Source organism: Pseudophryne corroboree, chromosome 4, assembly GCF_028390025.1.
Source record: "Pseudophryne corroboree isolate aPseCor3 chromosome 4, aPseCor3.hap2, whole genome shotgun sequence".
Taxonomy (NCBI): Eukaryota; Metazoa; Chordata; class Amphibia; order Anura; family Myobatrachidae; genus Pseudophryne; species Pseudophryne corroboree.
Genome location: NC_086447.1, coordinates 51532388 through 51776180, shown reverse-complemented (window position 1 = coordinate 51776180; position 243793 = coordinate 51532388). Strand labels below are relative to the sequence as shown.

The 243793-nt window shown below is 48.5% G+C and overlaps 3 protein-coding genes across 5 annotated transcripts in view; 1 reads left to right on the top strand and 2 right to left on the bottom strand.

Moving 5' to 3' along the window:
• Nucleotides 1–287: 287 nt before the first annotated feature.
• On the bottom strand, nucleotides 288–43377 carry FBXO16 (F-box protein 16). Its single transcript, XM_063915038.1, has 9 exons — nucleotides 43298–43377; nucleotides 38151–38264; nucleotides 34950–34985; nucleotides 29760–29966; nucleotides 29490–29654; nucleotides 26563–26789; nucleotides 16135–16237; nucleotides 5302–5518; nucleotides 288–3189 (listed from the first exon to the last, which is right to left on the bottom strand). Exons 2-9 carry the CDS (start codon nucleotides 38244–38246, stop codon nucleotides 3122–3124), a joined length of 1119 nt encoding a protein of 372 aa, XP_063771108.1. The 5' UTR covers nucleotides 38247–38264; nucleotides 43298–43377; the 3' UTR covers nucleotides 288–3121.
• A 259-nt stretch (nucleotides 43378–43636) lies between these two features.
• Nucleotides 43637–118832, top strand: FZD3 (frizzled class receptor 3). Of its 2 annotated transcripts, none has more exons than XM_063915037.1 (7): nucleotides 43637–43795; nucleotides 47883–48362; nucleotides 85483–85679; nucleotides 89731–90748; nucleotides 112317–112465; nucleotides 112893–113126; nucleotides 116578–118832. In XM_063915037.1, the coding sequence occupies exons 2-7, from the start codon at nucleotides 48153–48155 to the stop codon at nucleotides 116786–116788; spliced, it is 2019 nt and encodes a 672-aa protein (XP_063771107.1). In that variant the 5' UTR covers nucleotides 43637–43795; nucleotides 47883–48152; the 3' UTR covers nucleotides 116789–118832. The 2 variants fall into 2 exon arrangements, with proteins under 2 accessions (XP_063771107.1, XP_063771106.1); XM_063915036.1 differs by having other exon boundaries at nucleotides 112890–113126.
• Nucleotides 118833–238940: 120108 nt separating this feature from the next.
• Nucleotides 238941–243793, bottom strand: part of STMN4 (stathmin 4) — a 10283-nt gene continuing 5430 nt past the window's right edge. Inside the window, exons 3-6 of one of the 2 annotated variants that reach the window (XM_063915035.1) lie at nucleotides 243046–243141; nucleotides 241961–242169; nucleotides 240790–240992; nucleotides 238941–239441 (exon numbers count right to left, since the gene is read on the bottom strand). In XM_063915035.1, the coding sequence (XP_063771105.1) occupies nucleotides 240792–240992; nucleotides 241961–242169; nucleotides 243046–243141 (506 nt within the window). In that variant the 3' untranslated portion in view covers nucleotides 238941–239441; nucleotides 240790–240791. The remainder of the gene's footprint in view (nucleotides 239442–240789; nucleotides 240993–241960; nucleotides 242170–243045; nucleotides 243142–243793) is intronic. The other variant, XM_063915034.1, reaches the window with a different exon arrangement.

Below are 243793 nucleotides of genomic sequence, written 5' to 3'. Positions count from 1 at the left end.
TTGACCTGTGCATTTTATCTTTTCATTCGGAATATCTCGGTTGTTGTATTATCTCATCAAATGGTTTGCCAAAATTTTTCCTTATTTTTACAACTTTTTTCAAAACATTATTTTCAAAACATTTTTACAAACAAATTAAAAAAAAAAAAAAAAACCTTGCAGATTAAAAATCTGGAATAAATTTTAAGAATAGAGTTATATAAAAAAAAAGGTTTTTTTTAACATTCTGAGAATATCATTGAATATCTTTTCCCCTCAATGCTTCATATCTTTACAATTGAAGAGAATAAAGTACAACGTTGAGTTTAATTAATGTTTTTTCGGTCTCAATGACGAAGGAGGAGGATGAAAAGTTTTCTGTCCAGTTTTCTGACATGAGGGGAAAGTTCAACTAATCCATTAAGCGTAATCGTACAAGACAAGGGCCCCAAGGTGACCGGCCGAGGACGGGTCACCGGGCAATGTAAGTGGAGATTTAGTTACATTATTAGTGTGTTAGGGCTGTTATCTGAGCTATCTTACACCAGATCCATCACACTTGGAAATGGTGCAAACGCCCTGGGATCACTATACAGCCTGGCAACCTGTCATAACATTAATTACCAGTGATGTATAACGAATGACATCCAACGTGTACCAGAAAAAAAACAGAATGAATGAATGATTGGCTGGCTGTTTTGCAGGGGGGTCATCAGTATATTTTTATGAAACTGGTTTGAAACTGGAATACTATCATATTCTCATTACTGAAGAATAAAGCATTGTCAGAATGTAGACAACACCTGGGGCGAGCAGAAGAATGGGATATACTGTAGATTGGACCTAAGGCTCTGTGATGTCACCAGGATGGCCAGTGATAGACAACACCTGGGGGAGTAGAACAATGGGATATACTGTAGATTGGACCTAAGGCTCTATGATATCACCAGGATGGCTGGTGATAGACAACACCTGGGCGAGCAGAAGAATGGGATATACTGCAGATTGGACCTAAGGATCTGTGATGTCACCAGGATGGCCAGTGATAGACAATACCTGGGGGAGCAGAAGAATGGGATATACTGTAAATTGGACCTAAGTCTCTGTGATGTCACCAGGATGGCCGATGATAGTACCTGGGCGAGCAGAACAATGGGATATACTGCAGATTGGACCTAAGGATCTGTGATGTCACCAGGATGGCCAGTGATAGACAACACCTGGGCGAGCAGAATAATGGGATATACTGTAGATTGGACCTAAGGCTCTGTGATGTCACCAGGATGGCCAGTGATAGACAACACCTGGGCGAGCAGAACAATGGGATATACTGTAGATTGGACCTAAGGCTCTGTGATGTCACCAGGATGGCCGGTGATAGACAACACCTCGGGGAGCAGAACAATGGGATATACTGCAGATCGGACCTAAGGCTCTGTGATGTCACCAGGATGGCAAGTGATAGACAACACCTGGGCGAGCAGAACAATGGGATATACTGTAGATTGGACCTAAGGCTCTGTGATGTCACCAGGATGGCCAGTGATAGACAACACCTGGGCGAGCAGAACAATGGGATATACTGTAGATTGGACCTAAGGCTCTGTGATGTCACCAGGATGGCCGGTGATAGACAACACCTCGGGGAGCAGAACAATGGGATATACTGCAGATCGGACCTAAGGCTCTGTGATGTCACCAGGATGGCAAGTGATAGACAACACCTGGGCGAGCAGAACAATGGGATATACTTTAGATTGGACCTAAGGCTCTGTGATGTCACCAGGATGGCCGGTGATAGACAACACCTCGGGGAGCAGAACAATGGGATATACTGCAGATCGGACCTAAGGCTCTGTGATGTCACCAGGATGGCAAGTGATAGACAACACCTGGGGGAGCAGAACAATGGGATATACTGCAGATCGGACCTAAGGCTCTGTGATGTCACCAGGATGGCCAGTGATAGACAACACCTCGGGGAGCAGAACAATGGGATATACTGTAGATTGGACCTAAGGCTCTGTGATGTCACCAGGATGGCCGGTGATAGTCATATATAGTAGCACATGCTCAATTAGCTTAGTGATATCATTCAGGTGCTTGAAAGGGAGGGGTGTGGTGCCTCTGGACTGCCTGAGCTGGATGGCTTTAGTGTGGCATACCTTTACATTCTATTAACACTTTTCACATACTAATGTCTTTAACACTGTTTCTCCATTTTAATTACATCTCATTTTTGTATCACTTTCTTTATAGCTTCGGCTTCCTCACACTAATTTATTAACATTATAGTTTTTTCACTGGTATGCTGCCCTGGGCTTTCTGGCTTATGCTGGTGCTTTGGGGTGCCACACCATGCACCTAGATATAGCGCTAGGGACCCCAAATATACAGAGACGCCTTGATGCGGCTTTGGGGCTTATTCATACATTTGCGCAAATATATGTAACCGAGATCTCTGAATTCTAATATTGTGTGGGATTTAAATCTGGTTACTGTTATCATTCAGGGTGCTGGGGGAAACAAAAATAGCACCTGGGCGAGCAGAACAATGGGATATACTGTAGATTGGACCTAAGGCTCTGTGATGTCACCAGGATGGCCGGTGATAGACAACACCTGGGTGAGCAGAACAATGGGATATACTGTTAATTGGACCTAAGGCTCTGTTATGTCACCAGGATGGCCGATGATAGTACCTGGGCGAGCAGAAGAATGGGATATACTATAGATTGGACCTAAGGCTCTGTGATGTCACCAGGATGGCCGGTAATAGTACCTGGGCGAGCAGAACAATGGGATATACTGCAGATTGGACCTAAGGATCTGTGATGTCACCAGGATGGCCAGTGATAGACAATACCTGGGAAACAGAACAATGGGATATACTGTAGATTGGACCTAAGGATATGTGATGTCACCAGGATGGCCGATGATAGACAAAACCTGTGGGAGCAGAACAGTGGAATGTAAATTGGAGTTAAGGCTCTGGGAATAAGCAGGATGAGGCCATGTTTTGTGGACAGGGGAAGGAACCAGGTCTTAGAAATGATTTACCGCGTTGGCACCTTGGTCCACTGACCCGACTCCTCTATCTAAAAACAGGGTATGCGATGTCACACAATGACATCCAGGCCTCCTATTCATCGTCTGATCCATGGTTTGACGGAGGGATCTGCCAAGGCTGACTCTCAAACAGAGCGATAGCTGAAATGACAGGAACACACAGATGAGTTTAGGGCAGAAAAAAACGCACATCGTACAATTAACATGTCAGAGTTTTTAGCTGGTTCTTAAAAATGTCCCTGGTTTCAGAGATGACAGGTTACTGTCAGAATGAGCAAAATCCATCTCTGGAAGCTATAAAAACTATTATTCAAGCCCTCATCATCCCATGCCTAAATTATACTCCTCGCTAGCCTTCCAAACTCACGCCTCACCCCTCTTCTCTTCTGTCCTGATCTCTGCTGTCCTCCTCTTTCCTGTCCTGTCACTCTACCTCTGCGGTCCTCCTCTTTCCTGTCCTGTCACTCTACCTCTGCTGTCCTCCTCTTTCCTGTCCTGTCACTCTACCTCTGCTGTCCTCCTCTTTCCTGTCCTGTCACTCTACCTCTGCTGTCCTCCTCTTTCCTGTCCTGTCACTCAACCTCTGCTGTCCCCCTCTTTCCTGTCCTGTCACTCTACCTCTGCTGTCCTCCTCTTTCCTGTCCTGTCACTCTACCTCTGCTGTCCTCCTCTTTCCTGTCCTGTCACTCTACCTCTGCTGTCCCCATCTTAGAAGCAAATTCAAACTTCTTTCAGTCACTTGTACATCAATACATAGGATAACACAGAACAACTATAACAAAACGATGCAATTAACAGCAGGGTGGAGTTAATGGGGGGAAGTAAACGGAGAATCTGGGTCAGGGAGGGAGATTGTACTGGATGAGAGGGCGTGGCGGGCAAGATGGGAGCAGGCGTCCAGTAAGAGGGAACGGAGGGAGTGAGAGGGAACAGGTGCAGGTGACGGAAGGAGAGGATGAGGAGGATGGAGAGGATAAAAGACGGGTGCAGACTTCATCCTTAGCCTGAGGGGAGGGGGAAGGGAGATGGGGGGTTGGTTGGGTGTACAGGTAGTTGGAGACCTAAAGGCAGAAATATAATGGTGGATAGCGTTAATTTTGGATGTGAAATGGGTAGGTCATGGGTGGAGAGGGAAAAAGGTAAGAGAAGGTGGCAGGGGTAGGTGTTAAAGGTAGCGAATAGATGGATTGGAGAGAGACTGTTCCGAGCATTGGATGCATTTGAAGTGGATGAACATGTCCTGAGTGTGCAAATTTGACAGTGGCGCTCAGCAGTGCAAGAGTATTTTTAGATGTATCGGGACAAATTATATTTCCATTTTTATATCTATAACTTTTTTAAATAAGAAATACTGGAAGAACAACTGTGCCTAAACTATAGTTTAATCTATATGGAAGAGGCGCTAGTAATACACACTTTTATATAGTAAAATAAGTAAATATACACAATATACTATATTAAAGATATAGGGGGTTATTCAGAGTTGTTAGCAAACCAAAAAAGTTAGCAATTGGGCAAAACCATGTTGCACTGCAGGTGGGGCAGATGTAACATGTGCAGAGAGAGTTAGATTTGGGTGGGTTATACCGTTTCTGTGCAGGGTAAATACTGGCTGCTTTATTTCTACACTGCAATTTAGATTTTAGTTTGAGCACACCCCACCCAAATCTAAAGGGCCGTACATACTGGGAGATGTGTGCTGAGCGAGGGTGGACGGACGGGCCAATCTAGAACTTGTTTCTAACTTCTAAGCAATCTAGTCAGATTGCTTGGAAATTAGGTGAACATCGCTCCGTATGTACCCCCTTAACTCTCTCTGCATGTTACATCTGCCCTACCTGCACTGCACATGGGGCCTAATTCAGAGTTTATCGCAGCAGCAAATTTGTTAGCAGTTGGGCAAAACCATGTGCACCGCAGGGGGGGGGGGGGGGGGGGGGGGGGCGGCAGATGTAACATGTGCAGAGAGAGTTAGATTTGGGTGGGGTGTGTTTAAACTGAAATCTAAATTGCAGTGTAAAAATAAAGCAGCCAGTATTTACCCTGCACAGAAACAATATAACCCACCCAAATCTAACTCTCTCCGCACATGTTACATCTGCCACACCTGCAGTGCACATGGTTTTGCCCAACTGCTAACAAATTTGCTGCTGCGATCAACTCAGAATTACCCCCATGGTTTTGCTCATTAGCGTGCTTTTAGGGTTTTCTGACGACTCTGAATAACCCCCACAATATCCTATAATAACATACTTGGGGAACTCCTGGAGGTCCGGATACAGGCTTTCCTTCCCTTCTCAGACAGTTTGGGAACACCTGCTCGGACGGGTGCCGGCCGTATCCCAGCGTTCCACACTGTGCTCTGCGCCAGGCCCTTTGCTGTTGTCTTAGTCACCGGGTATTCTCCGGGCTGCTGCGTGGCCCAGTTCGGCCTGGTTTGACGCTTTCCAAATTCAGCTGAAAGCGAGATCTATGGAAACATGAAACGTTGGTTGTACCCTCCAATATGTGTTGTGCACCATCCACAGCACTAAAGGGGGGCGTCCACACAAAATAAAAACAATTAGGGTGAGATCTATTTTATTTTGTTATTTCAATTCATTGCGTTCCTCCAACCAAAATAACATCTTCAGCTTTGGATGGCATTCGCTGTTAAACTATAAGTCAGCAATCCCACAAAGTTGTTTTTTTTATCCTTAAATCACAAGTTAAGTTTATTTTCAGCATGCATCTCTCTTAGCTGCCCGCAACAAATCATCTCCTTTTCAAAATCTCTAAGAGAAAACAAGTATGGCCGCCGGACAATGACCTAGGCCCACAAACACTCAGCATGTCCTGTGAAGCCGGATGGGGTGAGAATAGGATCTTAAATTCAAACTAGAGAGTGCCATGTGACTGTGGTTGCCATAGTATTCCAATAACACTTAAAAAATCATTAATAGTAGCCTAAAGAAACAGCCCATGGGAAGAACATAATTGCCAAGCTGTCACCTGACCGCATATAACTGTGCCCCAGAGAATTCCTTGCTTTGGCAATAGGACCAGTGGCGACATTGGACTGCGTGGGCACCTTTAGGATGTTGGCATATAGCAGAACACCAGGCACTGAGCTTTTGAGGGTATCTTACTAACAGGCTAAGGGTCTGATCCCCTAAGTGCCTCATGCCTCATTTAGGTCTCTTATTCCTAGTGAATCGCTAACGCTGTACACCGGTCCAGTCTTTATAACTGCTGCCTGCGCTGTGTCAGGCGATGGGTTAATGTTTAGAATAATCCGTAATTCTGTTAATGCCGTGAACCTGAGATGGCAGAATGGAGGCTGACCTGCAGACAAAGCGCTGCTGAGCGTTCATACCTGCTGTATTCAGCTGGAAGCTGCCATACCGAGAACAGAGACCGCGGGACAAAGCCACACACAGTTCTTCCTCATATGTAATATTTGTATGTAGAGGAAAATAACAGTGAGCTTTGATGTGATCGAGCACCATGAATACAGGTAATAGAGGTGTTTAACCGTGACGGCCTTAATCCCCCTCAGAAATGACAGGCGATGAATGCAGAGATGCAGGTGTGTGATCTCGCCCACAATGAGTGGGAAAGGGGGGGGGGGCTATGCGGATGGGGTGTGGAATGTGGGCTCCGATGAGTGACAATCACTGTGTAACGTAAACACTGTCTCTGTATCTGACGTGTACTGTACTGTGCTCTCCACGACGCTTCCCGCTGTCAGGCGGATATTCTCAAAGCTGTCGCTAGCTAGAAACAAGACTCTTATAAAATTTGGATGTGAAACACAACGGAGCTGAGTTAACGTCAAAATTGGTGTAAATGCCGGGAAAGAAAATGCATGCAAATACAGCGCACTTCCGCTCATATACAGAACTGTTGGTGTAGTGGATAGCATTGCTGCCTCAAAGTCCTGAGGTCATGAGCTAAATTCCAGATCATAGCCCATCGGTGTGGAGTTTGTATGTTCTCCCCGTGCTTTTGTGTGGGGCGGATTCCTCCCACACGCCAGAAACATACTGGTAGGCTACTTGGCTGCTGACAAAAAATGAACCCTAGTGTCTCATTGTCCTGAAGAAGGAGAAATAACCCCCCCCCCCCCCCCCCCCAACAGGCCCTTACAGTATGTACTGGTCTGCCACGCCCATATTTGTGTGAACACACCCTTACTGAACTTTGCCTCTACCCCTTCCCACCCCTGTTCAGCCCCACACTCATAAGGCTTCATACATGCAGAATGCGTACAGATCTGCAATCGTGAAACTGCCCGCGTCAGCTTTCAGAGCCTGTGCAGAGGAAACCCCTGTAAACTGCACTAGGCAAATGGGAGTAGTTGCTCCTGCTAGAATAAGTGTAAGTACAAATAACAGATTTCGATGGTGTTTCTTAAAACGTAAACACTTTTTTCTAACTGAAGTTCCTGAGAATATCGTCCACTGGCTGCAAACATCACATAAAGAACAATAGTTGTCATTCCGAGTTGATCGCTCGCTAGCTACTATTTGCAGCCGTGCAAACGCATAGTCGCCGCCCACGGGGGAGTGAATTTTCGCTTTGCAAGTGTACAAACGCTTTTGCAGCCGAGCGGTACAAAAAATAAGAATTTACTCACCGGTAATTCTATTTCTCGTAGTCCGTAGTGGATGCTGGGAACTCCGTAAGGACCATGGGGAATAGCGGGCTCCGAAGGAGGCTGGGCACTCTAGAAAGATTTAGGACTACCTGGTGTGCACTGGCTCCTCCCACTATGACCCTCTTTCAAGCCTCAGTTAGGACACCGTGCCCGGACGAGCAGACATAATAAGGAAGGATTTAGAATCCCGGGTAAGACTCTTACCAGCCACACCAATCACACCGTACAACTCGTGATACAATATCCAGTTTGACAGTATGAAAACAACTGAGCCTCTCAACAGATGGCTCAACAATAACCCTTTTGTTAACAATAACTATTTACAAGTATTGCAGACAATCCGCACTTGGGATGGGCGCCCAGCATCCACTACGGACTACGAGAAATAGAATTACCGGTGAGTAAATTCTTATTTTCTCTAACGTCCTAGTGGATGCTGGGAACTCCGTAAGGACCATGGGGATTATACCAAAGCTCCCAAACGGGCGGGAGAGTGCGGATGACTCTGTAGCACCGAATGAGAGAACTCCAGGTCCTCCTCAGCCAGGGTATCAAATTTGTAGAATTTTGCAAACGTATTTGCCCCTGACCAAGTAGCTGCTCGGCAAAGTTGTAAAGCCGAGACCCCTCGGGCAGCCGCCCAAGATGAGCCCACCTTCCTTGTGGAATGGGCCTTTACAGATTTTGGCTGTGGCATGCCTGCCACAGAATGTGCAAGCTGAATTGTACTACAAATCCAGCGAGCAATAGACTGCTTAGAAGCAGGAGCACCCAGCTTGTTGGGTGCATACAGGATAAACAGCGAGTCAGATTTTCTGACTCCAGCCGTCCTGGAAACATATATTTTCAGGGCCCTGACAACGTCTAGCAACTTGGAGTCCTCCAATTCACTAGTAGCCGCCGGCACCACAATAGGCTGGTTCAGGTAAAACGCTGACACCACCTTAGGGAGAAATTGGGGACGAGTCCTCAACTCTGCCCTATCTATATGGAAAATCAGATAAGGGCTTTTACATGATAAAGCCGCCAATTCTGACACTCGCCTGGCTGAAGCCAAGGCTAATAACATGACCACTTTCCACGTGAGATATTTCAGATCCACGGTTTTTAGTGGCTCAAACCAATGTGATTTTAAGAAACTCAACATCATGTTGAGATCCCAAGGTGCCACTGGAGGCACAAACGGGGGCTGAATATGCAGCACTCCTTTTACAAAAGTCTGAACTTCAGGTACTGAAGCTAGTTCTTTTTGAAAGAAAATCGACAGAGCCGAGATCTGTACTTTAATGGAGCCTAGTTTTAGGCCCATATCCACTCCTGCTTGCAGGAAATGCAGAAATCGACCTAGTTGAAATTCCTCTGTTGGGGCCTTATTGGCCTCGCACCATGCAACATATTTTCGCCATATGCGGTGATAATGTGTTGCCGTAACATCTTTCCTGGCCTTAATAAGCGTAGGAATTACTTCTTCCGGAATACCCTTTTCCTTTAGGATCCGGTGTTCAACCGCCATGCCGTCAAACGCAGCCGCGGTAAGTCTTGGAACAGACAGGGCCCCTGCTGTATCAGGTCCTGTCTGAGCGGTAGAGGCCACGGGTCCTCTGAGAGCATCTCTTGAAGTTCCGGGTACCACGCTCGTCTTGGCCAATCCGGAACCACGAGAATTGTGTTTACTCCTCGCTTTCTTATTATTCTCAATACCTTTGGAATGAGAGGCAGAGGAGGGAACACATAAACCGACTGGTACACCCACGGTGTTAGTAGAGCGTCCACAGCTATCGCCTGAGGGTCCCTTGACCTGGCGCAATATTTTTTTAACTTTTTGTTGAGACGGGACGCCATCATGTCCACCTGTGGTTTTTCCCAACGGTTTACCAGCATCTGGAAGACTTCTGGGTGAAGTCCCCACTCCCCCGGGTGGAGGTCGTGTCTGCTGAGGAAGTCTGCTTCCCAGTTGTCCACTCCCGGAATGAACACTGCTGACAGTGCTAGTACATGATTCTCCGCCCATCGGAGAATTTTTGTGGCTTCTGCCATCGCCATCCTGCTTCTTGTGCCGCCCTGTCGATTTACATGGGCGACTGCCGTGATGTTGTCTGACTGGATCAGCACCGGCTGGTGTAGGAGCAGGGATTTTGCTTGACTTAGGGCATTGTAGATGGCCCTTAGTTCCAGAATATTTATGTGAAGGGAAGTCTCCTGACTCGACCATAGTCCTTGGAAGTTTTTTCCCTGTGTGACTGCCCCCCAGCCTCGAAGGCTGGCATCCGTGGTCACCAGGACCCAGTCCTGTATGCCGAACCTGCGGCCCTCTAGAAGATGAGCACTCTGCAGCCACCACAGTAGAGACACCCTGGTTCTTGGAGACAGGGTTATTAAGCGATGCATCTGAAGATGCGATCCGGACCACTGGTCCAACAGGTCCCACTAAAAGATTCTGGCATGGAACCTGCCGAAGGGAATTGCTTCGTAAGAAGCCACCATCTTTCCCAGGACCCGCGTGCAGTGATGCACTGATACCTGTTTTGGTTTCAGGAGGTCTCTGACTAGAGATGACAACTCCCTGGCTTTCTCCTCCGGGAGAAACACTTTTCTCTGGACTGTATCCAGAATCATACCCAGGAACAGTAGCCGTGTCGTCGGAACCAGCTGTGACTTTGGGATATTCAGAATCCAGCCGTGCTGGTGCAGCACTTCCTGGGATAGTGCTACTCCCACCAACAACTGTTCCTTGGACCTCGCTTTTATTAGGAGATCGTCCAAGTACGGGATAATTAAAACTCCCTTTCTTCGAAGGAGTATCATCATTTCCGCCATAACCTTGGTAAATACCCTCGGTGCCGTGGACAGTCCAAACGGCAGCGTCTGGAATTGGTAATGGCAATCCTGTACCACAAATCTGAGGTACTCCTGGTGAGGATGGTAAATGGGGACATGCAAGTAAGCATCCTTGATGTCCAGGGATACCATGTAATCCCCCTCGTCCAGGCTTGCAATAACCGCCCTGAGCGATTCCATCTTGAACTTGAATTTCTTTATGTATGTGTTCAAGGATTTCAAATTTAGAATGGGTCTCACCGAACCGTCCGGTTTCGGTACCACAAATAGTGTGGAATAATAACCCCGGCCTTGTTGAAGTAGGGGTACCTTGATTATCACCTGCTGAGAATACAGCTTGTGAATTGCCGTTAGCACCGCCTCCCTGTCTGAGGGAGCAATTGGCAAGGCAGATTTTAGGAACCGGTGGGGTGGGGACGCCTCGAATTCCAGCTTGTACCCCTGAGATACTATTTGCAGGATCCAGGGATCCACCTGTGAGCGAACCCACTGATCGCTGAAATTTTTGAGGCGACCCCCCACCGTACCTGGCTCCGCCTGTGGAGCCCCACCGTCATGCGGCGGACTTGGAAGAAGAAGCGGGGGAGGACTTTTGCTCCTGGGAACCTGCTGTCTGTTGCAGCCTTTTTCCCCTACCTCTGCCTCTGGACAGAAAAGACCCGCCTTTTCCACGCCTGTTTTTCTGGGTCCGAAAGGACTGAACTTGATAAAACGGCGCCTTCTTAGGCTGTGAGGGGACATGGGGTAAAAATGCTGACTTCCCAGACGTTGCTGTGGAAACTAGGGCCCTCATTCCGAGTTGTTCGCTCGGTATTTTTCATCGCATCGCAATGAAAATCCGCTTAGTACGCATGCGCAATGTTCGCACTGCGACTGCGCCAAGTAACTTTGCTATGTAGAAAGTAATTTTACTCACGGCTTTTTCATCGCTCCGGCGAACGTAATGTGATTGACAGGAAATGGGTGTTACTGGGCGGAAACACGGCGTTTCAGGGGCGTGTGGCTGAAAACGCTACCGTTTCCGGAAAAAACGCAGGAGTGGCCGGAGAAACGGTGGGAGTGCCTGGGCGAACGCTGGGTGTGTTTGTGACGTCAACCAGGAACGACAAGCACTGAACTGATCGCACAGGCAGAGTAAGTCTGGAGCTACTCTGAAACTGCTAAGTAGTTAGTAATCGCAATATTGCGAATACATCGGTCGCAATTTTAAGAAGCTAAGATTCACTCCCAGTAGGCGGCGGCTTAGCGTGTGTAACTCTGCTAAATTCGCCTTGCGACCGATCAACTCGGAATGAGGGCCTAGGTCCGAGAGACCATCCCCAAATAATTCCTCACCCTTATATGGCAACACTTCCATGTGCTTTTTAGAATCTGCATCTCCTGTCCACTGGCGAGTCCATAAGCCTCTCCTAGCAGAAATGGACAATGCACTTACTTTAGATGCCAGTCGGCAGATTTCCCTCTGTGCATCTCTCATATATAAGACTGAGTCTTTGATATGGTCTATGGTTAACAGGATCGTGTCTCTGTCTAATGTGTCAATATTTTCTGACAGTTTATCTGACCACGCAGCGGCAGCACTGCACATCCAAGCTGACGCAATAGCTGGCCTAAGTATAATGCCTGTGTGTGTATATACAGACTTCAGGATCGCCTCCTGCTTTCTATCAGCAGGTTCTTTGAGGGCGGCCGTATCCGGAGACGGTAGTGCCACCTTTTTAGACAAACGTGTGAGCGCTTTATCCACCCTAGGAGGTATTTCCCAACGTGACCTATCCTCTGGCGGGAAATGGAACGCCATTAGTACCTTCTTAGGAATTACCAATTTTTTATCAGGGAAAGCCCACGCTTCTTCACACACTTCATTTAATTCATCTGATGGGGGAAAAACTACGGGTAGTTTTTTCTCTCCAAACATAATTCCCTTTTTAGTGGTACCAGTAGTTATATCAGAAATGTTTAACACCTCTTTCATTGCCTCAATCATACAGTGAATGGCCTTAGTGGGCATCAGGTTTGACTCATCGTTGTCGACACTGGTGTCAGTATCAGTGTCGACATCTGGGTCTGCTTGAGGTAGCGGGCGTTTTAGAGCCCCTGACGACCCATGCGACGCCTGGGCAGGCACGAGCTGAGAAGTCGGCTGTCCCACATTTGGCATGTCGTCGATTTTCTTATATAAGGAGTCTATACGTGCACTCATTACTTTCCATAAGCCCATCCACTCAGGTGTCTGCCCCGCAGGGGGTGACATCCCTTCTAAAGGCATCTGCTCCGCCTCCACATCATTATCCTCATCAAACATGTCGACACAGCCGTACCGACACACCGCACACACACAAGGAATGCTCCGAATGAGGACAGGACCCACAAAAGCCCTTTGGGGGGACAGAGTGAGAGTATGCCAGCACACACCAGAGCGCTATATAATGCAGGGACTAACTGAGTTATGTCCCCTATAGCTGCTTTTTATATTATATATGTATTGCGCCCAAATTTAGTGCCCCCCCCTCTCTGTTTTTACCCTGTTCTGAAGTGTAGACTGCAGGGGAGAGCCAGGGAGCTTCCTTCCAGCGGATCTGTGAAGGAGAAATGGCGCCAGTATGTCTGAGGGAGATAGCTCCGCCCCTTTTCAGCGGCCTATTCTCCCGCTTTTTTCTGGATTCTGGCAGGGGAATTTACCACATATATAGCCCCTAGGGCTATATATTGTGGTATTTTTGCCAGCCAAGGTGTTTTTATTGCAGCTCAGGGCGCCCCCCCCCAAGCGCCCTGCACCCTCAGTGACCGGAGTGTGAAGTGTGCATGAGGAGCAATGGCGCACAGCTGCAGTGCTGTGCGCTACCTTGGTGAAGACTGATGTCTTCTGCCGCCGTTTTTCCGGACCTCTTCTTGCTTCTGGCTCTGTAAGGGGGACGGCGGCGCGGCTCCGGGACCGAACACCAAGGACTGGGCCTGCGGTCGATCCCTCTGGAGCTAATGGTGTCCAGTAGCCTAAGAAGCCCAATCCGGCTGCAAGCAGGCGAGTTCGCTTCTTCTCCCCTTAGTCCCTCGCTGCAGTGAGCCTGTTGCCAGCAGGTCTCACTGAAAATAAAAAACCTAAAACTATACTTTCTTTCTAAGGGCTCAGGAGAGCCCCTAGTGTGCATCCAACCTCGGCCGGGCACGAAATCTAACTGAGGCTTGGAGGAGGGTCATAGTGGGAGGAGCCAGTGCACACCAGGTAGTCCTAAATCTTTCTAGAGTGCCCAGCCTCCTTCGGAGCCCGCTATTCCCCATGGTCCTTACAGAGTTCCCAGCATCCACTAGGACGTTAGAGAAACAGTTTGTGCAGTTTCTGAGTAGCTCAGAACTTACTCAGCCGCTGCGATCACTTCAGTCTTTTTGGACCCGGAATGGACGTCAGGCAACCGCCCTGCAAACGATTGGACACGCCTACGTTTTAAAAAAACACTCCCAGAAAACGGTCAGTTGACAACCATAAACGCCTTCTTCCTGTCAATCACCTTGCGATCAGCTGTGAGAATGGATTCTTCCTTAAATCCATCGCCCAGCACCGATCCACTTTGTACCCGTATGACGCGCCTGCGCATTGCGGTGCATACGCATGAGCAGTTTTGACCTGATCGCAGCGCTGCAAAAAGTTGCTAGCGAGCGATCAACTCGGAATGACCCCCTATATCCTTTTGTTAACGTAGATTACAAATCATGGGGCAGATGTATTAACCTGGAGAAGGGATAAAGAAGTGATAAATGCAAGGTGATAATGCACCAGCCAATCATTATGGATTTGAAAAATGTCAGGAGCTGATTGGCTGGTGCGTTACCACCTTCCACTTATCACTGCTTTATCACTTCTCCAGGCTTAATACATCTGCCCCCATATGCAGTATAATACACTTCCTCTCTCTAAAAGTAATAAGAAAAAAAGACCTTAGAAAACAAGAAAACATTGGGGGTAATTCTGAGTTGTTCGCTCACTAGCAGTTTTTAGCAGTCGTGCAAACGCTATGCCGCCTCCCACTGGGAGTGTATTGTAGCTTAGCAGAAGTGCGAACGAAAGGATCGCAGAGCGACAGCAAAATAATTTTGTGCAGTTTCAGAGAAGCTTCAGACCTACTCAGCGCTTGCGATCACTTCAGACTGTTCAGTTCCTGATTTGACGTCGCAAACAAGCCCTGCGTTCGCCCAGCCACGCCTGCGTTTTTCCTGGCACGCCTGCGTTTTTTCGAACACTCCCTGAAAACGGTCAGTTGGCACCCAGTAACGCCCTCTTCCTGTCAATCACTCTGCGGCCACCAGTGCGACTGAAAAGCGTCGCTAGACCTTGTGTAAAACTACATCGTTCGTTGTAATAGTACGACGCGCGTGAGCATTGCGCTGCATGCGCAGAAGTGCCGTTTTTTTAGCCTGATCACTGCGCAGCGAACGAAAGCAGCTAGCGAACAACTCGAAATGACCACCATACCGCGGAAGGTGTTAAAGTGGGGAGACTTCTGTAAAATGGGAGGGGTGGAAATGTTGCGGTGTGTTGTCTTACTACACCGAGTGCTTCATATTGCCACGTTTTCCTCCGCTTATTACTAATGAGTAGATGTGGTTTACTATAACCCCGCAATACAATGTACATTTTATATCTTATTTTTCCACTTTAATCAACTCTCCGCATTAAAAAAATGTCCAGTCTGATAGGAATAGGGAAATACCATAAAACGTCTACTTTCTTTATAAAGCCGGAATAAAAAATGTTTTTACCATAAAAAAAGAGGACAAAAAAATGAGTTTTTACAGCCTACAGCTCAGTGTGTACGGGAGACACAGAGGGTCATGCTGGGTAGTAACTGCTCGGCTGATTGGGAGCGGTAAAAACTTTAAAGGGCCCCATACACTACAACGATATGTCTGAGGCTGAAGTCGGAGGCGATTTCCCTTGAACTCTCCCGGACGGGAACGCGCATCGGAAACACATCCAAAATGCCCGATTTCACCCGATATATCGGCCCGAATGCCTGAAATGGGATGATATCGGGCATTATCGTTCTAGTGTATGGGGCCCTTAACAGGCAATTGAGTATATGTATGAAGCAGTGATAAGAGTGGAGAAGTGAGCCAGTGAAGAAGTTGCCGCTGGCAACAAATCAGCGGCTCTGTATTATTTTTTAGTATAAAAATGATAAATGTTACTTCAAAGCTGATTGGTTGCCATGGGCAACTTGTCCATTGGCTCACTTCTCCATTCTTATCACTGCTTCATACATTTACCCCAATGTCCCACTAAATGGTGGTTACCAATATCCTTCTATTGGACATCTCTTTTATTGGACTTAAATGTATTAAATAAGGTGAATTTATTTCTGATGCTCATCTGACGCTCGTGATGTCATCAATAACTTACCAATCCAGAGCAGTATAGAGTTGGACAGGATGCGCCTCTTCAGAAGCTATCACCAGGGTACTTTGCACCCACCTCCCTCTCCTCTCTCGTCCCGATCCGATAAAGAAGACTATAGATGAGCCTCTCTACCTGCTACCTTCTTCTATAATATGCTGGGCACATTCCCTAGCAAGCAACAGGCATGCCTCATATCTATAGATATAAAGCTACGTACCAGTGACTTCGCCTTGCGTAGCTTGTAGGAAGCGGATGATGGCCTCTTCGTTTTCTCTGTGTTCTGCCTGTTGAGGATGGATGTCCCAGGACTGGCCTTTCTCCTGTAGGTTACAAGAGAATCATCATGTGAGGTGGCCCATGCAGGTAAAGGAGCTCACAGGGCCGGCGGAGGCTCCGCGAGCATTCTAGGTGCCCCCCTAGACTAGGAAGGTTATGCTGGGAATGTGACATCATAACCCAGCATACACTCTCAGCCTATCACTGACGTGGAGGAAGAAATAGCGGCCAGCTGCTGCACAAGCAGGAAACCCCTGGCTGCGGCTCTTCTTGTCTGTGCAGGAGACGCCATCACAAGAAAACATTATACCACTCTTTAAGTGTTTGAGGCGACGCCTAAATCTTACTGTCTTTGGCTGATGCTAAATTTATTTTTGGTAACACAAACTGTCTGACTTTGGTCACGTACCATAAAATTTCCCAACAGTTTAAAAAATATATATAATTTATGATTCAAATTGCAGCACGTAGACACAGAACACCGCATGTCACTTCTTTCATAAACTATGTCACTACATCTGAGAAGGATTCTTTTGAAGAATCTTTTTCCACGAGCGACAAAATATTTATGTCTCATAAAACCGTCCGCGAGACATTCCATACACAGGCCTTATAGCCAAGGGCGTAACTACCATAGGTGCGGGCATTGCAGCTGCTATGGGCCCAGAGCTGAGAGGGGCCCACCTTCCCTGTCAAACTTACATGTGTCCTATATATTATCCACCATTGGAGGTACATAGTGGCACTTACAAGCGTTTGCCTTGGGGCCTACAAATATCTACTTTTGGCCCCTGGACTTTCTCTTTGTAATGTGGTTTAAAATTAACTGGAGCACACTATATTGTGGCAAAATATAAACTGGGGACACTATGTCATAATGTGAATTGGGGGCACTGTGTGGCATAATGTGTACTGGCAGCTCTACAATGTGACATAATGTGAATTAGAGCACTACTACGGGCATAAAGTAAACTAGGGCACTGCTATGGAGCATAAAGTAAACTAGGGTACTGCTATGGGGCATAAAGTAAACTAGGGCACTGCTATGGAGCATAAAGTAAACTAGGGTACTGCTATGGGGCATAAAGTAAACTAGGGTACTACTATGGGGCATAAAGTAAACTAGGGTACTGCTATGGGGCATAAAGTAAACTAGGGCACTGCTATGGGGCATAAAGTAAACTAGGGTACTGCTATGGGGCATAAAGTAAACTAGGGTACTACTATGGGGCATAAAGTAAACTAGGGTACTGCTATGGGGCATAAAGTAAACAAGGGCACTACTATAGGACATAAAATGAACTACGGCACTACTATGGGGCATAAAATTAACATCTGCTGTGGAGGGGTGTCTTTCTAGAAGCATTGGGACGGGGGGCCCTTCAAAATTTTGTTATGGTGCCAACAAAGTTCTGGCTATGCCCCCGCTTACAGCTGCGAGCCAGAATGTTACTCAGCCAGAGATGGGCGCTCTTGCATCTGTTGGCGATAATATGCCAGTTTCTGCCCTTCCCCTGGTGCAGACGCGCAACTAGCCACCTCCAATCGCCCATGAGACGCCCCATTTCTGATACCGTCTGTACTGATCACAGCAGCGCCTTTGTGTGCACACTCTGTTTCACCCATGCACTGTAGAGATTTGCTGAAATCTTCTAAAAACTTTGTGACCCTTGGCACTGTGAGCGGCTCCGAATTAGGCGCTTATTCCCCCAAACCTGTGGGCAAAGGGCAGGATCAGCTCCTACTCGCAGGGTCACAAAAACTCTTATTTTAGAGTTACGACACTGAAACGGCCATTCATGTGGTGTCATTTCTTTGGATATATATATATATATATACTGCTCAAAAAAATAAAGGGAACACTAAAATAACACATCCTAGATCTGAATGAATGAAATATTCTTATTAAATACTTTGTTCTTTACATAGTTGAATGTGCTGACAACAAAATCACACAAAATTTATCAATGGAAATCAAATTTATTAACCCATGGAGGTCTGGATTTGGAGTCACACTCAAAATTAAAGTGGAAAAACACACTACAGGCTGATCCAACTTTGATGTAATGTCCTTAAAACAAGTCAAAATGAGGCTCAGTAGTGTGTGTGGCCTCCACGTGCCTGTATGACCTCCCTACAACGCCTGGGCATGCTCCTGATGAGGTGGCGGATGGTCTCCTGAGGGATCTCCTCCCAGACCTGGACTAAACCATCCGCCAACTCCTGGACAGTCTGTGGTGCAACGTGGCGTTGGTGGATGGAGCGAGACATGATGTCCCAGATGTACTCAATTGGATTCAGGTCTGGGGAACGGGCGGGCCAGTCTATAGCATCAATGCCTTCGTCTTGCAGGAACTGCTGACACACTCCAGCCACATGAGGTCTAGCATTGTCTTGCATTAGGAGGAACCCAGGGCCAACCGCACCAGCAAATGGTCTCACAAGGGGTCTGAGGATCTCATCTCGGTACGTAATGGCAGTCAGCACATGGAGGGCTGTGCGGCCCCCCAAAGAAATGCCACCCCACACCATTACTGACCCACTGCCAAACCGGTCATGCTGGAGGATGTTGCAGGCAGCAGAACGTTCTCCTTGGCGTCTCCAGACTCTGTCACGTCTGTCACATGTGCTCAGTGAGAACCTGCTTTCATCTGTGAAGAGCACAGGGCGCCAGTGGCGAATTTGCCAATCTTGGTGTTCTCTGGCAAATGCCAAACGTCCTGCACGGTGTTGGGCTGTAAGCACAACGCCCACCTGTGGACGTCGGGCCCTCATACCACCCTCATGGAGTCTGTTTCTGATCGTTTGAGTAGACACATGCACATTTGTGGCTTGCTGGAGGTCATTTTGCAGGGCTCTGGCAGTGCTCCTCCTGTTCCTCCTTGCACAAAGGCGGAGGTAGCGGTCCTGCTGCTGGGTTGTTGCTCTGCTACGGCCTCCTCCACGTCTCCTGATGTACTGGCCTGTCTCCTGGTAGCGCCTCCATGCTCTGGACACTACGCTGACAGACACAGCAAACCTTCTTGCCACAGCTCGCATTGATGTGCCATCCTGGATGAGCTGCACTACCTGAGCCACTTGTGTGGGTTGTAGACTCGGTCTCATGCTACCACTAGAGTGAAAGCACCGCCAGCTTTCAAAAGTGACCAAAACATCAGCCAGAAAGCATAGGAGCTGAGAAGTGGTCTGTGGTCACCACCTGCAGAACAACTCCTTTATTGGGGGTGTCTTGCTAATTGCCTATAATTCCCACCTGTTGTCTATTCCATTTGCACAACAGCATGTGAAATGAATGTCAATCAGTGATGCTTCCTATTCTAAGTGGACAGTTTGATTTCACAGATGTGTGATTGACTTGGAGTTACATTGTGTTGTTTAAGTGTTCCCTTTATGTTTTTGAGCAGTATATATATATATATATATATATATATATATATATATGTGATGACCAACCTTAGCATTAATGAAGATAATGAAAGAGGAAAAGGTGCTGACCTGGCAATATATATATATATATATATATATATATATATATATTTATTACCAGTTATTTATATAGCGCACACATATTCCGCAGCGCTTTACAGAGCATATCTGGCCATTCACATCAGTCCCTGCCCCAGTGGAGCTTACAATCTATATTCCCTACCACATGTACACACACACACACAATCACGCTAGGGTTAATTTTTGTTGAGTTCAATTAACCTACCAGTATATTTTTGGATTGTGAGAGGAAACCGGAGTACCCGGAGGAAACCCACGCAAGTACGGGGAGAATATACAAACTCCACACAGTTAGGGCCACGGTGGGAATGGAACCCATGACCTCAGTGCTATGAGGCAGTAATGCTAACCATTACACCGTCCGTACTGCCCTATATAATGTAATGAATATATAATGTGATGACCAACCTTAGCATTAATGAACATAATGAAAGAGTAAAAGGTCCTGACCGATTGAGCTTACAATCTAAAAATACGCTTATGCTGGGCTCTAAAGTAATACTCGGGTTATTGATACTCTGGATTCTCTCTTTACTATGTTTGGGTGGGGATTTTTTTTTCTGCACTATTTGCAATCTATATATATATACTGTAAATGTGAAATCCCTCATTCACTGACTGACTGACTGACTGACTGACTGACTCACTCACTCACTCACTCACTCACTCACTCACTCACTCACTCACTCACTCACTCACTCACTCATCACTAATTCTCTTACTTCCCGACATGTTAGGAAGATGAAATGTAACATAGATATTCTTCAGGTGGGAAATAGGAAAACTATGTAATTAGAATTTTAATAAACCTCCCATAAGGGGATGAAAAGGGGGCTGACATAATGACGTCATTACCGATACGTGGCTTGCGTTGCGTGAACGATAACGCCCAAATGGAAAAACTTGGATTGCACCTGCAGTGTGTAGAATTTAATAAACTACAAAAATGGTCCTGTCACTTTTTACCGTATCTGCTACGGGTGCTCCTCGGGTAACGCCAAGAACCATGGATTAATATTTACTTACATTAAGATGTCTCAAATTTACATCTCTATAGATTTACCAATTTTTTAATACTCATTTATATGTACAACTGTGAAAAACCGTGCGAAGAACGGGTAGAATTAAATAAATCTAACAATGTAGAACCTTCTTAAAGTCACCCTGTCACCAGGCATTCATATTTTCTTTCGCCATCACAGTTATTTTCCCGTTGTGTCCCTGTCATTTGCTGGTAGATGCTCTCTATTGCCACTAAGGGGTATATTCAATAACTGTCGGAAGCTGCCGTCTTGTCGGAAAGACGGCAGCTTCCGACAGTTTTAGGTCGGAAGGGGTTCCGACCTATTCATTAGTGCCCCGTTTATTCCGACAAGTCGGGAAACCCGACTTGTCGGAATGCACGCTGATCGGCGGCTTCACCCGCCAATCAGCGTACATTGTCGGAAGCGGGGCCAAACCTGACAGGTTTTAGCCCCGTTTCTGACAATCTCAATCCGACTTTAAAAAAAGTCGGATTGATATCAGGAGACGAGTGGTGCTGTGGGTGGCGGGGGGAGCAGAGATCGGCGGCCGGCGGGAGGAGCAGGCTGCGGGGGGACATGTCTGCGGTGGCAGGGGAAGGCGCTGCAGGGAGAGAGGTGCCTGGACGGCCAGGCACCTCTCTCCCTGCAGCGCCTTGCCCCGCCGCCGCAGACATGTCTCCCCGCAGCCAGCTCCTGCCGCCGATCTCTGCTCCCCCCGCCGCAGACATGTCCCCCACAGCTTGCTCCCCCTGCCGCCGTCCCGCTCACGCCCGCTGCCGCCATCTGCACCGCTGCCGTCAGTGCATCAGCAGCCGCTGACAGCAGCGGCAGCAGCACAGGACCTGTGTACGGCCAAATCCGACAGTCGGATTTGGGCGTCCATTGAATAGGGGTTGTCGGGTCCATTCCGACAACTGCATGTCGGAATGGACCCGACTCTTATTGAATATACCCCTATATGTAAGTTAGGGGGAGGAGACAGGTTCAGCAGGCGTTCTAGCAGCTTATAAGGAAAGATGGCCGCTGCTGCCGTTATTTAGCAGAACGAAAGTGTAATGTTTATATTACGAGTCTACATAGAAGACATCAGGCTATTTTGGGAGTAATATAAAAAGATTGGACTTCTGTAATGTTAACTCAACCATCCCTTGGTCCAGCATTCAAACTGTACACAGTATTTGCTTTATTATGGGGGATATTTATCAAAGCTTGGAGAGAGATGACGTGGCTGGAGATAAAGTACCAGCCAATCAGCTCCTGACATGTTACAGCCTGTGTTTGAAAAATGACAGTTAGGAGCTGATTGGTTGGTACTTTATCTCTATATACTAATAAAGTTTTTAAAAAACAATTACCACCTGCTGCCATCCCATTAGAATTTTGTAGAAACAGGGACTTCCAAGTTTCTGTCAGAATGCAGGAAAATCTAATAATGTAGGGGGAAGTATGCAGATCAATACAGAGAGGAGAGAGGTGTACGGAGGCGGCCATATTGCTGAAGACCAATAATGCCCCTGAGCATGAGATCATGTGTCCGCCATCTGGCTAGTTTCCAGGAGATCATTGTGTCTCACGCTGCTGAGGAATCTGCACCATGAATAAGACAATAAGGACAGCTGTAGTGAAGAAGCACGCTGTAATATTATATGCAGATCGTATGACCAGCGGAGCGGCAATGCTATGTGCCCAGGTGTGTTGCTGTAAGTCATGTCACATCACACATGACACATCCAGCAGGGACAGGCGCCTCACATCCATCACTCTTATCTCACAGCGCAGTGAGGTATGTCCCACTCTGAGGCCTGCACATCGGAGCCCGTAATCCATCACACACCTCTCCGCACCTGTCTGCTCTGCATGTGGGACACAGCAATGACACATAGCGACTCCAACTAGCCCCGTTGCAGGTGCCAGTCACCTACAGACCAACGAGGCAGCCATTGTGCTGACTGAACCAATGGGGGTCATTCCGAGTTGATCGCTCGTTGCCGATTTTCGCAATGGAGCGATTAGGTGAAAAACCACCAAAAATGCGCATCGCGCATGCTCTAAGTACTTTCACACAAAACTTTCAACGCTCGAGTGATCGTAGTGTGATTGACAGCAAGTGGGTGTCTCTGGGTGGAAACTGAGCGTTTTCCGGGAGTGTGCTAAAAAATGCAGGCGTGCCAGCTGAAAACGCAGGAGTGGCTGGAGAAACGGGGGAGTGGCTGGCCGAACGCAGGGCGTGTTTGTGACGTCAAACCAGGAACTAAACGGACTGAGCTGATCGCAGTCTAGGAGTAGGTCTGGAGCTACTCAGAAACTGCAAGGAAATATTTAATAGCAGTTCTGCTAATCTTTCGTTCGCTATTCTGCTGAGCTAAGATACACTCCCAGAGGGCAGCGGCCTAGCGTGTGCAATGCTGCTAAAAGCCAATGAGCCAATGAGGGCCAATATTCACTCCCGTTATGAGAAAGTTCTGATGTTCACCCATAAAGAATATGCGCCGTATTACCATGAAATTCTAATTAGACATTTACTATAATGGCTCATGAGAACGTAACCTATCATATCAGTGACATCATGGAGGCATGAATGATGTCATAGGTTCCTAGTGAAATGGGAGGCCGCATTCTCATGACTCCTGTCCACAAAATGGCTGCCTCCACAGTAAGGGGGTAAATCGAGTGATGATGTACAGGACAAGGGTGGGGGGCGAAGGATTGGGGGCGGGTGTGAGGTAACGGTGCACCTCAGTTTGTGAAGCAGTGCAGCAGGAAGATTTCATATTGTGGGATGATTATGTAAGCAGCATAGTAAAGTAAATCTTCACATGTGTACACTGCTCCTCACCGCACACTGAGACGCAGTTCTAGGCTGCAGGTGCACCTCCTCAGAACGGACAGTAGGGGGTATATTTACTAAAGTGCGGGTTTACAGTAGTGGAGATGTTGCCCATAGCAACCAATCACATTCTAGCTATTACCTTCTAGAAGGTGCTAGATAAATGATAAGTAGAATCCAATTAGTTGCTACGGGCAACATCTGCTCTTCTATAAACCCGCGCTCTGGTAAATATGCCCCCTGAAGTGCACCTTAATCTGGGCATCTAGATGCAGTGTGATAGAAACCATGGCTTCTCGCTGCAGATGTCTCCTCATAAATCCTTTCTGCAGTCATGTTAAACAGCCCCTTCTAGTCGTTAGCACATTTACTAACACCAGGCGTTTTTTTTGTGCATTTTTCCCTAAAATGCATCTTATTTGCATCTTTATGTGAATAAGACGCACAAGCAGACTCTGCTGATTAAAATGATATACGCCATGTAAGTATATTCTGTGTGCGACCGCGGCTGTATCTGCTTATGTAATGCTACGTTACAGTGTTTTCCCAGATACACTGTCGGCTCCCTCATGTCAGGTATCTCGTGAAGCATGGTGTATTGAGGCTAGATATATGAGTTAGCGTTTGTGACCTAACAGGTAGTAATTGGTCCTATATATGTGCACAAACAGACCAGCGATCTATAATCAGATAATAACTGCATCTGACTGTGCATCCTGTTATCCTCCAATGCACTATTCTATGTATAGATAACACCTATCCTTGTGTATCTTTCCTATGTCCCTATAGAGTGTAAGCTTGCGAGCAGGGCCCTCCTACCTCTATGTCTGTCTGTTATTAACCAGTTTACCTGATCACTGTTGTTTCCAATTGTAAAGCGCAACGGCATATGCTGCGCTATATAAGAAACTGTAGATAAATAAGTAATAAATATGAGGACACATCTGTATGTACACAAAGTACGCATCACACATGATGCTCAGTGGTCATCAGCAATCCTTTATCCCGGCACAGCGCCCCTAGTGGTAAAGTTATCATGGTGCCTGGTAGAATGCTCTCCTGGATTTATGACTAGCATAATCAGGACTACAGAACACTTAATAAAGGGACATCTATGAATATTAGTGCAAAGAAAAATACAGAGCAAGAATATGGAATAAGTGTGTGGAATCAGACCTGCGCAGTATGTGCTGCCCTCTGGTGGTGGCTAGCATTACCACCCTACACAGCACACTGGCATGACTGCTGCTAGACAAAGCATTGCTGACCATAAGGCGCATGTATATAGGCCCTCATTCCGAGTTGTTCGCTCGGAGTTTTTCATCGCATCGCAGTGAGAATTCTCTTAGTGCGCATGCGCAATGTTCGCACTGCGACTGCGCCAAGTAACTTTACTATGAAGAAAGTAAGTTTACTCACGGCATTTTCATCGCTCCGACGTTCGCATTGTGATTGACAGGAAATGGGTGTTACTGGGCGGATGCACGGCGTTTTAGGGGCGTGTGGCTGGAAACGCTACCGTTTCCGGAAAAAACGCAGGAGTGGCCGGAGAAACGGTGGGAGTGCCTGGGCGAACGCTGGGTGTGTTTATGACGTCAGCCAGGAACGAAAAGCACTGAACTGATCGCACAGGCAGAGTAAGTCTGAAGCTACTCAGAAACTGCTAACTCGTTTGTAATCGCAATATTGCGCGTACGTCGGTCGCAATTTTAAGAAGCTAAGATTCACTCCCAGTAGGCGGCGGCTTAGCGTGTGTAACTCTGCTACATTCGCCTTGCGAGCGAACAACTCGGAATGAGGGCCATAATCTGCTGCACAGAAATACTGCCATGGCACTTGTCTTGGGCGACTTAGCTCCAGAGGCGGTACGTAGGGTTGTCACCCATCCAGAAATCTGTGGGCAACGCTGGGGCCGGGAAATGGATGCCGATGAAGGTGCTGCTGCGGCTTTTCAAATTTGGCACTGGCAAATGTGACCGGCAGCCAATTAGGAGCAGCCTACCACACCTATAATGCACTGACCACCTATATACAGCAGCGCTAAGGGGAGGGGAGGGGGGGGTGTACTATTTACCTGGGCCAAGGCCTGATGGAGGAGCCCGGGTCCGCAGCCGCCCCCCCTCTTACCTGGCAGCAGCGGCTCATCCCCTCAGCTCAGCACATGCTGCTGCATGCCTTCTGGATTTGCCCCTGGCTGAGGAATTCCCTGCGCCATATTATCCTATGACGCGCAGCACTCAAAGTACTTTTCTGTATATTTGTTTCTAAGGGAGTATGGCCACGCCGCCATACCCCCCAAGATGTACCTGGGCCTGCCCAGGCTCTCTACAGCCCTGCCTATCTAAGTATCCCTCAGATGGTTCCCCACACTTCTTCTTCTCCAGGTCTCACTCAGCAATGGGAGAAGGAACTAGGTTTTTATCTCTAGTCACGAAGCATCCTATCATTTTTGGACTATCCTTCCCTACACTTACATATAAAGTGCTTTATCCTAAACCGCTCTGTCAAATAACTTGATCAGCAGCTGTGGGATTAATAGAAAGATACGGAACAGCTGTGGAGAGAAGTGGGAAAGTATTCTGGGAATGTGGAGCAATAAATCTCTGCACCTTGACTCTCCCCATAAAGAATATACCACCTTACAACCTCAGCTGCAGATGGACCAGCAAGAAGGACCAGAGGATGTAACACCCACCCGCGCTGCACCTGATGCTTTCTCCAGACCGCCTTGTGTAACCACAAAGGGTCTGTCTGGAAGGTTGTCGCCGCAGATCATTGGGTGACTCCCACTCCATGTCCAGTCTTAGACCCTCCACTTCCAAACATCTCCAGATGTTAGCATGGAAAACACATCAGATGCAGCACCGGTAGAGGTGACTATTTCCAGAACCGCAGGAGTCCTTGGCACGGGAACTGGGCGATTCTGGAGGAAGGCTTATTTTTATCTACGGTAGATTTCCAGACTGGCGTATGCAGTTACAGGATGGTATCTAGATAACATGTCACTTACGCCTGTTGGGCTTGCTCGATGGGATGGAAGTTGTCTAGGTAGTTGAATCGTATAGTATCGGTGGGGTGTTTGTCGGAGGAGCGCCATGGTGGGAGGTCTCTACTCCCCTTGTCATGTGACCTGCCGGACGCGGACCGCTGAGTATAGGAAGACGACAGCTTTGTGTCTGAAACTTCTTTACCGATTGGGTGGACGTCGATAACCACAAAATCGTCCCGAGGAGGAGTCTGGGAGGGGTGAGAGTCAGATGTGTTATATAGCTTCATTCCGTGCCAGATAAACCTCTCTAAAATAATGTTTCAAATCTATTGTCAATGGAATTACGCAACAAAAATTCTGGCACTCTAGGGCAAGGCAAAGTCTATGAGAAAACACATTTATTATAGCTGAGTAATCACCATCAACATGAATATCATCATTATATATTAATTCCTTACTATGGTCCTAATTCAGCAGCAGCTCTCCCCATCCTGCAAAGGGGTCCCAGGTCGGAGGGCCCAGGTTATCCCTTTACACTGCAGCTCACCCGGGACCTTCCCAGGTAAAACCCTGCCAGTTATCCGGGAAGGATTCCCGGGTGACTGGGCTCGAGTGGGCCCTCTTCCACTTACCTAAATCCCAGGTTGCTGAGCAAAAACCTGGGATTGTCAGGTCACTAGAAAAGGGGTATTAGTAAATCTATCCCATAGGGTCATATTCATTATCAGGTTTTGGACACGATAATTATAATTTATCTAATTGTATAATGTTAGTAGTAAAGTCATCCCTATTGTCATCACTTCTACTTCAGTGCGGTGCATACGCCAGCAGCTACTGCCAGAAGGGGGATTCTACAGAACCCTCTCGCGGAAAATGTGGCTGAGTGTACATCTGAAGTTGGCATTAGCTACTGTGGCTACGGTTAGTAAGTCTGGCATTTTAGCCGCCCCCTTAGAAACCTACTGTATGGGGGATTGCAGCAGATAGCTCACATAACTGATGTTTTCAGGGAGATATCCCACTAATAGAGTTAGATAAATAGGCTCCATAGTCTGAAACAAGTGCTGGGGTCAGACGATCCTGGTTTTGCAGGATTTGAGTTACATTTTCCATAGCTGTCATTATTTGTTTATATTTTCTCAATCCACCTAGTTCCGCCTTCTAGGGTTACAGTCATTATACTGTACATAGGGAGTTGAGGAGGAACAGAAGGAGGTGGGATGGGAACAGGGTGTACATATTTACACGGGCAGCTGCAAATGAGGAGGGAGGAAGCTGTGGTGGCTCCCTATGCTTAGAGAGGCAGGACAGATTTACAGGAGTTCGGGAGGGAGGTGGACTGAGCAAGGTGGACATATTTACACAGGCAGCTGCAAATGAGGAGGGAGGAAGCTGTGGTGGTTCCCTATGCTTAAATAAGCAGGACAGATTTACAGGAGTTCAGGAGGGAGGTGGTCTGGGCAGGGCAGGTCGGATTTACAGGGATAGCTGGAGGTGAGGAGGGGGGAAGCTGAGGTTGCTCCCTATGCTTAGAGAGGCAGGACAGATTTACAGGAGTTCGGGAGGGAGGTGGACTGGGCAAGGTGGACAGATTTACAGGGCAGGTGGAGGTGAAGAGGGAGGAAGCTGGGGTGGCTCCTTATACTTAAAGAGGCAGGATAGATTTACAGGAGTTCAGGAGGAGGTGGACTGGGCAGGGAAGGTTGAATTTACAGAGACAGCTAGAGGTGAGGAGGGAGGAAGCTGGGGTGGCTCCCTATTGTTAAATAAGCAGGACAGATTTACAGGAGTTCAGGAGGGAGATGTGCTGGGCAGGGCAGGTCGGATTTACAGGGACAGCTGGAGGTAAGGAGGGAGGAAGCTGAAGTGGCTCCTTAGAGAGGCAGGACAGATTTACAAGAATTCGGGAGGGAGGTGGACTGGGCAAGGTGGACAGATTTACAGGGCCATCTGGAGGTGAGGGGGGAGGAAGCTGGGGTGGCTCCCTATGCTTAGATAGCCAGGACAGATTTACAGGATTTCAGGAGGGAGGTAGGCTGGTCAGGGTGGTCATATTTAAAGGGGCAGCTGGAGGTGAGGAGGGAAGAAGCTGGGGTTGCTCCCTATGCTTAGATAGGCAGGAAACATTTACAGGAATTCAGGTGGGAGCTGTGCTGGGCAGGGCAGGTCAGAATTACAGGGCAGGTAGAGGCGAGAAGGGAGGAAGCTAGGGTGGCTCCCTATGCTTAGAGAAGTAGGATAGATTTACAGGAGTTCAGGAGGGTGGACTGGGCAGGGCCGGCCAGCCAGATTTACAGGGGCAGCTGGAGGTGAGGTGGGAGGAAGTTGGGGTGGCTCCCTATGCTTAGATAGCCAGGACAGATTTACAGGATTTCAGGAGGGAGGTAGGCTGGTCGGGGTGGTCATATTTACAGGGGCAGCTGGAGGTGAGGAGGGAGGAAGCTGGGGTGGCTCCCTATGCTTAGATAGGCAGGACAGATTTACAGGAATTCAGATGAGAGGTGTGCTGGGCAGGGCAGGCCGGAATTACAGGGCAGGAAGAGGCGAGGAGGGAGGAAGCTGGGGTGGCTCCCTATGCTTAGATAGGCAGGACAGATTTACAGGAGTTCAGGAGAGAGGTGGGCTGGGCAGGGCAGGCCGGAATTACAGGGCAGGTGGAGGTAAGGAGGGAGAGACATGGGTTGAAGTAGGGTGGTTTGTTGGGTGGGGGCTGCAGGTGTTGGAGGCAGGGCAGAGGCAGATGAGGCGGGCCCTATGTCTGTCTAGCAGTGCTCAGAGCTCCGAGAGGAGGCGGGGTCTCCCTAATCTCTAGTGCGCAATTGTGGAGACAGTCTATAAGCCCATTACATAAGAGATAATGTAGTTCTTGTATTTAGTTACACTTAGGTAGAAAAGCAGACTGTAATGAGTGTACTGCTGTGTTAGCCATGGGACATGCCAGTCATTACCTTGGGTCTTGTGATGTGCAGCTCATTTACCATCTCTATGTACTGTCTCTTCCATATGCTTTGCTCAAATGGAGTCGGTGAAAAGTTGATGTACCAACCAAAGCGCAGGCACTTGGGCATCCACAGCTGGTCTAGTTCTGCCAGGGTCTTCCAGTGCCAGCTCACCTGGGAGATCAGCACACGTATTCATCACTTGCACTGATACATAGTGTACATACATGCAGAGACATAGCTGATGACAGGGAGAGCGCCCAGGTCACTTGCACCCACCTGTGCGCAGCGGCAGAGGCTGCGGGGGTCCAGGTAGGAGAGAATGTACAGACTCAGCACCCTGGGGAGCATCGTAGTGAAATCCAGGGTATCTCTGGGAGCTTTTCCTTGCAGGTAATTGTTACAGAAGCGGAGCTGGGACACGCAGCATCGCTCAAACAGGTCGCACAGGACGCGGCGCCTCTGGGAATCCGACCACTTGTCAAACTGGAACCAGAAACAGCACATCCTAATTATTCCCGCAAATCGTCTTCTAGCGCCTCTACTGTTTGTAATAATTCTAGTTACTAACAAACGCTGTTTATTTACAGGACGAGTTACATGATGAAACTACAGTGTCGGAATTGATAAATGGTTACGTATACATACTGGCCCTCATTCCGAGTTGTTCGCTCGGTAATTTTCATCGCATCGCAGTGAAATTCCGCTTAGTACGCATGCGCAATATTCGCACTGCGACTGCGCCAAGTAATTTTACAATGAAGATAGTATTTTTACTCACGGCTTTTTCTTCGCTCCGGCGAACGTAGTGTGATTGACAGGAAATGGTTGTTACTGGGCGGAAACACGGCGTTTTATGGGCGTGTGGATAAAAACGCTACAGTTTCCGGAAAAAACGCAGGAGTGGCCGGAGAAACGGAGGAGTGTCTGGGCGAACGCTGGGTGTGTTTGTGACGTCAAACCAGGAACGACAAGCACTGAACTGATCGCAGATGCCGAGTAAGGTTGAAGCTACTCAGAAACTGCTAAGTAGTTTGTAATCGCAATATTGCGAATACATCGTTCGCAATTTTAAGAAGCTAAGATTCACTCCCAGTAGGCGGCGGCTTAGCGTGTGTAACTCTGCTAAAATCGCCTTGCGAGCGAACAACTCGGAATGAGGGCCACTGTATATACGGCCTGGTTCAGCGATGAATGTAAACCCAATGGTTTCTGTACAACTCCGATGGTGACAGATCTGCGCATGCTCAGACGCGGCCGTTTGGGCATTCAGCTGGCGTTAGCTGCGGGGGCCAATACTCTAGCATTCAGGTATTGGTAAATCTGACAGCATCATGTCTCCCATAGAATCCTATGGTGACTGCAGCTGCTGTTGGAAATGGAGCGACCGCAGCGGATATCTTAGATCAACTGCTGTCCCTCCATGGTACATTCCTGGGAAACATAACATTTGCAGGTATTCCCCAATATGCCACATACAGGATTTGATAAACAGGCCCCCTATGTACCTGGGAAATCTTGCAGATGTCATGTAAAGGGAGGAAGTTAAACTACTGTGAAGGTGGACAGTCCTTGTAAGTACATTGGGCCCCTTATTCCGGCACAGATGTGGGCGTGTCTTGTGCTGCCGTCGCGACTGCGTCTTATGCTAAGCTGATTTACACAAAACTGCGATGCCCACAACGCCCACTTGCGGCATAATTTCTGTCTTTGTGCGTCTTTAGACCCCACCATCAGTCACCCCATCATAACTTGCCCCAGCCCTATGGCAGTTGCAGTCTCTCCGTCTAAGGGTGCGTACACACTACGCAATATCGCATACGTTCCGGCTGATATCGGCCGGTTCGCCTGATACAGGATACGATGCTCGCTCCCGCGGGTCGTATCCTGCATCGTATGTGGTCCAACGTGCGATGTTGCATTCAGCAGCATGGCCCTGCTCCTCCCCCCCGTTGCAGCCGACATTGGCAAGTGTGTATGCACTTGCCGATGTCGGGACCCCATCACAGGTGATGTTGCATCGGCATTGACTTAGCCCCCCCCCCCACCCGTTACCTCTCAAGAACGCTCACTAAAATCCACAGATCATTCGTCCGATTTTGTGCTGCGTTGGGATGCATGCGCAGTGTAACTTTGATGCATACATAGACTTAAAAATTGTCCAATCGTGTGTGGCATCGACACTGCGCCCATAAGAATATGGTACGGCCATGCGTCGAGACAGGTGGGAGGTACGCAATATGATGAACCCAGCCCACTCTCATAGTGCCTACATGTGCCATACTATAATACAGACCGGCTGATACTTCTGTCTCACCTGTCTATAGCTGGGCACAAGACATCTCTCTGTATGACCCCTACCACCCTCATAGCTCTCTAGTCTACACGTTTCCCCTCATACCTGACACGTGCAGAGAGAGGAAGACAGGCATGGCGTTAATGAACAATTACTAAGCCTCATCTTAGGTAATGACAGGGACCCAGCGATCATAGAGAGCTCATTTACTCAGCACACGCTGCACCCTGCAGAGACACCTGGGCCTTCTGCATTCATAGGCTTCACGGACAAATGTTTACTCATCTTCTTGAGCAAGCAGGAGGAGAGAAATGGAGGGGAACGTTCTCAGTTTACCATGGTAGATGCGATCTTTACAGAACTAGGTCAAACATCAGCCAGGTGAGGCTTTGTCAGGAGGTCATTTCTAAATTCCACTTTGCTTTTGTGCTTAAAGTCGTTTTTTTTTAAACTCAATGTTATTGAAGTTTTGAGGCGCACAGGTGTATTGCGCTACGAGAGCTGAGGCACAATATTATACAGAAGCATGAGGTGGAATAAAGTATAAAACATGGTACAGTACTTTAATAAAGACACACAAGGGTAAGGCTGGCCAGAAACCACACAATGAATCGCATGATCCGAGTGACTGAATGATGCCTATGTACACTGAATTATGTATGGGCAGGATGCACAGTTCACTGCATGGAATCGACAGAATGACGGTTTAGCCATTTCCCACAATGAACGATTATTACTCGTGTACACACACTGAGGTCCTTATATAGAGATGAGCACAGGTCGCTGCATACACAGCCAGATCTGCGTCCATCTCCTCACAAGCTGGGGGCCGCATCCAGCACAGAGCAAGACCACTCAGCATATGTAAGGCCGTCTCCCAATGCGTCTGCAATCAGATCGCGAGCGCATTGGAACTAAGGTTAACCCCTGGCAGCGCGTCAGTCGGTTGACCGCCATTTTTTGTAATCGGAGCAGCTGTGTGTGATGTCACGCAGTCGCCCCCGAAAACTGTCCCAGCCCGCCCCCGTTCGGAATGCCCAGCCCCCCCAACGCCACGACAACGCTAACCCAACGGCCACCACTGCCAATCACACTGCGTACCGGGTCTGAATGACCCTCTGAGTCATCGGTACAAACCTGGATCAGGAGGATAACTGTTCAGTGTATGGAGGACTTTAGTACTGAAGTTGGGTGCTTAGGCCCTTATTCAGTAAGGATTGTAAATTCTGCTAAACAGCATCATTTACAATCCTTCCGCTCGCATGCTGGGGCCGCACATCGCAGGGCAAGGCGATTACGCTGAAATTGCAATTGAGCTGCAATTTCAGCATGATCGCTTAAATTGCGGTTGTCTCCTGCCGACTCAGCCTGACTGCAAATTTTTATGTAGCAGCGGCACGCAGCTGCCCCGATAACGGCCACGCCACGCCCCCCGTTTGAGCCCCCCTGCCTCCGTTTCACCAACGCCACCTCTGCAATGCTCCTTGTGTGCCTCGGAAATGGAGCGCTGCCGCCTCGCGAATGCCTCCTCCTGTCAATCAGGCAGAGGTGTTCGCAGTTAATGCTAACCATTAGCGTTAACTGCGAGCGTATGCGCAGGATGGGACCTGCGCATGCACAGTGGGGGCCAAAGGAGAAACTGCGGTTGAATCGTGATTTGCAATCCAAACTGAATTAGTCCACTAGTAAATATCATTGCTTGTCAAGGACTAGCAAAATGTTTGTTGGGAGAGTGTGGGGGAGGGGGGCAGCTGATTTGTCAAGTACTGGCGAAACGTGTGTTAGGAAAGTGGGGAGGTGTCAACTGACTTGTCAAGTACTGGCGAAACGTGTGTTAGGAAAGTGGGGAGGTGTCAACTGACTTGTCAAGGACTGGCGAAATGTGTGTTGGGAGTGTGGGGGGGGGGGTCAGCTGATTTGTCAAAGACTAGTGAAACGCGTGTTGGGGAGCGGGGAGGTGTCAGCTGATTTGTCAAGGACTGGCGAAACACGTGTTTGGAGAGTGGGGGGTTTCAGCTGATTTGTCAAGGACTGGTGAAACGCATGTTGGGAGAGTGGGTGGGTATCAGCTGATTTGTCAAGGACTGGCCAAACGCGTGTTGGCAGAGGGGGGTGTCAGCTGATTTCTCAAGGACTGGCAAAACACATAATGGGAAAGTTGGGGAAGTGTCAGCTGATTACTTAATTTTGATAATTTCGTTCTGAAACTATATAAAACATCAGCAATGATTCCATAGTGGCCCCAGCAAGGTGGATTACATGAGAAATATACTGTAATTCAATGATGTACAGAAACCTGATGATTCTAGTGCACATCTCCGAGTCAGACTCCAGGTCCCATAGGAATATCAACCTCTCGCGGGATACAGTTTTTTGTAGACGTAATAAAATTCTGGGTCACTCACACAACGTTTAGGGATCATCTATATATGTTATTGTAAAGGGTAAATGTATTAGGCAGTAGACTCTCCCCTCCCCCACCCCTCACCAATTTGTTTACTTTAGACGTTAATTGTTTTACTAACTTTTGTGATATCCAAACCTAGATCTCAATGCATGATAATAACATGAAAGTTTGAAACAATCTGAAGATTGGGTTCTACATGATAGATCTTTATCTACTTTTCTCCGGTAAGAAAACAACCGGACCTATTTGTGGGAATCTCTGATGTCAGTTTGCGTGATCAGTCCCTGGTCTTCGTCTGACTCCGCTTTCCTACGTCCAACCTCCTATCTGGATTGACAATCATTTGGAACTTGCATATGGTGCCAGCCAGGTTGGTCTCGGACTTAATGGCCTATATTGTCTGATGGAACTGACATGTGTATCGGACACTTTATCCCAACTGCAATTTGTTCAAAAGCAAAGTGTCCTTATTTCCTACATCATAGAAGCAGCCGTAGCCACCACACAGCTTTAAACACTATATAGAGTACATTTGTTCTAGGACAAGAAGCTCTAACTTTAAAGCCCAGCATGTCAGTTATATTTGCAATTACACATATGTGGTATGTACAGAGGATTTCTATTACCTAGGAGACATCTAGCATTGATAGACTAACATTAGAACTACCTGCAAATGTTACTGTATATCTCTTTCGCTGAAAATATTCAATATCATTATTATACGTATTTATACTGTCAGGGAAATGACTGAAGAATCACAACTTACCCACTTTCCAAGCAGAGCTCCTCGTTCCTCAAACACCTAAGTAAATATGAAGGTGAAATGTATATGGTTGGTGTGAGTTCTTTCACAGACAGACAATCTGCCGGCAGCGACAAGCACATTTACACTGACATTTACCATCAGGATGTCACACGTATCTGGTTACCTTATAATAAATATCCCCAACTATAAAACCTCTGTGCGTGCCACAATCTAACATTTATCTTTCCACAGCGCCCCAGCCGTGACATCCGCTCCACCGGCACTATATGTAATAAAATACTGCAATGTGTGTAAGGACGCTGTCACCTGCAGGAATCATTGCAGACATTTACTTTACTACATGTAGCTACAGCTATGAACTCATCTGATAACATTAACTGTGCGCTGTAACCCATGACGCCCAATCCCGTATATCTCATCAATAAGTCATTAGTCTGACTATACCAAACCGCTAAAACCTGATATTGGAATGGACTGTGCACGTGGCCTAGGACTATTGCACAGTACGGATGGTGTAATCGTTAGCATTACTGCCTCACAGCATTGAGGTTGTGGGTTCGATTCCCACCACTGCCTTACATGCGTGGAGTTTATATATTCTCCCCGTACTTGCGTGGGTTTCCTCTGGGTACTCCGGTTTCCTCCCACAATCCAAAAATATACTGGTAGGGTCCAGTAGCGGATCTTGCCACGGGCAAGCAGGACTTTTGCCCGGGGCGCCGTCGCCGTCCGGAGGGCGCCGCACCATGGCAAGATCCGCTGCTGCTGTGCCCCCCGCTGCCCGCTGTGAAGGGAAACTAGACGCTACGCGTCTAGTTTCCCTTCGTGGAGAGGACCTTTACTGTAATGATGTGCGGTGCGCGTTGACGTCATCGCGCACCGCACAGCAAAGGTCCTCTCCACGAAGGGAACTAGACGCTTAGCGTCTAGTTTTCCTTCGTGGAGAGGACCTTTGCTGTGCGGTGCGCTATGACGTCATCGCGCACCGCACATCCTACTACAGTACAGGGGGCGTAACTGACCACGCCTCCTGTATGAAGCCACGCCCCCTAATGCCGCCCGGAACCGGCCCTGGTAGGGTCATTGGCTTCTGTAAAAAATGAACCCTAACGTGAATGTGTGTGCGTGTACATGTGGTAGGGAATATAGGGCCTAATTCAGAGCTGATCGCAGCAGCAAAATTGTTCTCTAATGGTCAAAACCATGGGGGGGTCATTCAGACCTGATCGCACGCTGCTGTTTTTCGCAGCGCAACGATCAGGACAGAACTGCGGATGCACCACAATGCACAGGCGCGGCGTACGGGTACAAAGCGGATCGTTGCTGAGCGATGGATTTAACGAAGAATCCATTCGCACAGCCGATCGCAAAGGAGATTGACAGGAAGAAGGCGTTTGTGGGTGTCAACTGACCATTTTCTGGGAGTGTTTGGAAAAACGCAGGCGCGTCCAAGCGTTTGCAGGGCGGGTGTCTGACGTCAATTCCGGGACCAAAAAGACTGAAGTGATCGCAGCGGCTGAGTAAGTCCAGAGCTACTCAGAAACTGCACATAACTTTTTTGTACCGCTCGGCTGCACATGCGATCGCACACTTGCAAAGCGAAAATACACTCCCCCATAGGCGGCGACTATCTGATCGCAGAGCTGCAAAAAGTAGCTAGCGAGCGATCAACTTGGAATGACCCCCATAGTGCAGTGCAGATGTAACATGTGCAGAGAGAGTTACATTTGGGTGGGGTGTGTTCAAACTGAAATCTAAATTGAAAAAATAAAGCAGCCAGTATTTACCCTGCACAGAAACACTATAATAACCCACCAAAATGTAACTCTCTCTGCACGTTATGGGCCTAATTCAGTAAGGATAGCAAATTCTGCTAATTAGCAGAATTTGCTATCCTTTTCCTAGCATGCTGACCGCCGCCTCTCCCCCTTCAACAAGCAGAAATTGCGATCATATCGTAATTTCCCCTTGTTAGCAGAAACAGAGGACGGCTCCTGCCAGTGCAGCTTAGCTGTGCCCGCAGCAGTCCCTCCGCCACATTCTTGAGCTCAGCCGCCTTTGCCCCCGCTCGCGCCGCACCGCCCCTGAAAACGGAGCGTTGCCCCCCCCCCCCCCCCCCCTGCGACCCCCTCTGCCTGGTTGACAGGCAGAGGCGATCGCATTTTCTGCGGGCATCCTCGCAGAAAGTGCAGGCGCATGCGCAGGACGGGTGCTGCGCATGCACTTGCAGGCCGATTGTAAAAATTCTTCCCCCCCTGCAGTACACATGGTTTTGCCCATTAGATAACAATTTTGCTGCTGTGATCAGGTCTGAATTAGGCCCATAGAGTGTAAGCTCCACTGGGGCAGGGACTGATGTGAATGGGCAAAATATTCTCTGTAAAGCGCTGCGGAATATGTGTGCGCTATATAAATATCTGGTAATAATAATAATAATAATAATAATATAATTGTATGTAATACACCCCTCTGTGTCCCGCTTTAGTTGCAGTGTCAACGCGCACGTTTCACCTTAGCTGGAGAACAGAGGGGGTAATTCCAAATTGATCGCAGCAGGAATTTTGTTAGCAGTTGGGCAAAACCATGTGCACTGCAGGGGAGGCAGATATAACATGTGCAGAGAGAGTTAGATTTGGGTGGGTTATTTTGTTTCTGTGCAGGGTAAATACTGGCTGCTTTATTTTTACACTGCAAATTAGATTGCAGATTGAACACACCACACCCAAATCTAACTCTCTCTGCACATGTTAAATCTGCCTCCCCTGCTTATTCTTCCTTCCCGATGCTCGGCCTCTGTCCCATTCAATACCTTTCCATGAGGGAGTTTATAAAAGCATTTTTTGGGGGGGATGGAATAAATAAATGTAATTAGGGCACTTGGTAGAATACTACCTATAAAACGTTCCGTGGCAACTTGGCGCACGGGAAATGTACCTTTCAGAGCAAAGTGGGGCCCCCTGACTAAGTTTTGCAATGGTTCCTGGCAAGTGACAATACATTGTTCTGCCCAGGTCCTCATCTTCCAAATTGAACTGGATCCAGATAAGTTAGGAGCTAAACTGTGCAGCTTGTGCATACAGTATATTAATGACTTTCCAAGACAGGATGATTCATTGCAGCAGAATAATATATTGTGCATGATAATTACACAATCTCCAATTTCAGATATCTCATCAATACCTAGACAGATGGTACACTCACCTTGTCGTTCATGAGCTGGTGGTTCAGTGGCGTCCACATGCTCATTTTCGTTTGAAGTTTGGCTCCCTCTGCGTTCTTGGGCGGCGCAAACGCCATTTCTTCAAATTCTAAATTCTGGGGCGGTGGGGGGAGAAAAAAACAAGCAATCACGATATCATTCTCCCACCTTTCTACATGTAAGGTCACACGTATTTACCCAGTCTACTCGCGCATACAGCTTTCACGTGTACACAGAGCTGAGTTTACTTTGGTTTCGTTCACACAAAAATGGAATTTTGCCTTGTGGCCTCTGCTTCTATTCCAGGCGTGTTTGACGGCTGCAGCGGCTGAACTCATTAGTCACTGATGGCATGTTTGGACTAATTATGACACGGAAGATTATAGATATGTTTCCCTAAAATTTAAACATTTGCAAATGTCTTCAAAAGAAACTAGCGAGAAAGGATGGCCGTGCAATACAAATATCACAAATCCCCGTTGACGGAACGCAGTGACAGTGATATCAGCCAGCATGAGGGAAATATGTCTAAGTTTGTGTTAGAGAGGGGGTAAAGCGCTGAGAAAGGCAACACCTAAATATACAAGGATCAGGTCACTGCAACAATGAAAGTCATTCAGCCACATGAACCAGAGAACTGCAATACGCTCTGTAGAGCAACAGCCACTTGTGTTAAAATTAGGCATTTAATATGCGTCTTTAAGCGCATGGAAGAAAACTCATTCTACCATATGCGACTGCGCATATTCTCACACATGTTTTAACTCGTACTGAAGTTTTTTTTATTATTAACACTTTCAGAATATCAGGGATAATAGACCAGAATCCCTGATCCAGTCCCCTTCTGGGGGATTACTGACGCGATTTGCAGTGAATCGGTTCATTGTAGCCCCCCAATAGTAAAGAAGGCTACTATTAAATTGTAATAAAATTACTATACAACTGGTGCAAGAAATCCTTTCAAAATCAGACGGGTCTCTGCATACGCTCAACTCTGAGGAACCCACAATGCCATGTACATGCCCACCACTATCCTACAGGCAAATGCCCCACTGCTGCCCGGTTACACCCACTCAGCTGCACGTGGAAATGCGGCTGAGATGCATGCGACTCGCATGTGCAGTAGTTGCTGAAAGGCGCATATGTCCAGCTATAGAGCATGCACCGTACAAAAACAAATCACAAGATCCATCCACAAAACGGGCCTGCAAGCAACTGACTCAGCCTCAAAGTGACTACAAAAGTACAAACATAACAGGAAAAAAACAACACATACTAAAAGGCCACTATAACTAGACAACTAGCACTGGCTGTACCTGCACCCCAGTTGATGGGCACAGAAGATAGGTTCTGTGCCACTGATTTCAACAGGATTGCCAGGGGGATAATTGTGGTGGCAGGGAAAGGAAGATTACACAAGGGAAGAGGGTCCTGCTGGTGAGAGCTTGCAATCTATAAGGGAGAGGCAGCCAGATGTGGGTAACATGGGGAGAGGGGTGGGGGGAGTCAAGCGCAGGGACAACAGGATGGGTACTTAGGAGGAGAGCCAGAAGGTTTTGATAAAGAAATTAGTTCTGAGAGCCCTATGAAGCTTTGGATGGAGGAGGAGAGGTTGATAGGACAGGGGAGTGAGTTCCATTGTTGGGAAGCAGCACGGGAGGAGTCCTGGAAGCGGGAGAGGCAGGAGGTAATCAGTTGGGAAGAGTAGCATTGGTCATTGTAAGAGGGAAGATGGTGATTGGGAGTGTGGGAGATGTAGGTGGGAGACTGGGAGTAGATCGGGAGAGGGCTTAATAGGTGAGTGTGAGGTGTCTAAATTGGACTCTATAGAGGAAGAGCAGTCAGTAGGGGGCCTGGCGGAGAGGTGGAGCAGATGAAGAGCAGTGAGGAAGATGAGCCAGAAGGCAGCATTAAGGATGGATTGGAGCGGAGCTAGGTGGGAGTAGGGAAAACCAGGTAGGAGGAGGTGGCAGTAGTCCACATGAGAGATGGGCAGCTAGAGGATGAGGTCTTAGCTGCATATAGGGGGAGGAAGGGTCTAATCCTAGAGATATTATGAAGGCGGAATCGGCACCTCGTCCACCTGGACCTTCCTCTCCATGAAGATGGCAAGTATCAGGGGGGTGGAAGATGACATCCAGACAGTGGGCTTGCGAATAGTGATCACTGTGGATTAGGTTGTATTGATGTAATACAGTATGTAGGGAGAGAGCTTGGTGGTATTTAGATAATCCGTGGGGCCACAGACTAGCCCAGGACTCAAACATATCACCATAAAGTGTCTCCTGATGGCTTATTGCCACAAGCTTCTTTTTATTTTTTATTTTTTTTATATTTGCCTTGTCCTCCATCTAATATTTGGTAGCCCCAACTTCTAAAAATCCAGCATTTTCCCTGTGGTGGCTGGGGAGCTTGTACAGCGTCCTGCATCAGACGTAGCTTCATCCGGAGTGCCGCATTGCCAGACAACCCGCCAGAAGTCAAGCGTGTGAGGGGCAGAGAAATGGGTATTTGGGGGGCTGAAGCTTTGCCTGGGGTGCTGAGAAACCTTGCCCCAGCCCTGGGTGTGGGTTATAATACGCTGAGTTGGGCACTGTAGGCAAGTGACAGTGTGCAAGGGGCAAATGTATCAAATCCTATCTCTCCCCAAATGGTCTCTCCTGGACGCAATACTGGATCATTGCAGTATGCGATTATACCGGCCAGATGGAAGACTGAGCAACTGCAGGGACTGGCGGAGGCCGTCGCTGCGATGTGCAGCACGGAGTGGAAGTAAGACTCCTGCGCTAAGTTTGAAAAGTGTAGCTGTAGCCTATAGGCAGTGGTGCAAGTAGAATTTTTTTCTTAGTGGTACTGATAGTAAAAATGTGCATGGTCACGTGTCATGAGGGGGCGTGGTCACACAAAACTAGGGAAGTTGCTACATGACAATAGGGGCATTACACATTATGCCAAACACTGTAATGCCCATTACACATTATGCCACACACTGTAATGCCCATTACACATTATGCCACACACTGTAATGCTTATTACAGATTATGCCACACACCGTAATGCCCATTACACATTATGCCACACACTGTAATGCCCATTACACATTATGCCACACACTGTAATGCTTATTACACATTATGCCACACACCGTAATGCCCATTACACATTATGCCACACACTGTAATGCCCATTACACATTATGCCACACACCGTAATGCCCATTACACATTATGCCACACCCAATATAATGTCCATTACACATTATGCCACACACCGTAATGCCCATTACACATTATGCCACACATAACATAATGCCCATTACACATTATGCCACACACCATAATGCTTATTACACATTATGCCACACACAACGTAATGCCCATTACACACTATGCCACACACCGTAATGTCCTATATATTATACCACACACCGTAACGCCCATTACACATTATGCCACACACCGTAATGCCCTACATATTATTCCACACACCTTAATGCCCATTACATATTATGCCGCACACAGTTATGCCACTGACACCATTTTATGTCCCACACACAAAAAATGCCCCTTATTAATTATACCCCAGTGGTGGGCTGGTGGTACTGAGTACCACCACCATATTTCTTATTGGTACTCCGTACCACCCCGTACCACCCTACTTTCAGCACTGCCTGTAGGCAGAGCCGGCCTTAACCAATATGATGCCCTAGGCAAGATTTTGGCTGGTGCCCCCTAGCACCGCTGCTAGTTCTGCAGGAGATGCCTGGCATGAGTCAGCTGGCAGCTCTGCTAACGTCGGGCATCTTTTGTTTATGAAAATGCATCTTATTTGCATTACTATGTGGCTAGAATGCACAAGCAGCTTCTGCTGATTAAAATGATATGCAGCATGCCTATATTCTGTGTGCGACTGCGGCTGTATCTGCATATGAAATGCTACATTACAGTGATTTCCAGGAATACACTGCAATATAGCATTTTGTAGGCAGATACAGCCAAGGTCACACACACAATATAGGCATGCCGCACATCATTTTAATCAGCAGAAGCTGCTGGTGCCCCTAAGCATACCAAATGCCCTAGGCATTTGCCTATGCCTAAGGCCGACTCTGCCTATAGGCTACAGCGTCCCGCAGGAGCCCAGCTCGGGAACGCTTCACATTCTGGAGTACCATATCTAGGGGTCCCGGCGCCCCTGGCAAAGCGAGGGACTGGACTAAAGCTTCCACTCAGCTGCACTGGGACTTCCTGATGTTGTGACCGAGCTCACAGCCAGGAGCAAAGGCAAGGCTGGGGGTAATTTATGCAGCGCCTTCCCTGGTGCCAGCCGGCTGCGGGTCCCCCTAAGGATAATTGGGCTAGGCTGAGCCAGGCGGTGCCGCCACCCCCTCTCAATTGCCACAAGTGCCATCCTGGCCAACTGGTACCAACGGCCCTGCCACCCTGTGCCTCTTTTGCTGCCCCCATGCAGGAGGACATTTCCCATGTTCTAGCTGCATAAAAGCAATGTCTGTATCCCAGCGCTCATTCCTATCTAGCACATAGTACCAGATACAGCGCCTAATTCAGATGTGATCACAGCAGCAAATTTGTTAGCTAATGGGCAAAATCATGTGCACTGCAGGTGGGGCAGATGTAACATGTGCAGAGAGAGTTTTTGGGTGCTGCAACGATCAGATCTGAATGACTCCATAGTGCAGAGATGAATGAAGCAGAGAGGTGGCCTATATACAGCAGTGTAGCTGGGGGGAGGAGGCTGCCTACACCACTGCTAGACTCCAGTATAGAGTGACACTGAGCATGCTGTATTATAACCCTGCTGCTGGGGCACAACCACAGTGCAGGCCCATTCATAGTGATAACACGCTCCGTCTCAAAAAACAAACAAAACAAAAACACCTGGCCCATCAGTGGGGGTTTCTGGGTACTCGGAAACCCCCCCTGCGTGCGCCACCTTATCTGCCTGCAGAACTACAAGTCCCAGCATGCCCTCTGACAGGCCTTACATGCTGGAACTTGCAGTGCCACCCCAGCTGGAGCAGCAGGGCACAGTATAAGACAGTGACACACATACAGTATATATACAGTAGTATATAGTATCAGCAGAGTGTACGGTGACGTCAGATGGATACAGCAGTGATACAGGGTACCTGTGCCTGGTGCAGCGGCGGAGACCCGGATGGAGGGGGCCGCAGGATCGGAACACGGCCGCTTGGTTCGTCGCTATGGAAACTAGACCAGGATTCTCCCTGCTGCCAATCACCCAGGATGCGGCCACGCCCCGCTCCTCCACCGAAACCCAGCCCCCTCCCTCTCCTCTTCGTGCCAATCTCCCGCGGTGCGGCCACGCCCCCATCCCCTTCGCCGGCTGTCGGCGTTGTCGTAGCGACCGCGAGAAGTAGGCGTGGCCTAACGTTCTCGTGAATGGGAGTGGGCCAGGGCTGCCCGGGTTGGGGGCGTGGCTTGTAGTAGCGATGGCAATGAGCTACGCAAGAGCGCTTCTGTGAAGGGGGCGGGCTATATGTGTGAAGGGGGCGGAGACTTGAGTGTGCCCCGCCCCAGCAGCCAGTGAGTGCAGTTTGCAGCCTGAGCTGCCTGAGTGTTGTAGACTCCGCTGTCCGTGTGGCTGTGCTGCTGTGAGCTGGCCGGTGAGTACGGGGCTCCCCTGTCACATGTGCAGGCAGGAGCACCACCATCACCATCATCATCATCATCACTGTATGCTGTATGATTGCATGTGTCACCTGGTATACTGCAGCAGGATATACTGTGTATATATATATACTGTATATATATATATATATATATACTGTATATATATATATATATATATATATATATATACTGTATATATATACATACATATATATATACACAGTATATATATCAGTGTGTCTCCTGTCTGTCTCTATTTATTATATTATTTATCTCTATATCTGTGCGTATACATGCTGCATTATGGGTCATTCTTATAGCATATGTGTGTATTGCCTGCCCATTGTCAGTAGTGACAGCAGTACACGCCGTAGTGCATGCTTGCTGTCAGTACTGCCAGTGGGTTGCATGACATTGTCACCTGTACATTGTGCAGTATGGTTACTGACATCTATTGGATTATAGTGTGCCAGCGTGTTCTGTTGCGCTTTGCAATTGGGAATAAAACAGTAATAAAACCGAAGTGGGTAATAACAGAGAGAGGACGGAGGGCCCTGCTCGCCGGCTTACACTCTGTACATAGGATGGCAGTAATATAGCGTACAGACTGTATACTGCAATGTAATGTATGCCGGCCCTGTATATAACAGCAGCGTGCCTGTGTATTATTCTGGCTGCTGATGCTGCGGGAGTGATAGTATGATATGTGTATGGGGAAGGGCCCTGTGATGTGTGCCACGGCTGCCTGTTATTACGTTATTGATGTGACTGTAGGTGATCCTGCTACAATAGAGGATATAGTACTGTATTGATGAGTGTATCTGAATGCAGCCGGTGCATTGTTGTGGTGGGAATGTCACCGGTGGGAGAGGTCTGAGCTATATAATGGGTAGGTCTGGTAACAGGGCCTCATCGTGCTGTTGGCTGCATAGGATAGAATATATTGCAGTAGCTATTGCACATGCCCATGTAGCCGGCGGCATCACCCTGCAGCATTGCGTGATGCTTGTGTGTGTGTCTATGGTGCATCCCCCTGGACCAGGCCTCCTTTGTGCACCCATACAGTCTAATTTCCCAGCAGCGGCCGGGCATCCGTCTTTTTCGGGGGCTCAGGCCGCATGAATAATGCATGCAGTGCTGTGTCACTTGTCCCCGGCCTGGCAGTGCGAGGGTTACTATCCACTCTCTATTATTAATACCCCGATGGATAATCCCGGGTCATTAGCATATTAAGGCTTGTCGTCAGGTATTATCCTAAGCCTATTATTTATCAGCACCACTGTCAGGTCATGTTGTAGTTGTTATCCGCCTTCTGTGTACATTTTATTTTGTACGCATTAGGCAGATGTATTATTATTATTAATAATTATTTTGTAAAAATGTTTTTAAGTAGCGCCTACACATTACGCAGCACTGTACAGAGAATATTTAATCAAGAGCGTCAGCCCGTGGCCCGCAGAGCTTGCACTCTAAACCAGACACACACACCGGGGGTTAATTAACCTGGCATGTATGCCTTTGGAGAGTAAAAATAGACTTGGCCACTGCTGTTGGTTGACAGAAGGCTCGGCCATTGTATAAGTCACATCACGGCACACATCCTCCTGTCACTGTAACCCGTAACCGGCGAGGTGCCTGGGAAGCCCCGTGTGCGCCGGGCCTGGTTGTAACACTAGACCCCCAGGTCCGCTGCTGTCCAGGGCTCCTAGAGATGTGTACAGTCTCTGAGGTACACGTTGCTGGTGTGTCATTAGCCTTGTACAGTGTAGTATAGATCTGCCTTACACACGCTCGTCCCACGTGGGTGCAGCATTCCGACACCTGCACTTAAAAAGGCTTTTATTTTTTATTAATGTGCACCTCATTCCAACACAATAGTGTTCTCGCTAGGCTGTTTTAGCAGGGCCTGATTTCAGAGTGGCAAAATGCGCCCCTGCCCTAATCGCGGCACCCTGCTAAAACAGCCTGCCCGCTGCCGTCCCCACCCGCAGGCCGCAGTATCCTGCGGGTATAAAAAGTTGCTGTTGCCACCTCATGAATTGGCTTCTATTCACATTGAGGGGAGAGCTCTGGGGAAGCCCAGCACCTCTGTAAGAGCTGGGTACGGCCCCAAGAGTGACACTGATGGGGCCTCGCCCCGCTGCCGGCCATGCACCCTATTCGGGCGCACACCTCATGATGACTGTCGACAAGTCATACCACACCCGACAAGAGGCACTGCCGTATTGCAGGTGACCTCGGGCATTTGGTTTGCTATCGCAGCGGGTACAGCCCCAAAATGGCCACATTAATCTATAATAATCCTGTCGATCTCATTGGTATGTGGCCGGAAGATGGCCGCTACTGGTCTCTGTGCGCCATCATACTCCTGTAATGCTAAGACGTAATGACACAAGATGCGTCATCAACCCCTTCCCCCCCTTCCCGCACGTATCCCAGATCTCCCTCCTGGGATCTCTCTGCAGACGATGTCGAGAAAGTAGGCCAATGGCCTGGGTTGCTATGGGTTACAGCACTTTTGTTTCACTGTTCCATACATAACCATGACTGAATTATCCAGCCAATGGTGTAATTGTAGTGAAATAGATAACCCCGCAATCACACAGCTGAGAACCAGTCTTTGTAAATACCGTGTTTATTGTAAATCATTATTTGTCTTCGCGCCGTCCGAGATCTGAGGAGCTGGTTCATTCCATCATATATAATCACGGTTGCTGTCGCTGTGTTTCCAGGCTTCTGCTGTTGCCTGTAATGCAGATATAGCACTTATTATTGGACAGGAATGCCCCAGGGCATGAGGCTGAGAGATGAGACAATACTACCCGGGCCTGTCAGGAAGCCCTTTATAATCAGTCAGCGAACACGTACTGCATATTTCTCTGACAACAGTACGGTGTCTCCTATAATGTTTCTATTAAATAGATTTTATTGTTTCTTTTGTCACGTCCTGCCTTAGCTGTATCTTGCAGGCCCTGCTTATTATCTTGTGTGTATAACACCCCTTAGATTTGCTCCATCCTGTTACCTCCGGCTTAGGTGCTTAATCCGGCATTAAACGTAATTGCAGATCCTGCTTCGCTCTTTTTGTGCCAGGCGTTTTTTAGTGACTGAGTCTTTGCCAGTGTTTTAACGGAAAATATACTTTGGCGTTCGCGGTTTTTATCCACTTTTTTTTTTTAAATAAGTTAACAGGAAAAATATTATCCTGCTCAGTGGAGTCCAAATTTGCCTTAATTATATGGGTTGCTCCATCAATTTCCAGCAGGAATAACCTACGTCATAGAGTATAATGGGGGTCATTCCGAGTTGACCGCTAGCTGCCGTTGTTCGCAGCGCAGCGATCGGGCAAAAATTTGGCATTTCTGCGCATGCGTATGCTCCGCAATGCGCACGCGCGTCGTACGGGTACAAAGTCCTTTGTGGTTGTGCTCAGGTTCTAGTGAAGTTTTCAGTCACACTGGCGGCCGCAAGGAGATTGACAGGAAGGGGGCGTTTCTGGGTGTCAACTGACCGTTTTCAGGGAGTGTTTGCAAAAACGCAGGCGTGTCTGAAAAAGCGCAGGCGTGGCTGGGTGTTCGCTGGGCAGGTGTGTGACGTCAAATCCGTACACGAATAGGCTGAAGTGATCGCAAGCGCTGAGTAGGTTCTGAGCTACTCAGGAACTGCACAAACTGCTTTTTGCAGAGCCCGGCTGCACATGCGTTCGCACTTATGCTAAGCTAAAATACACTCCCCAGTGGGCGGCGGCATAGCGTTTGCATGGCTGATAAAACTAGCTAGCGAGCGATCAACTCGGAATGAGCCCCCATTGATCTTTGGGTTTGATTATGCAGAATTTTCCATTGCACGCCTGACTTCCTGTCCGTGAGAAGTACACTACAGGAAGTTTACAATACAGCAAAATGTCCGAGTCGCATTAAAACCTGAGGTAATTTTTGGAGCTGAAATAATCGTTTATCGGATGTCACGGCTCAATATAACTTCCCAATTACTGTTTGCTGCCTATTGACTTGCTGTAGTTCTATACTGTGTTATAACATACTTTAGGGCTGGTTTTGACTTGTCATCGTTTTTTTTCAGGTTATGAAGATTTCGGGTCTTGTGCCCTCCGTGTAGAAAAATGGAGACAATCATTTGGGAGTGCGGCTAGCCGCTGGAAACTGGAATCCGTTCTGCGTAAAGATGAACCACATCGTAACATGAGACGGAACTCACTGGGAATAATATTGCTTTTTCTGTCCGCGGAGAATGTTTTGGAAATCCCTCTATAATCAATGCAGACTGAAGTCGGCGCCCCCCAGAGAGCTGTCCCCTCGGAGGACTCCGCGGGATAGGAGCTGAAGAACGGCCATGGCTTCGGTTGGCTTTACCATGGCTGCCTACACGGTTTTGTGCTCCGTGTGGGTGGCTGTTGCGCTCGTTGAGCACGCCGTGGGGCACAGTCTATTTGCATGCGAGCCCATTATACTGAGAATGTGTCAGGACCTTCCCTACAATTCCACCTTCATGCCCAATCTCCTGAACCACTACGACCAGCAGACTGCGGCTTTAGCCATGGAGGTGAGGGCTGCATTCTAGTTATTGCTTATTATATTTACATAGACAAACTATATATATATATATTACAGGGCCGCCATCAGGGGGGGACTGCAAGGACTGGAGAGAAGGGCCCACTCCTGGCTCCTACCGCTGATTCCTGGAGAGCTGCACCAGGCTGCGCAACAACAACGGGCCGATGCACAGGGAGGACTTCTTAAAACAAGTCTTCCCTGCGCATCGGCCCTCTGTGATTCGTTCCTGCAGAACCGCAACACTCCGCCTAAATGTGACATCACCACATGGTGTGGAGCGGTGCAGCAGAATCTTTTTGCAGATGAGGGGGGAGGGGTTCTTATCAGTTTTGTCAGTCCCAGGCTCCAAAATTTCTGATTGCACCCTGTATATAGCTATATATATATATAATATAAAATATATGATGTGTGTTATTGTATGTGTGTGAAAGCTGGTAACAGTTACAAAACCTGGCGCCTCCTCCCCTCCCGTATAGGCGAGGGTTAAAGGAACCCGTTCGGTAACATTCCCCACTTTAAATGCTGCTGACTGACAAAACAGTTGGAGACCCCGTTGACATTTCTTTTGAAGTTGGATCATTCATTTGCATATTTTTGGTGTTTGTGGAAATTGCATTATTTGGTATTTGTCCCAGAGCTCTGTTTCTGCTCATCCTGTGCCCCGGTCGTCCATACTATGAGCTGCAGGAGAGTATTGAGTACTCCTTTGTTTTCAATACAGATGTATTGGTCAAAATAAAAATGACTGATGTAAGGCAGAATAAGCAGACATTGGGTGCTTCAGTCAGTGAAGGGTTATTTTCTTTTTTTATTGCCGCACCTGGGATTAGCATCCAAAAACTGGTCCGTCCCTGATTTGGGGGGGAGACGTATCAGAGCTTGGAGAGATATAAAGAACCAGCCAATCAGCTTCCTAACTGCCATGCTGCAGGCTGTGTTTGAAACATGACAGAATCTGATTGGTTGGTACTTTATCTCTCTCTCTGATTTATCTCTCTCCAAACATTGATACCCAGGAAATGTCTTTCACTCGCTGTTTTGTCCATCTGTACGTAGACCAAGCCAGTATATATATATATATATATATATATATATATGTGTAGCCTCATTCTGATATACGGGTTAGCGCACTGAGAACTGAGTGCAGAGGATTAGGCAACCTGTCATCACTCTCCGTGGTCACTGTGGTCCATGGGATGTAGAAGCAGGTGGCTGGAAATCAGAGCAGGCTGCACCTGCGGAGGTCTGCATGTGTAACAGGGTGCGACGGGGCAGACGGGGTCAAGCCAGTCAATGGGAGGTGGGTCTGACTGAGAGAATGGATCCCAAGCAGTGGACTTGCACCCTAATCTGGATGTTACCAGCCAGGCGTAATACTTATAGGAAGGTTCAGCAGCTCCGCAGCCTCTAACATTGGGATTTGGGATAGATAGATAGATAGATAGATAGATAGATAGATATATATATATATATATATATACTATGCCACGTATTGCTGCTGTATTACATGTACATTTTGGGAACAACACTTTGTTAGTGGATTTATAAGTTTGCGGCTGCGCAGATCATGTAACGTTCGCTGGGGTGCAGAATAACCTGATTAGATGTAGGTAGAGTGCTGCAGAGATGACACCAAGCAACCCCTTGTTGTGACTAAGAAAATCTCAAACACGTCTTATTACCCTGAAGCAGCTGCTCCCCAGACGTTGATTTATGGGCCAAGCGAAGGCACCTCCGGGCTGTTTATTATATCTCAAATACACTGCACAAACCTGCACTACAGTCAGAAGACAGACTGCGCTGCTAGTAACACAACATACAATTAACCTGAGGAGAAAGACATAAAAATACAGTAGTTTAAGCTTATCTGCGTCTTGTTTCATTGGTTATATGAAGATTTGCCGTCAAACTGGCTGCTGTTGCTTTCACCTGACATGAAGCAAACATTTTGCTCTGTGCTGTTCAGGCATGATGGCAGCCATATTGTTCCTGTTCTGTGTGCATATTTATGGCACTGCTAGGTTATACAGATGCATGTGGCCTCATACACTCATCCTTTCTGCGCCAGATGCTTGTTGCGACAAAGAAGCTTCGCCGTGGGTAGCTGTTCCCGTTCTGTACATACTTTTTCCTGAATTTTGCATCTTATTTGCATTCAAATTTGCTTATAGTGTACTAGGGGCTTAGGAATCGTATTTTTTTATTATCTGAAAGCTGGTTAGTGTATATTAATTATACCTTTGTTTTTATACTAAGCAAATGTGTATTTAGAGGGGTATTCAATTAGTTCCGACAATTTCGGGCCTATCGAATTCACCCCCGACGTATTCAATTGTGGGACGTTTTCGCCTGTTTTTTTAAGGCATTTTCGCCAATGTCTTTGCACTTCTTCTTTTTTTAAGCAAAAAGGCATCGGTGAAAAATGCCTCAAAATTCGCCGATCCATGTGTTTTTTGCTCCCGCTGAATCTTTCGCCTAGGTGACGAAACAGCCCTGCTATTGAATAGGGTGAATACCCATTCGCCCTAAAAAATAGCGAAAAGTGCAGCTTTTTCGCATAGGTGGAAAAACGTCCCTAATTGAATACCCCGCAGTTGCAAATATTACGTGCCCCCCTTGTTCTTCCTTGAACATCCCTACAATCTGTGACAAAGTCACAACCTGTATAGCAAAGGATTTTCTTTCTGTATGCTGAGTTTATTACAGTATTTATTTGAAACTTGTAAAACTATTTTATTTTCTTAGTACTCAGCCCTACTTTCCTGTGCCTCTAACCTCGCTCGTACTTTTGTTTGACATTGGTGGATTCAGCATATTGCTACGCATCGTTGGCGAAGCATCAGTTTGTAGCGTGACTACGCTGAGCATAATTAATTGCTCTTTTTATGTTTTTTCTTTGTGTCGTGTGAAGGAGTTTTCAGCTATTCCAGTAAATACAAAACCAAGGAGCCATTCATCACATTCTCTACAGTTACTTCATCTTGGCAAATGTTTGGGGTTTTTTTTCAATGAAATAAGACGTAGTATTTTCAGATTTCTGTCAATACCGTCCCAGGATTGCTACCTGTGGCCTATTGATGAGTTAATCCTGTGATGCCGTACCTACTCTGTGGAAACTAACTGAAGGAGCCTTAGGGGTTTACGGTATTTACTAAGCAATGGATTTTCACATTTTTGCATATTATGGGGTGTATTCAATTATTGTCGGAAACTGCCGTCTTATCGGAAAGACGGCAGTTTCTGACAGGTTTAGGTCAGAAGGGGTTCCAACCTATTCAATGGCGGCTGTTTTTTTCCGACAAGTCGGGAATTCCTGACTTGTCCAAAACCACGTGGATTGTCGGAATCCACGTTTGCTGTCGGAAGCGCGGTCAAACCCGACAGGTTTTAGCCCCGTTTCCGACAATGTCAATCCGACTTTAAAGAAAGTCGGATTGGCATTGTCGGGAATGGTGTTGAATACTGAAGGATCCGACAGGAATTGAAAATACCCCTTAGCTGCCATATTTAAAAGGACAATAATAGTGAATGCAAAATCAGGCTTATTTTACATTAAATATTATTGCTCTTTTAAATCTGAGAGGCAAAATTTGCAAAAATCGAGGGTTTTCAAAATCCACTTAGAATTTTAAATCCGTAAAAAAAAATAAAAAAATCCTTTTCCGTCTTGTTAAATCACTGAGCCACGAGGCACTACTACTGCACTTCCTAGTGAATGGATCGCTACAAAATGGCTGCCTGTACTGAGTGTAGGGGGTGGGTGCACCCGTTAATTATATTTTACTACACTGTATAAAATAAAGCATTTTTTACCTTAGTATAGCAGCTTATAATGGTTTTATTCTGGTCCTTGTAATACTATTTATTAAATGGCTTTGATAAACGAGCACCTCACAACCCTTAAACGCTGTTTATTAGGGGATTAAATAACCCGTGATCGCTGAGCCCTGGGATTCCGTGTTCAGTCTGTAACTGTAAAGTAAATAATCTTGCAGTTTATTAACGTACATTAAGATGTTTGCAGCAAGGGGTGGGTTATAAACATGTTTCCCCTCTATAACCTATTAAACCAAATATTGTTCTTTAATGAGGAAACAGATCAGCTGAGAGAGGCTTAGCGTAACGATTATTTGGTTGGCGACTTGGTCCGCCCTAAAGTTGGCAGTGTTCGTCTTATAATGTACATGTTCCCTGAGATTCTTGTATTATAATCATGGCCTGCACTATCCTGGGGGCGGTGGTATTACGGAAACCCAAAATAAAACAAGAATCTCCCCATTGTACCCTCCACCCCTCTTTTAACAACGAGAGCGAAGTCACTTAAATATCGCCAATTTGACAACACCTCCTCTAGGACTCTCTGTCACGTTGGAATATTGGCCCTCATTCCGAGTTGTTCGCTCGTTCTTTTTCATCGCATCGCAGCGATTTTCCGCAAACTGTGCATGCGCAATGTTCGCACTACGGCTGCGCCAAGTAAATTTGCTAAGAAGTTTGGTATTTTACTCACGGCATTATGAGGTTTTTTCTTCGTTCTGGTGATCGTTGTGTGATTGACAGGAAGTGGGTGTTTCTGGGCGGAAACTGGCCGTTTTATGGGAGTGTGTGAAAAAACGCTGACGTTTCTGGGAAAAACGCGGGAGTGTCTGAAGAAACGGGGGAGTGTCTGGGCGAACGCTGGGTGTGTTTGTGACGTCAAACCAGGAACGAAACTGACTGAACTGATCGCAGTGGCAGAGTAAGTGTCGCGCTACTCAGAAACTGCTTCAAAATTTCTATTCGCAATTTTGAGAATCTTTCGTTCGCAATTTTGATAAGCTAAGATTCACTCCCAGTAGGCGGCGGCTTAGCGTGTGCAATGCTGCTAAAAGCAGCTTGCGAGCGAACAACTCGGAATGAGGGCCCTTATTTAATTCCTGACACATGCAATTTTCTGGAAATAAATTGCAGTTTGTACACAAAGCTGGTTTGCGTGACATTGGTTATTGCCAGATCTCAAGCTGTATGACTGGTACACCAAACAAAATGGCTGCCCAACATGGCAGCTCCCGCCTGCGTGTGAATGGCCCACATTCCGAACATACAGGATATCTAGTAAACCTCTAAGCGCATAAGTGAGTGAAGGGTTGATGAGTATAGTAGAGATGGTAATATGTAATGTGTCCCTCATTTCTCCCCTGAAAACAACGTGTGAAGTGTAATACATGGGTCGCGTTTTGTTGTACCACCCCCCTCCGGAATAGGGGGAGAGTGGTGTAAATCCGTGTGTTTCCTCCTGGTGAAAGGGATTCTTATGAGGGGATCAGTGGGAAATAAGCCCTTTGTTGTCTGTCTTTCTCCCCTCAGGATGGATGGAGCTGTGTTGCCCTGCTGTGCTCAGACAGAGGCCTCTGTGTCATTGTGCAGCGCTGCACAATGAGGTGGGAAAATGGGGCTTTGTGCCCCCTCCACGGCTTTCCCTGATTCAATAAGTTCCTTCATTGTCCCCCATCTGATCAATACTCCCAGCTCCGGTAACATCTCAGCAGCCGGCCCGTATCCTGCTGAGAAAGCGCAGATGTAACCCCTTAAGTGCCTCACCGCTCGCCCTAACTGAGTAGCCCAGTCCTGCTAGCTGGAAAGTTTATGTGTATGTCACTAAAATCCCCTGACACAAATCCTCTTATGGTCTTAAGTATAACACAAGATCCTTTTTTTATTTTTTTATTTATTGGTTCTTAGTGAATGGATTGTGTGCAGTTTAATAGATGTAGGCCCACAAAATGGCCGCTCCTTTTCCTCCAGGGACAAATCACCTAGGCATGGGACTGGTCCTGGACTGCTGGCAACCTGGCTGGTAATAGCGTTTCCCTGTCTTACTACACAGAGTGACGCGTTCCTGACTGCAGAGGCCACTGTGTGAGGCTCCTGTATCTGTACGCTGAAGTGACGGCAATTAGTATGAGGAAAAGGTGTAGTAGCTGTACGCTACAAACGTGTAATTATCACAGGTCTGTCTGGAGGCTCTGACAGGAGCCCGTCCCTGCGATGTGTAAACGTAAAGTGATCGCTTATGCCATGGGTCTTCAACCTGCGGCCCTCCAGCTGCTGTGGAACTACACATCCAAGCATGCCCTGCACGGTTTTACTATTAAGACATGCTAAAACTGAGGCAAGACATGCTGGGATGTGTAGTTCCACAGCAGCTGGAGGGCCGCAGGTTGAAGACCCATGGCTTATGCAATCACTTTACTGGCTGGGTCTGGCAGCACTACTGTCCATGGGCGGGATGTACTAATGTACATCGCCGCCCTGCGCCACGATGCTGATCGCATATGTACTAACATATGCGATCAGCATTGCGGAGGACAGCTCTTCCGATAAGAGCTGTCCTCCGCGATGCGCAGCGGCAGCCTGACTTCCGGGATTCGGCCCCAGGAGTCAGTCTGCGCATGTGCGGGGGGGCGGCCGCAGGGCATGCTGGGAGGGATCCGATCGGATCCCTCACACAGCGCCGCGGAGAGAAGCCCATAGGCTTCTATGGACTATCGCCAGCTAAAGCTGGCGTACCCCACCGCGGCGCTGACCTGCCGGCCGGGGGTTAGTACTGTACATCAGGAAAATGCGGTAAACAGGGAGTTTACAGCATTTTCCGCTTAGTACATCCGGCTCCATGAGAGGTCATCAGACCATGCATGGGTGAGCGGCCATTGCAGGGGCGGGATCCTGCACATCCCTCTCCCCAGTAACTTTTACAGGATGTACCCTGTAGTATATAATTCTAGGGCTTTGTAAATGTCACAATGTAGCAGCCCCCATAAATACCTATGGGGCTGTTATTGCAATGGGAATTGGGGGTACCTGCAGTTGACATAGGAAACCTCTGCTATATACTCTATACTGATACATTGGCAATAAAAATGATTTTTTTTGTCTGTAAATTCCGGTACGACTCTGACCTGTTCCCATCATTATGCTAATGTATGTGTATATGTTATCTGTGATCAGGACTAGCCCCATCCAGACACCTTTAATGTGGGGGCAATATAGAAGCACAGAATAGGCCTGAAGGAAGGGAGCGGAACATAAACTGTACTGGGGCCCTTCCTGGGGACAGAGACCGTCCTGCTTATTACGTATAGTAATGGTGGTGTGGTCTCCCTGACAGCTCATTACTGTATCACACCCGAGTCTGTGCCAAGTATGAAAGATCTGCAGCTCTCCTCTCCAGTTATGCTGGGACTTGTAGTTCCACAGGAGCTGGAGAGCCACGTAACTTACCGCTGGCAAGGCAGACTGGGACCTGTAGTTGTGCCGCAGCTGCTGGGACACAGGACCACTATGGCCCAGATTTATCAAGCCTTGGAGAGTGATAAAGTATTAATCATTCAGCTCCTAACTGACATTTTTTCAAACACAGCCTGTAACATGGCAGTTAGGAGCTGATTGGTTGGTACTTTATCACCGTGCAATTTATCACTCTCTAAGTCTGGATAAATCTGGGCCTATGTCTGGTGTTTGTAAATCTTTATCCTGCTGTGTTAATATGAAGAGATGGGGGGTAGACTGTGAAGAGAAGGGCATTAGAGCCATGGGGGGCAGGGGGATGGGGGATAAGCTGTCTTGCACATATTAACCACATACAGGGGTGTGCAAATTCAGCGGGATATAGATTGTTTGTTGCTGCGTTTGCATCCCTACATACACTGACAAGGGAACAATCCTATTGTAGCATTGCTATGTGTGCACCATTTTAGGGCTGATTCATTTGAGCTATTCATTGAGTATCTATAAATGCGGACGAAAGAGCTTACAATCTACATAAACATTTGTTATAAGTATATATAGCATGGCGCTTGCTTCTCTGTAGATTATGAAACCATTGAGCGCGCAGGTGACTTGTTTTGACGCTATGTGGGGAATAAATGGCTTTGCAGGCCAGATCTGGGCCACAGAAGCACCTGCCCATAATAGGGCACAGCAGACCCGTGATGTGTTGTGGATACACGTGTGCCTTGGGCAGTGATAATATCGTGATGTGGTGACTGATAACAGCGGAGACGGCAGCCGGGCCCAAGTCCGTCCCAGACATCACAAAGGTCCAGGTCTCTGAGGTGAGAACCACCCAAACCTGCTTTGCGTCTGCTACCTCCTGTCCAGCTACTCAGTAGAAGCGTCTCCAATGAATACCAGTGCTCAGGCAATACGTTCGTTTAGGGAATGTGAGACCAGGGCTCCGTTGTAACCTCTCCAGACAGACAAATTAGCCGCATTTTTCAGTTTAGCCCCATTTTATAATAGGAGGGTTTAGGACAAGAAAGACTGATGGACAGATAGTGGCACTCCATATCTCTGCCATCGTATGTCATCGTTTGTGTAGGCTGCAGACGTTCTTTATCACTACATCTGTAAGGTTGGGCAATATGCAGATCCGGCCATTTTACAAATAATAGGGGCACCGTGCGCCCCGTTCATTGCTGGTCATTCACCAGTTTGTTTTAGGAACACACTAGTAATTGATTGGGTGCAGGAATATTATAGTCTTCCTGGGGAGCTGATATTTTTGGGGGGCGCACTTTAACCCCTTTTCGCACGCAACTTCGATTGCAACCACAAGGAGCTATTTTTCAAATATTAAGAATGCCCCGCGGGCTACATCCGCATCATTGCGAAGGTACACGCAAGCCATGCGCATCTCATCCGTGCGCTTGCTAGGTATGTTTTTCTGGGTGGTAACTAGCGTCAACACGTGCAAGAGAACCGTTCCATGGGTGTGTCAGGGAATATAACAGGCGTATATAATGGGCGAGAAGTCGGGAGTTAATCACTAGTTTGAGTCGTGCATGTGCAAAAATGACATACAGAAACAGACAGAGGTCCTGTCACCTAGCACGCAGTAAGGGTAAGGGCCGGTGATAGTGGTGGCCGCTGCTCTTGCGTATGGAATCACGTGTCCGTGCCATCGCATAGATGCCTACGCATTAGGACCGTGCGTATAGTTGCATTAGCATTCTCTCCGTGTTCCGTTCACAGCGGGCACCGAGTTGCATTTATATTATGTACCACTCAGAATCAGGCCCTCAGCGTTTACCGCTCAGTTTGATCTACAATGGTCAACTGGTCAGAGTACTAGGTAGCCGTTGTGGCTTAAGTGGTAGATGTGGTAGAACTACAGATCCCAGAATCCCCGGTCACTAGATGCAATATGCAGTTTAAGCCCCGTAACTGGTCTTCAATGTCCACATATTTTTATTAACACTTAAATCTATAGCTGTATAGTTGTGCTTGTGTATTTTTACTTTTCACCTCTCGATAATGAAAGTCCGTCACGTCCTTGCGCCTGACGATGCATTTTCTGTAAACACAGTGGACAGGTGAATCACTGTAAAGAGGAATTGTATTTGGGAAAGTGTGCGCAGGTAAATTACTGATAGAATTCCACCGATCTGTTTGTTTTAAAACAAAATAGAATACATTTTTTTTGTGCGCCATATATTCTGGTTCTAAAGCAACACTGAGCAAATATTAACCAGTTGGAAACTGGTCTTCACGCAGGACGCTGGCGAAACTGGCGTTCATTGTGACCTCAGTGCGTGAGTAAATGTAATTTTTTATTTCCATTTACTATAGAGACACCGTGGCGTGACTACAGTTTCTCATATTGTGACATTCCTGCTATTAAGCAAATATTTGTACATGTAATTAAATAAAGCATAATGGCACATGCAGTTTCGGGACAACACAACTGAGGGAGTCCAATTGTTAGTGCAAGATTATATTATTGTTGTTTTGTAATTTATTTATTTTTAGCATTTTTTTAAATTCTTTTTATTATTATTTTATTTATTTGTCTTTATTTCACCACAAAATCCGTTTTATGTCACTGATTTTCTGTGGTATATATTACCGTGAATATAACGATCACCCTGTTTTTTTGGGGGGTATTTATTGTAAAAGTTCCAGTTAGTCCGTCAGGAAATCTTTCCCAGTTACTGGAGCACGGTGCTCCTCCAGTATGGGGAATCCCTTTGTGCACAAAATCTTTTGACCAGAATCGGTTCCCATGGCTACAGATCCTTTCATCGCCTGACAAAAGTTGGCATTTGGACTCTTAGGAGGCAAATCTGGCCTTTGACTTGGTACCCTTTTCACACCCCTCGTTAAGCTCGGCCTGTCGCAACGCTTGAAGGGTCGGCGGTGGGGGGGTTCCCATGGAGACTGGGATGACAATGTAAGAGGAGGAGGAGGGCGCGGAGGGAGCACAAAGGCCCTGTTTTTGTAAATGCGAGCACTCGGGGCTGGAACTGTGTCCTCATCTTTGTACCATTTTGCAACCGAAAATTCTGACTAAAAAGCCGCACTCCCGTCTGTGTAGCATCGCCCGCTTCAGTTTCCACCGGAACAAAACAGGACAAGTTTGAGGCGTCGAACACACAAAACGTTGCGGCTTCTTTTTCCACGGGATGAATTTTTCCCCAAATAATGTGCTAGATTAATGGCAGAGGCTGATCCGTTTCTTTGTGCATCTTCTCCACTTTATCATTCTCCAAGGCGTGATGCATCTCCACCTTGATGTCCGTGTAATTGGAATGAATATATGTAATTACAGCAGTGTAATAGTGTGCCCAGTATTACCTCAAAAAAGTGATGCTTGTGCGTAAAGTAATTTTTATTTTGCTAAATAAATTCAATAAAGTCAAGATATTGCTGATCTGTTCTCCCGCCTCTGTATACGCTGAGGTGCCGGCGGATCTTTTCTCCCGCCGCTGTGTACGCTGAGGTGTCGGCTGATCTGTTCTCCCGCCTCTGTGTACGCTGAGGTGTCGGCTGATTTGTTGTCACAGTGTCATTGGCGACAGAATGACCGAAAACGTCATTACTTTGTATCGCACGAGAACCTGAAGGAGTTAAAGGTTTTACACAGACTTAGGCTATGAAAGTGTGAAGAGCTCTGTAAATTATATCATATTCCCTTTCAGAGGAAACGTCTACAATAGAGGGGAGGTTAAAGTATCATATGTAGTGATTTGTTTTCATCTTCGGCATAAGAGATGAAGAGACGATCCTTCCTTTGGCATTCAGGGTATCGGCCTGTGGGCTAAGTACATATAATAAGATGGTTTCCATGGCAATGGTTGGTTATTCAGCACTTATGTTACATAGCATTACATGGTATGAATGTGAGGTATCCGGTCTTACTTTGCCAGATATAAGGAACTTTTGACTGTTTATTGCCCATTTATACTTTAAAGGCCTTTTTGCCACTTTACCTCTTTTTCTCTAACGTCCTAGTGGATGCTGGGGACTCCGTCAGGACCATGGGGATTAGCGGCTCCGCAGGAGACAGGGCACAAAAATAAAGCTTTAGGATCAGGTGGTGTGCACTGGCTCCTCCCCCTATGACCCTCCTCCAAGCCTCAGTTAGGTTTTTGTGCCCGTCCGAGCAGGGTGCAATCTAGGTGGCTCTCCTAAAGAGCTGCTTAGAAAAAGTTTTAGGTTTTTTATTTTCAGTGAGTCCTGCTGGCAACAGGCTCACTGCATCGAGGGACTTAGGGGAGAGAAGTGAACTCACCTGCGTGCAGGATGGATTGGCTTCTTAGGCTACTGGACACCATTAGCTCCAGAGGGAGTCGGAACACAGGTCTCACCCTGGGGTTCGTCCCGGAGCCGCGCCGCCGACCCCCCTTGCAGATGCCGAAGATGGAAGAGGTCCAGAAGCAGGCGGCAGAAGACTCTTCAGTCTTCCTGAGGTAGCACACAGCACTGCAGCTGTGCGCCATTGTTGTCAGCACACTTCACACAGCGGTCACGGAGGGTGCAGGGCGTTGGGGGGGCGCCCTGGGCAGCAATATATAATACCTTTTTATGGCTAAAAATACATCACATATAGCCCTTTGAGGCTATATGGATGTATTTAACCCCTGCCAGATCTCACAGATTCCGGAGAAGAGCCCGCCGAAATAGGGGGCGGGGCTTATTCTCCTCAGCACACAGCGCCATTTTCCTGCTCAGCTCTGCTGTGAGGAAGGCTCCCAGGACTCTCCCCTGCACTGCACTACAGAAACAGGGTAAAACAGAGAGGGGGGGCACTTTTTTTGGCGATATTAATATATTTAAGCTGCTATAAGGATACAACACTTATATAGGGTTGTTCCCATATATATTATAGCGCTTGGGTGTGTGCTGGCAAACTCTCCCTCTGTCTCCCCAAAGGGCTAGTGGGGTCCTGTCTTCAATAGAGCATTCCCTGTGTGTCTGCTGTGTGTCGGTACGTGTGTGTCGACATGTATGAGGACGATGTTGGTGTGGAGGCGGAGCAATTGCCGGTAATGGTGATGTCACCCCCTAGGGAGTCGACACCGGAATGGATGGCTTTGTTTATGGAATTACGTGATAATGTCAGCATATTACAAAAATCAGTTGACGACATGAGACGGCCGTCAAACCAGTTGGTACCTGCCCAGGCGTCTCAGACACCGTCAGGGGCTGTAAAACGCCCTTTACCTCAGTCGGTCGATACAGACCCAGACACGGACACTGAATCTAGTGTCGACGGTGAAGAAACAAACGTATTTTCCAGTAGGGCCACACGTTATATGATCACGGCAATGAAGGAGACTTTGCATATCTCTGATACTACAAGTACCACAAAAAGGGGTATTATGTGGGGGGTGAAAAAACTACCTGTAGTTTTTCCTGAATCAGAGGAATTGAATGATGTATGTGATGAAGTGTGGGTTAACCCAGATAGAAAAGGGCTAATTTCTAAAAAGTTATTGGCATTATACCCTTTCCCGCCAGAGGTTAGGGCGCGCTGGGAAACACCCCCTAAGGTGGATAAGGCGCTCACACGCTTATCAAAACAAGTGGCGTTACCGTCTCCTGATACGGCCGCCCTCAAGGATCCAGCTGATAGGAGGCTGGAAACTACTCTAAAAAGTATATACACACATACTGGTGTTATACTGCGACCAGCCATCGCCTCAGCCTGGATGTGCAGTGCTGGAGTGGTCTGGTCGGATTCCCTGACTGAAAATATTGATACCCTGGATAGGGACAGTATTTTACAGACTTTAGAGCAATTAAAGGATGCTTTTCTTTATATGCGAGATGCTCAGAGGGATATTTGCACTCTGGCATCGAGAGTAAGTGCGATGTCCATATCTGCCAGAAGAAGTTTATGGACACGACAGTGGTCAGGTGATGCGGATTCCAAACAGCATATGGAAGTATTGCCGTATAAAGGGGAGGAATTATTTGGCGTCGGTCTATCGGATTTGGTGGCCACGGCAACTGCCGGGAAATCCACCTTTTTACCTCAGACCCCCTCCCAACAGAAAAAGACACCGTCTTTTCAACCGCAGTCCTTTCGGTCCTATAAGAACAAGCGGGCAAAAGGACAGTCATATCTGCCCCGAGGTAGAGGAAAGGGTAAGAGAGGGCAGCAAGCAGCCCCTTCCCAGGAACAGAAGCCCTCCGCGGGTTCTGCAAAGCCCTCAGCATGACGCTGGGGCTTTACAAGCGGACTCAGGAGCGGTGGGGGGTCGACTCAAGAATTTCAGCGCGCAGTGGGCTTGCTCACAGGTGGACCCCTGGATCCTGCAGGTAGTATCTCAGGGTTACAGGTTGGAATTCGAGAAGTCTCCCCCTCGCCGGTTCCTAAAGTCTGCTTTGCCAACGTCTCCCTCAGACAGGGCGACGGTATTGGAAGCCATTCACAAGCTGTTTTCTCAGCAGGTGATAGTCAAGGTACCCCTCCTACAACAGGGAAAGGGGTATTACTCCACGCTATTTGTGGTACCGAAGCCGGACGGCTCGGTAAGACCTATTCTAAATCTGAAATCTTTGAACCTGTACATACAAAAATTCAAGTTCAAGATGGAATCACTCAGAGCAGTGATAGCGAATCTGGAAGAAGGGGACTTTATGGTGTCCCTGGACATAAAAGATGCTTACCTACATGTCCCAATTTGCCCTTCACATCAAGGGTACCTCAGGTTCGTGGTGCAAAACTGTCATTATCAGTTTCAGACGCTGCCGTTTGGATTGTCCACGGCACCTCGGGTCTTTACCAAGGTAATGGCCGAAATGATGATTCTTCTGCGAAGAAGAGGCGTATTAATTATCCCTTACTTGGACGATCTCCTGATAAGGGCAAGGTCCAGAGAACAGCTGGAGGACGGAGTAGCACTAACCCAAGTAGTGCTGCAACAACACGGGTGGATTCTGAATTTCCCAAAATCTCAGTTGACCCCGACAACACGTCTGCTGTTCCTGGGAATGATTCTGGACACGGTTCAGAAAAAGGTGTTTCTTCCGGAGGAGAAAGCCAAGGAGTTATCCGAACTTGTCAGGAACCTCCTAAAACCAGGAAAAGTGTCTGTGCATCAATGCACAAGAGTCCTGGGAAAGATGGTGGCTTCTTACGAAGCAATCCCATTCGGCAGATTCCACGCACGAACTTTTCAGTGGGATCTGCTGGACAAATGGTCCGGATCGCATCTGCAGATGCATCAGCGGATAACCTTATCGCCACGGACAAGGGTGTCTCTTCTGTGGTGGTTGCAGAGTGCTCATCTGTTAGAAGGCCGCAGATTCGGCATACAGGACTGGGTCCTGGTGACCACGGATGCCAGTCTGAGAGGCTGGGGAGCGGTCACACAGGGAAGAAACTTCCAGGGAGTATGGTCAAGCCTGGAGATGTCTCTTCACATAAATATACTGGAGCTAAGAGCGATTTACAATGCTCTAAGCCTAGCAAAACCCCTGCTTCAGGGTCAGCCGGTGTTGATCCAGTCAGACAACATCACGGCAGTCGCCCACGTAAACAGACAGGGCGGCACAAGAAGCAGGAGAGCAATGGCAGAAGCTGCAAGGATTCTTCGCTGGGCGGAAGATCATGTGATAGCACTGTCAGCAGTGTTCATTCCGGGAGTGGACAACTGGGAAGCAGACTTCCTCAGCAGACACGATCTACACCCGGGAGAGTGGGGACTTCATCCAGAAGTCTTCCACATGATTGTGAACCGTTGGGAAAAACCAAAGGTGGATATGATGGCGTCTCGCCTCAACAAAAAACTGGACAGGTATTGCGCCAGGTCAAGAGACCCTCAGGCAATAGCTGTGGACGCTCTGGTAACACCGTGGGTGTTCCAGTCAGTGTATGTGTTTCCTCCTCTGCCTCTCATACCCAAAGTACTGAGAATCATACGGCAAAGGGGAGTAAGAACGATACTCGTGGCTCCGGATTGGCCAAGAAGAACTTGGTACCCGGAACTTCAGGAGATGCTCACGGAAAATCCGTGGCCTCTACCTCTAAGACGGGACCTGATTCAGCAGGGACCGTGTCTATTTCAAGACTTACCGCGGCTGCGTTTGACGGCGTGGCGGTTGAACGCCGAATTCTAAGGGAAAAAGGCATTCCAGAAGAGGTCATTCCTACACTGGTTAAAGCCAGGAAGGAGGTGACTGCACAACATTATCACCGCATTTGGAGAAAATATGTTGCGTGGTGTGAGGCCAGAAAGGCCCCCACGGAGGAATTTCAATTGGGTCGATTCCTACATTTCCTGCAAACAGGATTGTCTATGGGCCTCAAGTTGGGTCCATTAAGGTTCAAATTTCGGCCCTGTCGATTTTCTTCCAGAAAGAATTGGCTTCAGTTCCTGAAGTCCAGACTTTTGTAAAAGGAGTACTACATATACAGCCCCCGGTTGTGCCCCCAGTGGCTCCGTGGGACCTTAATGTAGTTTTGGATTTTCTCAAATCCCATTGGTTTAAGCCACTCAAATCGGCGGATTTGAAATATCTTACATGGAAAGTAACCATGCTACTGGCCCTGGCTTCAGCCAGGAGAGTGTCAGAATTGGCGGCTTTATCGTATAAAAGCCCATATCTGATTTTCCATTCGGACAGGGCAGAACTGCGGACTCGTCCTCATTTTCTGCCTAAGGTGGTGTCAGCGTTTCACCTGAACCAGCCTATTGTGGTGCCTGCGGCTACTAGCGATTTGGAGGATTCCAAGTTGCTGGACGTTGTCAGGGCATTGAAAATATATATTTCAAGGACGGCTGGAGTCAGAAAATCTGACTCGCTGTTTATACTGTATGCACCCAACAAGCTGGGTGCTCCTGCTTCTAAGCAGACGATTGCTCGTTGGATTTGTAGCACAATTCAACTTGCACATTCTGTGGCAGGCCTGCCACAGCCTAAATCTGTCAAGGCCCATTCCACAAGGAAGGTGGGCTCATCTTGGGCGGCTGCCCGAGGGGTCTCGGCATTACAACTCTGCCGAGCAGCTACGTGGTCGGGGGAGAACACGTTTGTAAAATTCTACAAATTTGATACCCTGGCTAAAGAGGACCTGGAGTTCTCTCATTCGGTGCTGCAGAGTCATCCGCACTCTCCCGCCCGTTTGGGAGCTTTGGTATAATCCCCATGGTCCTGACGGAGTCCCCAGCATCCACTAGGACGTTAGAGAAAATAAGATTTTACTTACCGATAAATCTATTTCTCGTAGTCCGTAGTGGATGCTGGGCGCCCATCCCAAGTGCGGATTGTCTGCAATACTTGTACATAGTTATTGTTACAAAAAAATCGGGTTGTTCTTGTTGTGAGCCGTCTGTTCAGAGGCTCCTACGTTGTCATACTGTTAACTGGGTTCAGATCACAAGTTGTACGGTGTGATTGGTGTGGCTGGTATGAGTCTTACCCGGGATTCAAAATCCTTCCTTATTGTGTACGCTCGTCCGGGCACAGTATCCTAACTGAGGCTTGGAGGAGGGTCATAGGGGGAGGAGCCAGTGCACACCACCTGATCCTAAAGCTTTATTTTTGTGCCCTGTCTCCTGCAGAGCCGCTAATCCCCATGGTCCTGACGGAGTCCCCAGCATCCACTACGGACTACGAGAAATAGATTTATCGGTAAGTAAAATCTTATTTTGTCGCTTTACCTCTTGAGTAATGAGAGCCTGATCGCCCCCTTGGAAGCTGAGGGCCTGATCGCCCCCTTGGAAGCTGAGGGCCTGATCGCCCCCTTGGAAGCTGAGGGCCTGATCGCCCCCTTGGAAGCTGAGGGCCTGATCGCCCCCTTGGAAGCTGAGGGCCTGATCGCCCCCTTGGAAGCTGAGGGCCTGATCGCCCCCTTGGAAGCTGAGGGCCTGATCGTCCCCTTGGAAGCTGAGGGCCAGATCGTTTCCCTTGGCAGCTGATGGCCTGGTCACCCTCCCTGGAGGCTGAGGGCCTTATCAGCCCCCCTGGAGGCCGAGGGCCTGACTGTCCCCTCCCTGGAGGCCGAGGGCCTGACTGTCCCCTCCCTGGAGGCCGAGGGCCTGATCACCACCGTCCTGGAGGCCGAGGGCCTGATTGCCACCGTCCTGGAGGCCGAGGGCCTGATTGCCACCGTCCTGGAGGCCGAGGGCCTGATTGCCACCGTCCTGGAGGCCGAGGACCTGATCGCCGCCGTCCTGGAGGCCAAGGGCCTGATCGCCACCGTCCTGGAGGCCGAGGGCCTGATCTCCACCGTCCTTGAGGCCAAGGGCCTGATCACCGTTTGTTGACTGTTTGCTGCCCACTTTACTTTAAAGGCCTTTTGTCGCTTTACCTCTTGAGTGATGAGGGCTTGATTGGCCTCCTGGAGGCTAAGGGCCTGATCGCACCCTTGGAAGCTGAGGGCCTGATTGCCTCCCTTGGAAGCTGAGGGCCTGATCACCCTCCCCTGGAGGCTGATGGCCTTATCAGCTCCCCTGGAGACCAAGGGCCTGACTGCCCCCCTGGAGGCCGAGGGCCTGATCGCCACCCCCTGGAGGCTGAAGGCCTTTGTCACCGCCGCTGGAGGCTGAGGGCCTGATCACCCTCCATAGAGGCTGAGGGTGGCCTCCGTAGGCCGAGGGCCTGACTGGCCTCCCGTAGGCCGAGGGCCTGACTGGCCTCCCGGAGGCCGAGGGCCTGACTGGCCTCCCGGAGGCCGAGGGCCTGATTGGCCTCCCGGAAGCCGAGGGCCTGATTGGCCTCCCGGAGGCTGAGGGCCTGATCGCCCCAGGACGCTGATGGTCTGCTTTGCTGCCCTGTAGTTTTAGGGTCGCTCTCTTGTCTCCTGAAAGCTGAGGGTTTGATTTCACCAGTCATAGACCCTGAGAGTTTAGGGCTTTCTCCTTCTGAAGGTGAATGGAGCTAATGGCTTATTGTTACAGGCATTATGACCCGATCGCATGCTGCAATTGTTCGCAGCGGTGCGATCGGATCTGAACTGCGCATGCGCCGCAACCGCAATGCGCAGGCGCGTCGCTGCCCGGCTACGGGAAACGCGGGGCAGCGTGGAACCTTTATGAAGAACGCATTTGCAGTGGCGATCGCAAGGTGATTTACAGCAAGAAGGCGTTTCTGGGTGGCAACTGACCGTTTTCTGGGAGTGCCGTGGGAAACGCAGGCGTGTCCAATCGTTTGGAGGGCGGGTGTCTGACGTCAATTCCAGGATCTGACAGGCTGAAGTGATCGCAGTGGGTAAGTAAGTCCAGACCTACTCCTAAACTGCACAAAATGTTTTTGCATAGCTCGGCTGCACAAGCGAACGCACACTTGCTATGCTAAAATACACTCCCCCATAGGCGGCGACTATCTGATTGCACGGCTGCAAAAAACTGCTACCATGCGATCAACTCGGAATGAGGGCCTATGTCCCTATAGTTGCCTATGGGAGGAGTGCATTCTCTGATGACCTACTCACAAATAGCGATCAGTTCAGTCAGTTTCGTTCCTGGTTTGACGTCACACACACGCCCAGCGTTCAGCCAGCCACTCCCCCGTTTCTCCAGACACTCCCGCGTTTTTCCCTGGCACGCCTGCGTTTTTCCGCACACTCCCAGAAAACGGCCAGTTTCCGCCCAGAAACACCCACTTCCTGTCAATCACACTACGATCACTTCAACGATGAAAATTCTTCGTTCGGACGTGAGTAAATCTACTAAGTTTTGTGTTAAAATACTTACCGCATGCGCACTGCGTACCATGCGCATGCGCATTTTTGCCTTAATCGCTCCGTTGCGAAAATCGGCAACGAGCGAACAACTCGGAATGACCCCCATTGTCTGCATTGCCTTCTGCCTCTGGGTTGCAGCCAGAACCTGGATAAAGTGGTTCCCTTAAATCTTCCTGTCTGCTTTGTTTTTCTGTAAACAACAATAGATGTATTTGTAAGTACCAAGACTTTCTCCGGGAGACAGTGCATCCAGTCTGGGGGCAGATGTTTTCAGCAAACCCCCCCAACTTTCTCTGTGTGAGTCAGTGGTTCTCCCACGCCCTGTCTCTGGGGTCACTGACTCTGCTCATATACCTGAACAGTTCTCCCCCTCCCAAATCCAGGTCTCTAGGTCCGTAATCATCAATCAAGCACTCCCAGGGAAAGCCCCCACCCCAGCCAAAATATCCGTTATTACCAGTGATTCCGGAAAACTTTACTCCCTAGAAAAATGTAATTGCAGATATCGTTGTTACCAGTATAATTTTATTATTATTATTATTATTATTATTATCATTATTACGAATCTGCCCGAAAAGTACAGATGCTTCATCTGCAACATAACTGGGCTATGGCGTTATACTTAAAGGGGCTTCCGCGCGTTAAAAGACAGAAGGCTGATTCTGATCGCAGCCGATGGAGGAAGTCACTAACATCGGTATGCACCTAGAATTGCTATTACAATTGCAAAGAACACCTCTTCCGAGAAGAGCTGTCCTTTGCGATGATAGGACATTCCTGGGAGGGATCTGATTGGACCCCTCTCAGAGTAGACTGCGAAAAGAAGCGGGTTCAAGCTACCGTAAAGTATCGCATTCCGGAGCTTGGTACATATTGGAAATGTATCCAAAAACTCCAGTTTTCAGAGTTTTGTCCGCATTTGGGCCCTCATTCCGAGTCGTTCGCTCGGTATTTTTCATCGCATCGCAGTGAAATTCCGCTTAGTACGCATGCGCAATATTCGCACTGCGACTGCGCCAAGTAATTTTACAATGGAGATAGTATTTTTACTCACGGCTTTTTCATCGCTCCGGCGTTCGTAGTGTGATTGACAGGAAATGGGTGTTACTGGGCGGAAACAGGCCGTTTTATGGGCGTGCGGGAAAAAACGCTACCGTTTCCGGAAAAAACGCAGGAGTGGCCGGGGAAACGGGGGAGTGTCTGGGCGAACGCTGGGTGTGTTTGTGACGTCAAACCAGGAACGACAAGCACTGAACTGATCGCAGATGCCGAGTAAGTGTGGAGCTACTCTGAAACTGCTAAGTAGTTTGTAATCGCAATATTGCGAATACATCGTTCGCAATTTTAAGATGCTAAGATACACTCCCAGTAGGCGGCGGCTTAGCGTGTGCAATACTGCTAAAATCGCCTTGCGAGCGATCAACTCGGAATGAGGGCCTTGGCTTTTAGTACATTCGTATCCCAGTTATTACGCTTCTGTCATGGGTCTTATTTTTACTGACCGCTGTTTTTTTTTGTTGTTTTTTTTACCGACTAGTGAAAGTGTTATTGTCTCTTACCAACTGAGGTTAAATTTACTGACCACGGCACACAACGGGCATGGCTGCACGGACATGAGGCCATGCCCCATTCGTGAGCAATCGCATCAGAGGATCTCGTCTGCCGCACCGCGTGTCACCACACCTGGTAACGCCACTAGTTGCGTTCCAACATGACATCATTTTTAGCAGCAGTCGATTTCATTATATAGATTACCTGCTGGCTACTCGATTGAGCTCTGTATTAGGGGCAAGGCGTACAATGATGCTGATTTTGGTCATTATGCCCCCGACCACTCACTATTTGCCCTAGTGGGTGGGACGTTATGGCACAATTTGTCACCATCATGTCATAACGCCGTCCCCTAGGTTAGCGCACTGCTTAGAGAATTGCTTGACGTCCATTAAGTCTGGGAGTCCCTCGTACATGAGTAGGTAACTATGGTGTAGCTTAATTATGAGTCCTTAATAAAGTTTACATTACCACCTTTGGCGTGTTGCAAGTTTGCTCAGGATGCATTGCAGCGATATGGAGACCTTTTATTGTGTCTCCCGTCTAAGCTGTTGGCATCTCCTGGCATCGGAGCCAGGGCAGCTGATTCATTGATTTTGGCTCGGAGATGTTATTTTGAAAGCCGATCTCTTCACCTAACACCTGCACTTGTCCTGGTTAATAGCACCGGTTACCAAACCCCTTTACCTCACCGCCTGAAACATTCCCTCCAGCATCGCAGGTGTGGCCCTCCACAAATCCCACACGTGAGAATATCCTTCCCCACACACATTATACCTGGGGGTAATCCTAATGAACACTGGTGCTCAAAAAGAGAGTGCCGTATCCCATAGCAACCAGTGTACACTCCTCTGTCTAGGCACAGTGAGGGCAGCCATTTTGGGCTGGCCTTCACCGATATGCAGAATGCAGCCTCTCAATTTTATTATAGAAGTTTAACGGCCGATAAGAACCTCTTGTGGTATCAAAAATGCATCTCTTGTTAAGAATTCAAGGAAATAAATATCAATGATTTTACTTTAAGGCAGGGGTATTTGATGTGAGGTCCTCCAGCGGCTGTGAAACTGCACATCCCAGCATGTCCTGCCACAGTTTTGCTATTAGGTCATGCAAAAACAGTGGCAGGGCATTCTGATATGTGTAGTTCAACAGCAAGTAGAGAGCTGCATGTGGGATAGCCTTGCTTTAGGGATGTATGTAATGCAGAGTCTGGCTGTTGAGGGCTGTCACTGATACGTGTGTGTGGGCTGGCTGAGGCGGGATACTTGGGATGGTAATCACGTCCTGATATTGTCTCCCCTGTGTGGCCTGGAGAGGGGACATGTGGCCAGCTGGAGAATGCACACTGGGGCCTAGTTATCAGGTGTTTATGCAATTTGCGGCCCCACCAGTGAGGATGGTAGTTTCTGGTCTCTGTGGGACGTTAGGTCCTCCACCATCATCTACACCTCACTCATCTTCCTCTGCTCAGTCTAGCTGCCACCATGAAGTTATACACCAGACTCTCCAATCTGCCACCAGTACCGTTACTTAGTCTGTGTGATTTTACAGTATACACTTCTCAGTCTACCCACGGTGGGGGCAGCCATTTTGTGCTGGACCAGTATCCATGATACAGTACTGTAACCCTCCATTTCCTTGGAGACCAGAGAGCCTCAGCGTTTATACTGGTTCCCAGTGAATACATAAAGCTGCATTATACAGTGTGTTGGTTGACGGCACAAAATGGTTACCTCAGTGATGATCCTGGTCTATAAGTAAAATAATTAATAAATGATAATAATAATAATAAGGAATCGATAGGTTACATGGTCGCTGAGGGGGGTGAAGTTTGTCACTGAAACATAGGGCCTAATTCAGACCTGACTGCTGCTGTGCATTGCCAGACAGCCGACGGCCATCTCAGCTCTGCATTGGCCTCTGCCTGATTGACAGGCAGAGGCGGTCGCTGGGCAGAAGGGCCACTGTTTTGGGGGCGTGGTCCGGGCAATGCAGGCGTGCCTGGACTGTGCGGGGGCGGGCCACGGCAGTTGCGTGACGTCACACACAGCTGCTGCGACCTGGACAGCGACAAGTAGCTCCCTGCCAGCGTGCAGGATCTGCGCTGGTAGGGAGGTGCTCGTCAAGTACAAAAGCATCACCGCTGTGCGATGCTTTTGTACTTGTGCGGCGGGGCAGAGCCAGACATGCGGGGCGGACTAGCCCTGTGCTGGGCTTCCCCCCACATGTCAGTGTAACTGATCGTAGATGTGCTAAATGTAACGATCAGGTCTGAATTAGGCCCTTAGATGCCCTTTTTTGTGTGTCACAGTGCACTAATGTTATTGCTCAATTCTTCATGCAAAGTAACAGACTGTTACAGAACCAAACAGTCCTTTCATTGGTTGTGAAACATGTAGAGTATAAATGAGCGCTGCGAAGCTGATATTTAATAACAAAACTTGGTAAAGTCCTGTAAACACCAGTATAAAAATCAGGCATTTACTGCGCTTCACCGAGGCCTAGTAAATCGGCTCTAAAAATCAAACAGCGTAACATGATTTACATTCTACCGCGTCACATTCACTGGTGCCTGCAGTATTCCCAACACTAAATAAAACATAATGGAATTCTATGGGAGCCATGTCTGAGCAACGTGTAAAGATAAACTACGCTGTACTATCCCTTCTGCTTCAGCAAGCCCTTCTCTGCATCAACTTGTACCTGTAACCCTGCCATGCTTCATCCCATTACCTTGTACCTGTAATCCTGGCATGCTTCATCCCATTACCTTGTACCTGTAACCCTGCCATGCTTAATCACATTACCTTGTACCTGTAATCCTGCCATGCTTAATCACATTACCTTGTACCTGTAACCCTGCCATTCTTCATCCCATTACCTTGTACCTGTAACCCTGCCATGTTGCATCACATTACCTTATACCTGTAACCCTGCCATGCTGCATCACATTACCTTATACCTGTAACCCTGCCATGCTGCATCACATTACCTTATACCTGTAACCCTGCCATGCTGCATCACATTACCTTGTACCTGTAACCCTGCCATGCTGCATCACATTACCTTGTACCTGTAACCCTGCCATGCTGCATCACATTACCTTATACCTGTAACCCTGCCATGCTGCATCACATTACCTTGTACCTGTAACCCTGCCATGCTGCATCCCATTACCTTGTACCTGTAACCCTGCCATGCTTCATCCCATTACCTTGTACCTGTAACCCTGCCATGCTGCATCACATTACCTTGTACGTGTAACCCTGCCATGCTGCATCACATTACCTTGTACCTGTAACCCTGCCATGCTGCATCACATTACCTTGTACGTGTAACCCTGCCATGCTGCATCACATTACCTTATACCTGTAACCCTGCCATGCTGCATCACATTACCTTGTACCTGTAACCCTGCCATGCTGCATCACATTACCTTGTACGTGTAACCCTGCCATGCTGCATCACATTACCTTATACCTGTAACCCTGCCATGTTGCATCACATTACCTTATACCTGTAACCCTGCCATGCTGCATCACATTACCTTGTACCTGTAACCCTGCCATGCTGCATCACATTACCTTATACCTGTAACCCTGCCATGCTGCATCACATTACCTTGTACCTGTAACCCTGCCATGCTGCATCACATTACCTTGTACCTGTAACCCTGCCATGCTGCATCACATTACCTTGTACCTGTAACCCTGCCATGCTGCATCACATTACCTTGTACCTGTAACCCTGCCATGCTGCATCCCATTACCTTGTACCTGTAACCCTGCCATGCTGCATCCCATTACCTTGTACCTGTAACCCTGCCATGCTTCATCACATTACCTTGTACCTGTAACCCTGCCATGCTTCATCACATTACCATATACCTGTAACCCTGCCATGCTTCATCCCATTACCTTGTACCTGTAACCCTGCCATGCTTCATCACATTACCTTGTACCTGTAACCCTGCCATGCTTCATCCCATTACCTTGTACCTGTAACCCTGCCATGCTTCATCACATTACCTTATACCTGTAACCCTGCCATGCTGCATCACATTACCTTGTACCTGTAACCCCGGCATGCTTCATCCCATTACCTTGTACCTGTAACCCTGCCATGCTTCATCCCATTACCTTGTACCTGTAACCCTGCCATGCTTCATCACATTACCTTGTACCTGTAACCCTGCCATGCTGCATCACATTACCTTATACCTGTAACCCTGCCATGCTTCATCACATTACCTTGTACCTGTAACCCTGCCATGCTGCATCACATTACCTTGTACCTGTAACCCTGCCATGCTTCATCACATTACCTTGTACCTGTAACCCTGCCATGCTTCATCACATTACCTTGTACCTGTAACCCTGCCATGCTTCATCACATTACCTTGTACCTGTAACCCTGCCATGCTGCATCACATTACCTTGTACCTGTAACCCTGCCATGCTGCATCACATTACCTTGTACCTGTAACCCTGCCATGCTGCATCACATTACCTTGTACCTGTAACCCTGCCATGCTGCATCACATTACCTTGTACCTGTAACCCTGCCATGCTGCATCACATTACCTTGTACCTGTAACCCTGCCATGCTGCATCACATTACCTTGTACCTGTAACCCTGCCATGCTGCATCACATTACCTTATACCTGTAACCCTGCCATGCTTCATCCCAATACCTTGTACCTGTAACCCTGGCATGCTTCATCCCAATACCTTGTACCTGTAACCCTGCCATGCTTCATCACATTACCTTGTACCTGTAACCCTGCCATGCTGCATCACATTACCTTGTACCTGTAACCCTGCCATGCTGCATCACATTACCTTATACCTGTAACCCTGCCATGCTTCATCCCAATACCTTGTACCTGTAACCCTGGCATGCTTCATCCCAATACCTTGTACCTGTAACCCTGCCATGCTGCATCACATTACCTTGTACCTGTAACCCTGCCATGCTGCATCACATTACCTTATACCTGTAACCCTGCCATGCTTCATCCCAATACCTTGTACCTGTAACCCTGGCATGCTTCATCCCATTACCTTGTACCTGTAACCCTGCCATGCTGCATCACATTACCTTGTACCTGTAACCCTGCCATGCTGCATCACATTACCTTATACCTGTAACCCTGCCATGCTGCATCACATTACCTTGTACCTGTAACCCTGCCATGCTGCATCACATTACCTTGTACCTGTAACCCTGCCATGCTTCATCCAAATACCTTGTACCTGTAACCCTGCCATGCTGCATCACATTACCTTGTACCTGTAACCCTGCCATGCTGCATCACATTACCTTGTACCTGTAACCCTGCCATGCTTCATCACATTACCTTGTACCTGTAACCCTGCCATGCTGCATCGCATTACCATATACCTGTAACCCTGCCATGCTTCATCCCATTACCTTGTACCTGTAACCCTGCCATGCTGCATCACATTACCTTGTACCTGTAACCCTGCCATGCTGCATCACATTACCTTGTACCTGTAACCCTGCCATGCTGCATCACATTACCTTGTACCTGTAACCCTGCCATGCTGCATCACATTACCTTGTACCTGTAACCCTGCCATGCTGCATCACATTACCTTATACCTGTAACCCTGCCATGCTGCATCACATTACCTTATACCTGTAACCCTGCCATGCTGCATCACATTACCTTATACCTGTAACCCTGCCATGCTGCATCACATTACCTTATACCTGTAACCCTGGCATGCTTCATCACATTACCTTGTACCTGTAACCCTGCCATGCTGCATCACATTACCTTGTACCTGTAACCCTGCCATGCTGCATCACATTACCTTATACCTGTAACCCTGCCATGCTGCATCACATTACCTTGTACCTGTAACCCTGCCATGCTGCATCACATTACCTTGTACCTGTAACCCTGCCATGCTGCATCACATTACCTTGTACCTGTAACCTTGCCATGCTTCATCACATTACCTTGTACCTGTAACCTTGCCATGCTGCATCACATTACCTTATACCTGTAACCCTGCCATGCTGCATCACATTACCTTGTACCTGTAACCCTGCCATGCTGCATCACATTACCTTGTACCTGTAACCCTGCCATGCTGCATCACATTACCTTGTACCTGTAACCCTGCCATGCTGCATCACATTACCTTGTACCTGTAACCCTGCCATGCTGCATCACATTACCTTGTACCTGTAACCCTGCCATGCTGCATCACATTACCTTATACCTGTAACCCTGCCATGCTTCATCCCAATACCTTGTACCTGTAACCCTGGCATGCTTCATCCCAATACCTTGTACCTGTAACCCTGCCATGCTTCATCACATTACCTTGTACCTGTAACCCTGCCATGCTGCATCACATTACCTTGTACCTGTAACCCTGCCATGCTGCATCACATTACCTTATACCTGTAACCCTGCCATGCTTCATCCCAATACCTTGTACCTGTAACCCTGGCATGCTTCATCCCAATACCTTGTACCTGTAACCCTGCCATGCTGCATCACATTACCTTGTACCTGTAACCCTGCCATGCTGCATCACATTACCTTATACCTGTAACCCTGCCATGCTTCATCCCAATACCTTGTACCTGTAACCCTGGCATGCTTCATCCCATTACCTTGTACCTGTAACCCTGCCATGCTGCATCACATTACCTTGTACCTGTAACCCTGCCATGCTGCATCACATTACCTTATACCTGTAACCCTGCCATGCTGCATCACATTACCTTGTACCTGTAACCCTGCCATGCTGCATCACATTACCTTGTACCTGTAACCCTGCCATGCTTCATCCAAATACCTTGTACCTGTAACCCTGCCATGCTGCATCACATTACCTTGTACCTGTAACCCTGCCATGCTGCATCACATTACCTTGTACCTGTAACCCTGCCATGCTTCATCACATTACCTTGTACCTGTAACCCTGCCATGCTGCATCGCATTACCATATACCTGTAACCCTGCCATGCTTCATCCCATTACCTTGTACCTGTAACCCTGCCATGCTGCATCACATTACCTTGTACCTGTAACCCTGCCATGCTGCATCACATTACCTTGTACCTGTAACCCTGCCATGCTGCATCACATTACCTTGTACCTGTAACCCTGCCATGCTGCATCACATTACCTTGTACCTGTAACCCTGCCATGCTGCATCACATTACCTTGTACCTGTAACCCTGCCATGCTGCATCACATTACCTTATACCTGTAACCCTGCCATGCTGCATCACATTACCTTATACCTGTAACCCTGCCATGCTGCATCACATTACCTTATACCTGTAACCCTGCCATGCTGCATCACATTACCTTATACCTGTAACCCTGGCATGCTTCATCACATTACCTTGTACCTGTAACCCTGCCATGCTGCATCACATTACCTTGTACCTGTAACCCTGCCATGCTGCATCACATTACCTTATACCTGTAACCCTGCCATGCTGCATCACATTACCTTGTACCTGTAACCCTGCCATGCTGCATCACATTACCTTGTACCTGTAACCCTGCCATGCTGCATCACATTACCTTGTACCTGTAACCTTGCCATGCTGCATCACATTACCTTGTACCTGTAACCTTGCCATGCTGCATCACATTACCTTATACCTGTAACCCTGCCATGCTGCATCACATTACCTTGTACCTGTAACCCTGCCATGCTGCATCACATTACCTTGTACCTGTAACCCTGCCATGCTGCATCACATTACCTTGTACCTGTAACCCTGCCATGCTGCATCACATTACCTTATACCTGTAACCCTGCCATGCTGCATCACATTACCTTATACCTGTAACCCTGCCATGCTGCATCACATTACCTTATACCTGTAACCCTGCCATGCTGCATCACATTACCTTATACCTGTAACCCTGGCATGCTTCATCACATTACCTTGTACCTGTAACCCTGCCATGCTGCATCACATTACCTTGTACCTGTAACCCTGCCATGCTGCATCACATTACCTTATACCTGTAACCCTGCCATGCTGCATCACATTACCTTGTACCTGTAACCCTGCCATGCTGCATCACATTACCTTGTACCTGTAACCCTGCCATGCTGCATCACATTACCTTGTACCTGTAACCCTGCCATGCTGCATCACATTACCTTGTACCTGTAACCCTGCCATGCTGCATCACATTACCTTGTACCTGTAACCCTGCCATGCTGCATCACATTACCTTATACCTGTAACCCTGCCATGCTGCATCACATTACCTTATACCTGTAACCCTGCCATGCTGCATCACATTACCTTGTACCTGTAACCCTGCCATGCTGCATCACATTACCTTGTACCTGTAACCCTGCCATGCTGCATCACATTACCTTGTACCTGTAACCCTGCCATGCTGCATCACATTACCTTGTACCTGTAACCCTGCCATGCTGCATCACATTACCTTGTACCTGTAACCCTGCCATGCTGCATCACATTACCTTGTACCTGTAACCCTGCCATGCTGCATCACATTACCTTGTACCTGTAACCCTGCCATGCTGCATCCCATTACCTTGTACCTGTAACCCTGCCATGCTGCATCACATTACCTTGTACCTGTAACCCTGCCATGCTGCATCACATTACCTTGTACCTGTAACCCTGCCATGCTGCATCACATTACCTTGTACCTGTAACCCTGCCATGCTGCATCACATTACCTTATACCTGTAACCCTGCCATGCTGCATCACATTACCTTGTACCTGTAACCCTGCCATGCTTCATCACATTACTTTGTACCTGTAACCCTGCCATGCTTCATCACATTACTTTGTACCTGTAACCCTGCCATGCTGCATCACATTACCTTGTACCTGTAACCCTGCCATGCTGCATCACATTACCTTATACCTGTAACCCTGCCATGCTGCATCACATTACCTTGTACCTGTAACCCTGCCATGCTGCATCACATTACCTTATACCTGTAACCCTGCCATGCTGCATCACATTACCTTATACCTGTAACCCTGCCATGCTGCATCACATTACCTTATACCTGTAACCCTGCCATGCTGCATCACATTACCTTGTACCTGTAACCCTGCCATGCTGCATCACATTACCTTGTACCTGTAACCCTGCCATGCTGCATCACATTACCTTGTACCTGTAACCCTGCCATGCTGCATCACATTACCTTGTACCTGTAACCCTGCCATGCTGCATCACATTACCTTGTACCTGTAACCCTGCCATGCTGCATCACATTACCTTATACCTGTAACCCTGCCATGCTGCATCACATTACCTTGTACCTGTAACCCTGCCATGCTGCATCACATTACCTTATACCTGTAACCCTGCCATGCTGCATCACATTACCTTGTACCTGTAACCCTGCCATGCTGCATCACATTACCTTATACCTGTAACCCTGCCATGCTGCATCACATTACCTTGTACCTGTAACCCTGCCATGCTGCATCACATTACCTTGTACCTGTAACCCTGCCATGCTGCATCACATTACCTTATACCTGTAACCCTGCCATGCTGCATCACATTACCTTGTACCTGTAACCCTGCCATGCTGCATCACATTACCTTGTACCTGTAACCCTGCCATGCTGCATCACATTACCTTGTACCTGTAACCCTGCCATGCTGCATCACATTACCATATACCTGTAACCCTGCCATGCTGCATCACATTACCTTGTACCTGTAACCCTGCCATGCTTCACATTACCTTATACCTGTAACCCTGCCATGCTGCATCACATTACCTTGTACCTGTAACCCTGCCATGTTGCATCACATTACCTTGTACCTGTAACCCTGCCATGCTGCATCACATTACCATATACCTGTAACCCTGCCATGCTGCATCACATTACCATATACCTGTAACCCTGCCATGCTGCATCACATTACCTTGTGCCTGTAACCCTGCCATGCTGCATCACATTACCTTGTACCTGTAACCCTGCCATGCTGCATCACATTACCTTGTACCTGTAACCCTGCCATGCTGCATCACATTACCATATACCTGTAACCCTGCCATGCTGCATCACATTACCTTGTACCTGTAACCCTGCCATGCTGCATCACATTACCTTGTACCTGTAACCCTGCCATGCTGCATCACATTACCTTGTACCTGTAACCCTGCCATGCTGCATCACATTACCATATACCTGTAACCCTGCCATGCTGCATCACATTACCTTGTACCTGTAACCCTGCCATGCTGCATCACATTACCTTGTACCTGTAACCCTGCCATGCTGCATCACATTACCTTGTACCTGTAACCCTGCCATGCTGCATCACATTACCTTGTACCTGTAACCCTGCCATGCTGCATCACATTACCTTATACCTGTAACCCTGCCATGCTGCATCACATTACCTTGTACCTGTAACCCTGCCATGCTGCATCACATTACCTTGTACCTGTAACCCTGCCATGCTGCATCACATTACCTTGTACCTGTAACCCTGCCATGCTGCATCACATTACCTTGTACCTGTAACCCTGCCATGCTGCATCACATTACCTTGTACCTGTAACCCTGCCATGCTGCATCACATTACCTTGTACCTGTAACCCTGCCATGCTGCATCACATTACCTTGTACCTGTAACCCTGCCATGCTGCATCACATTACCTTGTACCTGTAACCCTGCCATGCTGCATCACATTACCTTGTACCTGTAACCCTGCCATGCTGCATCACATTACCTTGTACCTGTAACCCTGCCATGCTGCATCACATTACCTTGTACCTGTAACCCTGCCATGCTGCATCACATTACCTTGTACCTGTAACCCTGCCATGCTGCATCACATTACCTTGTACCTGTAACCCTGCCATGTTGCATCACATTACCTTGTACCTGTAACCCTGCCATGCTGCATCACATTCATTCCTTGTACCTGTAACCCTGCCATGCTGCATCACATTACCTTATACCTGTAACCCTGCCATGCTGCATCACATTACCTTATACCTGTAACCCTGCCATGCTGCATCACATTACCTTATACCTGTAACCCTGCCATGCTGCATCACATTACCTTGTACCTGTAACCCTGCCATGCTGCATCACATTACCTTGTACCTGTAACCCTGCCATGCTGCATCACAGTACCTTGTACCTGTAACCCTGCCATGCTGCATCACATTACCTTGTACCTGTAACCCTGCCATGCTGCATCACATTACCTTATACCTGTAACCCTGCCATGCTTCATCCAATACCTTGTACCTGTAACCCTGGCATGCTTCATCCCAATACCTTGTACCTGTAACCCTGCCATGCTTCATCACATTACCTTGTACCTGTAACCCTGCCATGCTGCATCACATTACCTTGTACCTGTAACCCTGCCATGCTGCATCACATTACCTTATACCTGTAACCCTGCCATGCTTCATCCCAATACCTTGTACCTGTAACCCTGGCATGCTTCATCCCAATACCTTGTACCTGTAACCCTGCCATGCTGCATCACATTACCTTGTACCTGTAACCCTGCCATGCTGCATCACATTACCTTATACCTGTAACCCTGCCATGCTTCATCCCAATACCTTGTACCTGTAACCCTGGCATGCTTCATCCCATTACCTTGTACCTGTAACCCTGCCATGCTGCATCACATTACCTTGTACCTGTAACCCTGCCATGCTGCATCACATTACCTTATACCTGTAACCCTGCCATGCTGCATCACATTACCTTGTACCTGTAACCCTGCCATGCTGCATCACATTACCTTGTACCTGTAACCCTGCCATGCTTCATCCAAATACCTTGTACCTGTAACCCTGCCATGCTGCATCACATTACCTTGTACCTGTAACCCTGCCATGCTGCATCACATTACCTTGTACCTGTAACCCTGCCATGCTTCATCACATTACCTTGTACCTGTAACCCTGCCATGCTGCATCGCATTACCATATACCTGTAACCCTGCCATGCTTCATCCCATTACCTTGTACCTGTAACCCTGCCATGCTGCATCACATTACCTTGTACCTGTAACCCTGCCATGCTGCATCACATTACCTTGTACCTGTAACCCTGCCATGCTGCATCACATTACCTTGTACCTGTAACCCTGCCATGCTGCATCACATTACCTTGTACCTGTAACCCTGCCATGCTGCATCACATTACCTTGTACCTGTAACCCTGCCATGCTGCATCACATTACCTTATACCTGTAACCCTGCCATGCTGCATCACATTACCTTATACCTGTAACCCTGCCATGCTGCATCACATTACCTTATACCTGTAACCCTGCCATGCTGCATCACATTACCTTATACCTGTAACCCTGGCATGCTTCATCACATTACCTTGTACCTGTAACCCTGCCATGCTGCATCACATTACCTTGTACCTGTAACCCTGCCATGCTGCATCACATTACCTTATACCTGTAACCCTGCCATGCTGCATCACATTACCTTGTACCTGTAACCCTGCCATGCTGCATCACATTACCTTGTACCTGTAACCCTGCCATGCTGCATCACATTACCTTGTACCTGTAACCTTGCCATGCTGCATCACATTACCTTGTACCTGTAACCTTGCCATGCTGCATCACATTACCTTATACCTGTAACCCTGCCATGCTGCATCACATTACCTTGTACCTGTAACCCTGCCATGCTGCATCACATTACCTTGTACCTGTAACCCTGCCATGCTGCATCACATTACCTTGTACCTGTAACCCTGCCATGCTGCATCACATTACCTTATACCTGTAACCCTGCCATGCTGCATCACATTACCTTATACCTGTAACCCTGCCATGCTGCATCACATTACCTTATACCTGTAACCCTGCCATGCTGCATCACATTACCTTATACCTGTAACCCTGGCATGCTTCATCACATTACCTTGTACCTGTAACCCTGCCATGCTGCATCACATTACCTTGTACCTGTAACCCTGCCATGCTGCATCACATTACCTTATACCTGTAACCCTGCCATGCTGCATCACATTACCTTGTACCTGTAACCCTGCCATGCTGCATCACATTACCTTGTACCTGTAACCCTGCCATGCTGCATCACATTACCTTGTACCTGTAACCCTGCCATGCTGCATCACATTACCTTGTACCTGTAACCCTGCCATGCTGCATCACATTACCTTGTACCTGTAACCCTGCCATGCTGCATCACATTACCTTATACCTGTAACCCTGCCATGCTGCATCACATTACCTTATACCTGTAACCCTGCCATGCTGCATCACATTACCTTGTACCTGTAACCCTGCCATGCTGCATCACATTACCTTGTACCTGTAACCCTGCCATGCTGCATCACATTACCTTGTACCTGTAACCCTGCCATGCTGCATCACATTACCTTGTACCTGTAACCCTGCCATGCTGCATCACATTACCTTGTACCTGTAACCCTGCCATGCTGCATCACATTACCTTGTACCTGTAACCCTGCCATGCTGCATCACATTACCTTGTACCTGTAACCCTGCCATGCTGCATCCCATTACCTTGTACCTGTAACCCTGCCATGCTGCATCACATTACCTTGTACCTGTAACCCTGCCATGCTGCATCACATTACCTTGTACCTGTAACCCTGCCATGCTGCATCACATTACCTTGTACCTGTAACCCTGCCATGCTGCATCACATTACCTTATACCTGTAACCCTGCCATGCTGCATCACATTACCTTGTACCTGTAACCCTGCCATGCTTCATCACATTACTTTGTACCTGTAACCCTGCCATGCTTCATCACATTACTTTGTACCTGTAACCCTGCCATGCTGCATCACATTACCTTGTACCTGTAACCCTGCCATGCTGCATCACATTACCTTATACCTGTAACCCTGCCATGCTGCATCACATTACCTTGTACCTGTAACCCTGCCATGCTGCATCACATTACCTTATACCTGTAACCCTGCCATGCTGCATCACATTACCTTATACCTGTAACCCTGCCATGCTGCATCACATTACCTTATACCTGTAACCCTGCCATGCTGCATCACATTACCTTGTACCTGTAACCCTGCCATGCTGCATCACATTACCTTGTACCTGTAACCCTGCCATGCTGCATCACATTACCTTGTACCTGTAACCCTGCCATGCTGCATCACATTACCTTGTACCTGTAACCCTGCCATGCTGCATCACATTACCTTGTACCTGTAACCCTGCCATGCTGCATCACATTACCTTATACCTGTAACCCTGCCATGCTGCATCACATTACCTTGTACCTGTAACCCTGCCATGCTGCATCACATTACCTTATACCTGTAACCCTGCCATGCTGCATCACATTACCTTGTACCTGTAACCCTGCCATGCTGCATCACATTACCTTATACCTGTAACCCTGCCATGCTGCATCACATTACCTTGTACCTGTAACCCTGCCATGCTGCATCACATTACCTTGTACCTGTAACCCTGCCATGCTGCATCACATTACCTTATACCTGTAACCCTGCCATGCTGCATCACATTACCTTGTACCTGTAACCCTGCCATGCTGCATCACATTACCTTGTACCTGTAACCCTGCCATGCTGCATCACATTACCTTGTACCTGTAACCCTGCCATGCTGCATCACATTACCATATACCTGTAACCCTGCCATGCTGCATCACATTACCTTGTACCTGTAACCCTGCCATGCTTCACATTACCTTATACCTGTAACCCTGCCATGCTGCATCACATTACCTTGTACCTGTAACCCTGCCATGTTGCATCACATTACCTTGTACCTGTAACCCTGCCATGCTGCATCACATTACCATATACCTGTAACCCTGCCATGCTGCATCACATTACCATATACCTGTAACCCTGCCATGCTGCATCACATTACCTTGTGCCTGTAACCCTGCCATGCTGCATCACATTACCTTGTACCTGTAACCCTGCCATGCTGCATCACATTACCTTGTACCTGTAACCCTGCCATGCTGCATCACATTACCATATACCTGTAACCCTGCCATGCTGCATCACATTACCTTGTACCTGTAACCCTGCCATGCTGCATCACATTACCTTGTACCTGTAACCCTGCCATGCTGCATCACATTACCTTGTACCTGTAACCCTGCCATGCTGCATCACATTACCATATACCTGTAACCCTGCCATGCTGCATCACATTACCTTGTACCTGTAACCCTGCCATGCTGCATCACATTACCTTGTACCTGTAACCCTGCCATGCTGCATCACATTACCTTGTACCTGTAACCCTGCCATGCTGCATCACATTACCTTGTACCTGTAACCCTGCCATGCTGCATCACATTACCTTGTACCTGTAACCCTGCCATGCTGCATCACATTACCTTGTACCTGTAACCCTGCCATGCTGCATCACATTACCTTGTACCTGTAACCCTGCCATGCTGCATCACATTACCTTGTACCTGTAACCCTGCCATGCTGCATCACATTACCTTGTACCTGTAACCCTGCCATGCTGCATCACATTACCTTGTACCTGTAACCCTGCCATGCTGCATCACATTACCTTGTACCTGTAACCCTGCCATGCTGCATCACATTACCTTGTACCTGTAACCCTGCCATGCTGCATCACATTACCTTGTACCTGTAACCCTGCCATGCTGCATCACATTACCTTGTACCTGTAACCCTGCCATGCTGCATCACATTACCTTGTACCTGTAACCCTGCCATGCTGCATCACATTACCTTGTACCTGTAACCCTGCCATGCTGCATCACATTACCTTGTACCTGTAACCCTGCCATGCTGCATCACATTACCTTGTACCTGTAACCCTGCCATGTTGCATCACATTACCTTGTACCTGTAACCCTGCCATGCTGCATCACATTACCTTGTACCTGTAACCCTGCCATGCTGCATCACATTACCTTATACCTGTAACCCTGCCATGCTGCATCACATTACCTTATACCTGTAACCCTGCCATGCTGCATCACATTACCTTATACCTGTAACCCTGCCATGCTGCATCACATTACCTTGTACCTGTAACCCTGCCATGCTGCATCACATTACCTTGTACCTGTAACCCTGCCATGCTGCATCACATTACCTTGTACCTGTAACCCTGCCATGCTGCATCACATTACCTTGTACCTGTAACCCTGCCATGCTGCATCACATTACCTTGTACCTGTAACCCTGCCATGCTGCATCACATTACCTTGTACCTGTAACCCTGCCATGCTGCATCACATTACCTTGTACCTGTAACCCTGCCATGCTGCATCACAATCCGGATTTCTCTGCGTGTTTGCAGCGTGAGCAATTACCAGCTTGCCGGCTCTCACGGTGACATATAAGAAAATGACATTACATTACATGCAATGAATAATTCACACAAGTGCTCCTGTCTCTGGCTTCGGGTTTCACGTTTCATGACTGCTGTTAACGACCCTGGTTGTGATTTGGGCTATTAATCAGCTACTTCTGTACATTATGGTTGCGCTGTAGGTGTGCACAGGCTAATCTTGCAATGCATTGTTTGTGTTTCAGCCCTTCCACCCTATGGTGAATCTGGAGTGCTCCAAAGACTTCAGGCCTTTCCTTTGTGCCCTGTACTCGCCCGTCTGCACCGAGTATGGGCGGGTCACACTCCCGTGCCGCAGGCTGTGCCAGCGAGCCTACAGTGAATGTTTTAAGCTCATGGATATGTTTGGCGTGCCGTGGCCAGAGGAAATGGAGTGTAACAGGTAAAGTATTTCTTATGGTGGTTTTTTTAGCCTATGTAACAAAGGGGAGGAGGGGGGGGGGGTTACTCATATGAAAGTGTTCTTGTCATCTGAGCGAGGTATATGTGAGGCAGTGGAATGACCTTGGACTGCACACCCTAATTTAAGCATAATAAAAGTTGCTATCATGCTGAGACTTGTAGTTCCACACAGAAAGCTAGTACTAAGCATTGCTAATCAGAATAATTATAATAAACTCTGCAATCTATCATAGAGCAAAATTGAGGTGCTTAGCATAATTTTTGGACAAAAATATGGGCTCACCAACCAGGCTTCAGGCGACCTCATCTGGTGAGTCCCTAACACTAAAGTGAGCACGGTGTAGGCAGACATTTTGTGAACTGAAGTAACATCATAAATTGCAGCCTATTGCGCTGAACCAATGCATGTAAGAAAGCAGACTATTGGTTCACTAGAAACCAGTATCTTCACTAGGGCGGCCATTTTGTAAACTGAACCAATACCCGTAAGAAGGAAGCTGTAGGTTCACTAGAAACCAGCTTCTTAACTGAGGCGCCCATTTTGTAAACTGAGCCAATACCCATAAGAAGGACTAGAAACCAGCATCTTAACTGAGGTGGCCATTTTGTAAACTGAGCCAATACCCGTAAGAAGGAAGCTGTAGGTTCACTAGAAACCAGCATCTTAACTGAGGTGGCCATTTTGTAAACTGAGCCAATACCTATAAGAAGGAAGCTATAGGTTCACTAGAAACCAGCATCTTAACTGAGTCGGCCATTTTGTAAACTGAGCCAATACCCGTAAGAAGGAAGCTGTAGGTTCACTAGAAACCAGCATCTTAACTGAGGCTGCCATTTTGCGAGATAAACCATAAGGAACCAGTGACATCACTGAGGCATAAGACATGGTGTCTGTTCTTGTTCTTAGAAAATTGATAACCTGCATTCTCACAAGTATTGGTTAAGCCAACACTATGCCACCATTTGTAGAGAACAGTACATTTCTAGGTATCCTAGTGGTAGCATATCTCAGACAAGCATCATGATTTAGAGCTGTAAGTGCACTGGGAATAATGCACTTTTATGGTCAGGACTAGGAGGCTGCGGTGGAGACAGCTGAGAGACCGTCTGCTTCCATAAATTAAACTAGAGGGGAAAGGTCACGCCAGGAACAGTCTCTGTTTTAAGATTCCAAAACTGATGCGTGCAGCGCTGCTTACATCTAAATATGCGCATTTATTTCCATACGCACAATACTGAAGGATTTCCGGCCAACCGTGTATCGGGTACAGTGTTCATAAATGATTACTTTTAGATGTTTTTTTGTCTTATTTTGACTTTGGTGGGGGTGAAATAGGACACCACCTGTTATTGCAGGCTCCCCGCTGTCTCAGAGCTAACAGCTTGTGGAAGGGGGGTTGTGGAGTGCCAGTAAATCATGGCGAGTGTGTGTCCCCTGTAAATGGGGGCATAGGAGGTCAGAGAATGGTGCATGGTAACAGGGATAAATCACAGCAAACATGGCGGACTATTTTAAACACTGTTATAAATCATCTCATATTTATTTGACAGTTCCCGTACTGAAACACAACAGGATGTATTTGACATCTGCATGCACTGTAGTTGTTATGGGTGGTCTTCAGTATGCCGGCTGTCGGGATCCCGGCGCACAGTATACCGGCGCCGGAATCCCGACAGCCGCCGTACCGACACTTATTCTCCCTCGTGGGGGTCCACGACCCCCCTGGAGGGAGAATAAAATAGCGCGCGCCACCAGCGAGCGAGCCCGCAAGGGGCTCATTTGCGCTCACCACACTGTCGGTATGCCGGCGGTCGGGCTCCCGGCGCCGGTATGCTGGTCTCCGGGAGCCCGACCGCCGGCATACCATACTACACCCGTTGTTATACGTCAGTGGGCAACTTCCTTTCACCTGTAGTTCTCCATGAGAGGCTGAATTGCCCCAGGCAGGGTTCTCCGTAGTCTTACAGGCAGCCTGTCTGGTGTGCATAGGAAAATGCTTCCCCCACAAAGTACAGCTTTCTCACAAGCGTCTCTTGCACTTTTCCTGCACATGTAGGGGCTGGTGCATGCAGGACTGCTTTGTCCCGACGACTAAGTATACCGGCATATCAGCGATCTAAAATGGTGGTATGCAGGTAAACAGGGACGTAATGTATCATGGTCTAATTGATACTTGATACATCCCTCCATTAGGGACATATGTATCAAAGCTTGGAGAGAGATAAATAGAGAGAGATAAAGTACCAGTCAGTCAGCGTCTAACTGACATTGGCCCTCATTCCGAGTTGTTCGCTCGCAAGCTGCTTTTAGCAGCTTTGTACACGCTAAGCCGCCGCCTACTGGGAGTGAATCTTAGCTTAGCAGAATTGCGAACGAAAGATTCTCAAAATTGCGAAAAGACTTCTCTGTGCAGTTTCTGTTTAGCTCGAGACTTACTCTTCCAGTGCGATCAGTTCAGTGCTTGTCGTTCCTGGTTTGACGTCACAAACACACCCAGCGTTCGCCCAGACACTCCTCCGTTTCTCCAGCCACTCCCGCGTTTTTCCCAGAAACTGTAGCGTTTTTTCACACACTCCCATAAAACGGCCTGTTTCCGCCCAGAAACACCCACTTCCTGTCAATCACATTACGATCACCAGAACGAAGAAAAAACCTTGTAATGCCGTGAGTAAAATTCCTAAATGCATAGCAAATTTACTTGGCGCAGTCGCACTGCGGACATTGCGCATGCGCATTAGCAACTAATCGCTCCGTTGCAAGAAAAAAATAACGAGCGAACAACTCGGAATGACCCCCATTATTCAAACAGCCTGTAACATGAGAGTTGGGAGCTGATTGGCTGGTACTTAACAGTATCTCTCTCCAGTTCTCTCCACGCTTCGATATATCTCCCCCTTAGTGAGATGATATCCTGCAGTCTTATGAATATTCAGACTTAATTCCTCCTTTCAAAGGAGAAAGTTAATATCTGGTTTTCAAGCTGTGCCATGTGGAACTGTCCTGACTATACGTTCAGCAGATGTCGGCAGTTGCCGTCAGAGTTACCCGGTGACAGGTAATTAATGATGACGGGGTACAAACTGGTCCTGGTGATAGAATTCCCCCTGCCGTGATCTGCATTCTATGTATCCTGTTCCATAGCTGTAAAACCTACATGAACAACGCTGTGTTTGCTTATGGGATAAAGAACACACTGATCTCGTGTACCAGATAAAAATGCATTTACAGCCATCATGAAGGATTAAACTTATTCCCTAATTATTGCTCAGTGTATTACTACCTCTGTGCTGAAATGACTTCATCATTGCTCACAGGGCCTAATTCAGACCTGATCGGTGCTGTGCGTTTTCGCACAGCAGTCAATCAGGTCTGTACTGCGCATACGCCGGCGTCACACGCAGCCGCTGCGACCAGCACGGCGACGGGTAGCTCCCTGCCAGCGTGCAGGAGCTGCTCTGGTAGGGAGCTACTCTTCAAGTACAAAAGCATCGCCGCTGTGCGATGCTCTTGTGCGACGGGGTAGGGCCTGACATGTGGGGCGGACTAGCCCTGTGCTGGGCGTCCCCTCACAAGTCAGTGTGCCTGATCGTAGATGTGCTGAATTAGGCCCACAGACAGCAGTGACAGTCAACATACACCTGAGATGATGAGCAGACTGGGTGGGCTCATGAATTTTCACGGGGGGCCTTCACTATTTTGAAATAAAAAACTGAGATACTCAGATGACCAGGAGTTTGTTTAGGCCAAGAAAATCAGCCCCTAACTTATATGAGGAGGCTATGCCACTTCTAGGAACCTACCCCAACTTATCCAGTTGAGATCATGGCAGCTTCGTGGGTCCAGCTGTTATATAGTTACAGTCACTTGGGTTTGTGACAAAGAATACAGTAAGAACAGTGTAGCTAATCAAATGATGGACCTCACAGGTCCTCATCTATTTTCTGGTTCAGGAAAAACAGATAGGTGCTGCTCACCAAGCTGGAGAAGACTTCCCATTAACTGCGTCATGCTTTTTTTTGTTGTGTTCTAGATTCCCAGATTGTGACGAACCTTACCCCCGGATGGTGGACATCAGCGTCTCCAGAGAGCCAACAGATGACATACCTCTAGCAGTGCAAAGGGACTACGGCTTCTGGTGCCCTCAGGAGCTAAAAATCGACCCCGACTTGGGTTACTCTTTCCTTGGAGTACGTGACTGTTCTCCACCCTGCCCACACATGTATTTCCGAAGGGAAGAGCTCTCCTTCGCTCGATACTTCATTGGAGTAATATCTATCGTTTGTCTCTCAGCCACGTTGTTCACCTTTTTGACGTTCCTCATCGATGTCACCAGGTTTCGCTACCCGGAGAGACCCATCATATTCTACGCCGTCTGCTACATGATGGTGTCGTTGATCTTCTTCATTGGCTTCCTACTGGAGGATCGAGTGGCGTGCAACGCTTCCAGCCCTGGCCAGTACAAGGCCTCCAGTGTGACCCAAGGATCTCACAACAAGGCCTGCACCATGCTCTTCATGGTCCTCTACTTCTTTACCATGGCTGGCAGTGTTTGGTGGGTCATCCTTACCATCACTTGGTTCTTGGCAGCCGTTCCAAAATGGGGGAGCGAAGCCATTGAGAAGAAGGCGCTGTTATTTCATGCCAGTGCCTGGGGCATCCCGGGCACTCTTACCATCATCTTGCTCGCCATGAACAAAATTGAAGGGGACAACATAAGTGGAGTGTGTTTTGTGGGCCTGTATGACGTCCACGCGTTGAGATACTTTGTCCTGGCTCCTCTCTGCCTAAACGTCGTGGTTGGCGTATCCCTCCTTTTAGCTGGGATTATTTCCTTGAACCGAGTGCGGATAGAAATTCCATTGGAGAAGGAAAACCAGGACAAACTGGTGAAATTTATGATCCGCATTGGCGTGTTTAGCGTCTTGTACCTTGTGCCCCTGTTGGTCGTGATTGGCTGCTATTTCTACGAGCAGGCTTACCGAGGGGTGTGGGAGACCACCTGGTTCCAAGAGCGTTGCAGAGAGTATCACATCCCCTGCCCATTCCAGGTAAGGTTGGATATGTTGTTGCATCGATAGTAACTAACCATCATGGAATTGTTTTTTCAGGGCACTAAGTGCTAGATCTATAGTTCTAGTAAGTATATTGGCACCTATCAGTACTGGATTAAGGGTCACCAAGGCATACAGTGGACCACTCCAGGCCGCTAGATGTAATTGCCATTCATTTCCCACAATCATCTCAGGTTATTCATAATAATGCCCCCCATTACGATGAGGAATGTATTTCATTGTTTTATGTTGTGCTGTAGTCAGCCAATCAGACGTTTGCATTAACTAAAACATAAAAAAAATGAGTAAACACTTATTCACAGTCTTAATTTCCATTATGTAACTTTGTTCTTGTATAATACAGTTTATAATTAGATTACAAATTCCGAAATGGCGCAGAGGGGGAACGCCGTGGCTGACCAGTGGGGCAGATCTGGTGTGGGGGGTGTGGGGGGGTGGCGAGTGAGTGTGAGGTCGCTCCCTCCCCCCACGCATGGAGCAGGGAAAGAATGGGGAGATGGTCCCTTGTGACCGGTCACGGCCGTTCGTTCCGCATTTAGTCACTCAGCACCGGGTTCAGCACCTGGTAAAGGAAATTCAGAACAATAGAGGAGAGTATTGTGTCTGTGCCAGAACCTTATTACCTCAGCGCTGTTACTGAGCACGGTAATGGAGTAGACCTCTCACACTCTTCCTGCACGTTGGTTTTGATGTGTGAACATCGGACACCTGCATCGGAAGGCATAGACACTGGCCTAGGCACGCTTCGAAAACAAGGGTGACATCCCCCTGTTTCCGAAAACACACTCAGATGACACCCCTTCCCCGCCCCCAAACGTCTGCAGCATGCCAATCATTCTGCAGCCTAAGGGGCACTGTGACTGAAATCGCAGACACAGATCGACACATGCGCTGTACAGCAAACCAGCTAAAACCTATTTTGTTATATCATATAATATCAGATTTTAGATAACTTTCAGCAGCTGCAGTTTTATAAAAGTCAGTGGGGTCTATTCATGAAGCAGTGATAAGAGTGGAGACGTGAGCCAGTGATTGAAGTTGCCCATAGCAACCAATCAGTGTTGAGGTAAAATTTGTAAAGTGCATTCTATAAAATGATACGTAGCAGCTGATTGGTTGCCATGGGTAACTTCTCCACTGGCTCACTTCTCCACACTTTTCACTGCTTCAGTATGCTTCCCCGTGATTTGTGATCAAAATATTAATAAGAGAATACTTTATCGTCGACAGTCAAAAGTGTCGTCAATGTAATGTCGACTGCACTCGGTAGTAATTGGATTTAAAGCTTGTTAACTGTGCCGACATAACTTTAAGCATGGCATTATGTTTAAAGTTATAATGCCGACACAGTTAAACTGTGTTAAATCACATTAGCACCACGTCGGCATTACATTGACAAAATTTGGACTGTCGACTGTTCAACTTCAGCCCTGTTCTGCAGCTGCTTTAATCAGGGAATGACTGAGAAGGGTTAATAACCTCTGGCACAGAGACTGGGGGCATCAGACCGTGCTGGATTCTGCCAAGAGATCACCTCAGAGCCAGCTAGTTATGCAGATGATGGAGAAGGCTCCTTTCATGTCGCTAAACAAACATCATGGCTGCCAAGGTGTATTGTTAGAATTTACAGATTAACCTGTGCTTCAGGCTGTATCAGGGCCATCGGGAAGAACATCTGTGAGGGGTACACTATACTGTATCTGCCCTGGCCGCACCTGCAGCAGCCCCATCCGAGGTGCAAGAGATCCGTCTACCCCTCCACGTATGTGCACCTCATAATTGCACACAGCTGTTGATACACTCCCATAAAACTCCCACGAGACATGGCGGTTCCACGTGCTTGCAATGTTGCCCAATTTCACTGAAGGACAGATCCAACCGAGTTCCATACATAGGGGGTAATTCAGACCTGATCGCAGCAGCAAATTTGTTAGCAGTTGGGCAAATCCATGTGCACTGCAGGTGTGGCAGATGTAACATGTGCAGAGAGAGTTAGATTTGGGTGGGTTATTTTGTTTCTGTGCAGGGTAAATACTGGCTGCTTTATTTTTACACTGCAATTTACATTTCAGTTTGAACACACCACACCCAAATCTAACGCTCTCTGCACATGTTATATCTGCCCCCCCCCCGCAGTGCACATGGTTTTGCCCAACTGCTAATAAATTTGCTGCTACGATCAGGTCTGCAATACCCCCATAGGACGGAGAAACGCAAGAGATGCGGAAGGTCACATCTGCGCTTGCGCTGTATGCAAAAACTCACAATTTACGTCCATGCACAGAGATCCGTCCAACCTGGGGGTATATTTACAAAGATTCGTGTTTTGGCCGTTTTGAAGGGTGTTTGAACTCGAATGGTATCGGGTGCATTTTACTGCAACTTTTTGAATCCTGATACGATCATTCACTAAGCTGCCGAGTTTTGCACAATCGTTTTTTCCGATGTCGATGTGATTCGTAATATCAGCCAGTGTTTTACGGGAGTGATGAGTAAAACACTGCCTGACAAAACACAAGGAATCCCGGCCGGATCTGTGAGATCCGTGCAGGGCTTCATTGTGTACCTTAAAAAGTTGATTAAAGTCTTAAAAAATCTGAAAAAAATTGTGTGGGGTCCCCCCTCCTAAGCACAACCAGCCTCGGGCTCTTTGAGCCGGTCCTGGTTGAAAAAATATGGGGGGAAAAATGACAGGGGTTCCCCCATATTTAATCAACCAGCACCGGGCTCTGCGCCTGGTCCTGGTTCCAAAAATACGGGGGACAAAAAGCGTAGGGGTCCCCCGTATTTTTGAAACCAGCACCGGGCTCCACTAGCCAGGTACATAATGCCACAGCCGGGGGACACTTTTATACTGGTCCCTGCGGCCCTGGCATTACATACCCAACTAGTCACCCCTGGCCGGGGTACCCTGGAGGAGTGGGACCCCTTAAATCAAGGGGTCCCCCCCCCCCCTCCAGCCACCCAAGGGCCAGGGGTGAAGCCCGAGGCTGTCCCCCCCCCATCCAAGGGCGGCGGATGGGGGGCTGATAGCCTTTTGAAAAAATGTGAATATTGTTTTTAGTATCAGTACTACAAGTCCCAGCAAGCCTCCCCCGCAAGCTGGTACTTGGAGAACCACAAGTACCAGCATGCTGTGGAAAGCCGGGCCCGCTGGTACCTGTAGTACTACTACTAAAAAAATACCCCCAAAAAAACAGGACACACACACCGTGAAAGTATAAGTTTATTACATACATGCACACCTCCATACATACATACTTACCTATGTTCCCACGAGGCTCGGCCCTCTTCTCCATGTAGAATCCTTGGGGGACCTGTGATAAAAATTATACTCACAGAATCCAGTGTAGAATCAGACCTTTGTATAATCCACGTACTTGGCAAAATAATAAAACGGAAACCCGACCACGCACGGAAAGGGGTCCCATGTTTACACATGGGACCCCTTTCCCCGACTGCCAGGACCCCCCCCTGACTCCTGTCAAAGAGGGTCCCTTCAGCCAATCAGGGAGCGCCACGTCGTGGAACTCTCCTGATTGGCTGTGTGCTCCTGTAGTGTCTGTCAGGCAGCACACGGCACAGATACAATGTAGCGCCTATGCGCTCCATTGTAGCCAATGGTGGGAACTTTGCGGTCAGCGGTGAGGTTACTTTCGGTCAACCGCTGACCACAAAGTTCCCACCATTGGCTACAATGGAGCGCATAGGCGCTACATTGTATCTCTGCCGTGTGCAGCCTGACCGACACTACAGGAGCACACAGCCAATCAGGAGAGTGCCACGACGTGGCGCTCCCTGATTGGCTGAAGGGACCCTCTTTGACAGGAGTCAGGGGGGGTCCTGGCAGTCGGGGAAAGGGGTCCCATGTGTAAACATGGGACCCCTTTCAGTGCGTGGTCGGGTTTCCGTTTTATTATTTTGCCAAGTACGTGGATTATACAAAGGACAGAATCTACACTGGATTATGTGAGTATAATTTTTATCACAGGTCCCCCAAGGATTCTACATGGAGAAGAGGACCGAGCCTCGTGGGAACATAGGTAAGTATGTATGTTTGGAGGTGTGCATGTATGTAATAAACTTATACTTTCACGGTGTGTGTGTCCTGTTTTTTGGGGGGTATTTTTTTAGTAGTAGTACTACAGGTACCAGCGGGCCCGGTTTTCCACCGCATGCTGGTACTTGTGGTTCTCCAAGTACCAGCTTGCGGGGGAGGCTTGCTGGGACTTGTAGTACTGCTACTAAAAACAATATTCACATTTTTTCAAAAGGCTATCAGCCCCCCATCCGCCGCCCTTGGATGGGGGGGGACAGCCTCGGGCTTCACCCCTGGCCCTTGGGTGGCTGGAGGGGGGGGACCCCTTGATTTAAGGGGTTCCCACTCCTTCAGGGTACCCCGGCCAGGGGTGACTAGTTGGGTATGTAATGCCAGGGGCGCAGGGACCAGTATAAAAGTGTCCCCCGGCTGTGGAATTATGTACCTGGCTAGTGGAGCCCGCTGCTGGTTTCAAAAATACGGGGAACCCCTACGCTTTTTGTCCCCGTATTTTTGGAACCAGGACCAGGCGCAGAGCCCGGTGCTGGCCGATTAAATATGGGGGAACCCCTGTCATTTTTCCCCCCATATTTTTTCAACCAGGACCGGCTCAAAGAGCCCGAGGCTGGTTATGCTTAGGAGGGGGGACCCCACACAATTTTTTTTTCAGTTTTTACACTAAACAGACCCTTTCCCATAGATAACCATGCACAGATCTCACTGATCCGTGCAAGGTTATCCAAACTCGACTGGAAAAAGCAGGTCTATTTTTTTGCTGCTTTTTTTAACGAATCGAAAAAAAAACAGACCCGCATTTGAGCACTCAGAAACTAACACCCAAATACGAATGAATAGTGAATGCCCGTATTGTATGAAATAACAGCCGTGTTTGACCGATGGTCTATTCATTCGTATTTCGGAACTTTGCAAATCAAACCATTACGAATAGTCCAAATACTGCCGAGATTGGTGCTTAGTGAATTCCCGGATTAGGATTTAGAAAAAAACCCACAAATCGGACAAACTCGAATTCTTAGTAAATATTGGCCCTGGAATCACTTATTTGTGGCCAGAAGGGTCTGACGGGAACCTCCTGAGGTCCCCACGTGGCCTGTGACCTGTTAAGTGGGAGAAGAGAGAAGATGCTCTTTCTCAGGATTAAAGTATATTCTAGAGGCCAATTCCAGTACAAGAGGTCACACTATGGAACCTGTGCTGGTTAGGTGGCCTCATAGTGAAGGTCAGAGCGAATAATTTTACTAAAAGAGCAGTGGTTGCAAAAAAGCAAGCAGCCAGTAAATGGGATGGAATAAAATGAATGCTATGGAATATAAATATAATAGAATTGTACGGTCTAGATCAGTGATTTTCAACCTTTTTTTACTCGCGGCACACCGAACAATATTTTAAAATTTCCAAGGCACACCATCAGTTCCCCACAGAAAAAACTAAACACACACATTGGCCCTCACAGTAAAAATAAATCCACACATACATTGGCCTACACAGAAAAAACAATCACATTGCTCCCCACATGAATTATTCACATTGTTCCCCCCCATCTATCCATAAAATCTTATTCTCCCCACATAAATCCTATTAAAATCCTATTGTTCCCCAGAGGAAAAATAAATTTAATATTATTAACAGCTGTCCTCCTCCCTGTCCCTCAGTGGCGGGGGTTGTTCATAGTGCAGTTCTGCGAATATTGAGCAGCAGGCGGTCAGGCAGGTGTGGATGTGGGTTGGCATGGAAAGCTGTGTATGCAGGTGGGAACTGGAAGGTGTGTATGCAGGCAGGTGGGCTGGCTGGGTGGTGAGACGCGGCGGCCGTGACCTATGATATCACATCGTTTTCAAGGCCGGAGCACGACTGATCCTCTAAGAAGAGCCTGGGCCAACAGTTCACTCTGAAGGTGCAGGACGTGGCGCTGGCTCCGCGGCACACCTTGCAACTGGTTGCGGCACACTAGTGTGCCACGGCACACTGGTTGAAAAAGCCCGGTCTAGATGAATCAGCTGATCTTTATCCATTTCCCCCCTGATCTGGCTGTCACTCTGGGATGTGGAAGGACAGCCTAGAACTTGGACCTGGTGATCTGCACCTCCTATGTATTATCTTATATGATATAATTGTCTAGTTTCAGATAAATCTATCCATCCATACACAATATATCACATGAATGACATAATAGGGGGAGTGTGTGATTACAGCGTGCAGTTAATTTGGTAGGATTTCTGTGTCTACATCATTAGTAAATGTACGAGTCCTGACAGCTGCCTTGTAATGTGACAGATTTATATCCTCCTTCCAGCGGATGCAAGCTGCGACCTCTTACTTCCTCACAAGCCTGATGTTCCAGATACGTTCTGTATTATTGTGTGTACCCAACACGACCGCACACTCGCTAATCCTACCCCTGCTGCTCCGAGCCCTGATGTAGTGAGTGGGGGGGGGGGGCAACAAATTCTGCTACTCCAGTACCTAGCCCCAAGGAGCTCCCGTAGGAAGGCGCAGGTGTAAATTCTGCCGTGTAATTATATTGGGAGCACTGGGATAGAGCCAGACACAAGGGTTCTCCCTATATTCGGTGATAATGATGATTAGGAGATTGAAGGCTCGTTAGGAAGAAACACCTGATTATTATTATTACTAGGAGCTGCCGGATAAATGACTGTTGCTAATGACATCCTGATTCCAGAAGGGACTTCCTGCGTAATGTCATTTCTGTAATCCCAGCGCTCTCCGTTCTGCCGTCACGTAAGGCCTGGGTAGGAACATTTCATATTGGTTTTATTTATTGCTGGAAGATATAAAGAATAGAGGGATACATTTACTAAGCAGTGATAAGAGCGGAGAAGTGAGCCACTGGAGAAGTTGCCCATGGCAACCAATCAGCACTGAAGTAACATCTAGAATTTGCATACTATAAAATGATACAGAGCTGCTGATTGGTTGATGGGGAAATTTCTCCACTGGCTCACTTCTCCGTTCTTATCACTGCTTACTAAATGTACCCCTAAATACAGAACAAAGGGTCTGATTCAGTCATTCCTATCACTGAGGGACCTTCCCCTGACAGTTCACCTGGAAACTAAGGTGACATCCTCAGGCCAGTACTAGGGAGACATATAGAGTAAATATATGTATATGTTACATCACGTGACACAAAAGGTCACGTACAGGTAGAGTAATCTCTATTTTCTTTATTGTCTTGTACGAGTTAGAGAGGAGCTGGATGGCCTCCAGTTCCATAACGACGTCTGCACTTCCTGAGAGAGACGTGCCAGCCCTCAGCCGGCGTAACGGTGGTGAGTGAGGGTTCCTGTAGGGATCAGATCCCTAATCCTCGCACCACAAATCACCCGGAGCCGTGCACTCTATTCCAATTTACTGACGTGTTCCTCCAGAGTGATCTCCGATCAAACTCTCCCCTGTCAGCGAGGCCTCACAAAGCCACCGGTTGTCATAGTGAGGGACATTTACTAAGTGTGGTGGAAAGGAAATAAGGCGGGGGAGTGCTGTCCGTGGCAGCCAATCACATTCTAACTAATGTTTGTAGCGTAGGTGGGTAAATTGCAAGCAAACATCCCATTGGTTGTTATGGGCCATATAAGCGTTACACCCGTTTTTATAGATGTTGCCCTGTGTTATTCTGCAGAGAACGCGTACAAAACACCTGCGTTTTTGTCACCACTCCCCGTAACCGCCACCAAGTAGTCCCTGACTGTCAGTCTCAAATAAGCCCTCACTGCAAGCGGCACTTCTAAGGTACCTCAGCGAGTGAGCAGCGCAACCACAACATATGTACAGCCACCCGATGATCGCTAAGTTGCGTAAACATCGGTCTTGCGTACATTACTGAATCAGACCCTACATTACAGATTGGTGCCGCTGCCGGACAGCATATACCCTGGTGTAAATTGTATATACTCAGAGTACAAACACTCTCCAGTGTCCTACTGATCGCCAGTGATCTCATGTAAATACATTTCTCCTGCAACTGAAACAGACCGTATATAATTCCAGGAATGTCACCACAATACAGACAAAGCTTCTGGCAGATGCAATAATGTATAATACACAGTAGCCTGGTGCAGAGAGCAACGCTGTGCTATAGAGACCCGGTATCTGCTGTCAGTAACCTAGCGTCACTGTTCTGCTGAAGGTCGGCATCTGGTTGCTGTGGGTGACAGTAAATTATTACTGTATAGCACCATGCTATTACCTGCACACCATAAAATAGTTCACGTTACTTTTCCGCCTTAGTTTCTGTACAAGTTGATGAGTTCTATAACAGGGAGCTGTGTGAACTATCGGCATGGGTTGCAAAAATGCACTAACCCACTGCGACCAATCAGAAATAAGCAGATGGCCGACACGTACAAGTTACACAATGGAAGCAGATTTTCCATTGGTTGCTACAGTTTAATGCACATTTTTATTGACCTAGTACAGTGGTTCCAAACGTCGGTCCTCAAGTACCCCCCAACAGCTTGTGTTTTCCAGGTCACCCAGCAGGTGCACAGGTGTATTCATTACTCTCTGCCACATTTTAAAAGACCCACAGGTGGAGCAAATTATTTCACTTGCAATCCTGTGAGGAGACCTGGAAAACATGAACTGCTGGTGGTACTTGAGGGCTGCGGTTGGGAACCACTGACCTAGTAAATCCAATCTAATGAGCTCTGAATGTACACACCAGGGAGGTTATCTATGCGCAGTCACATGCCCAGCAACCGTAGCGCCACGAAGAATGGAAAGGGCTTTGGGGGTTAATTAAATGAGATATGTTAAATAGGAAGATGTCGCGTATCCAGGTTCAGCCTGGTCTGAGCAGGAGGTGAACTTCCATAGTGACTGCGCTAGGTGAGGCAGAGGGGCCGTGTACGGCCTTCAGCAGTGACAGAAGAGCTTGCACTCGCAGGGTGCGACAGAGGCAGCTCTGAGGGTCTCCCCATTATACCTTTGGCAGTGGCAGAAGAGCTTGCACTCGCAGGGTACGAGGCAGCTCTGAGGGTCTCACCATTACGCCTTTGGCAGTGACAGAAGAGCTTGCACTCGCAGGGTACAACACAGGCAGCTCTGAGGGTCTCCCCATTATACCTTTGGCAGTGACAGAAGAGCTTGCACTCGCAGGGTACGTGGCAGCTCTGAGGGTCTCCCCATTATACCTTTGGCAGTGACAGAAGAGCTTGCACTCGCAGGGTACGACAGAGGCCACTCTAAGGGTCTCACCATTATACCTTTGGCAGTGACAGAAGAGCTTGCACTCGCAGGATACGACAGAGGCAGCACTGAGGATCTCACCATTACGCCTATGGCAGTGGCAGAAGAGCTTGCACTCACAGGATACGACAGAGGCAGCTCTGAGGGTCTCACCATTATACCTTTGGCAGTGACACAAGAGCTTGCACTCACAGGATACGACAGAGGCTGCTCTTAGGGTCTCACCATTACGCCTATGGCAGTGACAGAAGAGCTTGCACTCACAGGATACGACAGAGGCTGCTCTGAGGGTCTCACCATTATACCTTTGGCAGTGACACAAGAGCTTGCACTCACAGGATACGACAGAGGCTGCTCTTAGGGTCTCACCATTACGCCTATGGCAGTGACAGAAGAGCTTGCACTCACAGGATACGACAGAGGCTGCTCTGAGGATCTCACCATTACACCTTTGGCAGTGACAGAAGAGCTTGCACTCACAGGATACGACAGAGGCAGCTCTGAGGGTCTCACCATTACGCCTATGGCAGTGACACAAGAGCTTGCACTCGCAGGATACGACAGAGGCTGCTCTGAGGGTCTCACCATTACACCTTTGGCAGTGACAGAAGAGCTTGCACTCACAGGATACGACAGAGGCAGCTCTGAGGGTCTCACCATTACGCCTATGGCAGTGACACAAGAGCTTGCACTCGCAGGATACGACAGAGGCTGCTCTGAGGGTCTCACCATTACGCCTATGGCAGTGACACAAGAGCTTGCACTCACAGGATATGACAGAGGCAGCTCTGAGGGTCTCACCATTATACCTTTGGCAGTGACACAAGAGCTTGCACTCACAGGATACGACAGAGGCTGCTCTTAGGGTCTCACCATTACGCCTATGGCAGTGGCAGAAGAGCTTGCACTCACAGGGTGCGACAGAGGCTGCTCTGAGGGTCTCACCATTACGCCTTTGGCAGTGACAGAAGAGCTTGCACTCACAGGATACGACAGAGGCTGCTCTGAGGGTCTCACCATTACACCTTTGGCAGTGACAGAAGAGCTTGCACTCACAGGATACGACAGAGGCAGCTCTGAGGGTCTCACCATTACGCCTATGGCAGTGACACAAGAGCTTGCACTCGCAGGATACGACAGAGGCTGCTCTGAGGGTCTCACCATTACGCCTTTGGCAGTGACAGAAGAGCTTGCACTCACAGGATATGACAGAGGCAGCTCTGGGGGTCTCACCATTATGCCTTTGGCAGTGACAGAAGAGCTTCCACTCGCAGGGTACGACAGAGGCAGCTCTGAGGGTCTCACCATTATACCTTTGGCAGTGACAGAAGAGCTTGCACTCGCAGGGTACGACAGATGCCGCTCTGAGGGTCTCCCCATTATACCTTTGGCAGTGACAGAAGAGCTTGCACTCGCAGGGTACAACAGAGGCCGCTCTGAGGGTCTCCCCATTACTCTTGCTCAGAACACGACAACCAGCTGATGCATATAAGCACATTACACAGTAAGCCATAAAATTCTAACAGGGAAAGAAAATAACGGCATCATTAATGGCACTCCCGCATTACCCGTCTCACATCATTGGCTTGTACGGAAGAAACATCCCTGTTAAACCCATCAGACGGGAGCTTAGCGTAATGATAAGGCCAGCATATTACAGATGGGGGTCACTCATGCACAGCTGGTTGTACTGCAGAGGCAATGCTGTGTCCCTGCTGCTGCCTGATCACTGAGCATCTGCCCATATTACCCTCTGCCCCTTATATGTAGATGTATTGGATGCATGTCTCCGTGTCAGTACTGACTGTGTCTCTTCTGTGCCGCCGGGGGAACGTTTCAGCTCAGTGGTAATTTCTCCAGGGATTTACTGACCCCTCCCTCCAGCCAGTGATTGATGTGCATGTATTCCTTACAGAGTGACCCCAGCATCTGCAGAGACAGGCGCTATTATCAGCTCATCTGTTCCGCAATTACACCGAAGGTTCAAGGACAACCTCACTAATGTACATTCGTGCAGATAATGGTGTATTCCGGCCCTTTACGCAGCACATTTGTACCGTTCTGCTGTGTATACAATGTATAGAGTACAAATCCTGGTCCATTTCCGGGTGCCAGGGTAATAGCCGCATATTCTGGGTAAAGTGCCTCTATCACCTACACACTGAGCTGGGCCAAGATTTATGAGGACGCTGCCTATCAATGCACTGCGCTCTGATGGCATCACCGTAGCACTTTCTGCTTATCAGGGAGACATCCAGGGGACTACAAGTCAAAGGTACAATAGCTGGAGAGAAGAGAGTGACCCTGTAACCAGGGAGCCCCACTCCAGCGCTACACAAATCTGTCACTGTCCAAAGGATGTCTGCATGTATGGGAGAGCATAATATTACACGTCATACCTAGCAACCACCACATCCTACACTATGCTGCACAGATGCCCACTGTGACACAGATACACCACCCTTTCAACTGCACCCCCTATATGCTGCACAGATGCCAGCCATTGTACAGATGTCCCCTGTGACACAGATACACCACCCCTTCAACTACACCCCTTATTTGCTGCACAGATGCCAGCCATTGTACAGATGTCCCCTGTGACACAGATACACCACCCCTTCAACTACACCCCTTATTTGCTGCACAGATGCCAGCCATTGCACGGATACACCACCCTTCAACTACACCCCCTATATGCTGCACAGTTGCCAGCCATTGCACAAATGCACCACCCCTTCAACTGCACCCCCTATATGCTGCACAGATTCCAGCCATTGCACAGGTGCCCCCTGTGACAAATACACCACCCCTTCAACTACATCCCTCATTTGCTGCACAGATGCCAGCCATTGCACTGATGGCCCCTGTGACACAGATACACCACGCCTTCAACTACACCCCCTATATGCTGCACAGATTCCAGCCATTGCACAGATGCCCCCTGTGACACAGATACACCACCCCTTCAACTACACCCCCTATATGCTGCACAGATGCCAGCCATTGTACAGATGTCCCCTGTGACACAGATACACCACCCCTTCAACTACACCCCTTATTTGCTGCACAGATGCCAGCCATTGTACAGATGTCCCCTGTGACACAGATACACCACCCCTTCAACTACACCCCTTATTTGCTGCACAGATGCCAGCCATTGCACGGATACACCACCCTTCAACTACACCCCCTATATGCTGCACAGATGCCAGCCATTGCACAAATGCACCACCCCTTCAACTGCACCCCCTATATGCTGCACAGATTCCAGCCATTGCACAGGTGCCCCCTGTGACAAATACACCACCCCTTCAACTACATCCCTCATTTGCTGCACAGATGCCAGCCATTGCACTGATGGTTCCTGTGACACAGATACACCACGCCTTCAACTACACCCCCTATATGCTGCACAGATTCCAGCCATTGCACAGATGCCCCCTGTGACACAGATACACCACCCCTTCAACTACACCCCTTATTTGCTACACAAATGCCAGCCATTGCACGGATACACCACCCTTCAACTACACCCCTCATTTGCTGCACAGATGCCAGCCATTGCACAGATACACCACCCCTTCAGCTGCACCCCCTACATGCTGCACAGATGCCAGCCATTGCACAGATACACCACCCCTTCAACTGTACCCCCTATATGCTGCACAGATGCCCACTGTGACACAGATACACCACCCCTTCAACTGCACCCTCTATATGCTGCACAGATTCCAGCCATTGCACAGATGCCCCCTGTGACACAGATACACCACCCCTTCAACTACACCCCTTATTTGCTGCACAGATGCCAGCCATTGCACGGATACACCACCGTTCAACTACACCCCTCATTTGCTGCACAGATGGCAGCAATTGCACAGATAAACCACCCCTTCAACTGCACAGATGCCAGCCATCGCACAGATACACCACCCCTTCAACTGTACCCCCTACATGCTGCACAGATGCCAGCCATTGCACAGATGCACACTGTGACACAGATACACCACCCTTCAGCTGCCCCCCCCCCCCCCCCCCACACACACACACACACACACACATATACTGGACATATGCCCCCTGTGACACAGATACACCACCCTTCAACTACCCCCCCCCCCCCCCATATACTGGACATATGCCAGCCATTGCACTGATGCCCCCTGTGACACAGATACACCATCCCTTCAACTACCCCCCCATATACTGGACATATGCCAGCCATTACACAAATGCCCCCTGTGACAGATACACCACCCTTCAACTACCCCCCCAAATACTGGATATATGCCAGCCATTGCACAGATGCCCCCTATGGCACAAATACACCACCCCTTCAAATACCCCCCCCATATACTGGACATATGCCAGCCATTACACAGATGCCCCATGTGACAGGTACACCCCCGCCCCCCCCACACACACACCCAAATTACCAGCCATACACCCACCATTTGCCAGCCACACACTGCACAGATGCCACCCATTGCCATGATTTATATATTGCATATTATATCTCCTGGAACTGCCTGCCACCCATTTACACCAATACCCCTTCACCCCCATTTGGAAGCCATGTTGCAAGGATACATTCCCTATGTGGCCTCCACCCTAATGCCCCATGCTGAGCCTTGTAATTACACTGCCGCTGCAGCGCTGGTTGCGTAGAGCTACAGTGTAATTGCAGGTGTATACCAGAACCATTGCTTATATACCCTGGAGTCACTGTTGTAGTGCACAGGACATGTACTGCCCAGAGTAAGAGATTTCTTGGGTAGACTGGAGGTCAGCGTAGAACCTGACTTTCCGGTTTGGCATAGCCGCCGTGGCTGTACATCGCTCCTGCTGGAATATGAGACGCAGGGCTGAATCAGACTATCGCTCTCGTCTCTCCCGAGGTGGCTGCACAAAGTTCTGGAGAGGAGCTCCAATAAAGGAACAAGGCCGGCCTGGCAAAACTTTAAATTAGAGACTTTCTTCAAGTGTTTGGTTACCGGCAGATAAGATTCAGCACTTCTCTCCTCTGCCTCCTTCAATAAAACATTTCATTCATCATTTTCTCTGACAAAGATGGAACTGGCTTGCAGACAATGGCTTTTCTATTGCAAGATTCCCACTAAAAGCCTAGTTCACAGCCAGGTCAGTTTGATTGAGTGTGTGTAATGTTAATGCTTGGTATACACAGGAAGCCCGGATTAATTAACACGGAGACAGTATTTCATCATTATCCTGTGGAACAGGACACTATTGTGACACAGAATGGATGTGACAAGTATTCCATTTTTTGCGCTGCAGTACCGGCCGCTGCCTGAGTGTTGGGTAGCGCCAGAGAGCTTAGATGATAGCTCCACCTAAAGCTAAACGTGGGGTTTAAATAGGAGAAATTTGCACAAATCACATCATCAGGCAGGATCTCTGCTCTCCCTGGAGTCTGTGAGAGCTCAACGGAATTCGGGAGTCTCCTGGGCATTCCGAGAGAGTAGTCAGGAATGTTTCAATGTGATCCCAAATCAATGGCATGCCTTTCTCAAATGCACAGGTGTGATGTCGATAAACACCTCATTTTCCCATTCACATGAATGGAAAGTTCATAGAGGAAGGGCACAGACAACAGCACTGCAAGCAGTAATAGGAGCCTTCAAGTATCTGACAGGTCTTGTTAACTTGCATTTAAGGTACAATGGGCGGGATGTACTAAGCGGAAAATGCAGTAAACTCCCTGTTTACCGCATTTTCCTGATGTACTAACCCCCGGCCGGCAGGACAGCGCCGCGGCGGGGTACGCCAGCTTTAGCTGGCGATAGTCCATAGAAGCCTATGGGCCTCTCTCCGCGGCGCTGTGTGAGGGATCCGATCGGATCCCTCCCAGCATGCCCTGCGGCCGCCCCCGTCACCCCGCGCATGCGCAGACTGACTCCTGGGGCCGAATCCCGGAAGTCAGGCTGCCGCTGCGCATCGCGGAGGACAGCTCTTATCGGAAGAGCTGTCCTCCGCAATGCTGATCGCATATGTTAGTACATATGCGATCAGCATCGTGGCGATGGGCGGCGATGTACATTAGTACATCCCGCCCAATATATCTCGGGGGACTTCAGACAATATTACGACTTATTTGTCAAATCTGCTTGAATATAAGGGAGACTCCCTAACATAGTGGTGATCTCCCTGACTCTCTGAAGAGTCTACCAATCTCCCCGAGTGGGTGTAACACAGTGATAAAGCCATCACCATGGGGGGAAACACTGTACAGAAGTATAAGGAGGATGTGTGCTACAATAAAATGGCCGCTGTTATCGTCATACAATATCATCCTGTACTACTGATAAACTCTATTTTCCATATACGGGGGAGGACACATTGGACACAATTCATGTTTGTAAGGAATTGCTGTGCAAATCTGTCTAATTAAAATTATACTGTAGGAGATTGACACCTTCTGTTAGCATTAGCGAGGGTCTGAGCGCAGACGCAGCCTCGGATCACCATCGTGATTTGCGATTATTACAAGCACTGGCCAACCTGTGTAAGCTAAAACGTACTCAGGCTGGCCGTAGGATCACTGGGGTCCGGAAGTCTGCGTTAGACGACGCAGACCCTGGACCCATTATGCCTTCAAAATAGGGGGCAACACGCTCCCGTTTTAAAGACCAGTGCCAGGTCCTGCCCTGACCTCCAAGAACGACATGCTGCAGCTGACGGGGGTCTGCGAGTGACGCATGCGTAATATCGTATTTGTACGCAAACCATCGGCCTGTTGTGTGCCTATCATTCCCATACTTGCATGAATACACGTGGGTGATCCTGTGATTGAAAGAGGGGAGTGTTCTCTGTATAACAGTGTGCCCCCTTTGTAGTTATTGCCTGGGGACCACCAGACAGCGTACACACACAACCCTCAGCAGTGAAGGGGTTAAAGGCACTGAACCCAATATATAAATGACAATATTTCCATTCCACAGACATGGAGCATCTGTCTATACGTGGTTTATATACAGTAGAGCAAACTTTGCTTCATTGTGATTTTAAAGGGAGTTTGTGTAAAAAGCAATTTTTTAATCTTTGCATTAATACTCGGTAAAACACATTGGCTACCTTGGCCTTCCAGATGCTGGCAGGGCATGCTGGGTCTTGCAGTTCTACCACGGCTGTAAAGTGACAGTAATATGAAAACGTGTGTTATTTGCTTCCAGGGGATTCTGATATGGAGGATTCGCTGTAATAAAACACTGGATGAGTGACTCTCCGGCACCACAAGACGTGTTGTCACTTGTCGTAGTGCAGCAGGCCGTCTCCTGCGTGCGCAGATCATTACCTCAGCTGTGAAATAAGGGTACTAGCTTTGTGTTTGCCATAGCGCGTTTGGATCCGGCTCTCTAATAACTCCAAGCAGTTTATAGTGACAAGGTCTCACGGGCGATTCTCTGAGTACACACCCGGATGTGGGCCAATCCTGCAGATACTGGAATTGCTGATCTAACAGCTATAATGCCATATTGCTTATATCGGCCTGGGCTGTCCTGCCGACTGAATACTATGCGTCAGTAAGTAAACAGTCGTGTAGGCCTGTCAGGGGCCGTCTTTGAAATCTTACACAGTGAGGACATACAAACTCCACACATATTGCCTAGGTTAAGATGTGAACTCACGACCACCGGGCTGCAAGACAGTAATGTTAGCCACTATGCCAACTGTGCTTTCCAGCAGTACATGGAAGGATCATGCTAATTTCCGCAAATATGTAATAAGGTGAATATGGACGGTCACTGACCAATACGTTCGGAGCTAGATCAGTAATGGATCAGAGCGATTGTTTCACATTCCCTTGTCTGTATATAATTTAAAAATGAAGAAGAGCAAAACACTGTGTAATGCATGGGTCTTCAACCTGCGACCCTCCAGCTGCTGTGGAACTACACATCCCAGCATGCCCTGCCTCAGTTTTAGCATACCTTAATAGCAAAATTGTGGCAGGGCATGCTGGGATGTGTAGTTTCACAGCAGCTGGAGGGCCACAGGTTGAAGACCCATGGTGTAATGGATAGCATTACTGCCTCACAGCACTGAGGTTGTGAGTTCCATTCCCACCACGGACCTATCTGTGTGGAGTTTGTATATTCTCCCCATGCTTGCGTGGGTTTCCTCTGGGTACTCCTGTTTCCTTCCACAATCATAAATAATTTAATTTTCGACTATATTTATGTGATTAATGAGGTAAAATGTTGAGATTTCCCTCAGCTACATAATGAGGGAGGCATTTGTGTCAGCAGTGAAAGTGATGGAAGCGGCACTTGTGTCCTGCAAGAGATAATACAGGCTGTCACACGGATGGGTTATGTAGGGCTATGCTGTGTCCCACAGAGAGAGGAGTCCGTGTACAGCGTATCCTCCCAGCTGACACATAGCCAGGTAACTGATATGTTGGGTGGATGTAAATGTACACTCAGTATGTACAAGTCTCCGAGTGGGGCGGAGGGGGGGGGGGGGCAGTTATTGTAGGCCTAGTGTGGGCATTGGTTGCACAAGTGCTATTCTTACTGGTGTACAAAGGAATTAGCGTGCGAAGGCTTCTACAGCTCGGATAATTAGCAAATGTCTGTTTCCAGCACTGTGCAGCTCTGCCAGGAAGCACACAATGATGTGTTCTGCTAACGAGCGTTATTTACCCGCAGCCTGTTGTGTAGCGGGTACCACACGCACGCAATGCCATCTAGCATAGTGGAATGAGGGGACATAACTGAGATATATACATATCCCAGCATGCCCTGCCACAGTTTTGCTATTAGGCATACTTGCCTACCTGACCCTTTCCATGACGGAGAAAATGCTCTGTTCCTGGACTTTCCTGGTAATGTATGATTGGCATAACCTGTGGTGAGCTAGGTAATTGATAAGAAAGGCGTTTCACCACAGGTGATGGCAATCATACATTACCAGGAAAGTCCAGGAACAGAGCATTTTCTCCCTCATGGAGAGGGTCAGGTAGGCAAGTATGCTATTAGGGCATGCGAGTATTGTGACAGGGCATGCTGGGATATGTTATTTCACAGCAGCCGCACTACCCCTGCACTAGATGGATGGCACTGACAGTGTGACAATATAGTGTATTCTGCTATATTGCACGGTGCCTTCCGTGCAAAATCAAAACAATAGGAGAACCAAAATGGCGGTACTCAGTCTGCATATGCCCAAGAACAACCTCGGACAGAAAAGGTTCCGTGGTTGAACATGCATGTAGCCATAGGGATTATTGGGGCAGATTTATTAAGCTTGGTGAAGTGATAAAGTGGAAGGTGATAAAGCACCAGCCAATCAGAGCATAACTACCATGTCACAGGCTGGGTTTGAAAAATGACAGTTAGGAGCTGACTGGCTGGTCATTTATCACCTTCCAATTTATCACTCCACCGAGCTTAATAAATCAGCCCCATTGTGCCTTAAGAACCAGTGCAGGGAAATAGCACTGATACTCCCATCTGAATGTATGTATCTCTGATGTCTCTTTTTGCCAAGCACGGTAACATAACAGCTACATAATGGGAGCAAAGTGCAATCAGGGAGTTTGGTCGATTATTCAGGGAGTTGGGGAGATTGCTGCTATTTCAGGGAGTCTCCCTTACATACAGGGAGAGTTTGGCAATTCTGGTATTTATATAAAGCACAGAAAGTGCATCCTGTAACCACATATGCCACAAATGTAAGTTAAAACAGTTCGTGTGTATATATATGTGTATATATATATATATTTATCCTAGATATTGGCTTTGTGTTCCTGTAAAGAACCACAAGTCCCCCCGATCTGTGGGCTACATATGTATTGGTCAGTATAACGAAGCTTATATGTTTTTTTTAGTTTTCAGGTCCTTTGAGTGTAAAACAAGCTAGATGTTACATGAGCCGCAGGACTGTACGGCTCCCTGGGGTATAATACTCACACACCACTACACATTTGTCCTGCTGCAGCCCCCACCAGCTGTACAAGCTAACAACACCAGCAGCTGCTTCTGCTACTGGCATGTCGGCTGGTGTCAGTGACCGCCCCAGACATCGTTCCCCTCCTAGGAACAAGCTGACAGATCAGAGGAAATGTAGTTTAATATGGACCGGCCACAGTTGTTGGGGTCACGTTAGAGAAAAACATTGGTTTTGCATTTAGATTCATTTGAGGTTTAAGTTTCCATACAGATGAAGCCTCTGCTTTAACCCCTTCACCGCTGAGGCTTTTCTCACCCCGGCACTGAGCCTATTCTATTGCTTTTCAGGCGGTCACATGCCAACGTCAGTCATCTGCTCAAGTAAATTATACCTTGTGGTTTTCTTTCTCTGTTTGTTTTGCTCAGAAGACTTTGAATTTTCAGAAAGTAGGTCATTTGCTTATTACGCCTGACATGTCAAATAGAACGAGCCCACAATAGCCCAAAAAGTGTTTTGTTTTTGTTTTTTGGAGGGTTTTAGTTTGTTTCAGTTGAAAAGGAGCGTTGTGCTTGTGAACTAGGAGGTTTTCTAGAATAAAAATATTAATACACTCGGGATGAGGTCTGAAATTTGGAGATCTGAGTAGTTTGCAGAGCAGAGGAGGTGATTTAGGGGGAGGTGTATCAAACCTTGGAGAGAGGTAAAGTACCAAACAATCCGCTCAGAGGGGGTCATTCCGAGTTGATCGCACGTTGAAACTTTTTGCTGCCCGTGCTATCAACTTGACGCCGCCTATGGGGGAGTGTATTTTAGCATAGCAAGGCTGCGATCGCTTGTGTAGCCCTGCTCTGCTAAAAAAGTTTTGTGTGAAACAAGACTAGCCCTGCAGTTACTTACACAGTGCGATGGATTCAGCGATGAAGGTCCTGGAATTGACGTCAGACATCCGCCCTCCAAACGCCTCGACACGCCTACGTTCGCTGCTCCACTCCCAGAAAACGGTCAATTGACGCCCCGAAACGACTTCCGCATGTCACTCTTCTTGTGATCGCGGAAGCGATCGTTTTCGTCGTTATTCCTGTCGTTGCTCGCTGGGCAACGACGCGTGTGCGCATTGCGGCCGGCGCTCATGCACAGAACCGACCCATTCGCACCTCTGCGACAAACAGCAGTGTGCGAACGGGTCGGAATGATCCCCAGAGCTCCTAACTCCTAGCTGCCACGTTACAGGTCGTGTTTAAAAAATGACAGGTAGGAGCTGATTGGTCAGTACTTTATCTCTCTCCGAGGTTTGACGCTTATTCCCCTTAGTTTTAAAAAGTTAATCAGGGATTGAGCACGGCCTGGGCTCCTGGAAGTCGTTGACACACCACTTGTTACATAAGAAAAGACACACAATTAGCCATGTGTGTTATACACACCTAGGGGTACAGTGTATTTACTAAAGGTCGATTTTCATCAAGACGATTTTATGTTTCCAGGGCTCAAGCACATATTTAGTAATATTTAAAAATTGCTATAAAAAAAATATTTGTTAGTAAATGGGTGTTTTAGCCCCTGGAATAAAACATCGATTAAGATCAATTTGTATCGATTTGAAATCAATGGACATCGACCTTTAGTAAATATACCCCCTCCGTCTTACTCTGTGCGTATTCATTGTTTAGCTGGTTTGATTTGCATTGTGTAACCTGTCCTGTGTGACAGTGTACATAGACTACACTATACAGCGCGGGCGCCGGACGCACTCCACGTGATATTACTCTAGTCCTGCACCGTGACTTCTCCATCTGTTATTCAAACTCTTCAGGAATGTAAATATAGATATTGTTGATGTAAAGTCATTCCAATTGGTCATGTTCCAGAAGGTAAAACACTATCGCCCTTATTTACCAATGAGTGATGAATTTCACTGTGAGTGATAAATTGCACCAGCCAATCAGCTCCTTTCTTCCATATCACAGGCTGAGTTTGAAAAATGACAGGAGCTGATTGGCTGGTGCAATTTATCACTCACAGTGAAATGTATCACTCATTGATAAATAAGGGCAAAAGTTCTTAAAATTCCATTTTTTTGTTGTAATTTTAAATTTCTTCTTGCTGCAAAATGATTGTCTAACAACAACGCTAATATTTATAATGTCCCCTCGCGATGCTCCCATATCCAGCCTGAGAGGGGCACTTTGGAAACACTGCATTGAGAGTGCGTCATAGGTGTGTAGCTGTACGCTAATTGCCCAATGGGTTCGGCATAGCGCCATCACCATCACTGTGTACAGCGTCCTGTCACACAGAGGCTCGCTAGTCGTTCATACTGTAGGTTGGACTAATTTCTTATTTTACTTTGTTTTGGCGTGTTTGCAGGTGACACAGACGAGCCGCCCTGACCTCATCCTTTTCCTGATGAAGTATCTGATGGCGCTGGTAGTGGGTATACCGTCCGTGTTCTGGGTGGGCAGTAAGAAGACCTGCTTCGAGTGGGCCAGCTTCTTCCACGGTCGCAGGAAAAAAGAGTGAGTACCTAAGCTGCTTGGTTAGACCCTCACCCGGTATACCTGGGGGCTGTTCATCAATACTGCTTATAACATTTAAACATAACTTGTAACACTATAGAACTTACAGCGGTTTTATGCAGATAACATTTTTGTCAACAAAAAATTGCCGTTTCTGAGGTACAGTCATCAGTATGCCGCTAAGATGCCACGATAATCTGGTATCCGATTCACTGTGAATTGCGGCGTCAGATACCATATTATCGGAGCAATTCAGTATTGCCGTAAGCGTGCAGCCAGGCCAGAGCCAGCATCTCCCTGCAGTGGCTACAGCAGGGGGCGGGGCCTGTAAGCAGCTGTCTGGCCCCCGCTGCTGCGTCCTGTGTTGCGTCTTGGTCGGCTCCTGGAAACATAACGTGTCATTTCTCATCTTATGTTCTCTCAGCAGAGGTGTTAATGAAAGCCGCCAGGTCCTGCAGGAGCCGGACTTTGCCCAGTCCCTGCTTCGGGACCCGAATACCCCCATCGTCCGGAAATCACGTGGGACCTCCACTCAGGGAACATCCACCCACGCCTCATCCACCCAGCTGGCTATGGTAGATGACCAGAGAAGCAAAGCAGGGAGCGTGCACAGCAAGATGAGCAGTTACCACGGCAGCCTGCATCGCTCCAGGGACGGAAGGTGAGGGAGAGCCCTGCTTCTCTGCAGTAGTGTCGCCGTATACTCAGGGAGCGCCCGTATTTATTACACTGTATGCTCCTTACAGCTGGACAGTATTCATAATGATCTCTTCTACATATTCTCACTTAGTTAACTTCTTACTGTGATGAAGGGTAATTTGCGGCCCTTTTGAAAGCTGGAACGCAGCCCTGGAGTGTATCAGGTTGCTAATGCCATGCAGCTGTATGTAAATGTCCATGCACCATGGCAACCGGATAATTCCACGCATGCATAGAGCCATCTCTGGAATCATCTGCTGGCAGGCAGACCTGTGCAGTTGCATGTCAGGTCTGAATCGGGCTTCCTATCCCAGGCATTAGTAGTCTATCCACGATGATACTGACCTGGTAGTTACTGTTATGTTTGCACAATCAGACGAAGGTTCCAGTAGATCCATTTTTGCTAAAAGCAGTGGAGACTTATAAAAGTGTTGCTATATTCCCCTGGAGCAGTGGCGTGTCTATAATGGATGCAGGGTGTGCGATACACACAGAACACCCTGCACCAGTGGCGGAACTTGTGACTGGTGGGCCCAGGTGCAAAAAATTAATTTGGGCCCCCGTCCTCCACCCCAACCCAAGTTTGCAATATGCCAGACAGCAGTGGGTGACAGGGAGAGGCAGAGGGTGATAGCCTATGGCAGGGGGAGGCAGAGATTGACAGCGGAAGACAAGGGGAGGAAAAGGGTGGCAGTGGAAGGCAGGGGAGGCAGACGCTGATTGAGAGGGCGACAGGGAGAGACAGTGGGTGACAGGGAGAAGGGGACAGGGAGAGACAGTGGGTGACAGGGAGAAGGGGACAGGGAGAGACAGTGGGTGACAGGGAGAAGGGGACAGGGAGAAACAGTGGGTGACATGGAAAAGGGGACAGGGAGAAACAGTGGGTGACAGAGGTACAAACGCAATATCCTGTGTTGTGTGGGGGGGGGGCAGGGAATAACTCATTGCTGTTCTGGGTAGCAGTGGGCCCCTTAGTCCTCAGGGGCCCCAGTGCACCTGCTGCACCAGTGGTAGTTCCGTCTCTGCCCTGCACCCATTTCTTCAGTACTTATGTCCCTGGAGTCCCGTTTCGGTAACTGCACAAATCAGCAGGAGAATGGGCGCACAGCACCACAGTCTACTCCCTTATGCGCTGCCCAATTAGAGAGGAGGGGGCCGGATGACGACACAGGCCCCCTACTCTTTTACTACGCCCCGTACCATAGTACAAAAAAAATAAATCTTTAAAAAAATTGGACAATTATTTGTAAAATCTTTAAAAAAATAATGTTTTTGTATCTACTAATGCCTCAGACGGGTGTAGTACTGGTGACCGGCGGTCTCCTGACCGCCGGCCAGCTTACCGACGCCGGGATCCCGGCAGCATACCGACGCCGGGATCCCGGCGGGGAGGGGCGAGTGCAGCAAGCCCCTTGCGGGCTCGCTGCGCTCGCCACGCTGCGGGCTCGGTGGCGACCTGCGGTCGCCACGGGTTCTATTCCCACTCTATGGGTGTCGTGGACACCCACAAGTGGAAATAGTCCCTGTTGGTCGGCATGCCGACCATCGGGACAGTGAGCCGTCGGGCTCGTGGAGGAGGTCATGTGACTGTCGGTCAGCTGACCGGCGGTCACATGAATACCACCCCCTTAGACATCTACAGTAAAATACATATATATAGTACATCAATACTCCATAGAATTAGGGTATTATATTTTGGGGGGGTTTCGGGAAGGGGGGGTGTACCTAGTTCAGAAAAGTAACAATGGTAAGAATTAGCGCACAGTGCGTTCTTGCATGTCTTTGCCAGTCCCTTATGTTGCTCATAAGAAATATATAAATCAATTAAATGCTGCCGTCGAAAGAAATAATCAAGTATTGAAAATTTACTCAGACGTAAGAGATGAAAAGATTGCGTCAAAGGCAGGCATTCTACAGGGGTTTCCCAATGCGCAATTAAAATAAATTTAAAAAAAAGGGGGGAAAAAGAAAGAAAAAAACAAGTTGCAGTAATAATAAAAAAAATTATAATGAATGCATGTAAATATAATAACGTATGTCTAATTTAGAAAAGTGAGTCATAAGTAACGAATGTAAAACTCATCACTAATATCAACTTTCTTTACCCAATTGAAATGAGTAAAAAAATGAAAATGAATGTTATATTTAGTTGTCCAGTGCTCCGGATCACTCGCAGCAGCCAATAAGCTACAGATGAGCTCAGGGAACTATCGTTCCGCAATTACTTTTTCCCCCCTATATCCACGGGAAAACACTAGAGCCAAAACATCATAAAACTATAGTGATGGCCATTTTGTTGAAGCCACCGTTTATTAAAACATAGACAGAGTGTTATAGTTTATTTAATACAGCCTGGAAGATTTTATCTGCTGCTCCTACCCACAGTGCTGTTGTGATTTAAGTGGAGATCGGAGTAATGAGGTGTGCGGTTCTGTGCAATGCGAGATCTGCCCAAGTACGTTTCCTACGTGCGCAACTCAAAATCGCTGCCCACATTGGCAGTAGATCACACGTCCACACGTGAGGTGCCCATATAATATAATATACACATTCTAGAGGCATACATTGATCAATCAAGGGGATTACCCTCTACGGTATAAACTCCTCTACAAGAGGCCCCTGAACCTAAAATACCATTGCTCTAATATACAAAGGTATCCAGTTCCGTTCATAAATATAGAAATATAGATCTACTCTGCTGTTAGTCAAGTGTGGTGGTGTGCATAGGGAAAAATAATGCCTCCGCTGCGACCTTAGCCTTATCTCCAAGGTCTTCCACATAAATTTATGAATGTGGAAAGTTTTCTTGTAAGGCCCTTTGCATTAAAGGTCAGCGTTTTTTTAAGCTGCTCAATCCTCCAGCGCTCCACCTGTGAACAGCAGCATGTGTTCTGGGGGGCTAAGAGTCCTCGGTGGTAGCGAGAACAGTTACTGAGCTGCTAACTTAGCGGCAGGATGAAATAAATGAGTGCAGGTGTTTTCAAAGTCCCCCCCCCCCCCTTCTTTTAAAGTCCTTCAAATTTATTTTGCAATCACATCAAAAGACTTTGGATTCTGTTCCGGGACGCTGTAACCTGCTGTATGTGAGAAGCCTCTTATCACAGGTCTTTTGATCTTACTGCATACTGAGCAAGAGCAGAGGTAGGCAGCCTCCGGCCCTCCAGCTGTTGTCGTACTACAGGTGCCAGCATGTCCTCCCAGCCAGTGTGCTGGGCCCTGTAGTATCACTCGCAGTCAGAGAACCGCAGGTTACTGTTGAGGCGAGACCGCCCTCAGTCGCACTGTAAAAGCGCCTTGTGATTAGTGGAACTGCATTTGGTAATGGGCTTATTCTAAATGAATAACCGGGGGCTCTACACTTTAAAGGGTCCATGAGTCCAGATGACGTGACTAACGAGTTCTTCTCCTTCCAGGTACACACCGTGCAGCTACCGAGGAATAGAGGAACGCGCCCCCCACGGCAGCCTGTCCCGCCTCACGGACCACTCCCTCCACAGCAGCACACACAGACTCAATGAGCAGTCCAAGCAGGGCAGCATCAGAGACTTGAACAATCCCCTTTCCCACATCACCCATGGTACCAGCATGAATCGGGTCATTGAAGAGGAAGGAGCAAGCGCCTGACGGACTCCTTCTGTTGGGAAAACGTTCATCTTCTAGGATGCATCGGAGAAGTAACTTACGCCGGGACAAGTCCTGGCCACTCGTCATGACCCTTGCGCAGGGTCAACACTCGAAACGCGTATGCGCGTAAGTACACGCGTTTCCAGAAACATGCCTCTTCTGCTTCCATCAGCGAGCAGCGGAGTAACTTACCTGAGCGTCTCCGACCGGAAAAGATCGGGTGGAATACACCACACCAGGGATCAGAAACATTTCGGTGACCACTGATCTGCCATTCCATCCACACTGTATAAAATAGACCCTGTGAGTGGGTACCTGTTCCAGCGTCGTCTTCTGTTACGTCCACACGTGGTTCTACACCTGTGAAGAAGATTGATCTGATTATCTGAATACCGTTGGTGCTTTCCAGTCCTCCCTGGAATTTCCGTGAATAGACATGTGACGCTTTGTGTATGTAGCTAGGTCACACTTTGCGTCCTGCCATGAGACCTCTGCCCATCCCGTTTAGGTGTCGGTGGACCGAGGAGTGAGTGGCATAGACTGAGGCCTCCTGCTGTCTTTCTGAGGAACACTGGCAGCTTCTGCATCCATTCTACGCTTCCCTTTGATAAATCGGACTTTTAAATTATTTATTTGATAAATTTGAGTAGTGGTCGGCCATTCAGCCGAACTTTCATTGGGCCTTGTCCTGTGGTTTGTTTGTTTTTTACGTCATCGTCACTTCCCATTTTCGCTGATACTGATTTTATTTTCTAAATCGTTAAATACCAGGGCTGGGAAGACGTTGGCACTCCTGTGCGGCTGCAGCGCCCCGTCGCCGCCGGCTGCAGGTAATGTGACGCCTGGTTCAGGAACCGCCCCAAGTGGTGTAGTTGGTCGATCAGAGATGTAAAATAAGCCCATAAACCGTGCTGGGGTTTGTACATATTGAAGACAGAAATGGCAAGCCGCTAAAATGGAATCAGTATGGCAGGCAGCCATGATGGCACCATTTTTCCGGAAAAGGACCGCCATCTTGCCACCAAGGCTATTCAGTGTGTATGTAACAATATAGCCCGACCTGGGGGTAAATTACTAAAATGGGAGTTCTATTTAAGATGGGATGTTGCTCATAGCAACCAATCAGATTCTACTTCTCATTTATCTAGCACCTTCTAGAAGATAATACCTGGAATCTGATTGGTTGCTATGGGCAACATCCCATTTTAAATTGAACTCCCATCTTAGTAAATATACCCCCTGGTGTCTGTACGATAGGAATTTATCTTGTAGATACATTTAAAGAAGAAATTGTTATAAAAGAAAAACTAAAGGGAATTGCTCTATTTAAAGCATTTTTTTTATACTACTGATAAACGTTGGGATATTACAGTATTCCCTGCCATAGGAACAAATGTGTTATTGTGAAGAAGTATCTCAGAAGTCGGTTCTCTAGTTGGAAACTTTACAATTGCAGGGGGCTGTGAAGCCATTAAAGAAAGTGCATCCTTCCATTCAGCGGAGGCAGCCATTTTGTCAGCTTCACCAATATGGCTTCCTCGCCAATGAAATCACTGGCAGCCTGCTGCATCACTGAGGCGGCTATCTCATGAATATTTCTCCAGCTGTTTTGCGCCTTAGCGATATCAACCAACAGGAACCCCTGCCATGGATACTGGTTCAGCCCACAAAATGGCTGCCTCCTATGTGTGTAGGAAACCTGAGCACTTTGTTTTACTATCTGTGTTTCATACTGCTGTGGGCAGATCTCTGTACTGTACCGCTGGCGACCACGGGAGAGGTGGTGTTTGGTCGCCGTGGCGGTATCCAGGCCCGTGGTTCGATTATCATGTAGGAAATGTTTATTTTCATTTGCACTCATTTCTGTAGAGTTATGCTGTACCGCGCTGTTTACAGTACATGGACCCTCTGTTGTGTAACATGAATGCTGTGTGTTAGCACTTTAACAGTAAGTGTACATTGTGGAATCATCCTTGTCTGTAGTTGTACATCTCAGTTTAGAGAGAGGTTGAATTTTTGTAATAAAATTTCTGTGAAATATTAATCGGTGTCGGCATTTCGTGCCCTGTCGCTTTTCCTGCCTGGTCAATTCTCTCATCACAGGTTGTTTCATAGTATAGTTATACGGACCAGGCATAGGCCGGGTCACCCCAGCCCCACCAGCGGACTGTTTCAGTCATGCCCCCTCGGCTCCCAGTGCCCATATCTGACTTGGGGCAGACCTTGTAGAGTTATTATATAGATATAAGGTAAACATGTACTATTGGGTGGAATGTAATGAGATCAGTGATAACCCTTTCAGACAAAGGGGGTAATTGTGACCTGATCGCACACTGCCGTTCATCGCAGCGCAGCGATCAGGTCAGAAGTGCGCATGCGCCGGCGCATTGCTGACAGAAGACGGCTGTCGTTGCCTAGCGTTCGCCTCTGCCTGATTGACAGGCAGAGGCGGGAGGGGGCGGCACGGCGGCGTTTGCCCGGGTAGGCTGCGACCCGGGTAGCGACGAGTAGCTCCCGGCCAGAACGCAAAAGCTGCGCTGGCCGGGAGCTACGATCAGGTCTGAATCAGGCCCATAAGCATAAATTCCGGCTTTTTGCACATGAACGCACATTGACCCAGGTCCGGCTTATGCCTGAAAGGGTCTACCCGGGTTTTTTACGAGACTTGCAACTGGGGTAGACGTCCCGGCTTAGGTCTGAAAGGTGCGATCCGGTTCATCAAGACCCTAAAAGAAATTGATTGGCTGGGGAAAGTAGTGCTTGGAGATGAGATCTTCTCAAAGTGCCCACTGAAAGACGGTAGACCCGAGTCACTGGAAGAACCGATCCGGTGTGAAGGGTGACGACCCAGGAATTACCCGGGTTCACCACCCATGTGTGAAAGGGGTAGCCCCGGCTTCAGCCCACGCTCTGCGCTCCGTGTTGAAGCCGGGTAATTATGTCTGAAAGGGGCTTTAGAGTGGTTCTCCACTCTAGTCCTCAAGTCACCTCCTAACAGGTCATGTTTTCTGGATTTCTTTATCATGCACAGGTGAGTTAATGGGTCAGTAATTACAGTTCACACCTGTTTCCACAGACAATATACCCGGTTTCAGAGAGAAGGAAGCCAAAGAGGGCCAACAACAAAGGGGAGAGAGAGGCCGTGGAATGAGACAAGAAGCAAGATGGAGGTAGATGGTTAAGAAGAGATAGAGAGAGAGGCGGGGGAGGGGGCAGGGGTGGAGAGCGAGAGAATGAAATGGAGGACAAGGATGAGATAATGAAGTAAGGATAGATAGATAGATAGATAGATAGATAGATAGATAGATAGATAGATAGATAGATAAATGAGAACAAATCACTTACTATCCACGATCAGTGACGCAATACATGGGCCCCTGTAAGGCCACTACTCGGCAGTGCAAGAAACGCATTTCATGAGTTAATAAGACCTGCAATGTATAAAGAGGACAAGCTGCAATAACAGCGCCCGTGTAACTAGGAGGCAGCCTGACACTGGTCTCCATAAGAGCATAGTGACTCCTGGCACAGACCTGACAGCGGTGCGTAATCTACCCTGAGATGGATTAAGGATAAAAGCCGCAGTGCCCGGGTGCCAGCTCTCACTGCTGCCAAGTATGGGAAGAGCATGGGCGCACTACGTACAGCTCCCGGGTACATCCCAGCTGTGCCGGTAACAACAGAGCGGGGCATGGTCAGGGGCCTGCACCCATGCCGGAGAGGTGGCAGGAGCTCCTGGGACTCTAGTCTGCACTGTCACTCCTAGTCCGGAGATGGGACAGCACAGCAGACGGGAACCAGGAACTGGGCGTGATGACAAGGGATGCGTCGTGTCCTGCAGCCTGTGCGTCGCTGCAAATAATGACAATGTCCCCCCTCAGCAGCAGCTGACCCACTTACATTGCTTAGCAGTAAATCCACTACTGGCCGGGAGGGGGCGGAGCACATGGGCGGGCAGCTGTAGTGATGCCCACTGCTAATGTATGTAACGGTGCACCCGGCAGAAAAGGGCCCGGGCGCGCCGCTGCATACATTGCAGCAGGCACCACTGCAGCTGGCACCAGTGCAGAATCCTTAGCAGGTGGATGCGGACGATTCTCCGCCCAAAAGGCATATGTGCTGTGTGCTGGGCACTGCCTGCACCACTCTAGTTACAGCCCTGGCAAGTATATACTGGGAGGGAATGGATTTTCTATTTAAGTCTGCTTGGCGCTAATATATTTTTAAGGTTCTTATTCCTCTAAAAGATAATGGGCCTAATTCAGACCTGACCAGTGCTGTGATCAGTGTTTTCGCACAGCAGCCGATCAGGTCTGAACTGCACCGGGGCTGCAGAGTCTGCCGGCACATGCCAGACAGCCGACGGCTGTCTCAGCCCTGCGATCACCTCTGCCTGATTGTCAGGCAGAAACGAGCGCTGAGCGGGAGGGGGCAGGCCGGCGGTGTTTAGGGGGTGCGGGCCGGGCAACACAGGTGTGCCCGGACCGTTGGGGCTGGGGGGCGCGCCGGCTGCGTGATGTCACACGCAGCCGCTGTGACCCTCACAGCGACGAGTAGCTCCTGCCAGCGAGCAGGAGCTGCGCTGGCAGGGAGCTTCTCCTAAAGTACAAAAGCAACGCCGCTGTGCGAGGCTTTTGTACTTGTGCGGGGGGGTAGTGCCTGACAAGCGCGGCGGACTAGCCCTGTGCTGGGCGTCCCCCCACATGTCTGTGTGACCGATCGTAGATGTGCTAAATTTGTCTGAATTAGGCCCAATATCCGTTGTATCTTTCATACACTTGGATAGAATAGGATCCTGTGTCAGAATTTTATAATTAGTTCTAATAATTCCCTTACTATTACTTTATTTATTGCTGAATTTGGAGATAAAAGGTACAAATTCACCTCTCTTTTCTTTAATAGGGGACTTACTGTACTTCATAGTACTACTGATCTTTGGCCGCTATTGAAGTGCAAATAATTATTTATTCCCACCGGTTTAACATAGTCGGCCAAGATCACAATGTTATTTGGAACCGTGAATGATACATCAAGAATATCAATTCGTTCATAATTAAATGTGTAAGTGATCTTTAAATTGTGTGTATTCTTATTCAACAAGTCTCTAAAAAACATGTGCTAAAGACCGCCCTCCTTCCCAAATAATAAAGAAATCGTCAATGTCACACCCATAGAGGACCAGGTTGTGGGCCGCTCCATATATGAGTTTCCTTGAAGCGGCCCATATAGAGCTTTGCATAACTAAGCACAAACCTGGTCCCCATGGCCCGTCCCAAGTGCCTGTAAATAAAAAGTGGATTCAAAAAGAAAATAATTGTGTTTCTCTTACGTCCTAGAGGATGCTGGGGTCCATATTAGTACCATGGGGTATAGACTGGTCCACCAGGAGCCATTGGCACTTTTAAGAGTTCAACAGTGTGGGCTGGCTCCTCCCTCTATGCCCCTCCTATCAGACTCAGTTTAGAAAATGTGCCCGGAGGAGCCGGTCACAGCTAGGGGAGCTCTACAGAGCTTCTTTAGAAAAGTTTATTTTAGTGTTTGTTTTTTTACAGGGAGGCTGCTGCTGCAGTTGATGATTGAGGCCATGCGGGATGTGTTACATATTTCTGACACACCTCCTGAGCAGGTTGAGGAGGCCTTTTTCACAGACAGTAAGAAAGCCCCTCTCACATTCCCGGCATCTAAGGAATTAAATGCTATATTTGAAAAAGCCTGGGAAAACCCGGAGAAAAAAATCCAGATCCCTAAAAGGGTTCTGGTTGCTTTTCCCTTCCCGGAGAATGATAGAAAAAAATGGGAGTCTCCGCCTATAGTTGACGCCTCTGTCTCTAGGCTGTCAAGACAGGTGGTCTTACCAGTCCCGGGATCTACCGCGTTGAAAGACCCGGCAGATCGCAAAGTGGATGCTACACTCAAATCCATATACACGGCTTCAGGGGCTATACTGCGGCCTACTATTGCCTGTGCATGGATTTCAAAAGCTATAGCAAAGTGGTCAATCACTCTGCAGGAGGACTTGACTACGATGGATAAAGGAGACGTTGATTTATTTTTACGTAACATACAGGATTCTGCAGGGTTCCTGGTATAATCCATGAAGGATCTGGGTTCCATGGCTGCTCCATGTCCGTCTCGGCTCGCAGGGGTCTCTGGCTGCGCCAATGGTCTGCGGACGCAGAATCCAGGAAAAGTGTGGAGAGCCTACACTATACAGGTCAGGCTCTGGGGAGGCGCTGGATGCGTGGATTGCCACGGCTACAGCGGGTAAGTCTCCTTTTCTCCCCTCAGCTGCATCGGCTACGAAGAAGCCTTTACTCCCAACACGTCACAGTCCTTTCGGCCCACTAGGCCTAGAAAGAACAAGCTCTCTCACACCTTCTTTAGAGGTGGTCGTGCCAAATCCAAAAAGCCTGCTCCCGCAGGTTCCCAGGACCAGAAACCTGCTCCTGGTACCTTAAAGTCCTTAGCATGATGGTGGACCGCAAAGCCTGGAGGAAGGTCAGGTGGGAGCAAGACTCCGGCATTTCAGCCACGTCTGGGTGTCATCTGGCCTGGACCCCTGGATACAGGATATTGTGTCCCGGGGGTACAGGCTGGAGTTTCAAACTCTCCCACCTCACAGATTCTTCAAATCAGGCTTGCCTACTTTGCCGGCAGACAGAGCTATTCTACTGGACGCTATCCGAAAATTGATAGTGTCCGAGGTCATTGTTCCAGTTCCACCTCATCAGTTGACCATGGGTTACTATTCAAACCTTTTTGTGGTTCCGAATCCGGATGGTTCAGTAACGCCAATTCTGAACTTGAAATCTTTGAACCCTTATATCAGAAACTTCAAATTCAAGATGGAGTCTCTGAGGGCAGTTATCTCAGGACTGACGGAGGGGGAGTTCCTGGTATGCGTACCTACACATTCCCATTTGGTCGCCTCATCAGGCTTATCTCAGGTTTGCACTGTTAGACGATCACTATAAGTTTCAGGCACTGCCGTTCGGTCTCTCCACGGCACCGAGGGTCTTCACCAAGGTGATGGCAGCGATGATGGTTCTCCTCAGCAAGCAGGGGGTGAACATAATTCCGTATCTGGACGATCTGCTGATCAACGCATCGTCCAAGGAGAAGTTGTTAAGATCCATTGCTCTCACGACGCATCTGCTCAAGGAGCATGGTTGGATTCTGAACCATCCAAAGTCTCATCTGGAACCGACAAAAAATAAGATTTTACTTACCGATAAATCTATTTCTCGTAGTCCGTAGTGGATGCTGGGACTCCATCAGGACCATGGGGAATAGCGGCTCCGCAGGAGACAGGGCACAAAATTTAAAAGTTTGACCACTAGGTGGTGTGTACTGGCTCCTCCCCCTATGACCCTCCTCCAAGCCTCAGTTAGGATACTGTGCCCGGACGAGCGTACACAATAAGGAAGGATTTTGAATCCCGGGTAAGACTCAAACCAGCCACACCAATCACACCGTACAACTTGTGATCTGAACCCAGTTAACAGTATGATAACGTAGGAGCCTCTGAAAAGATGGCTCACAACAATAAACAACCCGATTTTTTTGTAACAATAACTATGTACAAGTATTGCAGACAATCCGCACTTGGGATGGGCGCCCAGCATCCACTACGGACTACGAGAAATAGATTTATCGGTAAGTAAAATCTTATTTTCTCTGACGTCCTAGTGGATGCTGGGACTCCGTCAGGACCATGGGGATTATACCAAAGCTCCCAAACGGGCGGGAGAGTGCGGATGACTCTGCAGCACCGAATGAGAGAACTCCAGGTCCTCCTTAGCCAGGGTATCAAATTTGTAGAATTTTACAAACGTGTTCTCCCCTGACCACGTAGCTGCTCGGCAGAGTTGTAATGCCGAGACCCCTCGGGCAGCCGCCCAAGATGAGCCCACCTTCCTTGTGGAGTGGGCCTTGACAGATTTAGGCTGTGGCAAGCCTGCCACAGAATGTGCCAGTTGAATTGTGCTACAAATCCAACGAGCAATCGTCTGCTTAGAAGCAGGAGCACCCAGCTTGTTGGGTGCATATAGTATAAACAGCGAGTCAGATTTTCTGACTCCAGCCGTCCTTGAAATATATATTTTCAATGCTCTGACAACGTCCAGCAACTTGGAATCCTCCAAATCGCTAGTAGCCGCAGGCACCACAATAGGCTGGTTCAGGTGAAACGCTGATACCACCTTAGGCAGAAAATGAGGACGCGTCCTCAATTCTGCCCTGTCCGAATGGAAAATCAGATATGGGCTTTTATATGATAAAGCTGCCAATTCTGACACTCTCCTGGCTGAAGCCAGAGCCAGTAGCATGGTTACTTTCCATGTAAGATATTTCAAATCTACCGATTTGAGTGACTCAAACCAATGGGATTTGAGAAAATCCAAAACTACATTGAGATCCCACGGTGCCACTGGGGGCACAACCGGGGGCTGTATATGTAGTACTCCTTTTACAAAAGTCTGAACTTCAGGAACTGAAGCCAATTCTTTCTGGAAGAATATCGACAGGGCCGAAATTTGAACCTTAATGGACCCTAATTTGAGGCCCATAGATAATCCTGTTTGCAGGAAATGTAGGAATCGACCCAGTTGAAATTCCTCTGTCGGGGCCTTCCTGGCCTCACACCATGCAACATATTTTTTTTCCAAATGCGGTGATAATGTTGTGCAGTCACCTCCTTCCTGGCTTTGACCAGGGTAGGGATGACCTCTTCCGGAATGCCTTTTTCCCTTAGGATCCGGCGTTCAACCGCCATGCCGTCAAACGCAGCCGCGGTAAGTCTTGGAATAGACACGGTCCCTGCTGAAGCAGGTCCCTTCTTAGAGGTAGAGGCCACGGATCTTCCGTGAGCATCTCCTGAAGTTCCGGGTACCAAGTCCTTCTTGGCCAGTCCGGAGCCACGAGCATCGTTCTTACTCCCCTTTGCCGTATAATTCTCAGTACCTTGGGTATGAGAGGCAGAGGAGGGAACACATACACTGACTGGTACACCCATGGTGTTACCAGAGCGTCCACAGCTATTGCCTGAGGGTCTCTTGACCTGGCGCAATACCTGTCCAGTTTTTTGTTGAGGCGGGACGCCATCATGTCCACCATTGGTCTTTCCCAATGGACCACAATCATGTGGAAGACTTCTGGATGAAGTCCCCACTCTCCCGGGTGAAGATCGTGTCTGCTGAGGAAGTCTGCTTCCCAGTTTTCCACTCCCGGAATGAACACTGCTGACAGTGCTATCACATGATTTTCCGCCCAGCGAAGAATCCTTGCAGCTTCTGCCATTGCCCTCCTGCTTCTTGTGCCGCCCTGTCTGTTTACGTGGGCGACTGCCGTGATGTTGTCCGACTGGTTCAACACCGGCTGACCCTGAAGCAGAGGTTTTGCCAGGCTTAGAGCATTGTAGATTGCTCTTAGCTCCAGTATATTTATGTGAAGAGACGTTTCCAGGCTTGACCACACGCCCTGGAAGTTTCTTCCTCGTGTGACCGCTCCCCAGCCTCTCAGGCTGGCATCCGTGGTTACTAGGACCCAGTTCTGTATGCCGAATCTGCGGCCCTCTAACAGATGAGTACTCTGCAACCACCATAGCAGAGAGACCCTTGTCCTTGTCGACAATTTTATCCGCTGATGCATCTGCAGATGCGATCCGGACCATTTGTCTAGCAGATCCCACTGAAAAATTTGTGCATGGAATCTGCCGAATGGAATCGCTTCGTAAGAAGCCACCATTTTTCCCAGGACTCTTGTGCATTGATGCACAGACACTGTCCCTGGTTTTAGGAGGTTCCTGACTAGTTCGGATAACTCCCTGGCTTTCTCCTCCGGAAGAAATACCTTTTTCTGAACAGTGTCCAGAATCATCCCTAGGAACAGCAGACGTGTCGTCGGGATCAGTTGGGATTTTGGAAAATTCAGAATCCACCCGTGCTGTTGGAGCACTACTTGAGTTAGTGCTACTCCGACCTCCAGCTGTTCTCTGGATCTTGCCCTTATCAGGAGATCGTCCAAGTAAGGGATAATTAATACGCCTTCTCTTCGAAGAAGAGTCATCATTTCGGCCATTACCTTGGTAAAGACCCTGGGTGCCGTGGACAATCCAAACGGCAGCGTCTGAAACTGATAATGACAGTTTTGTACCACGAACCTGAGGTACCCTTGGTGTGAAGGGCAAATTGGGACATGAAGGTAAGCATCCTTGATGTCCAAGGACACCATAAAATCCCCCTCTTCCAGATTCGCTATCACTGCTCTGAGTGACTCCATCTTGAACTTGAATTTTTGTATGTACAGGTTCAGAGATTTCAGATTTAGAATAGGTCTTACCGAGCCGTCCGGCTTCGGTACCACAAATAGCGTGGAGTAATACCCCTTTCCCTGTTGTAGAAGGGGTACCTTGACTATCACCTGCTGAGAATACAGCTTGTGAATGGCTTCCAATACCGTCGCCCTGTCGGAGGGAGACGTTGGCAAAGCAGACTTTAGGAACCGGCGAGGGGGAGACTTCTCGAATTCCAACCTGTAACCCTGAGATACTACCTGCAGGATCCAGGGGTCCACCTGCGAGTGAGCCCACTGTGCGCTGAAATTCTTGAGGCGACCCCCCACCGCCCCCGAGTCCGCTTGTAAGGTCCCAGCGTCATGCTGAGGCCTTTGCAGAAGCCGGGGAGGACTTCTGCTCCTGGGAAGGGGCTGCTTGGTGCAGTCTCTTACCCTTTCCTTTGCCTCGGGGCAAATATGAATGTCCTTTTGCTCGCTTGTTCTTATAGGAACGAAAGGACTGCGGCTGAAAAGACTGCGGCTTTTTCTGTTGGGAGGGGACTTGAGGTAAAAAGGTGGACTTCCCGGCTGTTGCCGTGGCTACCAAATCCGATAGACCGACCCCAAATAATTCCTCTCCTTTATACGGCAATACTTCCATATGCCGTTTGGAATCCGCATCGCCTGACCACTGTCGTGTCCATAGACTTCTTCTGGCAGATATGGACATCGCACTTACTCTTGATGCCAGAGTGCAGATATCTCTCTGTGCATCTCGCATATAAAGGAACGCATCCTTTAATTGCTCTATAGTCAATAAAATACTGTCCCTATCCAGGGTATCAATATTTTCAGTCAGGGAATCCGACCAAGCCACCCCAGCACTGCACATCCAGGCTGAGGCGATTGCTGGTCGCAGTATAACACCAGTATGTGTGTATATACTTTTTAGAGTATTTTCCAGCCTCCTATCAGCTGGATCCTTGAGGGCGGCCGTATCAGGAGACGGTAACGCCACTTGTTTGGATAAACGTGTGAGCGCCTTGTCCACCCTAGGGGGTGTTTCCCAGCGCGCCCTAACCTCTGGCGGGAAAGGGTATAATGCCAATAACTTCTATGAAATTAGCAGTTTTTTATCAGGGGTAACCCACGCTTCATCACACACGTCATTCAATTCCTCTGATTCAGGAAAAACTACAGGTAGTTTTTTCAGACCCCACATAATACCCCTTTTTGTGGTACTTGCAGTATCAGAGATATGCAAAGCCTCCTTCATTGCCGTGATCATATAACGTGTGGCCCTACTGGAAAATACGTTTGTTTCTTCACCGTCGACACTGGATTCAGTGTCAGTGTCTGGGTCTGTGTCGACCGACTGAGGTAAAGGGCGTTTTACAGCCCCTGACGGTGTCTGAGACGCCTGGACAGGTACTAACTGGTTTGCCGGCTGTCTCATGTCGTCAACCGACTTTTGTAGCGTGCTGACACTATCCCGTAATTCCATAAACAAAGCCATCCATTCTGGTATCGACTCCCTAGGGGGTGACATCACCATTACAGGCAATTGCTCCGCCTCCACGCCAACATCGTCCTCATACATGTCGACACACACGTACCGACACACAGCAGACACACAGGGAATGCTCTGATAGAAGACAGGACCCCACTAGCCCTTTGGGGAGACAGAGGGAGAGTTTGCCAGCACACACCCAAGCGCTATAAATATATATAGGGACAACCTTAATAAGTGTGTTCCCTTTATAGCAGCTCAAATATTATAAATATCGCCAATAAGTGCCCCCCCTCTCTGTTTTTACCCTGTTTCTGTAGTGCAGTGCAGGGGAGAGTCCTGGGAGCCTTCCTCGCAGCGGAGCTGGGCAGGAAAATGGCGCTGTGTGCTGAGGAGAATAGGCCCCGCCCCCTTTTCGGCGGGCTTCTTCTCCCGGTTTTTTTGGAACCTGGCAGGGGTTAAATACATCCATATAGCCCCAGGGGCTATATGTGATATATTTTAGCCAGAATAGGTATATTACATTGCTGCCCAGGGCGCCCCCCCCAGCGCCCTGCACCCTCAGTGACCGCTGGTGTGAAGTGTGCGGAGAGCAATGGCGCACAGCTGCAGTGCTGTGCGCTACCTCATGAAGACTGAGACGTCTTCTGCCGCCGGTTTCTGGACCTCTTCTCTATTCGGCATCTGCAAGGGGGTCGGCGGCGCGGCTCCGGTGACCCATCCAGGCTGTACCTGTGATCGTCCCTCTGGAGCTAGTGTCCAGTAGCCTAAGAAGCAAATCCATCCTGCACGCAGGTGAGTTCACTTCTTCTCCCCTAAGTCCCTCGTTGCAGTGAGCCTGTTGCCAGCAGGACTCACTGAAATTAAAAAAACCTAACAAACTTTTTCTAAGCAGCTCTTTAGGAGAGCCACCTAGATTGCACCCTGCTCGGACGGGCACAAAAACCTAACTGAGGCTTGGAGGAGGGTCATAGGGGGAGGAGCCAGTACACACCACCTAGTGGTCAAACTTTTAAATTTTGTGCCCTGTCTCCTGCGGAGCCGCTATTCCCCATGGTCCTGACGGAGTCCCAGCATCCACTAGGACGTCAGAGAAAGGCTGCCTTTCCTGGGGATGATCCTCGACACGGAGGTGCAGAGGGTGTTTCTACCGGTGGAGAAAGCGTTGGTGATTCAAACCATGGTTCGGGATGTCTTGAAGCCTGCCAGGGTGTCGGTTCATGAGTGCATCCGCCTTCTGGGGAAGATGGTTGCCTCCTACGAGACTCTGCAGTACGGAAGGTTTCATGCTCGCTCCTTTCAACTGGATCTCTTGGACCAGTGGTCGGCATCTCACCTACACATGCACCAGAGGATACGTCTGTCTCCGAAAGCCAGGATTTCGCTCCTCTTGTGGCTACAACTACCACACCTTCTGGAGGGCCGAAGGTTTGGAGTTCAGGACTGGATCCTTCTAACCACGGATGCAAGTCTAAGAGGTTGGGGAGCAGTCGCTCAAGGGGAAACCTTCCAAGGAAGGTGGTCCAGTCAGGAGTCCCTTCTTCCAATAAACATCCTGGAGCTAAGAGCCGTATACAACAGCCTTCTTCAAGCAGCACACCTTCTACAGGATCGGGCTGTTCAGGTGCAGTCGGACAACGTGACCACAGTGGCCTACATAAACCGACAAGGCGGAACACAGAGCAGGGTTGCAATGTCGGAGGTGACAAAAATCCTCCTCTGGGCAGAAAGACACTCTGTAGCGATGTCAGCAATCTTCATTCCGGGAGTATACAACTTCCTCAGCAGACACGATCTCCATCTAGGAGAGTGGGGCCTCCACCCGGAGGTGTTCGAAGAGGTAACCAGTTGGTGGGGGGTTCCTCACATAGACATGATGGCCTCCCGCCTCAACAAGAAGCTGCGGAGGTACTCTTCCAGGTCGAGGGACCCACAGACAGTGGCGGTGGACGCACTAGTAACGCCGTGGGTGTTCACGTCAGTGTATGTATTCCCTCCACTTCCTCTAATTCCAAGAGTTCTACAACTTGTAAAAAGAACAAGAGTTCTGGCAATCCTCATTGCTCCAGACTGGCCAAGGAGGGCTTGGTACGCGGATCTGCTGGATCTACTGCTGGAAGATCCAAGGCCCTACCTCTTCGAGAGGATCTTCTACTGCAGGCGCCGTTCGCTTATCAAGACTTACTCCGGCTACGTTTGACGGCATGGCGGTTAAGCGCCAGCTCTCAGCTCGGAAGGGTATTCCAAGCGAAATTATTCCTACCCTGATACAGGCTAGGAAGGGGGTAACGTCTAAACATTACCATCGAATTTGGAAAAAATATGTGTCTTGGTGTGAATCCAAGAAATTTCCTGCAGTGGAGTTTCAACTTGGACGTTTTCTCCTTTTCCTGCAAGCAGGTGTGGATATGGGCCTGACATTGGGCTCCATCAAGGTCCAGATCTCAGCTTTGTCCATTTTCTTCCAGAAACAATTGGCTGTCCTCCCTGAGGTTCAGACCTTTTTGAAAGGGGTTCTGTACATCCAGCCTCCCTTTGTGGCGCCAACGGCACCATGGGATCTTGTTGTTTTGTTGCAGTTCCTGCAATCGGATTGGTTTGGGCCTTTGCAGGAGGCTGATATCAAGTTTCTCACGTGGAAGGCGGTCACTTTGCTGGCCTTGGCTTCTGCTCGACGTGTTTCGGAAGTGGGGGCTTTGTCCTGTAAAAGTCCCTATCTGGTCTTCCATGAAGATAGGGCGGAACTCAGGACTCGTCCACAGTTCCTCCCTAAGGTTGTGTCGGCCTTTCATATCAACCAACCTATTGTGGTGCCAGTGGCTACTGACTCCTCAATTGCTTCAAAGGCCTTGGATGTTGTGAGGACTTTGAAGATTTATGTGAAGAGGACGGCTCGTCTCAGGAAATCTGACTCTCTGTTTGTCCTCTATGCAGGGGTGTAGCGAGGGTGGCTCCGGTGGAGCTCAAGCTCCGGGCGCTGAAGAAGTTAGAGGGCGCAGAGGGTTGCACAGACGCCGAGACTAGGTAGAGAACAGGGCAGGCCAGAGGCGACAGCAGGAGACAGCCGGCACATGCAGGAGCACTGCTGCCCCCTTTATATGTCTCACTGTCTGCTTGTAGTTGTGCAGCAGGGTTACTTCTGTCCTGCAGCATCACTCTCTGCCCCCACTGCTGTGGCACCTCTTTCTGGCTCAACTGCTGCAGCACCCCACTCTGCCCCGGCTACTGCAGAACCTCTCTATGCCCTGGTTACTGCAGCACCTGTCTACCTGTCTCTGCCCCGGCTGTGGCAGCACCTCTCTCTGCCCCGGCTGTGGCAGCACCCCTCTCTGCCCCGGCTACTGCAGCACCCCCCTCTGCCCGGCTACTGCAGCACCCCTCTCTGCCCCGGCTACTGCAGCACCCCTCTCTGCCCCAGCTGCTACAGCACCTCTCTCTGTCCCGGTTGCTACAGCACCTCTTTCTACACTGATGCTGCACCACCTCTCTCTGCCCCGGTTGCTACAGCACCTCTCTCTACATTGATGCTGCACCACCTCTCTCTGCATTAGAAGCGGCAACGTAAAATGTATAAACGGCTCTACTGTGGCATAATGTGTATAAGCGGCTCTTCTGTGGTGAGCGTCTACTGTGGTGTAACATATATAAGCATCCCTGCTGTGGAGTAACATGTATAGGCATCTCTACTATGGTGAAACGTGTATAAGGAGTACTACTGTGCGGTATAATGTGAATTGGTACTATTCTGTGACCATGCCCCTTCCCCATGAAGCCACGGCCCTATATATTTGTTGCGTGCCTTCGGCGCACACTGTTCCTGTTTTTAACATGGGGGGTGCCCAGAAGAAACTTTCGCCCTGAGCGCCACAAGGGGGAGGGGGCGCCGAAAAATAACCTTGCTCCGGGCACCATGGCACCTAGCTACACCTCTGCCTCTATGATCCCAAGAAAATTGGGTGTCCTGCTTCTAAGCAGTCGATTTCTCGCTGGATCAGGTTCACCATCCAGCATGCTTATTCTACGGCAGGATTGCCATGTCCAAAATCGGTTAAGGCCCACTCTACTCGTGAAGTGGGTTCTTCCTGGGCGGCTGCCCGGGGTGTCTCGGCCTTACGGCTTTGCCGAGCAGCTACTTGGTCTGGTTCGAACACGTTTGTTAATTTTTACAAGTTCGATACTTTGGCCTCTGATTACCTCAAGTTTGGTCAAGCTGTTCTTCAGGAGCCTGCGTGCTCTCCCTCCCATTCTGGGAGCTTTGGTACATCCCCATGGTACTAATATGGACCCCAGCATCCTCTAGGACGTAAGAGAAAATAGGATTTTAATTATCTACCGGTAAATCCTTTTCTCGTAGTCCGTAGAGGATGCTGGGCACCCGTCCAGTGCTTCGTGATCCTGCAGTGGTTATTTGGTTCAGTACTACATGGTTCCTAGGTTCGTTCTGTGTTCGTTCCTATTTTAGTACTGTTTCAGCTGTTGCTGTGTTTTCCGGCATGTTGGCCGGATTCTCCTGTTGTGTGAGCTGGTATGAATCCCGCCACTATCTGTGTATTTCCTTCTCTCGAAGTATGTCGTCTCCTCGGGCACAGTTTCTAGACTGAGTCTGGTAGGAGGGGCATAGAGGGAGGAGCCATCCCACACTGTTAAACTCTTAAAGTGCCAATGGCTCCTGGTGGACCCGTCTATACCCCATGGTACTAATATGGACCCCAGCATCCTCTACGGACTACGAGAAAAGGATTTACCGGTAGGTAATTAAAATCCTATTTTTAAAATAAATAAAATTGCAAGTACAAAGACACGTCCTCTCATCTGATATAGTCAAATCTTGATCTAAATTGTAATATTTTGCAGCTTCTCAATTCCTTGATCATGAGGGATGTGTGTGTATACTGCTTGCACATCCAGGGTGAGGAGCCCCCACCCCGTATTCCAGTTTAGTCTCATTTTTGTAAAATATGGGTTATATCTTTAATATGGGAATGCAGATGAGAGACGTGAACCTGCTACTGAATATCAACGAAATAGGACAGGTTAAACGTGAGTGATCCCATACCTGAAATTATAGGTCACCTAGGGGGTGCCACCAGTAATTTATGGATTTTGGGAAGATAATAATAATAATAATTTCTCTAACGTCCTAGTGGATGCTGGGGACTCCGAAAGTACCATTGGGAATAGCGGCTCCGCAGGAGACTGGGCACAAAAGTAAAAGCTTTAGGACTACCTGGTGTGCACTGGCTCCTCCCCCTATGACCCTCCTCCAAGCCTCAGTTAGATTTTTGTGCCCGAACGAGAAGGGTGCATACTAAGGGGGTCTCCTGAGCTGCTTAGAGTAAAAGTTTAAAGTAGGTTTTTTATTTTCAGTGAGACCTGCTGGCAACAGGCTCACTGCACCGAGGGACTAAGGGGAGAAGAAGCGAACTCACCTGCGTGCAGAGTGGATTGGGCTTCTTAGGCTACTGGACATTAGCTCCAGAGGGACGATCACAGGCCCAGCCATGGATGGGTCCCAGAGCCGCGCCGCCGGCCCCCTTACAGAGCCAGAAGACTGAAGAGGTCCGGAAAATCGGCGGCAGAAGACGTCCTGTCTTCAACAAGGTAGCGCACAGCACTGCAGCTGTGCGCCATTGCTCTCAGCACACTTCACACTCCGGTCACTGAGGGTGCAGGGCGCTGGGGGGGGCGCCCTGAGACGCAATAAAAATACCTTTTTTGGCAAAAAATACATCACATATAGCTCCTGGGCTATATGGATGCATTTAACCCCTGCCAATTTTTCCATAAAAAAGCGGGAGAAAGGCCGCCGAGAAGGGGGCGGAGCCTATCTCCTCAGCACACTGGCGCCATTTTTTCCTCACAGCTCCGTTGGAGGAAGGCTCCCTGACTCTCCCCTGCAGTCCTGCACTACAGAAACAGGGTAAAACAAGAGAGGGGGGGGCACTAATTTGGCAGATAAATATATACAGCAGCTATATCAGGGAAAAACACTTATATAAGGTTATCCCTATATATATATATATATATATATAGCGCTCTGGTGTGTGCTGGCAAACTCTCCCTCTGTCTCCCCAAAGGGCTAGTGGGGTCCTGTCCTCTATCAGAGCATTCCCTGTGTGTGTGCTGTGTGTCGGTACGTTGTGTCGACATGTATGAGGAGGAAAATGGTGTGGAGGCGGAGCAATTGCCTGTGTTAGTGATGTCACCCCCTAGGGAGTCGACACCTGACTGGATGGTCTTATGGAAAGAATTACGTGATAGTGTCAGCACTTTACAAAAGACTGTTGACGACATGAGACAGCCGGCAAATCAGTTAATACCTGTACAGGCGTCTCAAACACCGTCAGGGGCTATAAAACGCCCGTTACCTCAGGTCGATACAGACACTGACACGGACACTGACTCCAGTGTCGACGGTGAGGAAACAAACGTATTTTCCAGTAGGGCCACACGTTACATGATCACGGCAATGAAGGAGGTTTTGAACATTTCTGATACTACAAGTACCACAAAAAAGGGTATTATGTGGGGTGTGAAAAAACTACCCGTAGTTTTTCCTGAATCAGATGAATTAAATGAGGTGTGTGATGAAGCGTGGGTTTCCCACGATAAAAAACTGCTCATTTCTAAAAAATTATTGGCATTATACCCTTTCCCGCCAGAGGTTAGGGCACGTTGGGAAACACCCCCTAGGGTAGATAAGGCGCTCACACGCTTATCAAAACAAGTGGCGTTACCGTCTCCTGTGATAAAGCTAAATATTTATCTTATATAAAACCCTTTATGAGGTCTAAGAACACTGTACGCTATTTACGTATGGAGTACCGTAAGGGTACGCTCGTTGCGTAACAATCGCTTAGCCGTGGTCGAGACGCTCAAGCGTCACGTTCGCTCACGGCCAAGAGATCATAGGCAGGCACGCTATTGGCTGCCGACTAACGTAATGGTTCACTATAGCGTAACGGACGCTGTATCGGGAGCGGGCTGCTCGAGCGATACAGACGCTCACGAGAATACGCTGTTGGTATCGGGCACACTTATAGGTGAGCGACTACCGTATTGCTACGCTATCAGCGTAGCGGACGCTCGAGACCACGAGGAGATCACGAGCGGCGCAGACGCTCACAATGTTAAACCTTTATATCTAAACCATAAACAATGTAATATGCTGTAAAACCTTAGTGTAGAGATAGGGTGTAGATGCAACACAGTGTAACCTTATTAACTTAAAAGCTGTTTGAGCGTCACCGACGCTCTGAGAATACTTAACACTATAAGAAATACACAGATACCGTGCTTAGGGTCCAACGCCTAATATATATATATTATGAATGTTATACTTGCAAAAGAATTATTACAATACAAGTCATACACTACAATATAACATAGACTACCTAACCAGATAACTACACATGAAATACAATACAATACTATTACGTTTAAGAGAATACGAGCGAAAGAGGAGAAGAGAGAGAGAGAGAGAGAGATATGGCCCACAACAACAAGAAAGACAATATGATTGCGGAGAAAACTTACGCACAAAGGAAACGATCGCATGCGCCTCTGGACATCCAGCTCCCGATTTTCAGCAATGATAACCGTTGAAGAGTGAGAGCTGGATGTGATCGGCTTGTCTATTTATGCCCCCCACACAATACAATTCTGTCACAACTGAGGGCCTGAGCTGACGGGAGGCAGCCTCAGTTGTAGGGGCTGAGATGTACCGGAACCTGGGAGGTTGTATCAGACCCCTGGACATGTAAGTAACATGAATAATAACTGCCCGAAGGCGTGACCACGACAACTTGGATAAAAGTCAATGATGTTTATTATGACAACTCCGCAACACAGCAGCAGTAAAAGAAAACGTAAAAGTCAGCAAAGAATAAATACAGTTCCTGGGTACTACAGGATGGCAGGAGCCACAGGGCACTGGTAGTGTGAGATAGTTCTTATGATCTTCTAGATGGAAAGTCCTTACCAGGCCCGACTGTAGCAATGGAGATAACCCAGGATTGTGCCAGCTGGTGTTCCAGGAAAAGCTGGGTTGCTGAAGATAAAACAGCTGCTGTGGATACTGGCTGGAACCAGACTGTTGTTAGCACGGAGTGGATACTGGCTGGAACCAGTTAAATAATAAATGAACTTGGGAGCGATGAAATATGAACTGAAATGTAGAACTTGAGAGCGGAGAAATAATAATACCGGTGGAGAGTGGTAAAGTGTAGAAAGGACACCGGCCCTTTAAGGGAAGCTGTACTCTGCTGGAAGCTGAGCTGGAAGCAGGTAATGTTGTAGCTGGAAACAGATGAATCCACAATGGATTGGAGAGTCAGGCTACACCGCAGGTGGAATGCTGGTGCGGGTCTCTATGGTGGAAGTCTTGAGACAGGAGCTGGAACCTGGAAGACAATCACAGGAGAGAGACAAACAGGAACTAGGTTTGACAACCAAAGCACTGACGCCTTCCTTGCTCAGGCACAGTGTATTTATACCTGCAGCAAGGAAGGGATTGGCTAGGCAATTATGCAGATTATCAATACTGAGAACAGATTGGTGGAAATGATCAGCTGACAGAATCCAAGATGGCTGCGCCCATGCAGACACTTGGAGGGAAGTTTGGTTTGTAATCCATGTGGTGATGAAAACAGTAATGGCGGCGCCGGCCACCGGAGACAGGAGGCGCCAGGCTGACAGATGCACATCCAACCACGCGGACACAGCGGAGGCCGCGGCTGACGTAATCGCCACTCAGACACTCTGCATGCAGAAGTTCAGGGACGGCGGCGGAGGCCGCGGGAGACGCCATGCCAGGTGTAATATGGCGTTTACTGTGACAGCGTCCCAGAGTGACAGGAGAGGATACAGGAATGTACACATCAGGATAACAGATGGGATCCGGTCCTGGAGCGCTGAGCCAGCCTTAGGAGGCATCTGATGGGTAAGAAATGGCGTCCAGATACCCGGATCGTGACAGCACCCCCCCCTTTAGGAGTGGCCCCAGGACACTTCTTTGGCTTTTGAGGAAACTTGGAATGGAATCTCCGGACCAAGGCAGGAGCATGGACATCAGAAGCATTGGTCCATGAACGTTCCTCAGGACCATAACCCTTCCAGTCAATAAGATATTGTAGTTGACCGTAACGGTGACGTGAGTCCAGGATCTTGGCCACTTCATACTCAACGCCTCGTTGAGTTTGGACTTTCGGAGTTGGAGGAAGTGAGGAATGAAACCGATTCAAGATCAGCGGTTTCAACAGGGAAACATGGAATGTCCTGGGTATTTTTAAGAAGGGAGGCAACTGGAGTCTGTAAGCAACAGGATTGATGACTTGTTCAATCTTGAAAGGACCGATATAGCGAGGTGCAAACTTCATACTGGGAACTCTTAACCTCAAATTCTTCGTGGATAACCATACCCGATCACCCACCTTGAGAGCAGGAACTGCTCGACGCTTCTTATCCGCAAACTTCTTGTACCTGAACGATGCCTTGAGCAGAGCTGATCGTACGCTCTTCCAGATATTGGCAAACTGATGCAAGGTGATATCCACTGCGGGAACAGAAGTTGCTGGAAGCGGTTGGAACTCAGGGACTTTAGGGTGGAATCCAAAGTTAGTGAAGAATGGTGTTGAAGCAGATGAAGAATGATACTGGTTGTTATGACAGAACTCGGCCCAGGGAAGTAATTGAACCCAGTCATCTTGAGAGGAGGACACATAGATGCGGAGGAAGGCCTCCAAGTCCTGATTCACCCTCTCGGTTTGACCATTGGTCTGAGGATGGTAAGCCGTGGAAAACTTTAGCTTGACTTGGAGGACTTGACATAAACTTCGCCAGAATTTGGCTGTGAATTGAACTCCTCGATCTGAGATAATTTCTTCAGGAAGACCGTGGAGTCGGAAGATCTCTTGTATGAATACTTGAGCCAACTTGGAAGCTGACGGAAGACCGGTGAGAGGAATGAAGTGTGCCATCTTGGTGAACCGGTCAACTACCACCCAGATGGTATTGAACTTGTTGCACATGGGTAAGTCTGTAATGAAATCCATCGACAAGTGGGTCCATGGTCGACGGGGAACGGATAGTGGAACCAGTTGCCCCGCAGGCGACTGGCGGGATACTTTATGTTGGGCACACTTTGGGCAAGATGCAATAAACTCCAAGACGTCCTTTTTCAGAGTTGGCCACCAATAGGACCTAGAGATAAACTCCAGGGTTTTTTGGATACCTGTATGTCCGGCAAAACGGGAAGCATGGGCCCAATGCATGAGCTTCTTCCTTAGCATCGGCTTCACAAAACTTTTCCCTGATGGGGGCGTAGAGTCCATCCCTACCGTGGAGAATGCCAACGGATTTATAATAGGATGCTTGTCTGAAGACTCTGACTCATTTTCTTGCTCCCATGAGCGGGAAAGGGCATCGGCCTTGCGATTCTGAGAGCCCGGACAGAACTGGAGTTTAAAGTCGAACCTGGAAAAGAAAAGTGCCCATCTGGCCTGACGAGGGTTGAGACATTGTGCGCCCTTCAGGTATAAAAGGTTCTTGTGGTCTGTAAGTATGGTGATTGAATGAGAAGCTCCCTCCAACAGATACCTCCACTCTTCTAGAGCGAGCTTGATGGCTAGCAACTCCTGGTCGCCAATGGCATAGTTGCGCTCAGCTGGGGAGAACTTCCGGGAGAAGAAACTGCAAGGGTGTAAATGGCCATCTTTAGCCCTCTGAGATAACACCGCTCCTACTCCAACGGAGGAGGCATCCACCTCTAAGATGAAAGGAGAGTCGATGTCAGGCTGTTTCAGAACAGGCGCAGAGATGAACCTTTGTTTTAAAAGATGAAATGCTTGCATGGCTTCTTCAGACCACTTGGACGGGTTAGCACCCTTCTTAGTGAAAGCAGTAATAGGCGCCACAATGGTGAAAAAGTCTCGTATAAACTTTCGGTAATAGTTGGCGAACCCTAAGAACCTCTGGACCCCTTTGAGGGTTAAGGGTACCGGCCAATTTTGGATTGCTTGTAGTTTCTCAGGATCCATCTCTAGTCCGGAACCGGACACAATGTACCCTAGAAACGGAATGGACTTGACTTCAAAGACGCATTTTTCTAATTTGCAATAGAGATGAATGACACGGAGACGGGACAGAACCTCTTTAACCCAAAAACGATGTTCCTCTAAATCGTTGGCAAAAATGAGGATATCGTCTAGATAGACCACGACATGACGGTATAGAATGTCTCTGAAGATCTCATTGACAAAATGCTGGAAGACAGCTGGAGCATTGCTCAATCCGAAGGGCATGACGAGGTACTCATAATGTCCGTCACGGGTGTTAAAGGCGGTCTTCCACTCGTCACCCTCACGGATCCGGATGAGATTGTATGCACCTCGCAAGTCCAGCTTTGTAAAGATGGTAGCTCCGCTAACTCTGTCAAAGAGCTCAGTAATCAGGGGTAAAGGATAACGGTTCTTGATGGTAATGTCGTTCAAACCTCTGTAGTCGATGCACGGCCGCAGACCACCATCTTTCTTTTTTACAAAAAAGAAGCCTGCGCCGGCTGGAGAAGAAGAAGGTCGAATGAACCCCTTTGCTAGGTTCTCTTTAATATATTCCTCCATAGAATGCGTCTCAGGCAGAGACAACGGATAAGTTCGGCCTCGAGGTGGAACCTTCCCTGGAACGAGATCAATCGGACAGTCCCATTCTCTATGAGGAGGAAGGATATCAGCAGAAGCTTTACTGAACACATCCGTGAAATCTTGATATGGAGGAGGTGGAACATCAGACGACCTGGGGGAGGAAGAACAGACAGGCAATACTTTAAACAAACATGTCTCAGCACAGGAGGAACCCCATGCCAGGATTTGCGTAGTCGTCCAATCAATTGTAGGATTGTGAAGACGGAGCCATGGAAGGCCCAGGACCACAGGATGTGTGGCTCTTGGAATCACTAAAAAAGAAATAAGTTCGGAATGAAGAACTCCCACTCTCAGACGAACTGGTAGAGTCCTTAAAGAAATAACTGCATCAAAAATTTTGCTGCCATCCACGGCAGTTAAAGAAATGGACGAAGGAAGTCTCTCGGTGGGTAGGGACCACCGTTTAACATAGGCTTCGGTAATAAAGTTCCCAGCTGCTCCGGAATCAAGGAGGGCAATGACGTTCCGATAACGTTGAGCAACTTGAAGCGAGACTGGGAGATTACAATCTTGAGGAGATGGAGAGGAGATCATTACTCCTAGCCGGCCCTCTCCTTGGCGAGCTAGGATTTGGAGTTTCCCGGACGTTTGGGACAGGCATTAATGGTGTGAGACGGAGCTGCACAATAGAGACAGAGAAACTCGGAGAGACGTCTTCGGCGCTCAGCAGGAGTTAAACGGGAACGGCCAAGTTGCATGGGCTCATCTTTAGATGGTGACAGTTGACGAGGAGGAGGAGCAGAAGATTTTGGAGCAAATGATCTTCCACGCTCAGTTGCTCTCTCTCTGAAACGTAAATCAACTTTCGTGCAGAGTGAGATTAGCTCATCTAACTTAGAAGGTAAGTCTCTGGTAGCTAACTCATCTTTAATACGCTCAGATAAGCCATGCCAGAATGCAGCATACAGGGCCTCGTCGTTCCATGCCAGTTCGGATGCCAGGATCTGGAACTGTATCAGATATTGTCCTACAGTACGTGACCCCTGGCGTAAACGGAGAATCTCGGATGAAGCTGAGGTTACCCGGCCTGGCTCGTCGAAGATGCGCCTGAATGTTGACACGAAGGCAGTGTAGGAAGATAGCAGGGTGTCGGACCTCTCCCATAACGGTGATGCCCAATCAAGGGCTGAGCCACTGAGAAGAGAAATAATGTAGGCAATTTTTGTACGGTCACTGGGAAAATTGCCAGGTTGTAGCTCAAACTGAATCTCACACTGGTTGAGAAATCCCCTGCAGAATCTTGGAGATCCGTCAAATTTTGCTGGCGTTGGAAGATGAAGACGTGGAGCAGAAATGGGTAAGGTGGGTGGGGTTATAGCTGGAGTCACTGTGGTTGACGCACCAGACGCGCCTGATCCACGGAGAGTTGTCTGAATCCCATCCAGCTGAGTAGAGAGATCCTGGAGACAGCGGATGATGTGGCCCTGTGCAGCCTCCTGATGTTCTAGTCGGGCTGCCAGTTCTTGCATCGGCCTGGCCGCTTGATCCTGGTCTCCGGCTGGATTCATTAGGTCAGTGCTTACTGTCACAACTGAGGGCCTGAGCTGACGGGAGGCAGCCTCAGTTGTAGGGGCTGAGATGTACCGGAACCTGGGAGGTTGTATCAGACCCCTGGACATGTAAGTAACATGAATAATAACTGCCCGAAGGCGTGACCACGACAACTTGGATAAAAGTCAATGATGTTTATTATGACAACTCCGCAACACAGCAGCAGTAAAAGAAAACGTAAAAGTCAGCAAAGAATAAATACAGTTCCTGGGTACTACAGGATGGCAGGAGCCACAGGGCACTGGTAGTGTGAGATAGTTCTTATGATCTTCTAGATGGAAAGTCCTTACCAGGCCCAACTGTAGCAATGGAGATAACCCAGGATTGTGCCAGCTGGTGTTCCAGGAAAAGCTGGGTTGCTGAAGATAAAACAGCTGCTGTGGATACTGGCTGGAACCAGACTGTTGTTAGCACGGAGTGGATACTGGCTGGAACCAGTTAAATAATAAATGAACTTGGGAGCGATGAAATATGAACTGAAATGTAGAACTTGAGAGCGGAGAAATAATAATACCGGTGGAGAGTGGTAAAGTGTAGAAAGGACACCGGCCCTTTAAGGGAAGCTGTACTCTGCTGGAAGCTGAGCTGGAAGCAGGTAATGTTGTAGCTGGAAACAGATGAATCCACAATGGATTGGAGAGTCAGGCTACACCGCAGGTGGAATGCTGGTGCGGGTCTCTATGGTGGAAGTCTTGAGACAGGAGCTGGAACCTGGAAGACAATCACAGGAGAGAGACAAACAGGAACTAGGTTTGACAACCAAAGCACTGACGCCTTCCTTGCTCAGGCACAGTGTATTTATACCTGCAGCAAGGAAGGGATTGGCTAGGCAATTATGCAGATTATCAATACTGAGAACAGATTGGTGGAAATGATCAGCTGACAGAATCCAAGATGGCTGCGCCCATGCAGACACTTGGAGGGAAGTTTGGTTTGTAATCCATGTGGTAATGAAAACAGTAATGGCGGCGCCGGCCACCGGAGACAGGAGGCGCCAGGCTGACAGATGCACATCCAACCACGCGGACACAGCGGAGGCCGCGGCTGACGTAATCGCCACTCAGACACTCTGCATGCAGAAGTTCAGGGACGGCGGCGGAGGCCGCGGGAGACGCCATGCCAGGTGTAATATGGCGTTTACTGTGACAGCGTCCCAGAGTGACAGGAGAGGATACAGGAATGTACACATCAGGATAACAGATGGGATCCGGTCCTGGAGCGCTGAGCCAGCCTTAGGAGGCATCTGATGGGTAAGAAATGGCGTCCAGATACCCGGATCGTGACAAATTCAATGGTCCCTACAATCTCATTGTTCATTGGACACAGGAATTCCTCCTCGCATTATAACAAAAGGTCATAGGTTGATTCATACAGGTGGGCTGTGACGATTTCCAACCGCTCAGGTGGGTGGGAAACTAGGTTTCCCGCCGCATGGATAATTAAGTGCAAATAATAGTAAATGGACATAAACTTCTTATGTCCATAATTATTCGCACGAGCGATTAATCCGCTTCAAACCAACACTGGAATATTGCTAATTAAATACTCTTCCGATGGATACTAAACACCACTGTATTACTCCTGTCTGACCCTTCGTATCAAACAAAGGGGGATTTCTCTGTTCATGAACATTCTACATTAACCAAACTTTCAGAATCTATCAAAGGGACCATGATCTACAAAATACATTATATAGTGAAAATATGTAACGATTGAGTCGCACGCTACGAACACATGAACTCTACCGTAAATGCACATACCGCGCGCCCGCGGGTGCCCGCAACAGCGAGTATGCGCACGCACGGGAGAGCGCACGCATGCGCAGCGCAGACCTGTATGAGGTGCAAATATGGCAGTGTGCATCGTGATATTTTTCTGACTTTGACAGTCCACCCTTTGGCAGTCAACAATAACTGCCACTTCCTAAAACATTTCAAAACGAGAAAAATATATGTCAGGGGTTAATACATTTACATGGTTGGGTAGGGGAGGAGAGGAGAAGGTAGGAAAAGGGTATGACCTAGTGAGATAGCAGAAGCACGTGTGTATGAATCTGTGTTTGGGGGTCATGTATCATCGTGCCGTACGTGTTTTAAATCAAGCTTCGAGGCATTGCGAAGTATACATTTGAATTCCTTCTTATCCCGTGGTACGGGTCTGTGGATGGGCTGTCAAACTTTACCGAGCTCTTTTCGGCTGTGGTTGTAACAAAATGGGGAGCACATTTTAGTTGATGATACATGAATGGGGGAATATGTGATTGCTGATATCTGTGCCTGTATTCCCTATACTATGTGTGTAATTACCTGAAGGTTGTAGAGATGAAGAAAAGACATAATTACGGTAAATGCAGTGGTATTCTATGTCAGGTAAATGAACATTTGTCGGTTGAAGTCTTGTTCGGTGTCTGTTGGTTGCAGTCTTCTTTGTGCTTTTGCCCATAAGGTGCGAGCAAAAGCTTTGTCAATGTCCATAGATTTACAAAAGTGTTGGGCTAGCGTAATTTTAAAATTTCTAGGGAAACTGGGGATCTATGGCATAGTTCATCAAAAATCTGTGTATAAGGTTGTCAAAACTTCTTCTTTAATCCATCAGTTGTCTGTATACAGGATCATCAAATTCCTCGTCCAAGTGGGTCTTTTTACCTTGGAGAAAACGGAAAAACAGGTGAAAGAAACGGACCGTAGAAATCGCATTTTCATCACATCATTGTTTCTACATTTGGGTCATAAATCAAATCCATTGGAATTACAATTTCCTCACTCCTTAAACTCATCACCCTGGTACTTCGTTTGTACTTCGTTAAAGCCTGACCGCATCTAAATATCAAGCCAATCGTTATGATAACACCTAAGATACATAGGAGAAACTTCCCTACATCCATTATGACTCCTTGAGCCCATTCTCCTAAACCGGAGAACCAATTTTGCGGGTTCAACCATGACACCCAACCAGTCAGCTCATTACTCACAGCAGCAAGGGTGAGATTGTGTCTCCTGCGAAATTCCCACTTCAATTGGAGAATATCGTCCATCTTTTGGTCTATGACCTCGACCGGGTCCTCTGTACTATTTGTAATATATGTGCAACATTTCAAGCCGTACTGCGTTGCCAGTGTGACACAATATCCGCCTGTTACTGCCGTGAGATAATTGAGAATCATTCTATGCTGAACTAGTTCTGTTTTATAAGCCTGAAGCTCTCTTCCAGTATACCTAAAAGTGTCATCATACATTTCTGTGATATTGTCTAACAAATTTGCGAGCGCAGATATGTATTTATAATTCAACACTCCTCTGGCGGTGCGAGTGAAATCTAACGCGATTAGAACCTGAATCCCGGTGGATTCATGGATCATGTCAGAGGCCGGATGCTCTGTTCTTTCTATCAGGTGCCGTTTAACTACGTGCTCGTAATGGGTGTGAGTATAAGGAGCTTGGGCAACACGGTGTATATCCTTCATTTTGGCATGTGATACAGTCATTACTTCAGGCAGTACTTTTCCAATATAACACAATCCTTCAGAGTTTGGGGCAAGCCACTTATACGCCTTCCTCCCGCATATGAAATATGCATCATCGGGGAGAACATATGGGACGGAGTAGGACATAACCATATTACACATCTTCCATGTGAAATCTCCTAACCCTAATTCTCCCATCTGTCTAGTACACGTATCAGCTTGTACGATATGTGCACAGTATCCTGGTGATACCTCTCCAACTCTCGTAATCCTATTTCCTAGGGTATACCTATATCGGAAAGATTTTCCTCTACTGGCTATGTGGCGTATAAGTTCTGTATCTGTCGGCATTCTATCTGCTCTATATGAAAAGGTCATGGTTTGGTTACTCCATGACACTTCCCAATTTCCCGGCTTTCGGGGATTGGAAATGTTAAAACATATGAGGGATCTATCCACATGATATTGGTGGAGCTTCAAACTAGGAGGACTGGAGATATTAAACCTCCTGTCCACCGGCCTCCCACCACTTAGCTCAAGTACCTCCCCTATCGTTAAAGGAAATGGTACTGGTCCTGATTTGCTATGACCTTGAGGTACTTGAGAGCATACCCAACAATCTGTTTGATTTAACACACTACCCACTAAGGAGTGATAGTCACTCAATGGATGCCGGTCCATGTGGATATTAAAACTGGATTGGCACTTCTTGATGCACCCATCCTCAACTACGTTGTCACAGAGCCTACAGATACAGTTTTCTTCAGCTAACAATCCTTCACAATTCCTTCTATGGTCAATGCTATCGGATCGTTTTCTGATACTCGCCTTTGCTTGTTGATTATGTTGTTCTTGGGAAACTACGCCTCCATCTCTGTCATCAGAACCCATTCCAGAACCTCTCTCGACCTCCATGGTACTCTCGCCGGAACAGACTGCTCTGGTCAACATCATGGTCAACAGGAAAATCCGGATCACAGTCTCTTGAGGCAAGTCCATCTTAGGAGGAAACGAAGAAGAATGAGGAGGGGGAAAAATAATTTGAGGGAGAGGGGATGGGAAGTGGAGAAAAACAATAAATGGGAACAGGGAATCGACAACTGCTTTTGATCTTGTGATTTTCAATGCTCAGGTGCCGCCTCAGTCCTCCTGGAACAGACACTCCAGTGATACAACGTCCTCTACCGTCTGTTCCTTATCACGGGACCTCTCTGGATCAGCAACCTTCTTACAATGGGACGAATGAACCCAAGTCTCTCTCTCGGCAACTTTCAATGCTGTAGTGCTAGTCAATAAGACTTGGTATGGTCCTTCCCATCTGTCAATAAGGCAACCTGAGCGTAGAAAATTCCGTATCATTACATAATCCCCAGGTTCAATGTCATGACAATTACTATCTGGTAAATCAGGAATCACTAACTTCAAATTATCATTTTGATTCCTTAGCTGTTTACTCATGTTAATCAAGTACTTTACAGTCACTTAATTGTTACACTTCAAATCATCCTGAGGGTTAATCATAACATGCGGTTGTCGACCAAACAAGATTTCAAAGGGAGACAGATTAAGAGGGGACCTGGGAGTGGTTCTGATGCTGTATAGTACAATGGGTAGAGCTTCTGGCCATGTCAATCCTGTCTCTGCCATAACTTTGCTCAGTTTATTTTTAATGGTGCTGTTCACTCTTTCCACCTTCGCACTCGCCTGTGGACGGTATGGAGTGTGCAGCTTGCTATCAATTCCCTTCAACTTACACATTCCTTGAAAGACATCACCTGTAAAATGGGTACCCCTATCACTTTCAATTATTCTAGGGATACCATATCTACATACAAATTCCTGCACAATTTTCTTAGCAGTAAACATAGCGGTATTTGTGGCCGCAGGAAATGCTTCGACCCAATTTGAGAAAACATCTATACAAACAAGTACATATTTCAAATTTCGACAAGGGGGTAATTGAATGAAGTCAATCTGTATTACTTGGAAAGGGCCGCCTGCAGGTGGGATATGAGATGGTTCTGTTGGTATTGCCTTTCCGATGTTCTTTCTCAAACAGGTAAGGCATGACATTGCTCTCTTACTTGCATGAGATGAAAATCCTGGGGCGCACCAATATGCTCTTACCAACTTGCACATTCCCTCCTTGCCCAGATGAGTCAGCCCGTGTGCTGCCTCAGCTAAACATGGAAGATATGCTCTGGGGGCCACCGGTTTACCTTGTCCATCCGTCCAGAGTCCTGAGGACTCCTGGCCATATCCCTTTGCCTTCCAAACTGCCTTTTCCTGTGTGGAACACAAATTTTGCATCTCACACAACTTCTGTGTGTTGATGGTATTAAATACCATCAGTTGTGTGGTGTCTGTCTGTCTGTCTGGGGGTACCAGATGCTAACTTAGCTGCTTCGTCTGCTCGGCTGTTACCAAGTGATACTGGGTCCTGGCTATATGTGTGTGCTTTACACTTGATAACAGCCACTCTGTCGGGTTCCTGTATCGCTGTTAGAAGCCTTTTGATGTGAGCTGCATGCGCTATCGGTGTACCAGCTGCCGTCATGAAATTTCTGAGGCGCCATAGGGCTCCGAAATCATGGACTACCCCGAATGCGTATCTAGAGTCGGTGTAGATATTGGCTGATTTGCCCTTAGCCAATTCACATGCTCTGGTTAGGGCGACCAGTTCAGCAACCTGGGCTGAGTGAGGTGGGCCTAGCGGTTCCGCTTCTATGGTGCCTTGGTCATCTACGACTGCGTATCCAGTACACAAGTCTCCCGAGTCTGACTGTCTGTGACAACTACCGTCCGTGTAGAAAGTTAGATCTACATCTTCCAGTGGGTTGTCACTGATGTCAGGCCTTGCGGTAAAATTTTGGGTCAAATATTCCATACAATCATGTGTGTCTTCCTTTGTGTTAAATTCTCCTTCCCCACCACTCTCATCCTCCACCCTTTGTGCCTGTCCAGGCACACCTGGGAGATATGTTGCAGGATTTAATGCACTGCATCTCCTTATGGTGATGTTTACGGGGGCCATTAGTGCCAATTCCCATCTTGTAAACCGCGCTGATGAGACGTGCCTGGTTTGGGCAGAATTTAGCAAGGCTGACACTGCATGAGGTGTATGAATTGTGAGGTTGTGGCCTAGCACTACATCTTCGCTTTTCGTTACTAGCAATGCTATCGCAGCAACGCTTCGCAAGCATGTGGGGAGGGATCGCGCTACCGTATCTAGCTGAGCGCTGTAGTATGCTACTGGCCTGCTGGCATCACCGTGCTTTTGGGTTAAGACGCCTGCCGCGCAACCCGCACTTTCTGTTCCGTACAGCTCAAAGGGTTTCCCATAGTCTGGCATACCTAATGCTGGTGCCTGCGTTAGGCACTGTTTAAGTCTCTCAAATGCCATCTCGGACTCGTCTGTATGCGAAATCCGATCAGGTTTGTTTGAGGAGACCATCTCCTGCAAAGGTAACGCTAGAATGGAAAATCCTGGGATCCAGTTACGGCAATATCCACACATTCCTAAAAATGTTCTGATTTGTTGCTGGGTTTGTGGCAGAGTCATGTCTCTAATTGCTTGAATTCTATCAGCGGTCAGGTGTCTCAGTCCTTGTGTTAGACAGTGTCCCAAATATTTTACCTTAGTTTGGCATAATTGTAACTTGTCTTTGGAAACCTTGTGTCCTGTGTCTGAAAGATGAAACAGGAGCTGTTTCGTATCCTTCAGGGATGCTTCCAATGAATCAGAACACAGTAGTAGATCATCCACGTACTGTATTAATACTGATCCACTCTCTGGTTGGAAAGACTGTAAACAATCATGCAAAGCCTGGGAAAAGATACTTGGACTGTCTATGAAACCTTGTGGTAATCGAGTCCATGTGTATTGGACTCCTCTGTATGTGAATGCAAACAAATATTGGCTGTCAGGGTGCAGAGGTACCGAAAAGAAAGCGGAGCAGAGGTCAATAACAGTGAAAAATTTCGCAGTGGGAGGGATTTGCATAAGGATGACAGCTGGATTTGGCACTACGGGGAACTGACTCTCAACTATTTTGTTAATCCCCCTTAGATCCTGCACTAGCCGGTAACCCCTCCCCCCACTCTTTTTCACAGGGAAGATGGGACTATTGGCAGTGCTGGACGTTCTTACCAGAATGCCCTGTTGTAGCAAGCGCTCTATTACGGGATACACTCCTAACTCCACCTCTGGCTTCAGAGGGTACTGTGGGATTTTTGGAGCTATCCTACCATCTTTTACTTGTACAACTACCGGAGCTACGTTTGCCATTAATCCAGTGTCCTGTCCATCTTTAGTCCAAAGTGACTCTGGTATCTGGGATGTCATTTCCTCTACTTGGGATGGAGTCCTATTTGTCATAATGGTATGTGACATTAATTTTGACGGGGAGTCTAACATGTCTCGCACTTCCTGAGCGTGATTCTCAGGTATGTCCAAGAATACACCTTCAGGAGTACAATAAATGACGCACCCCATTTTGCACAATAAGTCTCTTCCCAGGAGATTAGTCGGTGCCGATGCAGCCAGCAAAAAGGAATGCTTGGTATGTAACGGCCCTACTGTAATCTCGGCTGGTTTGCTAACAGGGTAGTGCTGGACTACTCCTGTTACTCCTATGGCTGGAATTGTCTTACCAGTGGTTCTCATGCCCACTGTCGAATTTATCACTGATTTGGCCGCCCCTGTGTCTACAAGAAAGTTTAATGATTTACCAGCTACATTGATTGCAATTTCTGGTTCACTCCCAAGACTTGCAATCAATTTTACTGGCTGCAGATTACAGGTATGGCCACACCCCTATTGGGTATGGTGACCTCCCTGAATCCCGCTGGCAGCAACTACTTGTGAAGGGGTTAAATGGGAACTACCAGTGGCTTGCCAGTCTCTGTTCGGGGGGTATCTTTTTGTTTCCCCTGTATGTGGCTCATAACTCCGTCTCTGCGGACCTTGCTCCCAATGTCGTGTGTCGTGTCGTTGTCTAGGGGGTTGGTATGATCTTTGCGAATTTTTCGCTCTACAGTCTCGTGCTATGTGTCCCTGTTTATGACAAAAATAACATGTTACCACCTTTGACTTACCCACAGGGTTTGGTGATATAAACACAGGCTGTTTTGTGGTCAGGGCCTGTATACTTACTGACATTAACTTATCACCTTGCGACTCCCTGTGTCTGGTGATATTCCGGTCGTGATCAATAGCAGCCTCTCTCAAAGTAGCCACCGACAGACCTCGCCAACATGGTTGTGTGGTCTGTACCCTAGTCTTTAATGCCTCTTTTAAACCATCCATTAGCACAGATACTGCTACTTCTTGATGATTTGCATTGGTCCTAATGTCCTCTATGCCAGTGTACTTTGCCATTTCTAATAATGCCCGGTGAAAATATTCTGCAGCTGTTTCTGACTCTTTTTGTTTAATGGAAAAAATTCTATTCCATTTGGCTACAGCTGGGAAATACTCCTTTAACTGTAAATTTATTCTTTTTACGTTATCTTTGTTGTACACATCTGTAAGAGGTACATCCTGATCCAGTCCACAGTCAGCTAAAAATTGAGCTGCGTCGACATTGGAGGGTAAACATGCCCTCAGCAATACCTGCCAATCTTTGTTATTGGGCTCTAAAGTGTTTCCTAGGTCTCTGATGTATTTTTGGCTAGCAACTAAGTCTTTTCTGGGGTCAGGGAATTCAGACACTATGGTCCTTAATTCCATTCGGGAAAACGGGCTGTACATGGCAATGTTCCTAACAGGAGTGACTCCTGAAGTGTCCGTTTTCCCATTTGGCACTACTATTACCTTAACAGGATTAATTCTAACAACATCATTCTGTGTAGGTTCTACAGCCTGTGGTGAAATAGTCTCAGCATAGTGTATGGTGCCGTACTTACCCGTTGATACGACCTCACCTGTCCCTCCGCTAGGGGGCTTTGTTACTAATCTTATGGGTTGGGCCGTGCCTACTGTCGTTTCTGATATGGTGGCTGCTAGAGAGAGCGCCGATATTGTTGCCGATTCGTCCTCTTGATCACACTCCTGGGGAAAGTTCAAAACAGGGTACAACTTGCACGGGTTAATACTTGCATGGGTTAACTTATTAACATTATCCTTAACATTTATACAGTTGCTAAGTGCCTGTTTGTTACCCCCTGATGCGTCATTCTCCGCAACCAATTTCTCTCCTGATATGTATGGTGGCGGCGGGGCCGTGGCTATCAGTTTTCTGATAGGGCCAGATCCCGCCGCCTGAGCCAATCCTCTCTGTATTTCACCCTCCTGTTGCCATAGCTGCAAATAATCATAATGTTGGATTCGTCTCTTTGCTGATTTAATGAGACATATCCTTCTCCTTAAATTCATTAACACTTCTGGGCTGAAGCTACCTACTCTTGGGAATTTCTCCCCGTCATGTACAGTCATTTTCTCCCATTCATCACATAAAATTTCTGTGTGCCTTCCGTATTTTTCACACATTACGTACCTTGCCGACCCGACTGGTCGGTTTACAGAATCAACCCGAACCGAGGTTGATCGCCCCCTTCTTGAACAACTGGCCCCCATAATTTGCAGGTGTTGCTAACCCTTAAAAAACCAAAATATTCAAAGATAGGTTGACGGTGAAGTTTACCGAGCACCTCACTCACTCGCCCACGCCGACCAATATGCCCACACACTGATATAGTGCTGGCGTACTCGACCCAGGGCCCCTATTAACCTGAGTTTACTGGAACATGTGGGTGTGATCCGCAGAGCATTGACCCTTTCCAGTAAAGGTGGGGTTGTCGGATAATTCCTGAGTGACCAGAGAATTTACCTTTTTGGTTAAAATAAAAAATTACACAAATCACGTTAGAATGTACAAATAGCGTTTATGACCGGGTTTGTACACAAATGGTACTGGTCAGGTTACTAACTAATGCACACAATTACGTGCGGTACAATCGTTCAGTACATAAGCAACTAATCTTATGTACGGAGCGACCAGTGGAATCGACATTCAGCAGCTGCGAATTCCTTCAGCCTGAGCTTTATTTTCCTATATGGGTGTCGCACCAACCCTTCTTTGGTGTTGTGCCTTGTCTCTATAGCGGACTTCCTTGTCTGCTGTACCTGGACCTCCTGGTCTGTTATGCGACCTCCTGGTCTGACCTCCTGGTCTGTTACAGTATGACCTCCTGGTCTGCTACACTCTAATGCTCAAATTTTATATATATTTAACCAGAGATGCCTCCCTAGCCACCATGTATGTCACTTACACGTATGTACCTTCACGAGAACTCGATGATTTCTGTGGTTCAATCCCCAAAATTGTAAAACTTAAAAACACTCACTCATCACATACACACTTTTGTTTCTATTTCTATTTCTGCGCAGAAATTTTTCTTTAGACCAGATGTGTTGTAAATTTGGAGAAGGATCTGTTAATTTAAATTTCGGATTTAAAATAGATTTGCGCTACTTATCGCCTGATGCGCTACTTATCGCCTTTTGCGCTATTTATCGCCTTTTGCGTTACTTATCGCCTGTTGCGTTACTTAAAAATCAACACTATCGTGTGACTTGAGTTACGTGGGCGTACCCAGACGCTCCGTTGCGTAATTTACGCTGCGTGCGTCGGCCTTTGCGTACGCGAGTCTCAGCCCTTTGTTAGAGACACGTGTACACAAAGCCAATGTCCACCGTAACACAACTAACACGTTTATCAATGTAGATGATCCTTGATCGTCTACCGCGCAACACACCAATCTCTCCTTTTACCTTTAGGTAGAGCTGTGTGTGCTTTACACTTTATCCCTTAACGCATTACTTTTACACTTTAACTATGAAATAGCAACAAATCTCTCTTAGCACGTTTTATCAATTATAAAATGGCAAACAGGAGAGTGATATATGAAAATACACGAATGAAAAAGAAATGCAGATATGTGCGTGTGTACGCAAGACAGAAATAAACAGTTTTAAAAGACACTATGTTGTTCTTACCTCCGGTTCCGGATTCCTTCAGCACCCTTTACTAAGCGACGCAGACGCTTATCCCGTCAGCACTGCGAAGAATATGATCTCCCGCCCTTTGCTGATGGATAATGTCTGCTGAAATTACCTAGCAGAGATATGTGAAGGACAGGACGAGCCGCCAATTGATAAAGCTAAATATTTATCTTATATAAAACCCTTTATGAGGTCTAAGAACACTGTACGCTATTTACGTATGGAGTACCGTAAGGGTACGCTCGTTGCGTAACAATCGCTTAGCCGTGGTCGAGACGCTCAAGCGTCACGTTCGCTCACGGCCAAGAGATCACAGGCAGGCACGCTATTGGCTGCCGACTAACGTAATGGTTCACTATAGCGTAACGGACGCTGTATCGGGAGCGGGCTGCTCGAGCGATACAGACGCTCACGAGAATACGCTGTTGGTATCGGGCACACTTATAGGTGAGCGACTACCGTATTGCTACACTATCAGCGTAGCGGACGCTCGAGACCACGAGGAGATCACGAGCGGCGCAGACGCTCACAATGTTAAACCTTTATATCTAAACCATAAACAATGTAATATGCTGTAAAACCTTAGTGTAGAGATAGGGTGTAGATGCAACACAGTGTAACCTTATTAACTTAAAAGCTGTTTGAGCGTCACCGACGCTCTGAGAATACTTAACACTATAAGAAATACACAGATACCGTGCTTAGGGTCCAACGCCTAATATATATATATTATGAATGTTATACTTGCAAAAGAATTATTACAATACAAGTCATACACTACAATATAACATAGACTACCTAACCAGATAACTACACATGAAATACAATACAATACTATTACGTTTAAGAGAATACGAGAGAAAGAGGAGAAGAGAGAGAGAGAGAGATATGGCCCACAACAACAAGAAAGACAATATGATTGCGGAGAAAACTTACGCACAAAGGAAACGATCGCATGCGCCTCTGGACATCCAGCTCCCGATTTTCAGCAATGATAACCGTTGAAGAGTGAGAGCTGGATGTGATCGGCTTGTCTATTTATGCCCCCCACACAATACAATTCACTGGTCCCTACAATCTCATTGTTCATTGGACACAGGAATTCCTCCTCGCATTATAACAAAAGGTCATAGGTTGATTCATACAGGTGGGCTGTGACGATTTCCAACCGCTCAGGTGGGTGGGAAACTAGGTTTCCCGCCGCATGGATAATTAAGTGCAAATAATAGTAAATGGACATAAACTTCTTATGTCCATAATTATTCGCACGAGCGATTAATCCGCTTCAAACCAACACCGGAATATTGCTAATTAAATACTCTTCCGATGGATACTAAACACCACTGTATTACTCCTGTCTGACCCTTCGTATCAAACAAAGGGGGATTTCTCTGTTCATGAACATTCTACATTAACCAAACTTTCAGAATCTATCAAAGGGACCATGATCTACAAAATACATTATATAGTGAAAATATGTAACGATTGAGTCGCACGCTACGAACACATGAACTCTACCGTAAATGCACATACCGCGCGCCCGCGGGTGCCCGCAACAGCGAGTATGCGCACGCACGGGAGAGCGCACGCATGCGCAGCGCAGACCTGTATGAGGTGCAAATATGGCAGTGTGCATCGTGATATTTTTCTGACTTTGACACCTGATACGGCCGCCCTCAAGGAACCAGCTGATAGGAAGCTGGAAAATATCCTAAAAAGTATATACACACATACTGGTATTATACTGCGACCAGCAATCGCCTCAGCCTGGATGTGCAGTGCTGGGGTGGCTTGGTCGGATTCCCTGACTGAAAATATTGATACCCTGGACAGGGACAATATATTATTGACTATAGAGCATTTAAAGGATGCATTTCTATATATGCGAGATGCACAGAGGGATATTTGCACTCTGGCATCAAGAGTAAGTGCGATGTCCATTTCTGCCAGAAGAGGGTTATGGACGCGACAGTGGTCAGGTGATGCGGATTCCAAACGGCATATGGAAGTATTGCCGTATAAAGGGGAGGAGTTATTTGGGGTCGGTCTATCGGACCTGGTGGCCACGGCAACGGCTGGGAAATCCACCTTTTTACCCCAGGTCACCTCTCAGCAGAAAAAGATACCGTCTTTTCAGGCTCAGTCCTTTCGTCCCCATAAGGGCAAGCGGGCAAAAGGCCACTCATATCTGCCCCGGGGCAGAGGAAGGGGAAAAAGACTGCAGCAGACAGCCTCTTCCCACGAACAGAAGCCCTCCCCCGCTTCTGCCAAGTCCTCAGCATGACGCTGGGGCCTTACAAGCGGACTCAGGCACGGTGGGGGCCCGTCTCAAGAATTTCAGCGCGCAGTGGGCTCACTCGCAAGTGGACCCCTGGATCCTGCAGGTAGTATCTCAGGGGTACAAATTGGAATTCGAGACGTCTCCCCCTCGCCGGTTCCTGAAGTCTGCTTTACCAACGTCTCCCCCCGACAGGGAGGCGGTATTGGAAGCCATTCACAAGCTGTATTCCCAGCAGGTGATAATCAAGGTACCCCTCCTACAACAGGGAAAGGGGTATTATTCCACGCTGTTTGTGGTACCGAAGCCGGACGGCTCGGTGAGACCCATTTTAAATCTGAAATCCTTGAACACTTACATAAAAAGGTTCAAGTTCAAGATGGAGTCACTCAGAGCAGTGATAGCGAACCTGGAAGAAGGGGACTATATGGTGTCTCTGGACATCAAGGATGCTTACCTCCATGTCCCAATTTGCCCTTCTCACCAAGGGTACCTCAGGTTTGTGGTACAGAACTGTCACTATCAGTTTCAGACGCTGCCGTTTGGATTGTCCACGGCACCCCGGGTCTTTACCAAGGTAATGGCCGAAATGATGATTCTTCTTCGAAGAAAAGGCGTCTTAATTATCCCTTACTTGGACGATCTCCTGATAAGGGCAAGGTCCAGAGAACAGTTAGAGGTCGGAGTAGCACTATCTCAAGTAGTACTACGACAGCACGGATGGATTCTAAATATTCCAAAATCGCAGCTGATTCCGACGACACGTCTGCTGTTCCTAGGGATGATTCTGGACATACAGAAAAAGGTGTTTCTCCCGGAGGAGAAAGCCAGGGAGTTATCCGACCTAGTCAGGAACCTCCTAAGACCAGGCCAAGTGTCAGTGCATCAATGCACAAGGGTCCTGGGAAAGATGGTGGCTTCTTACGAAGCGATTCCATTCGGCAGATTCCACGCAAGAACTTTTCAGTGGGATCTGCTGGACAAATGGTCCGGATCGCATCTTCAAATGCATCAGCGGATAACCCTGTCTCCAAGGACAAGGGTGTCTCTCCTGTGGTCATTACAGAGTGCTCATCTCCTAGAGGGCCGCAGATTCGGCATTCAGGATTGGGTCCTGGTGACCACGGATGCCAGCCTGAGAGGCTGGGGAGCAGTCACACAGGGAAAAAATTTCCAGGGCTTGTGGTCAAGCATGGAAACGTCACTTCACATAAATATCCTGGAACTAAGGGCCATTTACAATGCCCTAAGTCAGGCAAGGCCTCTGCTTCAGGGTCAGCCGGTGTTGATCCAGTCGGACAACATCACGGCAGTCGCCCACGTAAACAGACAGGGCGGCACAAGAAGCAGGAGGGCAATGACGGAAGTTGCAAGGATTCTTCGCTGGGCGGAAAATCATGTGATAGCACTGTCAGCAGTGTTCATTCCGGGAGTGGACAACTGGGAAGCAGACTTCCTCAGCAGACACGATCTTCACCCGGGGGAGTGGGGACTTCACCCAGAAGTCTTCCACATGATTGTGAACCGTTGGGAAAAACCAAAGGTGGACATGATGGCGTCCCGCCTCAACAAAAAACTGGACAGATATTGCGCCAGGTCAAGGGACCCTCAGGCAATAGCTGTGGACACTCTGGTAACACCGTGGGTGTACCAGTCAGTATATGTGTTCCCTCCTCTGCCTCTCATACCCAAGGTACTGAGAATCATAAGAAGGAGAGGTGTAAAGACTATACTCGTGGCTCCGGATTGGCCAAGAAGGACTTGGTACCCGGAAATTCAAGAGATGCTCACGGAAGACCCGTGGCCTCTACCTCTAAGAAGGGACCTGCTCCAGCAGGGACCATGTCTGTTCCAAGACTTACCGCGGCTGCGTTTGACGGCATGGCGGTTGAACGCCGGATCCTGAAGGAAAAAGGCATTCCAGATGAAGTCATCCCTACCCTGATCAAAGCCAGGAAGGATGTAACTGTGCAGCATTATCACCGTATTTGGCGTAAATATGTTGCGTGGTGTGAGGCCAGGAAGGCCCCTACAGAGGAATTTCAACTGGGTCGATTCCTGCATTTCCTGCAAACAGGACTGTCTATGGGCCTCAAATTAGGGTCCATTAAGGTTCAAATTTCGGCCCTGTCAATATTCTTCCAAAAAGAACTAGCTTCAGTTCCTGAAGTTCAGACGTTTGTCAAGGGGGTACTGCATATACAGCCTCCTTTTGTGCCTCCAGTGGCACCTTGGGATCTCAATGTAGTTTTGGGATTCCTAAAATCACATTGGTTTGAACCACTCACCACTGTGGACTTAAAATATCTCACATGGAAAGTGGTAATGCTGTTAGCCCTGGCTTCAGCCAGGCGTGTATCAGAATTGGCGGCTTTATCCTATAAAAGCCCTTACCTAATTTTTCATACGGACAGGGCAGAATTGAGGACTCGTCCTCAATTTCTCCCGAAGGTGGTTTCAGCATTTCACTTAAACCAGCCTATTGTGGTGCCTGCGGCTACTAGGGACTTGGAGGATTCCAAGTTGCTGGACGTAGTCAGGGCCCTGAAAATATATGTTTCCAGGACGGCTGGAGTCAGAAAATCTGACTCGCTGTTTATCCTGTATGCACCCAACAAGCTGGGTGCTCCTGCTTCTAAGCAGACGATTGCTCGTTGGATTTGTAGTACAATTCAGCTTGCACATTCTGTGGCAGGCCTGCCACAGCCAAAATCTGTAAAAGCCCATTCCACACGGAAAGTGGGCTCATCTTGGGCGGCTGCCCGAGGGGTCTCGGCTTTACAACTTTGCCGAGCAGCTACTTGGTCAGGGGCAAATACGTTTGCAAAATTCTACAAATTTGATACCCTGGCTGAGGAGGACCTGGAGTTCTCTCATTCGGTGCTGCAGAGTCATCCGCACTCTCCCGCCCGTTTGGGAGCTTTGGTATAATCCCCATGGTCCTTTCGGAGTCCCCAGCATCCACTAGGACGTTAGAGAAAATAAGAATTTACTTACCGATAATTCTATTTCTCATAGTCCGTAGTGGATGCTGGGCGCCCATCCCAAGTGCGGATTGTCTGCAATACTTGTACATAGTTATTGTTACAAAAATCGGGTTATTATTGTTGTGAGCCATCTTTTCAGAGGCTCCGCTGTTATCATGCTGTTAACTGGGTTCAGATCACAGGTTGTACAGTGTGATTGGTGTGGCTGGTATGAGTCTTACCCGGGATTCAAAATCCTTCCTTATTGTGTACGCTCGTCCGGGCACAGTATCCTAACTGAGGCTTGGAGGAGGGTCATAGGGGGAGGAGCCAGTGCACACCAGGTAGTCCTAAAGCTTTTACTTTTGTGCCCAGTCTCCTGCGGAGCCGCTATTCCCCATGGTCCTTTCGGAGTCCCCAGCATCCACTACGGACTATGAGAAATAGAATTATCGGTAAGTAAATTCTTATTTTTATTTATATAGCGCTCTTTCTCCAATAGGACTCCAGGCGTTTAACAGATACATAGCATAATATAATACAGAAAATAATGAAGTATAGAAAAGCTTTTCATAAAATACAGAAGCATGAAGATACTAAAAGGGACTCTATGGAAATGCTGAGTAAACAGGAAAGTCTTGAGTCTGCATTTGAAGGATTCTATAGTTGGGGCCTCTCGGACTGTGCGGGGAAGTGAGTTCCATAGAGTCAGAGCAGCATGACTAAAAGCTCGACCCCCAGATGAATTACGGGAGATTCTAGGTACAGGTTGAGTATCCCTTATCCAAAATGCTTGGGACCAGAGGTATTTTGGATATGGGATTTTTCCGTATTTTGGAATAATTGCATACCATAATGAGATATAATGGCGATGGGACCCAAGTCTAAGCACAGAATGCATTTATGTTTCATATACACCTCTTTCCTCATGTGATTATCCTTCTCTTACTTTAAATCCTCAACTGCCCAAATCCTGCAGTTCTCGGCCACCCTGATACTTATCTCAGTGTCGTCTACTGATGTAGTTATGCTTAGTTACCCTGTACTTGTCCGATATTGTCTTCAACTATAAGTTTTCCTGTTTTGATTATGTGCATATGTACTCTGTAATTGGGCGCTGCGGAACCCTTGTGGCGCCATATAAATAAAGGATAATAATAATACATACATACAGCCTGAAGGTTATTTTAGCCAATATTTTTTTTTTCAAAAGTTTTTTTTTTTTATTAATATTTTTAATGACTTTGTGCATTAAACAAAGTGTGTGCACATTCACACAAATCATTTATGTTTCAGACACACCTTATACACACAGCCTGAAGGTTATTTTAGCCAATATTTTTAATAACTTTGTGTATTAAATATATTGAGCCATCAGAAAACAACGGTTTCACTATCTCACTCTCACTCAAAAAATTCTGTATTTCGGAATATTCCATATTTCGGAATATTTGGATATGGGATACTCAACCTGTACTGCTAAAAGTCCTTCATCTACAAGTCACAGTAAGCGAGTGGGGCAGTATGGGGTCAGAAGCTGCTTCAGGTACCTTGGGCCCTGGTCATGTAATGCGTTGAAACTCAGTAAGCCAATCTTGAAGATGATTCGCCATCGTACAGGCAGCCAGTGAAGGGAGTAGAGGATGGGTGTTATGTGGCTAGAACGGGGCTGGTTGGTTAACAGCCTGGCAGCTGTGTTTTTCACCAGCTGTAAGTGGTGCAATTCTTTTGCTGGGAGACCAAGGTAGAGGGCATTACAGTAGTCTAATCGAGATGATACAAATGCATGTATGACTTTTGGCAGATCATCTGAGGGAATTAAGTGCTTGATTCTGGCTATGTTCCTCAGGTGAAGGAATGAGGATTTGATTGTGGCTGATATCTGATGTTTAAGTGTCAGGTGCCACCATCCAGGACAACTCTAAGATTCCGCACACGATCACTGGTCTGTAATTCTGAATCCCTGAGTGTAAGTCCTGTTGGTTGGCTATGCTGCAGTCTTGTCCTTTGATGTTGCGGTCGTATCATAAGGACCTCTGTTTTATTCAGGTTCAGTCGCAGCCAACTGGCGCTCATCCACTCCTGGAGCTCAGCTAGACAGCCATTTAGGGTTGCTGTTGGGTTAGCAGTGCCCGGAGCAAAGGACAAGTACAGTTGTGTATCATCTGCATAGCAGTGGTAGACTAGCCCATGGCGCCTGAATATTTCACCCAGCGGGAGCATGTATACTGCAAAAAGCATGGGGGATAGTATAGAACCTTGTGGGACACCACACGGCAATGGCACTGATGGTGATGGGTATACTCCAGACGATACTCTCTGTGACCTGCCTGTGAGAAATAATATGAACCAGCTTAGGACTGTGCCATCCAGTCCACAGAAATGTATCAGTTGCTCAATTAGAAGCCCATGGTCCACGGTATCAAATGCTGCAGAGAGATCCAGAAGGATTAATATTGAACAGTCACCTCTGTCTCTTGCCATCAGATCATTTAACACACACACCAGGGCTGTTTCAGTGCTATGTCTTCTCCTGAATCCTGATTGAAATGGATCATAAATATCATGGGTTGTCAGGCGGGTTTCCAGTTGATTTGCAACGACTTTCTCAATAACCTTTCCTAGGAAAGGAAGGTTTGATACCGGTCTGTAGTTGGTCATGCAGTCGGGATCTAAATTAGGGCCCTCATTCCGAGTTGATCGCTCGGTATTTTTCATCGCATCGCAGTGAAATTCCGCTTAGTACGCATGCGCAATATTCGCACTGCGACTGCGCCAAGTAATTTTACAATGGAGATTCCGTTTCCGGAAAAAACGCAGGAGTGGCCGGGGAAACGGGGGAGTGTCTGGGCGAACGCTGGGTGTGTTTGTGACGTCAAAACAGGAACGACAAGCACTGAACTGATCGCACAGGCAGAGTAAGTCTGAAGCTACTCTGAAACTGCTAAGTAGTTAGTAATCGCAATATTGCGAATACATCGGTCGCAATTTTAAGAAGCTAAGATTCACTCCCAGTAGGCGGCGGCTTAGCGTGTGTAACTCTGCTAAAATCGCCTTGCGAGCGATCAACTCGGAATGAGGGCCCAGGTTTTTTAAGAAGCGGTCTAACAATTGCCTCCTTTAGGGGTCCAGGAAAAATGCCTGTCTGCAAAGAGCATTGAGCAATTTTTGCAAAGACAGGACCAATTATATCCATACAACCTATTAGAAGCTTGGTTGAGGCCGGGTCCAGATCACAGGTGGTGGAACGCAAAATCCGAGCAATTTCAGCAGTGTCCTTTACATCCACTGGGTCAAAGCTGGTCCATGAAGGCAGGTGGCTTATATTGGCAGTCTTTGTAGTTTGACACTCCTTTGATGGCACTGTGGAGATTCCATCCTGATGAAATATAGGGGTAAACGGGTGTAGTGGATATAAAAAGTGCATTTCCTCTTTTGGTCTCGTTTAACAGGCCCTTCAGGTGCAGCTGACAAGTGGGGTGCAATCGTGATCCAACACCAAATAAAAAAACTTTGCCAGAATTGAAGAAAAATTTATTTTCTACAGCTAAAATGCTGGAGAAAAGACCTTTTCTCTGACGTCCTAAGTGGATGCTGGGACTCCGTAAGGACCATGGGGAATAGCGGCTCCGCAGGAGACTGGGCACAACTAAAGAAAGCTTTAGGACTACCTGGTGTGCACTGGCTCCTCCCACTATGACCCTCCTCCAGACCTCAGTTAGAATCTTGTGCCCGGCTGAGCTGGATGCACACTAGGGGCTCTCCTGAGCTCCTAGAAAGAAAGTATATTTTAGGTTTTTTATTTCTCTATCGTCCTAGTGGATGCTGGGGTTCCTGAAAGGACCATGGGGAATAGCGGCTCCGCAGGAGACAGGGCACAAAAAGTAAAGCTTTAGGATCAGGTGGTGTGCACTGGCTCCTCCCCCTATGACCCTCCTCCAAGCCTCAGTTAGATTTTTGTGCCCGGCCGAGAAGGGTGCAATCTAGGTGGCTCTCCTAAAGAGCTGCTTAGAAAAGTTTAGCTTAGGTTTTTTATTTTACAGTGAGTCCTGCTGGCAACAGGATCACTGCAACGAGGGACTTAGGGGAGAAGAAGTGAACTCACCTGCGTGCAGGATGGATTGGCTTCTTTGGCTACTGGACATTAGCTCCAGAGGGACGATCACAGGTACAGCCTGGATGGTCACCGGAGCCTCGCCGCCGGCCCCCTTGCAGATGCTGAAACGAGAAGAGGTCCAGAATCGGCGGCAGAAGACTCCTCAGTCTTCTTAAGGTAGCGCACAGCACTGCAGCTGTGCGCCATTTCCTCTCAGCACACTTCACACGGCAGTCACTGAGGGTGCAGGGCGCTGGGAGGGGGGCGCCCTGGGAGGCAAATGAAAACCTTTTTTGGCTAAAAATACCTCACATATAGCCTCCGGGGGCTATATGGAGATATTTAACCCCTGCCAGAATCCATTAAAGAGCGGGAGACGAGCCCGCCGAAAAAGGGGCGGGGCCTATCTCCTCAGCACACAGCGCCATTTTCCCTCACAGAAAGGCTGGAGGGAAGGCTCCCAGGCTCTCCCCTGCACTGCACTACAGAAACAGGGTTAAAACAGAGAGGGGGGGCACTAATTTGGCGTTAGAAATATATAAAAGATGCTATAAGGGAAAACACTTATATAAGGTTGTCCCTATATAATTATAGCGTTTTTGGTGTGTGCTGGCAAACTCTCCCTCTGTCTCTCCAAAGGGCTAGTGGGTCCTGTCCTCTATCAGAGCATTCCCTGTGTGTGTGCTGTGTGTCGGTACGTGTGTGTCGACATGTATGAGGACGATGTTGGTGAGGAGGCGGAGCAATTGCCTGTAATGGTGATGTCACTCTCTAGGGAGTCGACACCGGAATGGATGGCTTATTTAGGGAATTACGTGATAATGTCAACACGCTGCAAGGTCGGTTGACGACATGAGACGGCCGACAAACAATTAGTACCGGTCCAGACGTCTCAGAAACACCGTCAGGGGTTTTAAAACGCCCGTTTACGTTAGTCGGTCGACACAGACACGGACACTGAATCCAGTGTCGACGGTGAATAAACAAACGTATTCCTTATTAGGGCCACACGTTAAGGGCAATGAAGGAGGTGTTACATATTTCTGATACTACAAGTACCACAAAAGAGGGTATTATGTGGGATGTGAAAAAACTACCGTAGTTTTTCCTGAATCAGATAAATTAAATGAAGTGTGTGATGATGCGTGGGTTCCCCCCGATAGAAAATTATGGGCGGTATACCCTTTCCCGCCAGAAGTTAGGGCGCGTTGGGAAACACCCCTTAGGGTGGATAAGGCGCTCACACGCTTATCAAAACAAGTGGCGGTACCGTCTATAGATAGGGCCGTCCTCAAGGAGCCAGCTGACAGGAGGCTGGAAAATATCATAAAAAGTATATACACACATACTGGTGTTATACTGCGACCAGCGATCGCCTCAGCCTGGATGTGCAGAGCTGGGGTGGCTTGGTCGGATTCCCTGACTAAAAATATTGATACCCTTGACAGGGACAGTATTTTATTGACTATAGAGCATTTAAAGGATGCATTTTCTATATATGCGAGATGCACAGAGGGATATTTGCACTCTGGCATCAAGAGTAAGTGCGATGTCCATATCTGCCAGAAGATGTTTATGGACACGACAGTGGTCAGGTGATGCAGATTCCAAACGGCACAAAGGTGTATTGCCGTATAAAGGAAGAGGAGTTATTTGGGGTCGGTCCATCGGACCTGGTGGCCACGGCAACTGCTGGAAAATCCACCGTTTTTACCCTAAGTCACATCTCTGCAGAAAAAGACACCGTCTTTTCAGCCTCAGTCCTTTCGTCCCTATAAGAGTCATATCTGCCCAGGGATAGAGGAAAGGGAAGAAGACTGCAGCAGGCAGCCCATTCCCAGGAACAGAAGCGTTCCACCGCTTCTGCCAAGCTCTCAGCATGACGCTGGGACCGTACAGGACCCCTGGATCCTACATGTAGTATCCCAGGGGTACAGATTGGAATGTCGAGACGTTTCCCCTTCGCAGGCTCCTGAAGTCTGGTTTACCAAGGTCTCCCTCCGACAAGGAGGCAGTATGGGAAACAATTCACAAGCTGTATTCCCAGCAGGTGATAATCAAATTACCCCTCCTACAACAAGAAAAGGGGTATTATTCCACATTATATTGTGGTACTGAAGCCAGAAGGCTAGGTGAGACCTATTCTAAATCTAAAAAAATTTGAACACTTACAAAGGTTCAAATCAAGATGGAGTCACTCAGAGCAGTGATAACGAACCAGGAAGAAGGGGACTATATAGTGTCCCGAGACATCAGGGATGCTTACCTCCATGTCCAAAATTTGCCCTTCTCACTAAGGGTACCTCAGGTTCGTGGTACAGAACTGTCACTATCAGTTTCAGACGCTGCCGTTTTGGATTGTCCACGGCACCCCGGGTCTTTACCAAGGTAATGGCCGAAATGATGACTCTTCTTCGAAGAAAAGGCGTCTTAATTATCCCTTACTTGGACGATCTCCTGATAAGGGCAAAGTCCAGGGAACAGTTGGAGGTCGGAGTAGCACTATCTCGGATACTGCTACAACAGCACGGGTGGATTCTAAATATTCCAAAATCGCAGCTGATCCCGACGACAAGTCTGCTGTGCCTAGGGATGATTCTGGACACAGTCCAGAAAAAGGTGTTTCTCCCGGAAGAGAAAGCCAGGGAGTTATCCGAGCTAGTCAGGAACCTCCTAAAATCAGTGCATCATTGCACAAGGGTCCTGGTAAAGATGGTGACTTCCTACGAAGCAATTCCATTCGGCAGATTTCACGCAAGAATTTTTCAGTGGGATCTGCTGGACAAATGGTCCGGATCGCATCTTCAGATGCATCAGCGGATAACCTTATATCCAAGGACAAGGGTGTCTCTCCTGTGGTGGTTACAGAGTGCTCATCTTCTAGAGGGCCGCAGATTCGGCATTCAGGATTGGATGCTGGTGACCACGGAGGCCAGCCCGAGAGGCTGGGGAGCAGTCACACAAGGAAAAAATTTCCAGGGAGTGTGATCAAGTCTGGAGACTTTTCTCCACATAAATATACTGGAGCTAAGGGTAAATTTATAATACTCTAAGCTTAGCAAGACCTCTGCTTCAAGGTCAGCCGGTATTGATCCAGTGGGAAAAACATCACGGCAGTCGCCCACGTAAATAGACAGGGCGGCACAAGAAGCAGGAGGGCAATGGCAAAAACTGCAAGGACTTTTCGCTGGGCGGAAAATCATGTGATAGCACTGTCAGCAGTGTTTCATTCCGGGAATGGAAACTGGGAAGCAGACTTCCTCAGCAGGCACGACCTCCACCCGGCAGAGTGGAAACTTCATCGGGAAGTTTTCCACATGATTGTAAACCGTTGGGAAATACCAAAGGTGGACATGATGGCGTCCCGTCTGAACAAAAAACGGGACAGGTATTGCGCCAGGTTAAGAGACCCTCAGGCAATAGCTGTGGACGTTCTGGTAACACCATGGATGTACTAGTCGGTGTATGTGTTCCATCCTCTGCTTCTCATACCTAAGGTACTGAGACTTATAAGACGTAGAGGAGTAAGAACTATACTCATGGCTCCGGATTGGCCAAGAAGGACTTGGTACCCGGAACTTCAAGAGATGCTCACAGAGGACTTATGGCCTCTGCCGCTAAGAAGGAACTTGTTTCAGCAAGTACCATGTCTGTTCCAAGACTTACCGCAGCTGCGTTTGACGGCATGGCGGTGGAACGCCGGATCCTAAGGGAAAAAGGCATTCCGGAAGAGGTCATTCCTACCCTGGTCAAAGCCAGAAAGGAGGTGACCGCACAACATTATCACCACATGTGGCAAAAATATGTTGCGTGGTGTGAGGCCAGAAAGGCCCCACGAAGAAATTTCAACTCGGTCGATTCCTGCATTTCCTGCAAACAGGAGTGTCTATGGGCCTCAAATTGGGGTCCATTAAGGTTCAAATTTCGGCCCTGTCGATTTTCTTCCAGAAAGAAGTGGCTTCAGTTCCTGGAGTCCAGAAGTTTGTCAAGGGAGTATTGCATATACAACCCCCTTTTGTGCCTCCAGTGGCACTGTGGGATCTCAACGTAGTTCTGGGATTCCTCAAATCACATTGGTTTAAAACCAGTCAAATCTGTGGATTTGAAGCATCTCACATGAAAAGTGACCATGCTCTTGGCCCTGGCCTGGACCAGGCGAGTGTCAAATTGGTGGTTTTTTTCTCAAAAAAGCCCATATCTGGTTGTCCATTTGGACAGGGCAGAGCTGCGGACTCGTCCCCAGTTCTCTCCCTAAGGTGGTGTCAGTGTTTCACCTGAACCAGCTTATTTTGGTGCCTTGCGCCTACTAGGGACTTGGAGGACTCCAGGTTGCTAGATGTTGTCAGGGCCCTGTAAATATAGGTTCCAGGATGGCTGGAGTCAGGAAAACTGACTTGCTGTTATCCTGTATGCACCCAACAAACTGGGTGCTCTTGCTTCTAAGCAGACTATTGCTAGTTGGATGTGTAATACAATTCAGCTTGCACATTCTGTGGCAGGCCTGCCACAGCCAAAATATGTAAATGCCCATTCCACAAGGAAGGTGGGCTTATCTTGGGCGGCTGCCCGAGGGGTCTCGGCTTTACAACTTTGCCGAGCGGCTATTTAGTCAGGGGCAAACACGTTGGTAAAATCCTACAAATTTGATACCCTGGCTAAGGAGGACCTGGAGTTCTCTCATTCGGTGCTGCAGAGTCATCCGCACTCTCCCGCCCGTTTGGGAGCTTTGGTATTATCCCCATGGTCCTTTCAGGAACCCCAGCATCCACTAGGACGATAGAGAAAATAAGAATTTACTTACCGATAATTCTATTTCTCGGAGTCCGTAGTGGATGCTGGGCGCCCATCCCAAGTGCGGATTATCTGCAATACTTGTACATAGTTACAAAAATCGGGTTATTATTGTTGTGAGCCATCTTTTCAGAGGCTCCGCTGTTATCATACTGTTAACTGGGTTCAGATCACAGGTTGTACAGTGTGATTGGTGTGGCTGGTATGAGTCTTACCCGGGATTCAAAATCCTTCCTTATTGTGTACGCTCGTCCGGGCACAGTATCCTAACTGAGGCTTGGAGGAGGGTCATAGGGGGAGGAGCCAGTGCACACCACCTGATCCTAAAGCTTTACTTTTTGTGCCCTGTCTCCTGCGGAGCCGCTATTCCCCATGGTCCTTTCAGGAACCCCAGCATCCACTACGGACTCCGAGAAATAGAATTATCGGTAAGTAAATTCTTATTTTTACAGTGAGATCTGCTGGCAACAGACTCACTGCAGCGAGGGACTAAGGGGAGAAGAAGCGAACCTACCTAACTGGTGGTAGTTTGGGCTTCTTAGGCTACTGGACACCATTAGCTCCAGAGGGATCGACCGCAGGACCCGACCTTGGTGTTCATTCCCGGAGCCGCGCCGCCGGCCCCCTTACAGAGCCAGAAGCAAGAAGTGTTCCGGAAAATCGGCGGCAGAAGACTTCTGTCTTCAACAAGGTAGCGCACAGCACTGCAGCTGTGCGCCATTGCTCCTCATGCACACCTCACACTCCGGTCACTGATGGGTGCAGGGCGTGGGGGGGGGGCGCCCTGAGGGCAATATAAGACACCTTGGCTGGCAAATCTACACCATATATAGTCAGGAAGGCTATATAGGTGTAAAAATACCCCTGCCAGAATTCCAGAAAAAGCGGGAGAAGTCCGCCGGAAAAGGGGCGGGGCCATCTCCCTCAGCACACTGGCGCCATTTTTTCTTCACAGTGCAGCTGGAAGACAGCTCCCCAGACTCTCCCCTGTAGTTTTCAGGCTCAAAGGGTTAAAAAGAGAGGGGGGGCACTAAATTTAGGCGCAATATGTGTATACAAGCAGCTATTGGGGGAAAAATCACTCAGTTATAGTGTTAATCCCTGCATTATATAGCGCTCTGGTGTGTGCTGGCATACTCTCTCTCTGTCTCCCCAAAGGACTTTGTGGGGTCCTGTCCTCAGTCAGAGCATTCCCTGTGTGTGTGCGGTGTGTCGGTACGGCTGTGTCGACATGTTGGATGAGGAAGGTTACGTGGAGGCGGAGCAGAGGCCGATAAATGGGATGTCGCCCCCTGTGGGGCTGACACCAGAGTGGATGGATAGGTGGAAGGTATTAACCGACAATGTCAACTCCTTACATAAAAGGCTGGATGACGTAACAGCTGTGGGACAGCCGGCTTCTCAGCCCGCGCCTGCCCAGGCGTCTCAAAGGCCATCAGGGGCTCAAAAAACGCCCGTTACCTCAGATGGCAGACACAGATGTCGGCACGGAGTCTGACTCCAGTGTCGACGAGGTTGAGACATATACACAATCCACTAGGAACATCCGTTGCATGATCTCGGCAATGAAAAATGTGTTACACATTTCTGACATGAACCCAAGTACCACATAAAAGGGGTTTTATGTTTGGGGAGAAAAAGCAGACAGTGTTTTGTTCCCCCATCAGATGAGTGAATGAAGTGTGTAAAGAGCGTGGGTTCCCCCGATAAGAAAATAGTAATTTCTAAAAAGTTACTGCTGGCGTACCCTTTCCCGCCAGAGGATAGGTCACGTTGGGAGATATCCCCTAGGGTGGATAAGGCGCTCACACGTTTGTCAAAAAAGGTGGCACTGCCGTCTTGGGATACGGCCACTTTGAAGGAGCCTGCTGATAAAAAGCAGGAGACTATTCTGAAGTCTGTATATACACACTCAGGTACTATACTGAGACCTGCATTTGCCTCAGCATAAATAGTGCTGCTGCAGCGTGGTCTGATACCCTGTCAGATAATATTTGCTAACATAGAGCATATTAAAGACGTCGTCTTATATATGAAGGATGCACAGAGGGATATTTGCCGGCTGGCATCCAGAATTAATGCAATGTCCATTCTGCCAGGAGGGTATTAGAGACCCAGCAGTGGACAGGTGATGCTGCCTTTAAAAGGCACATGGAGATTCTGCCTTATAAGGGTGAGGAATTGTTTGGGGATGGTCTCTGGGACCTCGTATCCACAGCAACAGCTGGGAAGAAAAATTTTTACCTCAGGTTTCCTCACAGCCTAAGAAAGCACCGTATTTTCAGGTACAGTCCTTTCGGCTTCAGAAAAGCAAGCGGGTCAAAGGCACTTCCTTTCTGCACAGAGACAAGGGAAGAAGGAAAAAGCTGCACCAGACAGCCAGTTCCCAGGATCAAAAATCTTCCCCCGCTTCCTCTGAGTCCACCGCATGACGCTGGGGCTCCACAGGTGGAGACAGGTGCGGTGGGGGCGCGTCTCGGGAACTTCAGGGACCAGTGGGCTTGCCCACAGGTGGATCCCTAGGTTCTGCAAGTAGTATCACAGGGATACAGGCTGGAGTTCGAGGCGACTCCCCCTCGCCGTTACCTCACAGCAGCCTTGCCTGCTGCCCTCGGAGAAAGGGAGGTAGTACTGGCGGCAATTCACAAGCTGTACTTCCAGCAGGTGAAATCAAGGTACCCCTCCTTCAACAAGGCCGGGGTTACTATTCCAAAATGTTGTGGTACCGAAACCAGACGGTTCGGTGAGACCCATTCTAAAATTGAAATCCTTGAACACTTATATACGAAGGTTCAAGTTCAAAGTGGAATCGCTCAGGGCGATTATTGCAAGCCTGGAGAATTTCATGGTATCACTGGACATCAAGGATGCTTACCTGCATGTCCCTATTTACCCTCTTCACCAGGAGTACCTCAAAATTGTGGTACAGGATGGTCATTACCAATTCCAGACGTTGCCGTTGGTCTGTCCACGGCACCGAGGGTATTTACCAAGGTAATGGCCCAAATAATTATCCCGTGCTTGGACGATCTCCTTATAAAGGCGAGGTCCAGGGAGCAGTTGTTCGTCGGAGTAGCACTATCTCGGGAAGTGCTACAACAGCACGGCTGGATTCTGAATATTCCAAAGTCGCAGCTGGTTCCTACGACGCGTCTACTGTTCCTGGGTATGGTTCTGGACACAGAACAGGATAAAAAGGGTTTCTCCCGGAGGAGAAGTCCTAGGAGTTGTCGTCTCTAGACAGAGACCTCCTAATACAAATACAGGTGTCGGTGCATTAATGCACGCGAGCCCTGGGAAAGATGGTAGCTTCTTACGAAGAAATTCCATTCGCCAGGTCCCATGCAAGGATCTTCCAGTGGGATCTGTTGGACAAGCGGTCCGGGTCGCATCTTCAGATGCATCGGCGGATAACCCTGTCTCCAAGGGCCAGGGTGTCGCTGTTGTGGTGGCTGCAGGGTGCTCATCTTCTAGGGGGCCGCAGATTCGGCATACAGGACTGGGTCCTGGTGACCACGGATGCCAGCCTTCGAGGCTGGGGGGCAGTCACACAGGGAAGAAACTTCCAAGGACTATGGAAAAGTCAGGAGACTTCCCTACACATAAATATTCTGGAACTAAGGGCCATTTACAATGTCCTAAGTCAGGCTAGACCCCTGCTTCAACACGGCCGGTGCTGATCTAGTCAGACAACATCACGGCGGTCGCTCCTGTAAACCGACAGGGCGGCACAAGAAGCGGGATGGCGATGGCAGAAGCCACAAGGATTCTCCGATGGGCGGAAAATCAGGTGTTAGCACTGTCAGCAGTGTTCATTCCCGGAGTGGACAACTGGAAAGCAGACTTTCTCAGCAGACACGACCTCCACCCGGGAGAGTGGGAACTTCATCCAGAAGTCTTCCAAATGATTGTACACCGTTGGGAAAGGCCACAGGTGGACATGATGGCGTCCCGCCTCAACAAAAAGCTACAAAGATATTGCGCCAGGTCAAGGGACCCTCAGGCGATAGCTGTTGACGCTCTGGTAACACCGTGGGTGTACCAGTCAGTGTATGTGTTCCCTTCTCTGCCTCTCTTACCCAGGGTAATGAGAATAGTAAGAAGGAGAGGAGTAAGAACTATACTCATTGTTCTGGGTTGGCCAAGAAGAGCTTGGTACCCAGAACTCCAAGAAATGATCTCAGAGGACCCATGGCCTCTGCCGCTCAGACAGGACCTGCTGCAGCAGGGGGCCTGTCTGTTCCAAGACGTACCGCGGCTGCGTTTGACGGCATGGCGGTTGAACGCCGGATCCTGAAGGAAAAGGGCATTCCGGAGGAAGTTATCCCTACGCTAATTAAAGCTAGGAAAGAAGTGAACGCAAACCATTATCACCGCATATGGCGGAAATATGTTGCGTGCTGTGAGGCCAGGAAAGGCCCCAAAGGAGGAATTTCAGCTAGGTCGATTTCTGCACTTCCTACAGTCAGGGTGACTATGGGCCTAAAATTGGGTTCCATTAAGGTCCAGATTTCGGCTCTATCGATTTTCTTCCAAAATAGAACTGGCTTCACTGCCTGAAGTTCAGACTTTTGTTAAGGGAGTGCTGCATAGTCAGCCCCGTTTGTGCCTCCAGTGGCACCGTGGGATCTCAACGTGGTGTTGGATTTCCTGAAGTTGCATTGGGTTGAGCCACTTAAATCCGTGGAGCTACAATACCTCACGTGGAAAGTGGTCATGCTGTTGGCCTTGGCGTCGGCCAGGCGTGTATCAGAATTGGCGGCTTTGTCATGCAAAAGCCCTTATCTGATTTTTTATATGGATAAGGCGGAATTGAGGACTCGTTCCCAATTCTTTCCTAAGGTGGTATCAGTTTTTCATGTGAACCAACCTAATGTGGTGCCTGCGGCTACTTGGGACTTGGAGGATTCCAAGTTACTGGACGTAGTCAGGGCCCTGAAAAGTATATGTTTCCAGGACGGCTGGAGTCAGGAAAACTGACTCGCTATTTATCCTGTATGCACCCAACAAGCTGGGTGCTCCTGCTTCTAAGCAGACTATTGCTCGCTGGATCTGTAGCACGATTCAGCTTGCACATTCTGCGGCTGGACTGCCGCATCCTAAATCAGTGAAAGCCCATTCCACGAGGAAAGTGGGCTCTTCTTGGGCGGCTGCCCGAGGGGTCTCGGCTCTACAACTTTGCCGAGCAGCTACTTGGTCGGGGTCAAACACATTTGCTAAATTCTACAAGTTTGACACCCTGGCTGAGGAGGACCTAGAGTTTGCCCATTCGGTGCTGCAGAGTCATCCGCACTCTCCCGCCCGTTTGGGAGCTTTGGTATAATCCCCATGGTCCTTACGGAGTCCCAGCATCCACTTAGGACGTCAGAGAAAATAAGATTTTACTCACCGGTAAATCTATTTCTCGTAGTCCGTAGTGGATGCTGGGCGCCCATCCCAAGTGCGGATTGTCTGCAATACTTGTTTATAGTTATTGCCTAACTAAAGGGTTATTGTTGAGCCATCTGTTGAGAGGCTCAGTTATATTTCATACTGTTAACTGGGTATAGTATCACGAGTTATACGGTGTGATTGGTGTGGCTGGTATGAGTCTTACCCGGGATTCAAAATCCTTCCTTATTGTGTCAGCTCTTCCGGGCACGGTATCCTAACTGAGGTCTGGAGGAGGGTCATAGTGGGAGGAGCCAGTGCACACCAGGTAGTCCTAAAGCTTTCTTTAGTTGTGCCCAGTCTCCTGCGGAGCCGCTATTCCCCATGGTCCTTACGGAGTCCCAGCATCCACTACGGACTACGAGAAATAGATTTACCGGTGAGTAAAATCTTATTTTTACGTTTGCTAAATGAGTTACGTTCAAGATCCCCGACACCCCAACAGCTGGGATCTCATACCCTTGCTAAATAGAGCCCTTAGACCTAAATGGGGATTTATTTGTGTCCACAGCAGCTGCAATACAGTACCCGTCCTTGTATTTGTGGTGCACAGATTGCTTATGTTGATACAGCAGTTAAAGTCTCCAATCTCCAGAGGCTGGCTGAGCTTGCTGAAGCTTGTAGTTCCACAACAGCTGTATGCCTAAACCTGCTGTAGTGCATGACCAATTCATAACAGTGACATTGGGGGTCATTCCGAGTTGTTCGCGCGTTATTTTTTTTCGTTACGGAGCGTTTAGTCGCAAACTGTGCATGCGCAATGTACGCAGCGCGCCTGCGCCAAGTAAATTAGCTCAAAAGTTTGGTATTTTACTCACGGCGTAACGAAGTTTTTCATCGTTCTGCTGATCGTAGTGTGATTGACAGGTAGTGGGTGTTTCTGGGCGGAAACTGACCGTTTTCTGGGAGTGTGCGGAAAAACGCAGGAGTTTCAGGGAAAAATGCGGGAGTGTCTGGAGAAACGGGGGAGTGGCTGGGCGAACGCTGGGTGTGTGTGTGACGTCAAACCAGGAACGAAACTGACTGAACTGATCGCAGTGTAGGAGTAAGTCTCCAGCTACTCAGAAACTGCTATGAAATTTCTGGGGGTCATTCCGAGTTGTTCGCTCGCAAGCTGCTTTTAGCAGCTTTGCACACGCTAAGCCGCCGCCTACTGGGAGTGAATCTTAGCTTATCAAAATTGCGAACGAAAGATTCGCAATATTGCGATAATACATCTCTGTGCAGTTTCTGAGTAACTCGAGACTTACTCGGCATCTGCGATCAGTTCAGTGCTTGTCGTTCCTGGTTTGACGTCACAAACACACCCAGCGTTCGCCCAGACACTCCTCCGTTTCTCCAGCCACTCCCGCGTTTTTCCCAGAAACGGTAGCGTTTTTTCACACACACCCATAAAACGGCCAGTTTCCTCCCAGAAACACCCACTTCCTGTCAATCACATTACGATCACCAGAACGAAGAAAAAACCGTGAGTAAAATTCCTAACTGCATAGCAAATTTACTTGGCGCAGTCGCAGTGCGGACATTGCGCATGCGCACTAAGCAGAAAAACGCTGCGATGCGAAGAAATTTACAGAGCGAACAACTCGGAATGACCCCCTCTATTCGCAATTCTGCTAAGCTAAGATTCACTCCCAGTAGGCGGCGGCTTAGTGTGTGCAATGCTGCTAAAATCTGCTAGCGAGCGAACAACTCGGAATCACCCCCATTGTGTCACACGGTTCGTTAGTGTATCTGTACTTATGAGTAGTTAATTCTTCTTTAAGAGATCATTTGCATTAAGACATAAATTAACCTCTTTAAGCTTCACAGACTTTTCTTCTCGTCGCTAATCCCTGAGGATCACAGGTTAAGCTGATAAGAAGTATTTCCCAGCTGCCGCACGCAGATCCCTCTGACACTGGAGCCATTCAGTAGGTGCGAGGTCGCGTGTACTAAGCGCTGCTAGTGAGGACCCCTCACATCACGGCAGGTGCGATTTCCACTACTGACCACAACGTACTAATGTGTATATAATATATTTATATATATATATATCCTATATATTAAGCCAAATCTGTGACTCTGTGCCTGGCCGATACGCTGGGTGGAGTCACAGCGGTGGGCGGAGTCACAGAGCAGGTCACATGTGCAGCGTGATAGGTCCTGCTGCCTGTCCATCTCCCCCCACCATCAGTAACTCCGACTCCCCGGCCGCGGCGCCGGGGGAACGACAGCTGCTGCCACAGGCATAGACATTATGAGGGACAGGTGGCGCAGGAGAAGGCTTTCATATCCTCCCTGCGCCGCGTACATAGACCCACCGCCTCCTCCGCACACATCCAGCTGTCAGCTCTCCTGCTGTGACAGGAGGGTTGAGGCTAGATCCAAGTGGCCTAAGGGACCTTTTCCGTCAGGGGGAGGAGCCACGACACAAGGGGGAGGAGCTACGCCAGCGGGACAGTTGCTCTAGTATCCACGCCACCAACTATTAACTTTAGTAGTTTAGCGAGCGAAGCGAGCCCGCGAGGGTACTTTTCGGGTACCTTGTTCGGCCGTAGCTCCTCCCCCTGGTGACGGGTCTCCTCCCCTAGGTACGTCACAGAGAAGAGCCGCCACACACACTCCAGTCTCTGGGGGCTGCCAGCATCTTCAGGCAAGCTGGAAACACCCCCGGAGCGAGAGAGAATATTCCCGTGAGGCCACGCCCTTTTACATTAGGTCACGCCCACCTTTTCAGCACCGCGCTCAATGAGCAGGATAGGGGGGTTGGGGGGGTGTAATAGTAGCACAGACTGCCTCTGGATAGTGGACTGTTTACCAGCCTGCAGCAGCCGCCCACAGCCCCAACGGTGACTCCCTCCGGCCATCCTAATCCCCTGATTCTATGTCTGGTCGCCACTTTACACAAGTCTCCACTTCTGGTGTCCACCCCTCTGCTACTTCCCCCCCTCTCTTCATCAGCTTTCTCACTGGGGACCCTCCCTACCGCCCCGCGTCTCTGTATCCCCTCCCTACCGCCCACGTCTCTCTATCCCCTCCCTACCGCCCCCCGTCTCTGTATCCCCTCCCTACCGCCCCGCGTCTCTATATCCCCTCCCTACCGCCCCGCGTCTCTCTATCCCCTCCCTACCGCCCCGCGTCTCTGTATCCCCTCCCTACCGCCCCGCGTCTCTATATCCCCTCCCTACCGCCCCGCGTCTCTGCGTCCCCTCCCTACCGCCCACGTCTCTCTATCCCCTCCCTACCGCCCCGCATCTCTGTATCCCCTCCCTACCGCCCCGCGTCTCTGTATCCCCTCCCTACCGCCCCGCGTCTCTGTATCCCCTCCCTACCGCCCCGAGTCTCTGTATCCCCTCCCTACCGCCCCACGTCTCTGTATCCCCTGCCTACCGCCCAGCGTCTCTCTATCCCCTCCCTACCGCCCAGCGTCTCTCTATCCCCTCCCTACCGCCCCGCGTCTCTGTATCCCCTCCCTACCGCCCGCGTCTCTCTATCCCCTCCCTACCGCCCCGCATCTCTGTATCCCCTCCCTACCGCCCCACGTCTCTGTATCCCCTGCCTACCGCCCCACGTCTCTGTATCCCCTCCCTACCGCCCCGCGTCTCTCTATCCCCTCCCTACCGCCCGCGTCTCTCTATCCCCTCCCTACCGCCTGCGTCTCTCTATCCCCTCCCTACCGCCCCGCATCTCTGTATCCCCTCCCTACCGTCCCACGTCTCTGTATCCCCTGCCTACCGCCCCACGTCTCTGTATCCCCTCCCTGCCGCCCCACGTCTAGGATAGGGGGGTTGGGGGGGTGTAATAGTAGCACAGACTGCCTCTGGATAGTGGACTGTTTACCAGCCTGCAGCAGCCGCCCACAGCCCCAACGGTGACTCCCTCCGGCCATCCTAATCCCCTGATTCTATGTCTGGTCGCCACTTTACACAAGTCTCCACTTCTGGTGTCCACCCCTCTGCTACTTCCCCCCCTCTCTTCATCAGCTTTCTCACTGGGGACCCTCCCTACCGCCCCGCGTCTCTGTATCCCCTCCCTACCGCCCACGTCTCTCTATCCCCTCCCTACCGCCCCGCGTCTCTGTATCCCCTCCCTACCGCCCCGCGTCTCTATATCCCCTCCCTACCGCCCCGCGTCTCTCTATCCCCTCCCTACCGCCCCGCGTCTCTGTATCCCCTCCCTACCGCCCCGCGTCTCTATATCCCCTCCCTACCGCCCCGCGTCTCTGCGTCCCCTCCCTACCGCCCACGTCTCTCTATCCCCTCCCTACCGCCCCGCATCTCTGTATCCCCTCCCTACCGCCCCGCGTCTCTGTATCCCCTCCCTACCGCCCCGCGTCTCTGTATCCCCTCCCTACCGCCCCGAGTCTCTGTATCCCCTCCCTACCGCCCCACGTCTCTGTATCCCCTGCCTACCGCCCAGCGTCTCTCTATCCCCTCCCTACCGCCCAGCGTCTCTCTATCCCCTCCCTACCGCCCCGCGTCTCTGTATCCCCTCCCTACCGCCCGCGTCTCTCTATCCCCTCCCTACCGCCCCGCATCTCTGTATCCCCTCCCTACCGCCCCACGTCTCTGTATCCCCTGCCTACCGCCCCACGTCTCTGTATCCCCTCCCTACCGCCCCGCGTCTCTCTATCCCCTCCCTACCGCCCGCGTCTCTCTATCCCCTCCCTACCGCCTGCGTCTCTCTATCCCCTCCCTACCGCCCCGCATCTCTGTATCCCCTCCCTACCGTCCCACGTCTCTGTATCCCCTGCCTACCGCCCCACGTCTCTGTATCCCCTCCCTGCCGCCCCACGTCTCTCTATCCCCTCCCTTTCCACCCCGCGTCTCTCTATCCCCTCCCTACCGCCCCGCGTCTCTGTATCCCCTCCCTACCGCCCGCATCTCTGTATCCCCTCCCTACCGCCCCACGTCTCTGTATCCCCTCCCTACCGCCCTGCGTCTCTCTATCCCCTACCTACCGCCCCGCGTCTCTCTATCCCCTCCCTACCGCCCCACGTCTCTCTATCCCCTCCCTACCGCCCCACGTCTCTGTATCCCCTCCCTGTTGCCCCGCATCTCTGTGTACCCTGCCTACCGCCCGCATCTCTCTATCCCCTCCCTACCGCCCCGCGTCTCTCTATCCCCTCCCTATCGCCCCGCGTCTCTGTATCCCCTGTCTACCGCCCCACGTCTCTGTATCCCTTCCCTGACGCACTGCGTCTCTGTATCCCCTCCCTACCGCCCACGTCACTCTATCCCCTCCCTACCACCCGCATCTCTGTGTCCCCTCCCTACCGCCTGCGTCTCTCTATCCCCTCCCTACCACCCCGTGTCTCTGTGTCCCCTCCCTACCGCCTGCATCTCTCTATCCCCTCCCTACCGTTGGGTTGGCACTAGGGGGTGAGTTGGGGCTAGGTACTAGGTGGAGGGTTAGGATTGGGCACTAAAGGGAGGGTTAGTGTTAGGCACTAGGTGAAGGGTTAGGTTAGGCACGAAGGAGAGGCTTAGGGTTGGACACTAGGGGGCAGGTTAGGCTATGGGAGGGGTGGATTAGGGAGTGGGGTAAGCGGCACTGCCGCAGGATCAACCGGATGTCACAGTCAGCTGACCCAGAAGACACTGCAGCAGCCGATTGACCCTCCAAACCAGGTGAGTCACCTCTAGACCACCAGGAACGTTCTGTCGATATTCTAACACTCTTGTCTGCTTTGTGTCCAGCCCCATTGCACTTTCCAGGTGTAATGAGTGGTAAGCCGCAGATATTGTGACATGGACATATGTATTTATGTCATACATGCACATTACTGAAACAAACTTACGTCCACCTGTAAGCGAGGCCTTTCATCTCCGATCTCTATGGTCCAGGAATAACCGGATGACACAACTGCGCCCATTGATCCCCAGCTCCAGATCTCACCCCTAGCATCTCACTAGCGGCTTCCCAGGAGCCATGTCTCCAGATGCGACACACCCTGATCACTGGGGGTAAATATATTTTCTCTTACGTCCTAGAGGATGCTGGGGACTCCGTAAGGACCATGGGGTATAGACGGGCTCCGCAGGAGACATGGGCACTCTAAAGACCTTTTATGGGTGTGAACTGGCTCCTCCCTCTATGCCCCTCCTCCAGACCTCAGTTAGATCCTGTGCCCAGAGGAGACTGGTTGCACACTAGGAGAGCTCTACTGAGTTTCTCTAGATAATACTTTTGTTAGCTTTTTATTTTCAGGGAGCACTGCTGGCAACAGGCTCCCTGCTTCGTGGGACTGAGGGGAGAGAAGCAGACCTACTTTCCTGGACTGATGGGCTCTATTTCTTAGGCTACTGGACACCATTAGCTCCAGAGGGTCGGAACACAGGTGTCGTCATTGCTGTTCGTCCCAGACCCGCGCCGCCGTCCTCCTCACAGCGCCGGAAGATAGAAGCCGGGTAAGTATAGGAAGCAAGAAGACTTCAAAGGCGGCAGAAGACTTCAATCTTCATGAGGTACCGCGCAGCGGGCGCGCTGCGCGCCTTTGCTCCCACAACACACAGGCACAGCAAGGGTGTAGGGGGGGCGCCCTGGGCAGCAATTATTACCTCATATAAGGACTGGCAGATGTATAGATACTGCGGAAGCAGTATATAATAAAACCCCAGCCAATATAAAGAAAAATAGCGGGACCGAGGCCCGCCGTCGAGGGGGCGGAGCTTGATCCTTCAGCACTAACCAGCGCCATTTTCTCCACAGCATGCTGCAGAGAAGCTGCTCCCGGACTCTCCCCTGCTGTACAAGTAACAGGGGGCAAAAACGAGGGGGGGGGGGGGCACATTTATTTGGTGCTAATTTCTAATTTTGTATAACAAGCACTTTACAGGTCTGGGACCTTGTTTTCAGAACCTAGTGGAGCTGGGTGTGTGCTGGCATACTCTCTCTGTCTCTCCAAAGGGCCTTATTGTGGGTCTGTCCCCATATCCATATATCCCAGTGTGTGTGGGGGTGTCAGTACGTGTGTGTCGACATGTCTGAAGCGAAAGGCTCGTCTAGGGAGGAAGCAGAGCAGATGGTGGTGGTGTCTCCGTCGGCACAGCCGACACCTGATTGGGTGGACATGTGGAATGTTTTGAATGCTAATGTGGCTTTATTACATAAGAGATTGGACAAAGCAGAGTCCAAAGACAAAGCAGGGAGTCAATCCATGGGTTTTACTATGTCACAAGACCCTTCAGGGTCCCATAAACGTCCCTTTACCCAGATAGCAGACACTGACACCGACGCGGATTTGGACTCCAGTGTCGACTATGATGATGCAAGGTTACACCCAAAAGTGGCCAAGAGTATTCAATATATGATTATTGCAATAAAAGATGTTTTGCATATCACAGAGGACCCCTCTGTCCCTGACACAAGGGTCTGCATGTTTAAGGAAAAGAAACCGGAGGTAACGTTTCCCCCATCTCATGAGCTGAACGCTTTATTTGAAAAAGCTTGGGAAACTCCAGACAAGAGACTGCAGGTTCCCAAGAGAATTATTATGGCGTATCCTTTCCCCTCAAAGGACAGGTTACGGTGGGAATCCTCGCCCACGGTGAACAAGGCCTTAACGCGCTTGTCCAAAAAGGTGGCCCTACCGTCCCCGGACACGGCGGCCCTAAAGGATCCTGCGGATCGCAGGCAGGAAACTACCTTAAAATCAATTTATGCGACTACGGGAGCCCTGCTCAGACCTGCAGTAGCGTCGGCATGGGTGGGTAGCGGAATTGCAGCGTGGGCAGATAACTTGTCATCTGACATTGACATCCTAGATAAAGATAGTATTTTGTTGACCTTAGGTCACATCAAGGACGCAGTGTTATATATGAGAGAGGCTGCGAGAGATATTGGGCTTTTGGGTCAAGAGCCAATGCCATGGCAGTTTCTGCTAGAAGGTCCCTGTGGACCCGTCAATGGACTGGTGATGCTGACTCAAAGAGACATATGGAGGCTTTGCCTTACAAGGGTGAAGTTTTATTTGGGGAGGGCCTCGCGGACCTGGTTTCCACAGCTACCGCGGGTAAGTCTTCTTTTTTGCTTTACGTTCCCCCACAGCAAAAGAAAACACCTCAATATCAGATGCAGTCCTTTCGGTCTCATAAGTTCAGAAGGGGGCGTGGCTCTTCTTTCCTCGCCAGAGGAAGAGGTAGAGGGAAAAGAACACCAGCTACGGCTAGTTCCCAGCAGCAAAAGTCCTCCCCGGCCTCTACCAAATCCACCGCATGACGCTGGGGCTCTGCTGCGGGAGTCCGCACTGGTAGGGGCACGTCTTTAACTCTTCAGCCAGGTCTGGGTTCAGTCGGATTTGGATCCTTGGGTGGTCGGAATTGTATCCCAAGGCTACAAACTGGAGTTCAAAGATGTGCCTCCACACCGATTTTTCAAATCGGCCTTGCCAGCTTCTCCCCCAGAGAGGGAAATAGTTTCAGCTGCCATACAAAATCTGTGTCAACAGCAAGTGATTATCAAGGTTCCCCTAGTGCAACAAGGGAAGGGGTTTTATTCAACCCTATTTGTGGCCCCGAAGCCGGATGGCTCGGTCAGACCAATTCTGAATCTAAAATCCCTAAACCTATATTTGAAGAGGTTCAAATTCAAGATGGAATCTCTCCGGGCAGTGATCTCCAGCCTGGAAGGGGGGGATTTTATGGTGTCACTAGACATAAAGGATGCATACCTTCATGTCCCCATATATCCTCCTCATCAGGCGTACCTGAGATTCGCTGTACAGGATTGTCATTACCAGTTTCAGACGTTGCCGTTTGGGCTTTCCACGGCCCCGAGAATTTTCACCAAGGTAATGGTGGAAATGATGGGGGGTCACAATTATCCCATACTTGGACGATCTCCTGATAAAAGCAAGATCAAGAGAACAGTTGCTAAAAAGCGTGTCTCTCTCCCTGAGAGTACTACAACAACACGGCTGGATTCTAAATCTACCAAAGTCGCAGTTGGTTCCGACAACTCGGCTGTCGTTTTTGGGCATGATTCTGGACACGGAAAAACAGAGGGTTTTTCTCCCAATGGAAAAAGCAAGAACATGGTCAAGGACCTGCTGAAACCAAAAAGAGTGTCAGTTCATCAATGCACTCGAGTATTGGGAAAGATGGTGGCGGCCTACGAGGCCATTCCGTTCGGCACGTTCAATGCAAGAACTTTTCAGTGGGACCTTCTGGACAAGTTGTCAGGGTCCCATCTACAGATGCATCGGAGAATAAGCCTGTCCCCCAGGGCCAGGGTCTCTCTCCTGTGGTGGCTCCAGAGTGCTCACCTTCTAGAGGGTCGCAGGTTCGGCATTCAAGATTGGGTTCTTGTGACCACGGACGCGAGCCTCCGAGGATGGGGAGCAGTCACACAGGGAAAACATTTTCGGGGAATATGGTCAAGCCAGGAGGCTTGTCTACACATCAATGTACTGGAGTTAAGGGCCATATTCAACAGCCTGCAACAGGCGGAGAATCTTCTTCGCAACCTACCCGTTCTGATCCAGTCAGACAACGTCACAGCCGTGGCGCATGTAAACCGCCAGGGCGGGACAAGGAGCAGAGCAGCAATGGCAGAAGCCACCAGGATTCTTCGCTGGGCGGAAAATCATGTAAGCGCTCTGTCAGCAGTCTTCATTCCGGGAGTAGACAACTGGGGAGCAGACTTCCTCAGCAGGCACGATCTCCATCCAGGGGAGTGGGGACTTCATCAAGAAGTCTTTGCAGAGGTAACAAGTTGTTGGGGACTCCCTCAAATAGACATGATGGCGTCACGCCTCAACAGAAAGCTTCGGACGTGTTGTTCCAGGTCGAGGGAACCTCAGGCGGTGGCGGTGGGCGCCCTAGTGACACCGTGGGTGTTTCAGTCAGTCTATGTGTTCCCTCCACTTCCACTCATCTCAAAAATATTGAGAATCATAAGACGAACAAGAGTGCAGACAATACTCATTGGCCCTCATTCCGAGTTGTTCGCTCGCAAGCTGCTTTTAGCAGCTTTGCACACGCTAAGCCGCCGCCTACTGGGAGTGAATCTTAGCTTATCAAAATTGCGAACGAAAGATTCGCAATATTGCGAAAAGACTTCTCTGTGCAGTTTCTGAGTAGCTCGAGACTTACTCTTCCAGTGCGATCAGTTCAGTGCTTGTCGTTCCTGGTTTGACATCACAAACACACCCAGCGTTCGCCCAGACACTCCTCCGTTTCTCCAGCCACTCCCGTGTTTTTCCCAGAAACGGTAGCGTTTTTTCAAACACTCCCATAAAACGGCCTGTTTCCGCCCAGAAACACCCACTTCCTGTCAATCACACTCCGATCTCCAGAACGAAGAAAAAACCTTGTAATGCCGTGAGTAAAATACCTAACTGCATAGCAAATTTACTTGGCGCAGTCGCAGTGCGAACATTGCGCATGCGCAATTAGCGGAAAATCGCTGCGATGCGAAGAAAATTACAGAGCGAACAACTCGGAATGAGGGCCATTGTTTCAGATTGGCCTCGAAGGGCCTGGTATTCAGATCTTCAGGAAATGCTCACAGAAGATCCGTGGCCTCTTCCTCCCAGGGAGGACCTGTTACAACAGGGGCCCTGTGTGTTCCAAGACTTACCGCGGTTACGTTTGACGGCATGGCGGTTGAACACCAAATCCTAGCTAGGAAAGGTATTCCGGGGGAAGTCATCCCTACTCTAATTAAAGCTAGAAATGAGGTAACGGCGAAGCATTATCACCGTATCTGGAGGAAATATGTGTCTTGGTGTGAAGCCAAGAATGCTCCTACGGAAGATTTTCAGCTGGGTCGTTTTCTCCATTTTCTACAGACAGGAGTGGATATGGACCTAAAGTTAGGCTCCATTAAGGTGCAGATTTTGGCCTTATCTATATTCTTTCAGAAGGAATTGGCTTCTCTCCCAGAAGTGCAGACTTTTGTAAAGGGAGTGCTGCACATCCAACCTCCTTTTGTGCCCCCAGTGGCACCGTGGGACCATAACGTGGTGTTACAGTTCCTTAAATCGCACTGGTTTGAACCTCTTCAAACAGTAGACTTGAAGTTTCTCACTTGGAAAGTGGTCATGTTGTTGCCTTGGCATCTGCAAGGCGGGTGTCCGAATTGGCGGCTTTGTCTCACAAGAGCCCCTATCTGATTTTCCATGTGGACCGAGCAGAGTTGAGGACTCGTCCTCAATTTCTGCCTATGATGGTTTCATCGTTTCACATGAACCAACCTATTGTGGTGCCTGTGGCTACGGGGGCCTTGGTGGATTCCAGGTTCCTTGATGTGGTCAGGGCCTTAAAAATGTATATAGCCAGTACGGCTCGGATTAGGAAAACAGAGGCACTGTTTGTCCTGTATGCAGCCAACAAGGTTGGCGCTCCTGCTTCTAAGCAGACTATTGCACGCTGGATCTGTAACACGATTCAGCAAGCTCATTCTACGGCTGGATTGCCGTTACCAAAATCGGTAGAGGTCCATTCCACTAGGAAGGTGGGCTCTTCTTGGGCGGCTGCCCGAGGCGTCTCGGCATTACAGCTTTGCCGAGCAGCTACTTGGTCGGGTTCAAACATTTTTGCAAAATTCTACAAGTTTGATACCCTGGCTGATGAGGACCTCATGTTTGCTCAATCGGTGCTGCAGAGTCATCCGCACTCTCCCGCCCGGTCTGGAGCTTTGGTATAAACCCCATGGTCCTTACGGAGTCCCCAGCATCCTCTAGGACGTAAGAGAAAATAAGATTTTAAACCTACCGGTAAATATTTTTCTCCTAGTCCGTAGAGCGCGGTGCGGACAAATTCTGCAAGGCTTGTATATAGTTGTTGCTTACATAAGGATTATGTTACAGTTGAGATCAGTCTCTGGCTGATACTGTTTTGTTCATGCTGTTAACTGGTTTAGTATATACCATGTTGTACAGTGTGTGTGGTGTGGGCTGGTATGTATCTCGCCCTTAGATTAACAAAAATCCTTTCCTCGTACTGTCCGTCTCCTCTGGGCACAGTTCTATAACTGAGGTCTGGAGGAGGGGCATAGAGGGAGGAGCCAGTTCACACCCATAAAAGGTCTTTAGAGTGCCCATGTCTCCTGCGGAGCCCTTCTATACCCCATGGTCCTTACGGAGTCCCCAGCATCCTCTACGGACTAAGAGAAAAAGATTTACCGGTAGGTTTAAAATCTTATTTTATATCTCATACTTCACTGGAAACTATGGGTGGTGCTCATATCTCTCTTCTACGTCTTCCCTGTCATCCTTATGTTCCCTATGTTGTAGGACATATCAGTATAGAAATGCTCCGAGTGCCAGACAATGATAAAATGATACCCTTCGCTAATAGATGCGTAATCCCTTTCCTTCCAATTGGCCATGACAATCCAGTGATGACGCGTGACAGATTCTGTCCCCAGAAGGAATTGTTCTGCATCCCTCATCCACGTATCCCACCAAATGTCAGCCTGGGAGACGCCCGGCCTCTCAACCCTCCAGGAGATCCATTTGTCTCATACCCACAAGACAGGAACAGCCCTGTCTGCGGACACACATAATCCTCTTACAAATCATCTCACACACATAATACAGGGTGTTCGTGTCAGGGAAAGTATTTGGCATAGGAGTGAATTGCATCACCACCACACAGCGTCTGATGCACTTAGTTATGTAACCTTGATGCATTGTCACTTGATGATGATGATGATGATTATTATTATTATTATTATTATCATCATTTAGATCATGTACTGTTAATGCCTTGCCCCATACCCTGCCACTTCAGATTGTGTTTGTAATGCAGGGCTGAGAGACATCGTTGCACACCGGCACAATGATGTCCTCATTTCCCTACCTCCACCTCATCAGCTGTAACTGCAGGTGAGGGAGTTGTTAGCACAATTTGTATTACTTTGATCTCCTTCAGTGCTAAGGATGAGTTGGACTTATTCTTAGCACTTTTGAGGTATACGGCAAAAACGAGTTGCACTTGTTCTTAGTAGGGAAAGTCATTAATTAATACCTGCAGCTCCAGATAGTAGAACATGGACTACCTCAGAGCCCGACCTAAGCATATTCAGTATAGGCAAATTCCTAAGGTCATCTGGGTAGGCTGGACATCTAGGTAGCAATTTTGGGCAGTGCAGATGACAGACGTGAACCTGCTACGGAATATCAACAAAATAGGACAGGTTAGCCGTGAGTGGTCCCATACCCAACATTCTACAGTGCATCCGGAAAGTATTCACAGCACTTCACTTTTTCCACATTTTGTTATGTTACAGCCTTATTCCAAAATGGAATAAATTCATTTTTTCCCTCAAAATTCTACACACTATACTCCATAATGACAACGTGAATTTTTTGTTGTTGAGATTTTTGCAAATATATTAAAAATAAAAAAGTAAGAAATCACATGTACATAAGTATTCACAGTCTTTGCTCAATACTTTGTTGATGCACTTTTGGCAGCAATTGCAGCCTCAAGTCTTTTTGAATATGATGCCACAAGCTTGGCACACCTATCTTTGGGCTGTTTCGCCCATTCCTCTTTGCAGCACCTCTCAAGCTCCATCAGGTTGGATGGGAAGCGTTGGTGCACAGCCATTTTCAGATCTCTCCAGAGATGTTCAATCAGATTCAAGTCTGGGCTCTGGCTGGGCCACTCAAGGACATTCAGAGTTGTCCTGAAGCCACTCCTTTGATATCTTGGCTGTGTGCTTAGGGTCGTTGTCCTGCTGAAAGATGAACCGTCGCCCCAGTCTGTATTCAAGAGCGCTCTGGAGCAGGTTTTCATCCAGGATGTCTCTGTACATTGCTGTATTCATCTTTCCCTCTATCCTGACTAGTCTCCCAGTTCCTGGCGCTGAAAGAACATCCCCACAGCATGATGCTGCCACTCACTGTAGGGATGGTATTGGCCTGGTGATGAACGGTGCCTGGTTTCCTCCAAACATGACGCCTGGCATTTACGCCAAAGAGTTCAATCTTCATCTCATCAGACCAGAGAATTTTGTTTCTCATGGTCTGAGAGTCTTTCCTGTGCATTTTGGCAAACTCCAGGCGGGCTGCCATGTGCTTTTTACTAAGGAGTGGCTTCCGTCTGGCCATTCTACCATGCAGGCCTGATTAGTGGATTTCTGCAGAGATGGCTGCCCTTCTGGAAGGTGCTGTAGCTCTGACAGAGTGACCATCGGGTTCTTGGTGACCTCCCTGACTAGGGCCATTCTTCCCCGATTGCTCAGTTTAGACGGCCGGCCAGCTCTAGGAACAGTCCTGGTGGTTTTGAACTTCTTCCATTTACGGATGATGGAGGCCACTGTGCTCATTGGGACCTTCAAAGCAGCAGATATTTTTCTGTACCCTTCCTCCGATTTGTGCCTCGAGACAATCCTGTTTCAGTGGTCTACAGACAATTCCTTTGACTTCATGCTTGGTTTGTGCTCAGACATGTACTGTCAAGTGTGGGACCTTATATAGACAGGCGTGTGCCTTTCCAAATCATGTCCAATCAACTTAATTTACCACAGGTGGACAGCTGTAGGAACATCTCAAGGATGATCAGTGGAAACAGGATGCACCTGAGCTCAATTTTGAGCTTCATGGCAAAGGCTGTGAATACTTATGTACATGTGATTTCTTAGTTTTTTATTTTTAATAAATTTGCAAAAATCTCAACAAAAAATATTTTTTCACGTTGTCATTATGGGGTATTGGCCCTCATTCCGAGTTGTTCGCTCGCTAGCTGCTTTTAGCAGCATTGCACACGCTAGGCCGCCGCCCTCTGGGAGTTTATCTTAGCTTAGCAGAATAGCGAACGAAAGATTAGCAGAACTGCTACTAAATATTTTCTTGCAGTTTCTGAGTAGCTCCAGACCTACTCCTAGATTGCGATCAGCTCAGTCCGTTTAGTTCCTGGTTTGACGTCACAAACACGCCCTGCGTTCGGCCAGCCACTCCCCCGTTTCTCCAGCCACTCCCACGTTTTTCCCTGGCGCGCCTGCGTTTTTTAGCAAATGCTGTGAAAACGCTGAGTTGCCGCCCAGAAACACCCACTTCCTGTCAATCACACTACGATCACTCGAGCGTTGAAAAAACTTTGCTCGAGCTTGTGTAAATCTACTAAGTTTTTAGTAAAATAACTAAGCGCATGCGCTCAGCATACCATGCGCATCCGCAGTTAGCGGTAAAACGCAGCATAGCGAAAATCGTCAACGAGCGAACAACTCGGAATGACCACCATTGTGTGTAGAATTTTGAGGGAAAAAATGAATTTATTCCATTTTGGAATAAAGCTATAACATAACAAAAAGTGGAAAAAGTGAAGCGCTGTGAATACTTTCCGGATGCACTGTAGAATGTTGGGTATGGGATCATTCACGTCTCACCTGTCCTATTTTGTTGATATTCCGTCTCTCATCTGCAGTCCCATCTTAAGGATACGACCCATATTTTAAAAAAATTAGACTACATTGAAATATGGCGCGGGGTTCCTCACCCTGGATGTCCAAGTACAGTATTATACACACACATCCCTCATGATCAAGGTATTGAGATGCTGCAAACTGTTGGCAGTCCGTGGACTTAGGACTGGATAAAAGACAGCAAAGATCAGTAGTACTATGAAATACAAGAAGTCCCCTAGTAAAGTAAAGAGAGGTGAATTTGTACCTTTTATCCCCCAATTCGACAATGAATAAGGTCAGATTAAGGGAGGGAAATGGAATCATTAGAACGAATTATACAATTCTGACAAAGTAAGATATTTTTCTGTACCCTTCCCCAGATTTGTGCCTCGAGACAATCCTGTAACATAACAAAATGTTGAAAAAGTGAAGCGCTGTGAATACTTTCCATACGCACTGTGACCCCAAATGAAAACTGTTTGGTAAATGACGCATTCAGGAGTCTTCCAGTCCCATTACCCTCCTCCGGCAGGGAGCGTGTAATGAGCGGCAGCTTGGGTCACTTGAAACGGCTGCTAATGAAACCTACCCAGAGGGCGAGTGAGTGAATTTAGAGGTTGAGGAGCTCACACTTCTTTTCTCCAAGATATATGTATTAAATAACCGCTTTCTCAGTTCCTGTGGCATCTGTTACAGAGCTCAAGGTTAGAAAAAAGCCTAAAATATAATAGCTGCAGAAATGAGCTAATACAGTAATAGGTTGCTGATATATTCCTGTCTCATACAGCTTACACTCTAAGTGTGCGGTTGACCCTTGTGGGCTTGTGGCACTAGTCCATAGGCACTAGTCCATAAGTGAATAAACTTGAAAAAATGTGAGATTGTATGACCATCAATGAGAACAGCTTAGTGTTGCATATTTTTGGCCATGGTTCTTCCATGCCACTGATGTCAAATAGGACAGGTCCCTTTGAGCAAGTGATGGGATGAGTGGTTCATTTTCTATAAGGAGAGGCCACAAAGGTCGAATGCTGAGGTAAATGCGTCTGTCATTACACAAACAGATTTTATAGTCATTTTTCTTTCACCTCCTGAACCTCAGATGACAGAGCCGAGCCAACGGAATAATGGGTTTGACTTTAAGTGGGTAGAGAGAGAGATTAAAGATGGAGCCACTACCTTAAAATAATAGTACTCCCCGCACACAAAACGTCCTGACAAAGGGCACAAAAGCACACTCTCTGTCCCTTTGTGCCAGCGGGATAGTGCTAGGTGTACTTACATGAACAAGTTACAACTGCGATGACAGATGGGTGGCTGACACAAACGCAGAGCCTCCCGGTAGCGTTCTCAGCCCCAGATCTATTCTCTCTGCGGTTTGGGGAGTTGTAACGTCAACAAACGCCGGCTGCCGTGCCTCACGCTGTCCCAGGCAGCCAGTGTTTATGTTGGACACTTGTAGAGGTAACACAGTGACTGCGTCTTGAATGGCGACTTGTCAGCACCTCTTCCCAAGTAGAAGAACCCTATGGAGAAAGTAAACACAATTCCAATAATGCTCCGGGGCAGTAACCCAGAGACAATCCAGGTGTTGACACGGTCTTCAAGAATAGAAAAAAAATGTAACTGCAAAGAAACTCAGGAAATGATTATAACACATTTACTACAATTCCATGACAGAGAATTTAAAGCAAATTTGCAAATCAGCAAAATGCAAGTGAAAAATAAAGTCTACTTTTTGGGGAAAAGAAGTGAAAACATAATATCTACAGTAACCTACCCCTAAACTAACTTAGGTGTGAATGCACCTTTTGCTCTTGTAGAAGTGAGTCTTTTTGAAGTCTCTTATAAACTTTGCACTAAATCTTCTAGACAATTGGTGTTTGCACATAGCAAATATCAGCTTCTGTCTGTCATTTTCTAGGATGCAAGAGATAGCTGAAATCTCATTGGTTGCTACGGGCAACACCACCACTTTTCATATTTAGAGGCTTCAGTAAATCTACCCTCTGGACTTTGCCCAGCCCTCATTGTGCAGTTCTGCTGGGTTTCCATGGGAACTGAGGTCTGGGCTGTGACTAGGCCATTCCAAGACTTTGATCTGCCTTTCCTAAACACGTTCCTTGGTTGACTTGGACGTGAGCTTTGGATCACTATCAAGTTGGAGGGTGAAAGTCCTCTTCATCTTCAGCTCTCTTTCAGAGGCCGACAGGTTTCATGCCTAAAAATAGCTATATATTTGGAGCTAATCCTTATTGCCCTCTATCTTGACTAGCGCACCCCTCCCAGTGGAAGAGAATCTGCCCCAAAGCAAGATCATGCCACCAGAAGGTGCGGTGGCCTTTGAGGGTCGAGCTGTGATGTCTTTGTACCAAACCAATCTTTTAAAATTCAGGCCAAAACGTTCAGCCTTGGCCTCATCAGACCATAAGACATTCCCCACATAATTTGGGGTGACTGAATATATTTTTGGAAAAATGTAGACGTGCTGGGATGCTCTTTGTGAAAAATGGCTTCCACTTCCCACCCTACCCCATAGCACAGATCTGTGCAGAATACGGATATTGCTGTCACATACAGAGAGGGGCCAGTTCCTGACAGACATTCCTGCAGATCCTGTAATGTTGCCGTAGCCAGTAGGTCACCTCCCTGATGCGTCTTCCTTGTCCGGTCATCAGCTTTGGTGGGATGTCCCGATTTTGTCCCTGTTGTGCCACAAGCTCCCCTCATATCGATGACAGCCTCACAGTAGTGGGGTCTATTCATGAAGCAGTGAAAAAAGTGGAGAAACAGACCAGTTGAGAAGTTGCCCATGGCAACCAGTCAGCATCTTCCTTACATTTCATAGAATGTACTTGACATAGGCTTCTTTCAAAGTTGATCGGTTGCTATGGGTAACTTCTCCGCTAGTCCTTTTCTCTACTGTTTTCGCTGCGTCATGAATAGACCCCAAGTGTTCTCCTCTCTGGACTAGTACCGACAGCGGTGAGATCCCGTAGATGTTGTGATGCTCCTAGCGGACCATGTATGCCAATTTCCTATCAATGTGATATTGATTGTGATTGGTGAATGCTGAACACACCTACAACCACATTGTTATGGGTTGGTAGACTTATGCCACCTGGGTATTGTAGTTTTTGTATTGTACTGTTTTCCCCCTTAATATTGTCTACATTGTTTTCCGCTTTGGTGTTGTTGATTGCCAAAACAAAGGGTGGTACTTAACCTGTCGGGGGCTGGAGTATTGGAAGTTTTAGGAAAGGAGTGGACTAGTGGTTGGACTAGTGGTCATGGGTTGGACTATTGGAGGTTATAGCTATTGAAAGGAGTAGTATTAAAGTGTCCAGGGTCTAGAGTGCTATTTAGTGAAAGGGTGGTATCACAGTGGTCAGGGGTTGTGCACGTCTAGGCCCTTGTAGGCTTTGGTGGTGCCCTCTCACAGCGATGAGTAGGGGTACGCTGTGATGTGTGCAGTGTGGACCATCCCGCGTGAGGGCTAGGGCCTGAATTCTGAGTCGGCCGCATCGTGATGTTGGGCACAGTGGAGAGATTTAATTTCTCCCGTGCATACGTCTAAGTCATACTTAGACGTGCAGTTATGATTGACGTGCACAGGAGACGCACAGTCTCAGACATGGTTTCAAATGTATTGGGCATTGCTAGGTGGTGACAGGGAGGTGGCTTATTGGACGCACGGATATGGTCCGCTATATGGGCCTGTTCCGAGAGTTTGCTGGTGTGACTCTGACAGCGGTTGCGTACAGAGAGTTGCATTCACATAGGAGGCCATTCTCAGATGGAGACTCTGCATTTGCCATAGGGAGGGCAGGTACGAGTGTCAGTGCTGCCTGATTCTAAAGCGGTATTCCAGCGTATACAGACGCAGGGCGTCTCAGTCCTCACACATTCGGCCGCACGGATGTACACCGGGGAAGGTCTTTGTAGCCGCAATAACATAAAGTCGCAGGGGTGCGACCGGCAGAAGAAGCAGTCACGCGGCTGCATCCGGCTCGGCCCCTAGTGTGCTCCGTGAAGGTCTTACAGCGAAACTGCTTGTGCTGAGAATTCCATCCCCGTTTCTCAGCATGTCAGATCCTTTGTCCTATATACACAACACACCCTCTGGGTAACCATTTACCATTCTGACTCTTTAGGAGACAGGATGAAAGAGATAGTGATTGAGCTGTTTCTTGTCAGGGGAACTTGGACAGTTTTACAGACCGTCCTGATTAAAGGGAGTTCAAGCTGGAACCTTCAAGGCGATGACACTGTAATTTCAGGTGATGGAATAATGACCTGCACAGATGTTTTTCTCTGGTAAAAGAGGAGACACAATGGCACCTGCTCTCGTAACACATCTTCCAATAACGGCTTAGGCCTTCCAATATGTGAAAACTACTATAACACCGCCCAACTCAGTCATATTTTATCTTGGATAGATTAGGTAATCATAAATGGGTGAATATTGAGGATCTATTGGCCAAGGATCTCGGCGTGGGTTCCCTGCCATGACTTCCCACGGGCCGGCTTCAGCCTCTTTGCTTCTATGCATCCGATTTACCTCAGCGGTACGGGACACACTGAAAAAACTACTCGATCTGGCTATATACCCCTCTCCACTGAGCCTTCTCTGGAAGCATACACAGTTTCCACCTACATGCATCCATTCAGATGTGATCGCTGGGCTGCTAATTTTGTTGTCCTGCGGTCAGATAGTCGCTGCCTCCAGGGGGAGTGTAAATTTACGGTGCAAGTGTGCGATTGCATGTGTACGCAGAGCTACAAAAATCCAGAGTGTGCAGCCTGTGCGCAGCCCAGGACTTACTCTTCCAGTGCGGTAGAATCAGGCTGATCGAGGCCGGAGCTGACGTCAGACACCCTCCCTGAAAACACTTGGGCACGTCTGCGTTTTTCTGGACACTCCCAATAAATGGCCAGTTACCACCCACAAACGGCTTCCTCCTGTCAATCCCATTTGCGAACGCCCATGCGAATTGATTTTTCGCACCACCCTGTCGCTGACCGGCGATGCCCATTGTTGTTGTCTGACGCGCGTGCGCATTGCGGCGCATACGCATGTGCAGTTCGTACCTGATCGCCCGCTAAGCAGCGATCAGATCTGAATGACCCCCCAGTGTCAGTTATGTTTGGACATAAACCCATGTGAGTGCTTCCAACGCATTTCATCCGCGAGTGTACCGCATGTAAAACCACATATTAGGTGCATAGCATTTACGTGTGTTTTTCACATGCAGTTAGCCACTTGTGTTTTTGTATGCAAATGGGAAACCAGTGTAAGGGACCTGGGCTGAAAATAACAAAAATAATAATTGTCTCCGGGCAAAAAAAAGAAAATAGTGTGTAGAGTCTGATTCAGAGGTGACACGGGCAGGGTCGGACTGGCCCACAGGGGAACAGGGGAAACCACCGATGGGTCCCACTGCCCATGCAATCTCTACTGGTTAGCCTGGACTCTGCGGTGGTTGGCCACACCTCCACTATTGCCTGCCCACACCCTTAAGCATGGGCCCCTACCACTGCATTTCCCTTGTGGGCCCTACTTGGCCCAGTCCGACAATGGACACGGGGGTGCTGTGGCTAGCAGCGGATCTGAGGTGTGTAAATGATGCAGGTGTCGTCTTTTGACTTCTCGGATCCTTTGCATGTGTCCAAAGACGCGGCATCAGATCACCATCGCGGGTATGGATCATAGGGTCAACCGCACTTAGGTCGTCAGTGTCTAGGTCGACCACCATTGGTCGACAGTAAGTAGGTCGATATAGTTTCTAGGTCAACATGAGGTAAAACTAAAAATGGTGTAGTTTTCTCCATACGGTGACCGGGAACCCCAATTAGTGCACCGTGTCCCCCCATGTGGCGAGCGCAAGGTACCCAATTGTAGCCCACGTGGATCGTAAAGCATGAAAAAGTAAAAAAAAAAATGGATTTAAAAAAAAAAAACCTCATGTCGACCATTCTGTCATGTCGACCTAGAGACCGGATACCACCATCGCGGCCATCAAGCATCTGACGACACAGCCACTGGCTTGGACACCCCTCACAAACGTGGCCGACACGCCCCTATTTTGTAAAACGCTCGCTCTCCCCGCCCCCAAACGGCTCCAGTGTGCGAATCACACTGCAAACTAGTTACAAAAGAGCAACGCAAATCAGGATAGCGTCCGGTGCTGAATAAGCCCCCACCGGGGCAGGGACTGATGTGAACGGCCAAATATTCTCTGTAAATGTGCTACAGTATATGTATGCGCTATATAAGTAATAATTATTCATTCATTTGGTTGGGTGCACACCTGACATAGCGGGGATAGAACAGATATCGCAATATTGATAAATAGGCTCCCGGTCACTATTTGTGTTAAAATAAGTGTTTCGCTATTTAAAAAATGTTTTTAAATAATATTTTTATTCACTAACAATGTATTTGAACTTTTTAATAATCTCACGACGGTGTTCGTGTTACGGTGTGAGCGTTGCCGCTCCTATTCAACATTCTGTGTTCGCAGTGATAAATGGCCGCAGTGCGTCATGTGTATCTTAAACGCATTTGAATATAAGTGGCGCACTATTTTGACTGGCACGTGGGTGCTGGTTCAGGCCTGGTGGAATCTGTTTGGGGTGATGTCTTTATTTGGCTGTGAATGACAGAGTTTGGCCTTAGTTGCTGACGTGGGAGGAGATCTTCCCTCAGTTTATCTCTGGGCACGATGGAGACTTCAGCGCACATTTCCCCGTTCTCCAGTAACGCCCAGCAGCCTGTGATCCTGGTAAAGCATGATTTACTATCAGAGTAATAACAATCTGTGCTCTCATTACTGGAAGGAGAGGGTATCACTGGCACGCCTGCTTACTGACTTACCTCAGAAACAATACCGGGGTATTCATCTCATTCTCTGGCACCAGCGCCAACAACAATACCGCACACTAACGCCAGCCTGGTCATGTTTCCTCTGCTGCCTCACATCACCTCCACCAACACTACACATGGATCATTATACACGCCAGATTTATTATTGTGTCTCATTGTGCTTTATGAATTCCTCCACAGTACTCCTTCCCATGATCTGTATACTGGATGCAATTCTCATTATAGATTCTCACCTGCACTTTATAAATTCCTCCACAGTACTCCTTCCCATGTCCTGTATGCAATTCTCATTATAGATACTCACCTGCGTTTTATAACTCCACAGTACTCCTTCCCATGTTCTGTCTACTGGATGCAATTCTCTTTATAGATACTCATCTGCCCTTTATAAATAACTCCACAGTACTCCTTCCCATGTCCTGTATGCAATTCTCATTATAGATACTCATCTGCGTTTTATAACTCCACAGTACTCCTTCCCATGTTCTGTATACTGGATGCAATTCTCATTATAGATACTCATCTGCCCTTTATAAATAACTCCACAGTACTCCTTCCCATGTCCTGTATGCAATTCTCATTATAGATACTCACCTGCGTTTTATAACTCCACAGTACTCCTTCCCATGTTCTGTATACTGGATGCAATTCTCATTATAGATACTCATCTGCCCTTTATAAATAACTCCACAGTACTCCCTCCCATGTCCTGTATGCAATTCTCATGATAGATTCTCACCTGTGCTTTATAAATTCCTCCACAGTACTCCTTCTCATGTCCTGTATGCAATTCTCATAATAGATACTCACCTGCAGTTTATGAATTACTCCACAGGATGGTTAGACTGGCCCACGGGAAACCCCCGGTGCCCCCCCCCCCCTCTAGGGATCGGGTTCTGGCAGTGCCGTAACTAGGTATTTCAGCGCTGTGTGCAAGAAACGGCATTGGCGCGCCCCCCCCCCCCTTTCGCAAGACAGGAGCAGTGTGCGCCGCAAGCGCGTGAAAAATATATAGGGGCGTGGGTTAATGGGGAAGGGGCGTGGCCACAAAATAATGCCAATTCATCCTACGGTGCATAGTAGTCTCCATTATTCAAATTGCGCTGCACAGTAGCGCCACTACACCAGGTAGAGCCCCTTTTTACACATTACGGCAGACAGCGTCCCCTTTTTTTTTACACATTACGGCAGACAGCGTCGCTTTTTTACACATTACGGCAGACGGCGTGCCTTTTTACACATTACGGCAGACAGCGTCCCCCTTTTTACACATTACGGCAGACAGCGTCCCCCTCAGGGCCGAAACTAGGGGGGGGGCTAGGGGGGCAGGCGATCTGGGCGCCGGATTGGAGGGGGCGCCGAGACCCCCTAACACCCGCCGCGGCACTTTTACACTATGAAACCCCCTTCTCCCGAGTGCCCAGCTCGGGGGGCGGGGTTTCGCGGAATGACGCGATTGCGTCGTGACGTCACAGCGCAAACGCGTCATTCCACGAAACCCCGCCGGAAGAGGGAGAAGGGAGCCGCGCAGACGAGGAGGGAGAGGCGGCTGAAGAGCGGCGAGAACTGCTTCAAATGTAAGTCAGCCCCTCTCCCTTCCTCTCTCTCTCTCTCTCCCTCCTTCCACCACCTGCCACAATGTGTAAAATGGGGACCTGTGCCTGCCCTATGCCTGCCGCAATGTGTAAAATGGGGACCTGTGCCTGCCGCAATGTGTAAAATGGGGACCTGTGCCTGCCCTATGCCTGCCGCAATGTGTAAAATGGGGACCTGTGCCTGCCGCAATGTGTAAAATGGGGACCTGTGCCTGCCGCAATGTGTAAAATGGGGACCTGTGCCTGCCGCAATGTGTAAAATGGGGACCTGTGCCTGCCGCAATGTGTAAAATGGGGACCTGTGCCTGCAGCAATGTGTAAAATGGGGACCTGTGCCTGCCACAATGTGTAAAATGGGGACCTGTGCCTGCCGCAATGTGTAAAATGGGGTCACCTGTCTGCCGCAATGTGTAAAATGGGGAATGGGGACACTTGCCTGTCGTACTGTGTAAAATGGGGACACTTTTTCCTGGATATGAAATTTATGTTAGAAAAGGCAATTTTTCAGGTAAAAAAGTTCTGAAAGAGAGATATATATATATATATATATATATAATTTTTATTTCTTTATTTTAATTTTTTTTATTATTATTTTTATTTATTTATTGTAAAAGATTTTTTTTTTTTTTTGCGGGGGGGGGTGTCAAATGACTACCTTGCCCCGGGTGACAAAAATCCTAGTTTCGGCCCTGGTCCCCCTTTTTACACATTACGGCAGACAGTCCCCCTTATTACACATTACGGCAGACAGAGGGGGTAATTCTGAGTTGATCGCAGCAGGAAATTTTTTAGCAGTTGGGCAAAACCATGTGCACTGCAGGGGAGGCAGATGTAACATGTGCAGAGAGAGATAGATTTGGGTGTGGTGTGTTCAATCTGCAATCTAAATTGCAGTGTAAAAATAAAGCAGCCAGTATTTACCCTGCACAGAAACAAAATAACCCACCCAAATCTAACTCTGCAAATGTTATATCTGCCCCCCCCCCCCTGCACTGCACATGGGGGTCATTCCGAGTTGTTCGCTCTGTAAATTTCTTCGCATCGCAGCGATTTTCCGCTTAGTGCGCATGCGCAATGTTCGCACTGCGACTGCGCCAAGTAAATTTGCTATGCAGTTAGGAATTTTACTCACGGTTTTTTTCTTCGTTCTGGTGATCGTACTGTGATTGACAGGAAGTGGGTGTTTCTGGGCGGAAACTGGCCGTTTTATGGGTGTGTGTGAAAAAACGCTACAGTTTCTGGGAAAAACGCGGGAGTGGCTGGAGAAACGGAGGAGTGTCTGGGCGAACGCTGGGTGTGTTTGTGACGTCAAACCAGGAACGACAAGCACTGAACTGATCGCAGATGCCGAGTAAGTTTCGAGTTACTCAGAAACTGCACAGAGATGTCTTATCGCAACATTGCGAATCTTTCGTTCGCAATTTTAAGAAGCTAAGATTCACTCCCAGTAGGCGGCGGCTTAGCGTGTGCAAAGCTGCTAAAAGCAGCTTGCGAGCGAACAACTCGGAATGACCCCCATGGTTTTGCTCAACTGCTAAAATATTTCCTGCTGCGATCAACTTGAAATTACCCCCTATGTGCACTGCAGGGGGGGCAGATATAACATGTGCAGAGAGAGTTAGATTTGGGTGGGGTGTGTTCAATCTGCAATCTAAATTGCAGTGTAAAAATAAAGCAGCCAGTATTTACCCTGCATAGAAACAAAATGACCCACCCAAATCTAACTCTCTCTGCACATGTTATATCTGCCTCCCCTGCAGTGCACATGGTTTTGACCAACTGCTAACAAAATTCCTGCTGCAATCAACTCAGAATTACCCCCAGAGTCCCCCTTATTACACATTACGGCATCCCCTTTTTTACACATTACGGCAGACAACGTCCCCCTTATTACACATTACGGCAGACAGCGTCCCCCTTTTTATACATTACGGCAGATGGCATCCCCCTTTTTACACATTACGGCAGACAGCGTCCCCCTTATTACACATTACGGCAGACAGCGTCCCCTTTTTGTACACATTATGGCAGATAGCGTCCCCCTTTTTACACATTGCTGCAGCCAGTTCCCCTTTTTACACATTGCGGCAGACAGACACCAGAGAGAGAGAGAAAGAGAGAGAGAGAGAGAGAGAGAGAGAGAAAGAGAGAGAGAGAGACAGAAAGAAAGAGAGAGATATATACTTACCATCTCTCAGGCTCCTCGTGCTGGCAGAGATCCCGGGCAGCCGCAGGGGAGAAGGAGGAGGAGGGAGGGGGACTTGAGCTGCAGCAGCACTATGTCATTGGTAGCGGCGCCGCTGCAGCACTCCCCTCTCCTTCCGTATTGGCTGGCCGCTGCTGAGAATGCTGGGATGAGGGAACCGCATCCCAGCATTCACAGCAGCGCCGGGCAGCCAGTACAGAAGGAGAGGGGAGTGCTGCAGCGGCGCCGCTACCAATGACATAGCGCTGCTGCGGCTCAAGTCCCCCTCCCTCCTCCTCCTTCTCTGCTGCCTCCGGCGCTGCTCTCCCTTCAGCGCGGCGCACGGCACCCAGCAGAGGCGGCATGTAATGAGTCAATTTGACTCATTACATGCCGCTCCCCGTGCGCCCTCAGTGTAACTGCGCTGTGTGCCAGGCACACCTGGCACATAGGTAGTTACGGCGCTGGGTTCTGGACTATGCACTTGAATTATACAGCACACATTATACTGCACAGGCCAGTGGTGTCTTTTCTACACTGCATTGCTGTTATTAAGCTGGGACATTATCATTCATGCACTAGCAGTATTTACTATATATACTTATCAAGGGGCCCAGACCATGCTTTCTATAATGATTAGCCAAGCCTCTGTGGCAGCTAGCCACACCTCCTCTGGAGAATGACCACACCCCTAAACATGGGCCCCTACCACTTCATTCCCCCTGGTGGGCCCTTTATGTTCAAGTCCGACACTGCTCCTTCCCATGTTCTGTATGCAATTCTCATGATAGACTCTCACCTGCTCTCTATGAATAACGCCACAGTACTGGATTTATTCATAAAGGAGTTATTCCGCAGTATGTTTTGGCCGCGGGTTGATCCTTGCGTGACATAAGCGTGGATAGAGGAAGACGGGTTCCACTGAAAGCAAAACCAAATAAGCAAACAGGCCAGTAGAGGGCAGTATCGCAGGGGGGTAAGAGAAAGGAGCAATTGTAGGATCAGATTGAAGAGAAGAGATGCACCTTTGTGTCATCTGAGGCTCTCCAGAATGCTGGGACCTGTAGTTCTTCATCTTCAGAGGCACCAATGGCCTATCTCTAGTCTGTTGAATACTTGAGTCAAAAGTACTTTAAATGCCCTAATCCCTGTATGGTAATAAGGTTACACAGTGAGGCTACATAGTTCTACCATACAATCGCTGGGGGCGTACAATCGCTGGGGGCGAGCAGGGTGGTGCACCTGCCCTGCGTTCCCCACACCCAGGCGAGGAGATTGCCCAGCCTGGGGATCAGACAGGTCTTCCAGACCTAAGTGCAGAACATCTGCAGGTGATCTCAGGTAATCGCTCGGTAAATAAGATTAATATTTCTGAATTTGCAATGCTGTGAAACTCAATCCCCTGTGTAGAATTCTCAGGTGAGCGCATTGTATACTCACACATTAGGAATGTGTCTCTATCCCCGGTAACAATGAGAGGCTTATATCTCCTGGAAGTACTGACGGCCTGCTTCAGCGAAGTGCCAGGCGTGTGATCCCAAATCTACTGGCTGTGACGCGCCCATCTGGCTTACCCGCTGCAGCGCCACAGGTGCGGCCCGGCCGTTCTCCGTGCACCATCGGCTTCAGATAAACAGAACGGAAGCTGATATGTTGTGGGCAGTGGTGTCGAGGGAGGCGGGGAGAGGGTACAAATTACCCGGGCCCAGGTCTGTTAGAGGGGCCCAGTGGGGGGCCCCGGGCCCCTTACCTAGAAGCAGCAGCTCTTCTTCTCAGCCCAGTACACACTGCTGTGTACTGAGCTGCAGTGTAGCCATGAAGGTGCTTAAAATACCACTCTTTTTTCTAGTATTTTTTCTAAGGGTGCATGACCACGCCTCCTGTGATTAGACCACGCCCCCTAAAAGTACCTGGGCCCAGCCCGGCTCCCGACTGCCCTGGTTGTGGGCTGTACTCTTACTAAGCCTTCCAATTCTGTGCGGGCTGATGGCACCACTGAGGCTATCATTTTTAACCAAGCCTCCCCGCAGCCTAACCCTAACCTTCACCCCACGCCGGATTAAGCCATGGGGGGGCCCAGGGAACTTAAGATAGGGGGACTCATCCGTACGCCTTCTGACTTTTCCCTCGTCATTCAGCTCGCCCCAACTGTAAACTTCATAAATTATATTGGGGGGAAGATATGTAACAGCTATTATAATCACCTTAAAAGCAGCCTGCCCTGTGCCTTTCCCACCTACAGGCCGCAGTAACGGCGGCACTTGGGTAATGCAAATATACCACAATGTATATAACTATCGAAGACACTGGACACCTATATCGTGTTTACTGTGAGTGCTGTCTGACCTACATTGTGTGTGTACACACATATATGTATATATATATATATATAAAAGAAGAAAATGGAGGGCGCAAGTAAGAGTATCTAACATATACACTTTTTATACGAGTAAAAGCTCACATACATCTTAATAAAAGATCACCGGCTCAGTGTTCTCCGTTAATGCCGCCTCTGGACAGCGCACATCAACAGGTCACAGTGCCGCATGTATCAGGTGCCGAAGGTCAAAACTCCCGGGCACCGGGACAAACAGATTGAACTCACCGCAAATGCTGCTTCACTGCCCTCCTACTCACATCTGGCCTGGCCACTGTGGCACCGGGTGTCACATCGTGCTTTGTTTATTTGATATAATTTCTTATTTTATATATATATATCAGTGGCGGTTCTTGCCACGGGCAAGCGGTACTTTTGCCCGGGGTGCCGCCTTCCGGAGGGCGCCGGCGCCTTCCGGAGGGCGCCGCACCAGGGCAAGAACCGCCACTGTGCCCCCCGCAGTGCCCTGCTGTGCCCCCCGCTTTGAAGGGAACCAGACGCGTAGCGTCTAGTTTCCCTTCATTGAGAGGACCTTAGTTGTGCGGTGCGCGATGACGTCATCGCGCACCGCACAGCAAAGGTCCTCTACATGAAGGGAAACTAGACGCTACGGTCTAGTTTCCCTTCGTCTAGAGGACCTTTGCTGTGCGATGCGTGATGACGTCATCGCGCACCGCACAGCATAGTGGCACAGACACTAGGGGGTCATAATTGACCTCTAGTGTCTATGCTGTTCTATGGAAGAGACGTAATAACGTCTCTCCCATAGATCGAAGAGAGGAGAGCAGAAGATCGGCGCCGCCGGCGGAGGGGGTCTGGATCAGGAACGGGGATGGTAAGTATTCTTTTTATTTATTTTTATTTTTTCTTTCAGCGCATTGACCACGCCCCCCATTGAAGCCACGCCCCCCATATTTTGCCCGGGGCGCCACAAACCTTAGAACCGGCCCTGATATATATATCATACAAATTCAGCACTCGCCTAATAACACTTCAAACTGTAATTCATCTGAATTCAGGGAATGTTAGTTCCAAAATATTGCAATAGTTTGTTAAGCTGGCCATTCCCATTTGGTCAGTCCCTACACTGACTTACAAAAATCTGAGCATTGGGGGTAATTCCAAGTTGATCGCAGCAGGAAATTTTTTAGCAGTTGGGCAAAACCATGTGCACTGCAGGGGTGGCAGATATAACATGTGCAGAGAGAGATAGATTTGGGTGTGGTGAGTTCAATCTGCAATCTAAATTGCAGTGTAAACGTAAAGCAGCCAGTATTTACCCTGCACAGAAACAAAATAACCCACCCAAATCTAACTCTCTCTGCAAATGTTATATCTGCCTCCCCTGCAGTGCACATGGTTTTGCCCAACTGCTAAAAAATTTCCTGCTGCGATCAACTTGGAATTACCCCCATTGCACTCAGGCATCTTTTGGATTTGAAATACACAGCATGCTCATACTTACCGACTTTTCAGCTGCTCTCTCCGGGAGAAGGCAGCCAGGTCGGATCTGCAGGGGGGCGGGGCAGGGTAGTGACGAGGAGAGGGGGCGGAGCAGAGGCGGAATGGGGGATGTGGAGGCGGGATGGGGGCGTGGCCGATGTATCACATCATTTAAGCCACGCCCCCACTGATATTACCAGCATTATACTATGATGACGCAATTCAACAAGAATCATGTCATTGACTGGCCGGAGCGCCCACTTTACTCACTAAGTGGGCGGCAGGGCAGGGGGGGAGCACAGGAATCAGGAGACTTGCCTGCTTTTCCAGGGGGCCGGGAGGGTCACCCAATTTTCATATATATATATATATATATGTCTATATATATATGTCTATATATATATGCCACTATATATATGCCAGGGTCCCCAGCGATGAACTGGGGCCTTGATTCGACTCTGGCATTTGTGGACGTGCGCGTAACGGGGGGGCGCGCAGACATCACAGGGGGCGTGCATCACAGGGGGTGCGCGCGTCACAGGGGGCGCATTTCACGGGGGGTACGCGCGTCACGGGGGGGCGCACCGCACAACGTATGGGGGCGTGCCGCGAGTCATGGGGACGTGGACTCGTGGCATGTCCCCATTACTATGGCTCCGGTTGCGGTGGAGGCGGGATGCGCCGCTAGTCCGGGGGCGTGGACTCGCAGCACGCCCCCATTTCCATGGAGACCATGGAACCAGAGAGCCGGAGGCTGCGCTGCACGCGGCCTTCGCGGCTCTCTGAGCGAATGATTCGGCCCACCTGCCCATCGGCCCTTCTGGCATGTGCCAGGAGTGCCAGATATCCAGTCCGGCCATGAGGGTCCCGGGCAGCCAGTGCTTGCTTACACTTTCTACCTCACACAAATACAGACTGGCCCCCTAGCTCCTCAATGCAATCCTCACTCATGGCGCACGTAAGTCTGTACAGTGCAGGGTGAGAAGATAGAGCCGCTTACCAGTGCCGCTCACGTCCGCCCCTCTTACAACCATCGCTATAACTAAAGTAACTGTAGCAGCCCAGTCTCTTAATCTCCCCTCCTCCTGTCTCCACTCTCTTCTGTACTGTTTGGGCACTGCTGCTGCCTCTGTGGCTCTCCTCCTCCCGGCTCCCACACAGCACACACATAATCCCACCTGTATCAGGGGCCGGTCACCAGGGGCAGTGACGATGCTGCAGGTACCGGGAAATGAGGGGAGAGGACGCACAGCCGCACAGTCTCTTCTAGCATTGCTGGACCCGTCGGGGGACACATTAAAAAAAATAAACTTAATCGGTGACCCATATGTGTGCTATGGCCGGGGGCCCCCCTGTTAGGAGGGCTCGGGGTACTGAACCCCCGTGCCCCCCCCCCCCCCCCCCCTTTAATCCGGCTTTGCCCCCTTGGCTTGCCTGTTTGCAGCCCCGGCAAACCCTCATTCGGGATCCCGGCGGTCAGGAATTTCCAGCGTCAGGATTGTGATCCTTGTTGGAATGCCGGCACTGGCATCCACGCCTGGATCCTGTCACATTGTAGGGCTGCCAGTACACATTGTGTAACACAGTGCCCCCCCAATTCACATTATGCCATACAGTGTGCCCAGTCTACATCATGACTTCGTGCCTCCACTTTATATTGTGCCACAACACAGTTCCCCAGTTCATATTATGTAACAATACAGTGCCCTCCAGTTCACTTTATACCACATTGCAATGAGCAGGACTAGAGGAGAAACTAGAGATATAGTGTTAAATATCTACAGGCAATGTGTCAACATTCTCACAGTGTCAACAGGTGAAATGTTGACATTATCAGAACGTCGACATTAGTCATTTGTCTTTGTATATTGGGCCTGATTCTGAGTGGAGAATAAAGTAAGAAAGAGCCAGTAACTGTGAACTCTAGATAAGACCATGCTGCGCTGCAGGGGGGGCGGATGTAACATGTGCAGAGAGAGTTAGACTTGGGACGTGTAAATTGCACTGTGACAATGAAGCTGCCCAGCGTCTGGGGGCTACATGCAGACGCGGCCGGGACTCACCCTGCATGCCCCCCGTGCAGGGCAGCAGGTTACTTGCTCTCTCAGAATAAGCCTCATTGCCATCTGCAGATTGTTATTTCTTTGTAGTATAATAAATAGTATTGCTAATTCTCTGCACGCGCACAGTTCCCATAGGGGTTTCTTTTCTGTAGACATTAGGGTTAGGCTGCAGGGGGGAGGCTAGGCACAAGAGGAAGGGCTAGAGGAGAAATTCTCACCTGAACGCTGGAGGATGGGAGCTTTGACCCGGAAGTCACATGACCACCAGAACCCAGAAGACGCAACTGGAAACGTTGCAGCTGTCAGGAGCAGGTAAGTCACCGCTGGGCCACCCGGGAGGATATGACGTCACTCATCGTGAATACAGTGATGAAATATCTACGTTACAATGTCAACATAGCATCCCTGGGGGCCCAGCAGGTACTTACCTTCTCCTTCCAGTTCCCGGCGGTCATGCGACCAGCACTTCTGGGCCCTCCTGCATTCCAGTAAGTATTACTCTCCTATACCTAATGCTAATCACCACCCCTCCTCCCCTAGTGCCTAACCCAGAGGTTCTCAAATGCTGTCCTCAGCGCTCCAGGTTATAGATATATAGCACTATATATATATATATATATATATATATATATACATACACACTAGGTGATTCATCTCGCCCTACGGGCGCTCTTCACATAGTCGTAAGGGGCTACACTCCCTTAACCCTTGCACGCCCTTGTGGCGTGCAATATTTTTATATAATATATAATATATTTTTATATAATATTTCTATTATATGGAGTATTACCTCCAATCATAATTGTGTGAGTGGTTAAATATTGCATGGACAAAGGGCTTGTGATGGTTAAGAGGTCGTAGCCCCTTGCAACGGCGCAAACAGCTCACGCAGGGCCTGATGAATCACCTAGTAGGTGCTGTGGTTAGGGGAGTGGCGGGTGTGGGGGAGATGCAGATGGGGGAGGTGCGGGGGTGTCGCAGGTGGGGAAGGGGCAGGTGCGGTGGTGCCGCAGGTGGGGGAGATGCAAGTGCAGGTGGGGGAGAGGGTCCGGAGCCACCACGGATGGGGGAGGAGCGGTTGCGGGGGTGCTGCGGGTGAGGGAAGGGTGGGTGCGGGGGTGCTGCTGGTGGGGGAGGGGGTCCAGAGCCACCACGGGTGGTGGAGGGTGTGTGTGTGGGGGTGCCACGGATGGGGCCCGGAGGTACTGCGAGTGGGGGAGGGGCGAGTAATGCTTCTCCTCCTGGAAGCAGCTAGGCTGCTGTCCTCTCTTTGGCAGTGGCTATCCCGGAGACTCGCAAAGCAGCCAATCACTATTGTTAGCGCCAGTGTCCCAAGGTGCCGCATTACAGGGAAGAAGGTGCACTCAATAAACTACAGCTCCCAGCAGCCCTTTAGCGCCGGAATGCTTCAGCGCTAAAGGCTGCTGGGAGCTGTAGTTTATTTAGTGTGTCTACTTCCCTGTAATGCGGAGCGTTGGGACACCGGCGCTAACAATAGTGACTGGCTGGCAGAACTGACTGACTCACTGAATCAATGTAAAAACAGGATTTTAATACCTACCGGTAAATCCTTTTCTCCTAGTCCGTAGAGGATGCTGGGGTCCACTTCAGTACCATGGGGTATAGACGGTTCCGCAGGAGCCATGGGCACTTTAAGACTTTCTAGAGTGTTAACTGGCTCGTCCCTCTATGCCCCTCCTCCAGACCTCAGTATAGGAACTGTGCCCAGGGAGACGGACATTTCGAGGAAAGGATTTACTTTTAAGGTAACAGTGAGATTCATACTAGCTCACACCTCAACTATGCCACACAACATGGCATTCAACAAAACACATGCCAACAGGCATGAACATTACAGCAAACGTGCTGAAAACATTTTCAACAAATTAACAACTGCAGGTAAAGTACGCACTCGGTTGGGTGCCCAGCATCCTCTACGAACTAGGAGAAAAGGATTTACCGGTAGGTATTAAAATCCTGTGTTCTCATACGTCCTAGAGGATGCTGGGGTCCACTTCAGTACCATGGGGTTATACCAAAGCTCCAGTACGGGCGGGAGAGTGCGGATGACCCTGCAGCACCGATTGACCAAACTGTAGGTCCTCATCGGCCAAGGTGTCAAACTTGTAAAACTGAGCAAACGTGTTTGCCCCTGACCAAGTAGCTACTCGGCAAAGTTGTAATGCCGAGACTCCCCGGGCAGCCGCCCAGGACGAGCCCACCTTTCTTGTAGAATGGGCATTCACCGAATTCGGAAACGTCGTAGAATGAGCGTGCTGAATCGTACCTCTGATCCAGCGCGCAATAGTCTGCTTAGAAGCAGGACACCCAATCTTGTTGGGAGCATACAGGACAAACAGAGCCTCTGTTTTCCGTATCTCAGCCATTCTTGCAATATAGATTCTCAAAGCCTTGACCACATCTAGGGACTTTGAAGCAGCGATGGTGTCAGTAGCCACTGGCACCACAATAGGCTGGTTTATATGGACAGCAGAAACCACCTTTGGAAGAAATTGTTGACGAGTTCGTAACTCAGCTCTATCTTCATGGAAAACCAAGTAAGGGCTCTTGTGAGACAAGGCCCCTAACTCGGACACCCGCCTTGCGGATGCCAAGGCCAACAGCATGCCCACTTTCCAAGTGAGAAATTTCAACTCAATCTCCTGGAGAGGTTCAAACCAATCCGATTGAAGGAATCGCAACACCACGTTAAGATCCCATGGTGCCACAGGAGGCACAAATGGAGGTTGGAATGGAGATCGTGTCTGCTTATGAAGTCTGCTTCCCAGTTGTCCACACCCGGAATGAAAATTGCCGACAGAGCTTTTGCATGTCTTTCCGCCCAGCGGAGGATCTTTGACACCTCTGCCATTGCCGCTCTGCTATTCGTTCCGCCCTACACGGTTTATGCACGCGACTGCTGTTACATTGTCTGACTGGATCTGTACGGGTTGATCTTGAAGAAGATGCACCGCTTGTAGAAGGCCGTTGTAAATGGCTCTCAACTCCAGAACATTTATGTGAAGACAAGTTTCTTGACTTGACCATCTTCCTTGGAAGCTTTCCCCCTGTGTGACAGCTCCCCAGCCTCGGAGACTTGCATCCGTGGTTACCAGGATCCAGTCCTGAATCCCGAATCTGCGTCCCTCTAGTAGGTGAGAACTGTGTAGCCACCATTGGAGCGAAATTCTGGCTTTGGATGACAGGATTATCCTCTGATGCATGTGTAGATGGGATTCAGACCACTTGTCCAACAGGTCCCACTGGAATACTCTGGCATGGAATCGGCCAAACTGTATGACCTCGTAGGCCGCTAACATCTTTCCCAACAACCAAATGCATTGATGAATCGACACTCTTGTTGGTTTCAGTACTTGTTTGACCATTTTCTGGATTTCCAGAGCCTTTTCTACTAGAAGAAATACCCTCTGTACTTCTGTGTCCAGTATCATCCCCAGAAAGGACAATCTTGTCGTCGGTTCCAATTGTGACTTTGGAAAATGTATGATCCAACCATGATGTTGAAGTATTGTCAGGGAGAGTGCAATATTCTGCACCAGCTTTTCTCTGGACCTCGCTTCTGCGTCCAGGTAAGGAATTATATTGACTCCTTGCTGTTGAAGGATGATCATCATTTCAGCCATTACCTTGGTGAACACCCTCGGAGCCGTGGAAAGTCCGAACGGCAACATCTGAAATTGGTAATGACAATCCTGCACTGCGAATCTCAGATAAGCTTGACGCGGAGGATAAATGGGAACATGTAAGTAGGCATCTTTTATGTCCACTGACACCATGAATTCCCCCTCCACCAGACTGGAAATCACTGCCCTCAGAGATTCCATCTTGAATTTGAACCTTTGCAGGTAGAGATTCAGATTTTTCAGGTTTAGGATTGGTCTGACCGAGCCGTCCGCCTTCGGAACTACAAATAGGCTTGAATAAAACCCTTCTCCTTGTTGTGACAAGGGAACCAGGACAATGACTTGATCCTGACACAATTTTGTAGTGCTGCTGCTACTACTTCCCTGTCTGGAAGAGAAACTGGTAACGTCTTGAAACTCCAGTTTGTACCCGTGGGACACAATTTGTAAGATCCACGGGTCCAGGCCAGATTGAACCCAGAACTGACTGAAAAGTTTCAGACGTGCCCCCACCTGAGCGGACTCCCGCAAGGGAGCCCCAGCGTCATGCTGCAGATTTGGCAGAAGCAGGGGTTGATTTCTGCTCCTGTGATCCCGGAGACGCTGCAGACTTTTTTCCTTTTCCTCTTCCTCTACCCGCAAAGAAAGGGGAACCTTTACCCTTTTTGTATTTATTGGGCCAATAGGACTGCATCTGAGAGTGATGTGTCTTTTTTTGCCGGCGCAGGAGCATAAGGCAAGAATGTTGACTTACCTGCGGTAGCTGCAGAGACTACAGCATCCAGCCCATCTCCAAACAAGGCCTCACCTTTATACGGGAGAGCCTCCATATTCCTTTTGGAATCTGCGTCAGCATTCCATTGGCGAATCCACAACACCCTCCTTGCTGAAATAGCCATGGTAGTGGCTTTTGATCCCAAAAGCCCAATATCTTTCATGGCCTCTAGCATATAAGTAGCAGCGTCTTTGATATGACCCAACGTTAGGAGAATCTCGTCTTTATCTATTATGTCAATCTTTGATGACAAGTTTTCTGACCATTTTTCAATAGCACTACTCACCCACGCACATGCAATGGTAGGTCTGAGTAGTGTCCCATTGGCCACATAAATAGATTTTAACGTAGTCTCTAACTTGCGGTCTGCCGGCTCCTTTAGGGAAGCCATCCCAGGTGCAGGGAGAATCACATTTTTTGTTAAACGTGACAGGGCACTGTCTAAAACGGGGGGGGGGGGGGGAGGGGGGGGAGGGGGTGACTCCCACTTTTTCCTGTCCTCTGCCGGGAAAGGATAAGCTACCTGAATTCTTTTGGGAATCTGAAATTTCTTTTCAGGGTTTACCCAGACTCCCTCAAAGAGAATGTTCAGCTCATGAGACGGAGGAAAAGTTACGTTAATTCTCTTTTCTTTATAAAAGTAAGCCTTCTCCTGAGGTAAAGGAGGAGCTTCTGTAACTTCTAAGACCTCCTTTATGGCAACTATCATGTACTGAATGTTCTTTGCTAATTTTGGATCTATTCCTCTGGAATCACTAGTGTCGACACAGGAATCAGAGTCCGTGTCGGTATCAGTATGTACTATTTGTGCAAATGGTCTTTTATATGACCCAGAGGGGTCCCCTGTGGATGAATAAGCAGAACTATTAAAAATCACATCTTCAACAGATTTTCTACAGCTTTCTGCATGAGACTCAGACTTATCCAATCTCGTACTGATATGATTCACACTATCACATAATTATTTCACCCATTTAGGCTTGTGGTGCGCCGGCAGCGCCACCACATTACAACTCTGTGTTCCTAAAATGGCTCCCTCAGGGGAAGAGCTCCCTGCCTCAGACATGTCACACATGTGCACAACCACACCACAGACACTCTGGGGCTTATAGGGGACAGACCCACAGTAAAATCTGTCAGAGGGACACAGAAAGGATTTGCCAGTTCACAACTCAGCGCCAACATAAAATCCCTGTGTAATCTAAAATGTCCACAGAGACCTATAGCGCTTTCATAATGTCAAATTATACAATACAGCACCAAATACACTGTGCCCCCCCCTTATTTACACCCTGATACTTGGTTCAGAAGTGGAGGAGGACCAGCGTTTCTTCTCCTGCAGCCTGTATGGAGAAAATGGCGCTGAGCAGTGTGCTGGCTGACTGAGGAGGAAGCCCTGCCCCAGCAAATGGCGCGTTTCTCCTAGAGATGAGCGCCTGAAATTTTTCGGGTTTTGTGTTTTGGTTTTGGGTTCGGTTCCGCGGCCGTGTTTTGGGTTCGAACGCGTTTTGGCAAAACCTCACCGAATTTTTTTTGTCGGATTCGGGTGTGTTTTGGATTCGGGTGTTTTTTTCAAAAAACACTAAAAAACAGCTTAAATCATAGAATTTGGGGGTCATTTTGATCCCAAAGTATTATTAACCTCAAAAACCATAATTTACACTCATTTTCAGTCTATTCTGAATACCTCACACCTCACAATATTATTTTTAGTCCTAAAATTTGCACCGAGGTCGCTGTGTGAGTAAGATAAGCGACCCTAGTGGCCGACACAAACACCGGGCCCATCTAGGAGTGGCACTGCAGTGTCACGCAGGATGTCCCTTCCAAAAAACCCTCCCCAAACAGCACATGACGCAAAGAAAAAAAGAGGCGCAATGAGGTAGCTGTGTGAGTAAGATTAGCGACCCTAGTGGCCGACACAAACACCGGGCCCATCTAGGAGTGGCACTGCAGTGTCACGCAGGATGGCCCTTCCAAAAAACCCTCCCCAAACAGCACATGACGCAAAGAAAAAAAGAGGCGCAATGAGGTAGCTGTGTGAGTAAGATTAGCGACCCTAGTGGCCGACACAAACACCGGGCCCATCTAGGAGTGGCACTGCAGTGTCACGCAGGATGTCCCTTCCAAAAAACCCTCCCCAATCAGCACATGACGCAAAGAAAAAAAGAGGCGCAATGAGGTAGCTGTGTGAGTAAGATTAGCGACCCTAGTGGCCGACACAAACACCGGGCCCATCTAGGAGTGGCACTGCAGTGTCACGCAGGATGGCCCTTCCAAAAAACCCTCCCCAAACAGCACATGACGCAAAGAAAAAAAGAGGCGCAATGAGGTAGCTGTGTGAGTAAGATTAGCGACCCTAGTGGCCGACACAAACACCGGGCCCATCTAGGAGTGGCACTGCAGTGTCACGCAGGATGTCCCTTCCAAAAAACCCTCCCCAAACAGCACATGACGCAAAGAAAAAAAGAGGCGCAATGAGGTAGCTGTGTGAGTAAGATTAGCGACCCTAGTGGCCGACACAAACACCGGGCCCATCTAGGAGTGGCACTGCAGTGTCACGCAGGATGTCCCTTCCAAAAAACCCTCCCCAAACAGCACATGACGCAAAGAAAAAAAGAGGCGCAATGAGGTAGCTGACTGTGTGAGTAAGATTAGCGACCCTAGTGGCCGACACAAACACCGGGCCCATCTAGGAGTGGCACTGCAGTGTCACGCAGGATGTCCCTTCCAAAAAACCCTCCCCAATCAGCACATGATGCAAAGAAAAAGAAAAGAAAAAAGAGGTGCAAGATGGAATTGTCCTTGGGCCCTCCCACCCACCCTTATGTTGTATAAACAAAACAGGACATGCACACTTTAACCAACCCATCATTTCAGTGACAGGGTCTGCCACACGACTGTGACTGATATGACGGGTTGGTTTGGACCCCCCCCAAAAAAGAAGCAATTAATCTCTCCTTGCACAAACTGGCTCTACAGAGGCAAGATGTCCACCTCATCTTCACCCTCCGATATATCACCGTGTACATCCCCCTCCTCACAGATTATCAATTCGTCCCCACTGGAATCCACCATCTCAGCTCCCTGTGTACTTTGTGGAGGCAATTGCTGCTGGTCAATGTCTCCGCGGAGGAATTGATTATAATTCATTTTAATGAACATCATCTTCTCCACATTTTCTGGATGTAACCTCGTACGCCGATTGCTGACAAGGTGAGCGGCGGCACTAAACACTCTTTCGGAGTACACACTTGTGGGAGGGCAACTTAGGTAGAATAAAGCCAGTTTGTGCAAGGGCCTCCAAATTGCCTCTTTTTCCTGCCAGTATAAGTACGGACTGTGTGACGTGCCTACTTGGATGCGGTCACTCATATAATCCTCCACCATTCTATCAATGTTGAGAGAATCATATGCAGTGACAGTAGACGACATGTCCGTAATCGTTGTCAGGTCCTTCAGTCCGGACCAGATGTCAGCATCAGCAGTCGCTCCAGACTGCCCTGCATCACCGCCAGCGGGTGGGCTCGGAATTCTGAGCCTTTTCCTCGCACCCCCAGTTGCGGGAGAATGTGAAGGAGGAGATGTTGACAGGTCGCGTTCCGCTTGACTTGACAATTTTGTCACCAGCAGGTCTTTCAACCCCAGCAGACCTGTGTCTGCCGGAAAGAGAGATCCAAGGTAGGCTTTAAATCTAGGATCGAGCACGGTGGCCAAAATGTAGTGCTCTGATTTCAACAGATTGACCACCCGTGAATCCTTGTTAAGCGAATTAAGGGCTGCATCCACAAGTCCCACATGCCTAGCGGAATCGCTCCCTTTTAGCTCCTTCTTCAATGCCTCCAGCTTCTTCTGCAAAAGCCTGATGAGGGGAATGACCTGACTCAGGCTGGCAGTGTCTGAACTGACTTCACGTGTGGCAAGTTCAAAGGGCATCAGAACCTTGCACAACGTTGAAATCATTCTCCACTGCACTTGAGACAGGTGCATTCCACCTCCTATATCGTGCTCAATTGTATAGGCTTGAATGGCCTTTTGCTGCTCCTCCAACCTCTGAAGCATATAGAGGGTTGAATTCCACCTCGTTACCACTTCTTGCTTCAGATGATGGCAGGGCAGGTTCAGTAGTTTTTGGTGGTGCTCCAGTCTTCTGTACGTGGTGCCTGTACGCCGAAAGTGTCCCGCAATTTTTCTGGCCACCGACAGCATCTCTTGCACGCCCCTGTCGTTTTTTAAAAAATTCTGCACCACCAAATTCAAGGTATGTGCAAAACATGGGACGTGCTGGAATTTGCCCATATTTAATGCACACACAATATTGCTGGCGTTGTCCGATGCCACAAATCCACAGGAGAGTCCAATTGGGGTAAGCCATTCCGCGATGATCTTCCTCAGTTGCCGTAAGAGGTTTTCAGCTGTGTGCGTATTCTGGAAAGCGGTGATACAAAGCGTAGCCTGCCTAGGAAAGAGTTGGCGTTTGCGAGATGCTGCTACTGGTGCCGCCGCTGCTGTTCTTGCGGCGGGAGTCCATACATCTACCCAATGGGCTGTCACAGTCATATAGTCCTGACCCTGCCCTGCTCCACTTGTCCACATGTCCGTGGTTAAGTGGACATTGGGTACAACTGCATTTTTTAGGACACTGGTGAGTCTTTTTCTGACGTCCGTGTACATTCTCGGTATCGCCTGCCTAGAGAAGTGGAACCTAGATGGTATTTGGTAACGGGGGCACACTGCCTCAATAAATTGTCTAGTTCCCTGTGAACTAACGGCGGATACCGGACGCACGTCTAACACCAACATAGTTGTCAAGGCCTCAGTTATCCGCTTTGCAGTAGGATGACTGCTGTGATATTTCATCTTCCTCGCAAAGGACTGTTGAACAGTCAATTGCTTACTGGAAGTAGTACAAGTGGGCTTACGACTTCCCCTCTGGGATGACCATCGACTCCCAGCGGCAACAACAGCAGCGCCAGCAGCAGTAGGCGTTACACGCAAGGATGCATCGGAGGAATCCCAGGCAGGAGAGGACTCGTCAGAATTGCCAGTGACATGGCCTGCAGGACTATTGGCATTCCTGGGGAAGGAGGAAATTGACACTGAGGGAGTTGGTGGGGTGGTTTGCGTGAGCTTGGTTACAAGAGGAAGGGATTTACTGGTCAGTGGACTGCTTCCGCTGTCACCCAAAGTTTTTGAACTTGTCACTGACTTATTATGAATGCGCTGCAGGTGACGTATAAGGGAGGATGTTCCGAGGTGGTTAACGTCCTTAGCCCTACTTATTACAGCTTGACTAAGGGAACACACGGCTTGACACCTGTTGTCCGCATTTCTGGTGAAATACCTCCACACCGAAGAGCTGATTTTTTGGGTATTTTCACCTGGCATGTCAACGGCCATATTCCTCCCACGGACAACAGGTGTCTCCCCGGGTGCCTGACTTAAACAAACCACCTCACCATCAGAATCCTCCTGGTCAATTTCCTCCCCAGCGCCAGCAACACCCATATCCTCCTCATCCTGGTGTACTTCAACACTGACATCTTCAATCTGACTATCAGGAACTGGACTGCGGGTGCTCCTTCCAGCACTTGCAGGGGGCGTGCAAATGGTGGAAGGCGCATGCTCTTCACGTCCAGTGTTGGGAAGGTCAGGCATCGCAACCGACACAATTGGACTCTCCTTGTGGATTTGGGATTTCGAAGAATGCACAGTTCTTTGCTGTGCTGCTTTTGCCAGCTTGAGTCTTTTCATTTTTCTAGCGAGAGGCTGAGTGCTTCCATCCTCATGTGAAGCTGAACCACTAGCCATGAACATAGGCCAGGGCCTCAGCCGTTCCTTGCCACTCCGTGTGGTAAATGGCATATTGGCAAGTTTACGCTTCTCCTCCGACAATTTTATTTTAGGTTTTGGAGTCCTTTTTTTTCTGATATTTGGTGTTTTGGATTTGACATGCTCTGTACTATGACATTGGGCATCGGCCTTGGCAGACGACGTTGCTGGCATTTCATCGTCTCGGCCATGACTAGTGGCAGCAGCTTCAGCACGAGGTGGAAGTGGATCTTGATCTTTCCCTAATTTTGGAACCTCAACATTTTTGTTCTCCATATTTTAATAGGCACAACTAAAAGGCACCTCAGGTAAACAATGGAGATGGATACTAGTATACAATTATGGACTGCCCGCCGACTGCAGACACAGAGGTAGCCACAGCCGTGAACTACCGTACTGTACTGTGTCTGCAGCTAATATAGACTGGTTGATAAAGAGAAGATGTCTATGTAACTATGTATGTATAAAGAAGACTGAAAAAAATCCACGGTTAGGTGGTATACAATTATGGACGGACTGCCTGCCGAGTGCAGACACAGAGGTAGCCACAGCCGTGAACTACCGTACTGTACTGTGTCTGCAGCTAATATAGACTGGTTGATAAAGAGAAGATGTCTATGTAACTATGTATGTATAAAGAAGAATGAAAAAAATCCACGGTTAGGTGGTATTACAATTATGGACGGACTGCCTGCCGAGTGCAGAGACACAGAGGTAGCCACAGCCGTGAACTACCGTACTGTGTCTGCTGCGACTGGATGATAAATGATATAAAAAATATATATATATCACTACTGCAGCCGGACAGGTATATATTATATATTATATAATGACGGACCTGCTGGACACTGTCTGTCAGCAGAATGAGTTTTATTTTTATAGAATAAAAAAAAAAAAACACACAAGTGAAGTCACACGACGAGTGTTTAACTTTTTCAGGCAATCACAATATAAGTATACTACTAACTATACTGGTGGTCAGTGTGGTCAGGTCACTGGTCAGTCACACTGGCAGTGGCACTCCTGCAGCAAAAGTGTGCACTGTTTAATTTTAATATAATATGTACTCCTGGCTCCTGCTATAACCTATAACTGGCACTGCAGTAGTGCTCCCCAGTCTCCCCCACAATTATAAGCTGTGTGAGCTGAGCAGTCAGACAGATATATAATATATATAGATGATGCAGCACACTGGCCTGAGCCTGAGCAGTGCACACAGATATGGTATGTGACTGACTGAGTCACTGTGTGTATCGCTTTTTTCAGGCAGAGAACGGATATATTAAATAAACTGCACTGTGTGTCTGGTGGTCACTCACTATATAATATATTATGTACTCCTGGCTCCTGCTATAACCCATAACTGGCACTGCAGTAGTGCTCCCCAGTCTCCCCCACAATTATAAGCTGTGTGAGCTGAGCAGTCAGACAGATATATATAATATTATATATAGATAATAGATGATGCAGCACACTGGCCTGAGCCTGAGCAGTGCACACAGATATGGTATGTGACTGACTGAGTCACTGTGTGTATCGCTTTTTTCAGGCAGAGAACGGATATATTAAATAAACTGCACTGTGTGTCTGGTGGTCACTCACTATATAATATATTATGTACTCCTGGCTCCTGCTATAACCTATAACTGGCACTGCAGTAGTGCTCCCCAGTCTCCCCCACAATTATAAGCTGTGTGAGCTGAGCAGTCAGACAGATATATATAATATTATATATAGATAATAGATGATGCAGCACACTGGCCTGAGCCTGAGCAGTGCACACAGATATGGTATGTGACTGACTGAGTCACTGTGTGTATCGCTTTTTTCAGGCAGAGAACGGATATATTAAATAAACTGCACTGTGTGTCTGGTGGTCACTCACTATATAATATATTATGTACTCCTGGCTCCTGCTATAACCTATAACTGGCACTGCAGTAGTGCTCCCCAGTCTCCCCCACAATTATAAGCTGTGTGAGCTGAGCAGTCAGACAGATATATATAATATTATATATAGATAATAGATGATGCAGCACACTGGCCTGAGCCTGAGCAGTGCACACAGATATGGTATGTGACTGACTGAGTCACTGTGTGTATCGCTTTTTTCAGGCAGAGAACGGATATATTAAATAAACTGCACTGTGTGTCTGGTGGTCACTCACTATATAATATATTATGTACTCCTGGCTCCTGCTATAACCTATAACTGGCACTGCAGTAGTGCTCCCCAGTCTCCCCCACAATTATAAGCTGTGTGAGCTGAGCAGTCAGACAGATATATAATATATATAGATGATGCAGCACACTGGCCTGAGCCTGAGCAGTGCACACAGATATGGTATGTGACTGACTGAGTCACTGTGTGTATCGCTTTTTTCAGGCAGAGAACGGATATATTAAATAAACTGCACTGTGTGTCTGGTGGTCACTCACTATATAATATATTATGTACTCCTGGCTCCTGCTATAACCTATAACTGGCACTGCAGTAGTGCTCCCCAGTCTCCCCCACAATTATAAGCTGTGTGAGCTGAGCAGTCAGACAGATATATATAATATTATATATAGATAATAGATGATGCAGCTCACTGGCCTGAGCCTGAGCAGTGCACACAGATATGGTATGTGACTGAGTCACTGTGTGCTGTGTATCGCTTTTTTCAGGCAGAGAACGGATTATAAAGTAAACTGCACTGTCCTCACTAGTAAACTCTCTCCACTCAGTCTCTACACTTCTACAGTAACAGTACTCCTCCTAGTCAGCTCCAGTAAATCTCTCTCAGTCTCTTATAATCTAAATGGAGAGGACGCCAGCCACGTCCTCTCCCTATCAATCTCAATGCACGTGTGAAAATGGCGGCGACGCGCGGCTCCTTATATAGAATCCGAGTCTCGCGATAGAATCCGAGCCTCGCGAGAATCCGACAGCGTCATGATGACGTTCGGGCGCGCTCGGGTTAACCGAGCAAGGCGGGAAGATCCGAGTCGCTCGGACCCGTGAAAAAAAACATGAAGTTCTGGCGGGTTCGGATTCAGAGAAACCGAACCCGCTCATCTCACTTTCTCCTCAGAATTTTTCACTAAAATATTTATACTGGCGGGGGTGTAGGATTGTGCCACGGCATAATATGCTACTTTTGCCAGTGTAAGAGTAGGTTTTCATGCTGCCCAAGGCGCCCCCCACCCCCCGCACCCTGCTGTGCTCTGTGTATGGGTAGCATGTCCACGCAGCGTTCACGCTTGCAGCGCGGTACCTTGAGCCGTCGCGATGACTGGAGGTCCCTCTTGTAGATCTCCGGTAATAATACTCACGCGTCTTCTGACTTCTGGCTCTGTTATGGGGGTGACGGCGTGCTGTGGGAGAGAGCACATAGCCGCAGCTAGCCTTCAGTTCCCTTCAGGAGCTAATGGTGTCCTGCCAGCTAGAAGCAGAGCCATGAAACTATTTAGGAAGTTGGTTCCTACTTCTTCCCTCTAAGTCCCACGAAGCAGGGAGACTGTTGCCAGCAGTCTCCCTGAAAATAAAAAAGTAAAAAAACCTAACATAAGTATTTTCAGTGAAACTCAGTAGAGCTCCACTGGAGCGCGACCAGTCTGCCTGGGCACATTTTCTAAACTGAGGTCTGGAGGAGGGGCATAGAGGGAGGAGCCAGTTCACACTCTAGAAAAGTCTTAAAGTGCCCATGGCTCCTGCGGAACCGTCTATACCCCATGGTACTGAAGTGGACCCCAGCATCCTCTAGGACGTATGAGAAAGGTGAGAGTGCTGTGCATTGTCAGTGACACTGCACTGCACAGCACTGTCACCTTTTTTACATTGATTCAGTGTCCAGACATTACCCTCCGCGATATCACCCACTCTTTTCGTTACATTAGCCATCTCGGGGCTTCCAGGCCGGCAGCCCAGGTGCTGTGTTGCGGAGTCAAGGCCTCTGGGGATCTGGGCACTTCTGTGACATCACGCGCAGAGGAGGCTCCGGGGCTCAGAGAGTATGCGGCGCTGGGAGGGCTATGAAAGCCTTCCGCTGCGCCGCTTTCATACACATCTATGCCGGTGGCCGCCGCAGCTTTTGTTCCACCTGCGCCGCGGCTAGGGAGTAAGGATTGTTGATGGCGGAGGGGGCAGGTGGACTGGCAGCAGGATATAGGACGCTGCAGTAAAAGGATTTCCCCCCCCCCTCCCCTATCTGCAGCGCAGAGACTTGCTGGCATACCCTCCAGCTGCACCTTTTTGGCAGGTACAGTCCCTTTTTTATGGTCAGTACCGATTTTTGGCTCTCCAAACCTCCATTGAAAGTATAGGAAAAGGGGCGTGGCCACGCCGGCGTACTCTTGGCCACGCCCCCTTTTCGAATTTGCATCAATGTTTATGTGTAAATTGTTGGAGGGTATGTTGCTGCAGATGCAGTGGGACTATTTTGGGGTGTGGGGCTGGAGCTGCAGCTCCATCAGTCCCATTACTAATCCTGCTCTGTGAACACACAGCAGCCAAAGGGCAGAGCCTCCCATTGGATGTAACCTGTGTGGGAGGGCGTTTCTCGCCCAATCAGCTGTGGACTGGGTGTGACAGACCTGCTGCTAACCCAATGAGAGCTCCGAGCCATGCCCAGTGTTATACACACAGTCACTCTGGGCTATTATGTTCGGAGATAGCATTCCTTTGTCCCAATATAGGGGATCATTCTGAGTTAATCACTCGGTAGCTACTTTTTGCAGCGCTGCGATCAGATAGTCGCCGCCTATGGGGGAGTGTATTTTCGCTTTGGGAGTGTGCGAATGCTTTTGCAGCCGACGGCACAAAAAAGTTTTTTGCAGTTTCTGAGTAGCTCTGGACTTACTCAGCCGCTGCGATCACTTCAGACTTTTTGGTCCCGGAATTGACGTCAGACACCCGCCCTGCAAACGCTTGGACACGCCTGTGTTTTTCCAAACACTCCCAGAAAACGATTATTTGACACCCACAAACGCCCTCTTCCTGTCAATCTTCTTGTGATCGGCTGTGCGAATGGATTCTTCGTTAAATCCATCGGCCAGCACCGATCCTCTTTGTACCCGTATGACGTGCCTGCGCATTGCGGTGCATACACATGCGCAGTTTTGCAGAGATTTAACTTGATCGCAGCGCTGCAAAAAGTTGCTAGCGAGCGATCAACTCAGAATGACCCCCATAGTTACGTTTACCAGCAGTTCCTGCCCTCCAAGACTACTTTACTTGTAAATGGAACATTAATATTGGGCAAGCTACCCCAGCACTGGTTTTGCGGTAATGCCTCTATGCCCCCACCTTGGCCATACTCCGCCTAGATGCGTACCCACATTCCAATTTTTTTTCGAGACCTTGGGAATAGAGGGGCAGATGTATTAAGCCTGGAGAAGTGATATAGCAGTGATAAGTGCAAGGTGATAACGCACCAGCCAGGATATCCATATACCCTATGCCAATATGCAGGTCTGATACAGACCCTCTGGGTTTAGCAGTCCCACATTTGGTAAAGCTTGCGCACATCTGTAAAGGGCTGTCTAACCCTTAGCCCTGTCATATGTGGTAATAAAAGACACGACTCCGTATTGGCAGAAAAAGGGGCTTATTGAGCAGCTGGCACATACATACAGCTCTTGTCTAAGCAGACACTGGAGAGGTTAATATCTGTATGGTGGTTTCATATATCATGTGTAACATTATCTCTCCTGTACATATAATCCCTGGTGAAAAGACCGGTTCTGTACCTATTATTCCCGCAGCCCCATCTGTGTGACTGTGCAGGTGGCTGCTTACATCATGCAGTCAGGGCAATAGATAGGACAGATCTGGCAGTATTCAGGTGCAAGGGTCCCCTGATAATCACAGGTGCACTGCTCACGCATCCTTTGCACTTACATACACATGCCTGCTGAATAGATATAACAATGCACAGTAAACACTGGATGTATATCACAGGGTACTTGTACTAAATATCCCTGTAGTAATGCACTTGTTCTTAACTAACACTGTCTAAACGACATGTAGAATACTTAAGTGTCCTGTAAATGCACAGCGCTGATGATGCAGGCGGCTTTACAGAGGAGGCATCACCCAGCAGTCCCAGAATCAGCGCAACTGTGTGAAATGGCGCCCAAACGCTGACAGGGAGTGAGGGAGAGAGAGAGATGCAGCTCCAGGGTGGGAACATTAGCAGTAAATGGCGCCCTGGGGCTGGGGGAGGGGCTACAGGTCAGAGCCTGATCCCCATGCTGGACTTCACCACCGGGTACTGTGGGCCATATAGAAACGGATTATTACTAAAATCCGACCTGTGCCCTTGCCCTGGTGGTCTAGTGGGGTCCCTGCACAGCCACAGTGTCCACGCTAGCGCGCGCGGTCTGCCTCCCAGAGACCGCACCGGATCGTGGTTTGCAGCGGGTCCCGCCTAGGGAACCCTCTTGCCTCCTCCTTGCAGCGGCCACGCAATCCCGGAGAGCAGCGGCGGTGTGTGTGTGCTCTAAGTAAGAACCGGAGCCCTCCTCTGTAGTTACCCGGCAACCAGGGCGCGGGAGTGTACAGCGCGGCTGGGAGGTGAGGGAGCCTTCACTATATGTCATAATGACACATAGCACTTGTAAGTGCCTATGCTGCGGCTCTGACGTCTTCTTTCTTCAATTGAAAGCTCTTCTTAGGGCTGCCTAGCGCAGCCCCCCCTGTTGTCAGCCTGCACTGCAGGCACCAACTTACAAACTGAGCTCCTGTGCACGGAGGCGGGGTTATAGAGGAGGCAGCGCTGTGCATCTTGGGAACAGTAAAAGCTTTTAGCCTGTTGGTGCCTCGTATCAAGATCCAACTCTACACCCTGATGTTATTCCCTGTGGAACCCCAGTGTACCCCGCTGCAGAAAATTCCAATTTTCGTGAAGAAATTGTTTCATTTGTATTTACCTTGTTGAAAGATCTAGTACTGTTAATTATAGCAATATTGTCTGTTAATGTATTTTAAGTAGCATACTGTACATCTATTTAATTGTTGTAGCACTTTGTAAAGTAAATGACGCCCGCAGGGCAATTGCTCCCGGGGTCAGTGGGTCACTAATAATTGCAGCCAGAGAAGCGGGCACAGCGGCTCAGTTGCCACAGGGCAGGCTGCATCTACAGTATATTGCTACGTATACCTTGTGCAGGTATCATTCCTCCTGAGTGGTGTATACAGGGGACAAGGCTCAGTTGCCTGTATATATGCTGCAGTCCAGATTAAATACTGGAAACTGACAATGCAGAACATACAAGTTCCCAGCGTCAAAAGTTACAAATAACAAACACATATTGTAATGGGGTTCCCACTCGTCCTGGATTGCTACGGACAGTCCTGCAATCCGCCAGTTACTCCAGTGTTCGGATGGAGGGTAAAATCTCGGACACCACCTCTGGCGTAGCAGTTGGGAGCTTTCAAGTCTCTGTCCTCTGCTGTTGCCCAATCAGCTGGTGACTAGGACTCTTCCACTCAGCGGGCGACACTCTCTCACGGTGCTGCTCAGCCGCCAGCCTGCTAGACACGGACCAGACCGGACCAACAACTGTGCGGACTGATTAGTGAGTCAAGGGGACATGATATGGACGTAGCCTGGCCCACATCAATTGCAGGAGAGCTATTCTGGCTGTCCTGTGATGATGTCCCTGAATCGGGCCCATGGTGTCCTCTGACTGGACTGGCGTAATCATTCATGTACATACATACAGTACAGATTTAGAATGATGTCATTCAGGTGAAGTTGCGGCTGCGGAGAAATGACTGGATAACAGGAGCCGGCCACCCACCCCGTGCAGGGCTTATTGGCTCATGATGAGACACATTGAGATGTAAATTAGGCCTTGGTGACTTAAGTTTTGCACATGTATTTTCTTGCTGGAAAGTGAATAAAGTTAGAAGCTTGGCAAAGACAGTGATTTCATCCAAGCAGCTTCATAAATTCCACAGTCTAAGTGGGGTTCTGCTCATACCAGTGCATAGAAAATGATTGGCAGATCCCCCTGAGACATGGGTGGGTTATGCAGCTCTCTCTTTTTATTCCGCAGTACAAACAAGGCAGGCGGTGTGACGTTGTGTCGCCACCTGCTGCTTAGAAACGGTAATTACCAGAATCAAATCTACTAGGAATTTTATCGCTGCGGTGCAATCAGGTCAGAATTGCGCCGGCGATGCAAACGGCCGAAGGTCGTCGGGCTACGATCGTTTCTGCCTGGTTGACCGGCAGAGGCGGTCGCTGGGGGGGGGGGGGGGTTGGGGCGCAACGGCAGCGTTTGGCTGCCATTTCATGGGCGCGGTTTGGCCAACGCAGGTGTGGCCAGTCTGAACGGGAAGGGGGGGGGGGGGGGGGGAGGGCCGTAGCGGCTGCGTGATGTTACACGCAGCCGCTGCGGGCCGGGGAGCGATGAGTAGTTCCCGGCCAGCACGCAAAAGCTGCGCTGGCCGGGAGCTACTCTTGAAGTGCAAAAGCATCGCCGCTGTGCGATGCCTTTGCACTTCTGCGGGGGGGGGGGGGGGGCGGCACTGACATGCGAGGCGGGATAGTCCTGTGCTGGGCGTCCCCCCGCATGTCAGTGTGACTGATCGTAGCTGTGCTAAATTTAGCACAGCTACGATCATCTCGGAATGACCCCGTACATGTAGATGTTACATCAGTAGGGATGGGACTTGGGGCCTAATTCAGACCTGATTGTAGCAGCAAATTTGTTAGCAGTTGGGCAAAACCATGTGCACTGCAGGGGGGCAGATGTAACATGTGCAGAGAGAGTTAGATTTGGGTGGTTATATTGTTTCTGTGCAGGGTAAATACTGGCTGCTTTATTTTTACACTGCAATTTAGATTTCAGTTTGAACACACCCCACCCAAATCTAACTCTCTCTGCACATGTTACATCTGCCTCCCCTGCAGTGTACATGGGCCCTCATTCCGAGTTGATCGGTCGCAAGGCGAATTTAGCAGAGTTACACACGCTAAGCCGCCGCCTACTGGGAGTGAATCTTAGCTTATCAAAATTGCGACCGATGTATTCGCAATAATGCGATTACTAACTACTTAGCAGTTTCAGAGTAGCTCCAGACTTACTCTGCCTGTGCGATCATTTCAGTGCTTGTCGTTCCTGGTTGACGTCACAAACACACCCAGCGTTCGCCCAGGCACTCCCACCGTTTCTCCGGCCACTCCTGCGTTTTTTCCGGAAACGGTAGCGTTTTCAGCCACACGCCCCTGAAACGCCGTGTTTCCGCCCAGTAACACCCATTTCCTGTCAATCACATTACGTTCGCCGGAGCGAAGAAAAAGCCGTGAGTAAAAATACTTTCTTCATAGTAAAGTTACTTGGCGCAGTCGCAGTGCGAACATTGCGCATGCGTACTAAGCGGATTTTCACTGCGATGCGATGAAAAATACCGAGCGAACAACTCGGAATGAGGGCCATGGTTATGCCCATCTGCTAACAAATTAGGGGCCTAATTTATGTCTGAATTAGGCCCCTAGTCCCATCCCTCCAGATGTAACAACCTCCCAACATGACCCTCTCCAGGAGGGACAGAATGCTCTGTTCCTGGACTTCCCTCTTACTGTATGATTGCCATCACCTGTGCTGAAACACCTTTCTTATCCATTAACCTGTTCAAAATAGGTGCATACAATCACAAATTAAGAGAAAAGTCTAGAAGCAGAGCATTGTGTCCCTCCTGGAGAGGGTCATGTTGGGAGGTATGGCATGGCATTGTATGATATCTGTCCATGCAGGTGTGACTGGGGCAATCAGCAGGGGGGCAGTTGCATGAGGGATGCAATACCATATCTAGTAAAAGAGCAAGTAAAGGAGGGGGCGCAATTAGAGAAGTACAAATACAACCGTGCAATATGTTGGATGCAATTTTCATTATAGATTATCCCTGCACACTGGGGGTGATTCATATGTGGGAACAGAGCATTGATGCTGCTTTCAAGTTTAGAGGCATATGGACAATTCCACGCACATGCGGCTCTCGGGGCCTGCAGGACTGCCTGTCAGTAGGCCTATCTATGGGGTAATTAGGGTGGTGACACTGGCATTTAGCAGAGTCACACAGTCTCCGTCCTGAGACACTCAGGGGCACGTCCTTCCTCTACGGAGGACGGAGCTGAAAGATCTGCGGCCACGCCACGCGTACTTTTACAGGGTTGCCGCAGAGAGGTGAGTACTGTAAGTACACTCAGTATGGGGTTTTCTGAAATGTTTGCGCACAGTTGCAAATAATCGCTCAACTACTGTATGTAACCTTCAGGATTGCGCGCACGTTGTGTGTGACTCGGTGCAAAAGTCTCCTTCAGCCACAGCACCAATGTAAGCGATTACGCGTCAGAGTTTGCAACCAGTTATGCGACACTTCTGTAAGATGGTACATCTCTGCGTCTGAACAGCCTCCTCCCAGTCGCCACCCAGGGATGCCCAGCACGTGTCCAATACACTTCCCAGGCCGTGCACCGCACTCGCTACTGCGGCTCCGTGTACACGCCGCGGGGCGCCTGCGCTCTGTGACCTTACAGCTGCCTAGCCGCATGCACATTTGAAAAACATTGAGCAGTTATGTCTCACCTAAATCCGGATGGGAAAGGGCGCTGGATGCCCTCATTCTCTGCCAGGCTTGCCCTGCAATGTGTAAACTGGTAACCCGTATGAACAATGCAAAAAGAAACTGCGCCGAAGTGGCATGCTGATTTAGCGCATGTGGAGAGTAGTGTCCTATTCACTAATGCCAGACAGTACATAGAATAGTGCACACTAGCTGGGGCACTGGAGAGTCAGATTTCATTCTGCATACAGGAGTGCCCCGGGCCAGGGCAGAAACTAGGGGTGAGTGATCAGTGCCGGCGCCTAGGGTGCAGGGAATAGGGGATGGCACAGACACTGCCCTGTTGCACCTGTATTTGGCATGCAGCGTGCCTGGAACATCACCCTAATGCCCAGTGATTTGCCACCTGGAGTGTGCTCGGTCACTTACTTCCTGGCAGCAAGATACTGCAGAGCCAACCAAAGTGTCCTTAAGTTATGGTGAAGACTAAACTTTCTACTGGCCCAGTCCTCCGGATCCCACTGTCCCTAGCAGACCTATCACCTGGACACTAACTGCCCTCAGGAGCCCTGACTCATGGGAGAGACTCTGCTTCAAACCCAACACCCAGGTGCTGGCTGATGAAGCAGCTTCTTGAGCTAAGAAGCCTATAAGACTTGGTCTGGGCCAAATGGATGGGAACCCGGTCCATCCACACTTCCCATCCACCCCCAGGACCCTGTGTGTAGCTTACAGGTGGCAAAGTACCTCTCCTGCCACAAGGATGTATCAGGATTCCGGCTCTTGGGAAGCCGGCAGTCAAAATACCATACAGTAGCATACCGAAGGAGAGGGTCACGACACCAAGGTGGTAACAACGTTAGCCCTGATCCTCACCCCTCCTTACCTGCAGTCAAATCCTCGTTCAGGATCCCAGCGGTCTGGGTACCGGTGCCGGGATAGTATTCAATATTGTGTGGAGATGAGCTCTGTGTTGCAGGGCACATCGAGGCAGCAGAGTGCCGGGGACCTGTGTCCCCTGCAGGACACAGCAGCAGACAGCGCTGGTGGACCGGCGGGACATGGTGGCGGACAGCGCTGTGATCAAGTGTCTGATCCCAGCGCTGGTGAGGCGGAAGCGCCCGCGGGGAGCCAATCAGTGCTCGCCGCATCATAGGCCCCGCTCCCGGCATCTGACGTCAAATGCCGCTGGGGCGAACAAGAGAGAGGATGCTGCGTGGAAGAGCGGTGAAGACCCCGGCGGAAAGAAGAGGCATCGCGGCGGTAGAAGAAGACGGCAGCCATGGGAAGAAGAGCTCCGGTGGCCGCTGAAGAGGCTGGAAGACACCGGCAACAAGGAGGAAGATGTCCAGCGGTGGCTGGACGTGGAACGGCGATGGTGGCGCCGCTGGCCAGGACAGGTCAGTGGCAGAAGGGGACGCCAGAGGACCTCTGGATCATGAGAGGCCTCAGTGAGGCTCATCCCTACCTCTCTCCTCTCCAGACCGCCAGGATGCATATATTAGACCTGAGAGGTAAGTTCAGGCACTAGGCCTGTGCGCGGGTTAGGAGGATTAGCCGCATATTATTTGGGCATTAGGCCCAAGCCATCACATTGCGTAGTAGTTGCGCATTAGGCCCGTGGGCACATGGTGGGCTCAAAGCCTGGAGTTAGTAAGAACACCCCAATAAGAGTGATCAGGGTGGTAGGCCCAAATCACTCCAACCGGCCCCACGTTAGGCGGGCACTAGGCCTGTGGGAACTTTTCAGGCCTTAGGCCTGTGGCTAGTAGGGAGGGCATTAGGCCCCATTTATTTAGGTGTGCCCTGAGTAGGCAGGCCCATCGGCCTGAGCCACACAAGTAATAAGGTGTTCTGTGCACCACAGTGACCCACAAGTAGGCAGGCCCATAGGCCTGAGCTGCATATAAACAAAAGTGATGCTGGGCGCTAGGCCTGGGTCACTGTAAGCCATTTACAATACGTTTTTCTCTTGTGTGGAGGAGCGGTCCAGCGCACAATGAGATTCTGTCTATCTTCGATTCTGACTTGAACCACCGATACTGACTGTCTTTACTTGAGATGTTGACTGTGAGAGTTTGACTAAGTACCAGTTTTGACTATACTAGGTACTAGATAGTACACTATATAGTCAGGATTGTCATGACTGCACAGTCCATCGGGATCACAAGCTGGCTATCACCTTGCGATTTGCACTAACTTTCCTTGCGATTTTGACTTTATAGCCAAAATCGCAAGGATAAATTTCACAGCGAGTACACACTTTAAGTTATAGCAGACAGCTCTGGATAGGTGGGGTCTGTGAAACAGAGATAGCTAAGGATTTAAAGGGACAGGACGTTGTTTATTATTGTACTGTGTTATTATGATGTGTGCTGTTTTCCGTGCAGGGTAAAGTTTGTTTAAAATTTGTGTTGCAGCACATACACCTGAGCTAGTTTGAGGGCTCTGTTAATGAAGCTAGTGATCCGGACGACACTAGGGTAGTTTTTGGCCCTGCACGGCTGTTGTTTCTTTTTTGCCTCCTTACAGGGACCTGTAATTGGAGAAGATCCGAGTACAAGTGTGGCAACGGTGAGCATCTTCTGTGTTTGTCTGTCCCTGTGTCCGTCTGTCACCTGAGTGCCGGTTCAGTGGATCTTGGTCGCCCGTGCAAGGTCCAGCTACACCTCGGCGTGAGTGCTGCATAGGTGAGAGTTGGGTGGCTGAGGCTTTATGCCGATGATGATTTTCACCTAACCTGTGAAGGTGGCCGCCACTCCTGGAGGATCCTCTTATCCAGCGGAAAAAGAGTTGATGCTCCTTCATTGGTTTGCTTTCCTTACTAGTTCGGCCGCCTTTTGCTTTGGGTCCAAGTGACGGTTCCAAGTCCATTAAAGTTTCCGTGACCTGAAGGTGAGTGTACGGCGCGAGGTAAGCAGCGTGACTACACCTGCACGGCAGCAGGCACCGCACGCACCCCTCTCACAGTCGGCATCCCGAGTAGTGTCAGGATTTTGACAGCCTGGATCCTGACCTGATCCCCTATGTACTAATCCTTGGAGAGAGATAAAGTGGATAGAGATAAAGTACCAGCCTGTAACATGGCAGTTAGGAGTTAATTGGCTGGTACTTTATCTCTCTCCAAGGTTTAGTACATAGGGCTTAATTCAAGGTTGCTTGCAAAATAAAATTTTCCCTAATTGGCAAAACCATGTGCACTGCAGGTGGGGCAGATGTAACATGTGCAGAGAGAGTTAGATTTGGGTGGGGTGTGTTCAAACTGAACTTTTGATTGCAGTGTAAAAATAAAGCAGCCAGTATTTACCCTGCACAGAAACAAAATAACCCACCCAAATCTAACTCTCTCTGCACATGTTACATCTGCTCCCCCTGCAGTGCACGTGGTTTTGCCCATTAGGGGAAATTGTCATTTTGCAATCAACCTTGAATAAGGCCCATAGACCCCTAAAATCCCTTCTTCTTGTGACTTTTTGTGGATAAGACATGTCATCTTTAATAATAGTTTTACTGCACTCAGTAGCGGATTTACCGCAAGGCATCCAAAGCGGATGCCTAGGGCATGGTGGTTCCCAGGGGCCCGCCAAAATGGCCTGGCTGACTCACAGCATTTAAATAAAATGTGTTTGCGCTGGGCTGTGTTAATGATCCCGGCAGGCTGTGGTTGTTCAGCTGCCGGGTGATGTTTTGACGCACACGCGTTTGATGTCACACACATTTAGAGAGGAGCTGGCCGTGGCGCGGTGCGATTGCCGCTGCTCGGAGCCTGGAGCCATGATGGGTCTGTGTCCCGGAGCAGGCTGTAGCTATGGAAACGCTTTTGCCATAGTGAAGGTGCCGCACTGTCCTGCAGGTGGAGAGACGCCTGGATGTAGTATAGACGGGCAGAGGGGGCATTTGTGGCATTGGAGGGGAGGAGGGAGGATACTAATGTACTGTATGACTGTGTGGTTATCCTGGGGTCTCTGGGAGTGAGTGGAGTATGTGTGACAGTGAGGGGTGAGTGGGAATGTGTGACAGAGAGGGGTAAGTGGGTATGTGGGGCGGCGAGTGGGTACATGGGATGGCGAGCAGTGAGTGGGTACATGTGACGGCGAGTTGGTACGTGTGGCAGTTAGTGGGTAGGTATGGCAGTGAGTGGTAAGTGGGTACGTGTGGCGGTGAGTGGGTATGTGGGACGGCGAGTGGGTACATGTGAGACGGTGAGTGGGTACATGGGACGGCGTGTGGGTACGGTGAGCAGTGAGTGAATGAGTGGGTATGTGTGGCAGTGAGTGGGTACACGTGACGGCGAGTGGGTACGTGTGGTGGTGAGCTATGATTGAGTATGTGTGACGGTGAAAGGGTACGTGTGATTGTGAGTAGGAACGTGTTACGGTAAGTAGATACGTTTGATGGCGAATGGGTATGTGTGACAGTGAGCGGTGAGTGGGTATGTGTGGCAGTGAGTGGGTACATGTGGTGGCGAGTGGGTATGTGTGACAGTGAGTGGGTACGTTTGATGGTGAGTGGGTACGTGTGACAGTAAACGGTGAGTAGGTATGTGTGACGCCGAGTAGGTACACCTGTAGTATGTGCCATACCGATCTCAGCTGGATCCTCATGTGCAAGTAAATGGGTGACAATGGGCATTACCTGGGCATATATTATACTCTTGAAATTGGCACATTGTGTGCAGAGAAAGTTGTGCATGCGCACAGATCTGCCTGTTCCCAGCGTGGGTGGGTGTAAGCCTAGATCTGCCCATTCCCAGCGTGGGTGGGTGTAAGCCTAGGTCTGCCCATTCCCAGCGTGGGTGGGTGTAAGCCTAGATCTGCCCATTCCCAGCGTGGGTGGGTGTAAGCCTAGATCTGCCCATTCCCAGCGTGGGTGGGTGTAAGCCTAGGTCTGCCCGTCCCCAGCGTGGGTGGGTGTAAGCCTGTGCTGTAGTGATGATATGGAGGGGGAATTGGACTGCACACCCTATACATAAGAGGGGCTACCTGCTGAGATTTTGGTGTAGCATGCAGGTGCACACTCTAATCACTAAGGGCTCGATTCAGCTGTTTTGTGGGAGCTCAACCATACTGGGTACACATCAGGGCTATTCAATTGTTGCCCCTGTTGGGCACGCATGCCCTGAATGCGCACCAATTAGTACCGGGTGTAGCCCCCCCACCTCAAGTGCAGGTTTCTGAGCTCAAACAGGAGTTTACACACATTTCAGCTCGTACCTCACGAGCTGAATTGTCTCCCCGGCTGCCGTTGGGCGCCATCTACTGGCGGCTGGTGAGACCTACAATTGCATTGGCCCATAATACTACTGATCGTCAATGGTTTTCCCATTGAAGTCTATAAAATTCACTGGAAATATTTATGGTTCTGCTGCAGGTTGGATTCTTCCTGCCGCCAGAGGTCATGATTATCCTGAATCCAAAACCGAGCAAAGATCCACTTTGCCAAGATTCATACCGGCCCATCACCTTGCTGGACACAGTCCTGGAAGTCCTGGAAAAAATTCTGGCTCTTTGGCTTAATAAGGTTATACTTGGAATTATATAAATATATAATAGGTGTGATACAGTAACAGTGACGCACCAACAGTGACGCACCAGCGTATATAAATGTATAACAGGTGTGATACAATAACAGTGACACACCAGTGTGCTCAGGGACACCACCACCTGCCCCTGATAGTCCCTCAGCTGTGATGCCCTTCTCTTCTGCCACACCCTGCCAGCTGTCACCTAATGTTCCACACACCCCACTCCCCCTCATGCTCATGAACAGCCCTGGGTGCCCTGCGGAAACACTTCTTCCTAGAACTGTGCAGAATTTCCCCAATTATCCCAATTAAAAATGAGATTTATGATAAGAACTTACCATTGTTAAATCTCTTTCTGAGAGGTACACTGGGCTCCACAAGGATTAACATCGGGGTGCAGAGTAGGATCTTGATCCAAGGCACCAATAGGCTCAAAGCTTTGACCTTCTTCCCAAGATGCATAGCGCCGCCTCCTATATCACCCCATCTCCGTGCACAGGAGCTCAGTTTTGTTAACCAGTCCAATGCAGTAGCAGGTAATAGAGACGACAATCGTTAGTAGCCACATACACCACACACTCACCACAGGAGAGGGTGTCAGGTGCTAATGCCATACCAACCCAAAGAAGCTAGGTACGTCAGGGTGGTCGCCTTGTGGAGCCCAGTGTACCTCGCAGAAAGAGATTTAACAACGGAAAGTTCTTACCATAAATCTTGTTTTCTGCTGCGGGGTACACTGGGCTCCACAAGGATTAACATCGAGGATGTCCTAAAGCAGTTCCTTATGGGAGGGGATGCACTGTAGCAGGCACAAAAACCCGGCGTCCAAAGGAAGCATCCTGGGAGGTGGAAGTATCGAAGGCATAGAACCTTATGAACATGTTCACTGAGGACCACCTAGCCGCCTTGCACAATTGTTCAAGGGTCGCACCACAGCGGGTCGCCCTAGAAGGTCCAAAAGACCGAGTAGAATGGGCTTTAATGGTAGCAGGAGCTGGTAGGCCAGTCTGTACATAAGCATGTGCAATTACCATTCTAATCCATCTGGCTAAGGTCTGCTTGTTAGCAGGCCAGCCACGTTTGTGAAATCCAAATAGTACAAAGAGGGAATCAGACTTCCTAATGAAGGCAGTTCTCTTCACACAGATATGGAGAGCCCGTACCACATCCAAAGACCGCTCTTTGGAAGACAACTCAGGAGAACTAAGGGCTGGAACCACAATCTTCTGAGTAAGGTGGAAGGAAGACACCACCTTGGGTAAATAACCCGGACGCATTCTAAGAACTGCTCGGTCATGATGAAAAATCAGACAGGGGGACTTACAGGATAAGGCACCCAAGTCAGAGACCCTTCTAGCTGAAGCAATAGCCAGCAAAAACAAAACCTTAAGGGCAAGTCACTTAAGGTCTGCAGACGCAAGTGGTTCAAACGGAGACTCTTGCAAGGCCTCCAGAACTACCGACAGATCCCAAGGGGCCACGGCTGGTACATAAGGAGGCTGAATCCGCAACACACCCTGAGTGAAACTATGAACATCTGGTAGGGTAGCAATCATTCTCTGAAACCAAACCGAGAAGGCAGAAATGTAAACCTTGAGGGAGGTCAGACGAAGGTCTAAGTCCAGGCCCAGTTGTATGAAGGCCAACAGTTTGGCCATACTAAACTTGAAAATGTCATGATTATGAGACGCGCACTCAGTAAAGTAAGAATTCCAGACCCTATGGTAAATCCGAGCAGAAGCTGGCTTGCTGGCCTTCAACATAGTTTGAATGATGGCCTCAGAAAAACCCTTGGCCCTCAAGACGGAAGCTTCAAGAGCCACGCCGTCAAAGCCAGACGGGCCAAGTGTTGCTAAACACAAGGGCCCTGAACGAGGTCTGGTCATTGTGGAAGATGATCTAGTGAGAGGCCCTGCAGATTGGAGAACCAGTGCCGTCTTGGCCATGCTGTAGCGATCAGAAGTAGGTTTCCTCCTTCTTGCTTGAACTTCCGTAGTACTCTGGGCAGGAGTGACACCGGAGGGAACACATACGGCAGCCAAAAGTTCCATGGAATTGCCAGAGCGTCCACGAATGCTGCTTGAGGATCCCTTGTCCTTGCTCTGAAGACTGTAACCTTGTGATTGTGCCGAGACACCATCAGGCCCACATCTGGAAGGCCCCACTTGTCCACGAGAAGTTGAAACACCTCTGGATGGAGGCTCCACTCTCCGGCGTGTACGTCCTGATGACTGAGAAAGTCTGCTTCCCAGTTTAGGAACCCCGGAATGAACACTGCGGATATGGCCGGCAAATGGCGTTCTGCCCACTGAAGAATCCGTGATACTTCCATCATTGCCATGCGGCTTTGAGTGCCTCCTTGATGATTGATGTAAGCCACTGTGGTGGCGTAGTCTGATTGTACTTGAACAGGTCTGTTCTGTAACAAATGCTGGGCCAGGTTCAGTGCATTGAACACCGCCCGCAGTTCCAGAATATTTAATGGTAGTAGAGACTCCTCCTCGGTCCACCGACCCTGAAGGGAGTATTGTTCCAACACCGCGCCTCAACCTCTCAGACTGGCATCCGTCGTCAGCAGGACCCAGTTGGATATCCAGAAGGGACGACCCCTGCTCAATCGATGGTCCTGAAACCACCAGCTCAGTAACAGGCGAACCTCCAGAGACAAGGAGATAATTTGAGATCTGATCCGGTGAACAGGCAGTCCCACTTGGCAAGAATTAACTTCTGCAGAGGGCGAGAATGGAATTGAGCATACTCCATCATGCCGAAAGCCGACACCATGAGAACCTAGCACTTGAATTGCCGAATGTATCGGACGAGATAGGAAGCATCGAATCCTGTCCTGAAGCGTCAGGACTTTCTCCTGAGACAAGAACAACCGCCGGCTGTGAGTGTCCAATAACACTCCCAGGTGCACCATGCTCTGAGCAGGAACCAGGGAAGATTTCTTTCAGTTGACTAGCCACCCATGGGCTTTCATGAACTGGACAGTCAGATGTAGATGTCGCAGGAGAATTTCTGGGGAATTTGCCAGGATCAACAAATCGTCCAGATACAGCAGGATCCTGAACCCTTGACAGTGGAGTACAGCCGTCATTACCGCCATTGCTTTGGTGAAAACTCGCTGAGCCGTTGTCAAACCAAAAGGTAACGCCCGAAATTGGTAATGAAGGCTGCCCACCGCAAACCTCAGGTACTGCTGATGTGACATTGCAATAGGAATATGCAGGTAGGCATCCTGTATGTCCGGACAGACCATATAATAACATGGAGAAGGTAGCCCAAGGTGGGTCATTATTGGCCCCCGGTGCTACAGACTCACTGCAAGGTAAGGAACCCCCAGAACCTGAACACTCTGCTGCCATGTTTTCCTCAAAAGTGTCTGCAGCATCACCTCCACGCAATGTGGGAGAAGCCCCAGTTCCGTTGCCCTGTGTAGCGTACATAATGATTAGCTCAATATCAGGCAACCTAGTACAATATTAGCAGCGATATACCTAGCAAGAACTCCCAGTGTAGTGTGTCAGCACAAACCGGGAATCCCAGAGATACATGGCGACTATAAATCACAAAGAAAAATACACAATAAGTATATCTTGTGAAATACCTATATCAGCTAACAAAGCTGACGCACTTAGCCCCCTCAGGTTACAGAATATAGGAGTAGCACGCTGAGTGAAATACACAAGATGGAAGCCACGCAGTAGCTACATGCACACACACACATATATAGTCACAAATGTACCATGCAGAAGTTATACCAAACAATAAAACTGCACTGGACTAGCAATACAAAGTGATACTCAGTATAGCTATATAGATATATATGTAAACAGTAGATATAACAAAACACAGTAAGTACTGGATGTATATCACAGGGTGTTTGTACCACACAACCCTGACTGTATGCACTCTTTCTTAACTAACACTGTCCAGTGACAGGTAGAATACTTAAGTGTCCTGTAAAATGCACAGCGCTGACGAGTAGGCGGCTTTACAGAGGAGGACTTGCCCCAGCAATCCCAAGAACAGCGCAGCTCCGTGTAATTGCGGCTGACAGGGAGTGAGGCAGATATACATGCAGCTCCAGGGCGGAAACATTTACCCAAATGGTGCCCTGGGGCTGGGGGAGGGGCCACAGGTCAGGCCTCATCCCCCTGCTGGCTTCCCCATCGGGCTCTGCGGGCTGTAATGAAACAGGTTTTACAGAGACAAAACCCCACCTGCGCCCTGTGTCCCGGAGGCTAGTGGAGCGGCTGCCCCTTACAGTGTCTACAGCAGCGCGCGCGGCCCGCCTCCCACGGCCGCTCTGGATTGCGATTACAGCGGGACAAAGAGACCCCTTACCTCCCCTTTGAATGTGGCCACACGATCCAGGAGACAGCGGCGAGTGTGTGACTAACCGAGAAGAACACCGGAGCCTCGCTGTAGTTACCCGACAACCAGGGCGTGGGAGTATACAGCGCCACTGGGGGAGTGATGGAGCTGCAGCAGGGGATGTCTGACTGACATCTAACACTGCTGCAGCCCTTGAAGTCTTCAATTATTCTTTCTTCTGAAAAATAGCTTTTTCTCAGGGCTGCAGGAACAGCCCCCCCTGTTGTATGCCTGCTTAGTGCATGGCACCAACTTACAAACTGAGCTCCTGTGCACGGAGGCGGGGTTATAGAGGAGGCGGCGCTGTGCATCTTGGGAAGAAGGTCAAAGCTTTGAGCCTGTTGGTGCCTCGAATCAAGATCCTACTCTACACCCCGATGTTAATCCTTGTGGAGCCAAGTGTACCCTGCAGCAGAAAACACATTATGTATTATTCTGTACGTCTAAAGTATATTTTTTATTATAATCATCATCATCATCATCATCATTATTATAATCCCTCATGTGACTATTTGCCGCCAGAGAATGTGTGTGTGGGTGAGGGTGTCACGTTGCCAGTCAGGACAGCACCTGTCCACAGCGGAAGCGCTGACAGTCGAGGCTGATTCTGAGTCTGGCGCAAGTGGGAAAGTGGACGGATCCCGCGGATTTCAGCATAATTCTTGTAGGTAATAAATTGGCGACTGACACTTACACTGACCCGACGGTGAGCGCTCCTTCGCACGGACTGATCTGTTTGTTGGCGGGCCGCACTCTCCGGAGCAGCAGTGCGCATGTGCCGCAATGTGGGGAAGCCTCAGCCTGATTGACGGGGGGGCAGTGACGGAGAGAAGTGTCTTAAATGCAGGTGTGTCACCGGTGTTGTAGGCGTAGGCTGAAGCCAGCCACTGTGTATTCCGATGCAGATTCACTGGCTGCAGCAGCTTACCGGGGGTGGACATTCTCAGCAACCTAAGGGCTGTAACACACACGCCGGCTCCCACCGCCCGGCACAATCCCGCCCGGCTTTTTACCGCTGCCATGCAGCGCAATGTGTCCTTTCACACTGCACGGCCCCCACCTGGCTGCCGAGTTGCTGTCAGAAATATCCACTGAAAGGTCCGGCAGCCGCCGTGCCGTCTTTGTAGGCAGTGAACCGTGTGTGTGGAGGGGAGCTTTCACATGCAATGTTTTTTTTAGCCGCGGCTGCTGCGCATGCGCACAGCATTACACACGGCTCAAAGCCGTTGTGTGTGAAAGACCCTCCCGGCTTTTTGCCATCCGGGAAAAACCGGAGCGTGTGTTACAGCCCTGAAGATGGCTCAGATGTCCGCTGTTCACAGCGATGTTGCCGATGGTGATACGATGCTGCTTCCTCGGACACAGGCTGCGTATCAGAGAAGACAAAGGTGAGCGTCTCTTTACACAAGACGCCACCTGCCACATTCCATAACTTCCCTGCTCCGTTGCGGCCGCAGATGCAGCACCGAGACCATTTGCCCAGTGACTGCCTAAGACAAGCGGGGAGTGGAGATTTCTGCATGCAGAAGATATTTCCTATAAACTCTTAGGGCGGTATTCAGTTCTAACTGCCCCCTTCCACACCCGTTCTGTTTCTGCTGATGGGCGTGGTATCATCGTTTTAGCTCACTACCCCCGGGATAGCGAGGCGCCCTAACCCTTTACGCAGTTAAACCTGATTACTATGGGCGCCATATGCACGTGAACGGGATCACTTTAGAAAGGAGATATGTTGTGATGTATCATTTGAATGCCGCCTTTAGACTTTCCTTCTCTGTGTTTCTGAGAGTTCCGCAGTTACAGCTATGTGGGAGGAGAAAGGAGGCTGAATCCTGTGTATTAGTCAATTAGCGACTGTCCAGGAACAGTGGTTAATTGTGCGTAGGGAATGAACCATCACCTCCTGGACAAATCCAAGAGGTGTCTCCTGTTTGTTTCACATGAACAACATTCCCGGTGAGATGTGGTAGGTTTTGTGGCCTGTTCGTCTCGTGGAGAGTCCTTCTCCCCCACTGACCCTGAAGTAGAGATGTGTACGGACCCCTCGTGTTTTGGTTTTGGTTCTAATTTATCATCGTGTTATGGCAAAACCACCCTCAAGTGTTTTGTTTTGGATTCAGTTTTTGGTTGGGATTAAAATGGATTTTAAAAAAAATAATCAATAACCATTGATAAAAATCTATAAATTATTGTCATTTTTTTCAATCCAGAACCGGTAATTCAGATTTAAAATCCGAATCACGGGAAGAGCCAAACTGGTACTGGGTTCAGATCAGATCTCCTCGGAAAGGCTACGGTTCTGTTGATCCCTGAACCTGGGAAGGTCCCTACCATTCCAGACTCCTACTGTCTCTCTCCTACTGGAGGATGTGAAAATCCCTGCTACATTCCATCCATACGCATAAGTAAAGTTATTCTGGAATTGATAGATCCTGATCAAATCTCCTTTATGTCAGATAAATCACCACTATTAATATTAGATGTCTGTACCCCATCCACAACTGTGTGGCCCCCAACAACCCAAAAGCTGTGGTTGTGTTTCTTTAGCTCCTTGTAGGGCATGACTATTAATGGAACTAATATTCTGTTTTTATTACGATGCGGCTCGACACTCTTTCCACCGGAATCTACTCCAAAGTGGACCACTCAGTTTAAGTATTTCAGAACACAGATGACTGATGTTTATGAGAGGCCATTCAATTAGAAAATAACAACTTTCTGGATATGACATAGTGCAGGCTGATGCGAGTGCTGCGGGATTTTCAGTTTTGGCCTCATTTTCGCCTTTAGTACATCCCGCCCGTAGATATGACTTACAGTGAAATTGATATGACATACAGCTAGATGGATATAACATATAGTGAAATTGATATGACATACAGCAAGATGGATATAACATTTGGGGGTCTAGTCATGAAGCAGTGAAAAGAGTGGAGAAGTGAGCCAGTGGAGAAGTTGCCCATGGCAACCAATCAGCTGCTCTGTATGATTTTGTAGCATGCAAATTATAGATGTTACTTCAATGCTGATTGGTTCTTCTCCACTGGCTCACTTCTCCACAGTTTTCACTGCTTCATGAATAGACCCCATAGTGAGAGGGATAAAACAAAGCTGTCATTTTGAATTGAATGGCCTCTCACAATACGGCCCACAAATGACTACACTCCGTCTGTGTAATGACTGTGTACCAGCCTGTTCCTTACATTTCTCCAACTGATGGCGATCTTATCTCCAATTATCTCTGACAGGTCCACGCCTATTTGTAAAACGTGCCAGCGAGTTCTTGGAAAAGTGGCACTGGACTGTGACATCATAGCCAAGCGCCGTACTCCCAACCCGTTACCAACAAATGTATTTTGCGGTCAGCAAGCCTGGTCGTCGTCCTGCCCAACTAGACCGCATGGAAGGCGGAGCTTGCAGTGACTACTTAGTAGGACTTCTTACACTATAGCAATAGACCGAGGTGAGTAATGACACAGAAGCATTGGTGTAACCTGGTATTAATGTATGTATTGATGAGGACGTAGACATATAAAATCAGTGCCGTTAAACAGCCCTCCCTATAGCAGTCAGATAGAGAGAATGGTTGGTTCATCTGCGCTGCCGTAGTTTAAAACCACCAGCGCTTTCCCCATCACAGCAAGCTGCTTTATTAAACGCATCATACTGGTATTGACATGAAGAGAACGTAGAAGGCTGGGTTCATGGGTACAACTCTTTTGGACTTGCGGATGAGATGGCCAACCCCTCCCGTTACGTCGTCCCAGTTCCCGCCCTAAGCTTCTTGAAAAAAAGGTGGCTTTGCCGATCATCTCTGGACATTCACAAACAAATAAAGCAAAAAAGAGTCTCTGTCGCGTAACATTGTGCTGGGCAGCTCAAGCACCCGTTGGGGGTCCACAGTCCAAATCACCGTGAATGCCTTGACTTTCTACCTTGAAGCTTCTTCCTTAAGTTCTTTGTTTTTCCTCACTTCTTCTGCGTGCTTGTCCTGGAGAGGAGACAGACAGTGTCAGTGCGACATAGCGAATACACGCACCCTTATCCCTGGCCTTTATTTCACAGTGTACTAAGGGCTGAGGGTTACCGCTTGGAACCCTAATGAGGGAAACTAATGAGGACACAAGTAACCATGTGTGTTTGGATCCATTGCCTCATAGAATGTCTTTTGGGCTATCACCTATCAGTGTCATGGGGCAATTAAAACATGCATTGCTTGCCTGTTGTCCTGGTATGTCCAGGGGGCACTTCAGAAGTTCTGGTGGTGCTCCCAGACTCCCAAGGGAGTAGGCACTAGGCACCCAACCAAATCCCTCTTCCCACTGCTGAGAAGTGGGCAAGGTGCCCTTGGTGATGTCATGGCTCAACCCCAGCACGTCGTGTCACCATAGTTCTGCCCCATCGTGGGATGTGAGGTGTCATTGCACAGCAGGGGCATCTGGGGAGCTACACAACCCATGGCAGGAAATTGCTGGTTACCCCACAAAGCCCCGTAGAAATCTAATAGTGCATTATGACTTTGACCAGATGTAGTATGAGACGGCGGTCAAAGGCACGATGTGGTGCCAATGATTTAGGGGTCATTGTTTATTGCAACCAAATTGCATAAAAAGTATTATGAGGGCTTCTCTGAGAGATGGATGGTTCTGTCTCTGATTACAGTATGTCCGAGGGCTGACCTTCTGGATGAGGGACTCTGCTCTGGTCAATAGGAGTCTACAACTCGATAGTACCACAGCATAGTTACATTTCCTATTTTATAGCAGTTCCTGCTACAGGTTCATGTTGTTCTAAGGCTAAATCCCAATCACCACACCTAGAGTACAGTCTTCTTCTCACCGGTCCCACTTTTTTACCACAAGTTGGCACAAGGACACCAGACCAGTGGAGCCCTGCAGATAGCTAGAGTGCCAAAACCCTGCACCACAAATTGCATGGCACTGATTGAACCAGCAGCACTGGTGAGTCTAGCACCAGATGGGAAAGGAATTTTTGCCATTTAATCAGATGCCACCTCCACCGACACTATTAGTCTAACATCTTGTGACTTGCAGTGTTGAGCACCGATGGGCCAGACGTCTGCAGAACTCCTCTGTGCCCAGTGTTCAAGAGCACATTGTCAGGTAAGCGTGGAATGACAATAGGTCAAGCTTCCATTGCTCTAATACCCCTCTCGGGTGATGTATTCTGCGAAGCGGAGATGTCTGTAGGTGGGCACCACCATGAATTTTTCTAAGGTAACTCAGCAGAACATATGTACAGTTGGGCTCATTAATGGGAAGACACAAGACAATGACTGGGACACAAGGGAAGAATGTGTAATTACCACTTTAACTAACCTTTAACTAACCTTCTCCTGCAGACGCTCCAGCATGGCGGCTAGGTGCGCTTCCCTGTTCTCCTTGTTGACCTCCATTTTCTGTGTTAGTTTCTCCTTGGCCATTTTGCTGAAGTTGTTGTTCTCCTCAATGGCTTTCTGAATCACTTCACGTTCGTGCTCCCTCTTCTCCGCCAGGTGCTTGAGAAGCTCGGCTTCCTGGTACTGCATTATTCAGAGAGATTCTATGTCAGTCCTATTGATCAGCAAGTACCCCACTGGGACAACTTAAGATACATCTATACTCATCAGTGTGACACGTTGCATTTCTTTACTTTTAGAGACAATGCTTGTGTTGTTTTGAGTAATGCCATGCACCTATCTATTCAGGTAACCCCTTCATGGCTGGAAGTATTTCACCCCTTTGTAACCACACCTCATTTCACTAGTTACACTTCATCTATCAGTGTGCATGTGGATCCTTTGGTTCTCCCACAAATAGGGAAATCCATGGTAATGTCACTTAAAGGAAGCCACAGGCTTTTCCTGTGATCAGTTGGGAATCTTGGACTTGATGGTAGTTTCATACGGATGTCGGGAATTAATTTAACAAAATTCCACTTTTGTCCAACTTTGAGTTAGGTGGGAGACCTTCCCTCTCTGCTGTGGGGTTACTGGATGAAATTAGGTGGCCATAAAGAAGGAACCTGACCAGCTGTGATGGTAACCGAAGGTAACGATTACAGCTGATGAAGCAAGTCTGGTTCCCACTTGAGTTGGACAACGTTCATCCTGGACCCCCACAGCATAAAAGGAGAAGATTATTGGACACACTGAGAGTTTTTCATTAAGGTTGGTCAGCATGATGCCCAATAATGGAATGGGGAAACTGCTGGAAGCACATATTGTTATAGATAAATTATACTCATTGTGAAGGCATCACTTGAGTTAGGTGAACATTTAGAAGAAGAACCGTCATGCATATTGCTTCAGCCAACAAAATATCCACATCCTCTAGGTGCAGGTGACAAGTAGACATCAAATGAGGCTATGTGTATCAGTAATAACACTGACTCTGTGTCCTGTGCCTCAGTGAAGTTCCTTTTGAAAATGAAGACCGCATCCAGCCAGTGTAGGTCACCAGTAGACTATATCCAGAAGGTCCCTGCCTGATCCGCCCTCCACTCATTTACCTTGCGCCTCTCTTCAGCTGCTTCAAGTTTTTTCTGGATCTCCTCCAGGGACGGGTCTCGCCGCTGGGGAAGGGTGCCGTTTAGTTCTGGGACTCCATCAAATGAAGGTGGCTTTAGAATGACTTCGAAGGCATGACCAGAGGTCCGCTTGTTTAATTCTATGACCTCCATGTCTGAGATAACGCACCACGTCAGGTCCACAGTGTCTGCTGCGAGGGGAGAGAAGAACAATCAGATTATTCCCTGCACAAGTTCATTCCCCTCGGCCTAAGAGCAATATGTAAAGACGTTCTCCACTTTGGACACTTCCATCGCCATACCCACCCCACCCCAACCCTTCCTTCCTTCCCACCCTTACCCTTAGTACTATAGGGCTTATCAGACAGCCATGGCTACTGTTGCTTTTTATATTGTTCCAACAATATTGTTGCTATGCACAATCCCTAACCCTACTTGCTGGACGCCGATCAGTGTACATCTTGCTCCCAGCCATAAGGGAACATATTATGGGTATACAGGTTGAGTATCCCTTATCCAAAATGCTTGGGACCAGACGTATTTTGGATATCGGATTTTTCCGTATTTTGGAATAATTGCATACTATAATGAGATATCATGGTGATGGGACCTAAATCTAAGCACAGAATGCATTTATGTTTCATATACACCTTATACACACAGCCTGATGGTCATTTTAGCCAATATTTTTTATAACTTTGTGCATTAAACAAAGTGTGTGTACATTCACACAATTCATTTACGTTTCATATACACCTTATACACACAGCCTGAAGGTAATTTAATACAATATTTTTAACAACTTTGTGTATTAATCAAAGTTTGTGTACATGGAGCCATCAAAAAACAAAGGTTTCACTATCTCAGTCTCATTCAAAAAAGTCAGTATTTCGGAATATTCCGTAATACGGAATATTTGGATATGGGATACTCAACCTGTATATGTTTGCAGATAATCTTGTTGTCAATTGTAGTGTGTACATTCATGTAGAAAGATTAATTACGGGACTAAATTTAATGCAAATTTATATCAATAAATAGATAATGACGATATGTCGTGTACTTACCATCATATTTGTAGGTCTGTTTTTTTGAAGGGTCAGAGAGAAAACAGGAACAGAATAGTGACACTAGGGGGAGCTCCTTCACCTTATCTTTGTAGGCTGCAGGGGAGAAATAAATAATGTTACTCTCCTTATCTAACCTCACTCCTCCCTGGCCATATGATAGATTGGCAGTCTCAAAAGTAAATGCAGGGGATGTGGGGGGGGGGGGGGGGGGGGGGTTTCCAGTTGCCTGGAAACACTTCTTCCCCCACAGTGTGATCAGTGGCCACTACATGCAGTATAAAGGGCAGAATGGAGCAGCTGCAGATGCCCAGAAATGGATGCAGATCTGTATGCATCTACTCACACGCTGGGGGCGGCCCAGTACAGAGCACCGCCCCGCGATGCGTTTGCAATTTAATTGTGAATGTATAGATTAGAGCAGAGGTTCCCAAACTGTGTGCCGTGGCTCTATTTACTAAGCCTTGGAAGGAGATAAAGTGGACGGAGATAACGCACCAACCAATCAGCTCCTAACTGTCATGTCACAGGCTGGGTTTGAAAAATGACAGTTAGGAGCCGATTGGACCGGTACTTTATCTCCGTCAACTTTATCTCCATCCAAGCCTTAGTAAATAGACCCCTTAAACACAGGAAGTCAGCAGAGCAAAATGAAAAGATATTCCACCAATTCCAACTTTATCTGACATTTCTGGTCAGCGCTGGGAATACTGATACATGCTGTATATTGGCCAAAATATATATATTT

Coding starts and splice junctions, on each gene's coding strand:
- FBXO16 (XM_063915038.1), bottom strand. CDS start 38,246: ATGGCGTTTGCGCCGCCCAAGAACGCAGAGGGAGCCAAACTTCAAACG. Junction 34,986..38,150: donor ACCAGCTCATGAACGACAAG/GTGAGTGTACCA, acceptor ATATTTACTTAG/GTGTTTGAGGAACGAGGAGC. Junction 3,190..5,301: donor GACCTCCAGGAGTTCCCCAA/GTATGTTATTAT, acceptor CTGTCATTTCAG/CTATCGCTCTGTTTGAGAGT.
- FZD3 (XM_063915036.1), top strand. CDS start 48,153: ATGGCTTCGGTTGGCTTTACCATGGCTGCCTACACGGTTTTGTGCTCC. Junction 48,363..85,482: donor CTGCGGCTTTAGCCATGGAG/GTGAGGGCTGCA, acceptor TTTGTGTTTCAG/CCCTTCCACCCTATGGTGAA. Junction 90,749..112,316: donor ACATCCCCTGCCCATTCCAG/GTAAGGTTGGAT, acceptor GCGTGTTTGCAG/GTGACACAGACGAGCCGCCC.